Source organism: Scomber japonicus, chromosome 18 (genome assembly GCF_027409825.1).
Source record: "Scomber japonicus isolate fScoJap1 chromosome 18, fScoJap1.pri, whole genome shotgun sequence".
Taxonomy (NCBI): domain Eukaryota; kingdom Metazoa; phylum Chordata; class Actinopteri; order Scombriformes; family Scombridae; genus Scomber; species Scomber japonicus.
In genome coordinates, this window is record NC_070595.1 from 10,038,424 (window position 1) to 10,305,219 (window position 266,796).

General features: G+C 39.9%; 13 protein-coding genes and 1 non-coding gene across 15 annotated transcripts; 9 read left to right on the top strand and 5 right to left on the bottom strand.

Moving 5' to 3' along the window:
* Window positions 1–4,632: 4,632 nt before the first annotated feature.
* On the top strand, window positions 4,633–8,288 carry kdelr3 (KDEL endoplasmic reticulum protein retention receptor 3). Its single transcript, XM_053337662.1, has 5 exons — window positions 4,633–4,993; window positions 5,483–5,583; window positions 6,004–6,162; window positions 6,428–6,680; window positions 7,252–8,288. Exons 1-5 carry the CDS (start codon window positions 4,903–4,905, stop codon window positions 7,293–7,295), a joined length of 648 nt encoding a protein of 215 aa, XP_053193637.1. The 5' UTR covers window positions 4,633–4,902; the 3' UTR covers window positions 7,296–8,288.
* Window positions 8,289–8,479: 191 nt separating this feature from the next.
* LOC128378210 (GTPase IMAP family member 7-like) lies at window positions 8,480–10,846 on the bottom strand. The gene is made up of 2 exons (XM_053337656.1): window positions 10,813–10,846; window positions 8,480–9,528 (listed from the first exon to the last, which is right to left on the bottom strand). Exons 1-2 carry the CDS (start codon window positions 10,844–10,846, stop codon window positions 8,480–8,482), a joined length of 1,083 nt encoding a protein of 360 aa, XP_053193631.1.
* Window positions 10,847–15,000: 4,154 nt separating this feature from the next.
* LOC128379206 (ankyrin repeat and fibronectin type-III domain-containing protein 1-like) lies at window positions 15,001–26,748 on the bottom strand. The gene is made up of 18 exons (XM_053338850.1): window positions 26,485–26,748; window positions 25,894–26,167; window positions 25,455–25,655; window positions 23,326–23,439; window positions 22,851–22,948; window positions 21,921–22,011; window positions 21,163–21,270; window positions 20,955–21,054; window positions 20,046–20,175; window positions 19,726–19,845; window positions 19,384–19,490; window positions 18,867–18,981; window positions 18,396–18,562; window positions 17,909–18,086; window positions 17,572–17,734; window positions 16,808–16,974; window positions 16,275–16,479; window positions 15,001–15,767 (listed from the first exon to the last, which is right to left on the bottom strand). The coding sequence occupies exons 1-18, from the start codon at window positions 26,644–26,646 to the stop codon at window positions 15,001–15,003; spliced, it is 3,267 nt and encodes a 1,088-aa protein (XP_053194825.1). The 5' UTR covers window positions 26,647–26,748.
* Window positions 26,749–31,540: 4,792 nt separating this feature from the next.
* On the top strand, window positions 31,541–89,659 carry LOC128379207 (meiosis inhibitor protein 1). Its single transcript, XM_053338851.1, is given in 33 exon segments — window positions 31,541–31,702; window positions 31,988–32,111; window positions 34,443–34,497; window positions 35,840–35,942; window positions 36,644–36,749; window positions 42,440–42,649; window positions 49,054–49,232; window positions 50,756–50,870; window positions 51,351–51,470; window positions 52,769–52,868; window positions 54,692–54,826; window positions 55,442–55,556; window positions 56,288–56,379; window positions 56,775–56,922; window positions 57,299–57,410; window positions 59,440–59,500; window positions 60,195–60,292; window positions 63,891–64,071; window positions 65,603–65,753; window positions 66,559–66,744; window positions 66,869–66,997; window positions 67,498–67,681; window positions 71,474–71,587; window positions 72,363–72,473; window positions 74,194–74,393; window positions 74,725–74,809; window positions 76,068–76,252; window positions 79,596–79,677; window positions 80,135–80,241; window positions 80,550–80,681; window positions 84,462–84,605; window positions 89,091–89,194; window positions 89,509–89,659. Coding segments are annotated over 33 exon segments (4,281 nt in total).
* Window positions 88,295–96,292, top strand: LOC128378632 (coiled-coil domain-containing protein 134-like). 2 transcript variants are annotated; one of them, XM_053338198.1, is made up of 7 exons: window positions 88,295–88,544; window positions 92,446–92,579; window positions 92,722–92,843; window positions 94,014–94,098; window positions 94,535–94,716; window positions 95,772–95,843; window positions 96,117–96,292. In XM_053338198.1, exons 2-7 carry the CDS (start codon window positions 92,477–92,479, stop codon window positions 96,240–96,242), a joined length of 690 nt encoding a protein of 229 aa, XP_053194173.1. In that variant the 5' UTR covers window positions 88,295–88,544; window positions 92,446–92,476; the 3' UTR covers window positions 96,243–96,292. The 2 variants fall into 2 exon arrangements, with proteins under 2 accessions (XP_053194173.1, XP_053194174.1); XM_053338199.1 differs by having other exon boundaries at window positions 94,535–94,677.
* Window positions 96,293–97,655: 1,363 nt separating this feature from the next.
* Window positions 97,656–110,496, top strand: LOC128379065 (uncharacterized). Its single transcript, XM_053338679.1, has 2 exons — window positions 97,656–97,781; window positions 107,780–110,496. The coding sequence occupies exons 1-2, from the start codon at window positions 97,760–97,762 to the stop codon at window positions 109,813–109,815; spliced, it is 2,058 nt and encodes a 685-aa protein (XP_053194654.1). The 5' UTR covers window positions 97,656–97,759; the 3' UTR covers window positions 109,816–110,496.
* A 36,939-nt stretch (window positions 110,497–147,435) lies between these two features.
* Window positions 147,436–154,407, bottom strand: LOC128379208 (interferon-induced very large GTPase 1-like). The gene is made up of 3 exons (XM_053338852.1): window positions 154,350–154,407; window positions 153,369–153,994; window positions 147,436–152,217 (listed from the first exon to the last, which is right to left on the bottom strand). Exons 1-3 carry the CDS (start codon window positions 154,405–154,407, stop codon window positions 147,436–147,438), a joined length of 5,466 nt encoding a protein of 1,821 aa, XP_053194827.1.
* A 62,334-nt stretch (window positions 154,408–216,741) lies between these two features.
* Window positions 216,742–222,270, top strand: LOC128379209 (interferon-induced very large GTPase 1-like). The gene is made up of 2 exons (XM_053338853.1): window positions 216,742–216,768; window positions 216,871–222,270. Exons 1-2 carry the CDS (start codon window positions 216,742–216,744, stop codon window positions 221,680–221,682), a joined length of 4,839 nt encoding a protein of 1,612 aa, XP_053194828.1. The 3' UTR covers window positions 221,683–222,270.
* A 1,710-nt stretch (window positions 222,271–223,980) lies between these two features.
* On the bottom strand, window positions 223,981–225,116 carry LOC128379075 (galectin-2-like). The gene is made up of 4 exons (XM_053338690.1): window positions 225,050–225,116; window positions 224,843–224,922; window positions 224,438–224,609; window positions 223,981–224,197 (listed from the first exon to the last, which is right to left on the bottom strand). The coding sequence occupies exons 1-4, from the start codon at window positions 225,056–225,058 to the stop codon at window positions 224,051–224,053; spliced, it is 408 nt and encodes a 135-aa protein (XP_053194665.1). The 5' UTR covers window positions 225,059–225,116; the 3' UTR covers window positions 223,981–224,050.
* A 1,914-nt stretch (window positions 225,117–227,030) lies between these two features.
* Window positions 227,031–234,524, top strand: pick1 (protein interacting with prkca 1). Its single transcript, XM_053338681.1, has 13 exons — window positions 227,031–227,169; window positions 227,694–227,768; window positions 228,022–228,133; window positions 228,352–228,480; window positions 229,349–229,415; window positions 230,123–230,212; window positions 230,313–230,366; window positions 230,575–230,637; window positions 230,774–230,907; window positions 231,186–231,278; window positions 231,383–231,433; window positions 231,984–232,128; window positions 232,429–234,524. The coding sequence occupies exons 2-13, from the start codon at window positions 227,728–227,730 to the stop codon at window positions 232,686–232,688; spliced, it is 1,239 nt and encodes a 412-aa protein (XP_053194656.1). The 5' UTR covers window positions 227,031–227,169; window positions 227,694–227,727; the 3' UTR covers window positions 232,689–234,524.
* A 291-nt stretch (window positions 234,525–234,815) lies between these two features.
* trnar-ccu (transfer RNA arginine (anticodon CCU)) lies at window positions 234,816–234,888 on the top strand. Its single transcript has one exon. It is a non-coding gene; the product is annotated as a tRNA-Arg (tRNA).
* A 144-nt stretch (window positions 234,889–235,032) lies between these two features.
* On the top strand, window positions 235,033–242,276 carry plbd1a (phospholipase B domain containing 1a). The gene is made up of 11 exons (XM_053338680.1): window positions 235,033–235,261; window positions 236,286–236,508; window positions 236,912–236,995; window positions 237,213–237,354; window positions 238,170–238,310; window positions 239,395–239,539; window positions 239,796–239,996; window positions 240,569–240,709; window positions 240,823–241,008; window positions 241,238–241,344; window positions 241,453–242,276. Exons 1-11 carry the CDS (start codon window positions 235,186–235,188, stop codon window positions 241,627–241,629), a joined length of 1,623 nt encoding a protein of 540 aa, XP_053194655.1. The 5' UTR covers window positions 235,033–235,185; the 3' UTR covers window positions 241,630–242,276.
* Window positions 242,277–243,004: 728 nt separating this feature from the next.
* On the top strand, window positions 243,005–246,434 carry LOC128379073 (tumor necrosis factor receptor superfamily member 13C-like). The gene is made up of 3 exons (XM_053338688.1): window positions 243,005–243,113; window positions 243,696–243,878; window positions 246,010–246,434. The coding sequence occupies exons 1-3, from the start codon at window positions 243,011–243,013 to the stop codon at window positions 246,330–246,332; spliced, it is 609 nt and encodes a 202-aa protein (XP_053194663.1). The 5' UTR covers window positions 243,005–243,010; the 3' UTR covers window positions 246,333–246,434.
* Window positions 246,435–247,249: 815 nt separating this feature from the next.
* gucy2ca (guanylate cyclase 2Ca) lies at window positions 247,250–261,719 on the bottom strand. The gene is made up of 27 exons (XM_053338677.1): window positions 261,362–261,719; window positions 259,743–259,855; window positions 258,854–258,921; window positions 258,543–258,767; window positions 258,317–258,438; window positions 257,725–257,824; window positions 257,505–257,616; window positions 257,260–257,404; window positions 255,750–255,835; window positions 255,472–255,589; window positions 255,011–255,092; window positions 254,685–254,778; window positions 254,215–254,277; window positions 254,028–254,099; window positions 253,476–253,580; window positions 252,080–252,166; window positions 251,701–251,833; window positions 251,456–251,593; window positions 251,140–251,225; window positions 250,940–251,031; window positions 250,564–250,722; window positions 249,615–249,807; window positions 249,346–249,520; window positions 248,613–248,711; window positions 248,367–248,461; window positions 248,126–248,202; window positions 247,250–247,934 (listed from the first exon to the last, which is right to left on the bottom strand). The coding sequence occupies exons 1-27, from the start codon at window positions 261,555–261,557 to the stop codon at window positions 247,727–247,729; spliced, it is 3,243 nt and encodes a 1,080-aa protein (XP_053194652.1). The 5' UTR covers window positions 261,558–261,719; the 3' UTR covers window positions 247,250–247,726.
* Between the last annotated feature and the right edge of the window lie 5,077 nt (window positions 261,720–266,796).

Sequence of the window (266,796 nt, forward strand, 5' to 3'; positions counted from 1 at the left end):
GTTCATTGGTCAATCAAACATGACCTGGACTGTGTGAGTAGTACACATGGTGTCTGATTCAGTGCAGCTTTAATCTCAACATACAAATGAAGAAAGAAAGTAAAGAAAGAGTATAAATCAAGGATTGCAGCCGCAGATCAGATGGCCAAAAAAATTGACGTAAAAATGAATGATGGCTACAGCAGAGAGATGTGGTGATGTTATTGACCATTTGTTGAAGTTGAGAGTGGAGAAAACTCTTCTGGGACATGCAATGATGGAGAGAGCCAAAATGGAATATCCACTGTCTTCCATTGAATATGGTCATTTTTGTCTTCTTCTGTCATCTTTCAGTTGATGGGTTTATGATAAAAATTCAACACTGTTTTAAAGCTTTTAAATGTTACTTTCGATTGTCGTCATAAGACAGATCTCAAGCTGAAGACTGCTGTGAAGATTTGATCTATTCTTACAGAACACAGGCCTAGAAAATTGGAGCAGTGCACAAGCTTTAAAATGTAGCTCCAGGTGGTTAATTTGAACGCTGTGTGACTGAGAAAATGATAACTATTAATTATCTCGAGTCTCATTTTAAAGATAATCACAGCCTTCAGTGTCTGTGCTCACAGCTGAGGTGCGCGTTGGCCACAGAGCATTGGGTTTGAGCTGAGTCAGACGCTAACTAGGGTACCATTAAACTGTCTGTGTGTGACGGGAGAGTCGGGAGGAGATTGAGGGTCGCAGACAGACTGATCAGACAAACTGAAAGACGGTCCAGCATCTGAGAAGAGGAGGAGATGACCAGGCAGACATACTCCTCAGGGCAGACCGGACTGTGTGTGATTATAAATAGATACTAATCAGTCCTGGGTGTCAGATTAGTTCCCATAACCTTTTGCTTAGCACACACTCATTACAGTAACCAACAGGTCAGCTCTGTCCAGAGGATGTCCTCTATGCAGTACATTTGCTGCATTCTGTCTGCTGGTCCGACCTCATCCACATGCTTGTCTGGAATAAACCACACATTGAGGAATGAGAAAAGCATAATTTTACAGCACACTGTTCCTCTTACCATCAATTGTTTCCCCTCTCTGTATAATCTATCCATTTGTTATCCAGAGAAGATGAACATATGTGTTTGAGAATAATGAACCATAGGACAGAAAAAAGGAAGCAGGGACTGTATTGGATGCGTCAGGGGTGCATGAAGGAGCTGTGTACGCTTCGTTGGTGTTTGGTGCCCCCTCAGTTCTCTAGTCTAAGAAGGCTGAAAGCATTTCCTCTGTCATCTCAGCTGATTTTACCGCATCAAACATAAGAGTGGGATGCTGGGGAACAGGATGTGTGTGTGTGTGTGTGTGTGTGTGTGTGTGTGTGTGTGTGTGTGTGTGTGTGTGTGTGTGCGTGTGTGTGTGTGTGTGTGTGTGTGTGTGTGTGTGTGTGTGTGTGTGTGTGTGTGTGTGTGTGTGGTGGCAGAATTCTGCCGAAATTTGTGGATTAAGAGGGAGGACAGAGGAGGAGGTGGAGAAGGGAGAAATCAAAAGAAGAGAAACGAAGGGCGAGTGGTTTTAGGTTATTGACAGTGATTCAGATAGCAGAATTAGGAGGAAAGGGAGGTAGGTGGAGGGGAAGTGTCATAAGACGGTTGTGGACATAGAGGGTGGAGAGTATTTTAAAACTCTGGAAAGCATACATACAATGCTACAAGTCTTCATTGGATCAAGGTTCCTTTTTAAAGTAGTAGTTAAATTCAACAAAAAACTTTTCATGTTTAAAGACTCATCTCATTTCTCATTTAAACTAGAAGAAGACAGACTGAAAGAGTTCATCACACAGCTGGAGTAGACTCAGACCATCCCTCCCTGAGTGGGATATTTTCAATCTATAATCTGTCACAGATCTCCTGTGAAATGTGATTACCAATGCAATCCACTAATTTCATCAGTTTAGATGATTTCAAGATAATCTGACTGCTTAACAGCAATTTTGCATTTAATTTACATTTAATTAAGTCTGTATTCATTTAATGCGATCTTAGCCTGAAGATATATTGGTTAATGATTCATGCAGAACATCTGCTAAAGTTGATAATGGAGATAAGAATGGTAAAGGAGATTATTTGTAAAGTGCAATATAACTGCTAAACCTGAAATACAAAATAAAATCTTTAAACAGGATAATGATGAGTTTTCGTTTGTGTAAAAGTTTGATCTGGATTTATATGTGCTCAGATATATAGGTACAGGTAAATAGATAAATAGGATATATTTCTTCCTCAGAATGTTATTTCTGGCAGCATGGACACAGCATTTAGACTTAATATTGGGAAAGAAAATACTAAAGTTTAATTTTATAGGTTTGTAATTTTCTCACAGTGCTAGAACAAACTACCAGAATTTTATACTAACTACACGGGATGTTTTCTGCCATTTAGTGATAACAGCCCAATTTAAAAAAAAACAACAACACACAACACACAGGACTTACAGGAAATACAATTAAACAGAGGTGGGAAGTCAGGTCGTACACTCATGACATCAATGACTTCTGTCCTGAGATCCAGGACAAAGTGTTATGGGGACAGGGTCTTCCCTGTATCTACGACAAAACTGTGGAATTCTCTTTCTCCCACCAAATAATTCTCCCCCACCACTGAAATCTTCAAGAGTCATCTTAAAACACACCACTACTCATTACCGTTCAACTGTGCCTAACTTAACCAGCTCAGGGATTTCCTCTGAAGTCTCTGTAAGTCTGTTTTGTCACTATGGGCTCTATGTGACCACATGCTTTTCCTATTATTCTTATTAACATCATTTTTTATCAATCATCGCTATGATGTTTTGCCCTGTAAAGCACTTAAGATCAACTGTATTGCAGGTAAAGTGCTATATATGGCAAATACTGAGTCAATAAGCACTCTCAGTCCTATCAAGTGTAGGTCTATGCAGGATTTCCAGTTCCTCACTGCCAGCAGCATGTCGCCATCTGCTGTTTCATTGAGGGAGTACTTCTTGAAAAAATAAAAAATTACATGTATTTGCCTTCCAAATAAAACTTTAGCATCTTTCAAAACAACAAATCCCCCAACAATTTAACATAGAGAGTATTCAGTGTTGAACCTGTGGTGAAAAATTACTGTGAAACAGGTGAAATTTGCATACAATCAGGTTAAACTCAGTGGATGTGTGTGTAATGCACTCATGAGTAAAAAAAACAACAACAACAAGGCACTGTGGTCACATTCATTTGGGTTTCTGTGCACATGGGCATTATGGGTAATAAGAGAGTGGACAAACTGGCCAAACAAGTTGTTAAAAAAGAAGCCAAAGACATCACAACTAAACTTTCAGAATCAGAGGGGGAGGATACTGCATGGAAGAAAAGCAATAAAGAGTGGCAGTAGCACTGGGATCAGGAGATAAGAGGAAGACAACTACATGTAGTACAAAATAGAGCAGGTGTTGAGAGAAAGAGGAGATAGAATAGGACACAGTAAAGTGAACTCTACACTCTTATTGTGGAGTTAGTGAAAATACAGAAACAGTAAAATGTGTACATATTAACTGGAGGAAATAAACCTCAGAAAGAAAAGACAAGATCAGGACTGACAGGGGCAGGTTTGAAGGGCCCACTGGAATGTGTTGGAAGTGGACAAGGCAGGAATGGTCTTGTCAGTTTTTTTAATAGAACAGGATTGATTGGGAAAACTCTGACAAACCAGATACTGCTTCAAGTTAACTCTCCAGAGGATGGCAGCAATCCAACACCAAGGATTCAAGCTGCCGTTAAACCCCAAAGAGGAAGAAGAGGAAAAGAAGAACAAAGTTTAAAAAAAAGAAGAAGGAAGGTTGTTTTTTAAATTCTTTATCTTACTTGTACACATGTATATTAAAAGAAGGAACACACAAAACTGTCCACGCCGGTGTTGTGTAAGTTACAAGAACAAAAAAAGGAAAGAGAAAGTAATACAAATTCAAAAATAGTGGCCCATGGGAAATGTATTAAAAACACAATTGTTTTTTATTATCCTTAAGGCCCTTCTTTGTTGTGCCATTCTGATGCAGTTCTGGATTTTTTTTTTAAAAAGAAGTACAAAAACAAATGAGTAAGTGAAAGTACTTTTAATGACTTAAAACTTAGAATCTGCAAAACAGTATTTCTTTTTTATATTGCATATCACTTATTTTCATGTTGTATAAGATATCACTTCTTTTATATGTTGCATATCTCTTCTTTTTCATGTTGTATAAGATATGACTTCTTTTATATGTTGCATATCTCTTCTTTTTCATATTGTATAAGATATGACTTCTTTTTCATGTTGCAAGCTCTTAAAGCATTACATTTGTTCCTCCAGATGAATTGAAATTCAATCATTCCAGTGGTCAAGACACACCGACAGATGTGGATATTCCCTCAGTTTTGGACAGCAGAACACTATCATTCAGTGAAATATCTCCCATCATCCATCACCAGCCACGTATTGTCATTTTATTAGTTCAATTACAGGGTAGCAGCTTACAGGAAGTGTGCCTGTGTTGATTCATGCAGAGTTTACTATGAACCGGATATTTGTTTAATGCTGTGTAACTTGACGCTTGTTCCTGGTCTGCGCTGACAGCCACGTCACCTCCTCTCAACTAACTTTGCTCCCAGACCTTATAGATCCAGTTGAGCCTGAGAGAGCGGACAGACACTTTTCATTTGTTTACCTTCATGCGTTAAGATTACGAACCAAGTGGCAGTCTGGACTTCGCCTTTACAGCTCTTTGTTCCGTTTTATTTATTTATTTATTTAGTTTTAGGGTTTGAACGTTGAGCAAGTCTGTCCCGTCGCCTGAGGACGTGTCAGGATTTTTTGAGGAGTCGTGTTAAAGTTTTTTGTTTTTAACTGGTTTTTGTCGAACATTCAACAACATGAACGTCTTTCGTCTGGCCGGTGACGTGTCACATCTGTTGGCTATCATCATCCTCTTAATGAAGATGTGGAGTACCAGATCCTGTGCTGGTAGGCAGATTTCGGGATTCTGGCTATGTTTACTGTTAGGATTGTGCAGCCTCATTATAATAATATGCATGCAGTTCTGTAGATGGAGCATCGACGCAGTACCCAAATAGGCAATGTGGCGCATAACTATAGATGTTAGTGGAGTACATTAAAGGAAGTTTTTTTTTTAGCATGATGCTGATAGTTCTGCAGGAGTGGAAGCTACGTGGCAATGTTAACAAAGCAATCTGCTCCCAGCCCCACCTACTATACAGCAACCTGCATCTTTAAATCAAACTAAATCTACACTACAGCTGTGTTTTTGGATACTTTTTCTGTTAATTCATAAGAATTAGGGGGAAATAACCTCTTTTGCACATTTTCTGTAATCTGTCCTGGACCAAAAAGTGGTTAACGTGTCTTCTGGGATCACGTACTTTCACTACACATTTAAATGAAGCCATTTACATCACTTTCATTAAATGTGTTGTAACTTTTATGTCTCTGCAGGCATCTCTGGGAAGTCTCAGGTGCTGTTTGCACTTGTCTTCACTACCAGATACCTTGACTTGTTCACTATCTTCATTTCTCCTTACAACACAATCATGAAGGTAAGTGTCTGAATCCTGGCTCACTCACACACATGGCTTCACACACGTAACCTAGGGACTGTGGATGGAAATTAGCTGTTAGCTCAATCTGGTGCAGAGGATCTATTCTCTCTCTTTTTTAGAAAGTTTTTTTATTTTTTCTGTACATGGTCCCTGATGTAAAAACTAAATAAAAGAAAAAAGGAAACAAGGACAAAAACTGCAGTGGCACCAAACTACAGCAAAAAAAGGCAACATTTTGTTCTCGGTTGTATCGTGTGTCACACTCCCCACTTTATATGAGGTCTGTCAGGCTCATAAACACGTGTTGCAATGCAGGTAGTATCCAGTTAGACCTGCAAAACAACCGCTGATGGATTAGATGTTTTCTTAAAAGTGTTTCAGTGGATGTTCATAGTCAGTATTGCAATCTTCTTTCAGGTGGTGTTCCTGGCTCTGTCCTATGCCACCGTCTACATGATCTACATGCGCTTCAGGAAGACATACGACTCGGAGAATGACTCGTTCCGTGTGGAGTTTCTGTTGGTGCCAGTCATCGGCCTGTCCTTCCTGGAACACTATGCTTTCACCCCAATGGAGGTAAACAAGCAGGATGGGATTCAAAATGGTCTGCTGTCCTACCTCTGATGGTCTCTGCAGCCAAGAGTACAAAGACATGATTCAGTTACATTTCATACATTAAGGTGCAAGTATAGAAAAACTTAAAATACTTCTATCATTAGATCGTTGAGGGTTACATATGTAGATCACCGAAACACAACCTCTTTTCATGTCCTTATAACACCTTATCTTACAAGTTTCAGCTCAACAAAACTTTATCATTTCCTCTTCTGATTCTCTACAGATCCTGTGGACCTTCTCCATCTTCCTGGAGGCGGTGGCCATAATGCCGCAGCTCTTCATGATCACCAAGACCGGCGAGGCAGAGTCCATCACCACCCACTACTTGTTCTTCCTCGGCCTATACCGAGCCCTCTACATAGCCAACTGGGTGTGGCGTTACCACACCGAGGGCTTCTTCGACCAGATCGCTGTGGTGTCTGGTGTTGTGCAGACCATCTTCTACTGCGACTTCTTCTACCTTTACTTCACAAGGGGTGAGTTGAGACTATTGGCTGAGAAGATTTTATTTGTCTAACTGTCATTGTTGTTAGGTTATAGTCCTAATCAATAGATCTGTAACTAACACCTACCTTAACTTTTCTTGAATAATCACTTAATCTATGGAGGATTAAAAAGAATGACAAATTAATGACTTGATTATTACAAGTTATTAGAGCCCAAACTTTTGTCCTTCACAGTCTAAAAGACAGAGTTATTTTGAATAATACAAAATCAGTGAAGTGAAGCTAAATCTAGTATACACAAAAGTGTCATGGAATGTGTTTGGTATTTTTCCATGACAAGTATACAGTATAACTGAATATACAGTATCACTGTGATAGTCATACAAATAATTGTATTCTGTGAAGAGCATTGTCTATTGTGAGATTCAGTCCTACTCGTCCAGTTGAGGAGGATGTCCTTCTTGGCTGCAGAGTGTGAGTCTGGTTTGGTGTTATGTCACCTGGTAAACATAGGAGACAAACAAAGTTGACTCTCCCTCAAACTCGTCTGATGCCTGTTTTTGTTTTTTTTTGTCCCTCTTTGTCCTCCGTCTGTCTGCAGTTCTTCGAGGGAGTGCAAAGATGAGCCTGCCGATGCCCGTTTAAAATGCCTCCTCTCCACTGTGCCTGCTACAGTTCAGCATCTGAACACAGACCCTGCCCTTCAACTGTACATGTCTTTAGCAATGGGACTTATGGTCTGACATCGCTCCGTTGACCGAAAACTAGCGCACCTCTAAAAATTGAATATCTGTGTGATTCTTTTTTTGTGTGTGAGTCTGTGTTTTCTCAAGTGTGTGTACACATGTGTGTGTTCATACATGCTGTTGTGGTTGAAAGTCTGTGATGTATGTTCAGGGTTTTTTTTTTTTTTTTTTCTGTATGAAGCAAATGTGACACAGGAAATGTGTCCCTGATGTGCATGTGGAGCTTAAATTTGTGCGACCTTGCAACACTATGAAACTTTTTGTCTTTACTTTTCTTTTAATGTGCAGAGAGAGACTGTCGAGACAATTGAATGCAGTTTGTGACATTTATTTAGTTTGATACAAGCTGTTGTAAAAATCCACAGAAATGTAAATGAGGATAGCTGTACAGCTCTCAGGTAGATTGTAGCTTTAGTTTTCACACAGTACAGTTCGAGATACAGAGTGTCCACTCCAGTTTCATGTCTAAGCTTCTTACACTTTATCCAATCACCATTGTGTCTTTGAGTCTTGTCTGAGGACAAATACTGGACATATTTATCATTTCTAATCTTCCACAAAGTTGCTTCCTCTCTGGTTCTGTAATGTCAGACAGTCCTTAGCTCATTGTATTATGTGCAAACTTTTTCCCCCTTATTGCCAAGTATATTACTTTTATATATTCCTCTTCATTTGTAGTCTTTTGTATTTCAATGTATTTCTTTTTCATGGGAGAAAAAAGGGCTAAACATTTTGTTGTGTGATAAATGAAGCCAAAGATAGAAACAAATGTGTTCATCTTTATGAAATGTTTACCTTGACCAAACTGTCTTGTTTTTTAAGGGATAAAGTATGAAAATATCAATATAGAAAGTTGACTTTCTGTTATAGAGTAACTTGTTGTTGACACTTACAAATGTGTTGCTCCGTCATTTGAGTTGCACACAACTTTTATGATATTACCTTTATTACAACATGTTAATTATCGCAAGTCAAAGGTGTGGTCATGTTCTCTGTCAGTGATAACATCAGATGTTAAAAACACAGTTAAGTGACACTTCTATGAATCATAAATATCAAACAACCCACTATGCCAAGTATCTCTTAGTGCAGTAATGTTTTGCGATGTTTGTATAGCACCTTACTTCCTTCTCTCACAGCCCCTCCCACCGCTTTTGCAGCTGAACTGATGGAGAGCGGCGAGGCTGCCAGAGCTGCTGCCTTCTCCACCACCTTTACCTTCTTCACAGCTTTCCCTTTCCCTTTATCTTTCCCCATGATCCCTGCCCCCTCTGCAGCACCTTTGCCCAATGCAGTCAGAAGCTCACACAAGAACAGCTTCTGTGCCCCCTTACTAGCCTCTTCTTCCTCCCTCCTCTTCTCCTCCTCTTCTCTCCTCTTCCTCCTCTCTAACTCTGGTCCCGGCTCCTCTTTGTCTTCGGCGTCCCTCTGAAGGGACTCTGCCTTATGTTCTTTTTGTCCCAGCATCCTCTGTTGTGCCTCCTTGATGGCCTTCTCAGCCTCTTTGAACATATCATTGCTATAGCAACCGCCTCCATTGTCCTCCACTATCTTGTCTACCTTTTTCATAAGTTGTGCGACTTGTTCTGCACACCCTGTTGTCCTGTCCTGTCCGCTATTATCAAAGACGTGATACCCTCCGTGGCAACTGTTGACAATCTCTGATAGCTCATCGCTTTCCTCCAGGAAGTCCTCGATACGTTTGCCATGCAGCTGGTCTCCCCAGGTGAACAGCACCATGGTAAACTTGGTGACTCCAGACCCAAACGTAGCCTTGATCCATTCCAAGGTGTCCCTCTCCTCCTGGGTGAACCTGCCAAGCTGTAGGGTCACCAAGAAGATGTGAGGTCCAGGAGAGGACAGGACAACACACTGTCCCACCTCTGCCATGACCTCTTGAGGGGACAGCTGTGTGTTGAAGAGCCCCGGAGTGTCGATCACAGAGATACTCCGCCCGTCCACTTTCCCAGTCTGTCTCTTGCACTGTGTGGTGACCGAGCAGGGGGACACATCCACCCAGAAGGCGGACCGGCCGAGGATGGTGTTGCCTGATGAGCTTCTGCCTGTTCCTGTCCTTCCCACCAGAACAATCCTCAGTTCAGCCACTGATGTAGAAGGTGATGCTTCACAGACTGAGGAGAAATCATAGTCATAGTACAGGTATACATGTATCATTTTTCTAATGATCTGGCACACTGGCAGTAGTTTTGATAATAATACACAGCATATTAGAAGCAGATAGTTCTAAATAGTTATTACAATATTTTTTTCTTTTTCTGAACATTATCGTTATTGGTTTTGTATCTAACAGCCCTCAAGCTGAATAATGCAAGAGTGTATAAAAATACCATCACATAGATGCCTCCCTCTGTCTCACCCCTCCATTACCCACACACAACCATCCTACCCATCCACCCCTTCAAGTACGACCACTAATTTATTCAGAATTTGTACCTATTCAAAGAAAAAGGAATAAATAAAAATATAGCAGACTATTAATCATAATATTAATAAAAATACAGATGAAAGAAAAAAGCAGAGAGGGAATAGATACCAGCTCATGTGTAACAATTTAGCTGAAAGAGTGGCATAAAACAGACAAAAGAAAACAAAAATTGATCAAACAAACATGTCTGACTCACTCATGACAGTTGGATTTAATACTTATTTGAATATAAAAGGAGTGTTGTGTTGTGGACTCCAGAAATATTAGAAAACTTGGAGAGTTTAAACTCTCCAGGCTTTCCCTTCAGGTCATACATCACCTTTCCATCTGATACACATGACACAAATTCATTAATCTCTCTAAAAATGTTGGTGGTTGCTCATCTTTCCATTGCATGAGTATACATTTGTCAGGTTTGATGTGCACAAGTCTGATTAATATGTTGTTTTTTACCTACCATAGATGTGTCACCCAATGTGGTTACTCTTGGTTCTGTGGGGATGTTTTTCCTATGATGTCATTAACCCTCATATACAGTTAATATTCTGACCTTTCACCCTCATAATTAACCTCTATACCAAATTTCTGAACCACAAATCCTTCATATTACCTCATCAGCCACAGACCAATGTGTGATTAACTACTCTGAAATGTTAAATTGGGTCAAATTTTAAGGCAGGACAGTATGTAAGGGTTATGGACATACAATATAGAGGTCCTAATGAATACAGACATGGGCAGGCCCAGAACAGGTATCACAGTGCTTCATTTTCATGAGGAATGTAATAAATCTTACATTCCTCTTGAATTTAAAAAAAAAAAAAATTAAATTCTAGATTAGGTTGTTTTGGTTTTTGGATAGCATGAATAATATCTTAAAAGACTATTTTTGTCTACATGATAGGCTGAGGTGAAAAAGCACCATGCTGTCCTGCTCACCGACACGATGTGATAAGTTTAACCGACATACCTTCATGTGACGCAGCACTTTCTGATGAAGACATTTTAAGGAGACTACGTCTTTAAACTGCCGGTTATTCGTCACATAAAATGACAGGAGACGGATTCCGTATGTTTGAGCTTCTGCTTGGACTGGAATGTCCTCTTGCAGCCGCAGTCCATGAAAATCTGCTGCTCCACACTGCCACCGTGACGTAGATTAAACCCCCCTGACTATAAATATTAATAACGGTGAAGAAATTTTATCACACACGCACATACACACACACACACTGTCTCCATGCCAGAGAGCTGTTAGACCAACGTAATAATCTCACTACTGAAAATGTGCACATAACCTAAATGAATAGGTATTATGATGGAGGCAGCTGAGGGCTATGTTGCTGTCTTTCTTAAAATACGTTTTTTGTGCATATTTTAAAGTCTATACTGTTCTATTGTTTGTTTGTTTGTTTTTTTCATTTTTGTTTGTTGGCCATAGTATTTAAATTTGACCGAAATCTTATATAGTGAGCCAACTAACACAAACCCAAATTAATGAACAGACATGATCATTAATTGTCATTTAATCCTTTTCTGGTGGTCAGACTTAGAAACACGAACTCCATGGTGGGAACAATAGTGTACACTTTATATTCAAAAACAAATCATAAAGCCTGAAACCAATGCATTGCAGAAATAAAGCACTTCTAGCTACAGAACAGAAGCAATGAAGGGTGGGGTCTGGTTGACAACCAGAGAGCAATCACTATAATTTCTGTCAAATAATCTCTAATTGCTTCTGAATCTGTTCACATTAATTAGAAAGTTGTGCTTCACGAGTTATGTTGCAGTTCCACATTATGGCCCCTGGAGAGATAGATAGATCCTCCCTGAGCCTCCACTGGCAAGCACAGTAAACTGCTATGAAAACAGCTCTTCATCAGTATAATTATAACCCATACGAATACTATTGTGGTTACTGGTAATATAAACACAATAATGTTTTGTAAATATTGAGGTTAGCCAAGGATTCAACGCTGTGTTGCATTACCGCGCCGTGACCACTAGATGGTAGTGTACAGTCATGGTTCTAAACAGCTGCTATTAAAACAGCTGCTGAAGTTGATTGTATGTGATAAGACTGTTTGTATGTATATAATTGTCTATTTATTTATTTATTGTAACATGCGCTGGAGAGCAGCTGGAGGGAAACAACTGGATTAACTGAATTGTATAAATAGTATTTTTTGATTTTCCCATATTATTATTTTATTTTATTTGTTGATGATTTATTAAATCTATCAATCAGTTATAAACATACATTTCTGCTATGTCGCACTTTTATTATATGAGAAGCTGATGGGGGAAAAAAGTAGCACAAAAACTATTTACAGCAGTTATGCTTTTTCCACACATTGATTTGACAGTTGCAGTTCTTCTCTGTGACTGTAGAGGGCAGTTAACACCCATTTGTTTAATGCATTCAGGTCAAATGTGAGCCACACAAAGCGTCAAGACAGACACAATGCTGCACCACCACTTCTGGTACAATCTTTCAAAATTAAACTATTATTTTCTAGTTAACAATTGAATGTCTTCCTACCTGTAGAATTAACAGAGAACTGAAGCTGACTCAGCTCAATTTCACTTGTTTGATCTTATCTGTGCACTCACTGGGATTTACCTTCCTTGGTTTTTACATGCTGTGTGAAATTGATCTAACAAAATTTCATCTGTTCAGTGATAGTTGGGTACTCACTCTGGTTGACCCAAATCAACTAAAACCGATAAATGATCAGTGATGTTCAAACATTTCAGTTTAACATCATCTTTAATGACTAAATGAATGTCTGTCTGTGTGTAAGTTGACCAACCACAGTTTAACCTGATTGGTGTGTTGACACTGAACCACATAACCACAGTATACACAGTAGATGCCTTAGAGGCGGTTCCATGAAAATACAATTGATCAGATAACAATAAACCAATCTGGATAATGGCTGACTACAAATTTGAGTCCTTATTTCAGAAACAAAGTGATTAAGCTCTGGTTTGATCTTCTTATCAGTATCAATTTGAAGTTGGGCAGAATTGGCTCTGTGTTAATTAGAATTTTAATATCACACACTTTGTACCCGTTGTCCCCATGTTTCCACTTTGTCATAAGAAGAAGATGTGGTTAATGTAACACTTACCTTCTGTAAAACTCGAATGTGTTTATATTTCATCAAAATTTGTGTAATTACACATCTTAAAGCCCTTTCTCAACCACAGTGTTTGCAGTCATTCTGGCTGATTAGACTCTTGAAATTACACAGAGCTATGATGAGGTCAGCAAACTCAAAGCGCCAATAAGGGTGACGAATGTGTTAATTTTCCCAACCATAACAGGTGCAACAGGAGAGTTAAGGGATGTCAATCAAGCATAATCTGTGCATGCCCACACAGCCCTGAGAAGAGGTCTAATTATGTAAAATATTGATCTGAAAAACTGAAGGCATCAATTTATTCTTCTAACACAAAAGTACAAGAAATATAGGGAATGGTGCTCAAAAATGTGGCAAACAGGCATTATTTAATGAGATTTTTAACATCAGTTAAGGCATCAATCTACTGAACAGTTTAATACATGATGACCCTAAACGTGATTACCAACATGTTCATGATGTTTGAATGTTACATTACCACAGTCCCATGTTGAAGGAGTGGCATGTTGCTTTGGCTCACCCACTTTAGTATTTATTCTTATTTATTCTTACCAAACATCTCCCTAATAATAATATGAACTATGAAATCCAGTGAATAAAAATATAAAAAAGTCCTATGAAAATAGCCATATTGCTCTTTGTTGAAAGGCACTGTGCTGAAAGACAAACATAGTTTATTCTAATTTAGCATTTGAACCTATTATATTCTAATTGTGTATTTTCAGTACATCATTTCATTATGTGGCTTTGTGGTGAATAAACTATAGCAGGATTTAAAGCAGGAAAACCATCACACTCTGCCACTTCTCATACATACCCATTACCCCCCCCCCCCCCCCCCCCTCCTCTCTCGAACTCTTTATCCAATCAGCACCGTTCTCTCTCTCTCTCTCTCTCTCTCTCTCTCTCTGGTTATTAGTCCCAAAACATTAAACTGTTCTGCTTGTTTGCTTTGCTGCAGCTCAATCTCTGGCTAACTCTGGTTGGATGTGCTACACAGGTGGAGGTTAAGATCGGGTAAATACAAACAAAAGGAAGTGAATATAAATGACTTGCATGCTTCTTAATATTAATTCATATTAATTAATTGAGACTCATAAAAACAGTTTTTGTGCTGTACATTCTACCAAGTAGGCAAACGCAGGTAAATGAATTATAACTTTGGAGTAGTTTTGAAAAACATGCTTTCATTAGGCCTTTATAGTGAGGGGTCATTTGTGAAAGAAACTGAGGAAAAACTCATCCTCTTCTTTATTCTCACAACACTAAGTTGACATCTTGAGGGTTTTCAGGGGGTTGCTACACTTTGGGTCCCATATAAAAACCAAAAAAACTACACACTACTTTGGTGTTTGTGCTAAAGTGATGTTTCAGACAAAATAAATATGTAAGATAATAAGAGAAAAGATAGTTAAATCAAGATATCTAGGTTTTAGCTGAGGTGGAACTTGGATACCTTACTTATTAAACCAAACAGTAACACAACTATTTAATTATATATATGTACAGTATAACAGCTTTTCTGCAAAGCAAATGCTTCCATTGTACTGGATTATATGCATTTAACGAGTTTGTTTACCAGCTTCAACAAGCAGCAATGCTGTTTATTTATTGTAGTAACTGTTGGACTTTCAAGTCATTAAAAATAACACTATGGCTTAGTTTTTTCACTCAAGAAATTCTAATGGACTGAAGATCAAAAAAAGATACACTACAGGCCCACAAATGTGCAAATAAATCAGTCTATTTATGGTGTCTTTCTAGAAAATTCTTCACATCAATCATGATGAAATTGTATCTAGTTATCTTGTTTTAATTTTTCTCTGCCACATTTAATATTAACTGGACTGGTGGTCACTGACTGATCAAGATTCAAGTGGTTTACGAGCCAAAAACATCTAACTCGGTTAGAGTGATCTACAAATTTGTCTGTAAATCAACTGTGCTGCAGCCTACTAATCAGTCTTAAATTGACACAAATTCAAAGTAGTCTGATATTTGAGTCGATATCAGGATGAGCTGTTAGATGGTCTGTCCCACTCCACCTGGTTCCTCACTGGAAAGCTCTTTCCCTTGCTGGACTCCTGCTGAGTTTCTGTTGCATCTGGAGGAAAATCCCAGCTCAACCGAGGCACGTCACCACCTGTATCACTCAGGGTATGAGAGGCAGATGTAGCTTCTCCATGTGACTCCTCCTCCTTCTCACAGTGTGTATCCTTCACACTGCTGCTGTTGTTACAGTGCAGGTTGGGCTCAGACAGACTTCCAGCTTCGTCGTTCAAGTCTGAATTCTGTAAATCAAAGAAGGTGTTGTTTTCCCCGATGCCTAGTCCAAAGCTCTCTAGCATATCCATCATTGATGGTGTGGATGGGCCACTGGGGATCTCCTCCTCAATAAGACTCAGCGTTGGCAAAATATCCACCAGCTCCGCCATCTCCATCGGCTGGATTACGTCAGTGATGCTGGGAGGGAAGTCTTGTTGTTCGCTGTAGGTGTCCTGTGCATTCAAAACTGTATATGACACCTCCAACTCCAACTGCCCAACAGCAGCAGGATCCAGTCCAGATTCGATTAAAGTGCTTGCACATTCTAATTCTGATTGGCCAACGCTCGTCAGATCCAAAGTTGATTGAGCGCTGATGTCAACAGGGTACCCTCCCTTGGCGACGCCTTCCATTAACTCCAGTGCGGTCTCCTCAGGGACGACCACAATTCCTGCTGGAGAGGGGACCTCGGTGGTGACAACATTTGGTGGAGTCACACTGGCTAAACTTTCTGAGATGGAAACCATAACGCAAACAGAAGTTAGGAGAAGTTAAAATCTTACTTAATCTCATAACAGAAACGTTCAAGTTCAGCAAGTTAATGTAGTGTTGCATATTACAACAGCAATTACTCTGACTGCAGACAAGAGTAACATAGTTTCTCATGGTGCTCTCTACATTTTCCTTCACTTTTGCCTCAAGCAGCTTCAATATTAGACACATTTTCTGCGTTGTTGTTAAATATGTATTTAACATCTGCTTCTTAATGCTTTGGTGGAGATATATCATCGGCAAGTTTGAGGGGCTTCCTTTCATTACAACAGTGTTATCTCAAATGGGACATTTTATATATCTTCAGTATTTTACATTCAGAATATCTTCCTGTAGTGTCATATTTAATGTCTATAGAAAACATGGGATGCTGTATTTAAGAACTGAAAAGTTACATTTTCTTCTCAATCATGAAACTAGAGTATAATCAGAGGCATGCCCATCTACTTCCAAATCATCATTTTACCTGCGATGGCTCTCTGAGATTGCATCCGATGTGGCCATGTCAGTCTGGCAGTCAAACTCTCCTCTTCCTCCTCACCATCAGGACGTGGTGGTGGGTCTCCTCCCATTACCAGGCCTAGAGGCACCGCCCCCACCCACTGTTTAGACCGAACACACTGTAGACAGTCCATAATCCAGCGGGCATCCCGCCACATCCCATCCAGACGCTAAAGTAAGAGGAAAAACGCAAAAGCAGACAGGGTTTAGAGGGTTTATAAGAACGGACAACAGGAGGAACTGAAACACTGAAATTAATTAATACTAGTGATTTGTCTTTGTACATGAAATATTAAAAACACAAATCAAATACACTGATGGGTGAGTACAAGTAAAAGCTTTCATCTCTTATTCATTTCTCTCATTAAACTCATATTAGTCACAGGGGAAGAGGCATAGAAAAAGAAATGCAGAGAAAAGAATCATTATATCAATAAGTTGTATAAATTCATCTTTACATACTCTGCTTTCTTTTTGATACTGTCTTCAGGATCTTACCTGGGCGAGCTCAGTGACGTGGTTCAGGCGCTCTCTGGCTTCCTGCACTTCCTTGGTGTCCAGCGCCTCCCGCAGAGCCTGCTGGGCCAGATGAGTGTCCAGTTCCAGCCTCACCCAGGCCTGACAGTACTGAGACAGGAAGTCCCGATCGTATGTCCAGAAGTGAACTGGTGAAGAGACAGGATTGAGAGGAAAGACAAATTGGTACATCAAAGGTTAGAGAAGAAGCCTCAGAACTCATTAGCAGACTTTAGTGTAGCTTCAGCGTGGGAATTTTCAAGAAGGGTCAAATAGAAAAGATGGCTTTGAATTAGAATCAACACAGATCCTAAAGTGGGGATGGAGAGCAGGATCAAAGGACTAATTAGATAAGAAAAAAACAACAAAAGTAACCCATCTTCAAACGGCCTTAAACATATTACACCTTCCAACCTAACTGGCAATGGTTGAAATACATTTCAAGGGTTGCTATTTTTCTAAAGGTTCAAGGCTCTTTCCTGTAGTTCCTTTGAAGATGAGCCACATTTATTGATCTTAATGAGATGTATGACATATAAAATGACTTCTTTCACTTTGTTCTTATGTAATTTTCTTATTTTTTAACATCACGGGGCTTCAGGACACAATGCCGTTATTAGTAAGGGAAGATTACCCTGTCAGGTAGTTTATCCTAACCTCCAGGTTCACTGTAGGCCCAACATGAAGGACTATTGTGAGACAGATCCAGGTATTGTGGGCTTGTGTAACAACAGTTCTCCACCTACCCAGCTCAAAGATCTGCAGGGGCATGGTGAGGCCAGGCTCCTTGGTTCCCACCAGAGGCCAGTAGCTGGAGCTGAAGTCCTCACTGGGAGGCAGCAGCAGCAGCATGGACAGCTTGTCTCCAAACTGCACCAGCTCCCGGGTGTACACACCATACTGATATGCCTGTCAGGGACACAGTCATACATCAGATACAATAATACAAGAATAATATCCTAATTTTATAAAAATCGGTGAAATCAAGCATGATGATAAATTAGCATGAATGTAGACAACACAAATGGTCTTCTCATTTTTAAACAGATGAAAACATAACTGTCTGTTTCAAACATTTCTTACCCTGTAGAGGGGGATGTTGAGCTTCGTCAGGAGATGAGTGACTGCGGCTCTCAGAGACCTGACAAAGTCCACCAGCCCGCTGCTCTCTATTAAGCTCTCGTCCTCACCACTCAACAGGTTCTGAGCACTGCCATTGACCGTGGTGTAAACATGACTCTGGAGCCATTCCCACTCCTCTCTGTCACACAATGACAATGCAGTACAAAAAAATTATAGTAAGTAAGAGCAGATGTCTCTCCTGAGACAATTTAGGTACACAAACCTATAAGGATGAGTGCATTTAAATGCAGCAGCTGACTGTTAAATCTTGCTAATTGGTTTTCTGCAACACCTAAAGGCAGCAAATGTGATGCAGTGTGCTTTTATAAATACTCAGCACTAATGTGAAGTACATATCATTTGTTGCTGATGAGCTGACTAAACTAATCAGTTGGCATATTGTATTTTATGCTGAGCCTGCCACAGTATAATGGTTGAACTGTATTACCTGGATACATGGGCATTGTGTCGGATTCGTGTGTGGCAGAGCAGATTGGGCAGCCTCTGTGGAACCAGGACCCTGATCTGTTCCACTGAGCTGCAAAGTTTCAGGATGCCCACGTACAGACCCGGCTGCGTCCACTGAATGCTGTGCCTGTGGAAGGACATCTTCTCCTGGGGAACAGAGACAAATAAGTATGATGAATTTTAAGAGGTGTTAATATGATAAAAGGTTTAGAGGCCTTTCATTTGCAGTGTCTCATTTCGTATTAAATTCAGTTAGCTAATTTGGTTTAGACTTGCCAAATGAATTTAATGTGAATTTGAGTTGCACAGGAGAGAAAAATATGTCTTTGTAATAGTCAGGAAAGTCAACACATAGTCACTATGCACTCAGTGCTCTATGCATACAGCTGCTGCTCTGTGTATCAATGACTCTGTTTGTGTCTCTTTCACACAAATAGAAATCCAGGTTCACCTTGAGCTGCTCATAGAGCATGTCCATGGCAGTGGGCTCAGGCAGTCGAGGGGTTCTGCTGCGGTTCTTTTCCAGACGAGACAGGGGCATCCAGTGGAGCGGAGGGTCAGGAGGGCTTGGAGTGGAGAAGACAAGTCAGTGTCAAAGTAATAAATAACCATGTAGAACTACCTATGAGTTTGTTTGATTCATACTCTCTGCCATAATACAGCTTAATATCCTGAAAATATCATTCTGCATGTGTGCTGAAGAAGCAACGCCTGACGCCTGATTAAGTTTTTATAATATTTCCTTTAGGCAACGTTGATTTGGATCAATCTAAATCCTGTAGGTTTTGAAAATGTTAATTTCATTGGGAGTCAGAGCTAAATGACTGTGAGAAAATGAGTGACAAAATGGAGACTGACCTTCAAAGAGAAGGCAGAGGTTAAACCTCTTTTGATGCTGTATGCTCTTTGTGAGAGGGAGAAACTGTCTGACAGGGATTAACATAATTCAACAAAAGAGTCTTTCTCACCTGGGAGGGTTTGGGAACTCCTTCAGAGTCACAAGTAGTACATTGCCCTGCCGGTCTTTCAGAGGTTCATAATACACCTGGCCTAGGTCCACTGTTCCCAGGGAGGACTGAAGGCAGAGAAATGTGAGGAGGTAAAATAGAAAAATGAGCATGAATACATTTAAGGATATAAGGGATTAATACATTGAAACAGGTTCTGGGATTACATGGAGGTAGCCTGAGATAAAATGAGGCAAAACCAAGAAAAGTGGGGAGAAGAAGAGATGTAAAAAGGTAATTAAAATAGCAATTAACTGCTTTTGATGCTTCTTATCAGTCAGGGTAAGCTGCTTAATTTCTTACCTGCAGCTGGGAAACAGCCTTTAAAATGTTGTGCCTGTTCTGAAGGAGGGAGGAGGGAGATGAATGTGCTGAGAAAAGGGCCTGCTGGAGCCAGGGCACTTGTTGCCATGCACAGGACAACTAGCAGAAAACAATAAAATACCATTTTAAACTGCAATTCACACAGACAAACGATATATTCTTAATTCAGAATAATTTAATTAGTAGAAAAGCTAATTAAATAATAAAAGACTACATGTGTAATGCAAATGTAATGTATTCTAAATGGATTTACAAAGCACCAAGAGTGTATTTGTATATAGGAGTCTACTGATGTTCACCTTGGCAAACCAAAGGAAGTCATGGGTGATGGAGGTGGAGCAGCACTGGATTTCCACCAGTGGGAGTTGATCTTCGGCTGTCAACAGGATGTTTTCCTTGTGGTAGAACACCGTTGCCAAGTACACTCCCCTAACGGGATACAAGAGACACAAGACAAAGATAAAGAACAGGTAAAATCAATAACAGTTACTCTGACTTTGTTACAGTCACACTACTTTCACTTATGCTGGGACAATATTGACAATTTTTTTCATCTTACAAAACAGTCTATAATAACTAAATGTTATATTATTCACTTAGTCATTATATCCACATTACGATGATTATTTATCAAAAATCTCATTGTGTAAATATTCGGTACAAGCACCAAAAGTCAGTATTGTCTCAACATTGATACTGAGGTTATTGATACAAATATTTGATTTTGTCCATATCGCCCAGCCCTAGTTGGAAAAAATACACATTTCTATTAATGCATGTTTGCGTCTATAGTAAAAAAGTGTTTAATTTAAGTCACCATGTTTTGAATAATCTATGCAGTGGTTTTAAAGCGCAGTTATTTCCCATATTTCTACCGTTACTACTACTCAGGAACTGTGTTGTTTATCCCCTGCGAGCTACTGTGGTGAGTGTCATTCATTGAATTCTTGTGGCAGCAGGAGGCATTTATCAGCCCCTTTCTACAGTCCAGCCATTTCAACCAGCATCATCCTGTTCAAAGGACCTCTTCACTAATCTTGAGGCTACATCAGCTTTAATGTGACTACAGCTCCTTCTCAATAACTGTAACAGGTAAGAGTTTAGACTTGCACTTTGTAGTCTACACTGCTGTAATCACATCACATTTAATCTGTCACTCCCCATACCCTCAAGGCACAGTGGGACAGGTTAGACAGATGGAGCGCTACCTCTGTAGAAGACGAACAAACTTAGTGGCGGACTGGAACAGTTGTTTGATGCCTCGAGACATAGATATACGCTTGCTGGGACTCTGGGGCTTCAATCTCTCTGTGGAGTGGAGAGGAAGAGGATCAGAAGGGATGAGAATCACTTTATCTACCAAAGTACATTCACTGTGCACGCATGAGATATTTGACTGGGTGATGGTAGCGTTACCTATGCAGAATCCTCTGTAATGTGGTTCTCTTGCATCTTCCAGCAGTTTCCTCACTAGGCCTTCCTGGTTTCTGAGCTGTGACTTCACACCAATGCACTCTCTCCAACCTGTGAGGGAAGAATGAGAGTTATGCAATTAGGGAAAATCATTTAAGACATCAAGAACTCAATTTCAGGCGGGTGCTGCTTTTTCGTGTCCTTGAGATTAGGAGGCAAGTGTGATTGCATGAGAGACCATCTGTGTGCCGTGACTCTAAGAGTTACAATGCTGATTCATTATGAGCTGAAGAAACTAGCAGAATCTGAATTTCATAGTTTCTCAATTTCTCTGCTTCAACATGCTGAACATCACTAATATTACCAATGTGACGGAAAGTTATGATTTTATATGAATATTTTTTGCCTCTTTTCTCTATTTAAAAAACATTGTGTGTAATTTTTTGCTCCATTGCACAGTATAAAGTGGAAAGTTACAGCGAGTAATGCAGCGAGATAGAGGGGAAGGCAGTCAAGAAAGATCATGAGCTGAATTGAAACTCGCTGCAGGTACAAGGCCCATTGACTCACCGTGACATCTTTAATTCTCCACATTTTAATAATTCATTAATCTACCAACCATGAGTGGATTCTATTCCTTTCACATTAAGCTTGATGTCAGCTGAGTAATTTCATTACACAGAGACAGAGAGAAAAAGAATGGAGCCATTACAAAGTGGTAAGTCCACATTTATCACAGTTTTGCAATTCAGTATACTCACTGGAGGGGGCAGCGCTGACTGGAGTAGAGCACTGAGGCGGGCCCCATCCTTTAACATTGTAGGCACTCACTCTCACAAAGTATTGGACTCCCTGCATTTGAGGAAGCAACAGACCGCCAAATTATCACCATGCAATAACCTTATGAATATGAATCGGCCATTCCGGGATCAAGAAATCACATACTGCACTCATTAGTAATTTTTCTGGTTATAGGTATATTATGCAGGATTTTCCTAAATAACAATGCGTAGACTCATACATAAGTACCCGCTCAATCACTTATAACTCACTAAAAGTGTGTGGTGGTGTATGTATCTACAGAGATGCTGCTTTCTGCCTGTATCTTCTCATTATTTCGATGTGTTCAGGACGTTTCTGAGTGTCAACCTATGAGCAGTGGATGTGTAGCCCCCTGCCAATAACAGCAGACAGGTGTGAGGTAGGAACTTACAGCATAGCGACTAGGTTACAACACTGTCTCTGCGTGGCTCCTCTGCTCTGCTCTCTGTCTGTGTGTCTGTTTGAGCGAGGGTGGAGCTGCACTACACATGCAGAGCAGAGAGGCCACAGCGAACAGGATGAAGCTCTGCATTTACACCAAATCTGGCATTATGGTACTTTCATGGTTGTGCGGAGGTATAGGTGTGTCTATTTGCACTCGACAACCACTGCACTATCACTGTCTTGAGGTGGTTCAGCACAGTAGATGATGAAGGGGAGCAATCTGTGTCTGGGTCAAGAGCTATTGATTGTGTATTATAGTGTGGATGATTATGTGCCTATGAATGTGTATTTGTGTATATCTTTGTAATTAGCATCTATGGATGTGTGTGTGTGTGTGTGTGTGTGTGTGTGTGTGTGTGTGTGTGTGTGTGTGTGTGTGTGTGTGTGTGTGTGGTGTGGGTGTGTGTGGGTAGAGAATATCTTACTGCTGTGAGTCCCTTGATGCTATAGGAGGGGTTCTTGGTCTCTGTAACTTGGGCTTCGCAAAGGATGCGTTTGAAGCTGGATGAGGTGCTCCATTCCACTGTGAACACAAAACAATCTCACTGACGGATGATCTTCTGGCTTTACTCAAAACTATCACTTGCGACAACTAAGGATTTAAGTGTTTAGAGTTGTAGGAACTCGCTGTACATGGGATTAGTCTACCCTTCGCTAAAGTGTGACATTTGTGCAGTTTTAAAACTATGTAGCACGGCTAAGAAGCCAAATGAGATGCATAAATATAGAGCTTCTCTACCTGTCAGCTTATATGATGTATGAGACCAATGCTCCATAAATTCCTTTATTTATCCATTGTCCCTCTGGCCATGCTCTTATTAACGCAAATATTGATTCACCACCTCATCAATCTGTACATCCACAATCTATTAAATTAAAGATCTGTCATGCAACACTTACCTCTATAGCGGGTGATGAGTCCTATGGTGTCACTCTCTGGTTCTTTGATCACCACAAACAGAGAGGATGTGCTGGTCACCAGTATGGAAACATGACTGGGAGGTCCAGGGATCTCTGTGAAATGTGAAAACAGACCAATGTTAAAAATGAGCACTACTCAATTCTGATAAATGTTACAGTACAACTACAACAACAATAAAAGTACTGTACTATATTGGTCTTATCAAACTCTATCCTGTTCAAATATTGGTAATCTTTATTATTTATTGAATATAAATCCACACTTCTTAACTCAAGTCCTAATATTGCTCAGCCTCACACACTCAGACTTGCTTAGCCATCTCTCCCTGGACCATTGGTTCTCAAAGTGGGGTCCAGTAGGGTTCGAGTGGGTCTCCCACAAGAGGGGAGTAATTTATTTAATTAAAGTAACACAATAAGAGAATATAGGACTATTTCAGTCATAGATTTCATTCACTTTGTGTAGTAAAGCTAACCTGATGCGCCAAATGATTTGTTATACAACACCATCTGAGAAGTCTTCCCTTGGAAACTGTTTGGAAAAGTTCAGGCACTTTCAAAAAATACTTGACAAGTGATCGGATGAACCATCTGTCTATCATCATCTATAACCATCTAGTGAGACAGCTGTATTCATGAGATCATCAATGTGTCATCAATCCTACACAAATGCATAATTTGAAACCCGACAAGATGGGTTCTTGCATGATCTCATGATGTCGTGTTCTTATGATATTGCAGTATACCAATGTCGTGATCTTGCAAGTCCAGCTGTCTCACAAGATGATAATAATAGATCTAAAAGGAAAAATCTTATGAAATGTGCTTCCGGGGGCTAATTTGAGTCAGCTGTGGGGTCCTTGACATGAAAATGTTTGAGAACCACTGCCTCGTACAACTGCAGGCTAACACATTAGTAAGAATCTAGCTCTCCTACCCAACCCAACCTAACTGGAGCAACAGGATTGCTGGTAAAGTTTTGAGGTAGGTCTTTTTGAACTCTGCTTCCTCAAGACAGTGAATCTCCATCAGCTCTGTGGGGTAGCTGATCCTGCAGTCTGGCCTGTCTGCATGTGAATAGAGCTAATGAAAAGAGTTCCCCTAAAGGAGTCAGCAAACTATCACAATATTATTAATACATGAGTAACCTCACAACTGTCCCAATAAAAAATTAATTTTCACGTTCTGCTCTTTCACTGTAGCCAAAGGGGTTTTTATAGTTGTCTCACATGAAGTTGTTACTCGAAGAGAATAGATTTAATCATATACCTCAGACAAAAACACATTCATATTTTACATTTAAGCATTTAGCCGACCATCCAGAGAGAGTTTTAATGAGAGAAAACCTTTTGTATCCCCAAAACAGCTGGGGCCTTATTGCCCTTACAATAACACTGTGATCATAAAACAGTCAGAGAAGAGAAGTGCTTGAAAAATCAATGAAATTAGAGTTAAGGAGAGTCGTTTATACAGAGCAATTACAATAAGTACAGTGGGGACATCATTGCACTACTTCTGAGAAGCCAGAAGGGAGAAGACTTGACACTGCACAAGGATCAACTTGGTGCAGGGAAAGGAAAACTAAGAGGCCCGAAATGTCTGAACACAGGTTCCAATAAGGCCTTGAAGATATTCATAGGTGTGGATCTCGATGTATATATATCCACCAGCACCAAGGCTTTGAATTTGATAAAAGCAGCCACTGGCAGCAGGTGGAGGGATCGATGGTGTGGGAGAATTTGGAAAGCTTGATGACAAGAAAGTCTGCTTGCTGAATTTTGGATAAGTTGAAGAGGGCTGGAGGGAGACTTTCAAAAAAGCCAGCTTCTGTAGGAGTTGCAAGAACCCAGATGAGAAATTGGTAAAACTTAAGCAAATTGGGTTGCATACCTGATCACTGTGGTCTTGTCAGCAGTAATGGAGGGGCTTTGTAGAGGATAGTAGAGGACAGTGTCTTGTTGAGACTGAGGTTCAAAATGGTAGGACGAAATACAAGAATACCAATACTAACAACTAAGAACTGAAGCAAAACAAGCCTGTGATCTAATTTGTGTCCTAAGTAGTTTACCAGTTTAAGAAATGCCATAAGCTGACCCAAGAGCACTGACCTGTCTTTTGAAAGTTATGCTTCATCCGGCAGTACAGTTGCAGCCTGAGGCTCCAGAGGCGGATCTGTCTGTGAACATCAGCCTGTGCCTGAGGCCCTGCCCCTGCCTTCCTCAATAACTCCTTCTTCCTCTCCTCCACACGTTTACTCGCCAGTTCCACCAGAGCATCCAGCTTGAGTGTCCACTCTGCTGGTCGGCACACTGAGAGGAAATACAGTCGAGAAAGACGGAGAGAGGAAAAACAAAAAGGACAGAACCTGAATATGATTTGCATTCAATTAAAGTCAAGCCTTACAACAGAATTTTAAAACCATCCAGTCCCAAAAGACTAATGCTTTTACTGGAGCAAATTCAGTTTTAATGCAGTTGCATAAATGTATTATGCACATTTTTTACACAGCTCACAACACAGTGATATTTTTTTAAAGATAACACTCACAAACAGGGTTATGTCTGGCTCCCGCCTTTGTTAGCACATGGAGCAGAGGGGAGTTGTGGGTAAGGGCAGCTACATCCAGGGGGACCAGGCCCTGGTCGCTCACCCTGTTCACCCCCTTCTCCCTCTCTCTCTCCCAGTCCTTCTCTTTCTTCTCTCCTCTCTCCCACAAGCTTGCTCCTCCTGCTCCTCCTCCACAGTTGGTGTGGTCTCTGGACAGCAGGCTTTGTACAGCCAAAGTGTCCTCATTTTCCACTGCCTCCCACAGGGTCTTGTACTAATGGGGACCAGGGACCAGGGATCAGGGCCAGGGGTGGTGGTAGGGTTGGGAGAAAGACAGAGGAAGAGAGTTCATACTATTTTTCATACTATTTTTATGAGGTAGATGAAAGAGAGATGCTGTACAAGGAAAGGATGCATAGGACGAGATAAAAAATGCAAGACATGTAAATCAAACCATAAATCTGAGCAGGAGTTTAGCTTGGGATAAAAATTCACAGTAACACAGAGTCAGCGTGTACCGCCAAAGAAAGATCTCATAATTTCAGTCTCAATGACAAGACCTCCCCTCAAAATGACATCCAAATATCTTACAGCTTCTGCGGACTTTCCAAGGTGTTTGAGCGCATCCGTTTCCCCGCCGACCGACGACTCTCCACCCCTCAGTCTGACGGACAGGTTTCTATAGATACGTTTGGGCGAGACGGGACCCAGAGAGCGCCGGCGCTGGGGTGGGTTCCTCACGGATACAGACATGGCGAGAGGAGAGGACAGGAGAAGAGAGGAGGGGGAGAGTAGTATGAGCAGAGAGAGCACAGAGGAAGATAAAGGGTGGCTGAAGAGGTAGAAATTGCAGCAGGTGTGATGAATTGGTTATCTCATGGACAGAGTGATTAGGGCCCCCAACCTAAGAGCCACAAAGAGGGAAGAAGGGATGAGAAAAGAGGCATTGGAAATAAAGGAACGAGAACTTGTGGGGAGAATGTGGAGAGTGTGAGCAAAGTCATTAGAAACCTGCAGCAGTGTATAGTGGAGGGAATAAGAAGAGAAATACAAAGAGGGAAAGTAAAGAAAAAAACAGAATATACAGTCAGGCTCACACAGATTCTTCTACAGTAAAGGCAATTTTCTGCCGACTTGAACAGTGAGTATTAGGCTGAGCTGAGTAGTGCTGTTGTGTGGGTGGATAAATGGATAGAAGTTACAATGGCTCTACACAGTAGATGAAAAATGCCTTAAAGCATTTATTTTTGTTCCTTCTACTACTCTCCCTTCTGTTCCTCTTTTAAGTGACGCAGGTTTTATTAGCTCTGAATAGTCTCTCAGTGCACAAAGTGACTGACCCATCAATCTAATTAACTAAAGAAAAGCAATCTCATATAAAGGAGCCAGAATTCTGTCCTCATCATCAGCTCGAAGATAAAAATTCATCATCATTGGTACTGTGATGACGGTTCATTATCGATTCCATCATCATTACAATCAGTTCTTTTGTGCCTGAAAATCCGACTTATTGTTTTTCATTTCAACACCTGGAGCAAAATGCAGTTTGGCAGACTTGTTTGTCCCTTCCTCATCAGTCAGCAAGTCTTTTCTTTCATTTGTCACTGTCTTTCTTCTCTTTTCCCTCTTTCTCTCCTATGTTTCACAGCCCTACAGTTTGGAGTGATTTTCATGTCGCTTGGGTTTACATCACGCCCCTAGCATTCAGATCTGAAAGCATCTTTGGAAAGAAGAGGGTACTCAAACTCTATCATCTCTGTCATCGCTCCCCCTCTCGTCACCACTTCCCCATCTAAAGGAAAGCCTCAAATTTCAGTGTCTTTATATTTTTTATTTTATTTAATCTCCTCTCGCTATCAAGTTAATTCCTGGTTAACTGAGTAGTCCTCTGTCCTCTTGTGAAAGTGAATACTCCCCTGGTTGGCACTAGCTGAGGACAGAATATGAGGGCCCTGGCCACAATGATGCCACATTTCAGTGAAACATTAGCTTTGTAACTGCTATCGCAAAGTACCTGCACCTGCACCTGTCTGTATGTGGCGATGTGGAGGTATAGGGGTATTACCAACCATTGTTATCGGTAAAGTTTCCCCGTTTGTTTATTATGTCTTACATCAGCTGTGAAAAGTGCTGATGAGACAGCTGAGGCAGATTAGCCTGTTTCCTTTGTTTTTGAAGGCATCACAAAATATAAGACAAGGCAAAACACCTGGGAGGAGAAGAAGTTTTCAAACTAGTATTGCATGTGAAAGTATAAGCGTCATATGCATTACGCATGTAAAAAGACACTATGAATTCACTGTGGTTGCAATGCACGTCAGTAACTGCTGCACTTTGTGGTGATCTTGTGTTTTTTTTATCTCAATACTGTGGCCTAGATGGCGAGACTCATTCTGCATATTTGCACATAGGCTGTTTCTGCTGAGTGCTGTAGCTCAAAGGTTCAACAGTGCATGGAAATATCTGATGACTAATATTTCTAATCCCTCAGGAAGTGATTCTTAGTAGATTCTTTAATGTAATAATGCACAGAGAGCATCACCTTCATGAGTTACCAAGCAGTGTCAAATACCTTACAACACTTTATGTCCACCAAAAAGCATTTTGCCCATTGCAGTTATGAGTCTTTTATATGATTAAGTGACAAAAATTACAACAGGCAACATAGAAGTGTACCTATATTTTCTACATTAAAACAAAGGCAGGCAAGTACATTTCAACATGTCAGGCCAACTAATCTCAAAAGTTTTTTTGTTTGTTTGTTTTTTTTAAATTAAAGTTGTACACAAAGCAAACACATTAAAAAAACTCAACATAGCATAAGGCTCATAATTAGTTACAATTTTACATGCTTTTTCATTTTAGATGTATTGTAATTGTATGGGATACATAACATGTTTGCTTGACTGTAGCCATCGTAGAAAAATACAATTAAGTATGATACGACCAAAAGTAAAAGTAAAAGTATAAAGACACCTAAAATGAGTGAGATGGTCTGCAGTATGCATGTAGTGCAACAAGTGCGAAGAGTTTTTCATGTTCTTACCGTCGCTCGATACTTTAACTTCAATCTGACTTTTTCCCGATGCTGAAACCATGCATCCACGTCATTTAAAAAAAAAAATATATAAATGACAGCCTGTTGATCATCTATAATCCATCGTATCGACTTCAGAAGTTTTCACCTCTGAGGGTGAGGCGCACCTGAACATGACACCAGAGAGAGAGACAAGCGCTTCTCCTACACACTCAAACGGACACACGCACCCGTCTGCCTTGTTCCGCCCTCTTCCTACTTTATCTCAACATCAGTATGTTTACAGTAGTCTACAAGTAACGTTGTCTAATACAAACTTGATTAAGATTTCAACAGGCTATAGCCAAAATAGGCTCCCTGGACAATATCCCAAATAATTCTGGATATTATAGCCACAGTATTGATTAAGCCTTTAAATATACAATAGGCGATTTATAGGTTTATAGGTCTATCTATTGCTTCTGAGGAGTGAAGTAGCTTTATGTTACCAAATAGTCAACACAATACTGCCTTTTCCAGTCTCAATTTATGTGGAATATATGCAGGCTAGTTGGCATTCTTATTTATCATCATTACCTTTAATAAACAAAATACAGCTGTTTCTGAAATGACCTGTAAATGCTGTTACCAGATGTTACAATAATGTGAACAGAGTGATGTGGTGAGGAAGTGCGGGTTGAAGTGACTGGAAAAGGTCGTTTTATCCGGTTATATTAGTTCAAGGTGGCTTAACACCTCCAGAGACACCTCCTGTAAATAGCTGAGTGACAGAAATCAGTGGAAAATGTTTCTTATGTAATCAATTGCAATGCATTTCACACCATGCAGTCTGATCTGTGTGAGTATAAGAAGTGTTGGTGTGTGGGAGAGTTACACACAGGAAGTGGTTCAACGATAGTTAAGCCAAATAAGAGAGAAGAAAAAGATCCTGTAATGAAGTGAAAAATGTTTGCATGTTAAGTCTCCATTTTCGCCTGGACAGAAGCTGAATCTATTTGTCTTTATGCTTTATTGGCCCCTGGAGAAAATGTCTATGTGACAAATAAAGCTGACAGATATGCATTGGCTCCCACCTGAACAGTGAAAAGGGCTCTCTCTCTCTCTCTCTTTCAGGGGCCAATAAAACTCACAGACTGATGGATTTAGCTCCTCCTCAAGTACAAATGGAGACTTTAGAAACAAATATTTTCCAGAGGTCTGCTACTCTTCTTAGTCAACCAAACAAGGCTTTGGCTACTTCCTGCACACACAGTCCTCACACAGTACACTTCGCCCCCAGTGTGTTTGCTGGAGCACAGCAGACTTGTCAAAAGCTATACTGTAGACTAAGAAACTGCGAGAGATTAGCCCACAGCACACACTTGTGCACACTCACGCACTGTCACACAGACACCCACAGACACATTGATGCAGAGCTGAGCTGGCCATACTTTTAGACTCATTTTTCTATCATATACTAGAGTTAATGTGCACTGAACTCTGTTTAAGTAGATATAGAGAGACATCATAAATCGACATCTTGGTAGTGGCTCATACTCGCCCCCACACTCCTATCATCAGATAGTGGCAGTCGCTGAGAGGCTTTTGTTGTCATGGCGATAACAAAATTGTGGCCTTCGCTGTTAAATGATACTGCAAAACAAACCCATGCATCCTGGTACACCCTGCCAGTTTATTATTCATCAGTGACATTCCTCATATAAATTGATGTGGATACATTATTTAGAGGATGATCATGTAATAACTTGCATAAAATTATCTTATCATTTTACCCTTGACCTTTACAGACTTTTGATACAAACTTTGATAGCACTAGTGCATAAATAATTTTGCTCTGTTACGGAGCAACAAGCCCTTGAGAAGAGATGTACCTAAAAAGCTGTTCAGGTAATACAAGTTTTAAAAAAGTGTAAATTTGATGGCATGGCAACGATTTGGACGACAAGACATATAAAGTAGTGTCATGTACAGCTATGCCCAAATGAAATGGTGGTCTCTCTTCTACTTTTCTCATAATTACATGCCTCCTGTTACTATTTTAGTTTTATTAGCCATCTCCCATTGACTGGTCATTGTTCCCAACACCTAAAACAATTCCCTAAAATATTAGGGCTCTCCGTGGAAGGGGACTTGAAGAGGACCTGCACCATATGTTGACAGACCTTTAAAGAGCTCATCTTAAGGTAAGGATGGATAACACAAACATTTTTAAAAGGGGGGATAAAAATGAGTCATACCTGGTAGAGCTTACCTAGCATTTATTTTCATCAGCTAACCTTACACAAGTTATTAGCTTAGTAGCAACCCAGCTGGATAAAGGTATGTAATGTAAGCATGCTAAATATAGTTAACTTGGGTATTTTGGAGAGGCATTTTAATATAAGAACAATAAACAGAGTCACTGATATTATTGAGCAAGTTATGTTAGTCAAGTTGTGTGTTAACAGTATAGCTAACGTTAGCTATTAAATAGTTCACTAGCTAGCTAACGTTAGCTAACATTAGCTAGCTAGTGAACTATTTAATTCATTTGCCTTGGTTGCGGTTTTTTAAATTGCATATTAATAGACCATGGTCTGCATTTTTACTCAAAAAGGGGAAACGACCAAAATGACAAGTGTGGATATAATTTATGAGAAGACCCACTTCAGACATGACCCAAAATGGAGCGGCCGCCTGGGGCCTGCAGAGGGGGGCGGACTGCTCCTCTGTGTCGCCTGTGTCATTGAAATGCTAGAGAGTGACGATATTGCGGTGAGTAATATTTGATATGTTACACCTTGTTTTCATATAAAGCTTTCCTGCAACCAGACTGTATCATTCTGCTGCTTAGTGTTTACTTAGGCGCTATATAAATAAAGATTGATTGATTAATTGACTTAACTGGGTGGTGTATATCAAGCTTTAGGTGTGTTTAATTCTGCAGCATTTCCTGTTTCTATTAATTTCCCGTCATGTGCAGGCTGTATTTCAGTCCCATATCGCTCGCTCTCTCTCTCTCTCTCTCTCTCTCTCTCTCTCTCCCTCTCTCTCACTGCTTCTGTCTCTGTTTAACAGTCAGTGAGGAAGTCTTTTGCCTTATCTGGTATCAGTGGGCTGCTGAAGTGCTCTCCAGGGGCCTTGAGAGAGCTGCTCCGTCAGGACCATAGAGTCTCTCTGCGTTTCACAGCTTCTCTATTGGGTGAGAAACTGTGTCACTTCAGCATGAGACTAGAATGTGAATAAAGGACTAGTAAGAAATGGCAAGGGAGAATAGACCGTGCATGCAGTCTGTATACAGTATCTCAAATCTAGAGTAGCTGACCTGGAGCCGACAGCTGCATTAAAACCTGAGGTGAAATTCTCTTAATCGTTAAATTATTCAACTACTCAACCCACTAGCAATCATTAGCATAATTTATATTCTTTTAGTTGCTCTTTCATGGTGAAGTTATAGAACAGTGGTTCAAAATGTCAGCTATTGGCACCCTTTTCCATCTAAAAAATAAAAAGGTCATCCTTTCAACTGAATTGCAGGAAAACACATCTATCATTATTTTTGCTTGTTCTGTATGTAGCTGACTGACTTTTATTAATTTATTTATTAATGGTAATGTTGTCAGCGGGAGAATTAATTGGTACCACACTTATCCCTCTGTCATGGACTAACATAAAGTCATCAAAATTGTGACAAGCACCTCGAGAAGCCAGTGACCCTGTGAAGTCATGCTCATGTCCATGGAAAGTAGCTACATTAGCCCTGTATGGTGGTTGATGCTTTTTTGTCATGGCCAACAGGCTATTTACACCACAATGATTTATCGTGGCTTTTAAGGATGATGCTGTGAAAGGGCAGGTAAACAGCACTGGTGAGTCAGTTTATAAAATTTTTACGCTCTCCCATGGCCATAATTTGACCGTAGTGTGTATTTATGGTACCACATCATCAGCAAATACTTCCTCCTCACTGGATGAATTTCATTGGGTTATTGCAGCATAAAATGTCAGGCCTACACCATTAGAGCTCTAATCAAATTAGTGCAATAAGAGGGTACGTGTTAAAATGGTAAGCCGGTAAAAGCTCTGCCATTAAAAGAGCCATTACCGAGCTTGTGGGATGGTCTGTTGAAATGAAATTTACTATGTGCCAATGAGGGGGAAATACAATATAAAATATGCCCTTTCATCCTCCTGATACATATTGGGCCTCACACAAGAACCACTCGTATATGCAGATTAGTTTTTTGCATTGCACATACAAATGATTTAAGAGAATGTTTGCCATTCACAGATTTTCTCGCTTTTAAAATTCTCTCTTAGGTATGAATGAAATTCACGAGTAGTCATAATGCTTTAATCAAAACATTTTGGGTTCTTAAGGGAGTTTTTCCTTATTTGAATCAAGGGTCTAAGGGCAGAGGATGTTGTATTGTTGTATTACAGACTGTAAGCCCCCCTGAGGCAAATATGTGGTTTGTGATATGATACCAAAATGAACTGACATAAAATATATATTAAAAAAAGAAACATTCATGTAAAATGAATATTCCTTTCACCTATTCATCATGGTTGGAGTTTTCTAATTCACAGGAGTTTTCATTTTTAGATTTTATGATTATTTTATTACCATATTACAGAAGTTATAGTATATTCTGTCAGTTTGACAGCTGCTCTCGGGTCTTTATGCAGTTCCCTGTCCAGTATCATCCTCTGTTGCACCTGGCAGTGTAACATCACCTGCTGTGGGCTTTGACATTCCCTCATCTGGTATCTCTGTGACTGTTACATTCCCCTTGACTGCCACTCATATTAGTCATGGACCACTTTAGCATTAGACTGCGTATTCCATCTTTATTCCTGTCAGAGCACAGCACTGCAGCTGTCTTAATATTTGCTATTTGTTTCAGGTCCTCTGATACGACTACTCGCACATCTAAATTAGCTTACTGATTTCTGACAGCCTGACTTGAATCTCTGCAATGTGAAATTCTTCTTGTCACTCTTTGGTAATATTTTAGGGAATGATTACACTAATGATGAAATCTCACAAATATACAGATCTTTGTGAACAAATGGCATCAGAGGCTGAAATGAGCAATTTACAAGTTGTTCTGTTACGAATTTGACTTTGAACACTTTTCAGGCAAGCCACACAAAAAACAAAGGTCATGGAAATGTTTTTGCATGAGGCACATTGTGGTTTTGTGCTTGTTTCAACAACAGTTTTAATGGATACAGCCACAGAATTTGTGTCATTTCTTACAAAGTTTCTTCAGGACAGGGTGTCTCCATTTAAGTACAACTAGTACACTGTGATCAATTTGACTTAAACACTTAACAACATAAATCCCCATTTTAAATCTTTCTACCTTTTATCCCTTACTTTGTAAAGCAACCACACTTTGAAACCTAGTTTGTACCCTTTTCATGTTTGAATATTCATTGTCTGTCTTTCTTTTTCTTTCATCCCTTGCAATGGTGTTGTGAAGTACGTTTTTTATATGCGGCCTGTCATTACTGTTCATGTCCCCAGGCATGCTTCAGACTGTGGAGGACCCAGCCACTCTGGAAAAGGTTGACCAAGGTGAGAGATGCCTCTTTGTTCTTTGGATTGTGTGTGTGTGTGTGTGTGTGTGTATGTGTGTGCATATGTACACTCTCACACCCTGCTCACATTAAACTCAGGTAGTTGTTATCATGCAGACTGTGTGAGAGTGCGCACACACACAGGCTATGATTCAGTCTTTTCTCAGAGACACTTGGACAGAAACTCTCAATGTGAATCTGCTGTTTCTTGTAACTACAGTAACTACAGTGACCCTGCATTGATGCCATTCCTTTATGAATTTAACAGTGTTATTAATCTTTGATCCCACACCCAATTCACATGATGATATTCTTTCACTGCTACACCCAAGTACCACTTTCTCTTTGTATTTAGAGATAGTTTTAGGCTGCTACACACAGTTTTTTTCCAAATAATTTTTTGATGTCGGCTTCTCAATGAAAGAACAATTTTTAGTGCTCAGACAGATTTCTTTTAATATGCAGAATGTTTTGGTAAATGCAAATGGAAGTGATTTTATGGTAGCTGCCTTAAAATGCCGTAGGGACCACTTTGCTGTAACAGTTGGTAGAGTGCTTTAAATTTGACACTGCTATTGCTCTTTGCACAGAGAATGTGTGGAGATCACATTTTGAAACTCATTTGAGCCCTATAAATAATGCAGTCATAATATTGTGTGTGTGTGTGTGTGTGTGTGTGTGTGTGTGTGTGTGTGTGTGTGTGTGTGGAGAAAGAAAGCCAAGAATGTCCCAGACTTTTTCTCACATCAACCAAGCGGTCATATAAAGCAGCCAACTGAATGAGAGCTTTGGCTGTAGCTGGGATGTATAGTTGCATAGTCATTGTAGGGCTGCAACTAATGATTACTGTCACTATCGATGAATCTTATCTTGATTCTTATCGTTTGGTCACACTAAATGTCAGATGATAGTGAAATGTTCAACACAGTTGCCCTGAGCTCAAACTGACATCTTCAGATTGCTTCTTTAAGACTCAAAAATGTTTAGGATTAAGAAAACCAAATTCAAATATTTGGCTTTTACATCTAACTGATTAATCGATCAAGATGTCAATTGACTAAATGGCCTTAATTGGTAGCTTACCTTGATATGCATATTAATAACATACAATGGTATTAGATCAAGAATCATTAAGGTACCTCATGCAATCACTGTCACTCACAAGATAACCATTAATTAAATCTTGTAACTAAATAAGATTGGTCTTTAAACCATCAGTATTGGATTAATAAAAACCCTGAACTGTTGGTGGGAAACTGTACTTTGCTGTTATGTCTATTTAATGAATGTTTCTCCATTTTTCCTGTTTGGTATGTGTGTGCCTGTATGTGTGTGTGTGTGTGTGTGCCTCTGTGTGTGTGTGTGTGTGTCAGTACTGGTTCAGCTGCTTTTAGAGCTTCAGAGCGAGCTGTCATTTCGCTTTGTTTTGGACGAGATTCACAAACAGGTAAGACAAACACACTTACAGACATATACAGAGACACATCTGCTCATCTACGCATGCAAGCACAGGAACATGCTCAACATCTTACAATATTTAACAGCGCTTGTATAACCAACAGCATATCCTCCCGCACTTGTTTGGTAAACACACTGTGTGCTCATCTCCCTCTTTCTGCTGTTGTTTCACCTTTGGAGGAGGCGGGGGGTAGGCAGTAGTGGAAAAGCCTCATTCAGCAGCCGGCGCTGCAGGTGGAAAATGGTAGAACTGTTTGTGCTGATGATGACAGAAAGGTAGAACATCAAGTAGTGGTGCAGACAGGTTTCATTTAAATGACTAGAATACAACGTGATTAGACGTCTTTCAAAGAAAAGGTGTTTAAAAACAACCGAGATTTATTGCAGTTTGAATGAGTGCTGGAAAAAGAAGCAAGGTTGAGTAGTGAAAAAGAATGAATTATATAAGAGGCTCTGGAGTATTAGTTAGTGTTGTCTATTTTATCTTTTGTCTTACAAGTTTTCTTCATTTATTACTTTCTAATGACTGCCTACATTATCCTAGACTTAATCTTTATAGTGTATCTGAAATCTTCTTGATCTTGTGCCATGGAGGGATGGGACGTAAAGCTTTTGATTCAGTGCCTTTTTCATCCAGACATGTTTTATTTCATTATTTATTCATGTCAATGTTGTGCATTCCCTGTCTAGATGAGTGACCAGCTCAGTGTGAAGGGTTTCCTGCCCACCTTCAACTTCTTGGGGAGCCTGGTGGAAGGAGTCCCCAACGTGGCCCATATCCTGGTGACTCAGTTCGGTGAGACCCTGCAACAGACACCAAGTCACATCTCACACCTACATTCCATAACAACATATGATGAACCAATAACTGCTGTTTTAAAAGACAAGATTCAACTTTGGTGGCATTATTGCTATGTAGGAGCGCAGGTAATATCTCTCTTGTTAGCTTTCATCTGTTTTTTTAATGGAAAAAAAACACGACAGTCCTCTACAGAAGTTCTAGTATTGTGGTTCACTGAAGAAAGAGTCCATGTAAGCTAATGGTGCTTTGTGCTACTGCAGCAATAAGACAGTTGCAAGTAATGGCGAATTGGGTTTGTACACTTCATAAGTAGGCTATGAGAGTTGACTCTAAATTAGCCTCTTTTTAGCCATGCTAGCAGCAGGTCTCTGTTGGTCGGTTGGCTGGTCGGTCCAGGAAGAAACAACTCAAAACCTATCAGACAGATTACCATAAGATTTTACACATTCATGTTAGAGAAGCTGTAACTACTGATTCTGGTGATGCCATGACGTTTTTTTTTTCATGGGGTTGACATTTGTGTTCAAGAATGAAATATCTTAAGAACTACTGTATTGATTGCCATTAAATTTGCTACAGGATGAATTGTCGAATTTTTGATCCTCTCACTTTTCATCTAGCGCCATCATCACATAATACCATTTAGTTTTTCCAGATACTTTGGTTTATGACTACATATCTACAAAACTAATGACATTCTCATCACCCCCAGTTGTACTTTTTGTTTTAGTACAAACATGTTAAGTTAAGAGGATACCAGCATTGGTCATTGTGAGAATGTTAGCATGCTGTTGTTAGCAGTTTGCTGAGCTTAATTAGCCATCACTGAGCATCTATCATGGCTGTCTATCATGGCCTTGCTCAACTCTCTGGTGTTGCACACATGCAGAAAATGCACTTGCATAAAACATTTTTAATACTGATTAAAAAGGGGATGAATTAAATGGGGAGATTGACTTTGAACTGAAGACTTAGGTCCAAACCACTGTTTCCTGCTGAAGTGTTATTTAGCAAGAAGCTGTATTCTTATTAGCAGTAAGATTATTGTTCAGTAGCAGAACCTGACCTCTGACCTTCAGGCAAAGTGATAGATTCTCCTTTGGGAGTGAATAGAGTATCCACAAAAGAAGCTCTGACACAGGTTGGAGTGAGACAGGATCAGGTCAGGTCAGATCTCACATGGCTCATCGTGCCGCCACATCTCTCATGTCTGTCTTCATTGTGCCATCTCAAAAAAAAACAACCCTGAATAATAAATTAAAGCAATACAGACTCAGAGACAGTTCATCTCGGAAGCTGAGATCCAGGAATATTCTAGCAATTTTAAAGCTCAAGAAAAAATGATGAAAAAATTATTTTCTGCCTCGCCTGTTCACAGCCTATTATGACCTTTTTCATTTATGTCCTGAATGTGTAGAAATAGTTGCACTGCGTCCACTTTTGAAATAATCTTCCCCACGCTGTACCCTATTCCACTCTCACTCCTTAGAGAAATATGAAAAAGTCACAAAACTGTATTTTCCATATCCATTCCTCTGAACTTTCTAAATCCAATCTCCGTCGCCGTTACGACCTTTTCAATTATGCTCCAGCTGCACTGAGATAAACATGCCTCGTCCATACTTGAAATTCTATCTGCACGGCCAATTCTCTGCCAGATCGTGCTGAAAATAAACAGCCTTTCCCCCTGTAAAACCCAATTTAGGTAGATATACTGTATACTGTACTGTATACAATTCTGCAGATGTGTAGTGTTGTGTAGCAGAACGATAATGCACCTCACCACCCCCTCCCAGACAAACTGCACAGATATAATCTCTGCTACAACCGACTGTATGATGTCTGTACTCACTGAACCATTACTGCCTTCTGTTTAATGGGCACTGTTAATCAGCATAAAACATTTCGGTGTGTGTGTGTGTGTGTGTGTGTGTTGTACTACGTTTGTGTAACGCCTGAGTGCTTTGCTTTACAGGCAAGAGTGAATGTGAGCCTTTTGTCAAATATGCAGACTTCATCGTTATTTTACTATGCTTGGTGTGTTCACCTCCCATGTATTTTCATGAGTTTTACAAGGTCCCCTGAGCAGCTGCAGGTAGTGGTGGGTGGTTGCGATGCTGATGCAAGATGCGGGCTGCCACTATTGACGGTGTGTGCCTGTCTGCGGCCTGTCACTCAACATGTCTCTGTGGGGTTGTTTGGACTAACGACAACAGCACCGCAATGACAACATGAGCCCAGAGCACCCGACACATTTCACTCTCTCTCTCTCTCTCTCTCTCCCTCTCTCTTGCTGTCTGCCTATCTAACTGATTAACCACTGTTTTTTTTTTACCGCTTCACTTTTCTCTGCTTGAATATCTCTCTCTCTCCCCCTCTCTCTCTCTCTCTCTTTCTCTTAATCTCTCCCTTTCTGTCTGTGCCTGTTTTCACCCTCCCTCCTATCATTTTTGCACTGCTGGTGTCGTACTCCCTTAGGTCCTAACCGAGGAGTGGATACAGGATTTTAAAAAAGGAAGCAAAGAGGGAAGATGAAGCGTTAATGAGATAGGAAAATAGCGAGACAGGCAAAGATAAAGACGATAGGGAAAGGACAATGGTGCAAGCTGCAGTGTCTCTTACAGGTTGAGAATTTGAATCTGTCATTAAAAGTGATTAAGGATGTAATTTCTAACAACACTACAAATTAATTCACCATTTCCAGGTTTAGTCTGCACTTTTAGAATGCAATTTCTGCAGACATTTAAAATGAAGTTACATATATTTATTTATATACATATATTTTTGGGTTGGGGGATTTATTTGCCTGACTCAAACGAGTACATTTTTGTATCTGGGAGCAATGGAAGCTGGGAGCGTTAAAAAAAAAAAGCGTTTGAGCTAAGTAGAGAAGGGTTTAGTTAAGCAGGGTGAAACAACGGGTGCAAAACAACAGAGGAATAGTGTAAAAAAGATCACAAAGCGAACAGAGAGTCGGAGTTCAGAGTGCACAGCATCACAGCAGGGCTGCAAAACCATAAACAAGGCAAACAGAAATGAACCTTTGGTTTTCTCTGTCAAAGAAAAAACAGTTGACTCTTTTTTTGTGTCAGTTCTCTGTGTGTCTGACTCTGTTGGTTTGTGTACATCATAAAACATTTTGTTAAACAACAATAAAGCTTTTCATTTCCCACCCATCCTTCCGCACTCATATATTGCAAACTCCCCATCCCCTTCTCTCTTTTTCTTCCTTGTGTTCTTTTCATTTCCCTCCTCTCTGTCTGTGGAGGTCTTATCTCCCTCCTCCCTCCTCCTTTCTTCGCTCTCTTCCTCCCTCTTTATGCCTGGCTCTCATCTTGGCCGCCTCATATATTTTGGTTTAATCAAACATGTCTGGGAGCCTCTCCTACCTCACATGGGTTTTGATCTGCTTCACAGAGCAGCTGAGCTTGGGCTCGGCTCTCCTACTCTGTCATCTCTTTTTCTCTTCTGTACTCGCTGGGTCTCTGTTCCTCTGTCTCCTTCCACCTCCAGCACTGCCCTGCACTTTTCACACTGTTTATCCCTCTGTTCTCAAAGTCGCTCCTTTATAGCTGATTTCTCTGCTTCTCTTTCCTGTCTTTGTTGGTTCTCTCTCTTTCTCTGTCTCTCTCACCTGCGTACCCCATTGTTTTAGTCTACTTGATCATACATAGCCTGATTTTTTAATACCTTTTGCCCTCTACTGTGCCAGTATATCTATCCTTGTATGAAACTATCACTACAGGCCTTTCCTTTGACTTTTTCTATTTCTCATGGTCAATCATTTTTAGCTGGTCTGTATTGTGTGGGCAGAAAAGTGCTCTTCCAGTACATATATACTCATACACATAGTTTCGCCGCTCCTGCTTTCATTCACTATATCATTTTTATACTCTTGATCATTTTTAAGATACAAAATTAGAAATAGAGCGATTTTAATGTTTTTTATAATGTTATTTGGTTATTTATTTACATTTACACATAGTTGCAACAGCATTTTTTTTTATAATCCCAATTTGCTTTAAGGTCCTCTGTAAATGTAGCTGTGAAGAGTTAGTGGGTATTCACAAAGTGGCAAATATGTCTGAATATATAAAGCCAATGGGATGAGCTACAGTTCTACTACTTCTACTTCAGTGCATTATTTCCCACATACTGTATTTCCACATTTCACCTCTTTTTTGTCTCGGAGATTCACTACATACATTTGATTAGTACAACGTTTGGGCATTTGAAGGGATGCCACACAGACTAATTCTATGTTTTCACTGATGTATGATGGAGCAGTTTAAAGGCACACAAATACCATATGCAATTTATGTCACTGTGTGTACGTATCTGTAATTCGTCTCTCTCCTCATCTTTTTCTGCTTCTGACTCTGTCTCCTTCCCTCTGTGACTCTCAGTGTGTGTATGGCTCTCCCTGCCTGTATCTATCTTTTACCCTCTCACCCTCTGGCTTTCCCTTTTTCACTAACTCAGCTTTTCTAACTCTACCTGTCGGTTTTTATTTCTCTCTTTAGCACCATCACGCTCTCCACGTGTGTCTCTCTGTCCTCTGTGTTTCTGTCTTTTCCCCTGCCTGTGAATCTGTATCATATTCTCTCTTGTCAGACAGCCTGGCTGGGAGTTTCTAGCTCCTGCCTGATGACTTCTGTCCTACTCCTACTGTACATGCTTTTTAGTCTCTCTCCCGCCTGCTATTTTACTGTGTTCTTTCCACAATAACACATCTCTAAACCTTTCATCTTCGTGATAACATTTCCTCCAATATCTGTCATATCTAAAGAGGTTGTTATGGTAAAACTTAGCTGTACTTTGTTCCCAGTGGTTTGCTTCTCTTCCATGTTGACATCTCGCTGCCCCCAATGTTGTCTGTTTATCTATGCTTCTCTTGCATCATATACATATATAACCTGAACCTCTCCTCTGAGTATCTTTGTCTATGTCATTTTTATCTCAGGAACTCTTTGTTGAAAATTTGATGATATGGGTATATCTTAAGACTCATGGTTAGATCAAATAAACTTCAATTCACATGTAGAAGATATTCATTTGCTGTGGTTGCTTCCTCCCAGTTTCCCTACATGATCATGTCTAGTCAGATCTATTTATATAGAGCACATTTAAAAACAAGAGGAGTTGACAGTGCTTTATAGAAAAATGTAAAAATACAGTTGAACCTACACATCATCAATCATACATATGTATACATGTATATGTAATAAACAGAATGAACCATTTTAATATGCTATAAAACAACGATGTCTTTAGCTGGGATTTCAAAGTTGTGATAGATGGAGATGATCTGACAGTCAGGGAGCAGCAATGGAAAAAGCTTGATAACCCTCTGGTTTTTATGAGGAACGTGGAACAGAGAGAAGTAACCGATTAGAGGATCTGGCGGGTTTGGATGTAGATTATGGACGGAGGAGATCAGAGATGTATTCAGAGCTTTGAACACAAATAAAAGAACCTTAAAATCAGTCCTATTTTTCACGGGTAACGGGAGGGGGGGGGGGGGGGGGGGCAGTACAGGATGGATGTGTGGTCTTTAGTTATGGTGCCAGTGAGAAGTCTCGCTGTTGCATATACTGCACTGTATGTATCCTCTTCTTCTAATCTGTCTCAATCCTCTGTTTGTACATGTGTTTACTCATCTGTCTCTCATCCCTGTCCATCAGCGCCCTTGCTGGAGCACCTGTGCTCAGCTTTGCTGTACCCAGATGAAGGGCTGAAGGCTTCAGTCCTCTCTGTGTGGCTCAAGCTGTTCAGAGCAGCTGGGGGATCGGCAGTCCAGTCCCTACCCGGTGCCATCATGGACAGAGTGTGTATCCTGTTGCTGCAGACCTTGTCCAAAGCCAGCTCCCCCCTGCTCATCAGCAGCTGTGTCGGTGAGAGAAACACCTATAGTTTATTTTACTCTTCTTCTAAGTAAAGGTAACCTTACTGTAACTTTCATGAAAACAGCCCCTCCCCTCATCATAACACGCAGTGGGAAACACACAATACATTCAGATAGAAGTGAAGAGAAAATAGTGCAGAAATAGGTTTTCTTTTCATGCCTGTGTGTCGAGTGACTTCAGTGACATTTCAGTCTACTTTGTCACTCTGGAGAAAGTGTCTTTTTTCAAAATAGCTGTAGATAAGTATTCTTTATAGCTCCATTAGCTGTCTGGATGAAAAATTGCATCTATTATCGGCCTCATTTAGATTTATTCATCTCTAGATAGACTAAGTGAGATTGAGCTGCTATCATCTAAAGGTTTGAAGTAGCTGGGTACAGTAGGCTTAGCTAAGGCAAGTATAAGAAATACAATTAGCTGGCGCAGATAAGGCGAGGGTGCTATTAAAATTGAGCACAAAAACAACTATATTGGTCACAGTCTGAGTACAATTAGAGTGTGGGCTCAAAAGATGAATAAAATACTTTGTAGTGTGGGTGGCGAATATTCACTTTAAGAAATTGTCAGAACAATGTAATTTTGCCACTGTCTCATCACAAGAAGCCTCCACTAGTTGGTAGAGGTTATAAATGATTAAATAGAGCAGTACTAATATTTACATCATCATCTTTCTCAATGAAGATCCAAAATGTACTCAAGGGTGAAGAGAAGGGATTATACTGAGATGAAAGACTGTTGCTATCATGCAGGAGTTTGGAGTTATGCGGATAATATGCTTGCCAGCGTGCGCCCTGGTGATAACCACAACACAGAAATGAGGAAACGGGGTCATTATCTTCTAGAAATGTGAAATTATTACATCAGTATATTAACTTCTCTTTCTGTGCTTGGTGGAGAAGTGGGTTGCACTGCGGAATAGAGGTGCAAGGTTGGTTTACATCACTTTAGAGTAGTTGCATTTGAGCTGTTGTGTAATTCTGAATTGATAAAATCAGGTAAAGTCAGGTGTCCATATGAGGTTTTCCTTGCTGTAATCATTCCTCTTGTTCATACTGTCTATTAAAAGATCCCCTTTAAATAGTCTTTCAGTGTAAGTGATGGGGGATAAAAACCACAGTGTGTCCACGCAGTCATTTAATAGTTCATGTGAAGCTTATATGAGGCTTCAGCAGTCTCAGTTAGTCATATTGAGTGGATATCTCCCACATTTACAGTCTTTTTAGCATCAAATTCCCTCTTTGTTTTTCCTTGTTTAGCTGCAGTAGAGGTATACTAACAAAAAGAGCAACTTTGGCACCAAAAAGACTGTAACGCAGGCACTGTGCCATAATTTAAATTTTGCATGGGAAAGTAGTTTTGGCTTGGCCTTTTAATTACAGATGTTTATACTGTTTGTCTCCCTTTGATGGTTTCCAGCTGGTAGTCACGCTACAACAGAAATGACTCGCATCATGCTGTGTAACGTGACTAGCGTGTCTGGTTGATTACAATACTCTTTAAATCTTTTTCGATAACAGATTTTCAATGCTGATATAGTGCATTGTTTACTTGCAACTGTTTGTATTTATTACAAGCAGCAAACGTGGGTATATACTCAAATCGTGAAAAAATAAAAGTATCTTATCTATCATGTTGATTTTTTGCCATGGATTGTAACCAGTACATTTATTTAGACACTGATATTTTAATTCTATTTAAGGTAATATCATCTTGGATATCCTGGATGATCTGGCTGGATTGTTATTTGTTTAATTTGATCACACACAGAGAGAGCGAGAGAGGGAGAGGGAGAGAGACGGAGAGGACTGCCGGGTGAGCTAGACTGACTTTTAGCCAGAGAGAGAGAGCATTTCACTCTCAATTCACAAGCTTGCCTCAACACAAGCAGTCTATACTTCCATGGCAATATAAAGACAATCGAATTAGGCAGGAATTTTCAGCTCTACCTCTCGTCTTGCCTACATATAGTAATAGTTTTCTAGGTTCTTTTAGTCTCAATACGAAATGCATTTGCATTGAAATTAGACAGTGACTGCATCCGCGCTATAAACTGCTGATACACGCATTTCACACAGCTGGAAACTTACGTGTTACAATAACCAACACAGAATGCAGAGCAAAAGCCTGAATAACAAGGCATGAAAACCCAAATCCTTTAATTACAGGTGATGTATTTATTCACAGTTCTCATAAACACATTGATTATTTTTCTTTGACTTCTGTTTTGTTTCTTTATATAAGATATCTCATAAACAATAGGAGAAATCCGGGCTCAGTATAGACTAACAAACCATGAACCACACTCACATGCTCTGAACACCCATCCACCAGCTCCCCTCCTACACACACATACACACGCAACCACACTAAGTGATACCCGAAAGTTAAAATGAGTCACTTTCTGCAACACATGGTATCCATCAGTATTTACATCACAATAAAAACAAACAATAGTTTGAAAATCAGTTCAGTAGCAGAACATTAGAACATTTTCTTTAGAGTTTTGTAAAATCATTTCTGTCAAGGCTTTGCTGTGTTTTAAGCTAACATTAATAACATCACAAAAACAACAGAGGAAGAAGGTTGCAAAGACTAAAAGAGAGAAAAAAAAATCATGTTTTTTTACTATGTCATTAGTGTTGTCAACAAGTCTTATCTGTGTTTCTCTTCTCACATCTGTGTTTGTGCCTACAGAAATAGTTGGAGGGGTTTGCTTTTGGATATGTTAATAATTTCTTAGTGGAGGGCTGCTGTAAGATCTCTCAAAACATTAACAGACAGGATGAGGTGAGTGGTGAGCACAGAGCAGTTTTTTTAAGAATTTCCTTTACACTGGAAACGACACGCTCAAATGTAGCCTATATGATGTCATTGGTAGAGATGCAATGAACATGAAGGAAGACGTCCTCATTGCATATGTCACATCATTAAGACTTTTAGGTTCTGAAGCTCTGACTCGGTCCTGCTGTTGGTCAAGCTGCCCTCATAAGAGGTTGCCAGTAGGGTTGCGAAATCCGGGAAATTGTCAAAGTTGGAAACTTTCCATGGGAATTAACAGGAATATATAGGAATATATAGGAAGGAACAGAAATGAATTGCTAATGATTTCTAGAACTCTGGACTATTGAAGCCACACATTTGAACCCAAGGACTACATAAAGTCATGTAAGTTTTGATGATATTAATGGGGTAAATATATTTGATCTAGATTATTAAGTTTAACTTATATATTATTAAATAAAAAATATTAAATCAAAATGTGTTTAATCAGATATGCTAAATGTATGGGGTTCATAGGGAATATGTTTATTTCGCTCCAGCTTCATGTTTTCGTTGTTCAATGAAAGAATTGATTAAAGTTCTAATCACATCAGTCAAAATATCGTTTTTTAAAAATTGTATTAGTTTTCATGCATGTCTGCTTATGACAAACAAATGTTTATGTTTGTGTACAGTGATATAGTTTTAGAGGATTTTTAAAATTCTTTTAGAGGATCTATTTATTGAAATGTATTTATGAGATTTTATCTGTCAGATTATTTTATTGATTGTCCATATGTCTCTAAACATTTTCCATATTTCCATATTTTTCCCAGCTTAACTTCCCATGGAAAGTTTCTGGATAATTTTCAGAAATGTTCTGCCCCTTTGCAACCGCCGGTCTGGGTACATTTCTCGCGCATCGAAGGAATGAGTGTGCCATTCAATACCACATGTAAAGGTGTGCAAGGAGTTCACATGATCAAAGAGAGGTGATACATCAGCTGATGTCCATGCCGCAACTGTCAGGACTAGGTTCAGTCTATGAGACAGTGCATGTAGATTACATTGATAAAGTTGCTCCTGTGTCCAGCAATAACCGACGCACCGTCAAATCTGAATTCAACTTGGATTTTTTTTTTTGACAGTGGCCTTACACATATCTTATACAGCCATCTGTCAGTTAGTACTGCATGGAAAGTCCCTTGTGAATGATTCATGCAGTTCTTTCTTTGTACATCATAGCAGAAGAGTGGATACAGCATTTAGCAAGTCACTTTGAATGTATCGGCTGGGCATTTTAGCATTTCTCAGAATAACATCTAGTCTTTTTGTATATCTAGATTAGGCTTACAAATGACTTTAAACAACTCAATGATACTATCGGTGTTTGCCTCTTCATTTTATCAGCAACAGAACACACATTATGATTACACACGTGCGTTACAGTGAATGAATGTAGCTCTAGCCTACAATATCAGATAGACTTCAAGTTTGGCTGTCATCTGCTGCTGAACCACCTCTGTACTGTGACATGCATAATGAACAGTTCTTCAAATGGTCACTATGAACAGGGGGGATTATTATGGCAAGAAAAACTTATTTCAATGTTCATTTGGTTACCTTGATACTGTTTTTGAGAGAGATTTAAAAAATTGTGAACGTGTCCTTCAATAAGCTTACCCTGACCATCATGGGAGAGAGCAGCAACATTATTATTATTCTTCTTGAGTGATGAATTGTTTACAAGGTGTTTTATATTTTGTATTTTTCCATGAAAGGAAAATATTCTGAACCTCATGTTTAAAAATGATTTCTCGTGTTTGTGTTTTACTGGTGCAGTGCCCGTTGAAAACATGCCTGTTCGGACTGGCCTGATAGCTTATTATTTCTCGAGAACTGCCCATGTATCTACTAATTGACACACATCAATTAAAACGATAAGGAATTAATAAATTAAATGGTTGAAATCCAGACAGAAACTTCACCAGTGAAAAGAAACAGAGGTTGAACCATGAAAGCAGTTTATGGCCTTCCATTGATTGATTCTGCTGCCAATCAAACGTGTCTGTGCTCTTTTTGGCTAGTTTTACTGCCTCCACCACTGTTTTTTTTCCTCCTGTGTTCACTCACTCTTCTCTGTAAGGCAACCGTGCGGGGTGTGTGCCTTTGTCCCGCTCAGCAAGTCAGAGCCCAGAAGCCCGCTGTGATGTGTTGGTGTTAATATCAAACAGCCCCCGCTGCACTCAGACACAGAGCTGAGTGGCTCACTGTTTGCCTGTTTATTCATAGTTTATTAATATTAAACGTGTCCCGTAGTGGCACTCCACAATTGCCACAGTCTCTGAACATAACAGACAAACTGGTTTTGAATTGCCTGGAAATGGAAGTCTTTGCTAGTTTTTACTAGTCATTGTGGGTTTGGCTCTGAGAACTTCCAAAACACGGGTGACTGACGCTGAACAATGTACATGAATGCCTCCTGTGTAGACACTGCCGCTGCTGATTAGGCCTGTCACAATTATTACAATAACATAATTATCAACATCATCATGTCTATATATAGACTTATCATATGATACATGGACATGATCATTGTTTTTACCTCAATATCACCACACTTCACATTAGCAGCTAAGAGGCTATTCATGTCATATTGGCTGAGCAAGTAGTGTCCTCCATTCCTTACTGTGCAGGTCCTGAGTGGGGACTGTAGAAGCGAGTGGCGCCACTTATATGGAATTAAAGGTAAATAATTGTCCTGGCCCATGATGGCAGTCTGTGTTTTTACAGAAGTGTAGCACCCACTCTCTAATCTCATCTCCTGCCCCCCTTGTATTATTAGGCTATTATCAGTAGTATAAAATGATCTTTCAAGTGACAATAATATTGTTTATCGCGATTATTTCCGAGACAGTATATCATCCAACAAGTAGTTATTGTGACAGGCCTACTGCTGATCTGCTAAATGTGCTGCGAACACTACACTTCCTGTTAAGACACTGGGAAAGAGTGTTTATTCTTGATTTTTCTCCCTTTAGAGCATTTTTCTCTCCCTCGTGTCACACCTCGTCTTGGTCGTGTGTCTCACCCTGACATGCAGGAGTCCACAGAGTGGAGCCACTCACTGATCAACATTCAAAGTTTGTTTATTATAAACGTATTGCACATAATTCGACACTGTACTCCCTTGGTTCTCCAGCCATACACCCATTAAGTGTGGAGTTGATCAGATGAATGGTTCAAGAGATAAGTGATGGACACACATGCATACAGAGAGTCCTTCCTTTAGTGGAGCAAATACTTTGTTGCCAGGATGGCTGCAAAGGATGAGAAAATACATGCAACTCTTTAGCATTTAATTCCTAATTACATAACCATCGTGTTTGACTTCTCATCTATGTATGTCTTTGTCTTAATCTGTTTTTGTAAACTTACATCAGCTGGAGGGCCTTAGTTAACTCATGTTTCCATGCTCATCCGAGTGGTAGCATGAGTGTTGAGACCTTGTTATTGATGTTTGTTACATATTCTCAAGCTTTTCATCTAAATCTTTGTGGTTAACATGTTAGGACGTTAATGTTTGATTTGTGGGATGTTGCACTGTATAAGTATCTTTCTTTGTTTGTCAGGCCTGCTGTTGCTGCTGGTGCAACTAGGAGAGGCAGTGTCAGTTCTGATGAACAGCCCAGGCAATCAGATCCTGTGCGATGAGAACCAGAACATCCCCATCAACAACAGTCAGATCCTCAGCCAAAACCAAGAGCAACAGTCCCCTGACCACTGCCCTCTGCCTCTCATTTTGAAAAAGGTCTCTGTCCAAACATCCTGCTCCCACCCCCAAGACCCACATTCTGACACTGAGGATAATCATAACACAACGTTCTAATCCTGGATTAATGTGTCTTTGAATAGGGATTCAGAGGGGTTTTACCCTGGGCAAATATTTGTGCTTCATGTCTGGGAAATCAATGTGTAGATTATAGCTAGTTAGATTTTCTCAGTGATGACTCACACTACAGCACAGCTCATGACGTGAGTGCCTTTCTTTTTTTGTAGATCACCAGTGTGTGTTGAGACGCTATCTAACCAAATAATCATTCTAACAAATGCTCTACCAAAACACAATTTACATGCTTTTATTGTTATTCATCCTCACAAATAAGTTTTCTGTTTTTAATCACGCATAACAGTATGAAAACTGCAGAGTACTTGGAGGACAAAATGAGACAAACAAACATGACACAAGTTTTGTTGGAATTGAAAAGCCAAAATAGCATCAACAGAGTTACTTTGACTAAATAAGGAAACAAATCAAACTCTAATTGCTTTAATGTGATTCACAGTAGAATATAGTATGACATACAAAACAGTACTTGATTTATTTATTATTGATACTAATTCATAACATCACATACCACAGATTAAGTCTGCCTAAGGCTCATGGTTTTATTATGGTAGTGGCTGTATTTATATAGCACTTTTATCCAAAGCACTTCAATGTGTTTTTTGTGCTCACTCACCCGTTCACATACACTCACACACACCAATGGCAGTAAACTACCACACAAGGTGCTGCCACAACCATTGGCAGCAATATGGGGTCCAATAATTTGCCTAAAGACACTTCCACATGCTGACAGGAGGGGTCCGGGATCAAACGTCTGTTCTGATTAGTGACTCTCCCCTGAACCACAGCCGCCCTCAATATGTAACTATGTAACCATTTGATTCATGTTTATCTCAGGGGTCACTTCAGCATAAGTTTACCTTAGTAAATAAACTCACTTACTAAGCACAAAACTGTAATGTTATATCACCACATTGTTAACATTTTAGCATAACCCAATTCTAGAGTGGCATATTATTAGAAGGGAAAATAAAATAAAATAAAATAAATAAGGAACCAATTAATTAATTTTCACATCAGTTAAACTTTGGCGGACCACAGTCACAACAAATTCACTAGAGTATTTTAGCTATGTTGACCAAAGCTTCACTGATACAGTTAATCCATTTAAACCATTCCTTAACGACACTGAGATTTATCAAAGGTGAACAAATTTACAAAATAGGTGCATGGGACTGATATTTGACAGCCTTTGACACTTTCATAAACTAACTGCTGCTAAGAGGATAGACAGCGTACTGAAGATGAGAGCCAAGAAAAAATTTGCTTCCTCCACTTGTCATCAGCAACCTGGCAGTGTTGAAGAAACCATTCTTTATGTACCTTTTAAAGGTATATAAACACTGCAGAAGCCCTGCAGACTATGCTCTGTGTCTTCAATTGATTGGTGGTTTCTAATAAAGCCAATGAAATGTGTTTTCCAGTTGCTGCTGAGCGGGGATGAGACGTTGCAGGTGGCCAGCTCTAAGTGTATCGCAGCCATCCTGGTTCATTCTCCCAGTCAATACAGCGCTCCTTTCATCAAAGCTGACGTACCTGGTGATATGCACACACTAGAGACACAAACAGAGTGGCTGTGCTTGCTATAGATGCCTTCTTCGATTTGTCTCCTACAAATAATTTCCTCTGCCTTCTTCTTCGTTCCCTTTTGACTTCGTCTCTTTGGTCTAAATGTGTTATTTCTCTTGCTGTCTGTCTGTATATTTGTCTTGCTTCTTGTCTGACTTTGTTATTTTCTCCTCCTTTGAGTTTTATATCTGTGTCTTTGCGACTGTTGTGATTCCATTTGTGTTATTCTCCCATCCTACAACTTCACACTAGTGTATTACTATAGTTTGTTGATTATATACTAAATGTACATGGGAATATAATGTGTACAAGAGGTATAATGATGAAGAGATATTGTTTCCTATTTTCTCTGGTGTGTTTCTCTTTTTCACATTACTGCACACATTATGGTGTCCTCTGTGCTGTATTTATTTGGCCTCTCACACTGGTTCTCTCCATCTCTCTTTATAGAGTTTTTGTTTGACCGTCTGGCCAGTAGTAGTAGTGAAGTGCTGCTGTGGTCTGTCTACAGCTGTTTGGTGTTACTGACGGAAGACCCACTCTTCTTCTCCCAGTGTCACTCTGTCTATGGTGAGAGCACAGACATAACATTAAAAAAAACTCCAGAGATTCTCTCTTTGTGTGTTTATGTGTATTTTACGTGTGTTGGTGAACGTATCACTGTGGAGCTTCAACATATTGTATTAGTGACAATAAGGAAAGATAGGAAAGTGATAGTTTATACTGTAGTCTATAAGTCTTAAGTCTACATTGTGTAATTTGTTTGAGAGATTAAATTTTAATAAACATCCAAAGAACCATTGTCCTATAAGGCATCAAAAGTTTCTCAAATCAAAAGAACAACACTTAAAAACAGTGCATTTTGTATTACACCACACATCATATAGTACATACTCTAGCAACAGTAAACTCTCACTGGTGAAATGGTCTTGACCGTAGATTAAACCTTGGAGAACAAACTTATAATAAAAAGAAGATAACTGGGGGAACGCAGCCTCTGTTCCTGCCTGTGGTAGTATTGTATAAGCATGACACACTCTGAGATGTCCTGATATAGAAACAGTTGACTCCAATGAGAAAATAGAACAGTGGAAATGAAGTAGTTTGCCTTTGCCTCGTAATAAATTGCAGTTTTTAGGCCGTTGCATGTGCTCCCAGCATCAAGCTAGAGGAATAGAGGTAACTACAGTACAGTGTTATTTCAACATTTCAACATAATAGATAGTGATTTTGTAATGTAAGAAAAAAATCTGACACTATGCTCCTAATATAGCCAACAATGTAATTATTGTGCACTCCTAATGAAAGTTAATGAAAATTGTTCTGACACACAGTTGTATGTGTGTGTGTGTGTGTGTGTGTGTGTGCGTGCCTTCTTACAGTTGATGTATTTGAGGTATCATTGTATGTGGCTTTCTTTACCCCTGCAGCACTTGAACCCGCCTTAAAGGGATTATTTGAAGAGCACTTGCAGCACAAACGTAATTTCCAGGCAGCACACATGATATCTGCTGTAACCACTGCTTGTACTATTATTGCTCTGGTTTACTATAAACATGAGATCACTACAGCAGATGCTGTGTAGCAGTAAATTAGAAAGATGTACCACTGCCACTGTTTGTTTGACATAGATTGTGTGTGTGTGCTTTGCCTGTGTATTACATTTATGAGCATGTCCCTCGTTTTAATGCAGGGCGTCGCTGTAGCCTGTAGTGTACAGTAGCAGATGTCAAAGGACTCCTCTAACTTTGGCAATGAGTAAGATAAAACAAATGTGTGTTTTGTAGTCTTTCTGTTCAAGTGGAACGCTGAGTCAAGTATTTCTTTCACGCAGCACGTGTGTGTGTTTGTGTGTGTGTGTGTGTTAGGTATTGAGTCCCTGGTGCGCAGTCTGAATGAGGTTCTGCGTCTGACAAACCTGGATGTGCCAAAACAAGGTCTGCTGCTCCTCACTGAAATACTGGAAAGGTGAGAGTACTCTGTAATATATTTTTTGGTGTTTTTTTTTTAAGGCTGTCCAAATGCCAAAATAATTTCAGTGCACTTGACATTTAATTCCCTACAAAACTTTTAGCCACTTGGAGAAATGATGTCACTACACCTCCGCTTTTCTACACTTCCAACAGAGCATTGTCTAATGTCTCAGGAGGGTAGACACAGCTGCAGCAAATGCAAATACTTACACTTTGATTAAGGTGTTTTTAGCTGCTGCTGTTTCCATGCTGTCATTCCCACCTAAAGGCCCATTTAGAAGTAAATGCAGGTAGTGTCACTGCTGCATACATAAAATGATCAGTTCTAGATATTGCTGCTGAAAATAATTGTAATATGTCACACTCTTTTGAGAAGCAATGTCCCGTTTACTCTTTACAGTAAATACATTTTATTTGGCAGTGTTTATTGCTGAAGAGACAGTTTATTAGTGTATCATCACTTTATACTGTTGCCCCCTGAACTTTACATTATTATCATGCGATAGTTTGGAGTTACGCCACAGGTCAATGATTTATCATTGTTCAAATGTTTGTGAAACCAGTGACTTAATCATTGCCTTTTAAAACCCAGTGAATTAATTTAATTACTGGCTTCTTGTATGTTGTGGCGTCTGAGTAGTTATAATATTACTATAACTACAACACACCCTTCTCAGTGTAACATGTAGCTGTGAATCTTCAGCATCTAACATCCCCAAAATCACACACACACACACACACACACAGTTTTCTGCACAACTTTATCACCTTATGTTTGTACACGTACTGAACGGCATATTCAAATGCAGAGTCCTCCAGTAAAACATAAAATATGGTGCGCTGGGAAGTTTAATTAGTTCTGAATTAACTGTCTGCTGGCTCGCAGATGAGTTTATATCACGCCAGTAAAACACTGTCATATTTCTGCAAGGTTGACATAATTTTAATGAAATGTTCAGCTGGTTACATGGCAATGATACAGCATGAGAGGTTTCAAACGGTGAGGGAAATGTGTCCTTAATGCTCAGCGGAACATTAAAGAAGTAGTTTGACTATAGCTCTTTAAGTGCTAAAAAAAAACCCTGACGTGTGTGTGACAGAAGACCACAGGAACCCAGTTTGGCTATTATGTGTGAATGTGGTTGCTTATGTTTGTAGCTGTTTTTGTATGTGTTGGTATCCTTGACTGTGTGTGTGTGTGTGTGTGTGTGTGTGTGTGTGTGTGTGTGTGTGTGTGTCTGTGTCTGTGTCTGTGTGTCTGTGTGTGTAAGAGTTTTTGTGTACCTTTTATGTGCATGTATGTGTTATTTAGTATGTTCTAAGTGACTACTGTTGTGGCAACATCAAGCTAGTTGTGATGTGGTGCCGCATGGACCCGAGACAAACTCCGCTGATCTTTCACCAATAGGTCAGCACTATTTGTTTATTATATATCCGTGCCCTGAGAGAGAGAAAGTAAGTGTCTGTGTGGAGGTGAATGAGACAGGCTGACAGGCTCATCGCGACTCAGCAAACAGTCACTGCAGGTATTGGCACATGAAAGCCAAAGGACGATAGATAGACAGCTTTGTGATGGGCCTTTATTGACATCCATTTCAAAAACCCATATCAGCAAGAAATCCTAAAAGGCTCTCTTGATATTTAATTATTTGCTTACAACAGTGATTCCAGAAGAATGTATCATAGATATTTATTTTCTCTGTCTGATCCGCAACCTGCTAGGCTACAACTCAGCAGTGGCTTTTATTCATGTGTGAGCAAATGCATTGTCATTTTTTGGTGGTGTGGGCGGTGCTGTTTGTGTGTGTGTGTGTGTAGGCAGCCCCCAAGCGTGCGTCTCTTCCCCAGTGGTCCGGGGTTTGTGGCAGTTTCGGAGGCTGTGATAGCTGGCATTTCCTCCTCCTGTCTGCTGGTTGCCACACAGGCTGCCAAAGCTGCCTCTGTCCTGTTAAGGTATATACAAAAACACACACACTGTAGATAAATGAAACATGTTTGTCAAGGACACTTGCCAAAGCCATATCTTGTGTGGTATTGTTTGTTTTTGAAATCTTTGAGGGCTATTTTTCAATAAAGTCCTTCCAGACATGTTAGTGATGAAAGACTATATTTGAAGTTGAACCTGCAAACACTGGAGTTACGTGCACATTCACACACTGAGTCGCTTACACCCACCATCGAATGAACACGCAGTACAGCACACATACACAACCCACATATGTGTGCACGTACACCTGCATGATGTCACAGCTAAATAGTAAACACACAAACACAGACAAGACTCAGAGGTGCATCGATAAATGTATGGAGGTATTTTTTTCAAGGACACTTCACTTCAGTCAAATCTATACCACATATTGCACTCACTCTGTAACACACACACACACACCCACACACACACACACCCACACCCACACTCACTCCATGTCCATTATGTAACACTGTGCTGCAGTCTGTCTGTTCCTTTCACTATCCTCCCTCTCTCTCCACCTACTTAGAGCAACCATACAGTGTAATTTAATATCTGTTGTTTTTGTTTTACCAACTTCTTTTTGCTGAATACTCCAGACTGAACCACCAGTCCATACCAGTCCAGTACAGGGAGATACAAGGACTGGTGGAGGCCATCACTAACAGATTCTCTGAGCTGCCCCTACCCCCTCCTGCTCATCGGCGAAGCTCCGTGAGTTAGTGTTATTTCATGTTTTATCTACAAATACAAAAAAAGCAGTTAGAAAAAAAAGTTATAAGACATAAAATGCACAATCTGATGAAGGAGAGAGCTGTCTGTGCTGCCTTCTCTTATAGTGATCCTCCAGAGACAGTTTTCCGTGGTTATCAGTGCCTTTAAAAACGACACTGACATATCTGCCTTTGATGTTGTCTGGCGACATGTCACACAGTATACATGTGATTGACATATTCGATCTAAGGCAATTCATCCTTCTGTGAAGGAATGAATGTCTTTTTCTTTTCTTTTTTCGTACTGTAGCTGCCCATCATCGCTGCTCTCTGTTTTTGGCGTGTGTGGAGTGTTGCACGTGTGACAGTGATGCACCTGTCATCAAGATATATCTGGTTGGCTTGTGTCCATCGTCCAACTTCAACAATAAATTAAGTTTAATCACACTGGTGCAAAACACAGATTCATCTTCATACCAGGTGTTTAGGGGAATTATAAGATCACTGAAGTGAAGAACCACAGAGGGATGTCAGGGTTTGTCAGGGTCATGTTTAATGGAGAAGTTTTATTGTTGTTGATAAATCTGTAATGATTATGTTTATGAAATCTGTTTGGATGATGTGCTTTGAAGGGATGATAATTGTCTTTGTGATGTGGTATGATCTGATCCTCTTCTCTTCTCTCATCCTGCTGTTTATGTTTATTCCTCATCTTCCTCTGTTATCCTCCAGGCGGGTCTGATGAGGTCAGACCCCAACAGCCAGGCTTCCAGGTCCAGAGGATTTCTGCTCCAGGCTCTGGTCTGTTTTCAGGCCGTCTGCAGGTCAGCACACTGTCAAGTCACATGTTGAGAGAGTTAAATGAAACAATGAACTCCAGTAATCCCACATCCCACCAAACTCACTAATGTACAGACAGATTTCAATCCTTGATTTTTTTTTCAGTGTTTGATGAAAAGTATGTCTTTTACCCAGTTATTTAACAAGTAATGTATCTTAATTGAGAAAGCTGGTATGTCTAAAAGCCTTGTTTCCTCAGATCAGATTCCTCAAATCCTCAAATATCAATGAGATAAACATTGTAGGTGTTATGGTGAAACCCTGGGTACTGTACTTGTGGTTCCTGTATGTCTGTTCTTTATGCCCTTTTTGTGTGTGTGTGTGTGTGTGTGTGTGTGCATGCATGTGTTTATGCATGTATTCATGTTGTGTTTCCAAGGTTAGCTGAGGATTGTGCATCAGAGCCTGTTCTGAAGGAGAACACGTTCACAGCTCCATCTAAACACAGCAATGCACAGGACTCACTGGAGTCTCTGTGTCAATGTATGCTTCACTGCTGCGATTCCATCTGGATACCCACTGTCACTGTGAGACCGTACACACACACACACACACACACACACACACACACACACACACACACATTTAATCATCTTCCCATCTGAACCTTCTATCTTGCTGTCACACATGCTTGTAACCAAAATAATAATTCCTCACATCTCTTTCTGTCAGGTCCTCTATATTACTATATTAATAACCAGAGCCACACAGTCTCTGTCTTCATTAGTTTTGTATACACATGGACATTTGAGTATATTGATTAGTACCTATAGTGTGTTGCAACCAAATGTCATTTATGTTAAGTATGTTCTATTCAGGCTAAAATCAATAAGACAAGAAAAAATGGCTTTGGTCATTTGTCTATGATTTTCTGTGTGTGTGTGCGTGTGTTTATGTGTGTAGAGGATGTGTGAATGTGCACCGAGTCCTCAGATACTGCAGTTATTCTACTCCATCCTGTCCTCCCAGTTTACCCTCCTCCCGTCTGTCATGCCTGTCTTTGCAAAAAAGCTCGGTGAGTAGGGTAAAACAAAAAAATCTTAAGTCAAGAGTGATTTTATTTTTTGTTTCAGAATCATACATTCTATCCTCTTGTGTGGTTTCCCGTTTTCACAGTCACACACTGTGGGGCTGGATGTAGTGATGTACTTATGTCTATTCAGCTTGACTTGACAAATCTGGAGGACTTTTAAAAAAGACAGTCTGATGGCTTATGAGAAAAATGTTATAAACTCACTGGTAACTCTATGTTAACATATGATATGATGAATTAAAAGTAATACAATGTTGGATCAAGTCCTATTATATATGCTTTCATTTCATATCAATATGAAGTTACTTGAGGAATATTTAAAAAATGTTGTATTGAGATTAGAAGTTACATACAAGAACATAAAGCATGTTGAAAGTCCTGACCTGGATATTATAGGAATGTAAATGAACTAGTGCCCTCGATTAAAGAAAAACTATCTATCGAATATTACAATACATCTCATGCAGCCTTCAAAAATATATATTTGACATAATAAATAGCAAAGTTTACATTTAGGCTTTTTTTTAATGAATTTGGTGAATAAGTCACTTAATGAAACAAGATGACACTTTGTAGTGGACACATTTCCTTATTTTTAAGATGATGCGACATGTGTGTCTACTCCGATTTTTGTCAAGAGTGGATAAGTATTTGTGGCTGGACTTCCGCAATGGGGCCAACTCCATAACCGAGAATGTCTATGACTGACTGACTGATGAAGTTAAATAAGCGGTCATCCGACTGCCACTAAAATCCCACGTTTCAAATTAAAATCATCAAATGCCACACTAACATGTTATTTAGTAAAGCATCTAAAACAGTGTGTGAGATTTCTCAAACCATAGTATGAAACCAATAGTGTGTTAAATGCATACTATTTGCAGGGAAATATCACAGTATGCATTAGATTAAATGTGCAGAAACAGACAATTTCACATTTTCATGATCAGATAACAGATTGTGTTTTCCACTCAACTACTGAACCTTTCTGTTTCTATTGTTTATAAAACTGTAATCCATGTTTTAGGCAGTTTAAGATTATGCCAGAAACAGCAATGCCTAAATTGGTCCTGCTCTCATCAAAGATATGGCTAAATGCCTGAATGTTGACGTGATGATATTTCAAATCACTCGAGGGGGAGAAGCTAAAGCAATCTGTCCAAAGCTGGCATCCCACATGATGGGCCTCAATTATTGACAGGAAACTTGTTGCCTCGGGCATCAAGACAAGCCAGTGTGGTGTCATTAAAAAGAAACTTAAGCTTTATGTTCATGCTGCAAGCAGTTAATAAAGCAGAAAAGCTATCTGCAGATATGACTGAACATTACCTTGGCATAGGTCCACAAGTAGTGAGCGAACTTCTTTTAGTGCAGCACTAAAACAGCCAAGACATTAATTACAGTACAGTTTTACAATATATCATTTTTTTCATAGAATTATAATAAGACCGCTGTCCCTTTACCTCCACTGCCAAATGATGAGCTTTCGCCCTGATCCTTCACAGAATTGTTGGATAAGCGTGTAGGGAGAATATAGCTTGAAAATGAAAGTCAGATTAGAAAAGGAAGGTTGGGGATCATAGACTGAGACTGAATCATGTGGCTGATTTCTGGCATAATGATGACAAGTGTCTAGATTCCTCTCTCCTTCCGTTTTTTTCTCCTTCCTTTTCTTCTTTTTACTTTTAACCGTTGAACCCCAACACAGCTTTTTATGTTCTTATCCTTCAGCGTGTTAGCTGCTCTTTCATTTTATAGCCCTAGAACTAAACTGAAGAATAAACCAGGATTAGTTGCTGTCCAGGTCATTTGAATGCCTTTTCTTAGTTTTTAGCTGTTCAGGTGAAAAGTTTTTCTTGCTGTGTATGTCAGTTATAGTGTACTTTATGGCATTTGTTTTGATAAGTGTTATATAAATAGTGTTTTTATTACCTACTTCTTCCTCCTCTTCCTCATTTCTTGCTGACTCATTTTTTGCTTTATTCTGTTTTTCACCTCCTCTTCCCTCCAGCGTCCTCTGGTTTCTACAGAATGGCTCTGGAACACAAAGGGATCCTGTGTGCGGGAAACAGGTACACTGTAACAGGATAACCTGAGGACACACACACACACACACACACACACACACACACACTCACACACACACACACACACATTGCTACTGTATTAACAAAGCAGTGCTGTCTAAAAGCTGTGTGTGTGTGTGTGTGTGTGTGTGTGTGTGTGTGTGTGTGTGTGTGTGTGTTAAACTGTGGTGTCTCAGAAAGTTGAGTTCTTATTATCATTCCCTGTCGGAGCACATTGAACAATGAGACAGATAACAGACTGAGGCATCTGTCATTTCTGAGTCATTCTGTCTACTTTTTTTTTTCCAATAAGCCAGTCGTCTCAGCAGTGTGTCTGTCTCTGAGCATCGGATCTGCAGCTTCAAAGCTTACTGTGTGTGTGTGCACGTCGGTGTGGTCATGAATGTGGTTGACTCGGTAGGCTTTAAGCCCCCCTGCTCTGAGCTGTAATGAAACTGAACTATGGCGTGTCTATTTCATATTTGAAAGGACTAAGTCGAGGCACATCCTGTCCTGCGTCTCGCATGTTCACACTGCACTGCGTTGACCGTGTGCTGTGTTTGTCTCAGGTGCCCCCGTTCTTTTATGTATTTCACGCTGCAGTTTTCCTGCTCTCTTTCCACCGTCTGTTCTTTGTTTAAATGTTTATTTTCTCTGACGCTTATGTGTGTGTGTGTTTCTCTCCTCTTACTTCTTTCAGGAACCCAAATCTAAATGCATCTTGCTGTGGTTTTCTACAGAAACTCAGTATGTGTCTGCTTACCCAGTCAGACCCTGCTTCTGTCTCCTCTCAGCATGGTATGCAAAAGACACACACACACACACACACACACACACACACACACACACACACACACACACACACACTCTACTACACACACCACGACTGTTGTTACTGTCATCTTCCACGCAATGATGTCATGCCATCAGTTATGTAATACTGTTGAAATGTTGAATAAAACTAATGCTGTTTAAGGTTTGTTGGTTTTATGGATCAGATCAGGTCATTTATATAAATAATGTTTTTCCAATAGCTAAAATATAACTCAGAAAAGTAATATTTTGTCATAAGTTTTAGTTCATTTTGAAAAGAATCCACCCTTATCCATAAAACGCATCATAAATGCCTTTGGGGACACTTATTTGGATTACTTTGTATTGAAATGCAAAGACATTTAATGTGCGTCACCTGCCTCTATTGAATGTATAATGTAGGCAACAATTAACAAACTAAATCAAGCTGACGTAAATGAGGTATTTATTTGAGGCATCAAACAAAACAGAGTCGGTGGAGTTTCTTGCACAGGTACAATAACATTGCATAAAATAAAATAAGTAGTTCAAAGTCAAGTTTTTTTGTTCAGTTTCTCTGTCACACCCCCCCCCTCTCTCCCTCTCTCTCTCAACTACCAATGCACACTGCTCCTGTCTGTCTTCTCTCTTTCTTTACGCTGACTTCAGTTGTCAACATTAAACAAGATTCTCATCCCTCCTCCTCTTCTCAGTGTCCAACTTTGTTCAGAAGGTCACATTCAACAAGCTGATGATACCATTTTTTAAAAAGTGTTTACTAAAGGTCACTAAACTGTAGCTGTAGTTTATTATACAGAACTGCAGGAACGCGCCGTAAACATGTTGAATGTGGGAAACAGCCTTGAATCGAACACTGAACACTGTTTGCTTTGTGTGAGTGTGAAAGAGCTGATGCTAAGTATCGTAAATGTCAGTGTGCTTTATGACAACATCGATAGCGGGATGCTTGCAATAAACAAAGCATCTCTTCTGATTATGAAAGACTAAAAAATGATATTAAAGAAAAATAGTGAAAAGTGAAACCCATGCTAAATGCATTGATTTTGCCTTTTCTCACATCACTGTAACATCCCCTCAGTGCAGAGTGAAGAATACAAGCATTTTATGGAAACTGCAGTTGTCCCCAGGAGACATGTAGTGACACTGAGACCAGAGTTAGAGACTAAAGTATTTCTTTGCAGTGTAATGAAATGTAAGAGCTGTACAAACAAGCGTGTGTGTGTGTGTGTTTTTGTAGCTGTGAATAATGACTTTTGCAGAGCCACACTCCTGTTTGTTCCTCTTTCTGCCCGTCAACGTCTTGCTTCATTTCATCATCCTTCTATCTGGTTCAGTTTCATTTTCAGCCTCTTGCTTTCTCTCATTTCATTTTTTCCTTTGATCTCATCTTGAATTTTTACCATTGCGTTATTTTTCATGGTGAGACTTTTTTTTGTTTTTTTAACCAGATGTCTCTATCTTGTTTTATACACTCCTCTGTTTTTAATGTGTGATTTAATTGATTTAATTTATTCAAGTGTATCTTTTTTGTGCATTTTTGTGTACAGCCGTCTGACTGTCTCATAATGGCTTTATGAATATTTAAGAAAATGCTACTCTTCTTTTCTCTTTTCTATCTTTTTTCTTCTTTGTTTTTTGTTCATCAAAACTCAAACAGGAGGCTACATGTCACCGTGGCCTGCTCTGTAGGTCTGTTTGTTGTCTCTTTCCCATCTGTTGTTTCCCTTTTCATCTTCCTCATCTGTCTGTCCTTTGTTGTTTCTCTCTCACACAGTCCTCCCTTTGTTCATCCTTCTTCCCCCCCTCCCCTCACCTCTCTTCTCTCAACTCAACTCTCTCAACTCTTCCTCCAGTTCCCTAGAGGTGGCAGCTAGGGATTCACCGACGATACCTATACCTGGGTTTAGGGTATTGGTCAAAACCGATCTGATACCAGTGTTTAAATAAAAATCTGTGTGTGCCTCAGTGTGTGGAGGAGACTGGGATCATTGTTTTTATATTTAACTTTGTAAAACTAAATGTTAAAAATAAATACATAGATATAAATGAGCTGAATTGTTCTATATTAAAATAATGGTATTCGACACCAGATTGGCCCATTGTCCTATTTGAGTTAGTATTGGACCAAAATTCAGTATCGGTACATTTCTAGTGGTGGTTGCATTGGCGTCTGGTGTCCTTCTTTATTATGTGACTCTCCTCATCTTTCTCTACAGTCTCTCTCTCTCTCTGTCTGCTGTGCTCTCTATCTTGACATACATCTGCAGGATTCTACAACTTGCCTGCCTTCGCCTTTGGTTCCTGTTCATATTTATTTCTCGCCCTCTTTCTATATTTCTTAATCTCTCGTTCCCTCTTTATTTTGTTTTCCTCTCCGGCTGATTGGTAGTCTCTATCCCTACAGACTGCTCTGTGGCTTTATAGCCTCAGTGTAGTCATGCGTCAGTGACCCTTATCCCTGTCTGCCATCTTTGTCATTCTGTTCTTTGCTCCTGCTTCCCTCTGATTTCCTCACATCCTACATATGGTGTTGTTTTCTTGCTCACTCCTCCATTTCTCATCATTTCTCTCTCTCTCTCTCTCTCTGTCTCTCTCTCTTTCTCTCTCTCTTTCTCTTTCTCTCTCTCTCTCTCTCTCCTTCTACAGGCCGAAATCTCACAGCACTATTCAGAGCTACAGTATGTTTCACTGGTTTCTCTTTCCCCTCCTCAATCTGTGTTGTTCTCTCCAAGTTTTTTTTTTTTATAAGCTGCATCTCATATTCTTCTCCCTCTCTCTCTCCCCCTTCACTCTATCTCTCTCTCTTCATTTCCCTAAAGATGAAGGCAACGTCACGGTTCAGCTTGTCCTCCGTTTCAGTTTTTTTTTTCTGAATTCCCTGCGTCGCTGCATATCTCCCCTCCCGTTTGTCTGTCTTTTTTTTTTTTCTTCCTTCCCATCTTATGCAGTATTCTTTATTTATGTATATATACGGTATCTTTTTTGCTGTTATTTCAGTCAGTGGAAACCTTCCTCAGGCACCCTCACACAGACTCTCCTGCCTCTCGTCTTCATCCGTCTCTCCCTTGCAGTTGAACTTCTCTTTTCTCTCACGCTACATCTCTTCTTCCACATTCCATCTCCATCTCGCCTTTTCTTCAGGGACATCATTTAAGAACATCCTTTAACTTTCCTAAATAACATAATATGGCTTTTATCGAAGAATGTTCTAAAAAAAATTTAATTTAAGCATCCATGACATCCTTAAATTGGTTAATGATTTTTGTTTGGCTGCAATATAGATAATTGGAAAAAGTGTGAAATCAGCTACCAAGTGTGAAACCCAACTGCTTTTTTCCACTAGATAAATTTGTCATAAACCGCAGCTTTTGCTTGGCTTTAATCATAAACATAAAATTAGTGAGTAATACTCGTTTGTAAATGAGGCCTCAGGGTGTCTCCTGCTGCATTTTGCTCTATTTCATTTGTCTCCCTCCTATTTCTTCTCTCTCTCCTTCTCTTTTTCTCTTGCTCCTGTTCCTAGCATTGATTATAAACCACTGTCCTTTTTGCTTCAGTTTTTATTTCCCCTTTCTTCACTCAGATGCTGAGGAGGTGGAGAATCTCCTGCTGTACAACCTTCCCTCTCTGTGCTGTCGCCTGTCAGACTGGCCCTGTCTGCTGGCTGAGGACCCTGGGCTCCAGCTGTGTGACTATAAAGGACCAAGGGCCACTCAGTACTGTCTGGTCATAATGCTGCACCTCACCCTGCAGCAAGGAGACAGGTAATACAATGTGCACACAGTCTGAATATTGATGGAGGACCATTGCACAATAATAGGTAATAAAGAGGCTTATATTCACAGGAAGAAATACACACATACTCAGAGTTTGTCTTTATAGCACCCTTAGTCATTTACTTTCTTGCCAGTGGTCACACTTGGCTGTGCAGAATAGTGTTAAGCAACAGAAGACAAGAAGAAAACACCTTCACTTAATTTGTCAATGCACACAAACCTTTCCTTATCTCGGTTAAAGCCTTAAAATAAATTGCTGCAGGAATAATAGCTGACACTGTTGCATCACACATTTATTTTGCTCATTTAAGATCTCTTTGTTCAAGTTCAAATTAAGCAAGCATCAGTAAAATCTCACGTTCTCAGCTGGTAATTTTTATGGAAATGGAAGTAATCAGTAAATATTTCAGCATCACTAGACGACATGTTGCTGGCACATATCCAGAGTACTTATCCCTGGCACTGCAGGGTGGCTTTGTAAGAGGGGCGGGCACAGTTTGATACAGAAGTACTGACTCACCCTGCTAAAGTGTCTTTGAGCAAGACTCTTCTTCCCTTGCTTGGTGGCTCTTAGTAGCGCTACATTACACCTGATCTTAGGGAAACAATGCAAACCAGTTTTATTTCTGTATTATATCTGTATATTTATGGTTTGATAGTGACAGAAATATTACAACTCCTCAATTCTGACAACCTGGAAACATTTTAGAGATGTCTGATATGTGGGTGCTGCCAGAAATATTTAACAAGTAAAGTATTTTGAGAAAGTGTGATTATTGATGTGATTATTGTGATCAAACAGAGACATTTATTTTTGATTAGCCAGTGGAAGAAACACCACTTACAGCCTTTGAGAAACATTGGAGATACATCATATTAATTGATTTGACCAAAATCCCAGAAAACATGTCACAGAGTATCAGAGTTATGTATTAATATATAAACAAGAAACCAGTAGGCTTTTCATGTATCTGTAGCTCTCCTCTTACTCCAGTGGTACTGCAGTGGCCCATCGAGGGTGTTCTTAAGTACATATTTTATGACCTCAGAGATACGTTAGCTTCTTTGGAAAGTTTAATTTGTCCTTCTGTGGAACCTCGGCTATGTGTAACCCTTGGGGAAGGGCATGAAAGCCTCTCCCTGCCACTGTGTGGTCTCATCAAGATTAATGGGAGCAGTGGCTAGAGATTTACATAGCGTGGGAGGGCTGAGTGTGTGTACGTGTGTGTGTGTGTGTACTCAGCGATAGGATCTGCGAATTTGTGCGTGCGTCTGTGCGTTGCCATACACTCTTGACTGTGCATGTGCATTTTAGCGAAAGAAAGAGAGATAGAAAGTTTGTGTCATCAACATGTCTCTGAAGCACTTTGTTTGTGTGTTTTTCCATTTTTTTACCCTCACACTGAATGTGTCTGCCTAGGTGGGTGACATTCAAGTGTATGTGTGTTTATATACAGTCCTATAAATGTCATTATCATGCACGTGTGTGTTTGTTTGTGTGTGTTTGTGTGTAAGCCAGGCTCCTTCCAGACCAGACAGTGTTCTCAGGAGTTGTGTGCCTGTTGCATACAGTGCAGGAGCAGGGCAGCTGTACCTTGCCCGACTCTGTGCTCCGTTCTGCCCTCTACCTGCTGGCAGTGACACAGGACAAGAGCACCAGCCTCAGCGGGGTAATTGTAATTGTGACCAGTTCACTGAACAGAGAATACAACACACTCTGTACCTTACAAAAGGTTTTTAGATTCACATCATCAAGTTATAGTTTAAAGGAAGGATGAAACTATGTTTTATGCTTTTCAATAAACCTCTAGACCTTGTAGAAAATGACCATTTGGCCTTATGATGCTTTAAGAATCAAACTTATTTAAGTAGTTTCTGTAGTTTTGCTGTTTAACCTTTTACCCCTTTGGAATTTTTTGTAACAATGAATGTAAAAACAAAACACAAACACTGCAACATAAGGGGTCAAGATTAAGTTAAGATGAAGGTGTTAATGATGTTTTTCCTGTGCACAAAGGAAGAGAATCACATTTACTGAGGTCAGAGCTCTGAACAGTTTAATGTGGAGGCCACAGACTAATCATAATGCTCCATGATCTATACTAAGCTGTAGATAATCATCACCAGCAAAGAATATTAATAATAGTTTATCTAAAGCTGCACAGAACAAATAAAATGTTCTCAAATGAATGTATTTTTCTGTAGTTCAAGTAGACGTGGCAAAACATTATGCTTCTTCTCAGCAGGTGCTTAATGGTATATACCTTTTGTTGACTATGAATAAAAATAAGCAATACATTACAGGAAATCTCTTGCTGTGACTGAGGGCTCGGCCTCAGCAGGGTTTATAACTAGTCTCACATTTGTTTTGTGAGGGAATTTTCTTTCCAACTGCAAGCTGTTAAACTTGTCTATATCCTCGTCTCAAAGAAAGCACTTTGGCTTTTCAACCTTTTTTTTTTCAACCTACTCAAGGCTTCTTTGAACTGCATCTGCAAGGCACTCTCCTCCTGCCAAAGCTTCTCTTCCCTCTACATTCACCATCCTGCACTCCTCCACTTCATCTGCCGCTATAAGGAGCTAGCAGAGAAATGCGGGCCCCTGGTCTTGGAACTTTGGTTGACCAAGCGAACAGAAGATATAGATGCAGAGCTGACCTTGGTGAGGGGACAATTTTTTAATTTCTGTCTCAGACTTCACTTCACTGATTAATTCTACTTTGAACTCTCACAAATTAAAATTGTGAATTGCTAAAAAAAAGGTGGTTGTATTTCATTTCTGGCAGCCAGCCACAGAAGATGGAGAGAAAAAAGAAAGCTTTGCAGAGGAGAGGCATGAACAGAAGCCCGATGCAGAAATCATGGAGCTACTGACTCTGTTAGAGAAATACCCAGCTGTCATGCTGACCCTCCTGGTGAGAAATGGAGACCCCAATCAGGAACTTGGATTTAAGAATTTGTGCTGCATTGTTTCACATGCAAATAGAACTATTTGTTTAGCCTTAAACAGAAATAAGACTTTGTGAAATATGTATATTTGCCTTTAAAGAGCAACTTGACACAAGACCGAAAAGAAGTCTTTCACTGCCCTCTCTGGTTAAAAGGGTCTGTTTCACTTCTGAACACTGGGTGTGGGCAGAAAGGGCACGGTTGTATCTGTAACCACACCCAACAGTGATGTTACTGGGCCTATACATCACTGCAGCAAAGTGTGATGTTAAACCATTGAAGGTAATAAAAAGCAATAATTCCAGGTGGTGTTAAGTTACTCTTTAACCTGCATTGAGTATCTATAGTATCTATGCATTTAGTATTAGGACTGTGCAGGTACTGTCAGTTTCACACAAGATATTCTAAATAAATCTGACTTAAAACTTCTATCTGTCTTTCTGTTTGTCTGTCTGTATGAATCTAGGACATGGTTTGCACTAGGGAGGCTTCCCTGGCAGAACAAGCCCTTGAGGTCCTGGAAGTTTTCTTGCGTGGTCAAAGAGACTATGAGGCAGACTTGTGTACAGATCTTAGGACAGCCCTGCTCCAGGCATTACAGAGGCTCAGCGTGGAGAACATTAGCCATGGACAGGGACACTCTGCACAGGGTAAGAGGTAGAGGGTGTGGTAATGCCGATCCAGCGGTGTACTGTAATCTTGATACCAAGAATATGTGTCTTCAGTGGTTCACTACCTGCCAGCTCAGAGCAGATCAAACTCAGCACATAGGTATTTTTAATAAGATATTGGTTACTTAAATTGGTGAAGACACACTTGTATGAAACTATTTTATTCAATTAGTTATGCATTTTATTTACAATACAGGTGGATGTGTGGCTGTGATAGATAGTTTTCATTGTTTTATAGTGGTTATATTGGAAATAAAAGTGTTATTTTAAAACAACAACAAAACATTATGGAACAGATTATTATGCACTACAGGTCAGAAATGTGAATTCAACTTAAAATAGATGTTATTTGCTTTTTCTGTTTGAAACTTTGCACATCCCAGACAACATTAACTTTCCTCTGAGGAACACTCTTCAAACTGTCAGTTTCACAGTAATGCGGTCATCTATAATGTATTATAATGTATTCTTTCTGATCCCAGCCTGCAGTCAAGTTTGCTTCAGGTGCATCCAACAAGCACGGCCACAAAATTATCGAAAGTGTGCATGACACTGTGAGTCCTACTGAGCCCCTTAAACTCACAAAAACATACACACTATATAATCATTTGACATGATCTTATTAAAGCATAGATACAGTTTTATTTTTAAGGCAGGTTAAGAGTTGAAAAGCACAAATGTTACAAACAGAAGCATTTAAAATACATTCAACAATGAAAACAGGAAAAAATTGCAGATATAAAACACAACAGACCCTGTTTGTTTGCTCTCTTTTGTTCACTTTTATGATGCAGCATACAGTGTTTTGTTTTCTTACTGGCTGATTTCAGTCATACAGTACATATTAAAACTTTGTGTAGCAAATGAAGGTTTTTGATGAAATTGCCTCTTCTCCGCTCGATACAAGCTCATTCAGTTGTAGACACACACACACACATACACACAGTGTGAAATGTAATAGAACAAAGCCTGACAGTCTTTTTTTCTCTGCACACAGCAAACACTAAAGGAGTTAGTTAATTAAATCTCAGCTTTGTACACAGCCAGCAGCAGCAGCAGCAGCCACACCTGGGCTATTTTGTCTCAGATGCCTATTTCTTTTGATATTGACTAAAAAGTTATTTGATTTGATTAAGAAAAGTATTTTTTTAATTAAATGTCTCTGAACAGACCTTCCTCTACACAGTATCTACATCACACACCGTGCAACAAAAGCATTTGATGAGATCAAAGCAAAACATGAATAAACTGCACCTCTAAATAATACCTTGAATAAACTTAATAAACTGTTCAACATTCAGTGCTAAGACTTATTGCTTGATGGTTTTTTACAGTTTGTGTTATAGGTGGTGGCATTTCTGAGCATCGTTGGCAGGTGAATAGTATTACATGGCTGAGTGTGATGCTATGATAATGACTACAATGAATACAGAATATATTCCAAATTGAGAGAAAATTAGTACACACATTTTAAAAATAATGTCAAAGAAAGTTGCAAATCTTGTGTTAGTGTAAAACCTGCAGAAATGGATAACTTGTTAGTTGGAATGTGCGCTGGTGCGTGTCTGTGTCCGGCATGCAATTTCACATTCATATGGAAATTCTTTAAATTCCTCCACAGCTGTAAAAAAATCTGAGTAGACTGATAAATTATGTTGGAAATTTAAATAATTGTATAAAAATAACAATGGGTATGCACAGCAGTAAAGCATCTATAAGGCACTGTGCATGGATTAATAGGTCTATTTGGCAGGAAGTGCTTATGCAACATAATGGAAAGCACTTAGTTTAATTATTCACACAGACCCGATCTTTTTAAAGAATACCTGTTCGACCTTTCTCCCAGACTGCAATTTCTTGGTAATGATTCTAACAGTTCAAATTGCACTCCCTATAAAGACAATGTTAAAGGTGGATTGATCACATGAAGATAAAGTAGAATTCTTATTTAAGAGAATTTACTCTAATAATCAAACTTGAAATATTTCTAAACCTAGTCTGAAATACTGTCACCAATATGATAGTTTTGCATTGTCGTTAGTTTTGTATGTAGTTATTATTAAATGCACACACACTTCCCAGAACACTGACTGTCCCTTTCTGATTTATGTTTGAAGTGAAGAATCATTAATCCTCTGTTAAAAGGAATCTTCCAAGCATCCTTTGTCAGTACAGAAGGAGGAAAGTGAGATACCTGTTTGTTGAGATGACTATCCTGTGTGATCGATTAAGCATATAGTATAGATTTCATTTCACTAATCTGAGAAAAATTCTAAGTGAAATATCAGTATTTAGATAGCATAAACTAAGACTTCCCTTCTTTAAAAAAAAATGATCCAATTTATTAGTTTGACAACAGTTCAGATAATTAACTAAAGCAATATTACAATATAATCATGTCATCACGATGCAAGTTCACAGAGTTGATATAAAATCGGAAGTAAAGTGTCGAAAAAGTCCAAAATGGGAAAGTGTGGGGGATTGTCCCAAAACTTGCCAAAAGGGGCCAGGGGGGCGGGCTGAATGAAAAATGAGCAAAATCAAGCACCATGAAGGCATTGTGTGAAAATTGTGAAGGATTTTCCAAAGCGGGCAAAAAAACCCTGACAAGGCTGGTAGTGTCGAAAAAGTCCAAAATGGGGAAGGGTGGGGGATTGTCCCAAAACTTGCTAAAAGGGGCCAGGGGGGCGGGCTGAATGCCTTCACTGTCCTTTACTTTGCTCATTTTTTCATTCAGCCCGCCCCCCCTAGCCCATTTTAGCAAGTTTTGGGACAATTTTAGTGTTTATGAGATTTTTGTGAGATCGCATGCTCCCCTGTTCAGATCATGTCGGATGAGAACACATCCAGGTTTATAGGTTTGATTCCCAGACACATTGTGCACCCTCAAACATATGTGGTGCTATAATGTGCTTTAGGCAGAAGTGTCTGGCAGATGGTGTTATTATGTCTGAAAACCTGACCAGGTTAATGAGCACAGCTGAAGGGTACAACACCAGTGTGCCAGCTGGGGATTCAAAAACTGTTGCTGTGGTTAGCCCCTGCAAGCTCTCCGCTCATCTTGGGGGCCTGTAGGGATTACAGACCCTTATCCCTGTACGTGTTCCAGTTCAGCCCACTGTAATTTGCATTAATATATACTTTATATTAGCCCCTAATGCTGAGGCATCCCGAGGGGAGTTATTTTAATGTTATGCACTACAGCAGTGAAAGGATATGTAGATGACTGTTCTGCCTGATCTTCCTCCAGTCTCTTTCCTGTTTGAGTACTTTGTCTCTTTTCATCTCTCTCTTCACAATCCCTCTCTCCTTTCTCTCTCTCTCAGCTTGTTTCACCCTTAACCCTCCCCGGATCCATAGCAAGAGTACTGCTATTCAACATGTGCATGCATAGTAGTTTCTTCTTCTTTCTCCCTGATGATCACTGTGACATCCACAAGTCACTGTGAGATAGTCACTTGTTCTTTTTATAATAATTAAAAAAAAAACCTTCTTGCTGTTTCAACAGTGTCAGTTTGAACAATGTCCTTTATTTTGGCTTTGTTGAAAACGATTCTAGGGACCTTGAGTTTCAGACTAAATAATAAGCTGAGGTGAAATGCTAAGTGTCTGGCAGTCTCCTACCTGCATCACTCCCTCCTCTATCTCTCATTTAAATGAATGTCATTTCCTTCACAACACAGTCTGTCCATATTTCTTTATATATCTGTCTGTCTCTCTAAACCTCTTCTTTTTACACTTCTACCTTCTTTCTTTTTCTCGCTCTTGCAGTGAACTCCCTCCCTCTGCTGCTCAAGCTGCTGTGCGTGATGCAGGCCAGCGACCCACCTTCTTCTCCCTCCTACGGCAAGATGGACGGGGTGCACTTCACGCTGCTCTACCACGGTGAGGTGAAAAGGCGCCGCTGACAGGTCACACTAAGCGTCACTCTCCTTCCCCACGGCTCTCATCTGTTAGCACACATACGCAAACAGACAGCTCCTAACACGCTTTACATTACTCTGTATAATCAAACACGCACTCTTCATTAGAGACAATGAATTAGTAAAACTCTCTGATACGTTACACTCACACACACACTAACATGCTACATTACAGACATGTACTAACTGTGCCAGATAAACATCTTTTGACATTATCTTCTTATTCAAAACATGGTCTGCTGTGCTGCTGACTTTATCTCACCTCCATCCTGCAATCCTTCCTAAGTGTTTTATTTGATATCACCATCAACTCAGAGAGGCACTGGCTGCTGATCTGGTGATGGAAACACTGTTAAGAAATGTACCCGACACGTCTGACAAATTGTAACTCCTAAGCCCGCGACGATTAGAAAGAATATTTACTTTCTGCCCTGATGTCAACACCCTTCATCCCTCTGTGACTCACAAGTTAGGCTTTTGGTCTTTTTTTTCTACCGCATTAGTGGAACCTCATTCTGTGCTCCGAGTTATATTTCCCAGCTGTTCATCCTCGACATTTTTCCCCCAGCAGATCAGATTCATTTTATCATTTTATCTGTCTGTCACATCGAGTCTTAATGTCTCCTCTTGAATAATGAAATGTTTATCAAATTAGAGAGCTGCAGATAAGATGTGAAAATGGGGAATTGAGCCATTATACTTGAATGTGTTTCTGTGTATGTGTGTGTGTGTGTCAGTGAATAATATAGCAGGAAGGTTGAAGTCTACAGACACAGAGAGCCTGCTGCGTGCCCTCAGCTACCTGTACTGCTGCCTGAGTCTGTCCCCTGCACACTGCACCGACAGAGGTTAGACACACTTTTCTTCCTCTTGTGACTCTCTCTCTATCTCCGCTTGTGTTCTCCCAGTCCGTCACTATCCCTATGTTGCATCTTTTACACACCTTGTCACTTCTTTGCAGTATATTTCTATGTCCCCCCCCTCTCCCTCCCTCTGTGTCCCTCCGCTTCGACCTCTTTCTCCATCCTCCCTGTTTTACAAAGGTAGGAAGCTGACTGTTACAAGCATGTTGTATTGAGACACAGAATAAACAAGAAGCACCAAAGCCGACACCTGCTGTACGGCTTTACATAAGGGCACACACACACACACACACACACATACTAGCTCATTCTCTTAGACACTTGTACACACTCGTTAGACTGTCAGCCGTGAGAGCTCCTCAGACGTTTGCACAAAAGCACGCGCGGGCTCTCGGGGATTGTGTTGTCAACCTTGCTACATGTAGAAAATATCTCTAACACGCAGACAATACCACGATTAGAAAACACAAACATACACACCCACACCGTGATATGGTCAGCAGACTATGTTTCACACACACACACTAATCCACATTCATACCCACTGCCACATTGACAGAAAGGTGGAAGCAATCTGTTTATTATTCTTTGTGCAGATAATAAAAAATAAGATGGAAGAGGAATCTATTTGATGTTGGCTCTTAAATGTTTTATTATTTTTGTTCAAGAGAAAACGAAAATATATCACTTCTGAATACCATAAAGGTAAAGCAAAATGAGAGTGAATCCACCAAAATATAGAAGAAGTAGCTCCACTGTTGAACTGAATAAATAGGATATGTGATTAATTAATTATCAGGATTAATCAAGACGTGTTACTTTGCTTCTTACTCAAGACATAAATGATTTGGCATGGTGATTAGCATTGATTTTATTACAAGCTAAATAATTTACCTGGACAGGCTTCCAAGAGAAATCTCAGTAGAAGTCAGGAAAGAGCTGGCATGTTGGTAATAAAATGAGGCCAGTGGCCAGAGAGGAGGGATGCCACTGACAAGCAAAGCCAGTTATGCCCATAGCATTTCTTTTCTGCTTCTGTTGCACACTACCTCCATTCACCATCTGCTTCTTCATCAATAGTGGTGAGTTTACAGATGCTAGTTACTCTAGCCTCAGGCTACATAGTGTCTCAGCTGATGGTAAGAAGGAAAAGAATAGAAACACTTAGTGTCTCAATGAAAGAGCAGATTATACTGTAGTAGCTATGGATAATGTGTAATTATACTCTTTGTAGTCCTTGACCAGGGTAGCTCCCTACATACTGTATATATTACCAATATTATGCAAATATTTCCACTTATTCTGTTCATTTGTGCTGATGCAACAAGCTGATTACCATATAGACATAACTAAGGTGTATTAAGTCCAGTCAAGGATGGACATTGCACTCTGTGTAGGGTGAGAATGATGTGAAAGTATGTGTGTGTGTGTGTGTGTGTGTGCGTGTGTGCGTGCGTGCGTGCGTGCGTGCGTGCGTGCGTGCGTGCGTGCGTGTGTGTTTGATCACTTGAATGTTTCCCTGTTTGTGTGTATGTGTTAGTGCCTGAATGTGTTTAAGTCAAATAAGTTAAGTCCTTACAGATAGCACACAAAGTGAAAGTTTGTGTTGTTGTTGTTGTGCGCGCACACACACACACACACACACACACACACACACACACAGAGCCTATCAAAGTGTAATGACATAGTGCCTTCTCCTCCCCAGCTGTCTCCATGCTACTCTCCAACAGCGGACTGATGGACCAGCTGCAGAAAGTCCTCTCCTCTTCCTCCTCCTCCTCCTCCTCCACCTCCTCCTCTACTCCATCCCTCTCTCCGTCTGCTGGTCCCCCTTCAGCCCTGTTGTGCTGCAGCCATCTACTCCTGTCCTCCCTCATTACCTTGCAGCATGTTCACTCCGCTCAGGTACACACCGCAGCCCAGCTTCGCTCTTATCACAACTTGAGGATAGAGTTTCACCCAGTCAAGGCACATTCAAGGGCAAGACACAGAACATACAATAAAAATGTATGTTTGTTCTGATGTGGGCGCAGAATACTAAACAGCAGCTGGATTCATTTGATACAAATCAATGTAAGGCTGCTGTATTGAACAATGCATTTTCTTCTCTGCTCGCACTGCAGGGATAATACATTCTTGCTTGCAATGAGCTTTTCGGGCCCAATCTTGTTATTCTTGTGATTCTCCCCTCTCCCACTCTTTCTCTCTCTCTCTCTCCCTTTCTTCATTATTTCAGGTCCATAAGAGCATCAGTTGGAGTTTGGACACAGTTCTGCAGCTACTCCTTGTTCAGAAAAGAAACACAGACAATCTCTTGCTGGGTAACGAACTCGCGATTGTTTCTGAAAAATATTTGTGAAAGAGCTGTCCCTTTGCAGACAGCACATGCCAAAACAGTTCATCAGCAAGAATGTATGTCTCACCTTTATAACACTCAGGGGCATTTTCTGATGCTTTTCCACATCCTGTGTTTTCTTTTGTTTCGCTTTTTGTTCTGTGCTGCCTCTTCATCACCTCTCACTTTCATCATTGCATTCATCTTGTGCTACTCTGCTTCACTCCGTCCAGTGCAGTTACACACAAACCAGAGCGTGTGTAAAAACTAGATCCATGTCAGTAGAGTTTTGATTTTGACGAGGTCAGGAAACCATGAATGCTGCAGCAACTGTCCATATACTGTGCAAATCTCAGGACAGACTAATGAGGTTCAACTCCATTTGCTTTACATGTACTCTTTACACAGGCAAAGTGTCTGTCACTTTTTAACCTCAGCATAGGTAACCAAACCCCAGCATGCATTGCACACACTTTCATTATATTAAGTGGTCCACATCCTGCTGCACCACCCGGAGACAGATCATCCCTGCTGCTCCGGTGTCTCTGTCAGCTGGATAAGTGGCCTGTCAGGGTCGTTGTGATGTATCGGCACCCTCCCTCTGCCCCCCCTATGTCTCCTCCGCTCACTCAGTCTCCCGTCTGTCTTTCTCTAGCCTAGGTTTTTTTTTCTTTCTCTAATGCTTCTCATTCTACCTTTCTTTTTCTATCTATCCATCCTTCGTTCCCCATCTCTGTGTTCTGTCTCTTCCACTGCCACTAATTGAGTCCTCCCTCCCTCAGAGAGCTCTAATCTCAGTGTACATGGTATAAGTGTAGTTCAAATGGCTGGCAGCTCTCAGTGTGGAACTCACAGTTTTTACATTCATTTTGGCCAGGTCTCTCAGTCTCGCTGACCTTCCTTTAACCCTGTCTCTCACTGCCTCACGCAATCCCTACACTTGGCACTGACATCTTTAACTTCTTGTCCTCCATTTCTGTCACATATCAATTCAAAAATTGCCCTCAATTTCTTCTGACTGCCACTCTCGCTCTCCTCCAGATTCTATTCCCACTGCTACCTGCTTTTACTATCTATTCCAAACTTCCACCTCATGCTCTGTACGCTCCTTCTTCTCCTCCTGCGGTCCTGCCCTCCACATTTGGTTGCCTTCTCATTGTCCTCTTCCTCCTTTGTGTTTGAACATGCCATCTCCTCCTTTTCCAGCCATTCACCTCTCTCTTTCTCTCATTTTCTCTTTCCAGTGAGCTACCTGAAGTTCCTGCAGGCTTTACTTGATGTTGACCTGGCATCCACAGTGGTGTGTGTGAGAACCGGTCCTGGCTTGGTTGGGCCAAGACCCCTGGGGGTCGAAGAGGGCGCATTATACCCACTTGGCTCCAGAGGCGCCCAATGCCTCTCAACTGCTCTAAGTGGACTTCTTTTACAGGTTGTAGCACATTGGGGAGGATTGAGTATATGTGTGTGTGTGTGTGTGTGTGTGTGTGTGCGTGCGTGCGTGCGTGCGTGCGTGTGTTGCGTGTGTGTCATGTTACATGCAAGAACATGTATTGTGTAGAAAGGAAATTGTGAAGGAGATTTCGAGCGATATAAATCCCTGGAGATACAGTAGAGAAGTTCCTGGAAGTGGTACACCATTAAGCTAGATGTACAGTTGAGTTGTAAATATAGATTTGGTAGAAACATCATCTTAAGCACTCTATGGATTTTACATCAACAGATGAATGTGAGTCTGCTGCGGGGAATGCAACATTGCATTTCACACAATTCTTGTTTGTGGATGGCAGAAATAATAGAACATCTAAATTCTGTACTGTATTAAAAGGTGGAGTGCTACCAGATGTATTGTTTTTATAACAAATAATTATCAACAAGTTATATATTCTAGTGTTAAAGGCAGACTCTAGCTGTGTTCCTTATCAATTTTTGTCCATTTCAAGCATCAAAGTAAACATTTTAAAGTAAATGTTGCATTTTATGGTGACTCTGTGAATAAAGGGTACATAATGACAAACTAAAAGAAAATGCACACCTGATCAAGCTGACTCACAAGTAAACATCAAAGGAAGGCGTTAAGAGCTGCCCACTCACTCCAATAGAGTCTTTTCTATTTGTAATTCTATGAATCCCTGTTTTCTTCAGGATCCTAACAAGTGTAATATGAATAACAATATGTGTGTAAATGTTGATTCATAGAATTGAAGATAAAAAGATTGCATCCGAGTTATCACTATATGCATCTATCCTCAAACAGAGATGCATAACCATGCGCTTACACAGCAGTGGGCTCAAATCCTGATATGCTGCCTTCCCCTCTCTTGCTTTACTGTCATTCTGCCCTGTATTCTGCAGCAAAGGTAACATACAGGTTATCTTTAAAACGTTCACAGCATGACACTGAACATGCCTTTCACAAACAAGCCTCTATAGAAAATGAGATTTCAATTGATGTAGAAGTTAGCATAATGGAAAACCACACACACCCAGCACAATTACAAATATCTCCAAAATGTTATTACATGTAGCTGGTGTATTGACTGTGGTGGCTTATTACAAAAGCAGCACACTTGTGTCCCTTAAACATTCTTTTTAAGATAAATAGGTAGAGCACTACCTCTCCTCAGTGGTAGCCAGCACAGAGCTAAAACCAACACTCTCCAAAATATGAGTAATTTTCCTCAGACATCTACTGTGAACTGAATTACAACATAATGTCGATGCTTACACAGGCTTTTGATTTTACTGTTGTTCCAACCTGGTCATTTTGTTTATTTTTTAAAGCAGTGCTCTAGCATCACAATACACAAGTGAAGCAATAAAATACTTTATCACTCAACCAGGTATACTATCTATTACCTTTACTGCTATTAGTTGATGGCCAAGTCTGAACAGTCACACACTAAAAGGTGCATTTTTTTGCTATAGGACTGGAGCAGAGATATCGTGAATCAATGAATCATGAAGCTTGCAGGTTTTATGAGTAGCAGCAGTGAGAGTGGTTGTAATTTATTTTGACTGTATCGATAAAATGGTAGTAAGATACATCTCGAATGCAGCTCACCTCTCCAGACTCATTGTGCATTAAACAGAGTTCAAATAATTCTTAAGATCCTCATATTCAAATACAGAAGCACTTCACGGACAAATTATGATACAAGACACAACGATGAAGAGTGAGCACTAGAACTAGAAAAGGTTTGTACTGAGACATTTTTGTGATATCTGCAGTTTTATTCATAATGAACCATTTCCTCACAAATTGCTGTCTAAAGCTCTAAATGGTGTTTGTCTTCATCCTACTGCCGCTGTTTATTTTGACTGATGAGGATAAACAAATAGAAAACAGTTGGAAAATGGTTCATCTAAATGCACACCAGCATTCATATCAGCATACAATAGTTTAGAAGAACAAGCGATTTTTGAATTAGCAGGAATGCAGAGGTCACGTGGGGTCACAGCTAAATGAGCTGCACTGCTGCGGTATCATAGTCGCAACTCGTTAAACCTTTACAGCCAAGACAGAAACAAGTACGTTAAAGCTGACGCCCTTAACCGTCACCCCTGCCAGCGCTGAGAGGTAATTAAAATGATGTTTGAACTAGAGGAAAAACATATCAGCGTGTTGTGGGAGGTCATGTGGAAGCCCGTTATGTATTTTACTGGGTCAGTGCGAAACCTGGAAAAAGCTCCGGCTAATGAAGTTTAATACCTACAATTATGTGTTTCCCAGTTCTCCAGACAATATATTGTATACTAATGTTATATTAAATTAAAAAACATTACAGATAACAGCTTTAAAGTCAACACCTTAAAGATATTAACATGTTTGTTTGTAAAAGAGATTCATATTTTTGAGTTTGACAATCCTAAAATCTGGTTATAATAAGCAAACTGCGGGATAATTAGGTATAAGTTTTGTTGTGTTTCTGTTTTATCCTGTGCTGCAGTGTGTCAGCCTCTGGTTCCACACCAGCGGCGTTTCCTCTCAGTGTGAAAAGACTGTACAGCGCGAACTGAGCTTCAGCTCCATGGTTCAGTACTCTGTAGTCTGCTGTTTGGCAGCTGATATGAGTAACAGTTCCCCATTCCCCTCCTCTCTCCTCTGTTTTGCTCTCTTTTCCTCTTGATGCTCTGGTTTGGTAGAAAGAGTGCCTCTCCTCCCTTCTTTTCTTGACTCTGCTTCCACTTTCTCCTTCCCCATCTCTCTCTTTTAACCTCTCCTTTCATCTTCTTCTCCCCATCTGCCCTCTCCCCTATTTGTCCCTTCCTTTACCCCTACCAACTTCACCTCCCTCGCTCTTTCTTTACTATTGACTCCTTTCTACTCCATCTCCTCCTCTTTGCCTCATCATCAGGGTGTAACTCTCCACTGTCGTCTATATATCCGTCTGGCCTACTTCAGTATTTTTGGACACTACATAGTGCTCACTGCCAGCACCGCCACTGTGGAGAGACATTCATTATTAAACCCTCACTCAGTCGCTCTCTCCGGTGTTCCCTTGTTCTCTCTTTTGTCTCTGGCTGCATCTCTGTCCATTGGCGAGTATGTGTCTGTGGATGTACGCGTGTGTTGTCCCCATGTCTGTTTTCCTGTGCATCTGTTGCCACGTTTGTGTCCTTTCTCTGTCAGTCACTGCGCACACAGGCACACGTCAAACTCCTGCTGCTCCCATGACATGCAATGACGTGACATTTTAAAGATGCAAGATGTTATTTTCTTCTTCTTTTTCTAAACTCGACTTCTCTCACATTTCGTGTCTCTTTCTCCTCAGAAGCATGAGCTGTTGCTCAGAGCCTCAGTCAACTGTCTAAGCTCCCTGCTGGGCTTCCTTCAGAGGAGGAGTCCCGCTACAGGTACCAGACAGAGACAGTTTGTTAATTAGTGTGAATGCGTGCATGAGAGAGAAAAAGACAGAAAATGCATGCATGTGAGATTTCTCTGCAAATATGTCTAAGAATATCTGTGTACTTGTGAGCATGTCAATTTGTAGATGTATGTGTGCGGGTATATACTGTATATGTGTGTATTTGTGTGGATGTGTGTCTCATGACTCTCTCATATTGTCTCTGTCTTCAACACTGTATTGTGTTTTGTTTTTACATCCAGGCTGTATGTATTAATATTGTTGCTTTCGGCACATTCACAGAAATAAACCAATTTCAGTAATTGCACCTGCAGGAATAGAGCCAGATTAAACTGAATTGATTTGAATTAGGCACCCTGAATTGTCATTTCACTCCCTCCGGCTTTTGCCGTGTGTGTGTGTTCTTTTTTTGTGCGTGTGTGTGTGTGTGTGTGTGTGTGTGTTAGCCAAGTATGTGGTTTGTCAGCCATGGAGTCGATTCCTCCTCCACTGCCTGCTCAACTCGGGAGAGAGCTGCCTCCTGCACCCTGCCATTCTCAGACTCATCACACTTGTGAGATGTTACACACACACACACACACACACACACACACACACACACACACACACACACACATATAAATATATATATACCGACCACACACCACTCAAATCAAGTGTAATTTATGGGGCCTGAGTCTGAGCAGTTATAAATGTTTGATATAAAAAGTATCAACGTTAATGCATGTGATAAAAACACTTTGTTCCACATTACAAGTGGTGGAGGTACTTTGGATCAAATGGATATTAAGTGGATATGTGGATCAGTGTGCATTGGTATGTGTACATCTATCTGTGTGTCTGCATTTGTGTCCTCTGCAGCTCATGCAGCACAGCAGTACGGCCGTGCTGTGGGAGCCTGACCTACTGCAGGTGATGGAGGCGGTGGAGAGGAGAGGGGTGAAGGAGCTCAGCCAGGAAGCAGCACATGCCCTCAGGCTGCTCCTCACGCAGGTACACCAGTTCACACACCCACACATACACACAGATAATATAATGTAGGGCACACTTTGTGAACATTTGTGTGGATTCACACAATAGGCTTCAATATGCTGTTAACTATGAATATCTACATTCCTTGAAAGAATGAATCACAAGCAGTAAAAAGTTCATGCAAAGTTCAGTATCATTCAAGTTTGTGCAGTGTCTATATTACTTTGATGTTTTTATTTATTTGTTGTGAAGAAAAGCGAGGGATGAAAAATACAGAGACAGCAGGGGAAACGTGGACAGGAAAGAGCCAGTTTGTTTATGCAAATAAAACACTAGCATTTTACACAGCAGCAGCAAAATACCTGTTTTCAGTAACAGCTGACGTGGGAGTGTGTGGGACCACATCATACTTCACATAGCGGTGACAGGTAAAAGTGTTGACTGAGGGCTGCACAAGGGCTGGATCTGCACGAAATAAGGACTTACTGCTATCCTTTAAAAGTTCGGTCTTAACTCAGTAACCCCAGCTGTTAGTCATAAATACAGAATTGTTGATCATGTCGGCTGTAATGACTTCATCTGTGTTGGTCAGAGACTGAATTTAAATCCTCATTAACATCCCCGCTGAAACAGGCAAGCAGTGTAATTTATCTCAACCAATCACTGCACCCTGTTTTGGGTCCACAGACTTTAGCTGCATCTATCAATTACACATTTGGCAGAGGGGATACTGTTATACTCTTATCATACCACATGCAGGTGGGGAAATTCTTGAGTAAGAAAACATTAGCTTTTACCATGGACCTGCACTCTGCTCCACAAAGCTGAAATGTTGTAGGCCAACTAAAAGAGCTTAACAAATACCTCAGTAATTGCTGAAGAATTAATTACTGATCCGAGGGCAAATTTAGGTGATCCTGCAATAGTAATGATAATGATAAAATAACAAACGTTTATCTGTATCCTAGTAATATCACAATTCTGGTATTTCTGTTGTTGATATAGTCTTAGCACATGTCTCAAGGGCCTTTTAGCCATTTATTTTGAAATGCCTATTTTGAAGAACTGCAGCCAGAGCTGCCAAGTAGTTGGTCACAAAACCAGACCAAGACCAGAAAATGACTAATATGTGGTAGTGACACTTGAAAATAGGGAACCTGGAGGTTCACACTTTCTCAGCAGTGTAGTGAGAAAAAATGTTGTATAGTTAAGTCTATTTTTAAAATGTTCAAAAATACCAAACGTAGTACAGTTTACTGTAGAGCTTTACCAACATATAATACTGTGACACAGGGATATTGTTGTATTGGTCACATAGAAATGTTGAATTCAGAATTGTGGAACCACTCTATTAAAGTGCAAACAGAAACGCTTTTAAAAAGGAAGATAAATAGTTTTATTCCACAAATCATGAGATCAAAACATCTGAGCCTAACTGTGATATTTGATCTGCTCAGTTGGGATCACAGCACCAACAGTATGTGGTATAAGCTCCTCATACAAAAGTTGTCTAATCATGCAAATTATCTGCAGAAGAAATGTGAAATCGTATAAATGAGCTTCGAAATTAGTTTATTATCTGTGAAAACTGAGTTTCAACGTAAGCTGAAGATGATAACTATGTCATTTACCTAGTTACCCTAGTTAGCTTTGCAGCAAATGCATAAAGCCCATCTGGGTTTGCTTTAAGACATTATAAAACCCAGAAGGAAAAGCAGCCACATCAGATGGCTTAGCTTGAATTTGGTGTCATATATTGGACCAGAAATGCTTTTAGGATTCTGAAAGTAGCTCAGACTCAGAGGGGTGACAGAATGATGGCACACATTGCGGCTCCCAGTGAAGTGTGTGCCAGAGAATCGTGAACTGTGCGAACGCTTGCGCACGTATCTGTCTGTTGACTTGTCTGAGCGCGTGTTCACGTGCGTGCTGTTCATGTATCTGTGTGTTTGCGGAGGCATCGAGACAGTTTACGTGAGGCAGGGTTCAATCTGACAGATACATCTCTGCATTTGCTGATCTGCATTTGCACTGAATCTCAGTCTTGAGGAAGTTCTCTGCACATTTGTCATTTACAGTACGTGGCATCATATCACTGCCTTGCTTCCTCCCTCTGTGAGTCCTGACAAAATCATCAACCGTGTGTGTGTGTGTGTGTCAAAGTGTGTATGCACATACTCTGAGCACAAAGTTCATTTGCTTTTGCAGCATTCGCCCATGGCTATTTCCTGCCTGCGCCTGCTTATCCATTTGATTCTCTTCCTGTCTCTAACAGTATATGCATATTCACACCATCCAGTGGACAGCAGGAAGAGGGTGAAGCTGCTGCACTGTGTTGCATGCTTTGCTACAGTAGCTTGTCATATCAGAGCTGGCCTCAGGGAAAGTTCCTTTACATAATTTCAAATGCTGGCAGACTTCTAATAACTTCTCCCAAAATCACTCATCACTCTTTCTATCTCTTACATTCTTAAAGTTCCTTTTTTTTTTTTTTTTTTTTTTTAAATTTCTACCAACCATCTGTATACAGGCAGCTACTGTATGAGTGTTAGTTTATTTTATCTGTTTGTGCAGCCCTGTTGGTGTCAAATCAATATGGGTGAGCACAGACATTGTGGGAGTCCAGCTGAGTACTTTGACTGATCTACACAACCCTGAAATATTGAAGTAGACCTTATCCATTCTGTCTGAACCTGCTGTCTTCACCGTCAGTTCTAATCGCTATCTTTGCAGTCTAACTGAAAATCACCACGAGTCCAGACAAAAAGTTACCACAAGTTTTTCATCCCTACAGGCTTTAGTTTACTCACTGACTGGTAGAGGTGAAGGGAGTGAGAATGATGGTGGTCATAAGGAAGATGAATGTCATTTGGTGTCACTATGAGGAATATTGGTGCTTTTAGAGCAATAATTGTGCTGCTGTCACTAATGAAAATATTGAGTTCATATGCTCGTAATACTGTAAAATTGCCTTTTTGATGTCCTTAAAGAAGACTGACGGTGAGATGATTAAGTATTTCCTCATATACTCCGAAGTGACAATAAGAAAATGTCTAAACTTCTGGTTTTTGCATGGGAGCTTATCAGTAGCAGCTCTGTGTTGCTGTTCGGACTCATAATCCTCCTCTACTGGGACTCTTTGTACCTGCATAGAATCCACTGCAACCTTTTAACTCTTGAAAAGTGTTTAGGACAAGGGTTTTTCCTCTTCCTTATTGCCTAACCTATATAGTTACATCTACAGAGTAGCTTTATATGCTCTCTCAGGCTTTGGGCACATATTTATCTACAGCGTGTGCCTGTGACAGCTGAAATAAATGGTTTCGTTTTTGCAGTAGAAGTAGTTCCTGTCTTGCTTACTTATTTAGCGCTCTTCAAATCCCAGGTGTGTGTGTACATGTGTGTTTGTGTGTGTGAGTCTCTCTGCTCCCACTTGTGTGCTGTGACTATAAACAGAAATTTGGCTTTTGTCAGCTTGTCAAGGCATTATGTTTTTTTAAAGTGGATCTCTGGTTGTGCTATGGTTAAAAATGTATGTTCTCTTGTTTTCAGACTATTTAAACAACCACTTAGGAAAAGAATAGGCCTTCAACCTCTTTTCTCTGATTTGGACATTTTCTTTTTTCTTCTTACATGTATTTTCTTCTCACTCTCCTCTTCACTGGAGGTTAACCTTCTGTCCCAGTATTGGCATTATATCCTCTACTTATTCTCTTCATACACTTCTTCTTTCCTCTTCTCTCTCTCTTCTCCCTTTTAACTCAGAAAAATGAAACTCTACCTCATGTTACATCCATTCAGATCCAGAGCAGTGTCCTGCAGCCACCGCCCACAGAGGACCACAAACAGAGAGTGAGGACTATGATGGAGTCCCTCAAACTGCAGCCGCCCACCGAAAGCTGCAGCCCCAGTCTGCCCAGCAACGTCCTGTATCCGTCACTTGAAGTGAAACACACTCATTCACACCTCCGACCAGTTCAAAACACATACAGCCTGACATCCTGCACTTTGTACATACTTCTAGACAGCAGCTCACACCCCTGCAAAAAAACCTGAACACACCTCTATAAATGTCTGAAGTGTTGTAAAAGCTACAACATGTACACACACACACACACACACAAACACATGTGCACACACTTTCAGCATGCTGCACTTCAAACGTCAGCAGGGCTCCTTCATTGATTTTCTGTGGCAATTGACTGAATGCCTGTTGTGCTTTTCACTTGATCTCTTTCGAAAGTGTGTTGTACAGCACAGAGTAGTTACTGTATTTCAGTCCGTCTATATTTAAAGGCTCAGTACATTTGCCACACACACACACACTCTTCCTTTCACCCCCCCACACACACTCTCATATACAGTTCTGCTTGAAAGTTTGTGAACACATTACAATTTTCTCTTTTTCTGCACAAATGATGACATGAAATGGGATTAGATTTTTACACAAGTCCTAAAACTAGATAAAGGGAAACCATTCATTTATTTATTGAGCAAAATGATTACATCTTCTTCTATCTTTCCTATTTGTGTGAGGCAAAAATATGTAAACCCTTGCTTTCCATAACTGGTGTGGTCATATTTCACAGCAATAACTTTAACAAAACATTTCTGGTAACTGTTGATCAGCCTTACACATCTGCTTAGAAGAATTTGATCATGTTCCTCCTTACAGAACATATGTTCTCGGCATGAACTGCCTGCTTCAGGTCCTTCCACAGTATTTCTGTAGAATTAAGGTCAGCGCTTTGACTCAGCCAAAACATGAACTTTCTTTTGCTCTAACCATCATTTGGTAGAACAACTTGTGTGTTTGACTGTTGTCTTTTTTTTATGACACACTTTCTGTTGAGCATCAGGTCATGGACTGATATCTGGACATTTCCCTTTAGAATTTGCTGGTACAACTCAGAACTGAAAGCTCCATCAATGTTTGCAAGTTGTTCTAGTCCAGACGCAGCAAAGCAGACCTGAACCATGATACTATCGCCACCATGTTTCACAGATGAGAGGAGGTTCTTATGTTGGAATGCAGTGTTTGTTCATTGCCAAATAAAATGCCTCTCATTTAAGCCAAAAAGTTTGATTTTGGTCCTCATCCAACCATAGAACATTTTTCCAGTCAACATGGTCTTGAGCAAACTGTAGAGCTGTGGCTTTATCTTTGCAACTCTGTTACACACACCATTTACATCATCGATGTTCAATGTTCTCCTGATGGAGGACTCATTAACATTGACTGTACTATTGGACTTTAGTTTCCTAGATGTTAGCCTGTAGTCCCTTGTGACCTCTCAGGCTATATGGCTGCTCTTGGTGTGATCTTTGTTGTCCAACCACTCCTGGGGAGGGTAACACTGGTGTTGAATGTCTTCAATTTCAACACAATGTGCTCAGAGTTTGGGCTAACGAGTCCAAACTCTTTAGAAATGGTTTTGTAACCCTTTCCAGCCTGCTGAGTGTCAGTATCTCTTCTTCTAAGGTCCTCAGAAATCTCCTTTGTTTTAGCAATGACACACTTCCACCAACCTGTGTTGTGAAGTTCATACTTTAACGGTGAAAAATAAGTAAATGAGTAAATAAAACAGGACCTCTCAGACTCACACTTGATTGTTATCCTATTGATTGAAACACCTGACTAATTTCTCCTTTATGAACTGATAATCCTAGGGGTTCACATATTTTTGCCTCACACAAATATGTAACATTGGATCATTTTCCTCAATAAACAAACAAGTGTAAGATTTTGGACTAATTTGTTGAACTAATGTCTCTTTCTCAAGTTTTAGAACTTGGATGGAAATCTGATCACATTTTAGGTCATATTTATGCAGGAATAATTCTAAAGGGTTCACAAACTAAAAACAATATTGTCATATCACATTTATAGTAAATTAATAATACATTAATTTGTCAATACAGGACAAATTGAACACTGTGTACTATGATTGAAGCAGAAATTCAATATTAAACTTATCAAAAATATTTCTGCTTCTGTTCATCACACACAGGGTTAGGTAGGTAAATATCTGTTCATTTTGCAGCACACAGCAATGTGCTTCTCAAATGATCTCACCAATGGAAATGTGGGAGAATGGAAATATTTCCACTTCTAGATTTCTTAAATTTTAGTTTTTTCATTTTAATAATCAGATTCTTAACTTGTAAACATACATTTTTTTGTCTTTTTCAAACATCAACAGAGACTTATAGTACATTTCTCAGCATGCTTCAGTGTTCCTTAACTCGTGTTTTCAGGTGTGTTGGAGATGTGTCCATCTGTCTGTCTGACTTCACAGTGAAAGCAAACCTGATTCATACATTATAGAAAGTATTACACCCTCAATTTGCCAGTTTGTTTAATCGTTCATTAGTTTCACTTTTCTTTGATTCCTCTATATTAAGTGCTTTTTTCTGTTCTGCTTTTAGAGCATGTGCACCTGCCTAAATTTTACAGTTTCACAGTTAAAGAATTTATTGCATGTATTTGTTCATTTACAGTAGTTCATATATACAGGCAGAGGAAAGTTGAATAAACTATGATCTTTTGTAATTAAAGTCTAACACTGAAAAAATATCTGATCAAAAACTCATTTGTCAACACATGATACTTTTTATATGATATACCATTAACTACACTTTACCAGAGAGTCTCTACTATTTTCTGCACTGCTTCAAGGACACAATCAATCACACACCAACATCTGAAAATGTTTGTGCTTTAATAAAATAGGTCTTTTATCTGCTGTGGAGTGATAGAAGTGTTCAAGGTGAATTCCTTTCACCTTATAGAGTTACAAATATTTTTTTTTAAATCACATTGAGAAAATACTCAAACAAGTAATTGGCTACATGATAGTTATAACTAGCTTCAGCCCACAGAAAATTGAGCTATTTTTTTCTTTACTATGCCCAGTGAGAAGGTTTTGTCCTGGTGAGCGTTGCTGTACATGACCTTGCACTGGAATGATTGATTACCTTCACAAAGCTGTTTGTAAGAGTGTGGCACCCCACAGGCAACTGGCATGTTTGACAGTGGCACACATTGTACATATGTCATGGGAGCTGAAAGTCAAACTGGCTGTGCACATCAGAGCAGTGCTGGGTGACTAATGATGTCTGGTGTGGCTCTGAGGCATCCTAGGAAGAAGATTTTCTATATTTCAGTCAAACTCTTTTTTTATTTCCAAAGTTGTGTTTTTGTGAGGGAGAGCAAGTACGTTTGATTGATTGATTGATTGATCTTTATTGTCTCTCAAGAGAAATTCATCTTGGACATACGAAAAAAAAAAGTTAATTTAAAGTGAATAAGGGTTTGCTTTATGTAAATAAGCACACCTAAATATCCATGTGGTTTTACTTCAGTTGAATGTTATATGTTTTGGATCTATGACCTCAAATGTAGCCTGTTGCATGTTTTAATCCTCTTTCAATTTCTGTCATTTTATTGAGCGTGATTTTAACTAAATGTGGCTGGTAAGATGTCAGCATTAAAGCATCAGCATATCAGAGGAAGCAGATGGAGAAAAACGGAACGGTTTTTTTCATACGGTGTCTCTCTCTAAACCCTCCGTGTGGAAACCGCATCCACCGCCGTGTTTTTGCCCCCGCTCGCTGTCATTCGTCCAAGGCGAGCCAGCCGGTGTGATCGTGGCACTGGCGGAGTGGAGCAGCGAGAGCCGCATGTAAATGAACACCTCCACCTTCGTGTTGCTGTCACCTGAGGATCCACCCGGGACAAATTGACTGTCCCGTCCTCCCCTTGTCGGCGAGCTGACCTTTAAGGTTTTGTGCGCAGATAAAGAGGTTAAACTGCACTACTTTGGAGCAAACGCTGGCCGCTAATCGCTGCTGTTCGGCGCCGCCGTTTCTCGCTGCAACACGGTGAGTGATCTGGGAGTTTTGTGGCTGTAATGTCCAGCGCTTTATCGGTCGGATCTCCTGTGCTGGCCGCAGGCTGATGGACGCGGACATACAGCTGCAATGACCGGCAGAATCGATTCATCGAGGAGCGACTTCAAATGCTTAGTTAATTCCCTTAAACGCACCCCTTAAATGAAGCCTTACATAAATATGTATATGTATCATCGTGGAGTTGATGTATATCATCATTAGATGTGATCTTACACCCATGCCTCTTAACATCGGTATAATTGTTTGCTTAAAATTAAGTAAATAAACTCATCATTTCCTATAGACAGCCGCGCGGGTCAGGTAGGGGACACGCAATCAATTAAGCAATCTGTAATTGATGGTCCACATGACAACCTTTATTCAGACTCAGCCATCATCATCACCATTACGCATGTCCGTGGCTGTGCCTCTGCATGAATAATGACAGAGGGAGAGTCGAGCAGATGCAAGCTGAGAAGAGAGAGAGAGAGAGAGAGATGATGTGTCAGTCCTTGAACCTCAAACCTCCCACAGCAGGCTTGCAGCCTGAGGGGAATCTGGATGCACTCCTGCTGCACATCCAGCTGTCTGATAGCCATCTCACTCTCTCCATCCTCTGATGAGCTGCTTACACCTCAAGGGTCAGTTTTGCTTCCTAAAATTAATGTCACACTTGGCTGGTTATCAATTTGGACTGTTTCCCACTCTTGATTGAAGATTATTTCCCCCCTCTTTTTTTAGTTCTTGTCCTGCTAGGATGAGAGGCGTAGCAGAAAGGCAACGCATTGCATCGTAGGATATCAGATGCATGTTTTCACACCACAGGGAATTCAAACAGCAGAGTGGAGATCTTCACGGGTCTGTGGTATGATTAGATATGGCAGCCTACTTATTTGACAAAGCTGGAACCTGGATCCCCCACACTGGAAATAAAACTTAAGCTTCTCTGCCACAGGAGATTGTTGTTGGCAGAGAAGAACATTTCCTCCGGCCAAGAGATTTACGTGGGCTTACATGGCCTCAGCAAGAACTACTCTGCCTTTAGACCTCCCCATGGCAAAGACACCTTGCCCAACTTGTGTGCCACAGTGACAGACCAAATCTGACCCAGAGAGTCATTTGGAAGGAAATCCACCCAGTTCAGGACTGAGGAGGGGAGAATGCGAACGTTCACACAGCTTCTTGCAGAGCAGCTGAGTTGTACCAATGGTCCTACAGTACGTGCTCAGGGATGATGTGTGTATTCTAGTAATACACGTCTAGCAAAGAAAAAAAAAAGGTGTTGAATATAGAGACAACCTCCGTGCTGCTGCTATAGCCACAGGCTGACACTAAGGTGTTAGTGGTCTATCTAATGTCTCATTTGTCCCCAAAGGGCCTATGCTAGGTCCTTTGGGGACAAATGAGACATGCTAGGCCTGAGGCAAAGATAACATTACTGTCAGAAGTTAATCTAGAACTTCAACTAATGATTATTGTCATTATCTAATGAGCTAATTATTGTAATTAATTTATGTTGTATGTCTATAAAATGTTAAAAAATATGGAAAAAATGGCATTCACACTTTGCCAGAGCCCACAGTAATGTCTCCAATTTGCATGATGTCTTCAATCCGACCAACGTTTTTCATTCATGGTCACGTATGACAGAGGAAAGCAGCAAATCGTCCAATTTCAGATGCTGAAACCAGATACTACTTGTTGTTTTTTTGCTCAAATATTACAGAAATGATTTATTTGATTAACAGAATAGTTGCATATTTATTTCCTGCCAATCAACTAATCAAATCGATGAATCATTGCAGTTGTAAGATAATTGTTTGTGCAGTGTGTAGTCAGTCAGTTGCTCTCTTGTGGTCAAGCTGCAGCCAAATGTAATGTGATCTGAAAACATGAGTGTTTTAGATTTTCCTGTAACTAAAATCTAAAATAATAAGCTCTGTGTAATTAGGGTTGCGTGCTTACACTTAATGGATGCATTTCAATCCTCATTTCTGTGCTGCCAAGCCACATTACAGATGATTGACCTGCCTTTAATGTCCTTCTTATTCCACTTCTTCAGTCTCAGCACGTTGCCCTGTTGCGTGGAAATGTTAGCAGCTGCTGGATATACAGTACATGTTGACTGCGTTAAATTATGCCAGTGGTGACAACTTTTTTTTTTTTTTCTTGCTCATAAATATCTGTCAGAGCTATGTGGCTGCCTGCTCGGAAGCACACGGGAACATCAAATAACCCGCCGAGCTGCTGCCACAGGAGAGACGAGGCCCGCTTTCCCTGGTTGTTATCGAGAAATATTGAAGCTTTCGACCAGCACTTAGGGATATTTAGTGCAGCGTTTCTCAGAAAGCTGGGACGCAACCCAAAAGATGTTCTCAGAATGCACAAATTGGCCTTAATCGAACATTGTCTCCAATCAGCCGTCTCGAGGAACGCTTGTTTCTGCTGACAGAGCGAGAAAAACAGTTGCATTGCAGTTATATTTTTACATAAAAAGATTATGATGAATGCAGACGTCCACTTTTAAGTAAGCTGCAACAAAAGGGAGTCCGTCTGCTTTCTTTTTATTCCCAGTACAGACTTTTATGTCTTCTCAACCTGTAAGATCACTGTCTTTGTCATGCTGCTGTCCTCTTAAGAGGGATAGTGGATGTACAGGAACATATGCTTCTTCTCATGTGAGTGAGTTTCTGAAGGGGGGTTCAATCACTCCAAATTAACATTCACACCTGAAGACTTCTGCTTACTTCCTAGTCCTTCACATTCAAGACTCAGCAGTCGGTCTTGTTAAGATTAATTTTGTCAGTGCAAAATCAAGTCCCTGGTGCTCATTATCCTCTTGCACAGCCTCCTTTATCTTGCACTTGCTCCCCTATCTTTGCACCTTCCAATTTTACTATAGTGTCTTAGCAAAGGTAGATGAAATATTCACCAGAAAAGCTGTTGTTTCCCGCAGGGTCTTTGCCCCCCCTCCGCCCACCACCAAAAACCCTTCCTCTCATCCTCCTCCTCCTCCTCTTGCTTCTCATAATCTCACCCTCCCTGCACACTCCCAGCTAAGCCCAGCACCTTACCCTCCTGCATCCTTCTGATAGTATCATTGATGGAGCCCTTGCTAAATTATGCATGAATTATGTAAATTACGTCTTGTAGCGTTTCGTCAACATTGTCCCCTCCCTCCCTGCAGTTACTTCTGTTTTCAGTTAATGTTTTCCTCAAAGTTTGGCTTTCATCAAATTTTCATTTGATGAGGCCCTATTTTTAGCCGTTTTATTTATCTTCTCGCTTTCATCCCTCCCTTTCAAATGTATAAAAAGCCTCTGAGGGAAAGGAAGTTGCAGCTGAATGAAAATGTTGGAGAGGACCGCTGCTTCGGATGGAGAGAGATCAGGGTGGACGGAGGAGAGGCGAAGCAGGAGCAGAGAGAGAGAGAGAGAGAGAGAGAGAGTGTAGTACAGAGACTATAAAAGTTCCTCTTGGGATTATGCAAGTGCCAGACATCAGATGTGTCTTTTTAAAAGGAACATAAGGAGGCCCTCTTCAAATGCTGGTTACCCTCTGGTGTTCCATATTGACCACTTATCCCCAGCACGGCTCTCTATTTTACATATTCCAAAAGTATCACAGGAGAGCAAGAGCCTTTTGAGTGGCTTTGGAAGAAGAAAAATGGCTTCATGAATAGTTTCAATGAAAGCTTATTGTTTTCAGATGGCAGTGAATTCTCTTATCAAAAGAAAAATATGTTCAGCCTGACAGTCACAGTGTGAAGATTCTGTTTTAGAGGTGGAGATACACTTCCTGTATCCTTAAACAAATTGAAATTAAGTCACTCTGTGCCAATATTTTTTATTTTTGTGATCTAAATTTCCTGTTTTGGCATCTGTGTGTTCAGAAGCGTGTCCCTCTGCTGCCCCCTGCTGACCATGAGGAGTGTGTGCGCCGTTGTCCTGGCTCTCGCCGCTGCCGCCCTCAGCTCAGCAGACTCTGACATGCACCGACCGAGGCATGACTCGAACCTGGAGATCTGTATCCTTCTGCTGCCGGACGCTCAGGCGTGTGTGTGTGTGGATGCAAACTTATCTGCCTTTGTGAACTTATGAGTGTGCGAGCAAGCATTTATGTGTCCACGTTGGGAGTGTGTGTGCTCTTCCTGATCTCCTCCTGTCAGATAAGCGGCTGTTTGAGACCAAGAGGAAGGATCAACTGAACGCGCTCAAGAATCTAGTTGAGCTGAACGACATCAACCAGCAGTACAAAATCATAGACATCATGCTCAAAGGCCTCTTCAAGGTAGGGAGTGTGTGTGTGTGTTTGCTCTCACATCACATGCTCACATAGTCTCTATGAAGCAGCAAAATCAAACACCGACAAGGCCACTAGTATCAAAACACACTAACAGCAACAGTTCTTTCTAAGAGCTCAACCTTCTTTTGCTCTCAGCAGATTGAAGGACAAGAGGGTTTTGCAGCAGAATCAAAGGCTTCGAATCCAATGATTACATTCATCAGCATGTTTCTTCGCATACATTTGAATGTTAATTCAGACTCAGCTGCTTGGAGTGCCACTCACTCGCAGTGGGCTGGCGGCTTTTGCTTTACAGTACGCCTCAGTTTCCCAGAGGACGGTTATCTATGCATCTACGTGCCTCCCAAGGACGCCACGCATCATTGTCAGCATTTCTATACCTCTCTGTGTGTGAGATATTGTCCATGTGCTATATTCATAAATACATAACAGATTATTTTTTTCTAATTTTAACCACAATATGTCAAAGTCAACTTTACAGTCCAGACAGGTTTCAAACAAGTCCCCAGTTTAACTATATTATCTAAAACCACTTCTAATCAGTGTATCTGGAGAGCCCTGGTAGCAGAGTGATTACAGTGCATGCCAGATACCTGCAATGTCCCTTGTTCAGCAGGGGACCTTTGTTGCATGACATAACCCTTTCTCTCTCTCCCCCTTGTTTCCCTTCATTTAGGTTTCCTCAAAAAATGCCTTACGAGCTATTTGAAAGTCTTAAATTTCATTGACAAAGCTCTAACAATATGTCTTATAATTAATATGTCCTTCAGCAGTAATATTAGTTATAAAATATTTTTCATGTGATTTTTACTAAAACCTATCTAGAAAATCCACAGTTCTGTTGTTCCAGACCTCAGACCTTTAAATGAACTAGTTATTTTTAATCCATTTTTTAATCTGCTGTTTATCCATGTGCAGTTAATGACAATAATGATAATGACAAACATGTAAAATAAAAAAAAACAAGTCCTTTTTATACCCAGTGGTTTTCATTGATATTTTTCTCACTTTTTAAATTGCTTTTTATGTGCTATTAAAATGTCAGGCTGAACTTTGTGAAGCCTGCAAAAACCCTGTGTTAAAACTGCTCTAGATTAAAAACCTGACTTGTAAAGTAAATAAACCTCACTATTGAGCTATTTCTCCTCATTCAAGGTGCTGGAGGACTCGAGACAAATCCTAGTTGCGGCCAACATGCACCCTGACGACCCATTCCCCATGGACGATAAGATCAAAGAAGGTCTGATTCACTTTTACACCTCAGCTGTTTCATCATTACACCTTTTCAATGTCTCTGTGTCCTGTTGTCCTTATATCAGCCACTTTATCTCTCAGCATCTCTAATGTGTCTTTCACACATTCTCACTTCTCTTTCTGCCACCTCTGACTGGTTCGTCTTGTGCCGTTTTACCTCTCTCTAACAGCTATACCTCTGTCACTCTTTTTTTTCTTCTCATCCTTATCTGCTTTTGGTGCCAGCAGGTGTCAATGATCAGTTGTCTCTTTTCTTAGGGCTTGTTCAACCCCATCAACACCTATTTCAGTGTTCTTATCAGTTTGTTCTGTGTGTGTTTAGTCAGCACAAATATATCTTCAAATTGTCCTCCTCTGCCTCATTTCTTCTAGTTAACCTGTCTACTTGTTTCTCTCTTTCTTCTCTCTATACATCTCTGCAGCTTATTCCCATGTGGTGGAGAATACAGCATTCTTTGGTGACGTGGCGTTGCGTTTTCCACGTATTGTGCACCACTACTACGACCGGAACGCTGACTGGGGAGGTCTACTGCGCTGGGGGCTGAATTTCTGTAACCAGACAGGGGTATTCACCGGAGGAGCCCACCAACACGTCCTCACACTTGTAAGACTAGAAACCGATCTATCCTGTTGGACTTATTGTTAACCGTCAACAGTCATGTCACGATCCACTGATATCGTCCACAGTAAAGGACTTAAAGATTCACGTTTTATTCACGGTTTATTAAAAGACTGAAAGACATCCATTCTGCAGGGATTAACAGAAAGGACTGTTGTCGCCTTGAGAAAGTTGCTGAAAATATGGAGATAATGTGGTTTCGGGCTAAAACGTGAAGGCCTTGAAAATATAAAAATGAGTCATTCTTTCAGCCAGTCGTGGGTGTAAGCTGTCTTTAACGGTTTAGCCTCGCTTTTGTATATTTTGGACGACGGAAATTTAATTGAATTGGGTTGAACTGAACCATGAGTGCCATGTTAGATGTGATGACGCATCAAGTCTTGGCTGAAAGAAATGAATTGGGTGGAATCAATGGTGGATTTATTAGTTTTAGCCCTTCTGTGGAGTCAAAACTAGGAGACACATAGAAATGACAGAACCAGAATAGTTCAAGTGATACAGCAGATCCAGAGATTTTAGTGTAGTTTGTGTAGTCAGTGTGCAATCCATTCTCATTGTCAGTCTGTGTCACGACTACAAAATGAGTCGTTTGTCATCAAATTAGCCCATGATGCATTGTGGCCTTTTGAAACTTAAAAGCGCAAAGCAAATCAAATTGTTATTCCCTGTTTGTGAGGGTTAATGAACTAAACTCTTGCAGGATTAATCTGTGACCTTAGCAATGTGCCAAGAGGATTATATAGTGGATTAATTCTGAGACTTGAAGCTGCAGCAGTTAGCACCCCGAAAGTGTGCATTCAGCCCTCACTTATGCCTCAGTGGTTTTTGATCCGCTCCTCTCAGTTTCACACAATGCTGAAACTAGAAAAGCTAAAATGTGGATTTTTTTTTGTCTGTAACTTCCTGCCAATTGTATCATACCACTTTTTTAGCTCCAGAATAAGTGATGTGACAGTCTTTTTTTTTCTTTTTTGAAGAAATGTATAATTTCCCCTCCTCTTCTCATCTTCTGTCATCTCTTTATTCCTCTCATCTCTCAGATGTCACAGGAGCTGGGAATAACAGAGAAATCCCCAGACTTTATGAACCCTTACCGCACAGAGAGAGACGATGTGAGTAAGATGCTGTTCCCCACTCTGCATGCCTGTGTCATCATGCACACGTGGTAACTCCAGTGACATTGTACCCACCAGTGCTCACCCATGAATCACCTTCTAACACCCTCTAGTTCTGTAGTTACACCTTCAGCTTACACCGGACTTAACAGCAGAGTGTTAGAGGGATATACACACTTTCACACACATGTACAGACCCTTGTTGTATCTTATAAGAAGTCGTTTATTTAAGAAAGCATAGTCCATCTCACACCTTCTCGTCTGCTTCAGGTGCTTCACACCGCTGAGGCTTTCCAGAAGATCCTGAGGGAGGAAGAGAAGAGAAGGAGGAAGGAGGAGAAGAGGAAAGAAATCAGGAAAGGCCCTCGCATCTCCCGCTCTCGTAACGAGCTATAGCGACACACCTCAGTGCAAGCGGAGAGCAGAGAAGAGGAGAGAAGAAGAGAGGGGAGGAGGAGAAGAAAAAACAAGAAGGAACATACGCACAGTCCACAAGGGATGGCTTGACTTGTAGACGCTGATGACAGCGAAGGAAGTAAAAGCTGTCCTCACCTGTACAAAAGCAAAGGTGCTCATGAGTGGAACCCTCAATGTGACACAAAAAAGTGAAGTGGAGGTTAGTCAGTTTCTGACAAAGGCCTGAATCGCTGTATTCCTGCAGTGATTAATAATTGGAAAATCTAACGTTGTATAAGAGGTAAAAGACGCCTCGGGAATAGGGGTTGATAAGGGACAGTCATTTTTGATAACTTAAGGATTACATAACTGTACTTTGGAATATAATTCATTTTAGTATAATAAATCTGCTTCAAAACATCACTGTATTGTGTATGGTCTAGATTTAATGTGTCTAAAACCCATATGCTTCAAATAAGTGTGGGTGCCAAATATGAATTTGACTTCACCTCATTAAATGCAGCCAGTTTCTGATTAGGTTAAGCTTGAAATGATGATGGAAAACAGTTTTTTTTTTTGGTGTCGTTTTGTTTTAGTTTTTTCCTGAATTGAGACGTTAAGAGAGATTTCTACACAGATTTACATTCCTATGCCTGCTCAAAGTTGTAAGGTCACGTCTTATATTATGTTTCCCTGTTGTCATCCTTGGATTTTCCTTTTTTTTTTTACATCCTGTATTTGGCCTTCTCCCTGATACCATTAGTCTGAGTTCTTATTAAGCCAGTCCCCTGTAGTTGTCAGTCAATACAAGTTTGTTTTTTTTCATCCTGTTGGAAAAACTATGTTGTCATTCAGTATGTGACCTTTCATCCTGCAGCCCTGCATTGGTTTCTTTGTTATGCATAAAAAAATTGGTTGTATAGCTGTTTATTTTCTGGAAAGTAACATATTTTAATGGTTTTAGATCTATGGAACTGAGATTGATGTAATTTTGAAATAGTATTACGACTGTTATAAAACTATATGTATATTCAGAGAAAGAATATCATTGCTGCAGAATGAACAAGCCATTTTGTTATCAAATTTACTGAAATAAAGTGACTCTGATATGTACAAGGATGTATGTAAGAGTCCCACTTTGTGTGTGTGTGTGTGTGTGGGGGGGGGGGGGGGGTCATAAGATACTTTTGGGGACAAGTTAAAGACTTAGGATCAGTTTATTGGGCTTAGCTTGTCTACCTGAGGACAAAAGCTGTGTCCCATATTGTGAAAAAGCTGATTTATGGTTAGTGGTTCTGTAAATGAATGCAAGTCTATGTAATGTCCCCTATCAGCCAACAGAGGGCAGGCCGACACCAAAGATACTTTTAACTACTGAACTCCAGTGTTTTTATTTCTGCTCAACAGTGTGTGAGTGTGACCCCAACTCTAAATGTAGTATCGGCTACATTCAGAAGATGCTTTTAGTAAGAGATTGAATGCCGAGAAGAAACAGCCTCATTTTGACAGACTGAGACATGTCTAACATCGTGGACCCAGGTAACATAACCTAATCTCTTCTTGCGTGGCAGTCACAGATATCGTTTTTATTTAGGGACTTGCTAAGACTAGCTTGCTAATGCTAAATTAGCTGTTGGTAGTCAGAGTGGTAAAGTGTTATGCTAATGCTAGATAATAAACGATGTATAGTTAAAGCAGGGCGCTTTGGATTAAAACGTGATGTTTACATGTGATGTCTGATCTTTAGTGTCAAGGTTTGTTTTTATTAGGTGGCATTATGGGTATATAAATAGCGATTAGCTGGTAGCTGTTTGGTTAGCTGTTTGCTATTGATTTACTGAAGCTATTCAGCTGTGATGTTTTGTTTGTGTGCAGAAGCTTCCTGACAAACAGACCTCATTGAGCTTGTTAGAGCGATAACACAGGTCTATTTAGAGAAGTATGCTTGCTCTCTTCAGTAGTGGGAAGTAACTAAGTACTAACCATTTGATGCTCCTTTATACTTTTACTCCACTACATTCCAGAGGGAAATATTGTACTTTCTACTTCACTACACTTATTTGACAGCTTGTTTATCAGAACTTTATATTTTTTTCTCATTCCTCTCCCATTAATCATCTCACGACCCCTCATTTTTATCTGGTTACTCTTCTGAGAGACCACTGTATATAAAGTAGTGTAAACTAGCTCCACATCCAGCAGCTACAACAGTAATATGACACTGATGCTTCAGTTAACATTATCTAATGATGTCATATGTAATCATATATCAGTCAGAGGGACCAAACCACTACTTTTACTGTAATACTTTAACTACATCACTCATAATACTTATGTACTTTTACTGTAATACTTTAACTACATCACTCATAATACTTATGTACTTTTACTGTAATACTTTAACTACATCACTCATAATACTTATGTACTTTTACTGTAATACTTTAACTACATCACTCAATACTTATGTACTTTTACTGTAATACGTTGACTACATCACTCATAATACTTATGTACTTTTACTTTAATACTTTAACTAAATCACTCATAATACTTATGTACTTTTACTGTAATACTTTAACTAAATCACTCATAATACGTATGTACTTTTACTGTAATACTTTAACTAGATCACTCATAATACTTATGTACTTTTACTGTAATACTTTAACTACATCACTCATAATACTTGTGTACTTTTACTTTAATACTTTAACTACATCACTCATAATACTTATGTGCTTTTACTGTAATACTTTAACTACATCACTCATAATACTTATGTACTTTTACTGTAATACTTTAACTACATCACTCATAATACTTGTGTACTTTTACTGTAATACTTTAACTACATCACTCATAATACTTATGTACTTTTACTGTAATACTTTTACTACATCACTCATAATACTTGTGTACTTTTACTGTAATACTTTAACTACATCACTCATAATACTTGTGTACTTTTACTGTAATACTTTAACTACATCACTCATAATACTTGTGTACTTTTACTGTAATACTTTAACTACATCACTCATAATACTTGTGTACTTTTACTGTAATACTTTAACTACATCACTCATAATACTTGTGTACTTTTACTGTAATACTTTAACTACATCACTCATAATACTTATGTACTTTTACTGTAATACTTTTACTACATCACTCATAATACTTATGTACTTTTACTGTAATACTTTAACTAGATCACTCATAAAGTCAAGTTATGTGAACTTTGACCACAACTTTGCCCAAACTTGAAAAACTGCTTGGTTCACCGCAGGGATGCAAGGGACAACTCAACTCCAATCCATAGTTGTATTGTTTATTTTCGTTGAAGGTAGGTTTGGTTTTGACGGTACAGAACAGAACAGATTATGGATGGATCAGGGTAGGGTGGAGTAGGTTGATAATCTATGATACCAACAGAAAATGTGAATTAGTTTCAAATCAATCAACATCTTCTTCAAAAGATTTCTAAATAAATGTAACTGTACAAGTATAAGTAATAACTCAAATTAACTTTCAAATTAACTTAAGTCTTGTTTGTTACATTAACTGAAAGTATTTCAGTACATTTTCAATCATTTCACTACTCCATAAATAATATATAGGCAATAAAGTAAATCACTTAAATCATAACACAACCATTTCAACTTAATATACTTTGCCTACAAATTTCACAACATATCCGCTATTAAGATCTGATTTCCCCTACCAGTTGCGTCCTTTGGTCAACCATCAGTTGCGGTCGTGTGTGAGGTGAGAGGGCCTGACTGAAGTGCAGACAAACATTTAAAACCTCATGGGTGTTCAGGTGCACTTCCTGTTCCTGTTCCTGATTATTTTGGTATTTTTTGGCTCTGGGGTCGCCCTCTGCAGGTTTGGAGGGATAAGGTTCTTTTTTCCTTTTTTTCTCTCAGTTGACACAACACCTCCCACTTGACCTCCTGGTTCTTCAACCCAAGGAGGTCACACCACATTAATGATGTCCACGATCCAGATGTGGTTTTGTTTTCAATTTTGCTCTTCGACTGGCAGCAATACGACTATCCGTCTGACATCCCTGTGAAGAACTGTTGCAGGTATTTTGGTTGATGGCTTTTTCAGCTTTTGAGTGGGCTTCACAGTTGAGACTGGGTAGCTGGGGAAGGTCCTGACATACACATCCCTTACAATTCCTTTCTTGTCAGTGTTGACATCACCCACTCTGGCAAGCCTGAACTGTCCTCTCAAGGCATTTTGGTCCGCCAGCCAGACAACATCTCCAACTGCCACGTTCCTGTGAACTGTGTGCCACTTGGTCCTGACAAACAGGTTTGGTCCTGCTAACTGACTCCATTTCCTCCAAAACCGGTCCACTTCTGTTTGGATAGCTCTTAGTCTCTTGTAGGGGTAACCTTCGAAATCAAAAGTCCCTGGATCTCCGCTGTGTCCAGTTCTTCCAAGCAGAAGTGAATTTGGGCTGATGTATTCTACACATTCTTCACGGCTCTGAATTCTGGCATCAATCGGTCTTTCATTAGCAAGGTTTGAGGCCATGTAAAGGAAGGTTTGAAACTCACTCCACGTGAAGGCTCCATTGCCTCCCAGATTGTGCAAAGCCCTCTTCACGGTGCGGACAGCAGCTTCAGCAGCTCCGTTCCTGTGAGGTGAGTCAGCAGGGTGGATTTTCCAGCTCCATTCTGTGCCATGTTTGGAGGCTTCATTTTCAAGCTTTGATTTTTCCAGCCGGTCCAGAAACATATAAAGCTCCTTGAGGGCAGGTCTAGCTCCAACAAAGTTCTTTCCAGGATCTGACCACAGTTTCCTAGGATGTCCTCTTAGTGCTGTGAATCGATGGTAGGCCAGCAGGAAGCCTTCAGCTGACTGGTCACTGACAAGATCTGTGTGTATAGCTCTGGATGCCATGCAGCAGAAGACAATTCCCCACACTTTGAGCTTCACCTTCTTTCTCACCTCATCCTTAACTTCATAAGGTCCGAATAAGTCCACTGTTGTGTACTTAAATGGTTTGGCTGGTGTTATTCGCTCAGATGGAAGGTCACTCATGATCTGCTGGCATTTCCTGGCCTTTGCTTTTCTGCAGGACACACAGCTGTCGACAATCTTCTGGGCTAGTTTCCGGCCTCTTACCACCCAGGCTTTCCTCCTCATCCGCAGAAGTGTACCTGCTATTTCCTCATGATTTGCACTGTGTGCTTCTTGAGCTAGAAGAGTGGATATCCAGGATGTGCAGGGCAAGATCGGTACTGTAGTTTCCTCCTCGTTAAAGATTTGGAACCTTCCTCCGCAGAGCAAAAGTCCAGTACTTTCATCCTTGAATACAGCAAGTCTGTTGAGTGCAGTGTCTGGAAAGGTCGCCTCTTCCTGAGCTGCAAGGAAGATATCCCTGAGTGCATCTTCACACTCCCTAACGGTCAGTGCAGCTTCTTGGATTCTGGACTTGATTCTCTGGGCTGAAGGAATTCCCTCCCCTTTTGGCTTACTCGTGCCTGCGGTTCTGTCCAGCACCTTTCTCCACTTTGTGGCAGCTCTCCACACCCAGGCAAGAACTCTGGTCAGCTTAGTTAAACTGCTGAACTTGCTGATGTCAAGGATCCTCTTCACTGCAGAACCAGCAGGTGGTCTCTGGACTTGGTTTTCCTGTCCTCCATTAGGGCTGCTTTGCAGGTCCTTACTTTGGTCTGCTTTGGTCACGGCAGAGGTTGGAGACACTGGAGTTGCAGTGGTAGTTGGGGCCTGTTTGTTTCCTTTTGACTGTGCTCTGGTCAGTACCGCTGTGAAAGATTTCCTTTGGAGCTTATTTATACCTTCTCTGGCGTATGCAGCTACATCTTTAGCAGACTTTGTTGGCCATTCTTCCACAGGTCTTTTCAAAAACTCTGGTCCATTCTGCCACTCAGAGTCCTCTTTGAGGTGTTCTGGGTTTGCTCCCCTTGTTATGAGATCAGCGATGTTCTGCTCACCTGGAATCCACCTCCATTCTTCGACAGATGTGGACTTCTGGATCTCTCCAACCCTATTGGCGAAGAATGTCTGGTACCCATAGCTGAATACTTGGTCTGCTGGTGCACACTGTTCTGATGCATCCTCCTGCCTCCCACTTTGGCCTGACCGGACCCATGGCTTGAGGAAGAATCCGCCCGCCTTCAGGATTTCTTGGACTGTCTCTGTGGCTTTGTCCAGCTTTTCCAGGTCATCGTGGGATGTCAGGATGTCATCTACATAGGAATCCTCTTCGAGGATCCTACGCTCCTCCTCCAGGTGAGTGAACATGGGCAGTTTTGCTGTTTCCCTCATAGCCAGTTGTGCAATACACCCTGCTGGTCGGTCACCAATGTTAACTCTGGTGATGGCATATTCCTCAATTTCTCCATCTTCGCAGTCTCTCCAGAGAAATCTATGAAGGTGCATCTCCAGGTCTTCAAGCCACACAGAATTGTACATCTTCTTGATGTCCCCTAAGGCAGCATGGACTCCTCTTCTGAATCTTAGTAGCACTGCTCGGATGGGGTTGAGTACATCAGGCCCTTTCAGAAGTAGGTCATTCATGCTGAGCCCTTTAAACTTCTGGCTGCTGTTCCATACCAGTCGCACAGGTGTTGTGATGGAGTGTGGGTTTGGCGCCACCAAGTGGCTGACATACCATACTGGTCCTTTCCAGTCAGTGATGGTCTCTTTGGTGAGTTTCTTTGCTGCTTTTCTCTCCACCATCTCGTGGACTTGAGCTGTGTATGCTGCACGCCACTCTGGTTCTTTCTTGAGCTGTCTCTCTGTCCTCAGAAAAGTGGCCTCCACTGCATTCCTGTTGTTGGGCAGGTTATTTGGATCTTCAATCCATGGATATTTTGTGTCCCAGTGAGGCTCCTGACTGTGGGCATCCGCTTTCACATAGGTGAGGCCTTGTCTGATGATCTCCAGCTCTCTCTCCTCACTCAAAGTCATGTCTTTGCCTCCTGGTTGACAGTTACCGCACCGGCATCCTCCACACATGGGTTCACAAGCTGCCCCAATGCTGTCCCACTTCCACCAGTCCAAGAACTCTCTGCCAGCGACAGTGCTTTTGGTTTCCGCTCTGAACTCCTGCCTCTCAGCAATTTCTTGATACTTCACTGCTGTGGTTCTCATTGATCGTGCGAAGTGAGTCTCAGAACTGTGCAGGGCCATGTCCACTACTTCACAAAGGTCTGGATGTGCTCCACCAACAGTCTTTCCCAAAGGGCTCTCCCATAGGACGAGATCTCCTACTACCTTTACCCTTTGTGGAGCGAGTCTTCCTTCACGGTGGCTAATAAGAAGCTCGACATGCTCTGGTCTGTGAAGGTCTTCTAGGCTGATGTCAGGGAAGAACTTCTTGAGTTGCTGAGGTTTGATGACTCTCTGCACTCTTGCAATTTCATCCAAGCCATAGCAGATCAGTTCATGAGCTCTTTCCGTACCTCTAGGTGTCTTGACCCTCACTTTGAGCAAGTATCTTTTGGTCTTTACCTTCATGGCCATCCCTCCAACTCCATGAACAACAAGCGTGATTCTTTCACTTTTTAGCTTCAGTCTTCTGGCAGCTCTGTGAGTGATGTAGTTGGTATCTGATGCTAAGTCAATGAGAGTTCCAATTCTCTGCCCTGCATTGGTAGTTACTTCAAGGAGCATGAGAATAACTGGTAACTCACATGTGTTTGAGTCCATCACTCCAGGTAGGTTCCTTCCGGTGCAGTGTGATTTTGCAGCCATGTTGGTGAAAGCTTTCTTGAATTTCTCTGCCATGTCTGGGGTGAGCTCAGATATTAACCTCTCTTGCTCTTCTGTGAGTGTCTGCCTTCTGGTGCTGTATTTTCCTCCTTTCACAGATTCCTTCCCCTTGAATCCTCCTCTCAGGCAAAGAAAGTAATGGTGGTCCGAAGAGCTTCCTCTTTTGCAGTCTCCGTTCCTACACAGGTAAGTATCCGTACATTCCTCATCCTCTGCATGACATATGAGGCATCTTCTGCATGCTCCCAGCTTTTCAACCGCATTTAGCTTCTCACTAGGTTTTAGTTCTTTGAACCGCTTGCAAAATAATATCTTCTCACGATGCTTTTCGTCTCCACAGACAACACATCCCCCTTTCCTTGTGGTCTTTGTGGAGGCATACTTCTTCTCCAGGTAAGTGGGCTTCTTTTCAGATTTTTCACTCACACTCAGTTGGTCTAGTTTCTCTAGAATCTCCTCCTGAGTCTTTAAGAATGTGAGAAGGCTGTCAAAGTGATTGTCCGGTGTGACTGTGTTACCTGGATTGACCATGAATGTGAGCCAGTCCCTCTTCATATCGTCTGGCAGTTTGCGCTCAATCGATCTGATCACAAGGGGATTCTTGATGGCTCCAGTGCTTTCAAGCTCAGTGAGGTCGTTCAGTGCCTTTTCTACGGCTTGAATCAGGTCAATTACTTTCCTTGGCTGATGTGACTTTAAAGGGGGGATCCTCTCCAAATCCTCAATTATTTCCAAGGCGATTGTTGGCTTGTTCCCATACCTGTTTTCGAGAACTCTGAACATGTCTTCGGCAGTGTTGTATGTTGACAGGTGCAGGTCTCTGCTTATTCGCTCATCCACACTGTCAAGGAGTTGGAACTTCTTAACCTCCACTGAACCAGTCGGCTCTCCCTGTCTTTGCAGGCTCTCCCAGTCTTTCTTCCATCTGTGGAAAGTCCTCTTACATCCAGTGAATTTAGGTAGACTGGTTGGCTTTATTCTCACCACTGGTTGTGGAACTGCCATAGGTTGAGTCTCTAATCCTCTCCTTTCCTCCTCTGCCGTCCTTTGTGCAATGAGGAATTCTGCCCTCCTGGCTTCAAGCTTGTCCTCCTCTGCCGTCCTTTGTGCAATGAGGAATTCTGCCCTCCTGGCTTCAAGCTTGTTGCCATGTGATCTCAGGTCCTTCACTGTGGCCTCCAGGGGTGCAGTCTGATTTGATGGGATCCATTTTTCCCAGGCTCTCAAACTTGCTGTTGCATCCTGAACAAGTCTCCTCACTCCTTCCAGCTGCAGTTCGTAGCCGTCTCTATTTATGGCAGTGATGGGGAAAGCATTCGCTCTGTCACAGGCTGTCCCTGCTTCTTGGATTGCAGAAGTCACCTCATCCCTACCGTACCTTTGCCAGAGGTTGGATTGGACTGTTTTCCAGACTTCATCCAGTCTTGCATCACACTCAGCCATCGTCTTTTCAAGATCGTCCTGCAGCTGTTTCTCTAACTTGACTTCTCCACCCTCATCAACTTTATCTTCAATGTCTGCTAGTAGGCCAGCCCTGTAGTCATCATTGGCATCGCTGACATGCCTTGCCAGAGAATTAAGCTTGCTGAACTCCTCTTGTAGTTCATGCTTTATCATGCTCTCAGCACTCCTGCTCAGGTAATTTGCTTGCTTGGTGAAGGTTGCTTTAGCTAATGTCCTCTCTTGTTTCAGTTGCTTGACTGTTTTCCCGAGAGTTTCCTTTGCCATGGTGAAGAGTTTCCAGTTTTTTCCCTCTGCGTCGACAGCTTGACGTCCGGCCTTTTATCCTTGTCTTCACTGTTGAAGCTGATTATCAACTGTCAAGTTATGTGAACTTTGACCACAACTTTGCCCAAACTTGAAAAACTGCTTGGTTCACCGCAGGGATGCAAGGGACAACTCAACTCCAATCCATAGTTGTATTGTTTATTTTCGTTGAAGGTAGGTTTGGTTTTGACGGTACAGAACAGAACAGATTATGGATGGATCAGGGTAGGGTGGAGTAGGTTGATAATCTATGATACCAACAGAAAATGTGAATTAGTTTCAAATCAATCAACATCTTCTTCAAAAGATTTCTAAATAAATGTAACTGTACAAGTATAAGTAATAACTCAAATTAACTTTCAAATTAACTTAAGTCTTGTTTGTTACATTAACTGAAAGTATTTCAGTACATTTTCAATCATTTCACTACTCCATAAATAATATATAGGCAATAAAGTAAATCACTTAAATCATAACACAACCATTTCAACTTAATATACTTTGCCTACAAATTTCACAACATATCCGCTATTAAGATCTGATTTCCCCTACCAGTTGCGTCCTTTGGTCAACCATCAGTTGCGGTCGTGTGTGAGGTGAGAGGGCCTGACTGAAGTGCAGACAAACATTTAAAACCTCATGGGTGTTCAGGTGCACTTCCTGTTCCTGTTCCTGATTATTTTGGTATTTTTTGGCTCTGGGGTCGCCCTCTGCAGGTTTGGAGGGATAAGGTTCTTTTTTCCTTTTTTTCTCTCAGTTGACACAACAATACTTATGTACTTTTACTGTAATACTTTTACTACATCACTCATAATACTTGTGTACTTTTACTGTAATACTTTAACTACATCACTCATAATACTTATGTACTTTTACTGTAATACTTTAACTACATCATTCATAATACTCATGTACTTTTACTGTAATACTTTGACTACATCACTCATAATACTTATGTACTTTTACTGTAATACTTTAACTACATCACTCATAATACTTGTGTACTTTTACTGTAATACTTTAACTACATCACTCATAATACTTATGTACTTTTACTGTAATACTTTGACTACATCATTCATAATACTTATGTACTTTTACTGTAATACTTTAACTACATCACTCATAATACTTGTGTACTTTTACTGTAATACTTTAACTACATCACTCATAATACTTATGTACTTTTACTGTAATACTTTAACTAAATCACTCATAATACTTGTGTACTTTTACTGTAATACTTTAACTACATCACTCATAATACTTGTGTACTTTTACTGTAATACTTTAACTACATCACTCATAATACTTGTGTACTTTTACTGTAATACTTTAACTACGTCACTCATAATACTTATGTACTTTTACTGTAATACTTTAACTACATCATTCATAATACTCATGTACTTTTACTGTAATACTTTAACTACATCACTCATAATACTTATGTGCTTTTACTGTAATACTTTAACTACATCACTCATAATACTTATGTACTTTTACTGTAATACTTTAACTACATCACTCATAATACTTGTGTACTTTTACTGTAATACTTTAACTACATCACTCATAATACTTATGTACTTTTACTGTAATACTTTGACTACATCACTCATAATACTTATGTACTTTTACTGTAATACTTTTACTACATCACTCATAATACTTGTGTACTTTTACTGTAATACTTTTACTACATCACTCATAATACTTATGTACTTTTACTGTAATACTTTAACTACATCACTCATAATACTTATGTACTTTTACTGTAATACTTTAACTACATCAAGCTGATAATACTTATGCACAGTTACTTGAGTAGGACCTTTCTGTAATGGAGCATTTTTACATAGTTTATATTGGTAGTTTTATATAAATAAAATATTTGAACACTTCTACCTCTGGCTGTCTTTGAATAAATGAAGGAAAGTATAGTTTATATATTCTTGCAATGAACATATTAAAAATTGAAGTAGTCACAGACAATTTCTGTTATGCAGTTTTTCCACCAGGGGGTGAGAAAGAGAAGAAGGAGCCAGTTGATATGGAGGGTGAGAAAGAAGAAGATTCCTCTGAAATCAGTTGGAGTGAAGAACTTAGGCTAGTCCTCATCGGAAAGACTGGATCTGGAAAGAGTGCATCTGGAAACACCATCTTGGGCCGGAGGCACTTCCTGTCACAGATCAGTGCCAGCTCTGTCACCCAGATTTGCCAGCAGGGGAGCGCTGAGCTCTCTGAGGAAGAGGACATGGTGGAGGATGACCAGGCTGTCACACAGAGGAGGGTGAGGAGAGTGGCGGTGGTTGACATGCCAGGTTTCGGGGACACTCACCTCAGTGTGGAGCAGATTCATGCAGAGATCGCTAAATGTGTGTCTCTCTCTGCCCCGGGCCCACATGCTTTCCTCCTGGTGGTGCCAGTAGGACGTTATACAGACAGTGAGAACCAGGCTGTCTGCGAACTGAGCAAGATATTTGGGGAGGATGCAGTCCGTCACCACACAGTGGTTCTTTTTACCAGGGGTGATGATCTAGAGGGTTTGGGTATAGAAGAGTATCTGAGGGAGACTGCACCTGCAGGGCTTAAGGCTCTGATTGACAGATGTGGGGGTAGATACCACGTGCTCAACAACAAAGACCCCAGTAACATGGTGCAGGTTCAAGAACTCTTGTTGAAGGTGGACAAGATGGTGAAGCAGACTAACACAGGGTTTTATACTAATATCATGTTTTTAGAGGCAGAGGCTGCTATCAGGGAGGAGCAGAACAGGATGCTGTGGGAACGAGGGCAGGCAGAGGGGGAGGAACATGGGGGGAACAATAGCACAATGGAAGAACAGGCTAAACTTGCAAAACGAAGGAAGTGTGACTTGGTGTCTGACCAAACAGGGAGCAGTGAAAGAGGATCACAACAACTCAGTAAGAGGCAGATGGAGAGAGGAAATGATTTTAGGGTGGAGAGATGGACAGAGGAAAGGAATGCGTTTAGCTTCCTGAGGGACGGAGTAGAGAGATGTAGGGACCAGTTTAGAAGCAGGCATAGGGGCTGCAGCAGGGCTGTCATCAGGCGTCAGCCTCCCCGTTCATCCTTGATGAGGAGAGAGGCTGCTCTGTCTCCTAAGGTGTTGGACAGAGTAAAGATCCTGGTGGCTGCTGGAGCCACAGGCTTGGCAGTGGGGGCAGTGTTTGGGGCAGCTGCCCCTTTAGCAGCTGCAGCCGGGGCGTCTCTTGTGGGGAACTCGGTTGGTTTTGCTGCAGGTCAGCTAGCTGGAATGTCTGTAGCAGGGGGCACAGGTGTTGGGAAAGCTGTGGGGGCCATAGTAGCAGCAGCCTCAGGGAAAACTGCAGTGGCTCTGGGCATAGCAACGGGTGGAGTTGTGGGTGGTTCTGTGGGAGCCATTGCAGGTGCTGAGGCTGCCAGTCCTGGGGAGGGTGCTCTGGATGCTCTTGGGCAGGTTAGCATCATAGGGGCCTCTGCTGTGGGGGTGGCAGCAGGTATTGGGGGAACCATGGGAGCTGGAGCTGCTTTAGGAGCATCTCTGGGGGGAGCAGCTTCCAGCACAGCAGCACTCAGTGGAGCTGAAACTGCAGCAGTGGAGACAGCAGGTGTAGCCAGTGCTTCTGTAGCTCAGAGTAGTTTAGCTTCATCTGCAGGGCAGCATGCATTGACCACTGCAGGTAGTGTAGCTGCAGGTACTGGGACTTCTCAGTGTGCTGCAGCAGGGACAGCTTTAGTTCAGGAAGCAGCTGCTAATGTCCCAGCAGCAGTATCTGGGTCTGCTGGTGCCGTTTGTGGGTTATCAGGTCCCAGTGTGGCTTCAGTGGCTAGCAGGGTTGTGTCAGACCCCTGGGGCACTGTGACAACAACAACACGGATCCTGAATGCAGTGTCTGAGATAGGTAAGGCTGCAGCAGGGATCGCCTTGGCTGGTGGTTTGGTAGTGAAAGTGGTAAAGGAAAAAGTCAGAAGTGGCAGAGGAACAACAGAAGGTAGTTACTCAGAGAAGAAGTCCTATGAGATCTACTGGAACAAATAAATACAGGCTAAGACTAGACTCCATTCAGCTAATGAATTATTTTCTTAGCTTCTCCTCTCAGAGATATATTTTATTATCTTGCATATGTAAAGCACCTCAAAGATGCACAGCTGGAATAATTCAGTATCATATAACAATATATGTATCATTTGTATAAAAAATAACCCATTATAATAAATAAAACAGGGATTGTGATTTCAGTTGATTGAGACTAGTGAATGAGTCTTTGTACAGATCCAGAATCATTTAAAAAGAAAGTCTCATTTTCTGATAGAAAGTGTGGCTTGTCACAGTTCAGACATGGGAGCATTGTTAAATGACATGACTTTTATGAACATTTAAAATTGTTTCTCTTTTGTTCTTTCTAAAGAAGAATCACAGCACTATAAACTATACATAGAAAATTCTCTTAAGCACTATTATTACAGTGTTTGCTGGGTGGGGTGAACCTGATCAATTAATGCAGTTTATCTTGTTACAGAAATGGGTGTTGAACATGATGAACTGAAGTATTAAAAAAGGATTTTAAACTATGTGTTTGCACTGACAGTTGTATTGCACATCCTGTAATATGTAAACCACACAATAGATGTACAGTTATGTATTTACAGTTAGTGTCAATGTACTTCAGTGTGTTTAACTTTGCTGCAGTGAAATGAACAATAAAGACAGTATTCTTCCTTAACCACACATTTTGGCCTCATTTCTTGTCCTGTATTGTTGTGTTATCTTTTTGACAATGATATCATGACTTCATTTTATTAGAAAATTATCACAACATATTTTCTGTTAATTTTAGCTGGTTTTGCAGGACTAGGACACGCTACGGGCTGGCGTTTATTTTCCTTTGCTGGACTGATTAACAGGCCTCATAGGCGTCGTCTGAATGCAACACTGCTTGAGAAGTTAGTTGTGCTTAAAGGCTTCAACTGAGGAGACACCACTAGGTAAGGTAGCTAAGGTTACACATACTCCTTTGCTCACACAAGGACAGCACAAGGACTTGAGTTCACAAGCTTTGATAGCAACACTAGAGTTTGCTATTTATTATTTTTTTCAGTTTTACAGGTTTTTTCCTATACTTTAAATGTGTCTATGTTCTCTGACCTATGAAATATTTCAGTCCTATGGTGACTTGACAAGATCATTTCCTACCTCAAACAAGGACATTTCCAACCTCTTGCACATTTCAAATAAGAAATTATTGATAATGTCATAACTATTGGCTTTACTGATTCCTTTTCCTCCCTAGGCCTCTGGCTCAGGGTCCTGCTCGAAAATACCATACCCAAAATGAATATAGTATATCTCTGTAACTACAAGATCTATATGAATAATATTGGTATCATAATAAAGGTAGCACTTGTGAGATACATGTAGAGGTGAAAGCATCAGCATATATTTTACTTGCTCAGACTATATGAAGATTGAACACAGCATAAATTAAACATTTAATTTTCGCCTGACAAAAATGTACACTTTTAGAGTGAATAACACCTTCTGAATTATGCTGCTGTAGCCAAAAAACCTCTTGAAACTGTAGCATAACATCTGAACATTATCTGTGCCAAGTTTCATGTTAATAAAGTAAAGCACTGCAAAGTTAGAGAGATTTTAGTAGAGATCTATTTAGGCACTCAACTCTGCTCTGCGCATGCGTTGTGTAATGACGTCAACTAATCCAAGCAATATTTTCAGGAAGAGGATCAATATCTCGCCAACCGATTGGTCAATATGGACCAATCACACCTCTAATGAAAGTTCACACCCTCTAGAACGCAATGCAGTGGGCTAAATCTGTCGCAGTGGCACAGTGCAACCACTAGATGGAGACAAAGACCGTGTGTTTGTATTGAAGACAAGGAGGCAGCTATCTGCAAATCACCCCCCATGCCATGTAAATAAATGGAAACTGGCTTGAATCGACTCAAAATGATCCAGAGACATTGGAGTAGCTGTTACTGGGAATATTATGCGGCCAGACATAACTTTTAACCATAAAAACAGCGAAGGTAAGACATAATTTGTAGTTGTAAATTTACAATGGGAAGTTTGTTTGGATTTTTCGTTGACGGTTTAGGAGCGTTTTTGCAAATGGCACAATCAGTTGCTCGCTGTTTGACTTGTGTTTAGTTGAGCTGTAAATGGTTGCACTGCCTCGATAGCGGAGCTTCTTCTGAAAAAAATGGTGTGTCATATGACTATATTGGTGCTTTTTTAGCTGCCATGAGACCTTTTTCATTTATAGTGGGCGCTGTTGCCCCCGCCAGCCTGTGCCATGTCAAGTGATGAATCATACAGGGTAACGACTAATTTCGACCAATTAATATTACAACAGTATTTAACGTTAGCCAGTCTTCAACTGGAAGTCTTTCTTTAAGTGGTGTGTAATCGATTAGCTAGCTAGCTCTCAACTCAAAATGATTGCTTGTTTCTGTAGCCTGATCAGTGTGAGCAGACCAGCAGCTTCCACAGCAGTGACAGTGAGGCTAAAGGCAGATGGTGAGATGGAGAGACTGAGGTTTGCACAAAGATAGCTGTCAGGCAGTGGTGTGGTGATAATGAATATAGAGATGGGTAAACTGATATATATACTTGCAAAATATAGTATGGTCATATAGTATATTAATGTGACAATCAGATTTTTTTCTTTTGTATTGACATTGATAGAGGTTGTGCACACACCAGTTTCAGGTGTATACAAAATTATTCAACTGTGATGAAACTCACCATAAGTTTGGTAGTGATGGTTTTAAATAACTGAAAAGGTTAAAATGCTACCTAGTTTAAATTTCTAAATAAATCATCAATTTGGATAGTTTGTCTTTGAGTTATTGTCACTGATTCATAGTGGGCAATCTATTACACCAAGAGAGTAAATAAATATACTTCAGGAAGGGTTCTTTGAGTTACCGAACGTTTCTCAGGGCAGAGGTTTATATTGGGATGTCTCTAACATGAGGGGTCAGCATATCTAATCTGTTGACTGATTATGGGAGGAGTCAGATGTTTTTCCAGGTAGTGTACAAGTGAAGGGATAGATGAAAAAGGCTATTAGAGAAAGGTTGATTAAAAAACTGCCTTGGGGAAAGAAGTATTTTATTTTGATACATTTTTTGGCTGCTGTATTTTGTAACTTATTTTGATACATTTTTAAGGTGGGTATTTGGTATTTTATTTGGAAATACATTTTGATGTATTTGTGCCCATCCCTGAGAATGCTCAATGATGTGAAAAAGAATCCTAGAGTGTCAGCTAAAGACTTGCTAACATTTTTGTTGACAAATCTACAAAAAGTAAAACATTAAAGAAGAATGGAGTTCATGGGAGGACACCACGGAGGAAGCCACTGCTGTCACAGAAAAACATTGCTGCACGTTTGAAGTTTGCAAAAGAGCACCTGGATGTTCCACAGCACTACTGGCAAAATATTCTGTGGACAGATGAAACCAAAATTGAGTTGTTTGGAAGGAACACACAATGCTATGTATGGAGAGAAAAAAGGCACAGCACACCAATATCAAAACGTCATCCCAACTGTGAAATATGGTGGAGGGGGCATCATGGTTTGGGGCTGCTTTGCTGCTTCAGGGCCTGGACGGATTGCTGTCATCGATGGAAAAATGAATTCCCAATTGTATCAAGACATTTTGCAGGGAAACTTAAAACCATCTGTCTGCCAACTGAAGCTCAACAGAGGATGGGTGATGCAACAGGACAACGACCCAAAGCATAAAAGTAAATCAACAACAGAATGACTTGAACAGAAGAAAATACACCTTCTGGAGTGACCCAATCAGAGCCCTGACCTCAACCAGATTGAGATGCTGTGACATGACCTCAAGAGAGCAATTCACACCAGACATCCCAAGAATATTGCTGAACTGAAACAGTTTTGTAAAGAGGAATGGTCCAAAATTCCTCCTGACCATTGTGCAGGTCTGATCTGCAACTACAGGAAATGTTTGGTTGAGGTTCTTGCTGCCAAAGGAGGGTCAACCAGTTATTAAATCCAAAGGTTCACATACTTTTTCCACCTGCACTGTGGATGTTTACATGTTGTGTTCAATAAAAACTTGAAAACATATCATTTTTTGTACAGTATTAGTTTAAGCAGACTGTGTGTGTCTATTGTTGTGACTAAGATGAAGATCAGAACACATTTTATGCCCAATTTCTGCAGAAATCCAAGTAATCCCAAAGGGTTCACATACTTCTTGCAACTGTATATCTTATAGGGCTGTAACAACGAATCGATAACAAATTGTTGTTGCTGTTTAGATATTCTTGTCCAGAAGCAGACTGCAGAATTCAGTGGCATTGTAGTGTTTCCCTTGTACTGTAACTTGATCAAGCTTCAATAGATGTTCCTACATAAGACATTCTGGTCTCCTGACAAGTTCTTTACTTTGGGTTAACTAGCTCTGCATCAATTCTTTGACACCACTGACAACTGAATCAGTTCTCAAAACATATGTTCAACAGACATGGAGGAGGAAGGCTGTCAGATTGTCTGCTGCTTTCTCTTCAGAGGGACATCTCAACTCATCAGAACAAGGTTACATACTCATAGTCAAAAGAATGCTTCCTTTATCAATCTTGCTTCTCACTTCCAAGCCAAGACTGCACAAGACAGCAAGTCTCTTGTTAAACATTAAACAATGTTACCCATTACCCTGTATTTTATTACAGATGCTTGCAAAATAAATGTTTAAAAAGAAAATCGTATTTAACACAAAGGTGTTGTTTCTATAGTCACTGTATAAAATATTCATCTAAATTGGGGAAGAAGCCTTTTATCAAACATGTATCATTGTTCTCTACTAATGGAGGCCCACTGAATGTATCAGAGGCCCTTTATATATTTTTGTCCGCCCGTTTTTATCAATCTAATGACTTTCCTCTAAGCCACACGATTTCTGAGAAATCACATGATACAACTCTCTTACTTTCACTTTTCACTTTCAGAATAACTCAGCCTATTATCACATCACATAATGTTTGTTCAGAGCTGGTAGGAGTGACATACACCAATACAAAGTTTTGCTTTGCAAATGTAAAGTAGTTTATAAATAAAATGTGTTATTATTATTATTATTATTGTTATTATCATCATTATTATTAGGCTATTATTATCAGCTCTGATTTAGACGTGCTTTATTTTTTGCTATAAAGGAAATTGAGCATGGCTTACTTCAAGGTTTGATGCATGCTCTGTTCATAAAGCAACACTTTATTCTACCAAGTATGCCTGATGTGGCCACAGCAATAAAACTAATAACTAATTCAAACATATCTGAGAAGCAGCATGGCACAGAGACAGGCAGGGCTGGCCATCCTGACTACTGAAAATGAACTTCTTGACATAAGGAGTGGAGTGTTTGATTTGTTAATGGGCACGCCAAAATCTGTGCTCATGTACACTCACCTGCCAGCCTGTATGAAAAGCATCATTAACACATAATGTATTCCTATTGCTTCTGAGGGTAGTGCTGATGACCTAGTACTGACACGGACACCTGTTGATTGTTGACTCGGCCTGGGACATGATCAGGGACGTCTCCATGGCAATTTGCCGTGTTTTCGCGATGACACCCTACGAAGTGAGGCACTCATTGTGAAGCTAGACGAAGCAACTCTCCGGGCCTATGTACACACACGCATCCATGGACACTTACACACATGCACATATACTACACTTCCCAACCCCCCCATCCCACGCCTTCGCCGCTTTCACCCCCCAGTGCGACAGGCGGGGTCCGATGGTTGTTTTTTTGTGTTTTTATGTTGTAAAATGTGCTTAGCTATATGTGGTCATGTTGCTGGGGTTTTTTTTCCCCCGTTCCCACACTGTACTCCCGAGAGCACAGTCTGGGAGATGCTTTTTTTAACAGTTAAAGTGCACTTATTGTTTTTTATTATTTATTTAGAAATAATTCAGTTATTTTTAATTATTATTTATTTTAAATACATATTTACTAATGTTCCATCATGTTCTTTATATGTTTAAAAATAAAAAAAACTGTTCAATGGAAAAGTTTTCGTTTTTGTTTGTTTTTAAATACAGACATTTAAAAATATCACATTTTAGAGCTGTAATCATAATACGGAGAAAACGGGTTATTTTTGCCTAGGTTATCATACCGTCAGAATCTCATACCGGCCCATGCCTAATCAAGAGTCCAATATGCTGCTATATAGGCGGGTATATAGGCGCTGACACTGTTCTTGTTACGCACCGACGCACAGCAGCACACAAACATGCAAAACATTACAAATAAAAGGACTACAATTTTTATTGATGATGATGAATTTTTATTAATAATGATGAAACTATCTGAAAATGTTACACTTTACACTGAGAATGAAATGAATGGCAGCCGCTTTATTTGTTTTCTCAGACAAAAACTTGAATGTCACGTGACATGTACGCAGTCCTATAGAAAAGAAAAGAACGTAGCCATCTCACAATGTATGAGCCCAAACTGTGAGATGGCTACGTTTTACACTGTGGACCAACGTAGCTGTGATATGTTTTGATGTGAGACTTGACTGCATTTATCCATCAGTGATGATGGGATGACTGATGTAAGTTCTCTATCACCAAAATTCTGCAAGTTATAGGTTCTGAGACAAAAAAGTGTTACAACCTACTGTAAATATGAATAATATTTTACTCAAAAAGACTTCCACTTTATTTTCATATTTAAAGGGCACAATATCTAGTTTTTGCTAAGAAGACAATGCTGCAGCTAACTAGCTAACTAGCTAACTAACAGTAAGTCAAATATCTTCCAACATGCTAAGGCAACTCCTAAATATTGCCCATAATATCGTCTAGTCACTTTACTTGGGATACTCTGGGTAACGTTTTGAGCAATATTGCAAAAGCAGATATGTCTTATATATTTTAATATCATTGTAATAATATAGCTGTGTAGTAGCAGACTAGCATATGCTAATAGGTCATTTGCAAGACTTTCACACGTTGAGGTCAACATTCATATAACTCATACAGGAGAAAATGAGGCAATGTTGACATGAAAACATACATTGGGCAACATTTTGAGCAACATGACATAGCAACATACCAGCCAACAGTAATCACAGTGAGTTGTAGGGGAAATGTTTACTTTGTAATGTATCTGTGCAACAAGGCGTCATATAATAACTGCTACAGTGTTGAGATATCTGCTTTTGTAATATTGCCCAAAAGTAATTCATGTATTAAACATTTGGAGAATCAAAGAGTTGAAAACAACTTCACTGACCAGAACTAACATCAGCTGATATTATATTTAAAGGCATCGGGTCTTATTTGCATTGTTTAGTCAATAGTCATGTTATTTAATGAAACATACCTCCCAATAAAATGATTCTGTAATCAATCCAAACATGAAATTTCTTTAAATTAAAATATGGGGAGAAACATCAAAGATCCCCTTCAGACATGTTTAAATCTATACAATATTCTTCTCTTATATTCTTTGAATAATAATATGGGTCTGACATGGTTTTTCTACAAATGTTAAATTATATTGTTAAAATACAAAAAAACAATTAAATATACTGAAAAATACAGAGACTGTAAACATGCAAATATATTTTATTTTAAAAGTTTGACAGCTGGACACAAGATGTCTCTTACTTCACTGTGAAGTTCATGCTCAGTGTTTGTGCACTGCAGGCCTCAAGTTTCCACTTCACACCTGTGGAAGCTGACTATTGGACCAGAATTGGCTCATATGAATGAAAGAGAAAGGAGAGGCAGAAAGCAAGTACATATTTATCTGTTTGACTGTAAAACAAAAAATATATCAACCAAACCTAAAACCAAACATATGCAGAATAGGTAAGGTAATAAGGTGTAACAAATGTCTGCATGCATCAATGGTTAATAAATCACTCAATAAATGAAAATATTTTTTCATATAATTCTTTACAGATCAGTTATAAGCCATTAATAAGAATAATATGCTTTCACTTTGCTTTTTTGGATTATTGAGTGTAGACTGATGAGCAAAAAAAAATTGTCAGATGAACCTGATTTCTAAAATGATCAGATAAGAACAAACTTCAAGAGGACCATTTCTAAACTGATAAGCACAGACACCAGTATCAGAATTAGTCATTTACAACAGCTGTAATAATATACCTGAGACTTTGTTCATAAAAAAATATTATATTAAAACTCATATAACATGACCGTAACCTCCATAAAATGTGTTTATTGCCTGTCTGATCTCCTTATGTGAAACCCAAACTCCACTTCCTGGTTAATGTTTCATTAGTAGAATAGAAAAGATCCTTTATTGTCATTGTCACAAGACACAACAGAATCTTTAAAGTGCTCACCAGTCAGTGCTTCATTCATAAATAAAAAAATGTAAAAATATAATAGTTACTAAAAGAAAAGATCATCAATAAATACTATACATAAAAACAGTCCAAGTATACCTACATACACACATAAGGTTACATCCTGTCATTGCATGGCCCTATTGCACAGTCAGTGGTAAACAGTATTAATTAGCAGCATTGACTGTAGTAATCGATGTAGGAAAAAACTGTGTTTGAATCTGTTTGTCCTTGTTTTAACTGATCTGCATCATCCGCTTGATGGCGACAGTTCAAACTGAGAGTGTCCAGGGTGAGAAGAGTCCTTTATAATGTTCTGCACTTTTGATGCAACAGGAACTGTGTAGATCTTCCACTGTGGGGAGAGGGCAGCCGGCGATCTTTTGGGCCATGTTTATGACCTTCTGGGGCGTTTTCCTATGAGCCACCATACACAGATGCAGTATGTAAGAATGCTCTCATTGTGCTCCTGAAACCAAAACTACGCCCCCTGCTGTGGTTGTTTTTAATCAGTTGCACTTCCTGTTTTACACAATTCTCTCCGGTTCAAACAGAGCAGGGAGCAACGCTGCATCTGTCACAGTCTGATCAGTAATTCAGATTGAAGAATCAAAGGAAATGACCTCACAGGGATCAGGTTGATCATGTAAGAAGCACAACAATATTTGGTTTTACCAGATTTAGTTTGTTTGTTGTTGTTGTCTAGTTCCAATTAGAGAAAATGATAAAATATTTACAATTAAAAAGGAGAGAGAGAAGAAAATGATTAGAGAGAGACATATATACATATTGCACATTAGTGTGCAAATGTTGTGTGTGTGGGGGGGGGGGGGGGGGGCGGGGGGGGTAGGAAAGGGAGAGAGACTGCTATATAAAATAATATAAAGAATTATGAATTAACATTTGACATTAAAGAGATGTTAAATGCAATTTTCAGTTTATTCATTTAAATAAAAAGCTATATAAAACTATTTCCCCTTGTTTGTTTGTTTGGTTTTTATTACACCATCAAACGAACATAATGTAGTTTTAAATACATGACCATACAAAACAATTCCGTGTTTTAGAATATTAATCAAACCTGACTGCCTGTTTGTACAGTGGTCACCACTTTTTCCTCACAACAAGAACATTGTGGTTTTATATTCAGTGGCCAGGAACGGACAGCTATAACCAAAAGCCCAGTGGGGAAGCCCAAAGAAAGAAAAAAAGAAGAGAAAAAAGGGGCTGCAATTTTAAAAGAAGAACGTTTTTTGTAACACTCCTTTTGGTGATGTGCACCACTACAAACACAAGATGCATATACTGTGTGCCAGGAAGTTATGTAACATTACTCTCATGTCTTTCTTTAGGCTAGTAATGTATTTTAATCAGTGCTACTTCACATTCTGTCGGCAGGATTTTAAAGATTCAGTACAAAACTTACCTGGAAGTAAACATACAGGTAAATGCTTTCAATCATGACATGGAGTAGTGGTGCACTTGCGGCCTCTTGTGGCCAAAATGAGTATTACAGCAACAAACACTTGGAACTATTGCAACTGACAAATGGAAAATATAGCTTATGTTATATTTCAGAAGAGAGAGAGAGATTTGGATTGAAGCAGAACAAATCTTAGACCAATTTCTTTTTCAAGTCACAGCCAAGAAATGATTTATATCATTTTAATACTCATCAAACCATTCAGTGACTCTTCGCACCTTATGGATAGGGGGATTGTCATCCTGGAAGAGACTAATCCCATCAGGATGGAAACGTTTAACGTAGGATAAAGGTAATCACTCCAAACAACTTTGTGTTGATCTGCAGTGACTCTTCCCTCGAAGGGGACAAATGGACCCAAACCATACCAAGAAAAGGACCCCCACAGCATAACAGAGCCATCAGATCCCCCCACTGTAGGGGTAAAGCATTCACACCTGTGCTAGTTTTTCCTTTAGTTCGTCCCCCATCTGTATACTGTACGTACATATAATAAACTGTATGTGTTTTACAAAATGAATGGAACTTACTGTTTGGGCGCCTTCTAGACTGGTGGAGTCACATTACTCTGGTAGGACAGATACAATCAGTACATACTGATGATTTAGATTAAAGCTGATGGAGGCACCACCGCAAAATACCTGTAAAATCATGTGTGTTTTTGTTTACATCATGTATGAAAGGAAGGAGTATGTTTAAACATTTTGATTATCATAGACTGATTTTGAAAAAAACCTGTTTGGAAGGAGACTTCCTGAAGAAACAGGTTTTGCACTCTGTCAGTTGTATAGAAAGGGAACCTTCCATCCAGAGCTTGCAGCTGTTCTTCAGAGGTGTTCATACCAGGTAAGCAGAATGATGATAATAATAATACATACTTTTCATTCATAGTGAAACTCAGTGTGCTACAGTATTAATAACAAAGAATACAACATATAGCACATTTTATTAAGAGTTAAGATAAAAAAGCCTTTCTTACAGAAACGTTGTTAGACCAGTTTTGAAAAAGTCTAGGGTCTGTGCTGGCCTCAGATAGTTAAGAATGCTGTTCCACAAGCGGGGTGCAGTATAGCAGAAGGCTCAATCCCTAGTGGTGTGGAGTTTAGTACTGGGGGCCTGAAGGAGTAAACTGCTGGTAGATCTGAAGGTGCAGTGCAGGTGGAGGTTTGTGGTGAGATCAGTTCCTGTAGATCGGGAGGTGCAAAGGACAAATTTCCACCTGGCTACAGCTTAAGAAGGAATAAGATGAGCTATGCACTGCTCTAATTAAATACCAAGAAATCATTGCAACTTATTTTTTAGCTGCATCATTGTACAAAGAGCAACACAGCTACGGCTTGGTATCGTTTATAGATCTGGGTGCAAGAAAAGATCAATTTTAGGTATCATTTGACAGGAGATGTTTCGATACTACTTGGTATCGATCTATTTCGGTCAATACCTTAAAGACATAGAGTACCGATATCCAGTCCTAAACACAGCACAGCAAGCTGTAAATCTTCATCTCAAAATGACCCAACTACAAAACTAACTGTAATGGAGTTGGGGAAGATTAGTGGAAACAAACAGTATCTTGTTTCTGTTTGTTGCTATTCACTGGTACAACCTTGAGTGTGTGGATGCAGGGAAGTGGTCATAGGATGCTTTTTCTTTAGTAAGAAAGGTCAAGGACCATTGTCATATAAAGCTTCTCATACCAGAGCAATCGTGGAACTAGTTAAACAACCTACATAAACAGTGTTTTCAAAGCTGGGCAGGCCATGGCATTCAGAGGAATCTGCCGATCAAACCAGCAATGGGTGTTGTTAAATCCTCTAGATAAGCCTAAGCAGCGAGATCTCATCACACCCCTGGCAACAGCTTATTTTTCTGTTTGATCCAACACTCAACCAAACAACATCTGTCTGTTAAAACAAAGCTTAAGGGATATACTCTGCATCTTGAAGTGATCATCTTGCACAGACGTTATGGTAGGACTAGCAGCTGGAGTTATTGGGGTGGCAACATCAGTCGGCGGTGCAGTTGGTGGAGCGTCTCCCACACATCGCCAGGTCACCATTGAGATTAGGAATGAATGCCTAAACTTCAGCCTTTGTAATCCCAGGTACCTTGAACATTTTTTCTCACATCTATCTTAAAATAAAGTAAACAAATGTCTCATAAGAATTGTTCTACTGTTTCTATAACTAGCATGCACATTGACAGTGGAAGCTGTGCCATACCTCTGCCACCTTTCATCAGCCCTTCCAAATCTGACATTGCATTGTTTGTCAAGACTCCAAACACAGCATGTGGATCAGTTGGTGTCCTCACTTATGATCTTCTGTGGAGGGATGCAGACCAGCCCATTGAGAAGATAGTTCTCTGTGCCCTATGACTTTAATTTGTACTCAAACTGGTATGCAGTGGGAATCTTTGATAAGAGCAAAGAGTGTAATTATGATCTTTACTATGACATGTATTTTAACACACACCAGTCATTTGTCAGAGGTGAAGCAAAAGGTCCAGGTCTGATTTATAAGGGTGATCATGTTACAGTCATGGCTACAATGTCAGATGCCTACCAACCTGTCATTAAACTGCAAGTCATGAGTCAGTGACTGACATAGACAGTGACTAAAATGTAAAATGTCAATCAAAATAATTAATTTGTGTGTTTTACCACAATTTTATTGTCATTTTACACATGATTACACAGATGGTTTTGAACTGTCAGAGTAACATACTGATCTGGAAAAATCTAAACATTGTTCTAATGCGTTCAATAGCTGTAGGCTGACTGGTTGCTTTTTGCATTTATAATCATATATATTGAAATGCAGCATTTTGATAACCTCTCCTCCTTAGCACCAAAAATAAAGCAGATAATACTGATATCAGTCTAGAATCTAGATTTAACGTTCTATGTGATTTTTGCTGAAGGATAATTTGGACAAAATGAACACGCACTAATGACAGTCCAAAGTTGGGTCTCAACATAAGCTATATTTTAGGTTTCTTTTGTTTTGGCTGTGTTTGTTCATTATAAGTTTATATCTGTCAAATCTGTAAATTCTGTCTGTAATAATATAATCAAATAATAAATCATACAAAATAATATGAAGAATGATAAATTATGACTTTACATTTCTACAGGCGTCTATTGATAGAGATTCTAAATATCATATGCAATCATTAGTTCATTCCATTAAATAGTTCAAATGAAATTGAAAAGTATTTAAATAAAAAGCTGTGTAAAAGTATTTCTCCATGTTTTTTTTATTACATCAACAAACAAACATGATATAGTTTAAATAGGTGATCACACCAAACAATTCCATGTTTTGGAATATTAGTCAGACCTGACTGCCTGTTTGTACAGTGGTCACCACTTTTTCAAACAGCCTGCTTTCATATTCAGTGGCCAGGTGGATGAATTAATTTCTAATTGATTAATATAATCAGAATGAATAGTTAGTCTCCTCCTGATGGGCAGGTTGGCACCCTGCGTGGTAGCCCCTGTCGTCAGTGTATGAAAGTGTATGAATGGGTGAATGAGATGTAATGTAAAAGCGCTTAGAGTACAGTCCATTTACCATTTACATGCAGTCTTTTCTTGTACAAATATACACTCAGTTACTATGGAAACACGACAGTGAGGAAGGTGTCTTGTTAATAAAAAAAATATCTTTTAATATAATAAAGCCAAAAAAGCCTTCCCCTTTTTATATTTGGAAGATTTAACATAATAAAACTTACTTGAAAGTGATGTGGATGTGACTTCCTGTTCTCTTTTTGAGAACTCTATTCAGCACACATTAAACTCTATGATTGTTGCACCACTGACAATGTTGGACCTTTTTCAGCAATGTTATGGTTACCGCCTGAACATTACTGTGAGAAAGAAAGGTGTTTTGTTCATCTTGATGATTGTTGGGCCTTGGTTACAGGTTTGGTTAGGAGCAATAATGAATGATCATCAAAGATAATTATTATTATTATTATTAATAATAATAATAATAATAATAATAATAATAATAATAATAATAATAATAAGCACTTTACAATTCCAAAGCAAAACTCAACGTAATTAATGATTATCAAAGATAATGACATGCCTTGAAGTACACATGCCTCAAACATTGATAGTAATCTCTGGGATGCTCATGATGAAACTGTTTCATTTGGAGGGCTGCAACCATTGATGATATATCATCAGCAGTAGAAAATAATTATTTTATAAGTACTTGATGGAGCTCTCTGTAGTCATTTCTGACTATGGGATGTTATGGCTGTATACACTTGAGCTTGCCTTCCACACAAGTCTAACCTTTTCACTCTGGGTTGCAAGGGGCAAATCAACTCAGGTATTATTGTTCCATAAAGTTATCATCAATGCGGCAATTACAGTTGTCCTTAGCTAAAAACTCAAGCACTTCAAGATTGGGACTGTGAGGTCACTTCTGGTGAAGGAGAGACTACGCTCCCGGTGTGAGTTGACGCCGGGCACAGGACGGAGCTAAACCGTAGCACAGCCGTCCCGCGCCGCTGACGGACCCAGTGGAAATCCCCAGCCGCTGCCGGACTCAGTGGAAATTGGGCTTCCAAAAGTTTGACAGCTCAGAGTTGGTCAACCTAGAGTCAGAGGTGGACAGAGTACACAACTTCACTAATTGAGTAAAAGTACAGATACTCATTGTCAAATATTACTCCAATACAAGTAAAAGTAGCTTAGTCAAAATATTACTTAAGTAAAGGTACTAAAGTATTTACTTAAAAATCACTTAAGTAAAAGTATTTAAAAATATCTCAGAAAATACAGGAAAGTAGCTTTATTGTCATTATACAATACACTGATGTGATTCTGCTTCAGATATGTTTATAGCTCAAAAATAAACACATAAAGTCAAGAAGCCTCAGAACACAGTTACATTTCAACACACCTAACCCCTACCTTGGACTCTTTGATATGAATTGTATAAAAAACATGAACAGAAAGTCAACTTAATCGTTCAACTGCACTGCAACAGTTGCCATATGTTTAAACCGTTTAAAAAATGGCAACTATGATACTACAAGCACATACAATTATGTTTAAAATGTTCATCTGCAATTTAACAAACATTAAGCTAGCTAACGTTAGTAGCTACTTTACCGCGACATACTTCAGGTTTGAAGATGAGTTTTTGTAGGCTGTGATCAGTTTTTGTGACAAAAATCTCAATCATGGGTTTGAGATAAGACCTGCTCGGTGGGAGTTTCTTCATTTCTTTGTATGGCACGACGTAGTACAGGTACAGCAATACGACTAAGACAAACCATATGCAAATCAGCAGAACGTTTATTTCTCTCCGAATTTTGCAAAAAAAAAAAAATAATAATAATCAGCTGACGTAAGCTCAAAAGTAGCAAGTAACGAGAGCATCAATAGAAATGTAGTGGAGTAAAAAGTACAATATTTGTCCTTCAAATGTAGTGGAGTGAAAGTAAAAGTATCCCCCAAAAATAATACTCAAGTAAAGTACAGATACTCAAAAACTGTACTTAAGTACAGTACTCAAGTAAATTTACTTTGTTACTGTCCACCACTGCCTAGAGTTAAGGTTTTAACTCAGAGTTAGTTAAACCTGCTTCCTGAAACAGGCCCCAGTACTACAAAGATGGATTAACATAGCCAGGATATCTCTCCGTTACCTGGGTTGATTTACCCAGACATTCGCAATCTAGGATAAGCGGTACTACGAAGCTGGTTATCAACTCGGTAAATCAACCCAGGGTTTTCCAATCTGGATCACTACGTGTTCACATAAAAGGGGAGGTGTTTGCAGCGTCTGACCAATCACAGACATGGAGAAACCCTGCAGAGCTTCTTTACCCTTTACCATGGAGGAGCAGACAATTATTCTTCAACAATATGAAGAATTCAATCACATCATCCAGACCAAAAGTAACACTGATGCAGCAAAAGCCAGGAAGGAATGCTGGCAGAAAATAGCCGACTCTGTTAATGTGTACATTAGTGAGATTATACAATATTAATTTATCAGACAATATAAACGGACAGCACTCTGATCACACAATGTCACTTTATTATGGCACAGACGTTTGGGGCAGATCGCTTCCTCAGTGCCCTTCCTTTCATAAGAGACATTAAGTTTAATATTCAACACTCAAAAGTACCGGCGGCGGGTGCACAAGATGGCTGACTAGATTTCAGCTCCTCAACCCATCGCTTACAATTTTGTTTGTAGAGACCGTTGAGTAACATTTTTTTGTTGGACAGCAAGTTATTTTGCATTGAATAAGGAGCCGCGGCGTTTTTAAACCGGACAGACCTCGCCTAATGGTAATATTGAGATCGGGGAGCAATGGCCGAGCTGGAAGCTAAAATGGACACTGTGCTATCGAGGCTAACCAGCGTGGACAACGTGCTGGGGAAAATAGACACTCGTATTCGGTAGCGCGGGAAGTGGGGGGCTGCCGGTGTAGGTACCAGATCTGCTCGGGTGCCAGATCGGCTCGGGGTCCTGCGCACGCAGATGACGTCACGCACTGTGATTGGCTGAACGGCAGTATTCGGTAGTAACCATGGAAACTGTAGTAACAGCCATATTAAAAAAGAGGGAAATACGCAGCCAGGTCGAGGGTGAAGACGGAGAAGGAGAAGGAGTGAGCGGAGACATAACGAAGAGAAAAAAAGATAGAATTGACGAAGATAGAGCGACTTTCACATTCTGCCTTTTTAATGGCCTTTTTAATGTGCTAGATGTATAAATGTTGCCTTTTTAAGGGCTGCAGCATTGGTGAAAAGCCTACATCGTATTATTTTGATCTTATAAAGCCCTAACAAATGACTGTGATGTATTAGTGTTAAGTGTTAATAAATATTTATCTGGTCATAACGTCATATCTATGTGGTATTGTTAATTTATATGATAACACACGCACGCACACCCGAAAACCGTGCCAATGTAGCCTTTCTAACACTATATATATATATATATATATATATATATATATATATATATATATATATACATATATATTGGCTTCCGAAAACCGAGCCAATCTAGCCTTTCTAACACGCATTTTCTAGCCTATATAACTATGTGAATGTGCAATAAAGTTTTTGTTTTTTTTAATCCTGCGCGTGACGTCATCTGCGTGCGCAGGACCCCGAGCCGATCTGGCACCCGAGCAGATCTGGTACCTATCTTTTATTTTAATCTCTTTCTGAAATGTCGATGCTCTTTGCCTTATAATGCCTTAATGCCTTACTGTTTTTATTTTTATTTATGTTTACCTTATTGTTTGTGTGTATGTCTTTTTTCATGTTACCCCCCCCCCCCCCCAAAGTATGTTTTATTTTCTTACTTGGATTGTATTTTCCTCTATGAGTATTTTGTATAAATGTGTATTTTGTGTATAACTTGTGTTCAATAAAAAAAAAAAAAAAAAAAAAAAAAAAAAAGATCTGGTACCTACACCGGGGCTGCAACCCCCCTCGTCATAGGGTCTGCCCCTCTCTGCCAGAGTGGAAGAAATCGTACATCTTGTTATAAAAATAAAACCAACAAAAAATAAAAACATATAACATATTTAACGCGGTAGGTCTGTTGCATCGAATAGATAATTTATCAAATCAATCACATGTTATAAAGTTCATATTCACTTAACACTAGAACCCCCCTGGAGTTTTCAAATTAAAACCCCTACACCTTTCAGTTCATGACTTTTCCTAAAATGGGTTTATTAATCATCTAGTGAATTATGGGGGGTGTGGGATAAAAAGAAAAAAAAATATGATCATTTATACCTCGAACCGCCGAGGGGTTCATTTTTACCCCTTATAAAACCGCTGTATAATGCCGTGCTCAACACTTCCGCAACGGGGGGGGGGTTGTTATTACGTACTTTATTATTTTTTCACTTTGCTTCATGTTTGATACACGTTGTTGTCCGACTCGTTTATAAGAGAGAACGGGAGAGTTCACTCAGTAGGTAAGTTTTACCTTACAATAACAGGTGCGAACGAGGTAGATTACTCCAGTAAAAGTAAGACTTAGTTTTATGACTTAGAAGTCTTCAAATGACTTACTTTAACGAATTTCGTTAGTTTATATAATGCAGATTTGTAAAATATTACTTTTATGAGGGTCACAGTCACAGACTGTAGAAACTTAGCATTTCATAATTGTGGTAGCAGCGGTGCAGCAGATGTAATGAAGTCCACGCAGCACGCTGGATGCTGCGTGCTGCGATTCCCTGGAAAATTGGCTTCTTCTCCCTCAAGCAGGGTACACTTGCACTCACACTAGGCAAATAATCCGGACTTTAGGGGGCAAACGTGCTTGGGCACGGTACGATTGCCTAGTGCGCGCTAAATGAACAGTGTCAGAGTAGCCGCGGCGGGGGTTTTTCATTTCAATTTTCATTCATAATTTCAGTATTCTTGACGCTTGCTGTGGCAGCTTTAGTGTTCAAGTTTGCTGTCTGTTGTTTCAATATTTATAAGTGAGAACGGAAATTGAAAGCCAAGTTCAGTTTAGGTTTATTTCGCCTGAATGTAGGCTACAGTATATATTTATGTTTAGTTTTATTTCTTTATTTTGGCCCTATGGGTGAACAGATGAGGAGTGTGTGTGTGTGTGTGTGTGTGTGTGTGTGTGTGTGTGTGTGTGTGTGTGTGTGTGTGTGTGTGTGTGTGTGTGCGAGAGATAGCGCTCCTTTTATTTATTCCCTTCATAAAACCCGTTATTATCCAAAATTCATTTTTAACTTTTAATTGTTCTTCTTCTACAATAATTATTTAAATGTATGAATCATTTTGTTGTTTGTTTGTTGTAGCTCATAGTTTATTGGTGAATCTTTTACCTTTTCTATCTGTAAATAAAGCAATTGTAAATAGTGAGCACTCCGTTTCTTTATTCCCAGTAGCGTTACTAAAACAACACATTATTATCCAAAATGTGTTTTTAACTGTTTTAACTTTTAACTTTCTTCTAATACAATAAATAAATACTCTTAATTAAATTATTTAACAATTTAACAGTCCGGTACAGTCGAATTTGACCTATCTGACCTGTTCGATCTATAATGAAATAAATAAAAGCAATTGTAGGCCTAAAATTAATAAACTCCACTCAACTGAAATGTAAATAGTTATTTTGTCTTACTTATTACTTAAAGAGATGAAACTTAACAACTTAACTGCTTCAAGAAATGACATCTTTGGGATTGCTGACAGGGGGTAAAAATGACCCCCTCCGGCGGTTCTAGGTATATTGGAATGTTGGCGGTTCTAGTGTGAAACTAATTGTTAATTGTGTATATTGTGTTTGAAATGTGAGAAAGCCTATGCGTTGCGCTAAAAATACCAATTTATATGTATCGTTTTATTTAAATAAATGTAATAACGTTTGAATTTACAAGAACTGTTTCAGGTTGTGTTTGGGTGTTTCAAATGGCAAGTCATGCATTTGGCAGACTATAGTTTTGTGTGTGTGTGTGTGTGTGTGTGTGTGTGTGTGTGTGTGTGTGTGTGTGTGAGAGAGAGAGAGAGAGAGAGAGAGAGAGAGAGAGAGAGAGAGAGAGAGAGAGAGAGAGAACGTGTTCAAAGTGTCGCTAGTGTGTGTCCTGCTAAAATGATATTGGGTGCTGTAGTTCATCTGATTACATGAAATAATATAAATTGTAACACACTTATTTCTGCCCCCAACCCCTAAAACATATTAATAGGCTAATTAACAACAACCATCACAATGATGTGACGTCATGCATTTTGATCGCAGCCCCCCCTACTGAAAATACCTTCCAGCGCGCCTGCTCGTATTGCGTGTGTGGACACCCGCTTGGCTGGCTTCGATGCACGCCTCGACAATCTCCAGGGAGAGGTGTCTGCTATTCGAGCGGACTATACATTGCAAAGGAAGGAGGTTAGCGCAATGCGAGCTAACGTGGAAGCTAACTCCGGCAAGCTAGCTGAGCATGACACCGGGCTGGAAGCAATGCGCGCTAAACTAGCGGACATGGAGGACCGGAGTAGGAGGTGTAATGTGAGGATTCACGGATTGCCGGAGGGGACGGAGGGATCCAATGCCATCCAATTTCTTACTCAAACCTTGCCAAAGTGGTTCCCCTCTCTTAACAACCTACAGGGAGAAATTATGAGGGCGCACCGCATCTACAGCGGTACAGGGGCTGTGAACGTGACAGGCCGCACTCTGATTTTCTGCTGCCTCCGGTACAAGGTCAGACAAGATATCCTTGCTGCTGCAAGAAGGAATCCTCCTGTCATCGGTGGTCGAAAACTACGTTTTCTACCGGATTACAGCGCTCATACAATGAGGCGTCGTTTGGCCTTCTCTGCGGCCATGGACCAAGCAAGGGCCGGTGGCATCGAGTTCTTCCTGATTTATCCGGCTACCCTCAAGATCAAATCCAAAGCTGGCGCCGTGGAAGTCTTTCAATCTCCGAGGAAAGCTGAGGCATACGTTACGTCGCTGCTGAGAGGACAGGCCGGGGAGGAGAGTGGTGATGCGGATAATTGACTGGTAACTATATCCATGGCCAGCTTTAACGGCTACACATTACTCAGTTTGTTTTTCACTACATGCTTGCTGTACAATGCGGCTTGTGTGTTTATTGATCGGTAGCCATGGGAGAACTGCAAGCCACTCGTAGCTGCCAATGCCATGTCGGCTTCCTTTATTGACATTACGAGGCACGTTAACCAGCCCGTGGCTATTGATATGCGGACAGTTTTCGTGGATCTGAAGTCTCAAATGACTCGTTGGATACATTTTATTTCATTCTATGTTTGTCTCATTTACTGACTGAAATGCTGCCTCAAGTACAGACTTTTGCACTTTGTTTGTGTTTTTTTTTTCTAAGGATGTGAGACTGGGATGCTTTTTCTCCCATTGTTTTTGTTTACTTTATTAAGTCAACATGCAGAGGCTTGACTGATATATTCGTTTCTTGATAAGGATGATTACTTCTATTGTTCTCTCTTTTTTATGTGCCTATTATTATAATCACTCAACGGTTCACTTTTAGTTAAGTATTGGGTTGGGTTCTGCTCTCTCGCGGCCCTATGTTCATACCTATCGCGGATCAACATAAGTGTGTTTGGTTTTTGGTTTTTGTGTGTTTTTTGTTTTGTATTGGTTTGTGTATGTTAATATCATGTTTTGTATGTGTGTTTGGTTTGTTTCTGGGGTTATGGTGCCACCATGGGATTTTTGGGAGTATTGGGAGGGATGTGTTTTTTTTATATTTCAGGGAATGTACACAGGAATTGGGGTTGGTTATTATGAGGGGTTCCAACCTATACCTACTACCAACTACTTTATCTGGATCGGTGAGCAGTATTTGGAGTATGATGCACTTCAATGGGTGAGTTATCAATCCTAGTGTGGAATTGTGATGGTTTGAATATACCCCACAAACGAACCAGTGTCTTAACTTTGCTGAAACGAAGGAGAATAGACATAGCTTTGCTTCAGGAAACGCACCTATTGAAGAAAGACTCTGCTCGTATGGCCAATAGATTTTATCACACCATAGTATCTTCTTCAGCAGACTCAAAAAGCAGAGGTGTTGCCATCGTTTGTAAGCGTAATTTGAAAGTTAAAGTTTTGGACACGTGGGCGGGTAGTAATGGGTAGGGCTGGGAATCGATCCGAATTTCCTGGATCGATCCGATTCCGATTCATAAGGTCACGATCCGATTCGATCCACGATTCGATCCGATTCGATTCAATATCGATCTATTTACAGACATAATGCAAATAAATACTGTCCCATAGACAAAATAGCTCCATGTGTTTGTGATTGTGTACGTGTAAGAGGGACACAGAGAGAAGAGTCAAGAATCAAGTATTTATTTTAGACAAAAATCCAAGTATTATTTGAAATTTCAGTAACATATCCATGGCATTAAAACAATGACCAGAACTAAACAACAATGACCAAATAAAATATAAATAAATTAAAATTAAGTGGCCCTCTATATTGGAAAACTACAAGAACCCCCTGTACCCAGTCTTTGACAACCAGATACTTGTGAAATGCCATTTACAGGTTGTTCATGTAACAGATGGCTTGATTGAAAAAAAATAAAATTAAGTCTATTCTTTATACAACATCACACAGAAGGAGACACAGGTGACTGTACCACATAAACCAACCTCCACGCCTACACACTTTATCTGCATGCCTTCTGGGCTTCTACCTAGACTCTAATCCTACGTCTGGGTGCCACTGATGATATCCCCCCCCCCCCCCCCCCCTCGATTTTTTGACCACAGCCCTAGTAATGGGAGGATAACAATTGCTAAAGTAGAACTGTACGGGAGGAAGATAGCTATTGTCTCAGCCTATGCTCCTAACAAATTTGATGAGAAATTTTATAGCACACTCACCCAAGAAATGTTGAAATTGACTGAATACTCATTTATTGTTGGTGCTGATATGAATGCTGTCTGGCAAGCGTCTGAGAGATCTACTGCGACTGCTAATAAGGACCAGGAACTGGCGACTGCAGCTTTGCAGAGCTGGGTGGAGAGTTTGGGACTGTTGGATGTCTGGCGTACTTTTAATCCCACATTGACAGATTATAGCTTCTTCTCGGCCAGGCACAAAACCTCCTCGAGGATAGATTTTCTTTTCTCTTTACCTCAGCTGTTTCAGAATATTAATAATGTCACTCTTCTTCCTATGGCACTTTCCGATCACAAAGGGGTCTTTGGCAATGTTTTAATTGGTGGTCTATCTAGAAAAGCAGCTCGATGGCGCTTTAACTCCTCATTACTGGAAAATGATTCTTATAAATCACAGTTTAACGTTCAATTGCAGGATTTTTTTGGACATTAATGTGGGCTCAGTGGAAGATCCCAGAGTTCTTTGGAACGCTGTAAAGGGATTTATCAGAAGTAATGCCACTTTATTCTCCTCAAATATGCGCAAAGCTGGAGCTGCTAACTTACAAAACTTAGAGGCAGACTTTGCTAGATTGGATTCAATATTGCAAACAAATTATTCCAGACAGATTGAAATACAACGTGACATTATCAAGAAGGAAATAAATAATATCCTTAAACACCAGTCTGAGTTTCTTATACACAGGACAAGACAGCGATACTATTATCAAGGCTCGAGGCCCAGCCATCTTTTGGCTTCTAGAATTAGAGCCAATGAATCTTTTGCGGATATTCCATCTATTATGTCGTGTACGGGTAATGTCACAACTGATCCCAAACAAATAAACGAAACTTTCAGAACCTTTTACTCTAACTTATATCAGTCAGAGATTCAAGCGGATAGTGATAGGTGTGCTAATTTCCTTGAGCAGATAGACCTCCCAAGGCTCTCGGAGGACGATTCTGCAGGTTTGGACGCTCCGATTTCCTTGGAAGAATTGAAAGGGGCGGCACTTGCTATGCAAAGGAATAAATCTCCTGGTTTCGATGGGATACGATCCTGAACTTTTTTTTTTTTTTTTGAACTTATTTTTTATTTGACATATGCAAACATACATACAGACACAAATTCAACAACATGGGAGATGTGTCACATATATATATATATTATTGTCTCTTCCATTCCCTATCCCTTCATCGTACAGATCGGTGTAATTATCAGTCATTGTTCTTGTACTTAATACGTCATACTTCCACAGTCCAGTCCACATCCGTATTCCGTTCTTTCGCTTTGATCCACCTTAGTATGAGTCCTTTATAATGAAGACATCAAATAAAATAGAAAATAAATTTTTAAAAAAACACTTTCCATTGGTAGCACTTTACAAGTAAGCTAATACAAAAACAACGCCATAAAGTAAAAGTAAAGTAAGGAAAGAAAAAGGAAAGACAGTACATACCCTGCTATATTGATAAAATAAAAATAAATAAAATGAAAACTAAAATAAAGTAAAAATAAAAATGGAGGTTACTAGAGTTCAGGCATTGCCTGCCTTATTAATAACCATCTCGAATCAAACAAATTTGTTTTAAGCTGTAGTCTTGCTGTGATCTTCTCCATAACAGACACATTTCTTACCCTGTTTTTCCATTCTGTTATGCTTGGAGGCTGTGGTTTCAACCAGGAGACTGTTATTGTTTTTTTTGCTATCAGTAGCAGGATTCTCAGTAGGTATTTTAAATTCTTGTCCGTCATATTATCGGGAATTATACCCAAAATGTAAAGTGCGGGTTCCAGAGGGAACTCAATACCCAAAATCAATTTAATCTCCTTCTGGATGTTCTTCCAGAAATCCTGTATTTTAGGGCAATCCCAGAATATATGGGTGGTGTCACCTACTGTTCCACACTCCCTCCAGCATAGATCCGTTGTATGGCTGTATTTTGATGTAATAAATGGGGTATAGAAGTAACGCATCTTCACTTTCCAATCAAATTCCCTCCATGTTGGGCTATTAGTTAGTTTGCGTCCCTCTTTAAATGTTTCTTCCCATTCTTCTTCTGTTATTATTATGTTTGCTTCCAGCTCCCATTTTTCTTTAACATCCAAGTTGTTATCCTCGTATTCATGTTGTAGTGCTTTATAGATTTTCGATATAACCCCTTTTTTGACTTATCCTCTGAGAATGACCAGACTGTCTCCTCTAGTTTAGATGGTGTTTTACAAATGTTCTCCCATTCCTGATGTTTCTGTAGATAGTCCCTTAGCTGTAAGAATTTGTAAAAGTCATGAGATGGTAAGTTAAATTCTCTTTGAAGTTGAGTAAATGATTTCATTGTTTGTCCCTGGAATATTTGGTCAACATATATTAGCCCTTTATCAGCCCATTTGATATATCCTGAATCCATGACAGATGGTACAAAATCTGGGTTTTTTGCTATTTTAGTAGCCCTGCTTACAGAGTTCGACAGTTTCAGGTTTTTTCGTACTGCTGACCAAGTTTTCATGGTTCCCTTGATCCATTCGTTGCCCATCCTGAGTCCCCTCCAAGCCCTTTCATTCAGAAATGGGAGCGATTCTAATGATACATTCTGACATGCATTTTGCTCCATCTCCACCCATATCGAATCTTTCTCTTTAGTGATCCACATGATTAAGGCTCTGAGTTGTGCTGCCCAATGATAATTTCTTAAGTTAGGTAAATTCAACCCTCCCTTCTCTTTTTTACCAAGAAGCATCTTGTATTTAATTCTCGCTTTTTTGTTTTGCCATAAAAGGGTTATATATAGATATGATTTTGTCCAGTTTTTTTAGAAAAGCTCCAGAGACTACAATGGGCAACGACTGGAATAAAAACAATAGTCTTGGCAGTATGTTCATTCTTACTGCTTCTACTCTTCCGAGCAGAGTCAATGGCAGAATCTCCCACCTAGCCACATCATTCTTTATCTCAGTCATCAATTTCCCATAGTTGGCCTCAAATAGCTGAGCTGTACCAGGGGTAATAATTATACCCAGGTATCTAAAGCCTTTTTCGGTCCATTTAAAGTGGACTTTATCTTTCAGTTCTCCTGGACAGTGTCCTGAGAGCATCATAGCTATTGATTTGGCTCATTCGTCAAATACCGTGATATTTCACCATATTCTTTCAAATTGTCTAATAAGGCTGGTATAGACGTGGAGGGCTCACTTATATATGTTAATAAATCGTCCGCAAATAGCGATGTTTTGTGTTCTAAGCCCCCCTCATCTTTTATTCCTTTTATGTTTCTATTTTGTCTTATTGACTCCGCCAATGGTTCAATACTTGCAGCAAACAGCAGCGGGCTCAGGCAGTCACATTGCCTGACTCCCCTTTTGAGGTGGAAGAATTCTGAGCAACAACAATTGACCCTGATCCGTGACTTGGGATTCTTATAAACAATTTTTACCCAGTTTATAAAAGTTGAATGGAATCCAAAAACCTCTAATGTTTGATACAAGAAGTTCCACTTCACGCGGTCAAACGCTTTTTGTGCGTCTAGACTAAGCAGCATGGTAGGTTGTCGATTGTTTTTAGTGCATGATATAAGATTCAATGTTCTCCTTATATTATTAGCTCCTTGTCTCCCCGGGATAAACCCAGTTTGATCTGGTTTGATTAATTTAGTAATATGTTGTTGCATTCTCTGTGCTAGTATGCTTGTTAAAATTTTTTAAATCATTACAGAGCAAGCTAACAGGTCTATATCCCTCACATAAAGTTGGGTCTTTTCCCTCCTTATGTAGCACAGAGATTATAGCTTCTGACCAAGTACCTGGAGAGTTTCCTGTTGACAGAGCATAGTTAAAAGCCCTGCACAACACTGGTGTAATCTCTTCTGCAAAACATCTATAAAATTCTCCAGGGAAGCCATCTGTACCTGGTGATTTGTTACTTTTAAGGGTTTTTATAGTGTCATTTATTTCTTGTGATGAGATTGGTTTTATCATTTCAGATGCTTCCTCTGCCGTTAACGTTGGTAATCGTATTTTTTTGAAGAATTCCTTTGTTTTAGTCTCAGTGAGATTAGACTCTGAGTCATTATATAAATTTTTATAGTATTCTGCAAAGGCTTCCGCTATCTCTGTTGGCTTAGCTGTCATTAGATTGGAGCTGGGATGTCTTATTTTAGTGACTGTCCTATTTGATTGAGCTTTTCTCAGTTGAAAAGCCAGTAGCCGGCTTGCTCTGTTACCCATCTCATAATATCTTTGATTTGTAAAACGGAGCGCTCCTTCTGCTTTATATGTCAGGAATTCATCTAACTCACGTCTGATTTTTTTTAATTCGAGAAGAGTGGAGCTGTTAGATGTCCTTTTATGTTCTAACTCCAACTCTTTGATTTTGCTTTCTAGTTTTTCTTGTCGTTTCAATCGAGCTTTTTTCAGTCTGGATGTTATTTCTATTATTTTCCCTCTTATGACTGCTTTTCCTCCCTCCCACAAGATCGATGGTGAGACCTCGCTATTGTCGTTTATTTGAAAATATTCCTTTAAATGTTGCTTTAATTCTTTAATTATCTTTTCATCTGATAGGATCGACACATTGAGTCTCCAGTACCTGAAGAAGGATTCCCTGCCCAGCTCCAGAGAAAGTGTAATGGGGGCGTGGTCACTTATAGTTATAGGCTCTATACTGCAATTCCTGACTTTGTGTATGTGTTGTTTTGACACACAAAAAAAGTCTATTCTCGAATAACTACCATGTGGGTTAGAAAAGAAGGTAAAGTCCTTCCCTTTTTTATTTTTATTTCTCCATGGATCAATAAGGCCTAATTCATTTATAACATTATTTAGTACTTTAGATTTTTTTGTATTTGGTCCCTTCTCTGGTGGCAACCTGTCTAATTTGCCATCCTGTGTAGTATTGAAACCCCCCCCCCCCATGATTATCATCCCTTGTCCATTGCTGGAAACTATGTTAGCTAATTTTTTAAAGAATGTCTCATTCTCCTCATTTGGGGCATAGATGTTCACTATTGAAACAGTCATTTCTTCTATTGTGCCAACCACCATAATATATCTGCCCATATCATCTTTAATCACTTTCTCTGCAGAAAAGGGTACAGATTTGTTAATTAGTATGGCCACCCCCCTTCTTTTGCCATATGAAGTATGGAAGACTTGGTTTACCCATTCCCTTCTCAGTTTTTTATGTTCATTTTCACTCAGGTGAGTTTCTTGTAACAGTGCAATTGCACATTGTAGCTTCTTCAACTGATTCAATATTTTCTTCCTCTTAATGGGATGATTTAAACCATGCACATTATAAGAAATCAGGTTCAGCTTATTCATGATATTCTAAATTGTAGACCAGCTCTGTGCCTCCTATAAATAAAAACAACTGTGCAAAACAGTACACAGCGAAAAAACACATACATAGTACACATCTCCCTTTGAACTAATATACAGCAACCATGAACTCCCAAAAGTCCCATCATCAGAGAGGTGTGGCAAAGTCTCTCTGGGGAATAGCACAATGTGCTCCTGCAACTTCTCAGGTGTAATTAAGTTGCTTCTTGCTCAATTTGAGCTCAAATTTCGCTCATTAAACCAATTTTGACATTCATATATAGGTCATATAAATCCCATAACTAGCTCTTTAATACTCTTTTAGTATTTAATTAGCAGGTATTCAGATTGTCCGCATTATTCAGGGTTATTTTCATTTTTAGTTCCAGATATTGTCTGGTCCTTACCACTTAGAACCTCAGAGTTCACTGCATGAGGGCTTGTAGGTCTGCCTCTGTGATGCGTGGCTTTCTCCTCCTCCCCTTGGGCCCTGCTGCCGCGGTCCAGCTGGTCTGCATCCTCACTCTCTGTAGTTTCTCCCACTCGTCCTCATCCACGTGAATTCCCATGTCCTTCAGCATGGGTGCAGCCTCCATCAGTGTGGCGTATGTCTTAGTCCCACCTTCCAGAAACACCTTCAGTTGTGCAGGGTATGGAGACTGTGCCTTTATGTTTTTCTCCTTCCACTTTTTTATTACATCCCGCACTTGTTTCCTCTTCTTCTGTACGTCGTTGGTGTAGTCTTGATTGAAGTAGATGGTCCGTCCCTCGTATGTTATTTTTTGTTTCTATGCTTGCTGTATGATGCGGTCTTTCACCTGGTGATCAATGAAGCGGGCAATGATGGCTCGCGGGGGGGCCGTGCTCCCTGTCGGTCTGGTCACAAGCGAGCGGTGCGCTCTTTCGATGCGGATGTCCACAATGCCTGGCAATGGGGATTTTAAGTGTTGAGCGTATGAAGTCAGTCACAAAACCTATGGTATCGTCTCTCTCTGCTCCCTCCGGAATCCCGTGTATCCGTATGTTGTTGTGTCTCGACCTTGATTCCAAGTCGTCACATTTAGCGGTTAACATGGCCCCCTGGTGGAGGAGAAAGGCGACTGATCTTTCCAGCCGCGCTGCCCTGTCTTCAGTCTCTCCCAACCTGTCTTCCACTTCCACAGTTCGCCGCTCCAGCGAGGCAGTTCTCTCCACAAGCTCCCCTATATTAGTTTCTAGTCTCACCAGAGCCTTCCTGTTTTCATTTGCCGCTTCTGTGTGTTCTTGTCTTAACTTGCGTAGCTCCGCTAATATAACGGAGTCCTGCTCCCCGCCGTCGACGCCCCTCTCCGGCATGGCTCCCCTCGCCGAGTCCGTCTCTTCCATGTTCGCTTTTTCTTTTCTAGACCTCGTCCACATCGGATTTTTTCTTGTCGTTGACTTTCGTTGTCAAGTTTCCTTGACTTTGGCCCGCTTTCCGTTGTTAATGATGTTTATAATAGCCAGTTTTAATTGGTTTCTTGGAGAGCTAACTTTTTATGCTGCTTTCTCCAACATGGCGCCACCGGAAGTCCCATACCTCCCGAACTTTATGTCACATTTTGGGACAAACTTGGCCCACTAATGTTAGATATGGTGAGAGCATCAATAGATGGAGGTTTTTCAAGAGGTGTTAACCTTGCACTAATCTCTTTATTGCTAAAGAAAGATAAGGATCCGGTGAACTGCGCCAGCTACAGGCCTCTCAGTTTACTGAACGCTGATCTAAAAATTTCTGCTCTGGTTCTTACTGGTCAGCTGTCATCTGCTTTGTTTCCTGTCTCCAGGTCTTCTCGGCAAGGTTGCCCCTTGAGTCCGGCTTTGTTCGCGCTCTCCTTAGAACCCTTAGCTCAGATGATCTGCCAATCCACCACCATGCAGCCCATTTCAGTTGGCCGTACCTCTCATCATCTGGCGTTATATGCTGATGATGTGCTGGTGTTTATGGAAAACCCGGTTCAATCCCTTGATACTCTGCTCACCATCTGTAAAGATTTTGGTGATTTATCTGGTTTCAAAATTAATTGGAATAAGTCAGCCTTATTACCCCTTAACGATATAGCTAAAACACTACAAATTCCACCTAATATCCCTGTCGTACAGCAGTTTAAATATCTGGGAGTCTATATTTTCCCAAGCTTGAATCGCATTGTCTCCCACAACTACTTGGAAATTTGGAATAAAGTCAAATCAGATCTGGACAGATGGACCAGCCTCCCAAACTCTCTTCAAGCCCGAATTTCCATCTTGAAAATGAATATCTTGCCCGGAATTAACTTTGTGTGCTCGATGATTCCTCTTGCACCCCCTGCCAATTATTGGAAGAAAATTCACTCCAGTATTTCACAATTTATTTGGAATAAAAAGCGGGCTCGCCTAAAGCTGTCGACCTTGCAAAGAGGTAGAGGGGACGGGGGATTGGCAGTTCCTGATTTTAAGCTGTACTTTTATTCTTTTGTCCTTAGGCCTCTTTGTGTGTGGGCTAATGTTGATATATCTGTTGCTTGGCGCGAAATGGAGGAAGATATTGTTCGACCTTTGACGTTGCATGAGGTACTTTTTTCTAACATGTCCAACTCACAATGTAAGCTCCGTTTTGGTCCAATAGTCTCCTATCTTATCCAGACCTGGCACACAGTTGAGTCCCTGTCCGGGATATCCTGTAAGTGGCACACTTTCTCTCCGTTATTTCACAACAGGAGTCTTTTGATTGGAGGTAGACCCATAACTGCATCTCCTTGGAGTAACAGTAGCATCCGTCATCTAGGTGACATTTTTAATGACTCAGGCTTACGCTCCTTTCAGGATGTGAGAGATACCTTTGCCTTGCCGCCCACTTCATTCTTTTTTTATTTACAACTCCGACATGCTCTCACTGCACACAGTATTGCCCTACGGCAGGCCTTACCTGTTCACCCTCTTTATAATTTGTTTGTCACACGAAGGGATAGCAGCGGCATCGTCTCCAAATTATACTCTTTTTTTATCAGAGATTTTCTTATTCTGATCTACCACTGGATATGTTATGGAGGAGTGATTTCCCTGGTTTGGATCCTGACTTTGAATGGGGGCGGGTGTGGACGAGTATCAGGGAGGCTTCTCGCAACCCGAATCACCAACAGATTCACTTCAATTATGTCCATAGAACCTACCTCACCCCACGCAGGTTATATGCTATGAAGCTGATAAACGATCCGTCTTGTAGCCTTTGCAATCTGAATTCTCCAGGTACTTTTATTCATATGATGTGGGAGTGTCCACCGGTTAAGCAGTTCTGGGCTAACGTGGCCTCTCAATTGTCAGACTTAACATCTGTAACTGTCCCATTAACTATTCCTGCTCTATTACTGAATGACTTATCTGGGATAGGTCTGTCGGGGGCGGCAAGGATCAATGGTGCAAAGGAATCCACCCTGAACAGTTGGCGGGCTGCGGCCAACTCACTAAAGGATTTAGTAATATGATCATGTGCTGATACTGTCCATTTATTCATGTACCCTGTGTATATGATTGTGTGGTTGTAGAATCTCCCTCTATACTACGATGTATGGTATCTGGGTTCTGGGTGGGTGGGGAGGTGGCACACTCCTTTTCTTTTTCTTTTCACTATATGTTTATATATTTATTATTTTATTTGTTTTTTCATTTACTTTTATTTTATTTTTATTTTTATATGTATATGTGTATATATAAATTTTTTTCAATTATTGTTTTGGTTTATGTTTTTTGGTTGGTTCGGTGGCTCCTGTGGACTGGGTAGGTGTTGCGGATTGGAGATTGTGTGTGACATGTGGACACTACTGTTAAGTTGAACGTGTGTTCTGACACCTGAGGGGACCCGAGGGGAGCGCCTAGGCTGGTCCTGGCATTCCTTCGTGCTCTAGTAATGTATGCTTGTCTTTACCACATGCTGCTGGAATCAACACTTTTTGTCTTGCATATGTTTTTGTATCTATGTTGATGTTTCTCTGGTTTGTTTTTTTTTGTTTTGTTTTTTTTTTATTTCTGTGGGATGTAAAAATTTGTGTTGTGTTTTGTGGGATTGCAGTTGATCAATAAATAAAGAAAAAATTGATCACAAAAAAAAAAAAAATTCAACACTCAAAATACAAACCTATTATGTGCTTCAACCATTTGAGTGAATGATGTCAAACCAACTGTATAACATACAGACTAATATCCCTCATGTGCCTCAAGGATTATTTTAAATATATATATTTTGGTCAATTAAAAACTTGCATCTATCCCTAAAAACTCATTCTCTCCTAAGCGCTTCTCTCGCGATCCGCGCACCAATGTTGACAGGATCTTTTAAGAATGGGCAGGTCATTTTCTAAGAGAACTGATTGGTCAGGAGGTGGTGCTTTCATATTCGATCTCTTATCCAGAACATAACCTGCTCAGGGTAACTGACTCAGAGTTTAGCTGAACTGGCTTTGTGAAACCGAAAAACCAGAGTTTCCCCTCATCTCAGGGTTAACTAACTCAGAGTTTTCACTAAACCTGCTTTCTGAAACAGGCCCCGAGTTGATAACCGGCTTCGTAGTACTGTTTATCATGATTGCGAATGTCTAAATCAACCCAGGTAACGGAGAGATATCCTGGGTATGTTAATCCAGCTTCGTAGTACAGACCTCTGAGGAGAAATTAGGTTGCAAAAACATATTCATCATAAAATATATAATCACATAATGTAACAATCACAGAAAGAAAGTGTACAAATGTGAGATTAGTTCAAAATGAAGAAAGTTCAAAACAGCAAAATCCTAGATACACGTAGTGTATAGGATAGGTTATGTAAAAATTCAGGCTACTTACTTCTTTGCAAAATAAAGAGACTCTTTTTTATGTTTGTACTCTTTGAACAGGAACTCTGTATCTATGGATTGAGGGAAGGAGCTCATACTCCCTCTGCAGGGGGGATCAGGACAGTTCAATAGATCTTTAGGACCTGTCTGAGGTCAGAGAGCTGCAGCTGACTAACCCCAATAACCAACTGGTCACTTTAACAAGTCAACCAAACCTATTGGCCAGACTCAGAACCAGAGGTGGAAAGAGTACTGCAATATTCTACTCAAGTAAAAGATGAAATTTTACTTAAGTACAAGTAAAAGTACTGGTCTAAAAATATACTCAAGTAAAAGTAAAAGGTAGCTTGTTAAAAAATTGCTTAGAGTAAAAGTTACTTAGTTACTTTTTTAACGGGGGTAGTACAAAAAGGACAAAGTTTTAATTAAAGGTAAGGGTATACATTTACAAATTCAGCTTCAATGACAAAATGAAACATTATGGAGGTATGTGCCATTTTAGTGAAGACCATCACATTAAACATTTTCAAATAACACAACCATTAAATTGAAGGTGGCATAAATTGTGGATTCTGTAAACCAGGGGTGATTTTAGACTCTTTTTAGGAATGCTCTAACACCCCTAAATTTGATCTCAGCATCCTTAAAATAAATAATAAACCCTCCATAGTCTCTAAATATTGTGTGGGAAACACTGAATGATTATTTGGGGGGTTTTTTAAAACACTTGCAGGGCATTGAATGTCAAATTCTCATTAGGAGCTGAGCCCCTCTAAAGGTCTGATCCTAGTCCTACAATCACCCCTGCTGTAAACCAACAGTCATACTACAAATCTATAAATCAATACGGATCAAGGTCACAAGAGCAATAACTTTTCTTTAAATGACCCAAAGAAGACCAAACTTTTAATTACCCCTGGTAAAAAGGCTGTGCCCCTGTGCACCATTAGCTCAATACTCTCATTTCCGACGCTGTCCTTTTCATGTGAACGCATCATGCTCAATGCTTCGTTTTACACGACGAATGAGACAGCTCCAGAGTGAGACAGATGATGGCACAACGTCTAATGGACATTTCCTTAGCGTGCGTTGTGTTTGTTGTGTTGTGTTAGAGTTTATATGTCGCTATGAGAGCTAGCTGCCAGGTCGTTACAGGCTGCAGTCGTTTATGAATGTTAAGTTGTATCTGGCTGGTTAACGCTGCTGTACAATCCCCTTTGCTTTAAAAAAAAAACATTAAGCCAACATGTTTTAATCAGTAACGGATGTGATTTAAAATGTAGCGAAGTACAATACTTCACACAAAACATACTTAAGTAAAAGTAAAAGTACAGATTTTTAAAACTACTTTAAAAAGTACAAGTACACAAAAAAACTACTCAACTGGAGTCACATGATAACACAAAGTCGTCAACTCCCTGGCCCATGACCTATTCTAAACAAACAATGAAACTATTAAATGCTATTTATCTATACACATTAAGACTGAATATAATTGAATGCATCTGTGTGCCGTAAGTCTTACAAAATGATTAAACGCGTCCTACCACTATACGTATAACTGTATTGTATAACTCTAAAAATGATATTTAGTTTCGGTGTTGGAGACCTGAGACTGAAATAACTGTGTTTACATCTCAGCTAAATAAAATAAACCAAAGCATACAAGATATAGTGTATACTATATGGACACTGGCCCCTGGTGTCAGTGGTGAAATAAATACTCAGATCTTGTACAGTAATATAAAAATAGTCCATTTTAAGTAAAAGGCCTGCATGAAAAATCCTACTGTAGTAAAAGTACTGCAGTATTATGAGTGATGTAGTATGCAGTATTACAGTAAAGGTACTGCAGTATTATGAGTGATGTAGTATGCAGTATTACAGTAAAAGTAGTACAGTATTATGAGTGATGTAGTATGCAGTATTACAGTAAAAGTAGTGCAGTATTATGAGTGATGTAGTATGCAGTACTACAGTATTATGAGTGATGTAGTATGCAGTATTACAGTAAAAGTATTGCAGTATTATGAGTGATGTAGTATGCAGTAGTACAGTAAAAGCACTGCAGTATTATGAGTGATGTAGTATGCAGTACTACAGTATTATGAGTGATGTAGTATGCAGTATTACAGTAAAAGTAGTGCAGTATTATGAGTGATGTAGTATGCAGTATAACAGTAAAAGTACTGCAGTATTATGGGTGATGTAGTAAAAGTAGTGGTTTGGTCCCTCTGACTGATATATTATTATATATGAAATCATTATTATTAACAGGTGAAACATCAGTGTTAGAGCAGCATGTTACTGTTGTAGCTGCTGGAGGTGGAGCTAGTTTACACTACTTTATATACAGTTAGCTAGTTTACACTACTTTATATACAGTTAGCTAGTTTACACTACTTTATATACAGTTAGCTAGTTTATACTACTTTATATACAGTTAGCTAGTTTACACTACTTTATATACAGTTAGCTAGTTTACACTACTTTATATACAGTTAGCTAGTTTACACTACTTTATATACAGTTAGCTAGCTGTTTTTCCACCTTTTTTCAGCCAAGGTCGTTTTTTTCAATGAAAAAAACGAAAATGTTAAAAAATGAAACTCTGTAACCTATATTAACAATATAAAGTCATTCATGTCAAAGTGTCTTGAATAGGAATAAAATAAACACAAAGAAAAAGGTATTTTATGATCTTATATATTTCTTCTTTCAAATAAAAAGTGCAATTAACAATATAGTAGGGCTGGACGATTATGGCAAAAATAATAATCAAGTTTATTTTGATTGATATTGAAATCGCGATGATCAAAACATGATTATTCATTGTTACAGCCATTTATTTATTTGTTATTTTTTGTTGTTTCACACTGTTGGTACTTTGGTTGGCACTGTGGTAACTTCCTGCAGGAGTGCATTTATACGGCCTGGCTAATGTGTGTGTACTGAGGCAAAAAGTTTTTGACCGTGGCTGAGGTTGGCTGAGGTTTAGGAGCAAGGAGCAATATTAAGATAATAGACTACATGATCACAAACCCGAGGTGCTTTACATTTGCTGCTTATGTTAAGCAATAAATGAAGAAAAGCAATGAGAAGTGTTTGGACCTTTCTGAGAGCCAGCCTGACGCGCATCAATTAATTGCGCTACCGCTGAACGGGCTGCTGTGCGCACTCCCGCGGCTACAAATCAGATTCTGGCAGACGATCACTTTTTGGCACGACACCGGCAACAGCGACAGGTGAAGACTGTGCACGTGTTACAGGTCCCGGGTGAAGGGACAAGCGGGCAGATTGCTGATAAATAAGAAGAAAGCACAAATAGCAGAATGACAATGTTTGTGTTACCGTAGCTCTCTTCAGAATTTATTTAACATTCATTCAGTCACAATCATGACACAAGTGTTTTCTTCTGGTCCTTTCTATAGTCTCACACAGATATTCAAAATGCTACTTAGCACAATCTTTGTCCATTACTGACAATTATTTAACATGTGATTAGGTCACTGTGGGTATTCAAGCTGATAACTGAGAGCTCGACCAAATGGCTAGTCACACACAAACTCTTACAATTCACAGAATACAATATGAGTTAAACTACACAACAACACATTAATAATTAACATTAGCGCGGGAGTGCTTACTACAAACTATAGCGGGAGTACGTCGCTGCTAGCTTACATTTACACACAGCCCACCATAAAACGGTTCAAAATATAAACATTTTCCCACACCAGCGAATCTGGCTTCATGCCTAAAGCATCGTCTAACCACACGACACATTCTGTCCATTATTTTGTTGGACCTAAACATCAGATGTGCAATGTGCAAAAGATAAAATAAAAATACAATTCAAATAAAACAAATGTGGCCACATTTTGTGTGGGTCACACACGCGCGCAGTAGGCAGGGAGAGAGGGGGGCGGGGCGTAGACTGTATGCGGATGCAGAACTAGACATGAAGGCACCTGTTTGATTTTTTCTGTTCGCACCGAACGGCTTGGATTGGTCGGAGTTTTATCAGTCCTTTGGCTGCTACAGAGCTCTGATTTTTTCCGTTCCTTTTTCTAAAGACATAATGTATTGATACCTTTCATAATAGAAGGACCATTTCACCCAGTATAACAAAAAGTGCTTCTGAACAAGATTACCAACCCTACCTTTAAATCAGATTCATCATCAAATATATAAGAATCTACATCACCTACATTCAACAATATATTGTATTAAGTAAGAAAAAATAAAGAAGAAACTTCAATTCTTGAACATAAATTGGGTCTTAACATCCTTCTATAAAAATAACAACAAAGAAAATAACACAACTGTTAATTTATAATATTTAGACAGAGAGCCATCATGATACTATCTCCATTTTATATTTGTATTTGATGTCATTCTCTTGATTCAGACCTCAATAAAAGTATAATCAAACATAAATGCACTGTAGTCTATGGCAGGTGTTACATGTGTTCATAGAGACTGTTATTACAGAAACCTTCACTACATATGAAGTATGACTCACTGTCACTGAATGATGAATGTAATAAATGATGAAATCTTTTAGAAAGGTTCTCTTCAGATGAATGACAGTGTTTACATGAAGTGTGGATATCTGAAGAGCTGCCACAGAGCACAAGTTCACTTCAACTAAACTACAAAAACACTAATGTGTCAATAATAACAGAATGGTTGAAAAGAGATAAACATTACACAACTGAACATGTCAAATACTTTAAAACATATGTTTGATATGTTCTCTAACATGACTCAACTTAAACTGTGTTTTTATGTTGTAACTTTCTACAAACAGACAAAACCTCTTTGACAGGATTTTGAGAATTGAATTTAGATTTCAATAATTGAACTTCACACTTTAAACTTCATGTATTCTGATTTCATTCAAATTCAAATATCCATCCTTTGTCTCATCTTACATATAACACAAAGTACTTCCATCAAGTCTCTTTCTTAAACAAACAAACAACATATTGTGTTCTGCTTTTACATTTATGGAAACTATCTGCATTTCCAGAAATCCTCTAACTGACTTTGTAGATGATAAATTAATTTGAAGTTTTAATGAAACAAAAATCCTTCAAGTAGTTTTGTTCTTGTGTCCTCTTTAGTTTGATGTGTTGATTTCAATCAAGCAACCAGATGTGTGTTCAACAGTCAGAAAGTCTTGTGTATGTATGAGTTCACTGACTGTTCTCACACACTAATCCATGTAAGTTTTCAAAAATCAATATCTCCATGTCGTGAGTTTCTCCTCTTACATCTATGGACCTCAGTTGTACACATTTCATCCAGACTTTTAATAGCTTCTTCTTTAGAGTACCTTTTCCATTCTTCAGGAATTTCACCTCTGCCCTTGAATTCTAACTTATAGTGGTCTTCCAGCTGCTTTTGAAATCGACATACAAACCATTTCCAGTATGGCAGCTTCGACTCATCAGGAGTAATTCTCCAGTCAGCATATTCTGGGCCACCAGTACGGTACTGTTTAAAGGGAACAAGCTTGTCTGAATCATGATGAGGGTAAAAACTGCCATCACTTGCAACTGTTGTTGTGCAGAAGTCAATGCTCATCTCATCTGTGTTTCTGTACTGTCTACCACTCACTGCAGTTGGTCGATGAAAAGGCACACTGTGATCTTCAGGACTGTGATCTTCCAAGGTGTTTGTACAAACAGCTGCACAGAATGGACATTTTACCCAGCAGCAGTTACACAGCTGATCAATGAGGATTTGATCTGGCTTCTGCCTGAATTCCTTCATCTTATCCAATGAGAGGCTGCCCAACTCTTTAATGGTGGATGTAAGTCCCTTCTCTATCTCTTCTTTAAGAAAGTCAAATTTGTTTATGTCACTGAAATTTTCCGAACTAATAGTGTCGAATGTCAGTACATCTTTTAGTAAACTGGAAAACTCCTTCAGCCACATGTCTGTGTTTCCTCTCTGAGTTTTGACTTTCTCTGTTGCATCGAACAAAGCTTGACTCACATGTTTATTGACGTCTGTGTAGATGTATTTCTCTACTTCCTCTTTTATGAAACTCTCTGTTTGGCTCCTTGGGTGTTGGATGTACTTAATGTAACTATCAAAGTCTTCTTTCTCTGCCAATGACTTCAACACATGTTTCTCCAAGTTCGACCTGTTCCCACTGAATGCTGGGAAACTGCACCTTATCTCTCCAGCGAGATCAATAGCAGTTTTGTTACAGACAGCTTTAACAGTAGAAACCTTCAGTTTTTCACAGATCAGTTCTCCAAGCACAACAGCAGATGAGTTTCCTTTGCAGAAACTTTTGAAAATGTTGTAATTTTCATTTGTCTTGCTTTCTAAATAAGTGAGAGCATCATGGCTAATTTTGAATTTGTTGTGTGAGTCTGAAATCCAACTTCCTGCCTTGTCAAACACATACAGTAATAGATCAACTGTAAACTCCTTCTTCAAAGTATATTTCCTCTTTGATTCAAAGTCTGTCACTTTTTCTTTGACATTTTTGGCCACTTCTTGCAAGTAAGTTGGACTGTAGCCTCTTGTAGCTGCAGGTTTGCTCTTAATTGTGTCAACAGACTGTTGTTCAACATCGTCAATGAAGGATCTGATCAGATCTTGTTCTTCATGTGGAAGAGAAGGCCTAAAGTAATTTAGCCATGTTTGTGTTGTACTTGAAACAATTCCAGTCACTCTGTTCACTTGGTTCTTCTTTAGCATCACATACTCATAATAATTCTGACTCCTTGATATATTTTTGTATCTGCCGCTGGTTTTGGAATCATGTATTAGAGCCCATTCAATACCAAGGTCTTGCAGGATAGTAAACAGTTCTTCTTCCAGGTTGATGTCCTTAATAGGTTTTATGTCTCTAGTTAATTCATTAACCCAGACACTCCAAACATTGTTGAACTGCTTTTGGAGTTCCTCTTCATCTTTGGCCTTGTCTTTTAACTGATGAGCAAGCTCTTTGCTCTTTTGTAGCAGCTTGTTCTCAAACTCTGTCTTTATGTCATCCATCTTTTTACAAGCCTTCTTCTGCTGGATGACCTCATCCAGTTTTATTTTAACTCCTCTCACCTGTTCATCATGAAACTCTTTGATTTTACTTTCAAATCGACTTCGCCACTGAACCAACATTTCTTTGTCTCTGTCATCATCAAAGAACGTAGTCATCTCTTTTTTGATTTCTTCATATGTTTTGCTCATTTCTTTAAAAAGATAGCCGAGCTCCACATTGTCAAGTTTTCCATTTTCAATCCTGGTATGAAGCTGGTTCTCAATGGTCAACATGTGGCTCCTCAGGGTCCAGGTCCAGTTCCCATACTGGACCTCAAGTTTTCTGTACACTGCAATTTCATGTGTGTTTTTGAAGCTGAAAACAAAGTTTTCATTCAGAAGGGCATCCCACAGGTCCTTTATTTTGCTTTTGAACTGTGAGAGAGTCGTCCCAGTAGACTGTGAAGCTTTAGAGAGGATGCTGTTCTTTAAATCCTGGACACTCTCACTATAACCTGGATTTGGAGGAGCCATGGGTGGACTTCCCTCCCACAGTTGGGAAAAGTATTTCACATCTTTCTGGACATCAAATTTAATGACATCATTGAAGCATTCAGCATCACAAACCTCCTCTTTGGCAGCTAGTTTAACCACCTGGTCCAGTTTTTCTTGCAGTCGTCTCTTTCCTTCCATGTTTTTCTCTGCAGCTCCAATATCTGTAACATTCTGGTGAACAAACACACAACTTGGAGAAAGTTTAACTTTCTTCATCCTCATGAAAGCCTGAACAACAATCTGCAGGACATCTTGCATCTCAGCTGGATTCTCTCCAAAGATGTTGATCAATGTCATGTTTCCCAGACCAACGACAAATGTTGCCAGTTCATTGTCGTGTTGAAGAGTGGCGTTACCTGCCAGCTCAAGAGCACGCAGTCCTTCGGTGTCCACCACTAGAACATAGTCAAACTGAAAGTCTTTCTTTTTCTCCTCTGACACTTTGACCAGCTGCATGAAGGCACCCTTGGTGCACCTGCCAGCACTTACAGCAAACTGTAATCCAAACATGGCATTCAACATGGTGGATTTTCCACTGCTTTGTACGCCTAAAATTGACAGAACAAAAACTCTCTTGTTGCCCAGTTTCTTGATGACTTCATCTAAAAGACTAGAGATCCATGTTAAAGGCACATGACCTGCATCACCATCCATCAGCTCCATTGGGTGTCCTGATATCATCAGCTCTGCAGCCAGCTCAGGGTATTTAGACCAGTCAGTCTCTTCCATCTTTGTTTTTTCCTGCAGAGATTTATGGGCTTCATAGATCTGTCCAATTTCTCTAAAGATGTGTTCTGAACCAAAAGTAGCTGACTGCAGTTGTTTTGATATTTCCTCAAGCTTAGTTTGCTTACTTGTTAGCTGATCAGATTTGTCATGCTTCTTCTTCAAAGTCAAGACCTCAGACCACTTCTCATCATACTTTTGGAGAATTGAAGACAGATCATCTGTGGAGAGTGCATCTAGTAAGATCTGAATCCATTTCAAGAAATACTCTTTTTCTTGTGATGGCAGAGACGAGAGACTTTCAATGAACAACTGCATCAGTTCACTACAGGAAGCAGAACATTGTTCTTGACGTATTTTCTTCATTTCTTGTTGCTTTTTACATTTCTCCTTCTCAATGTTCCCTTTGAGGTGATACTGTTCCTTGTTTATTTTGCACCAGTCATGCCACAGTCGGCCTTGACAAGGGAGATATTTATCTTTGATCTTTGAAACATCCATCCCTTTAAGTAAATCCACTATTTTCATAGCAGCAGTTTTTCCTTTTCGGCAGACTGTGTCATCTTCATCCACTCTGATTCCAGAGACCTCAGCCATGGTTTCTAGCTGGAAGGATGTATGTGGTCCAGACAAGATTTTTCCAATGATTCCTTTCAGTTCTTCACAAACATCTGACTGGCTTTTGTCTTTCAGACCCATTTTGTATTTTCCCTCTTTCATTTCAGCTGCACCACAATCATTATCAACAATGAGACAAATGAAAGGTTTAGGAGAGTTGAGAAGGGCTGAGATAACTGTCCAACTTTTGTCACCTCTCTCCAGAGTTGGTACCAGAACAACATTGACTGAAGACTTTTCCATCAGTATTTCACGCTGTTTTTCAATCATCAGAGCATCACCATGAAGATTACAGAAGGCAATGCAGTCAGTGAAGGCATCATTGGGTTTTCCAGCGGGGCAGTACCAGGCAATCTCTGCCACACCGTCCATCAAATGGCGAGATTTGGTGCTTCCTGGACAGTTTCTGTGGAAGAAGGTGCTGTGATAGTCGTTGATCAAAGTGTTCATCAGCTGAGATTTAGACAGTGACAGTGAACCAAGACGGAAAAATGACACCATGGGCGTCTCAGCTCTGTAAATGGGCATACTCTTCATGGTGACAATGTTTGAATTATCTTTGGTTTGTGTTATCTTCCAGCTTTTCATTATTTGTCTGAATGTCCACAGAGGACACTCAATATCCAATGTGACTGGGTCAGGAACAAGCAAAGGTAAGGCGTACTGACACTGTGATAGCTTTGTGATCATGTTCTGCTTCAGAAAGCTGTCTGAGCAGTGATATACTGCCATTTGAACATCCATTGGATGAACATGAGACTGTTTTGGTTGATTAGAGTCTACACTGGTACTCAAAAAAGCGTCTAAGTCATTGTCTTCTGTGTCAACAGCATTAACCACTTTTGCACACTTTGAGTTCCTGATCTCAGGACTGTCTTGTTTTACAGGAATGTATCTGGCTCTGTAGTCTAACATAATCAACCTCTGAAGAAAAGTGTGAGCCAGATCTTTCTCAGATGTGTCATGTTGCAGTTTTACAGGTGGACCTATTTTAAGAAATTCAGCGGGTGTCAACTTTTGTTTATATTTGTCTTGAAGATGAAGTCTGCTGAGCAGTGTTTCAATTTCTGTTAGATGTTTCTTCTTCCTGTTGATCTCTTCAAAAATGTTCACTGACTGCTGTAAATAATAGATGAATAACCATTTACTGTATGTAAGATATATAAATGTAATCATTTACTTCATAAATGTTCCTTAAAATCTTATGAATAAACTTACCGTATCCTTGTTTCCAGTCTTGTCCATATTGGCACCTACAATACAATAGTGTACTGCATTATTACAGGAACAGATAAAAATGAGTTAACGGTGGGTTGATGCAGGGTCCTTTGTTGTGCGTTATACTAATCTCTGTCTCTCTCCATTTCCTGTCTGACTCTTCACTGCCCACATGTCACCCAGTGCTGCAGTGTGGCTCAGTGATGTGTTTTAAATAGTTTTTGGATAACAACCGAGATCTAAAGCACAGAGGAGTAATAGGCTTTGGATATACAGTACACAGAATAATTTTAAGTACAGAGTAGGGCTGTCAAACGATTAATCGCAGAATTTCCGTAGTTAATCTTGATTAATCGCGTTTTGAATTGCATGTTTAAAATCCTGTTATTTTACATTTCAAGGCAGTTTTAAGCCCATAATGTAAAGCATTTCTTACCAAAGTGTCTTAACTGGGAATCAATCATGGCTCTGCTGCGACTCCCACACTCCAAAATGGTCCTTTGGTGGAGCTGAGGCTCACCTGGGTGTTTAGCGTGGAGGTGCTAACTCAAACTGGACGTACTCCGGTGGTAGTTAAACTCCGTTTGACACAGGTTCCATTTTACTTTTGACTTGTCAACTGAACCATCTCGAAGTTTTTTAAAGTTGAACAAGCCATTAAAAAGTCCAGTAGCTCTCTTACTTTCCATCACCGCGGTAGTTTTACTGCAGGAGGCCACTTCAAAGCATAGCGCTACAGCTAGAGGAGCCGTCTACGGGTGAGTAGAAGGGACAAAAAGGCTTGCAAAATTAAAATGCGATAAATAAATAAAAACGCGTTATGGATTGCATTAATCTAATCGCGATTAACGCATTAACGCTGACAGCCCTAGTACAGAGTCAATTCATTGTTGGTTTGGCTCTGTACATGAGATCTATCCTAATGTGTGGACTATTTTGTTGTGCTATTATAAAACAATGTAAATACTGATTATTTACCTTTGAAAGATATTTACTGTTAACGTTTCAGTGTTAATTGTTAATTGAAGCAGTGTAGTTTAATTTTTGAATACCAACATTAAAATCTCACCTGTTTGATATTGCTGAGACTCAGAGGAATCCTCGAGAGCGATCCTTTCTTCTTCCTGGTATTTGTGGTCCAGCAGGTCTTTCTGCTCTTTAGTGTCATCACACATCAGTCCACTGTAGCAGTGTGGATCATTTTCAGAGACCATCACATCTATTTTTTCCAACAGAGCTATTATCTCATTTTCATCCATCATACTGTTTTTACATGTGTGGTATCTTTTTTCAGTGAAACTGCTGTTGGCTTTCAGGTCTGTCACTGCACTTTCACATGATTCATCTGACTTATGAGTCACTACTGTCATTAAATAAGTAAGTGATTCTTTCCCAAAAGCTTTTGCTAACCACTGCACTCCTGAACTGTACTGGCTGCTATGCAGACCATTTGGTAACAGTAAGAGAAAGACATGGATTCCTCTGTTTAATGGGACTTTGTCAATGCTTTGAAGACCAAGCATGTTAATGACAGATATGTGCCGACCACACAAATCATACAGTTTGGATGAAAACTGTTCAACATTTGTTTGCTCGTCATGGTCAAAGAAGATGTTTTTTGATCCAATCTCAATGGAATTTGTTTCACCAACTAACACAAGTGTGAGCTCAGGCGTCACTGAAACAAAATAGACAATAAGATTAAGATGTTGTAATCACTTTTGACATTTCTCTGAAATACGCAAAAGGAGTGGATATAAGTATTTGTTACATTTATTGTTTGTTCTTCAAATTCAAAAGTCAATTTCAGAAACCTTATTTCTAGTATATGTACATATTTTCATTATTTCACACATTCAAACAATATTCAAATTCCTAAAATTCAATGAGCTCAATTCAGATCTAAAATTTGAGGTCAAGTCACTGAGAATGAGATTGTTCATGATGACTTGGTTAAATCATGAATGTATTAAAGTGAACTGGAATCTGCATTCCAATATATCACTCCATTCATTTATATGAAGGTTGCTCACTGAGCACATAGACTGAAAAAGGGCCTGACTCGATACGACCAGAGATGTTTGAGTCCATTGGCACTTTAATTGAATTTGATTATTGAAAATTCTAAAGAAAGGAATTCAGATCACAGAAACTCAGATGGTTCTGAAAGTAAAATATTATTTAGATATTTAATGTTCAATATTAGACATTCAGTTGCTTATAAATGACAGTCTGTATGGTTATTCTCTACAATACTCACCTTTCTCATCTGATGCAGCTCCTTCTTCAGACTCCTCTATTGTTGTTCTTCCTTTGTTCCAAAACCAAGAAAACTGAGACTGCACCTAGATAAATAAAGATAATATAATATAACAAGTCCAAGATGAGCAACATGCTGTGGTGTCACAATTAAGAGAGAAATACAATATAAAATTAAAGCTGCAAGCAGCAATGACCGGGCCCTCGGCCCCCCATGCACCGCTCCGTACGTGCATGTCGGTGCATGCTGCAGTCACATGGCAGACACAGCGGGCACGTAGACTTCTTGGCACAAAGGCTTTTATTGAACATTGTGTGATGGGGCTAAGTCACATTGCCTGTGTCCACTATGTGGCGCTAGAGATCACCCACCAATTATATGTCATGCTGCAGTGGATGATGTGGAGAACACATCCTGTAAATTTCATATGAATCGGACAATGTTTGTCATATGAGGCTGACTTCCTGTGTCCAGCAGGTGGCGCTGTGTATTTGACACAGTATTGATGCATAGATGTGTTCAGGGCGGGACCCTCTACATGCATGATGAATTTGGTGTAGAATCTGGTGTAGGAGTTATAAGGACTTCCTGCTTCATGGCGAAGCATCGAAATTGTCCGCACAGACACGCCCAACAGGAATAAGTCATAAAAAAGATTCTGTTAACTTGTCTTATGTCTCAGCTGAGTTAATGTCAGGTGGAAATACTTAAGATTATGGGAGTAATTAGTGAAAGAATGAAGCAAGTGACTTCCTGTTGCCAGTAGGTGGCGCTATGATTGTCACTAAATATGAGACTGTATTTTATTGATTTTGCAGAGGGTGCTAGAGAGCCATTTTGCCACGCCCATTTATGCAAACCATAAAATATAAAACTTTTCGCCGGGTCTGGCTTGCATACAAACTTTGGTGAGTTTTGGGGCACGTTTAGGGGGGCAAAAAGGCCGTTACTTTGTCACAAGAAAAAGATGAATAATAATCATGGCAAATACAATAGGGCTTTGTGCTGGTCAGTGCTCGGGCCCTAATAAGAGCTAGGTAAACAGAAAACAAAAACTCAATAACAAACAAACAAACAAACATAAACTTCAACAAAATGCCAAGTAGGATCATGTTTAGGCTTTAGGTTTGTTAAGTGAGTAATTGAGTCAAAGTTTAATTAGAGATTAAAACCAAGTTAAAATATCTCAGAAAACAGGTTTTGGAGAGAGGGAACTTGGAACAGTCCTAAATGTAGTGGTATGATGATGACAATAATATCTTTACCTTTGTTTCAGCTGCACTCTCCTCTAACTCCTCAGCTGTAGTGTAAGATAATGTAGGAAAAACAGAACACATATGATGAGCATCAAAAACGTAATGTTTGGTTAGCTAGCTGTCCTAGCTTTATTAAACCTTATTTTCAAACCTTTACATTACCTTTGTTATTTGTCACAGCTGGAAATACAGATGTGTCTTCAGTCTGTTCTCCAGCTGTTGTGTTGTCATCGTCTTCTGCCTCCATCTTATCTGCTCCTCATGCTTTACAGAGTGACAGGACAAAGTCACATAGACAAATACTAAAATAAGTTATTATTATTATTATTATTATTATTCAACGTATTCTCATCCCTATATTTGTACGATATCATACAAATTTAAATACATGCAGTAACATGAGTGATCAGTGCGCCTGCGCAATTAAGTCTCACGGCAGTTCTTAAAATAGCCCCAAAATTTAATGTGTTGATTAAAATCCAGTAACCATGAATATTATTTAGTACTTTAAAAAATATAACCTCTATATTATTCAACATTTAACCAGGAGATTTTACTCCTGTTGTGTCTTTATCAGTCTAGAGAACACCGGATAATTACCTGATGATTTTATTTATATCCTCAACATTTCTTATCACAAAAACAAGAAAGTGTCCTGATACTGTGACTCAATGAAATGCTAGCTGAATGTTATGACCATGAGTTCCTTCATCGCTCCACAAGCCAGACACACCAGCGACCCCACGAGTGTCTACATTGAAACTATATCTTCATTCATGTAAACCTGGATTACAATGTTTAGACAAACCCAATATCACGACATAACATTCACTCAGCATTTTGTTGAGTTACAGGACACTTTCTTGTTTTTGTGTTAAGAAATGTTGAGGAATTATCTGGTCTTCCTGGGACTGATAAAGACACAACAGGGGTAAAATCTCCTTGTTAAATGTTCAATAATATAGCGTTTATATTTTTAAAGTACTAAATAATATTTGTGTATTACTGGACATCAATCAATAGATTACATTTTGAGGCTATCTTAAGAACTGCCATGACACTTGATTGTGCAGGCACACTTCACTTTACTATCTATATTCCAAAAGTAGTGCACAACTTTTTATATGATATCATATGAATAGAGGACGAGAACAGTCTGTATTATTATTATTATCATTATTATTATTGTTAAGTTCTAAATCTAATAGATAACTCATTTTGGTGATCACTATTTCACTGCTGGTGATAGGTTGCAAATATTACAGTGTGTCTATGACCAAATTGGTAATAAACGTCATGGGACTAGTTCTGACATATAACTTTTGGATCTGTGGGTGTCAAAATCTGAATCTTACATCCAGTTTGATTGATTTGCAATATATGTTTCACAGCTGCAGTATATTTTTCAGTAGATCTTTTTAAACCAACACTGAAATACATGACACTTGGGTAAATTGTATGGTGAACAGTTGTTCACAGTACCTTTAAAAGGTCATAAAAAGTAAAAAGCTTTATAAAAAAAAATGAAAAAAGTATATAGTATGTTTTAAAAAAAGAAGTTACATTATCAACTACAGTAGTAAATCCCGCCAGAAAAGGCTAAATGATGAAGACAGTCAATGGAATAACAGTCCATGGAATAACAGTCCATGGCCCTACACAACCCAGATTGATCTGACAACCTTACTTACTCTTTATGGAGTTTATTGAAATGAGTTTATGCTGCTGAATTGTCCCTATAATTTTTGCCATTCTAACTCCACATAATGTTGCCAGTAAGAATTCTGATGAGTTGCCATGTTTGTGTATTTTGTGAAAAGTATGTTTTTTATGATATGAAGATATGACTTAACCCTCAACTTGCTGGATGCGATGTCACTACCCAGCAGTAGGCCTAGTAGTAGTTATTGATGAACAAACAGTGGTGAATCTGAAGCAGTTAGTATTTGTAGTTTAAACCTTTTACACATCTTTTGGTGTTTTTAGCTTATTGTGATCATTGCTCAGATATGTAATTTTATCAAGAAACTATATTACTGTTGGTGAAAATGCCTCCCAAAGCAAATTATGATAATATAAAAATAATTATTATAATGATAAAAATAATAAATAAATAAAGTAAGAAAAAAAAGATAAATAAAGGTTATTTTCTTATTTCGAATAAAGATGGCATTTTAAAATAGAGTGCATTACAGAAAGCTTTTGATTGTGCTTCTTAAATAAATTGCTTAGTTTTAGTAAGATGAAAAAGAATCCCTTTTTGTTTTTAAGCTTAACTTAAATTTAAACCATAAACTTAATTTCACATCTAATAACTTTATAAGAAAACATCTCAACACATATTAACTCTTTTCTCCATGTGCATCTCACTGACAGTCAAGTCTCTCTGCGTGTCCGAATGCACGGATTTGATTGGCTGATTAGCGTCATGTGAGAAGATTTGCTATGCACAGTGGTTGAGTTCCTGAGGGCCGCTACACTTTTATCTAATAGCTGGAGAAGTTGCGCCCGTTAAATTAAGAAAAACTCGGATAAAATTGAACAGTCTTCGGTATTTCATCAGTTACAGTTCCGTGTCTGGATTTTTCTCAGGAAGGTTAAATTGGATATAGGCCTATAGTTACTAAGGACAATGCTATCTAGATTTGATTTTTTAAGTTGAGGTTTCACTACAGCGGTTTTAAAGGCAGTAGGAAATGTACCTGTATCCAGTTGAGGCCCTCAGGCCCACAATTTTTCAAGCCTGTCCTAAAACTATGGAGTTAGATTTGTTTCATAATGTTGTGTGTGTGCAGATTGACAATCTGTGTGTAAATGTGTAATCTGTAAATATAAACACCTTCCACAAATACAAAAAAAGATTTGTATACTCACAAAAATATTTTGCAAATATAAAACGGATCTGCAAAAACACAAACAAATTCCACAAATATAAAAAATAGGCCTACATTAAATTAAATAAATGAAAAGCATTTGTGAATATCTTCCTAACATGTACAACTTTCAAACAGGCATTTGTGAACTCAGTTTTTATTTGTGAATCGAAAAAACATTTGTGGATCTCAGTTCTACGCTTGTGGATTTGCTTTTTACACACACGGAGTTTTGAAACAAACTTTCCGCCCGTCCGAACGAAAATCCACTCGTATCACTCGGCTATTTTCGGATAGCAAGTGATCGCCTACTGGTGACGTCATTTCCGCATATCAAAGTAAGAGCACGCAGTCTTTCTATGAGCTTTTTAAAAAAAATTATCAGCGATAAGTGACGTGCATTCATGGTTTCATGTTAATAATGTCATACAGTGATTATTAGTGTGTGTTTATTTGTTCTATGTATATTACAACATATTAAAACATATTAAAACATATTAGAGGGCAACATTCAGTTCTCTAAAACGGTGGCTTGGCTGCTTCTTCAGTAAGCAGTTATCAGCCACCTCATCCTTTATATTTTTCATTTATTCTTTCAGATGGGTAAAAGTCACAACGCACTTCATCTTATTAGTAGTGTACTCTTACTAATGTAGTTCTAATGTCTATGTGTAAGCATTCTGGGTGGGAGAACAAACAGCTAGGGTGCAGGATTTTATACATTGCAAATATGATTAAGATGCATTGTAAATAGACCAGAAGTCATAACAATCCAACCTGTAAAGAGGACCCCTGTAGAAGATGCTGGTGACTCACATCCAGACATCTCTTCACAACCTTTCAATACTAGTGTAATCAGTAGAAAATGATGGGGTTTAAGATTTAGACATTTTCAGCACAGCATTTAAAAGACATTTTTTATCGTTAAACAATAATAAAAATAATAATAATAATATATTTTGCATTTGTATTCATTCTGTTTTATGAATAGCTGTGTTTATTTTATTTATTTATTTATTATTATTGTTTACAGTTTTTCACAATTGTTAACACCCGTTTCTCAAAACAATAACAGCTTTTTTCAAACTGAACACACAGATCTGAAAACCTCACACACAAAATGCTAAACCTGACACTCCCTTTGCAAGACGACTCTTTGCCATCAAATCTCTTACCTGTTCACAAAATGGAACTCGTGTTTTCATTTGGTACACACAGCCATTTTTTCAAATGACACACACATACCATTCATTGAGTACACACAACTAAGCATTTGTCTGCACACTACCAAGCATTTACAGCACACTTAGGTGCAAAACTGAAAACACAATTATAGAAACAGAACACACCATATGAATGACAATGACTTTGGAAAATGTGCCTTTTCTCCTTTTGTAAAATGTCTGTAGGCCTACTTTTGTATAGTCAAACATAAAACAGCACACAAATATGCGGGCAGTATTATAGGCCCCTAGGTGGGCATGATGGTGGAGGATGCCATGATGATTCATGGCCGCACACATCGTGATGTTGCCACCACGCTGGCCGGGGACCTCAACAATGGCCCGCTGGCCAATGACATGTCTGCCCCGGCGCCTCTTCTTCACGAGGTTGAACCCAACCTCATCAATGAAAATGTACTCATTCACCTCCATTGCGGTGTCATGCTCCTGGATCCACTGACACAGACAACATGAGAAAGTTTGAGTTACAGTATGGACACAGAGACTTCAATACAGTGGGCTATAGTGAGACACTATAGAAAATACATGTAAATACACTTACAGTAATATTGGATTACAGGTACAATACATGCATGTGTCAGTGCTGAAAGTATGGGACTTACAAGCACAAACTCTCGCCGGAGCTCTTTGATGCGGTCTGTGTTACGGTCAAATGGGACCCTGTAGACCTGCTTCATCCTAACATGATTCCTGCGGAGGATTCTATCTAATGTTGATAGGCTGACAGTGTGGATGTCCCTGAAAGTGCCATGGTCAGCCAGGATCCTAGACTGTAGTTGACGGAGCGTGATTGTATTGTTCTCATAAACAATATTTACAACATCTGTCTCCTGCTCCTCTGTGAAAATCCGTGATCTTCCTCCACGGTGTGGTTCTCTTTCAGTCCTGCAAAATGCAAATACTGTGAGCACACTGTATTCTATTGATATACAGTATTACAGTAAACAAGGCAAATAGATTTCGTACCTGTTCTCCACCCTGAAGGTTCTTATGATGGCAGCAACTGTGTAGCGGCTGAGGTTGGGTTGGACCCTCTGGCCAGCCTCCCTCATGCTCAAACCATGGTTGAGAACGTGGTCTACCACGGTTGCCCGTATCTCATTAGAGATGGTAACTCTCCTTCTTCTTTCTCCTCCTCCTCCTCTTCTCCCTCTTTGTCCCCCTCCTGCTCCTCTACCTCCTACTCCTCCTCCCCTTTGACCCCCTCCTCTTCCTCCTCTTCCTCCTCTTCTTCCTTCTCCTCTCTGTCCTCCTCCCCCTCCTCTCACTCTTACCTCTCTCCTTCTCTGGTTCTCTCCAATGTTCTCCATTGTTCACCAAACAAAACAGAGGCTCAAGGCACTTTTATACTGCAGTCCTGATTGCAAATTGCTCAACAGACCTGAAAGTTTAGAGATTTGAATATTTGTGTGTTGTAGTTTGATGCTTTGAGATTTTATTTGAGAAGTGTGTTCAACGACTGAACATTGTGTCTAGTGTTTTGAATATTTGTGTGTTATAGGTTGATGCTTTGAGATTTTACTTGAGAACTGTGTGCAACAAGCGAAAATTGTGTGTAGTGTTTTGACAGCAAGGTGATTTGTAATTGACATCAGAGTGTAAAGAAGGAAAGTCAGACTCTAATGCAGATAAGGGAGTGTGAAGTAGTGCCAACTTGGGTCGAGCAATTGGTACATGAAGTGAAGGTTGTGCAAATTGTGCCAAATTTTTGCTTTTTGGGTGTTAGCAACTGTGAAAAACTGTAACGATAAAAATTGTCTGAACGTTGCTCACAAGCATCCTGTGCCTTTCATACTCAAATAGAAATGTATATGAAAGTGTGTGCTAGATAATATACATAGAACAAATAAACACACACTAATAATCACTGTATGACATTATTAACATGAAACCATGAATGCACGTCACTTATCGCTGATAATTTTTTAAAAAAAGCTCATAGAAAGTGCTCTTACTTTGATATGCGGAAATGACGTAGGCGATCACTTGCTATCCGAAAATAGCCGAGTGATACGAGTGGATTTTCGTTCGGACCGGCGGAAAGTTTGTTTCAAAACTCTGTGTGTGTAAAAAGCAAATCCACAAGCGTAGAACTGAGATCCACAAATGTTTTTTCGATTCACAAATAAAAACTGAGTTCACAAATGCCTGTTTGAAAGTTGTAAATGTTAGGAAGATATTCACAAATGCTTTTCATTTATTTGTAAATTAATGTAATGTATTTTTTGTATTTGTGGAATTTGTTTGTGTATTTGCAGATCTGTTTTATATTTGCAAAATATTTTTGTGAGTATACAAATCTTTTTTTTGTATTTGTGGAAGGTGTTTATATTTACAGATTACACATTTACACACAGATTGTCGATCTGCACACACACAACATTATGAAACAAATCTAACTCCATAATAGTAAAAACTGTAGATTTTGTTCCCCATCACTTACATTTGGAGGAGATGCTCTAATAGTCAGTATGAACAGGAGCAATGATTACAGAGAGTAAACATAAATTTAGAAAATGATCACACAGTAGAAAATGCTACTTAAGTGAAAGTACACTGATATTATCAGTAAAATAATGAATAATTGAACCTCTTTGGGCCTCAAACTGTTATTCAAATGAAACCATTTAAAGGTTTCAAAGGGAAAATGTCTCTTTGATGCCACTGCTAATAACTCATGGACATCTGAATAGTGACAAAGGGCCCTAATTTGACACTTTTAAGGTGTCACAAAAAATGGTTAGGGACCACTGCTGTAACCTTAATCATGTGTCAAGCCTTTGTTATCAATCCATTAAAATGTTCATATACATCCATTTCAGCAGCAGACTAATATTGCAAAAACTTTGCCTGTTACAAGGATTTTTTTTTTCATTATAATGAGAAAATGTACTCATTTTGACCTAAATAAGCATTTAGATACAGCAAGTATAATGAAAAGGTTCTCTAGTCACAGCACATAAACTACCTCATTATAACAAGAAACACTTTTTGTTATAATGTAATACATTGCATTTTGTCTTTTGGAGGACTTGTTATATGACAGAAAGAGTCAAAGTGCATTACATCAAAATTTTAATCAAGTACCTTTCTTGCATAAATCTACACTAAATGTTGAAACTTCAAATCAACTAAAACAGAGCTCCAAAAGTGTAACTACTTTCAGCTAAAGAGTACCATTCTCTCATAAGTCACCCTTTATAATGTTTTATAAGCATTAGCTTTATTAGAGGTTCATACAAAATTTTTGTATGTTTTATAGATCATTTATAAGCTATTAATAAGAAAACCCTCCTCCAGCATCAAACTTTGTCTTTTTAGATCATTAGGAAGATCTGTCTAATTGAGAGTTTGACAGCATACAGTACCTTCCAGAAAAGCATCTAAACCAAAATCCATTTATAAACAGCTAATTGACATTTACAACTGCTGATTCAATGTTGGGGTCCTTCATTAAGATGAACATTTACAGGTGACTGACAACATTTTGCTGATGACTAAGTGAGAAAATGTGATCCTTTATTAATAGCTTACTAACAATTGTAAGTGCAGACATAAGGATTTGAAGCCATATTATTACCACATTAAATGTTTTATCAGAGTACACTGATTATTTTGTTTTTATTCAAACAACAGAATGTGAACCTCCTAATTTAAAAAATGTACTGTCAACACCTGCGACATAAAGATTTTCACCTCTACTGTTCTGCACAGTAAATACCAAGTCAAACTTTGCGTGTGTGTAATTTTCCAGGTGATACACAGCGCAAATGTCGTTTAATCAAGAATAAAAGCCTACACTTTGAATTCAAACAAAAGAAAAAACAGAACTACAAAACCTTGTCAGACGCTAAAATAAAATTAATCAACAAAGTAAGTCATTACTTTTGACAGATATACCAGCATAATGGGAGGAGATTAAAATGTGCACCACACAGTAGGTCTACGGCTGCAGCCTTGTTGAGATGAAGAAACCACTTCCTGACCCCATTTATTCAGAGAACTCAAACAACATTAATTGTTAAAACCTGACCTGTGTTTTAACATTAATGTGATTAAATCATAACTTAGAATAAAAAGAATAAATGTGTAATGTTTTGCAAATGATTCTGTGGTAATTAAATTATACTCTTATGGATAAATCCACCACATAATTCATCATCATTTATCTCTCCTGCATGATCTTAAAGTAGCTGCTTGAAATAATATAAAGTATTGATATCTATCAGTGATTCTGGGCCTGGTATTACAGTCGGTATCAGACCAGATCAAAACCACGGTTTCTGGTGTGGCTCACTACTACTTCCTGTATCCTGTAACTAGTTGTTACAGACTTTAACACAAATAGCAAAATAAACATTATGAACCTTTTCATTTTTAGTTAACATTTCCTTCTCAAGGCAAAAATATTCTAACTATTTTGTATTACAGTTTTTCACAGTTGCTAACACCCAAAAAGCAAAAATTTGGCACAATTTGCACAACCTTCACTTCATGTACCAATTGCTCGACCCAAGTTGGCACTACTTCACACTCCCTTATCTGCATTAGAGTCTGACTTTCCTTCTTTACACTCTGATGTCAATTACAAATCACCTTGCTGTCAAAACACTACACACAATTTTCGCTTGTTGCACACAGTTCTCAAGTAAAATCTCAAAGCATCAACCTATAACACACAAATATTCAAAACACTAGACACAATGTTCAGTCGTTGAACACACTTCTCAAATAAAATCTCAAAGCATCAAACTACAACACACAAATATTCAAATCTCTAAACTTTCAGGTCTGTTGAGCAATTTGCAATCAGGACTGCAGTATAAAAGTGCCTTGAGCCTCTGTTTTGTTTGGTGAACAATGGAGAACACTGGAGAGAACCAGAGAAGGAGAGAGGTAAGAGTGAGAGGAGGGGGAGGAGGACAGAGAGGAGAAGGAAGAAGAGGAGGAAGAGGAGGAAGAGGAGGGGGTCAAAGGGGAGGAGGAGTAGGAGGTAGAGGAGCAGGAGGGGGACAAAGAGGGAGAAGAGGAGGAGGAGGAGAAAGAAGAAGGAGAGTTACCATCTCTAATGAGATACGGGCAACCGTGGTAGACCACGTTCTCAACCATGGTTTGAGCATGAGGGAGGCTGGCCAGAGGGTCCAACCCAACCTCAGCCGCTACACAGTTGCTGCCATCATAAGAACCTTCAGGGTGGAGAACAGGTACGAAATCTATTTGCCTTGTTTACTGTAATACTGTATATCAATAGAATACAGTGTGCTCACAGTATTTGCATTTTGCAGGACTGAAAGAGAACCACACCGTGGAGGAAGATCACGGATTTTCACAGAGGAGCAGGAGACAGATGTTGTAAATATTGTTTATGAGAACAATACAATCACGCTCTGTCAACTACAGTCTAGGATCCTGGCTGACCATGGCACTTTCAGGGACATCCACACTGTCAGCCTATCAACATTAGATAGAATCCTCCGCAGGAATCATGTTAGGATGAAGCAGGTCTACAGGGTCCCATTTGACCGTAACACAGACCGCATCAAAGAGCTCCGGCGAGAGTTTGTGCTTGTAAGTCCCATACTTTCAGCACTGACACATGCATGTATTGTACCTGTAATCCAATATTACTGTAAGTGTATTTACATGTATTTTCTATAGTGTCTCACTATAGCCCACTGTATTGAAGTCTCTGTGTCCATACTGTAACTCAAACTTTCTCATGTTGTCTGTGTCAGTGGATCCAGGAGCATGACACCGCAATGGAGGTGAATGAGTACATTTTCATTGATGAGGTTGGGTTCAACCTCGTGAAGAAGAGGCGCCGGGGCAGACATGTCATTGGCCAGCGGGCCATTGTTGAGGTCCCCGGCCAGCGTGGTGGCAACATCACGATGTGTGCGGCCATGAATCATCATGGCATCCTCCACCATCATGCCCACCTAGGGGCCTATAATACTGCCCGCATATTTGTGTGCTGTTTTATGTTTGACTATACAAAAGTAGGCCTACAGACATTTTACAAAAGGAGAAAAGGCACATTTTCCAAAGTCATTGTCATTCATATGGTGTGTTCTGTTTCTATAATTGTGTTTTCAGTTTTGCACCTAAGTGTGCTGTAAATGCTTGGTAGTGTGCAGACAAATGCTTAGTTGTGTGTACTCAATGAATGGTATGTGTGTGTCATTTGAAAAAATGGCTGTGTGTACCAAATGAAAACACGAGTTCCATTTTGTGAACAGGTAAGAGATTTGATGGCAAAGAGTCGTCTTGCAAAGGGAGTGTCAGGTTTAGCATTTTGTGTGTGAGGTTTTCAGATCTGTGTGTTCAGTTTGAAAAAAGCTGTTATTGTTTTGAGAAACGGGTGTTAACAATTGTGAAAAACTGTAATCTCAAACCCCATTATTGCCTTATTTTTTCCACTACTTCTAACATGTCAGTATTGTTTTAGACAGGTGTCCTCAGCAGCAACACTGAGGGATTACTTATTAATTAACAGTAGAGACAGTGAACTGAAACCAGTCAGATTGTCTTATTCCTACAAAACAACAACAAACAAACTAAATCTGATAAAACCAAATATTGTTCTGCTTCTTACCTGATCAACTTGATCCCTGTGAGGTCATTTCCTTTGATTCTTCAATCTGAATTACTGATCAGACTGTGACATGTGCAGCGTTGCTCCCTGCTCTGTTTGAACTGGAGGGAACTGTGTAAAACAGGAAGTGCAACTGACAACCACAGCAGAGGGCGTAGGTTTGGTTTCAGGAGCACAAAGAAGTCACACAAAATAAGCCAAGTCAAACTTTATTATCCCACCAGGAGAAAATAGGTTGCCCTGTTTGTAATTTAAGTCTTGGTTTCCTGTTCTGTCTTTGATTGTCACCTGTTTGACTTTTTCTTGTTTTGGTTCTGTTTGACTTCCATCTGTTTTGATAAAGCCTGTTTTTATTCATATCAGTTTTTGCAAGACATATTCTTCAGCCAGTCTTTGTGTTTGGGTCCACCTGCTCCGCTTTCGAACCCGTGACACTATTGCTGAAGTGGTGCTCAAGTAATTCATCCAGGGTTTACAAGTGAAAGTAGAATAGCTCTAACTCATGATTTATCTGATATTGTGTGACAATACTGTTAACTATTAATTAAACATTAACCAGTTAGTGGAGTTTGGATTTCACATAACAAGATCAGAAAGGCAATAAACACATTTTATGGAGGTAAAGGTCAGGTTATATGAGTTTTAATATAGTTTTTTTTAATGAACAAAGTCTCATGTATATTATTACAGAGGTAGCTGTTGTAAATTATTAATGCTGATGCAGAAGTCTGTGCTTATCAGTTTAGAAATGGTCCTCTTGAAGTTTGTTCTTATAGTCAGGTTTCCTGCTCAACACGACATGCCAACAATAAATGTTGAATATTTCCACAACTACAAGGACCATACACATAAAAATGCGGTATCAAATGAAAGCTAACACTCATGTGATGTCTGCTGAAGTGTCAGTATGAACATTTATTGTACAGTTTAAGAGAAAACAGAACTAGAACATGAAAAAAATCAATCTCTGCCTAAAGAGAACCAGTTTTAAAAGTGAATTTATCAGCTTGGAAGCATAACATAAACATAACATAGTATCCCAAAACCTATATCAATCAATACCCCTGTCTATGGGAATGAGTCAAGCCAAGTTTTATGCTTGCAGGGCGAGACAGTGCAATGCTGCACAAGTTATAATACATGTCCAGGCGGAAATGTAGAACTCTAGATGGTGGTCTATGGTGCTATTTGACTTCATTAATGTACCAGGTTGTAACACAAATTATATTTAATTGACAAATCACTATAATTATTAATTCCATCCTAATATAACTGCTCTCTCTCTTCTTTAGGGTTAGGGGTTAGTAACTAGTTAGTAGTAATAACTATGTAATAGTCATATGACAAAGGTATGTTTTTCCCCATCCAAGCAGTGGCACTCAGGTAAGTAGACAACAGAAGGCACCCAGGGACCATGTCCATGTGCTCAGTCTGAGTCCTGGTCAGGAACACAAAAGAAGAGTTTTGATAATGAAAACTTTCACAATACAAAACATGCATTAGCCCAAAGGGCATAATATAAATCTAATCTAAAACAGGAAAAACAATATCATGCCAAATAATCTGAAACAATACAGTTGCATATAATGTGACACCCACATGCCCCATTGCAAAATATTCTACTTTTTCGACATCAACACTGCCTGGTACTGCACTGACTTCCACTTTCCTTGCATCCACAGATTGTCAGCTCCAAGCATCTGGCCTGTACAGGTTCTTTGGTTAAAAACTGGGGGACAAGCATTCCATCCTTCATGTGCCAACCATGTGGTGAGGGCAACTGTGGATGGGTCAGTGACTGTTTCCAAACCTTTGTTTGATAGTGGGCCCTCATGAGGCCTCCTGAGTTGGTGGTAAAGTATCCACATTGGCTTTCACTTTCCCGAAACAGGGCACAGCGAACTTCATGGATTAAAGTGCTGGTCGTTTTTGGATCATGAAATTTGCAGACAAACTGTTCTGCTGAGGATAGAATAGCTGGACTTGGTACTCACAACAACCCTTTCCACGCTGTCCTTTTTCCTATTCCAGTGAACTGACTGGTAGTGTCACATCCACTGAACAGACCATTCAGAATCTCATTTGACATTTTAACATCACACACCTTAATGCAGTGTGGTTTCTTGGCAGTCTCTGCTTTCATTCAAATTTCTGGGCTCAGCAGGTGTGCTAACACAAGAAGCAACAACAGGACATCTGTGTCTCTGTATTGAATGATGAGCCTCTCATACCCTTTTGTTGTGGCATCAACAGCATGTAGCAATATGCAGGTATCTGCTTCTTCATGTGCAGCCCGTAGGTGGGAAACATCAATCCCAGCTGCCGATGCCACTTTTTCAGCATCATCAAATCCCCCACTTATTACATTTTAAAGACCATACTGAATGACATGCCTTTCAAGTTCAATTGAAAAGAATTGTGTAAGATTGGCCTTGTTTTGTCCATTTCAATGAAACTATTCCAGTTAGCTGGCATCTTTACATCATTACTTACAATGGTGTGAATTTTTCGCAGAGTGGTGCTGCGTTTTGCTCTTGTTGCACCCTTTACGGAGTTCTGTAGGTACTGATCAAATACTAGATCCACTCTAGCAATGTTCCCAGGTAGATTGCCAGTCACTTTCTGTATGAACATGTCAGCATAATCCCCAAAGGTTGATGCATTTTGAGGTTTTCCTATTGCTCTTACTAAAGTCATCCCATCAATGATGGGCATGTTCTCACAAGAGATTGACTTAGCTCTGTCTCTTTTGCACCAGCTTGTAGTATGGTGGCTAAGTCAGCTTTGCTAATAGGTCTGAGCACTGACTCTGTTGTGGCAAGTGACAAGGGGACTGCACACCTCTCTGCCACTGTCCATGGATACAATAATGTGACGGAAAATATCCCTGTCAGGTTTCACACACTTGGATTTAAGTTTTCCAAGTTTGCTATCTGTTCTGTAAAGATTTGAAAATGTTTTGAGTTTTCTCTTAGTAAGGCTGTTATGGAAGTTTGTGTTCATTGTGCTCATTATTTTTTTCACCAGCTCAGTTAACATTTGTTTCCCAAACTCTGCAGCATGTTTTAGGTCATTCAATATATCTTCTGAAGCAACATCACCAGTTGTCAAAGACACCAACTCATACATATTCTCCAGTTGGAAGACATGGTATCTCTGGAATTGGTCTACAAGTTGAATGACATCATCATTATCCCTTCTGAGTCTTGATGGAAGGCAGTCTTTGTGGTTGTCTTCATCATCTTCTCCATCATGTGTCAGTCCAAATAGGGATCTAGTGTCCTGTGCTAAAGATGCACGTTCATTGTAGGTGATGGACCAACGGTTTCTAGCTGTCTCATTTCGAGTGATGCCTACCGATCCTCCAGCAACCTTTCCGGTTTTGTTGATGTGCTCGAGGCAAAGATCAAAAGGCAACTCGTTGAAGCTGTGTTTGGCCTCTTTGGCTACAAAATCACCATCTAGGAAGCTCTGGTAGACCTGTGGTGCCGTCTGTGCCAGATGTACCATGTCTGCTATGAATACAGAACCCCATCTTGTGTAGTGGGTGTGATCATATGCAGCAAACTAGGGCATCATGCTCTTGAAGGCCAACATGTAAAGCTTCCAGTCACCACATCCTGTCCTTGAATAGTGAGTATATCTCTGTCCTACACTCACTGAAATTCAATCTGCTGATGAAATCAGGGTGGCCAGGCTCTAGGCTCTGTGCTAAGGAAGAAATAAACTACTCTACACAAGGGTTCTTCATTGTTAATTCTGAAAGGAGGATGGGATTAGTTTGGCTATAGTTTTTAGTACAACAAAAACACATTGTAATGTAGTAGGGGCAGTCCACTAGTCTAACTAAATGTGGTGGCAAATGCAGGTTTGTGTGAGTAAGTCTGTGTGCCCAAAATTAACAGGCAGTTACATTCAGAGGATTATCTCTTGAAATTGATTCAAACTGTAATGCAGTAACAGCTAGAGAATATGTGTTTCACATGGCTGATAGAACGCTGTGTTTGAATCACAAAGGGAGGGCACTTAAGTTAATAGCCAATTCTGATACCTTGAGTAAACTGCACTGAATACATATATTAATGTTGAACCAAACTCTTACAATTCCAACAGAGTAGGCTAATCCTGAAAGGTTAATGGTACAATGAGGGATAGCTTTCTATTGTTATTATTGAATGAGTAAATTAATTCTCACCACAATGCACTTTTTTGCATTGAAAATAAAGACTTTTGGTAGTGGAAAATTATTTTGTGAAAGTATGCTGAAATTAATATTACACTAAAGTGGAGTTAATTAGTTGGACTGTATGAACTGGTGCGGAGATGGATATTCGCCTAGGTGCATCGGTCAGAATGCATTTGACAGGATCCCAGTATTCTTTTATGGCACTTTATTCAGTCGAATTGGAGGCACGGCAAAGCACAGAGCTCTTATTACAACAGGGCTTAGTTGACTAAACTTGTGATAATGTGGTTCTGAAAAGGGAAATAAAAACCAAAGTTCAGACATTACGTTACCTCGGTAAATCATATACTGTATACATCCAAACTAACATATTAAATAAATTGGTCACCTAACCTTACTATCAACAAATTAAACCTTACAAAGGCTGCCATCATTAAACAGAAAACATCAGTGTAATAATCAAACACAATAGGCAGCAATAGGCAGCTAGTTACCAGAGGTGACTCAAGTAAAAGTACCACTACTTTGAAGAAATTTTACTTGAGTACAAGTAAAAGTACTGGTCTAAAAATATACTCAAGTAAAGGTAAAAAGTAGCTTGTTAAAAAAATACTTTGAGTAAAAGTTATTTAGTTACTTTTATAACGGGGGTGGGGCGGCTGTAGGACAAAGTGATGGCTCATAAATCTCTAACTAGTTGTTTTAATTAAAGATAAAGGTATACATTTACAAATTCAGCTTCAATGACAAAATATGTCGACACACAACATTTAAAACATTTATGGAGATATGTCATTTTAGTGAAGACCATCCCATAAAACATTTTCAAATAACACAACCATTAAATTGAAGGTGGCATAATTGTGGATTCTGTAAACCCGGAGCGATTTTAGACTTTTTGGGGGGATTTTCTTACACCCCTAAATTTGATCTCAGCACCCCTAAAAATAAATAATAAACCCTCCATAGTCTCTAAATATTATGTGGGAAACACTGAATGATTATTGGGGTTTTTTAAAACACTTGCAGGGCATTGAATGTCAAATTCTCATTAGTAGCTGAGCCCCTCTAAAGCTCTGATCCTAGTCCTACAATCACCCTGTTGTAAACCAACAGTCATAATGCATATCTATGAATCACTATGGGTCAAAGTCACAAGAGCAATAACTTTTCTTTACATTACCCAAAGAAGACCAAACTTTTTAGTACCCATGTTTAAAAGGCTGTGCCCCTGTGCAGCTTTCGCTCAATTCTCTCATTTCCGACGCTGTCCTTTTCACGTGAACGCATCATGCGCAATGCCTCGTCCTACACGAAGAGTGAGACAGATGACAGCACAACGTCTAATGGACATTTCTTTTAGAGTTTGTTGTGTTGTGTTAGAGTTTATATGTCGCTATGAGAGCTAGCGGCCAGGTGTAACAGGCTGCATGGATGTTAAAGGTAGGGTTGGTAATGTTGGAAAGCTAGCAAGAGAGCTAGCAAGATTTGAAAATAGCACCTCCTCCTGCCTCCTCTAAGTTCCACCCCGCTGCTCCCCCTCCCGTCAGTGAGTCCGTCCAAGCCACGCCCCCACAAACTGGAACGCGCACACTGCTGCAGGGAGGAGAGGAGAGCTAACCTAACGAGCTAGCCATTTCCAAGTATTTTGGACAACAACCAAACAGACTCATGTCTCATTTACCTGTAAGTAAACTGTATTATTATGTTTTTTGTTTGTTTTATAGCACATCAGTCTGTGCAGATTCAGATCCGGGACCCGGGTCTGAATCTGCTGAATCTCCCCAAGGATACGGCTGGATTCAGACCCATCAGCTAAATTACATTGTAATAATTGTTACGTGTTTTTCACTGACAAACGTGTATTTTATGTTTTTATTATTCACGTAGCATATCTGCTATGTTTTTTATTGACAATTATGCAGGGTGATGCAGAAGTGTTAGGAAAGTAAATTTGGGCCAATATCTCAATTTTACTATAAAACTTAGACACTTATGCTACTAGGCTAACGCTATGTTTGTTGTTTCATTGTTAGAGGTTACACGATGAGAGCACTGGCTCAGATCCGAGCTACAGTCCTGAACCGAGCACGTCTTCAGCTCCAAGGGGACGCGGTCGTGCTAGAGCCAGAGGAGGCCGTGCTAGAGGGGGTACAAGGGGCAGAGGCCGAGGAACTTGAGGTCAAGGACGTGGAGCAAGCCGGACTGCGACCGGAGAGCTTTTACAAGATGAGGATATTCAACGAGTGGAGAATCTGCAAGCTCAAAGAATTGCAGATGAGCAGGTAGCCTTTCTAAAATAGCCTCTTTTTTCCTGATCTCAACATTATCAAGAACTGTAAACAATGACCTGCCATTTACTGTGAACACAACATTTCTGAGTTTATTGTCATTCATAAACTGTTGAAGAATATAATACTATAATATAAACACATGAAACTTTTAACTCTGGTCCGGCAACATACCAAAAATATAATAAATGAAATTACAATATTAGTAATAATAAAGGACAAGATGGTGAGAGTCTAATCTTCTTGATTAACTATTTTTTACAGGCTAGAATTGAACGACTGAGATTGGAAGAATCTCATCAGTTGCTTCAGATCAAGAGACCCAAGCCTCATGTTTGATGTCCTGCAGATGCTCCTCCACCAGGCCCTCCAGCTACACGTCTACCTACATGGTGTGTGTGCAGGAAGTGCCGTGAGATGCCCACAGATCTAGAAAAAAAGTGCTGTGGGCAACAACCGGCTTCCTAACCCTCACCTGGAGGTTGTTGTTGATGTTAACAACTCAGTGTGAAGTGCTGGACCTCCTAAGGTGAAGGACAGGTTTTATCCTCAGGCCATCATATTTCTCAAAATATCTAATCACTAACATTTACTCAATGTCTGTATAATGATATGGCAGATATCACTGATAACACATATTGTATGTGCAATAATGCTGTTTTCTGAAGTACCTCAAATGGCACTTTGAGGCACATAAAACAGAAAAAGCTAGATATGAAAGACAGATATTTATATCCCAAAGACATATTCATAGCAGCAGCAGCAGCAAGTTGAACTCACCGGTCGGACAGAGACTCAGAAACAATAGTTGAACTGGAGGGAGAGTAGGTCTCATCAATCCGTGTTTAGACGGCGTCGAGGTTGATCGGTCCTTCTCATGGCTATGAAAACATAAATGAGCTACATCACCACAGTTGTAACGTGTAAAAGCCAATATACGTAGGTCTTTTTTATCACAATAATAATGCAGACACTGAAGACTAGGGTAGAGTAATATCTTTAAAATTAATATACTAGTATAATCTATTCAATACTGGCGTCACCGACCCGTTTTAAACACACAGCAAAGCTAATATTAGCATTACGCTAATACAAGCTACAAAAGTAGCTACGTTAGCATAACTTACATATATATAACAAATCCTCCCCGAAGCAAAACAAATCATTACCTGTCCAACAGAAAGAGAGCAACCTCGGCATCACTGTTCAGGCCCTTCAGATCCCTCAGTTGTCTCCACCGCTCAAATGCTACTCCGATGTTGATTCTTGTTTGACCTCTTGCTTTATCCATAGCCTTTTTATTAGCAGTCCTTTCCTCCTCCGGCTTCTCTTTCTTCCCCTTTTCTCTGGACGAGCCGTTACAAGTAGACGTGCAAGTGGTATTTTCTCAGCCATTGCTCTTAAATAAATATTACATCCGTATTCGGTAGTTCTGCAGAGAGGTGTGCTGGTTTTTCTGGCAACAGCGACAGGTGAAGACTGTGCACGCGCGCAGTAGGCAGGGAGAGAGGGGGGCGGGGCGTAGACTGTATGCGGAAGCAAAACTAGACATGAAGCCACCTGATTGGTTTTTTCTGTTCGCACCGAACGGCTCGGATTGGTCGGGGTTTAATCAGTCCTGTGGTCGCTACAGAGCTCTGATTTTTTCCGTTCCTTCTTCTAAAGCCATAATGCAGGGGTGTCCAAACTACGGCCCGCGGGCCAACTGCGGCCCGTGGTCCATTTTTTATTGGCCCGCAGCAAGTTTGAAAAATATAATTGAATATGGCCCTCACATAAAACTTGCACTGGACTGTGTTGTAATTCTTAGTTTCAACCATAGACTGTAAAAAGAAAAAGGTTTCAACACTAGGCGGAGCGCCAGTCTCCAACACAGCAGGTTTTCCACTAAATAAAATGAATAAAAGAAAACATTTGCCACAAGTGACCAAAATGGGAGAACCAAAGAAACGCAAGATAGCAAGTGAGTGCAGAAAATTTCAGACACGGTGGGAAAATGAATATTTCTTCATGGAAGTCAAGAGGAAATGTGTCTGTTTGATTTGCCATGAAAGTGTTGCAGTGATGAAAGACTATAATGTACGAAGACACTATGAAACCAAACATCAGACCTACACGTCCTACACTGGTGCTGATCGAGAAGAGAAAGTTAAGCAGATGGCAGCTAGCCTGCTCGCTCAACAGCAGTGCTTTCTCCGTGCTAACAAAATACAAGAAACTGCCACATTAGCAAGCTACAAGGTAGCTGAACTCATTGCGCGGCACGGGAAACCTTTCTCAGATGGTGACTTCATAAAACAGTGCCTCACCACAGTCGCAGAAACGATGTGCCCAGAAAAGATGCAGGAATTTAACAACGTGAGCATGTCCAGAAACACAGTTGTGCGGCGAATCGAAGATTTGTCAGCTAACTTAGAACACCAAGTGTCACATAAAGCTTGTACTTTTGACTTTTACTCGATTGCATGTGATGAGAGCACCGATGCTACAGACACCGCGCAGCTGTTGATTTTTCTGCGAGGAGTGGATGATAACTTTCGCGTTATGGAAGAGCTGCTTGATCTGAGGAGTCTAAAGGGCACAACAACGGGAAAGGACATGTTTGAAGCTGTGTCAGATGCAATTGACAAGATGGATCTTAAATGGGAGAAGCTGTGTGGAGTTACAACCGATGGGGCTCCGGCTATGACAGGCGAGCGCAAAGGAGTGGCCTCAATGGTGTGCGCCAAGGTGCGGGACAGTGGAGGTGAGGCTGTTAAAATGCACTGTATCATCCACCAAGAAGCCCTCTGTGCCAAGACAGTCCAACTTGATGATGTGATGAATACAGTTGTGAAAACTGTGAACATAATTCGAGCACGGGGGCTCTATCACAGAGAATTTCAAGCTTTCCTAACTGATATTGATGCTGAATACGGGGATGTGCTTTACCATTGTGATGTGCGCTGGCTCAGCCGCGGCTCCGTGCTGCAGCGGTTTTATTCTCTGAGATCAGAAATTGATCAATTTTTGAAAGAGAAGGACAAACCTCTCCGTGAACTAAGTGACCCTCTGTGGTTGGCAGACCTGGCATTTCTAGTTGATCTCATTGGTCATCTTAACACACTGAACAAGAGCCTGCAAGGCAAAGACCAGCTTGTGCCACAGCTGTACGCGCACATGAAAGCATTCCGCGCGAAGCTCTGTCTCTTTGAGACACAACTGCGTAACTTCAATGTTGCGCACTTCCCCACGCTGTCCGAAATCAAGTGTGGTTTTCCAAACGCCCACCTTTCTGCAAAAAAGGAAAAATATGTGTCTGTGCTCACATCTCTTAAGACAGAATTCAGTCAGCGTTTCCAAGATTTCTCTACCATTGAGAAAGAAATCAAGCTGTTCTCAACTCCCTTCGTAATGGACGCAGAAGAAGTGGAAGAGAGTCTGCAATTGGAGCTTATCGAAATGCAGTGTGATGATTCTCTGAAGAATCAGCATCAGCTGCTCTCCCTACCCGACTTCTACCAGAGCTTGGAAAAGGCCAAGTTTCCTCTGATGCGACGTCACGCAAAAAGGATGATGAGTCTGTTCGGCTCGACATACATATGTGAGCAAACGTTTTCTCTGTTAACTCTGAACAAAAGCAGATTGAGAACCAAAATGACCGACAGCCACCTCCGTGATGTCCTTCGCATCTCAACCACCAAACTCACTCCTGACCTGCCAGACATCCTTCAGTCCAAAGCGCAGCATCACTGCTCCCACTAAGTGCAACTCTGTTCCTATTAAAGGTGACTTAAAATATATCACACAGTATTCATGTGTTCACAAGCTCAATTATTTAATTACTTCAGACAATTCAAGTTTTTAACATTTTCTAACAAACTTTAGTTTGTGTGAACAACTTTAATAATGTATTAATAATAACTTAATAACTGCATCAATATCTTATTTTCACCCTTTATACAGGGCTATGAAGAGGAGTCACCATCCTGACTAAGAAGCAATCTAAGGCTGCTGCAAATGAGCTGACAATCCTTTTTGAAACAAATAAAATAAAATAAATGAAAATCCATTAATGGAAAGTTGTGATGTAGGTTTTTTTTCCTTTAAGCATATTCAGTTATCAAGCATAATCTACCTAAATTTGATGGATTTTGTTAAATTTAATACACTGACTATACACTAGAGGTGAGGCGATAAACCTCATCTCTAGTGAGTGGCCCAGCCTTTCATATATTTTTCTGCATGTGGCCCTCCATGAAAAAAGTTTGGACACCCCTGCCATAATGTATTGATACCTTTCATAATAGAAGGACCATTTCTCCCAGTATAACAAAAAGTGTTTCTGAACAGGATTACCAACCCTACCTTTAAGTAAAAGTAAAAGTACAGATTTTTAAAACTACTTTAAAAAGTACAAATACACAGAAAAGCTACTCAATTACAGTAACGTGAGTAAATGTAATTCGTTACTTTCCACCTCTGCTAGTTACACAACTGCATATTAGACAAACATTAGTCCACTTCCCACTGCCTCTGTGGCCTGTTACATTGGTACACACTGCCCTCTGTTGGTCAAATGCTGCTACAGACTTTAAATGACCTCCTTTCAATTAAACAATAAACTTCTTAAATTACTCAAACTAGCAATGAAACACAACACAATATCGAACTATACAGACTAATAATAACTTCTATAGTAGGAATTTAGTAATATTGTCTGCATTTAAATCTCCTCAAACCGCATGGGTTAGCAAAGGGAAATGTAGCATACAAGCGCCTAATGCTGATATGAAACAGTAAAACAAAGCACGTGTCACCAGCCAAATTATAAAGGAGAATCATTTTCCCACACTTACATTATCATGGACGCACATATACACAAATAAAGTCCACACAGGTTAGTTAAGCAACTTGCACTCTGTCCATTAGGCTTGCATTACTTCTCATGAAAAACTCCCAGAATTCTCTGGGGCTGTGATGTCATAGCAGTCATAGCAGTCTATCATTCACAATCTCTTGGCCTTTTTTTACATACACACTCATGTTTCTTTTCAGTCACTGATGCATATGTAGCCGGGTGAACAGGGGTTACAGTGTTTTCAGTGTATCTGCTGGGATTTTAGAATACACTGTTACTTTAAGACCAGCAAATCTCGCGAGACCACGGCAAATCTCGTAAGACATAAGTTAGCTGTGGTGCCGTGAGAGTAGCAACTGCTAAGATTGGTGAAGTGTGAGTGTACATGCCATCTTCACCGCGTGGATAGCGGAGCTGAACTACGAGTCAGCGTAAGTGACCATATATGGGTGATAAAAATGTTAAAAATGTTTATTTCACTGTAACTGTTAATTTTGTATGTTGGTGCAAATTGCAGAGGGGAGATAGGGAGGTGTGTTCGAGTAGTGTCCATGTGTGAGTCGAGGCGCGCAGGCTACACACAGGGTTTCAAGTGAGTTCATGATTTTCGGTTAAAAACGTATTAAGTTATTTTAAAATCATTGGTAAAAACATATTTTGCTTATGAGTTTATATTTTTCACTTAATTGATGTTGGTTACCGTAAGATAATTGTATGAGTTATGTGGCTTGGTAAATGTATTTATTTGTTTTATTTTCATTTTTTTTTATCTAGGAAAGCAGCCACTACTGTTGTCTGTGTATATTGACAGTGAAGTTCATTAACTGTTAACTTAGCAGAGAGGGAAAACAGTGTTGTAATTCTGTTTGTATTTTGGTTGTGGTTATTATAACCCTCAAAATTATAAAATTAACGCTGCCTTCATCTGAACCCAGTCGGGGAATAAAAGAACCCACTAAAAAGTAATATCTCTCTGTGTCTGGTCCTATCTTTGTATGACCCGGCCACATTAATTGGTGTCAGAAGTGGGATCCCCTGTTTAATTTTGAGGTCTTAGTTGCATAGGGAAATTACATAAAGTATTCAGACAACAGTAGTGGTGAAGACTGGTCCTGGCCTGGTACCGGAGAGTGTGATGACCAGCGTGTGGTGCCCCTGACGTGGCTGTGCGTGGCACGTGGCTGGTGTTCCGGGACGAGAGGGATATCTGCATCATCGTCGTGGACTGCTAGAGGAGCTGATCATCTGGTGTCCCTGTCTTTGAGACTATCGGACTGAGAGGCGCTGAAACTGCTACTGACTGTGTTATTTCGCTGCAATAAAGAAACTGTAAGAGACTTTTCAGAATGTCAGAAGACGAGGAGGGGGCAGTTGCCCCTAGAGCAGCAACCAGCGATGAAGAGGACGACGCATCTGTTTCGTTGTCTGGGGATGAAGGTAACCCCTTGGCACAGCTGCAGTCACAGATGCTGGAACTGAGTAGGAAACATGATGCTGTACTGTCAAGTATCGCTAATCTGGGCGATGTGCAGACAAGGTCTATTGTTTACATCCCAAGAGAAAAACACATTGTGCCTTTTAATGGTGAACCAGGGAAGGATGTTAACACAGTAGATGAGTTTATAGAGGAGGTGGAGCGCGCAATGAGAGCAAGGGGCCTACATAGCGAGGAACAAGTAGATTTTATTCTCTCGCTGCTAAAGGGTTCAGCCCTAGAGGAGGTCAAACTGTGCATGAGGGGACAGGTGAAGCAACCCAGTGATCTGTTTTCATGTTTGAGGGGAGCCTTTAGAGAGAAACGCAGTACTCCACAACTGTTACATGCTTTCTATGCCCGTAGGCAGTTAGATGGGGAAGACCTACGAGAATATTCCCATGCGCTCTCGCAGCTGCTTAATTCTGCTCTCCAACAGTCCCCTAATGCTGTAACTGACACACAACAAGCACTTAGAGACCAGTTCATCGAAGGTGTGCGCGACTCAGCCCTTCGACGCGAGTTGCGAAGGCTCATTAGAGAGAAGCCTGATTCTAGTCTATTTGATGTACGTGAGGAGGCAATCATGTGGGCTCTTGAAGACCGCCCCCGGAGCTCAAATGTGGCGAGAAGTAGAAATCTAGTAGGTGGTATTCCAGATGAGGTTTCAGGAAAGGCGAACTTGCCCAGTGACTCACCAACTGACTTGACAGTGACTCTGCAGGAAGTAGTTAAGATAATTGCTCAGCAGGGTAAAGCTATTGGTGAGCTAACCAATGCAGTCCGTGAGCTCACTACACAGAACATCAGCTCAGTAGGTGGTAGTAAGGTTAGTAGACCTAAAGTCCAGCCCAAGTATACTAGTGACGGTCAGCCAATCTGTTTGCGGTGTGAAGGGGTGGGGCACATTGCCAGACATTGCACCACACCACGTAAACCAGGGGGCCAGTCTTCTGCGACACCTTGTCCTGCAATACAGGGAAACGGGAGCCCTCCATTGCTATGAGCCGGGCAATGCGAGGCAAGTCAGAGGGCTCGACAAGCACTCTAACCAAAGAGCGTTTCCTGGAAAATGCTGTAGGGGAGTGCCCAGAGGTAGACATCCAGATAGATGGTATTCCTCTTAGATGCTTGTTGGACACTGGAAGTAATGTTAGCACCCTGACAGAAAGTTTCTTCAGAGACCACCTCCATGGAGAGGAGGAAGACATGCACTGCACTGCTAAATGGCTTAAATTAACAGCTGCAAACAAGTTACCACTACCATACTTAGGCTATGTTGAGCTTAACATACAGGTAATGGGGCTTACCATCCCAGAGTGTGGTTTCCTCATAACCAAAGATGATGACACAAATGAGCCACACTCTTCTCTACCAGGCATCATTGGAATGAACATTGTTAAACGGTGCAGACAGTTAGTGCTCTCAGAGTTTGACACAGCTCTAAGGGGTGAGCTGGACTCTGTGTGGAGAGAGGCCTTCAACCGAGTGCAAGAGGCCGAACTCGTAGAGAAGATGTCCACAGCTCGTGTAGCAGGCAAACACAAAATGCATGTACCTGCTTCATCTGTTGCCACGGTATATGCAAGGGGCCGTAAAACACAGTTTGAGGGTGATGCCACTATGTTGCTTGAGCCAGGGAACACTCCACTGCCCAGTGGGTTGATGATTGTTCCTACAGTGATATCATCTAACAGTCACATTTTTCCAGTTCAAGTAATAAACTTTTCGCGGGAAGATGTCTGGCTATCCCCTAAGACTAGACTTGGTATTCTTAGTCAGTGTCAGTGTGTTGAGGGTGACCCCTGTGAAGTAAAGTTTCAGCGCATCTCCGCAAATCATGAGGAGGTGATAATTAATCGGAAAGATGGTCAGGGATCTGACAATGACATACAGACCTTACTTGACCGCTTACACCTAGGAGGTACACCAGAACAGCAGGCAGAGCTACGAGCAATTCTGATGAAGTACGCAGATGTGTTTGCAGTTAATGATGAGGATCTGGGATATACAGATCGAGTGAAACATGAAATCCCAGTGGTGGATGAAACACCAGTTTCCCAACCTTACCGGCGTATACCGCCTAATCAGTACAAAGAGGTCAAAAAGCATATTTCTGAGCTGCTGAAGAAGGGAGTGATTCAGGAGAGTTCAAGCTCCTATGCTTCACCAATTGTTTTAGTGCGCAAGCCGGATGGAAGTCTAAGACTGTGTGTAGATTACAGGAGGCTGAACTCAAAAACAAGGCGTGATGCGTTTCCCCTCCCGCGCATCGAAGAGAGTCTAGACGCCCTGAGCGGCGCTGAATTCTTCTCAACCATTGATCTCGCAAGCGGATACCACCAGGTTGCGGTACATGAGAAAGATAGGGATAAAACTGCGTTTACAACACCATTCGGCCTATATGAGTATCTACGGATGCCCTTCGGGCTGTGTAACGCACCCGCAACATTTCAACGCCTGATGCAGGCTACAATGAGTGATTTAGCCTTCCAGATTGTGTTGATTTATTTGGATGACTTGCTTGTGTTTTCACCAACATTCCAAGATCATCTGTTGAGACTTGAGACCGTCCTGAAGAGGTTGAGGGAGACAGGGCTGAAAGTCAAAGTGGAGAAGTGCCATTTTCTCCAGCCCGAGGTCAGGTTCCTTGGTCACCAGGTCTCAGCCCAAGGCATAGGCACAGATCCGGAAAAGATAAGTGCAGTAAAGCTGTGGCCCGTCCCAAGCACTGTAAAAGAGCTTAGGTCATTCCTGGGCTTTTGGAGTTATTATAGGAGGTTCATTGAGGGTTTTTCTCAAATCGCAGGGCCTCTTCATGATGTTGTTACTGCCTGTGTCAAAGAGAGTAGCCAGGCCAGGGCTAATCAGTTGTTCAGGTCAGCTTGGACACCACAGTGTCTACAAGCTTTCGAGCACTTGAAGGAAAAGCTGACTAGCGCACCCACACTAGGCTATGCAGACTTCACTCTACCTTTTATACTAGAGACAGATGCTAGCATTCTGGGTCTAGGGGCAGTTCTGTACCAGGAGCAAGGGGGAAGGAAGACAGTCATAGCCTATGCCAGTAGGAGGCTCAGAGGGGCGGAAAAGAATGATCAAAATTACAGCAGCATGAAGCTGGAGCTCCTTGCATTAAAGTGGGCGGTCACAGAGAAGTTCAGGAGTTATCTCTTGGGGTCAAAATTCACCATCATCACAGATAATAACCCCCTGTGCCACCTCCCCACTGCCAATTTAGGAGCAATTCAGCAGCGATGGGTTGCTCAGCTGGCTGTATTTGACTTTGATGTGAAGTATCGCCCTGGCCGGTGTAATACTGCTGCTGATGCTCTCTCCCGGCGACCAGCAGCTGGTGAGCCAGAACCTGACAGCGAAGATGCAGAGTATGATGGATGTGTAGCCATTTGTAACACACTCAGGCAAGGTACTGCTCTAGACCTAGATCTAGTAACAGCCGGGGTTGAGTGTTGTAGGCTCAGACAGCTACAAGCATCTGAGGCAAGTGAGACGGTGGCTAGTGAGGCAGTTCAGGACAACACTCCCACGCTGCCTGGATATTCAAAAACAGAACTCCATAACTTTCAAGCGTTAGACCCAACGCTTAGAGTAGTGAGAGAGTTCTGGGATAAACAGAGGAAACCGACCTACCAGGAGAAGATAGGTCTGTCTAAGCCAGTACGCTTTTTGTTGAAGCAGTGGTCGCGACTAAGAGAAAAAGATGGACTTGTGTATCGCGTGATCGAGGATGCTCATATTGGAACCTGTCACCAGCTGCTACTCCCAACCTGCCTCAAGGAAAAGGTGCTCAAAAGCGTGCACGATCAGATGGGACACCAGGGCATAGAGCGGACACTGGGTCTGCTGAGACAGAGATGTTTCTGGGTGGGTATGCATGGGGATGTTGAGCAGTGGGTGAAGAGATGTCAGAGGTGTGTGTTGACAAAAATGCCACAGCCTAAGATTCAGGCACCTCAGGTTCCATTCTTGGCTACTCGCCCACTTGAGGTGGTTGCTGTGGATTACACTACACTTGAGCGTGCCACCGATGGTCGTGAAAATGTACTTGTGATGACAGATGTGTTCACTAAGTTCAGTCAAGCCTTTGCCACACGAGATCAGAAAGCAGATACCACTGCTAAAGTCATCCTGAAAGAGTGGTTTCTGAAATATGGGGTACCAGAACGCCTGCATTCTGATCAGGGAAGAAACTTTGAGAGTGCAGTAATCGCTGAGCTATGCAGGTTGTATGGGGTGAAGAAAACCCGAACAACACCACACCACCCCCAAGGGAACCCCCAGTGTGAACGGTTCAATAGAACCCTGCATGACCTTTTACGTACACTTCCCCCTGAAAAGAAGCGCCGCTGGCCTGAGCACCTGTCAGAACTAGTGTATGCATATAATGTCACGCCACACTCATCCACAGGCTATTCGCCCTACTACTTGCTGTTTGGAGTTCACCCTCATCTTCCAATCGATGCGCTACTGGGCCAGGAGCAGAAGAGGGGTGAGGAACCAGACTGGTTAGCTGTACACCAGGAGCGTCTCCAAGATGCACATGCCAGAGCAAGGGAGTGTGCTGTGCGAAAGGCTGCGGAAAGGACAGCCCAACAGCAGGAGCGAACGTATTGTCCGCCTGTCGAGTTGGGAGAGTTGGTGTATCTCCGCCATCGGCCACCGGGAAGAAATAAGATCCAGGATGCCTGGTCGGCTACTGTGTACAAGGTTGTTGATATCCAAGGGACCACATACACAGTGGAGCCACTAGAGAGCGGGCCAGTGAAGAGGGTCCATAGGTCCAACCTGCGGCCATGTGTGGGGCCTGTGCCAGTGCCAGTGCCGAGACGACGTCATCAGGCAACCGCTCCTTTGGATGAACCTGTCTCAAGTCTGGAGCCAGAGATGGAGTTCGTGGAGCCTGAGTTTGTTTTGGAGGAGAAAGTGAGGTATCCAGCAGCTGAGAATTTTGATCTGAAGATTGTTGAGACAGAAGGCCATCCGGATGATGAAGCTGAGGATATGGTGGTGAATGAGGATGAACTGGAGCAGGAGTTGAGTAACATGCATGAGGAGGACCTGGAGGTGGAACCAGTGCCCTGTTCTCATCCCACAACAGAGAGTATCTCCACACCTGCTAAGGAGCCAGAGGAGAGGCCTGTGCCTGCTCCAAGAAGGAGAAAGGAGGGAAATGTCAGGATTGACACGCCTATTCCCCCTCCACGCAGGAGTCAGAAAACAACTGCTGGGAGAAACAGGAACCCATTTAACCTGCCCATGTCAGCATGCAACGCAGTGTCTCTTAGCCCAGATTTACTTTCTCAAGTGTTAGCGGGCATGGTTCTGTATTCATCACAATTTAAAGGGACCATAGATGCATAAGAAGTCACCGAGGACGTTGACTTGTAGCAGGGGAGAATGTAGCCGGGTGAACAGGGGTTACAGTGTTTTCAGTGTATCTGCTGGGATTTTAGAATACACTGTTACTTTATAATAATATATATAATAATACTTGTTACTGTGGTGCCGTGAGAGTAGCAACTGCTAAGATTGGTGAAGTGTGAGTGTACATGCCATCTTCACCGCGTGGATAGCGGAGCTGAACTACGAGTCAGCGTAAGTGACCATATATGGGTGATAAAAATGTTAAAAATGTTTATTTCACTGTAACTGTTAATTTTGTATGTTGGTGCAAATTGCAGAGGGGAGATAGGGAGGTGTGTTCGAGTAGTGTCCATGTGTGAGTCGAGGCGCGCAGGCTACACACAGGGTTTCAAGTGAGTTCATGATTTTCGGTTAAAAATGTATTAAGTTATTTTAAAATCATTGGTAAAAACATATTTTGCTTATGAGTTTATATTTTTCACTTAATTGATGTTGGTTACCGTAAGATAATTGTATGAGTTATGTGGCTTGGTAAATGTATTTATTTGTTTTATTTTCATTTTTTTTATCTAGGAAAGCAGCCACTACTGTTGTCTGTGTATATTGACAGTGAAGTTCATTAACTGTTAACTTAGCAGAGAGGGAAAACAGTGTTGTAATTCTGTTTGTATTTTGGTTGTGGTTATTATAACCCTCAAAATTATAAAATTAACGCTGCCTTCATCTGAACCCAGTCGGGGAATAAAAGAACCCACTAAAAAGTAATATCTCTCTGTGTCTGGTCCTATCTTTGTATGACCCGGCCACACATAAAACAGTCAGATGGGCTCAGGGGGGACTTTCCAGAACTGTTCAGCACCTGCCTCTCAATCAGACGGAATTATAACATGCAGGGCCATGGCAGTGCCAGCTTACTGGGGATTTCCACTGGGTCCGTCAGCGGCGCGGGACGGCTGTGCTACGGTTTAGCTCCGTCCTCTGCCCTGCGTCAACTCACACCGGGAGCGTTACAGCAGCGGACCTGAGCATGCTCTGGTAGAGAAAGCTGCCTTTTAAAATGAAGTTGCACTGTTAATACAGTAATTACGGCAGCCCAATCAAACCCGAACGAGTGCCTTTAGTCTACAGTTATTACTGTAGTAGCAGCACAACTAAACGGCCCGATTTTGTTAACTTGCTCAATTTTGGTTGATTTGGTAATTTTCTTTGATTTTTGTGCTTATCCCATCTGTCAGTAGGCTACGTAGCTAGATTGAGTCTTTATCTGTCTGTTTTATTCCTGTTTGTTGCTGAAATACGATCGGGAGGCTGCACGGGTTCTTTTATTTTGAAAAACGGAAGTTTTATTATGCCGATTCAGTGTCGGACTTCCTGTCTGGAGCAATCTGCTCTGTTGAGCTTGTCGCGAGTTGGAAACGGCTCCGTCAAAAATAGAAATGCTACCTATTGATAGCGCTGCGGCGCGGGAGCCGCTGCTGAGACGTTGCTGACACGCTGCTGAAACGTTCCCGGTGGAGATACTCTCATTGATTATAGTGTTACCTATCAGCTCCGAGGCCTGTACTACGAAGCTGGATTTTCTCTTATTGAGGTAACTTCAGGGTTAACTCTGGGTTTTCCGTACTACGAAGCTGGTTCACTTCTTACCGGGGTAAATCACCATGGTAACTTATGCTGAACGGCTAACCTGCTCCGGAGCAGGTTATGTTCTGGATAAGAGATCAACGAGTATAAAAGCACCACCTCCTGACCAATCAGCTCTCTTAGAAAATGACCTGCCCATTCTTAAAAGATCCTGTCAACATTGGTGCGCGGATCGTGAGAGGAACGCTTAGGAGAGAATGAGCTTTTAGGGATAGATGCAATTTTTTAATTGGCCAAAATATATATTTAAAAAATAATCATTGAGGCACGTGGGGAATATTATTCTGTAGGTTTGACATCCTGAGATCAAAGTGTCAGGGAGCATAATAACTGTATTTATTTATTGTAATTGTAAAAAATTGAAGAAAATATATATTTGTAAAATAATCCTTGAGGCACATGAGGGATATTATTCTGTATGTTATACAGTTGGTTTGAAATCATTCACTCAAATGGTTGAAGCATAATAGGTTTGTATTTTGAATGTTGAATATTAAACTAACTTAATGTCTCTTATGAAAGGAAGGGCACTGAGGAAGCGCTCTGCCCCAAACGTCTGTACCGTGATAAAGTGGCATTGTGTGATCAGAGTGCTGTCCGTTTATATTGTCTGATAAATTAATATTGTATGATCTCATGAATTTACACATTAACAGAGTCGGCAATTTTCTGCCACCATTCCTTCCTGGCTTTTGCTGCAGCAACAGTGTTGCTTTTGGACTGGATGATGTGATTGAATTCTTCATATTGTTGAAGAATAAATGTCTGCTCCTCCATGGTAAAGTAGTCTGCTCTGCAGGGTTTCTGCATGTTTATGATTGGTCAGACGCTGCAAACACCTCCCCTTTATGTGAGCGCGCAGAGATCCAGATTGGAAAACCCTGGGTTGATTTACCGAGTTGATAACCAGCTTCGTAGTACCGCTTATCCTGGACTGCGAAGATCTGGTTAAGTCAACCCAGGTAACGGAGAGAGATCCTGGATAGCTTAATCCAGCTTCGTAGTACAGGCCTCAGGTGACCGCGGCGCAGCTGTAACTGGGGATTTACACTGGGTCCGTCAGCGGCGCGGAACGGCTGTGCTACGGTTTAGCTCCGTCCTCTGCCCGGCGTCAACTCACACCGGGAGCGTTACAGCAGCGGACCGGAGCATGCTCTGGGAGAGAAGGCTGCCTTTTAAAATGACGTTGCACTGTTAATACAGTAATTACGGCAGCACAATCAAACCCGAACGAGAGCCTTTAGTCTACAGTAATTACTGTAGTAGCAGCACAACTAAATGGCCCGGTTTTGTTAACTTGCTCAATTTTGGTTGATTTGGTAATTTTCTAAGATTTATGTACTTATCCCATCTGTCAGTAGGCTACGTAGCTAGATGGAGTCTTTATCTGACTGTTTTATTCATGTTTGTTGCTGAAATACGATCGGGAGGCTGCACGGGTTGTTTTATTTTGAAAAACGGAAGTTTTATTTTGCTGATTCAGTGTCGGACTTCCTGTCTGGTGCAATCTGCTCTGTTGAGCTTGTCGCGAGTTGGCAACGGCTCCGTCAAAAATAGAAATGCTACCTATCGATAGCGCTGCGGCGCGGGAGCCGCTGCTGAGCCGTTGCTGACACGCTGCTGAAACGTTCCCGGTGGAGATACTCTCATTGATTATAGTGTTACCTATCAGCTCCGGTGACCGCGGCGCAGCTGTAACGCGCCGCTGCCGGACTCAGTGGAAATTGGGCTTAAAGCCCAATTTCCACTCCGGCAGCGGCGCGTTACAGCTGCGCCGCGGTCACCGGAGCTGATAGGTAACACTCAACCAAAATTGAGCAAGTTAACAAAATCGGGCCGTTTAGTTGTGCTGCTACTACAGTAATTACTGTAGACTAAAGGCACTCGTTCGGGTTTGATTGGGCTGCCGTAATTACTGTATTAACAGTGCAACTTCATTTTAAAAGGCAGCTTTCTCTACCAGAGCATGCTCAGGTCCGCTGCTGAGAGTTTTCGGTTTCAGAACATGTGTTAACAGTTAGTTCAATCAACTCTGAGTCAAAGTAACTCTGAGTGAAGCTTGTTCATGAGGAGATACCAAGCCCTCATCAATGGAGCACGGATAACATGATTCACCATGACAACAGGAGAAACAAAGGGCTCAGTCCTCCTACTTCTCCCCAAAGGAGTTAGAAATATTAATGAATACATGCAGATGATGAGTATATTTAAGAAAAGACAGTCAACAGTGAGTATTAATGAAAAAAAAAAAAGAGAAACATTTTGTCTCGAGTGGTCGATTTATTCAACATTTATATTCTGTGTATGTGTGTGTGCGTGACACATTTAACATTCATGCAGACCCCAACAGGTACAAAACGTAGGTCTACTTGGCAGCAACTGAATATGAAATATAAAAATATAGCTCAAACAAGTAAGGTATTGATTACAAACAATTGTGGTGTTGTTTAGCCTGCCCTACCTCATTAAACAGCATTTAACGCACGCGCACACACACACACACACACACACACACACACACACACACACACAGACGGAATATAAATGTAAGTAGATCACTTGAGACAAAATGTTTCTCTTTTTTTTCATTAATACTCACTGTTGACTGTCAGTAATTTTCTGCCACATCAGCTCATGTTCTTTTGGTGCTGCTACTGTACAGTCCCTGACAAAAGTCTTGTCACTTATCCATTTTGTAGAAACAACAGCGTAGAACCTGACTTTTAATTAATCCATTGGTTTTAGAAATGGCTCATATGAAAGCTAAAACTCTCCCAAATTATGTTAGTGTACAAAAATAAATTTGCTTCACTGAAGAAGGATTGATCATTTAATGAACACAGAAAGGTCAGATTTTGGCAAGACAAAAGTTTTGTCGCCTACATAGAGTAATGTGAAAATTGAACAAATAATTGACTTCAAATACAAAAATATGTTGCATAACATCAGTAAATTAAGTAGTGATACTGTGAGATCCATATTTAATATCTTGTATGACTTCCATGAGCTTGAAGGACTGCATCCATGCGGTTCGGCAATGAATCATACAATTTATTGATGAAGTCATCAGGAATAGCAAAGAAAGCAGTCTTACATGCCTCCCAGAGTTCATCAAGATTCTTTGGTTTCGTCTTCCATGCTTCCTCTTTCATTCTACCCCAGACATGCTCAATGATGTTCATGTCTGGTGACTGGGCTGGCCAGTCCTGGAGCACCTTGATCTTCTTTGCCTTGAGGAACTTTGATGTAGAGATGGAAGTATGCGATGGAGCACCATCCTGCTGCAAAACTTGACCCCTTTTATGGTTGGGAATGTAAGAGGTAGCTAATACTTGTTGATATTTTAGGCTATTGATATTGCCTTCCACTCTGCAAATCTCTCGCACACCCCCATACTGGATGTAACCCCAGACCATGATTTTTCCGCCACCAAACTTAACTGTTTTCTGGGTGAATCTCGGATCCATGTGGGCTCCAGTAGGTCTCCTGCAATATTTGCGCCGGCTGTGATGTAATTCAACCGAAGATTCATCGGAGAAATCCACCTTCTGCCACTTTTCCAGCGTCCATCCTTTTAGCAGGCTGTGGGCCTTGGCAAATGCCACACGTTTTTTTAATTGCCTTTTGTTTAGTGCTGGTTTCTGGGCACTGATTCGACCATGGAGGCCATTTCGAGACAGAATTCTACTCACTGTCCTGGTTGACACGGGGACTTGAGGTGACCAGGCCTGGTGGAGCTCTGCAGCAGTGGAAAAGGGGCTGGCCTTGGATTTTCGAGCCAACAAACGGTCCTCCCGAGCAGTTGTCTTGCGGGGTCTGCCGGACGTGGGCTTGTCAAAAACATTTCCAGTCTCTTCAAATCTTTTTCTTATCCTTTGTACTTGACGCTGAGACACATTGAAGGTGTCAGCCACCTCAGCAGTGGATCTGGTCTTCAGCCTCTTGATAATTAACACTTTGGTCTCAGGGTGAATCTTAGGCAAGTTGTCAGAGGTCAAGTTGCAGGTCCGGTGTGCTTAGGTTCTTTTTATACACACCCACTAATTGATTGATCAATTATTGATCACAGGTGAGGCTGTGATCTAGGATTGGGTGCATCATATGAAAGGTGACAAGACTTTTGTCTTTGCAAAATCTGACCTTTCTGTGTTCATTAAATGATCAATCCTTCTTCAGTGAAGCAAATTTATTTTAGTACATTAAACATAATTTGGGAGAGTGTCAGCTTTTATATGAGCCATTTCTAAAACCAATTGATTAATTAAAAGTCAGGTTCTAAGCTGTTGTTTCTACAAAATGGATAAGTGACAAGACTTTTGTCAGGGACTGTATTGCTTTTTTTCTTAAATATATACTCACCATCTGCATGTATTCATTAATATTTCTAAATCCTTTGGGGAGAAGTAGGAGGACTGAGCCCTTTGTTTCTCCTGTTGTCATGGTGAATCATGTTATCTGTGCTCCATTGATGAGGGCTTGGTATCTCCTCATGCACGAGCTTCACTCAGAGTTACTTTGACTCAGAGTTGATTGAACTAACTGTTAACACTTGTTCTGAAACCGAAAACTCTGAGGCTGTGTCTCAAATGGAGCACTTACGTGAGTGCACCAGAATGTAGTGCGTAGTGCGCACTGAGCACTTACCTCTGTAGTGCACACTGTCGTGGGTAAGTATTGTCTGAAATGGAGCACTGGCGTTTTGCACTTAGCGGAAGTGACGGGCTTGTATGTCGCTGCTGGCCGCCATTATTGAAATCAGAAAACTGGGGAAAAAGTCCCTCCCCTTCCGCTACGTAGGCAAAATGGCGTCCGTTTAGTGTGAGTAGTGTCCATCATCTCACACTGGATTTTTTGTCCGTTTTTAGTGCACCATCCGGGTACTTTCAGAGCACTGAGTTTTCGCTTGTTCTTCAGTGTGAACGCACTATGCCCTAAAACATAGTGCTTGAAGTGTGCAAGTGCGCCATTTGAGACACAGCCAGTGTTTGACAGCTCAGAGTTGGTCAACCTAGAGTTAAGGTTTTAACTCAGAGTTAGTTAAACCTGCTTCCTGAAACAGGCCCTCGGTAATTGAACCCAGGGTTTTCCAATCTGGATCACTGCGCGCTCACATAAAGGGGAGGTGTTTGCAGGGTCTGACCAATCACAAACATGGAGAAACCCTGCAGAGCAGACTACTTTACCATGGAGGAGCAGACAATTATTCTTCATAAATATGAAGAATTCAATCACATCATCCAGACCAAAAGCAACACTGTTGCTGCAGCAAAGTTTAATATTCAATATTCATTTGACATTCAAAATACAAACCTATTATGCGCTTCAACTATTTGAGTGAATGATGTCAAATCAACTGTATAACATACAGACTAATATCCCTCATGTGCCACAAGGCTTATTTTTTAAATATATATTTTGGTCAATTTTTACAATTAACAAATATGAATAAAATTCTGCTTTTCTGCACTTTTGCAGCGATTACTCTCAAGATGTTCTCATTGAGACTTTTTGTAAGGTTTCCTGACACAAGTTCTGAAACTGGCGGTTATTTATTTATTGTATATGTAAACAATTGACGAAAAGATATATTTGAAAAATAAGCCTGGTTGCAGATGAGGGATATTAGTCCGGATGTCATAAAGTTGGTTTGACATCATTCACTAAAATGGTTGAAGCACATAATAGGTTTGTATTTTGAATGTCAAATGACAAGGTAAGCCACACATCTTATTTGTAAGCACCTTGGACATTATCAGCGTTTTACTCTGCTGTGTAGTTTCATAAATTATATCTTGCATCATCAGGTGAATTCTCTGGTATGCTGCTGGGAGACAAAGGCTATGCCTGCGAGTCCTTCCTATTGACCCCCAAACCTCACCACAGCAGGCCTACAACCATGGTCATGCAAAGACAAGGGCTCGAATCGAGATGACCTTTGGCCTTCTAAAATCCCAATTTCAGTGCCTGCATTACCTGAGGGTTTCCCTGGACAGGGCCTGTGATCTGGTTGCAGCATGTGCAGTGCTGCATAATACTGCATGCCTGAGAAAGGAGAGGGCCCCCCTGAGTGGCATTTTTCCAGACAACAGAAATGGCAGGCTTGTCAGAGCATTACACTGAGAATTTTTTCAGTTAGCTTTGGATTTAAGTCACCTATAAAAGATCATAAGTCTGGCATTGGTAGCACAGTGTGTGGTTTTCACTTCACTTAACACACTCATGAAGGAGGGAGGACATCACAATGTTTTCCAGTTGAAGTTTTTATTTTATTTTGCGGTCCTCATTTGTCTGGAACCTGGAATACAGAGGGCAAAAGTAACAATTAATACACTGCATACAGTTATGGTTACACTGTGCACTGACATACTCACTTCTCTCTCTAGTTTTTCAATCTCCAGGTCCAGTTTCCTGAGGGTCTTGCGCTTCATTTGTGAATCAAGTTCCATGTCTTTCAGCTCTCTCTTTTTTACTTGAATTTTCACCTCTGCCAGCTCTATTTGCCTCTCGAGGTGTTTAATGTACAGACTCCTGACAGTTTGTGAATTCTGTAAAAGAAATGCTGATTAGCACAGCAGGATTTGTGCACAATGTAGATTTACTTTAGCCAATACTCACAATGTTACTTGGCTGCTTCTGAGGCTGAGCAGCATCTGGGTCCTGTTACACATGTTATTTTCTATTAGCACCACATCACTGACTTCATATCCATTATAGGCTAAATGAGCAAGACATGATACCTCAAGCCTGGAGTCCAGCAACACTGTCTCCTCATCTGCAGAAGTGCATCCTGCAGCTGCAGATGTGCCTTCCCCCTGCCGTATACATGCAAGAACTTTTATTAGGATTTTTGACAGGATATGCCAGGCCTGTGATTTCAATAAAATTAACTAACCAGATGGTCTTCTGGTGGCTCCAATAGAGTGACTGTGTTCCCAGACACTGCAAGAAAATCCAAAGTCAGACAGTAATATTTTTTTGATTGTTTTCATGTGCATTAGTGCTGCACTATATACCTTGTATGAAGCAGTCAGTGTCCATTGCTGGGACACAGTCTGTGACAGTCCCTCCCGGGACCTCCATCACCGGCCTCGCTTTGTTAAGGTGGAGTGCCAGCTCCTCTGCTGGGGTCATATCCTGGCTTGGTGGGCCGCCCCCGTGCCATTTGTATGGCCTTTTTTTTTTTACTGCTACAAATCATACATTCAATATGTCAGACACCTAATCTATTCACCTCATTTGTTCACTGTAATCTAAACTGAAGTCACTTACCAGCTTGCAAAATGTTCTCATATTTAATTTTGACTTGCTGCCAGGACCTCTTCTGGCCAGACAAGTTTGTTCTTTATGAAGGCTAGATCAATGAAATAGACAAAACAGATAACATAGGAGAAACAGATTAAATAGATAACATTGACACACACTGTGGATAATTGTTTGCACTTAATTATATTTCTTGAGTAGCACGCACTTTTACTTGTCACATTTAAACCAAAGACTGTTGATTAGTGGGCTTATAAAGTAACTTCTTTAGTACTTTAATTGTAATTATGACTGTTCTAGTGGAGCACTGTGTATTAATTGTACATTTTTGCACTAACTGTACGCATTGAGCCGGTCCGCGATTGTCTGCCAGGCTTTCTCCCTTTCCTTAATTACAGTGCTTGTGTTGCCTTTTTTTCTTATAATTTCTTTAACCTCATCATGAAACTCCATCAGGAGCTGTTGTTCAGCGGCCGTGAAGAATGACGCGCAACACTTTTCCATTTTCCAATCTGTGATTCTGTGATCGATGCCGTGGGTCTATTTGAGAATGCAGTGAACATGCACTTATCCCAACTATCTACACCTGGCTTGACATAGCCGCGCCTTTTCATCCTGGCTCAGCAAACGTGCAACAGAATAAGCCAAGATGCGCCGGTCAGACTAGATCAAGCTGCGCTTGCTCAGTTATCCTGGATTTCTTTATTCTACTTTTGTGCAATACCCCTCTGAAACCAAACCTACGCCCTCTGCTGTGGTTGTTTTTAATCAGTTGCACTTCCTGTTTTACACAGTTCTCTCCGGTTCAAACAGAGCAGGAAGCAGAGCTGCACGTGTCACAGTCTGATCAATAATTCAGATTGAAGAATCAAAGGAAATGACCTCACAGGGATCAAGTTGATCAGGTAAGAAGCACAACAATATTTGGTTTTATCAGAATACTGCTGAGAACACTTCTAGAATATTTTATGTTCCGGTGTTGTATCGAGATGAGTTTCCCCGTCGAGATGTGTTTGCCCTAGTCCCGCCCCCGTCCGAAATGGCCCGAACGGCGAAGGAAGCGCGCGTTCACAAAAAGCTCGTCCACGAGCAGTTGTGCTCGTACCACAGAGGTACTGTGGAGAGAGCTAAGGTTAAGGACTGTCTACTTATATTTTTAGACTGGGACAATATCACATGTATTTGTGTTTTCATGTCTTTATTGACACGACCAACTACTGTTATTTCTATCATTAAAAATATTATTTTTAATATTATGGACTTTTGGAAGAAAGTGTGCTCATTCATTCATAGGCTAAATATAAATCGCTAATGTATCATATTTGTCTTAAATGCAGCTCCATTATAGCAGGTAAAGAGCATCCTGACAGCTTGGAACATTACTGTCAGATACTGTTCCCCCTATGTTTTTCATCAAGGGAGGCTCACACATCTTTCAAATTCATGCTGCTGACTTCTTTCACCACTACTGATAAGTCCTGGGATTTTCAGGCTGATATCACCATATTTGACCATTTTAAGCAGGGGAAACACATTCTGAGAGCTTGAAATACTGCTATCAGGATGCGTTCCCCCTATGTTTTTCATGAAAGGAGGCCCAGACAAGAAGTAAAGGCTTTATTAACATTAAACAAAAAAAAAATAGCATATACTTACTTTTTAGAGCAAAATTAAATGGCAAAATATGCAATATTTAACAAATATCAACAAAAAAAACAAATAATTAAAAAAAATGAAACATTCAAAATCAAGGGAAAATAAAATGTCAATAGAAAATGTGTTATTGATACATGAACTTCCTTTCCTTTAGCATGCTGTGCATACAAATTTGTCCTCTGTATTCGGCCTTCCAACACACGTGTGTGGTGGAACCACCGTCCACAAGCATCACAGGATATCTGTAGTGCTATCTCTCTTAAAGGGGAATTACTCATTAGAAATAATTATTACATTAAATTACAGATTTCAATAAATGTGCGTACATTTAAAGATTGAGCCTTTTTTGTATTATAACAAGGATGTGTGAGCCTCCCTTGATGAAAAACATAGGGGGAACAGTATCTGACAGTAATGTTCCAAGCTGTCAGGATGTGCTTTACCTGCTATAATGGAGCTGCATTTAAGACAAATATGATACATTAGCGATTTATATTTAGCCTATGAATGAATGAGCACACTTTCTTCCAAAAGTCCATAATATTAAAAATAATATTTTTATTGATAGAAATAACCGTAGTTGGTCGTGTCAATAAAGACATGAAAACACAAATACATGTGATATTGTCCCAGTCTAAAAATATAAGTAGACAGTCCTTAACCTTAGCTCTCTCCACAGTACCTCTGTGGTACGAGCACAACTGCTCATGGACGAGCTTTTTGTGAACGCGCGCTTCCTTCGCCGTTCGGGCCATTTCGGACAGGGGCGGGACTAGGGCAAACACATCTCGACGGGGAAACTCATCTCGATACAACACCGGCTCCAACACGGCCCCTTGAGCTTCTTCTTCTTCTGTTAACGACCTCCAGAGCTGATTGCTGTTACTGTAGTCAAAGATCGTGATCCCACCGGGTGCACCAAAACTCATTTTAGAAGCAGCTCTCTATTTTCAATGGGAGCTGCTTCTAAGACAATTTAAATATGTAGCCTACTGACCTACAGTAATTACAGTATGGTAGCCTAAAAGCACTCGTTCTGATTTGATTTGGTTGTCGTAATTGTTATATTAACAGTGCAACTTAATTTAAAAGGCGATTGTGAAACACTCCCAGTAAGGAAGTGTAGTGGTGTAGGAGACAGCGCAAAACCTTGGAGTGGCACACCTGAGGCCTGTACTACGAAGCTGGATTAACCTATCCAGGATATCTCTCCGTTACCTGGGTTGACTTATCCAGATATTCGCAGTCTAGGATAAACGGTACTACGAAGCTGGTTATCACCTCGGTAAATCAACCCAGGGTTTTCCAATCTGGATCTCTGCGCGCTCACATAAAAGGGGAGGTGTTTGCAGCGTCTGACCAATCACAAACATGGAGAAACCCTGCAGAGCTTCTTTACCCTTTACCATGGAGGAGCAGACAATTATTCTTCATAAATATGAAGAATTCAATCACATCATCCAGACCAAAAGTAACACTGATGCAGCAAAAGCCAGGAAGGAATGCTGGCAGAAAATAGCCAACTCTGTTAATGTGTAAATTCATGAGATCATACAATATTAATTTATCGGACAATATAAACGGACAGAACTCTGATCACACAATGTCACTTTATTACGGCACAGACGTTTGGGGCAGATCGCTTCCTCAGTGCCCTTCCTTTCATAAGAGACATTAAGTTTAATATTCAACACTCAAAATACAAACCTATTATGCGCTTCAACCATTTGAGTGAATGATTTCAAACCAACTGTATAACATACAGACTAATATCCCTCATGTGCCACAAGGCTTATATTACAAATATATCTTTTCGTCAATTTTTTACAATTACAATAAATAAATACAGTTATTATGCTCCCTGACACTTTGATCTCAGGATGTCAAACCTACAGAATAATATCCCTCATGTGCCTCAATGGTTATTTTTTAAATATATATTTTGGCCAATTAAAAAATTGCACCTACAGTATCACTAAAAACTCATTCTCTCCTAAGCGCTCCTCTCGCGATCCGCGCACCAATGTTGACAGCCAGGATCTTTTAAGAATGGGCAGGTCATTTTCTAAGAGAGCTGATTGGTCAGGAGGTGGTGCTTTCATACTCGTTGATCTCTTATCCAGAACATAACCTGCTCCGGAGCAGGTTAGCCGTTCAGCATAAGTTACCATGGTGATTTACCCCGGTAAGAAGTGAACCAGCTTCGTAGTACGGAAAACCCAGAGTTAACCCTGAAGTTACCTCGATAAGAGAAAATCCAGCTTCGTAGTACAGGCCTCTGGAGGAAACCACTGTCACTACTGTTAACCAATAATCCCTCAACGCTGCTGTTGAGGACACCTGTTTAGATTATTTTGTGGATTTTCTTCAAAGGACAAATTCACATAATTTCAAATCTTTCTCAAAACAATACTGACATGTCCATATGTGCATTGAAGCAGTTATTGGTCGGTGTAATCATTCCTCTGGTTCATATCATGAATAGATCTCTAACATGATTGTACTGAAGCTGGTGGAGGATAAAGGTCACAGTCCTTCTGTGCACATATAACTTCAGCTGATACTAATATATGAGACTTCAACAGTGTGTGGGCAAAGTGGATAACACATGTCCAGCTGCAGCCTTCAGTTTATCCACACCAGTGCTTGTATGATGATGAAATAATACACAGATTTATTATAAGGTAAGCAACAGTTTGCCTCCACAGCTACACCATGTATTAAACGGAACTGTCTTCCTATACTGCTGCACCAGAGTGCTCTCACTCTTAAAGGGGCATTACATGTTAAAAAATATTCTTAATCAATTAAATAAAATAACAGATTTCTAAATAAATGTGCACACATTTAAACATTGTTTGCATTATAACAACTTTATATTGTATCAATAGCTTATTATGTTATGTATAAATAAAGAGGCAGAATATATGAGGCAATGTTATATAACTCATATGATAGAAGGGGCATCAAATCTGAATGGGCCATTTCATGCTATAGCCCTTTTGAAATGTTCAAAATAAAGTTTATTCAATTCAGATCATGTAAAATTGTGCTTGTATGATGAAATAATACACATTTATTTTAAGGTAAGAAGCCTACAGCTACACCGCATATATTAATTAATTAACTTGAACGGTCTCCATATACTGCCGCACCAGAGTGCTATCTCTCTTAAAGGGGAATTACTCATTAGAAATAATTATTACATTAAATTACAGATTTCAATAAATGTGCGTACATTTAAAGATTGAGCCTTTTTTGTATTATAACAAACATATTTGAACAATAGCTTATTATGCTGTAAAAGTAGGACAGCGTATTAGGGCCTTAAGTGCACTTGCACTTTACTCAGAGCAACATTCTTGTGCAATATTCTCAAGCACTTTATTCAGCTGTTTCTTACTCAGCTGTATTTAATATCGTATTGTGTAGTATTGTATTTTATTTCCCCTCTGGTCATTTGTCGCCTGCTCTGATGTTGTTGTGTTGGAGCAAATGTTGTTGTTTACTGTCTGTTTATGTGAGATTGGGCTCGTAGAAACTGAATTGCCCCTCGGGGATAAGTAAAGCTGAATCTGAATCTGTTTCAGTAATGAATAGTGGATCAAGTGGGGAGGCGCGGCTGGTTTGTCTTAATCGGATGTAGTCATGGACGGGTTCGTAAGAGCTCAGGAATGGATGCGAACAGAATAGGAAAACGGGTTGTGACTGGCCGGATTGATTATTTTTGCTTTCGCTGAGTGTGGCGTGAGAGTGGACTGGTATGTCAGATATGGTGGTGTGTTGTGATGGGTCATTGTAAGAAGAGGAAGTGGTGGACTCAGGACAGCGCGGAAAACCAAACAATGCTAGTAGGAACATGGATTCTCAAACCTTATCTATATACAGGGATAGGTAACCGGTGTGGAGGGCACACGTGGCGATACTATTTTAGGCCCGGGCCCACCCATTTTGACCCAGGCCTGTAGTGAGTAGTGAGTGATGTTCATTCTAGCTTTTCATCCAATAAGCAGCCCAAGGAAAGCTTTGAGTGAAAGCTTCTCAGCCAATCGGCGTCCTCTACCCCACGTGTTTACTTGCTTAAGCCTGGCCACAGGCTGCATAGTCACCACCAGCAAGTGATCCAATGAAATGAATGACGTGGCTTTTCAAGCAGGCTCAATGACACAGACACAGGCGGTAGCTACTAGCTAATATGCGACGCAGCTTGTTTTCATTTAAATTCACCAAGAAACGTTCCGAGGAGCAGGAGGAGGAAACTCCTGCCATTTTAAGTAACGTTACAAGTGACAAGTTATCATCCAGCTTGGCTGCCCTCTCCCCATCAAGTCCTCCCATAGCCACCCCCTCACACCAGCAAGGCAAGTAACAGTTAGTGTCTGTATGCACATTTTCTGGAGGGGAAAATAATATTGGCAGTAGGCAGGGGTAACTTATGATAACGTTTTATGTGTTATAGGAGACAGGGTTCAGCAGCCTAGCACAAACGCTGTTCCCCAAGAAGACCTGTCACAACCTCTGCTAGACCTGTCATCAATAGATAAGCCTGCAAGCCAGCCCAAACTCTGTACATTCCCAGCCACACACATATTGGGGACAGCTAGGAGTTTTTCTGACAGGTGGTACTCAAAAATAACCTCAAGAGATGCTGTTTTTTGTAAGTCTTGTCGTCATTTCCCTGAAGCAGCTTATGAGGATAGATTCATTAATACGGGCTTCAAAGACTGGAAACATTTATCTGATGTTGTGGCAAACATGAAGCCAGCAAAGCACATGCTGCAGCAGCGCTGGGGAAAATGGATGGTTTAAAGCAAAGTCACCAGCCAGGACGGGGAAATGTTATTAACCAGCTGAACAACGATGCTAGCGACAAGTCCTTCATTGAAAGACATAGACAGCACATCATGATGGTAATAGATCTCATCCTGTTCTGTGCAAATCAAGAAATCCCATTGCGTGGGCATCAGGAAAACCCAGATGCGTTAAACAAAGGCAACTTTTTGGAACTACTTGACCTGGTTTCCAAATATGACCCAGAAATAAAAAAAGGCAACTGGATGAATTACCCAAGAATGGTAAACTACTGCACCACGCTATACTAAATGAGATACTGGAAATCGCAGCATCGCTCCTTATAAAAAAAATAAAGGGAGATTTGCACGATGATACAGACACATATTATGCAATTTTAGCAGGTGAGTGCAAAGACTTGTCAAAAAGAGAGCTAGTGGCAGTAAGCATCAGATACCTGCACAACGGCACATTGAAAGAACGGGCTGTGGGATTTGTGGATACGGACAACATGACTGCAGCACGGCAATATCGACTAAGATTTTGGAGGCGCTGGAGCCATTGCAGCTGGACCCGGGGCTGTGGGTCGGATTTGGGTTTGACGGCGCATCAGTCATGTCGGGGAACAGAGGAGGGGTACATGTGATACTGAAGAAGACGTTTCCCCACGTTTTATATGTGCATTGTAACTCACATAGACTTAACCTTGTCCTGTGCAGCTAAAGTGTCTCCTGGCATTTCAATGTTTTTCAATATTATAAACGGCTTGCATAACTTTATTACTGGGGGCACAGACATGCCAATTTTTTGGAAATTAAAAAGCAGATGCGACCAGGGCAAAAAACACTGGAGCTGGAGAGATCCTGTGATGTGAGGTGGAGCTCATGGTCAAATGCAGTCAGTAAGGTGTTGACGCTTGTGGGACCTATTTTGGAGACCCTCAGCACATTCCCCGAAAGTTCTGGCCAAACAAAACTTGAAGCTGACTCCCCACTGCACCAAATGCAAACGAAAAAGTTTTTGTTTCTGCTTGTCACATTCAACCAATTATTTGAAGTCAGCGACTACGCCACTAAGGGGACTTCCTGCTTTGCTTGAGTGCAGACGCTTCGCTCTTTGCTCTCCGCTTTACTTTTCTTTTTTCCATTGAAATCCTGTCCTTTTGCTACAAAATGTATGGAAAGCGAGTCCTGGTTACTTCTATATCACTGGGAGCTTAATTTATGAATTTATGAAAGTATCTCAAGGCTACCACTATTATTTAAACTCTTTTACTTAGTGAGCGTGGCCTATCAGCAGCACAAGCCTGCACTATAGTGACTGGGATTGAGGAGCTCAGCTAAGCTAAGCTAATTAGCAGCAAGATGCCTCCCTTTTCCACGGATGATTACCACAAACTTCTCCAGAAGATAGCGGTACTGGAGACGAAAATTCAGCAACTTGAAGTCAACGTGGACGTAAATGGACATTATGGGAATGAAACCACTCTACCGATGACCCAAATCAGTTGACAGGAGCAGGCTAACAGACAGCTAATTAGCACCACCAAGAAGCAGGAGGCTTGTGGTTATGGCAGCAAATCAACTCTCTTGGTGCAAAGCCAAAGAATAAATCATCGCTTCCCTTAGATATGGGAAGACGGTTAACAGGCAAAACCCAGCACCCGGAGACTCACGATGAAACTGAGTGGCCTGCACAGGAGGGTCTCTTCAACCCCAGTACCAAGGAGAAAACAGCCGTGGACTGTGGCAAAAACAAAAAGTCAGAGCAAACCGACCCAAGACACAGGGATTCTACTAGAGAACAGATTTGCTCCGCTTTACAAGACCCTGACTCCCCAAAAGAAAGGTCATCTTCCAGCACCAGAGAAAGGTATGTGGCTAAATCAAAAACTAAAAGGCCGCAGAAAGAGCTAACCACTGGGCCTCAGACGCTGTGAATAAGATAAAACACTTTTTCAACAAAAAAGTACTCTGTTTTACCAATGACATGGCGTCCGATATCACAGAGAAAATTCTGGAAATCACTGCTGAGCATCCGACAGTGAAATCTCTCGTCATCCACACAGGATCACTTGATATTATCAAGCAACAATCAGAGGTATTGAAACAGGATTTTAATGATCTGCTGAACAAATCTGTCTGAATACTGAGGTGTTTATCAGTGGACCTCTACCGACAGTTCGGCGAGGAGACGAGATTCAGCAGGCTGATGATGCTCAACAGATGGCTCAAAGATACATGTGCCGCTCAATCAGTGAATTTTATTGACAATTTCAACATTTTTTGGGAACGCAGACACCTCTTTAAGGCAGATGGATTTTGCCTTAACAAGTCAGGAGTACAGCTGTTAAGCTACAACATTTTTTATTTTGTGCGTCAGTCACCAGCAGTCCCTGCCAAGGACAAGACAAGACAAGACAAGACAATCCAAAACAACAGATAAGACAGCGTTCTGGAGAAGAATTGCTACCGCCTGAGATGAGGACTGACCATGAAAGTCAGCACACCCAGAGAGAGGATTTAACGTCATCATCCTTACCCCAACACAAGGAGTCTCCCCCAGCCCCAACAGCCCAACAGGAGGAGTCTCCCCCAGCCCCAACAACCCAACAAGTGGAGTCTCCTCCAGCCCCAACAACCCAACAAGTGGAGTCTCCCCTAGCCCCACCAGGAGACTCCCAACTTTCACCCACCAGGACCCCATCCAGCCTTTCATTCTCTCCACTCAGTCAGGACTCCCCACTTCTGGATTTCACCGACAGGATGAATGACCTTGTCAATGTTGGAATTCAAATCACACCACGCCCAAATCCCATTTTTTCTCCCCTCAACTTCCCTCATCGTCAAGCCCCTCCCATTCCACCACGCTGGAAACAACCATCATCCAAGAGTCACAGAGCCCCCCCACCTCCTTTGACTCAGATCACCTCTGAGTCTGACTGATATGTGCCGGGTCCAGGCTGCAGTACTGATACCAATTATGTTCTCCCCCAGGAAAAGTCAGGGCCCTATGGAGTTCAGGTAGTTTTCTCAATCCCTGTGATGACAGGTAACAGAAGAATGGTTAAACTGGTGAGAAATAACAAGAGTTCAATTAAATCTGCTAATTTATTAAGTATAGCATGTCAACCTCAAAATATACCAGTGTCTGTTATCTCCACAAGGTTAGCTCTACTCAATATCAGATCGCTAGCCAACAAATCACTGCTAGTTAATGACGTCGTTGTGACCTATGATCGTTTTACTTCTTAGTGAAACATGGCTGACTGAATGTAGCTGTTGTACTATTCTCAATGAGGCAGCACCAACAAATTTTAGTTTTATGAACAAGTGTCGAACTGGTAAGAAAGGCGGGGGAGTTGCTGCCATCTTTAAATTTGTATTTCAGTGCAAGGAAATTACATTAGGTGATTTTAGCTCTTTTGAACATCTCTGTTTTTTATTAAAAGGTGATCCAAAAGTTATTTTTTTAATCATTTATAGACCTCCAAGATACTCAGGAAAATTCATTGAAGAGTTTGCTTAACTGCTGTCAGTTATCTGCACTGACTACAACTTTTTTATCATAACAGGGGATTTTAACATTCATGTAGACAATAACATGGACAGTAACGCCAAAGAACTCTCTGCTCTACTTGACACTTTTGGCCTCTTGCAACATGTGAAAGGGCCCACACACACTCGAGGCCACACTCTGGATCTGGTTATCTCTAAAGGTGTTGACATTTCTTCTGTTGATGTTAAGGACTTGGCTCTTTCTGATCATTTCTGTGTGTTCTTTGACTTACAGAACATTCCAAATGTTCAGTTAACCTCTGTGTCTGTTAGGAGAAGGTACATAAATGAGAATACCAGTGCAAAGTTTATGGAGGCTATAGCTACGTTACCAACTGTGAGTGCAGAGTCAGTTGATGAACTCCTGGATAAATTTAACTGGAAAATCTCAAATGTCATGGATGCTGTTGCACCTATTAAAACTAAGATGACCTTGATCAGAAAGAAAACAGCATGGAGGAACACTATGATGGTAAAGGCTTTAAAAACAGAATGCAGGAAAGCAGAGCGTTAGTGGAGAAAAACTAAACTTCAAATTCACCTTGACCTCTATAAACAAAGTCTTTGTAATTTTAAATATGAGTTACTCAAAGCTAGACAGCAACACTGAAATTATTAATAAGAACATCAACAACACTCGTAATCTGTTTGCTACGGTTGATAAGCTTACAAACCCCCCTCAACAGATAGCTCCAGAACTCCTTTCCACAGAAAAATGCAATGAATTTGCTTTTTCAGTGAAAAAATCCAGTCCATAAGGTTAAATATCAACACAAATCAACAAACAATAAAATGATGCAATCACTCAGACCTCCCAGGAATAACTCAGCAATTTCTTGAACTCCAGTGATCTTTTTGACAAATTTCAATCAGGCTTCCAACCTAACCACAGTACAGAAACAGCTCTTATTAGAGTGTTAAATGACATAAGGTTGAACACTGACTCAGGCAAGGTGTCAGTTCTGGTCCTGTTGGATCTCAGTGCTGCGTTTGACACTGTGGATCACAGTATACTGTTGAACAGGTTGGAAACTTGGGCAGGACTCAGCGGAACAGTCCTAGACTGGTTCAGGTCCTACTTGGAAGAGCAGAGTTATTTTGTGACCATTGGAAGTTATGAATCCGATCGAGTGGCTATGACATGTGGAGTTCCTCAGGGGTCAGTTCTTGGACCCCTTTTGTTCAGTCTATATATGCTGCCCTTGGGTCAAATTCTGCAGAACTCTAATGTAGACTATCACAGTTATGCAGATGACATACAGATATACCTAGCACTGTCCCCAGATGACTACAGTCCAATACAGTCATTGTGTCACTGTTTAGAGCAAGTCACTGATTGGATGAACCAACATTTCCTTCAATTAAATCAGGACAAAACTGAGGTCATTGTTTTTGGCAATAAAGAGAAGAGGATTGCTGTCGGTAAACATCTCGAGTCACTCTCTCTAAAAACTAGGGACCAAGTCCGAAACCTTGGCATGCTGATAGACTCAGATTTGACTTTCAGCAGTCACATCATAGTTGAGCCCAGAGTTCAAACTAAACATGGTGAAGCAGCTTTTAGCTGTTATGCTGCACACAACTGCAACAAACTACCAGCAGAACTGAAATCAGCCCCAACTGTGAACACTTTTAAATCCAGGTTAAAAACATTTCTCTTCTACTGTGCTTATGATTGACCTCTTTATTTTAAAGCACTTTACATTTTAATCTTTAATTTGCACTCGATGTCCTTTTAATGATTTTAACCACTTAACGCACGCTGTTCCTCCTACGGGACGGGACGGATGTTAGGAGGTAGCCACAAGTTCTTCTGGATGTTTTAAACACCAACCCTTAAACATATATACTCATGCCGTACATCGTTGGAAAGCTTAGATTGTCCTGATTCATTCAAGACCACTCACAACTTATATGGTTGCTCACAGCCATAATAGTATTAGCGATTAGCTCGGCTAGCCCCTGAGCTAAGTAAGAAAAGCTATAATGCCTACATACCTTCAAAGTCTTCCCTTTATCCACAACGATCATCTTATGACTCAGGACTTTCTGTACAGCTCGCCAAGTATCCATTCTTGTGAAATATGAAATCCGTTTCCATAAAACTGGAATACTTTCCTCAATATGTCCATGTATTTAGTCCAACACGTAACGTAATAACACAAATAACAAACTATATACGGTCCGTTTACTTCATTTCCTGACCTGCGCGTCCATCTCAGAGTACACGTGACTAGATGTTTACGACCGTGAGCTCCTCCTGCTTCTGACGACACCACACACAAGCCAATCAGTGTTTAGGATTAGGCAGTACATGTCTCCAAAGCCAATGAGGACATGTGACCGACAACAATGACGACATGGCTTTGATTGACTGCTGTTCTAGCCTATGGAAATATTCGGTGAAATGAAGTTGATAACCTTTTAGCCAATAGTCAGAGGTTTCCAACGGTGTATGACACTAAGCTATGACGTTTGACTGTCCATAAACAAACTCCAAGCGTAACCAGCGTGCGCCCTGTGCGTAAAAGAGTTGAACCATATATCATTACGCACACGGCATTTTGGTACACGGTTGGTTCTTCTTCGACTTAACATATGACTTATACCAAAATAAACAGATAGATAGATAGATAGATAGATAGATAGATATGGCCAAACAAAACATATATGGTTATATGTAATAATAATAATAATAATAATAATAATAATAATAATTAAAACTGCAAGCAGTGATGAACGGGCCCTCGCGCCCCCATGCACCGCCCCGTACGTGCATGTCGGTGCGTGCTGCAGTCACATGGCAGACACAGCGGGCACGTAGACTTCTTGGCACCTGGGCTTTTAATGAACATTGTGTGATGGGGCTAAGTCACATTGCATGTGTCTACTAGGTGGCGCTAGAGATCACCCACCAATTATATGTCATGTTGCAGTGTGTGATGTGGAGAACACATCCTGTAAATTTCATATAAATCGGATAATGTTGGTCATATGAGGCTGACTTCCTGTGTCCAGTAGGTGGCGCTGTGTATTTAACACAGTATTGATGCATAGATGTGTTCAGGGCGGGACCCTCTACATGCATGGTGAATTTGGTGTAGACAGGACAATGTCTGTAGGAGTTATAAGGACTTCCTGCTTTATGGCGAAGCATCGAAATTGTCCGCACAGCCACGCCCAACAGGAAGAAGTCATAAAAAAGATTTTGATAACTGGTGTTATGTCTTAGCTGAGTCAATTTCAGGTGGAAATACTTAAGATTATGGGAGTAATTAGTGAAAGAATGAAGCAAGTGACTTCCTGTTGCCAGTAGGTGGCGCTATGACTGTCACTAAATATGAGACTGTACATGTGTTCAGACCAGGACGCTGAACAAGCATATTAAATTTGGAAAAGCTGAGACCATGTGGAGTCAAGTTATGAGGGTTTGAAATTTCATGGCGAGACATCGAAATTCGCCACGTCACCACGGCAACCAGGAATGACGGGGGAAAAAGCTTTTGATAACTTTTCATCTCCAATGTCTCAAGATGACTCTGTGTGAATTTGAAGAGGATGGGATGAAATCCCTAGGACTAGTTCGCTCAAATATGAGGCCTGGAAATGACCAAAAAACTCACCAATATTGAGGATTTTTCCCAAGATGGCCGACTTCCTGTTGGACTTAGGGTATGGGTCCAAATGGCATTGTTGTGCGTCTGGAGATGATACATAAAGCTACCGAATTTCATTCTTCTATGTCAATCGGGAAGGCTGAGGTTCAATTTTGAAATATTCAAGGGGGCGCTATTGAGCCGTTTAGTCACGCCCATCCCATTGAAGTATATAGGATGTTAAATGACCCCACTCCAGATGTGTGTGTTGAGTTTCATTACCGTGGAGGCATCCTTTGCCCCTGAAAACTGTAATCGTATTTTCATGGCGTTGAATGTGTTGTCATGGCAACAGTATTTGATGATGGGTCATGAGTTGCAGAATGTAGCATCACCAAGGTCTTATGTCTCAGCTGAGTTAATTTCAGGTGTAAATACTTAAGATTATGGGAGTAATTAGTGAAAGAATGAAGCAAGTGACTTCCTGTTGCCAGTAGGTGGCGCTATGACTGTCACTAAATATGAGACTGTACATGTGTTCGGACCGGGACACTGTACAAGCATATTAAATTTGGAAAAGCTCAGACCATGTGGAGTCAAGTTATCAGGGTTTGAATTTTCATGGCGAAGGATCGAAATTCGCCACGTCACCACGGCAACCAGGAATGACGGGGGAAAAACCTTTTGATAACTTTTCATCTCCAATGTCTCAAGATGACTCTGTGTGAATTTGAAGTGGATGGGAAGAAATCTCTAGGACTAGTTCGCTCAAATATGATGCCAGATTCAGCATTAAAATCAATATTTTGATTCAAAATGGCCGACTTCCTGTTGGTGTTAGGGTATGTGTCCAAGAGACTTTTTGGTGCGTCTTGACATGATGAACATGTGTACCAAGTTTCGTTTCTCTATGTCAATCTGTCACGAGGGGCTCGCTTTTATTGATTTTGTAGGGGGCGCTAGAGAGCCATTTTTCCACGCCCATTTCTGCAAACCATAAAATATCAAAATTTTCGCCGGGTCTGGCTTGCGTGCAAACTTTGGTGACTTTTAAGGCACGTTCAGGGGGGCAAAAAGGGCGTTGTTGTGCAAGAAGAAAAAGATGAAGAAGAATTAAAACTGCAAGCAGTGATGAACGGGCCCTCGCGCCCCCACGCACCGCCTTGTACGCGCATGTCGGTGCATGCTGCAGTCACATGGCAGACACAGCGGGCACGTAGACGTCTTGGCACCGGGGCTTGTAATGAACACTGTGTGATGGGGCTAAGTCACATTGCATGTGTCCACTAGGTGGCGCTAGAGATCACCCACCAATTACATGTCATGTTGCAGTGTGTGATGTGGAGAACACATCCTGTAAATTTCATATAAATCGGATAATGTTTGTCATATGAGGCTGACTTCCTGTGGCCAGTAGGTGGCGCTGTGTATATGAAGCAGTATTGATGCATAGATGTGTTCAGGGCGGGACCCTCTACATGCGTGAGCAATTTGGTGTAGGTGGGACAATGTCTGTAGGAGTTATAAGGACTTCCTGCTTCATGGCGAAGCATCGAAATTGTTTGCACAGCCACGCCCAACAGGAAGAAGTCATAAAAAAGCTTTTGATAACTTGTCATCTCCAATGTCTCAAGCTGACTGTGTGAATTTGAAGTGGATGGGATGAAATCTCTAGGACTAGTGCGTTCAAATATGAGGCCTGGAAATGACCACAAAACTCACCAAAATTGAGCATTTTTCCCAAGATGGCCGACTTCCTGTTGGATTTAGGGTATGGGTCCAAATGGCGTTTTTGTGCGTCTGGAGATGATACATAAACCTACCGAATTTCATTCTTCTATGTCAATCGGGAAGTCTGAGGTTCAATTATGAAATATTCAAGGGGGCGCTATTGAGCAATTTAGTCACGCCCATCCCATTGAAGTATATAGGATGTGAAATTACCCCACTCCAGACGTGTGTGTTGAGTTTCGTTACCGTGGAGGCATCCTTTGCCTCTGAAAACTGTAATCGTATTTCATGGCGTTGAATGCGTTGTCATGGCAACAGTATTTGATGATGGGTCACGAGTTGCAGAATGTAGCATCACCAAGGTCTTATGTCTCAGCTGAGTCAATTTCAGGTGGAAATACTTAAGATTATGGGAATAATTAGTGAAAGAATGAAGCAAGTGACTTCCTGTTGCCAGTAGGGGGCGCTATGACTGTCACTAAATATGAGACTGTACATGTGTTCAGACGGGGACACTGTACAAGCATATTAAATTTGGAAAAGCTCAGACCATGTGGAGTCAAGTTATGAGGGTTTGAATTTTCATGGCGAAGGATCGAAATTCGCCACGTCACCACGGCAACCAGGAAAGACGAGGGAAAAAGCTTTTGATAACTTTTCATCTCCAATGTCTCAAGATGATCCTGTGTGAATTTGAAGTGGATGGGATGAAGATTATGGGAGTAATTAGTGAAAGAATGAAGCAAGTGACTTCCTGTTGCCAGTAGGGGGCGCTATGACTGTCACTAAATACGAGACTGTACATGTGTTCAGAGCAGGACCCTGAACAGGCATCTGAAATTTGGAAAAGCTCAGACAATGTGGAGTCAAGTTATGAGGGTTTGAATTTTCATGGCGAAGCATCGAAATTCGCCACATCACCACGGCAACCAGGAATGACGGGGGGAAAAACCTTTTGATAACTTTTCATCTCCAATGTCTCAAGATGATTCTGTGTGAATTTGAAGTGGATGGGAAGAAAACTGTAGGAGTAGTGCATTCAAATATGATGCTACAATTTGCATTAAAATCAATATTTTGATTCAAAATGGCCGACTTCCTGTTGGTGTTAGGGTATGTGTCCAAGAGACTTTTTGGTGCGTCTTGACATGTTGAACATGTGTACCAAGTTTCGTTTCTCTATGTCAATCTGTCACGAGGGGCTCGCTTTTATTGATTTTGTAGGGGGCGCTAGAGAGCCATTTTGTCACGCCCATTTGTGCAAACCATGAAATATCGAAATTTTCGCCGGGTCTGGCTTGCGTGCAAACTTTGGTGAGTATCGGGGCACGTTCAGGGGGGCAAAAAGGCCGTCGTCGTGCAAGAAAAAGAAAAATAATAATAATAATAATCTTGACAGATACAATAGGGCTTCGCGCTGGTCAGCGCTCGGGCCCTAATAATAATCCGGACAGATACAATAGGGCTTCGCGCTGGTCAGCGCTCGGGCCCTAATAATAATAATAATAATAATAATAATAATATTGCGTCAGCTTTCATTAGAGACCAAGATTTTGATTGTAGGCAAAGGGGATGTGAAGTTATAGGTGTTTGATTGCGGTTATACAGCTTTGGTAATCAAGTGTCCATTTGGAGTCTCCAAAAAGGACCTGAGGAAAACGCATGGACATACCTGTTGAAAAATAATTCTGAAAAATTCATCTTTTGGTCTTTTGACTCCAAATTTGGACTGCATGAAGCCAAGACCTGTGGCTGTGGCCTCATTGTGTCTATATCCCGCTGAGAGGTCCCAGAATGTCTGTACACATGTCATTGTAAAGGCAAACCTATGGGCGAGTAAACAACCCCATCATTGTAACCTCTGCCACTCTTTGTCAGTAAGTCACAGAATCACACAGACACTTTTACAAGAATCCTGAGAGTGTTTCCTTTCCAATGATACCAGACACATCTCTGAGTCTCAAACTATGTGGGATCTGTGCTGCTCACAACTTGGGCATGTCGTTTAGGCTAACAGCATAAAAAACAGGGGCGTGTGTTAAGTGGTTAAAGCTAATTTCTTTAATTTGCACTCTATGTCCTTTTAATGATTTTAAAGCTAATTTATTATTTTATGCTGCAATCATTTTATTAATGTCTTTCTATTTTTCTGTACTTTGTTTTTATTATGGGGGGGTGGGGGTGGGGGTTAATTGCATGTTTTAAGTTTCTCAAATTACATGTTTTTCTGTTTTATGTAAAGCACATTGAGTTGCCATTGTGTATGAAATGAAAACTTGCCTTGCCTTGCCTAAGGGCTTGCAATCTTCCACACTATCAGTTACAGATTGTATTGATCTGATTGAAAGGCTCAAGGACAGCTACACACAATTCAGGAATGAAAATAATGCATTTGATAAAGTAATGGCACTGACAGATGAGCTGATGAATAAACACGAGATTGTGCGCTGGGATATCAGTGGATCACGCAGGAGGAAGTTGCTGGCCAGGTTAGACAATACGCACGTTGATTCTACTCTGGGCAAATCACCTGTACAGCAAAACTCTGACCTACAGTAATTATGGAATGACATACTGGACAAGCACATAATGGAGCTGAACATTCGTTTCAAGCCCGACACATACGCTTTATGAGAGCCGCTGCTGCCTGCTTGCCATGGCCAGACACCTTTTGAAGACGAGGCTCTCATCCGGCCCGCCTGTGCGCAATTTTCCATTCCTGTGGAAGACGCAGAGCACACTGTTTGTAGAGCAGCTTAAAAGAAAGGCAAAGGCCAACAAGACCACAAACGAGAAAAAAGAAACACTCATAGAAGTGCTCAACGCATGCCCTCGTGATATTTTCCCTCCTCACATTGCCCATGACGACATGTACTGTGGAGAGACTCTTTTCAGCTGTCAATCGGATAAAAACAAACACCAGGGCAACAATGTTGACAGATAGACTGAACTCTTTGTCCCTGCTTTCATTTAAAAGGGAATTGACTGATTCACTGGAATATCTTTCTGTGTTCAGCATGAAACCCTGCCTCCTCCTGCTGTAACAAGCCCCAATGTATGAATGTACAATGAATGTGTAAGAGTTAACAGTTAAATAATTTTGGACAGTTCCCTGCTGGCCGTGCTGGGTAAATAAATGGAGAGAGAAACAGACCCTACATAGATATAATTCCGTTTCAATCTTTTTGTGTATTGAACGTTCAAAAGAGATAAATGAAGTTAGGCTTACTGCCAAGGTGTATGTCTTTTTCCACTTCAGCACTCAGCTGAGGACAGCAACACAAGAGCCACACAGGTAGGCTACTGAGTCACTGTCCTCAGTGCCGCAGAAAAGAGCTGAAACGAAGATGAAAGGGAACCCGTTTTTATTTAACTGGCCCATACAGTTTTCTGGAGGCCCACCCACAATCACAATCCTGGCACCGCTAGTGGCGGAGGGTTCTGATACGGTGTGTGAGAAGGTCTGAGGTTTTGTCGTGGGATCAGGTTCAGCTTTACGGAGTCCTTTTAATTAAAATATGGATGTGAGAGTGGGAAAAGCTAGGACATGGAGCCCCGGAGGACAATTTAATGATAAAGTTGATTCTGCTGATGTATGTTTGGATTGGGGTTGTTCTTATCTTTAGGACATGATGTCTGAGCTACATGAACGGCCTCTGTTAATGATGTTCTACAACTGCTCAGAGTATATGGCGATATTCATTTTTGACCACTCATGCCCCCAAAAGGATGGCTGCAATGATTAACGGAAACGTTTGTAGTCATAGAAGAAGAGATGGCGTTCCGTAAAGAGGAAATGCCACGGTTCTAATTTCAATCCTGCGTGTGTCTTCCATTGCTATAAGGTCGTGGGAGGTGGAATAGGAGGGCTCGGCCTAGGAGAGTAATGTGAATTGTATAGTTGAGGTGGCCTAGCAAAGTGAGTGATTGAAGTTTACAATTGTTTAGCGGGATCCAGTGCAGCGATACTGTAAGGAAGCTTTCGGGTCGAAAAGGTCAGGCATACTACAAAACAGTAAGTGCCCTTTCAGAAGACACCGGAGAGATGCACTGGTGATGTAAGCTTTAAATAATCAGGCTCTTTGGCATAATACATGCTTGATAGGAATATGGGGACAGTCTTCCTAACGTGAGCCTCACTGCTGGAGCAGGTGTGGAGGAAGTGACAACAACAAGGAAGCGAGGTCGCTGCAGTTATTGCGGACCATTCAGCTGGCCTGGTAGAGCACCGCTCTACCTCTTTTGTCCCTACCTTTTTAAGAAAAAGGGGCAGAAGGTGGTTGGTTGGGTGTTAGCTAGTGTAGAGGAAAAGATGGAGGGGGCTGCAGAGCAAGCTGCGGAAAAATGGCGGGGCTTCGTCTTTGTGAAGCTAGTGCGTGAGTGTGTTGGCTGTAGCAGGGTGGGATGGTGTGCCGCACGAGTTGCGGCGTAGTGGACAGCGGGCTTCGAACATGCAGCGGTACAGGTTGGGGACTGAAGTGCCCTTGTGTGTCCCTTAATTGGATTGTTGAAGTCTTACAGCAGCTTGGGATGCAAAGATAATGTGTCAGGCATAAAAACAAAAACGTTGCCACCGAATCCCAAAGATAAATTGAAGATTGTGGATAAATGATCATCCAACTCCGACCTTCTGTGTAGGAAAAAACAAAATGGATGGCGTCGCAAAAACGAGAAGGAGACAATGTTTGAAATCGGCTGGTGTAAGTTCCTTTGGGCTAAGGTCGACCAGGCCAAATGATGTTTGCGGTTCCCTGAGGAATTACACGTTGACAGATGGATAAGAGAGTGAGGTGGGAATAATTACCGGTCAGGATGATGATGATGATGATTATTATGATTATTATTATTATTATTATTATTATTATCATTATTATCTTTTAGTTGGAACGGTATTTCGTTTTTTACATGTGTATGAAAGTACATCGTAAGAATGGCAATGATGCAGAATTCTGAATCTGAAATTAAAATCTGGCGCGGGGGAAGGTCGAGTGGGTGTAGCTACCCCTGTTAGGTGGCGGACTATGAACAAGATGAGTACTGTAACCTGCTTGTGGAGCTGTGGAGGGAAAAGTTAGAGCCACAATTAGAAAACGGACATATGGTATGTGACCCGCAGTGGGTAGAGCTGTGGAGGGAAGAGGTTAGAATAGAAAGCGGGAAATGAAGGAGGTTGGCCGCTGGCGTTGGTATGTGGAGGGACCGAGTTCGAGGTCATTAGTATTGGAGCTGTAGTAGCCGCTGGACAAGGAGCGATAAAAGTAAGAATCAGAGAAGAAGAAAGGATGCGGGATGGAGGCATGCATGTGCACAGGGTGATAGTGAATATTGTAGAATGAACGAATGAATGAACAAACAAACGAATGAATGAACAAACGAACGAACGAATGAATGAACAAATTAATGAATGAACAAACGAATAGCCTAATGAACAACCCAATTAATGCATGAACGTATGAATGAACGAACGAATGAATGAGCAAACGAATTACTGAATGAATGAACAAACAAACTAATAAATGAATAAACAAAAGAATGAATGAATGAGGCAGCTGAGGATGGCCCTGTAGCGTGCAATGACGTCATCGGCGTCGCAGCGGACTCGCATGGAGGGCGAGTGTGGTGTTCTGCTGCAGTTGTGGACTTTCAGTCTGGGTGGTGAAAAGTGCTGTTCAACTGGTTGAGTCCGTGCTTTGGGCAGGCAATTGTCCTGCCGGATATGTTCGAAGCTGGTTGACGGTTGGCAGCGGATTTTGCACCCGGCCGCGGTCATTTCACCGGTGGCCTTGGCTGCTGGGTCTCAAGCAGGATGGAGAGGGGGGAGGTGGGGAGGAGCAGCGGCTCCAGATCACCGGGAGCAGGCCCGCCGCTCCCCATACGCAGAGTACGCAGAGTACGCAGAGCGCGTAGGGCCTCAAGTACCTGGCAGGGGCCCCCAAAATTAAGGTTGCTAAAAAAATGTCATGATAGTTATTATATTATTACATTAAAGAAATTATATAAATTAGTTATGAACAGGCCCACCGTTGTTTTTCTTAACTGTGTGCCCTATTAGTCAAAACACATGAATTACCTCGTTGGCTGCATGCCATGTAAAGGAACTACAGCACATGTGCGTCTTCACCTTCTCCTGTTTACTTCTCGCTCTCTGCCACAGCGCAGCAAAAACACAGAATGTCAAAATAAAAGCGGTATTTTCAAAATAAAAGTTGACAGCCCAGCAACACAGCAACACAGATACACAAAGACACCTGAAACATGTACAAAATGACAATAATAGTATAAACAGTGATAAATTATAACTATCAGCTACATATTATATTGTAATGCTGCTGTTAAGAACGTTTTTGACATTTTGTTTTATATATTTTGCTTAATATATACATTTTCATAATTATATGTATATTTCATGTCAATTTTAAAATAAATTGACAGCGGCCCTGACCGGGAGCAGGATCTTCCCCTGGGGACGTAGAGAGGTGATTGCCTGATGGGTAGTATGTTCACAGAGTTCAGCATCATACTGTACCCAACCTGCCACAGGTCAAATATATTCCTAAATTCCTCAATTCACTCCTGTTGGTACTGCAGTGAACAAGACACTCTGAGATTGTCACTCACATTTTAGTCTACCAGGAGCTGCTGCTGGGCTTTACAACACTCAACTTCTATAACTAATAGGTCCGTTTTTAAAAACAATGAAATGAGACTGGTCTGGGTGATTGTTAGTAGTGGCCATTGGCTTCTACAAAGACAGATTCTGAACTAACACAGGTACTTACAGTACAGTGAAGTATTCACCCCCTTGGATGTTTTCCCCTTTTATTGCTTTTATAAACAGATTTATTGTCAGTATAATTAGATTTTTTTTTTATGAAAGAATTTAGGTTCAGTCCCTGGTTAATCAGTATAGCTGCTACAGTTACACCATGAAGATAAAAGAACACTCCAACAAAAGGTTAATGAAAAGTAGAAGTGAGGGGATGGATACAAAAAATGTCCAAGTCACTGAACATCCCCTGGAGTTCAGTTAGATCCATCATTAAGAAATGGAAGGAATATAGCACATGTGTCAATCTGCCTAGAGCCGTCCTCATAAACTGAGTGAACGTACAGGAAGGAGACTGGTGAGCGAAGCCACCATCACACCTACAACTACTCTGAAGGAGTTAAAAGCTTCAGCAGCTGAGATGGGAGAGACTCTGCATACAACAACTGTTGCTTTATGGGAGAGTGGCAAAGAGAAAGCCACTGTTGAAGAAAACTCATTAAATCTCAACTAGAGTTCATGTGGGAGCAGACAATCACATGATTCAGTTTGTTTGTTTCTATTTTAATCGATATTCAAGCGTGAGAGTATAGTAGCACTAATTAGGTTTTTGGTATGGTTCATTTTGGATTACACTAAAAAATTACCTATTTTTATTGTCATGTTCATGTGACAATTGGTGTAAGGTCATTAAAGTCCTCATGAAATGACGCTCTTACTACTTTGATTGTCGAAACAGGATGTTGTGGCAGGATATACTGCAACATCATTTGCAAGTGTAAACCAAAAAGATAGGTCAGTTAAATGTCAGCAAATCAGCAAAGAGTTTTGGTATGGTTCATTTTGGACTACACTGACACATTACCTATTTTAAATAGAATGAACTGTGGATTATTATAAACCCAATGTTTTGTTTTCTATCTTTGCTGCTGTGTTTTGTGTTTTCAGAAGAATGATGACAACAAAACAATTTGCTCTGTCCTCTAATAATAATGTCTCTGTTGTTTTGTAGGAACCAATATGGATGAGATTGGAAACAAAGATAAAGTAAGAAACTCACAATTTCTATCTCAAGGACTTTTTATTGGATGATTCAATGATTACATTTATGTGTTTTACATACAGTAAATGGTTATTTATTATTTACAGCAGTCAGTGAACATTTCTGAAGAGATCAACAGGAAAAAGCAACATCAAACAGAAACTGAAACACTGCTCAGCAGACTTCACCTTCAAGACAAATATGAACAAAAGTTGACACCAGCTGACTTTCTTAAGATAAGTCCACCTGTGAAACAGCAACATGACACATCTGAGAAAGATCTAGCTCACACTTTTCTTCAGAGGTTGATGATGTTAGACTACAGAGCCAGATATATTCCTGTAAAACAAGACAGTCCTACAGGGAGCTACTCAAAGCCACAGAGTACAGAAACAGAAGATGATGACTTTGATGTTGTTTTTAGTACCAGTGTAGATTCTGATCAGCCAAAACAGTCTCATGTTCATCCAATGGATGTTCAAATGGCAGTATTTCACTGCTCAGACAGCTTTCTGAAGCAGAACATGATCACAAAGCTATCACAGTGTCAGTACGCCTTACCTTTGCTTGTTCCTGACCCAGTCACATTGGCTATTGAGTGTCCTCTGTGGACATTCAGACAAATAATGAAAAGCTGGAAGATAACACAAACCAAAGATAATTCAAACATTGTCACCATGAAGAGTATGCCCATTTACAGAGCTGAGACGCCCATGGTGTCATTTTTCCGTCTTGGTTCACTGTCACTGTCTAAATCTCAGCTGATGAACACTTTGATCAACGAGCGTCACAGCACCTTCTTCCACAGAAACTGTCCAGGAAGCACCAAATCTCGCCATTTGATGGACGGTGTGGCAGAGATTGCCTGGTACTGCCCTGCTGGAAAACCCAATGATGCCTTCACTGACTGCATTACCTTCTGTAATCTTCATGGTGATGCTCTGACGATTGAAAAACAGCGTGAAATACTGATGGAAAAGTCTTCAGTCAATGTTGTTCTGTTACCAACTCTGGAGAGAGGTGACAAAAGTACAACAGTTATCTCAGCCCTTCTCAAGTCTCCAAAACCTTTCATTTGTCTCATTGTTGATAATGATTGTGGTGCAGTTGAGATGAAAGAGGGAAAATACAAAATGGGTCTGAAAGACAAAAGCCAGTCAGATGTTTGTGAAGAACTGAAAGGAATCATTGGAAAAATCTTGTCTGGACCACATACATCCTTCCAGCTAGAAACCATGGCTGAGGTCTCTGGAATCAGAGTGGATGAAGATGACACAGTCTGCCAAAGAGGAAGATCTGCTGCTATGAAAATAGTGTGTTTACTTCAAGGGATGGATGTTTCAAAGATCAAAGATAAATATCTCCCTTGTCAAGGCCAACGGTGGCATGATTGGTGCAAAATAAACAAGCAACAGTATCACCTCAAAGGGAACATTGAGAAGGAGAAATGTAAAAAGCAACAGGAAATGAAGAAAATACGTCAAGAACAACATTCTGCTTCCTGTAGTGAACTGATGCAGTTGTTCATTGAAAGTCTCTCGTCTCTGCCATCAGAAGAAAAAGAATATTTCCTTAAATGGATTCAGATCTTACTGGATGCACTCTCTACAGATGATCTGTCTTCAATTCTCCAAAAGTATGATGAGAAGTGGTCTGAGGTCTTGGCTTTGAAGAAGAAGCATGATAAATCTGATCAGTTAAAAAGAAAGCAAACTGAGCTTGAGCAAATATCAAAAAAACTGCAGTCGCCTACTTTTGGCTTAGAGCACATCTTTAGAGAAATTGGACAGATCTATGAAGCCCATAAATCTCTGCAGGAAAAAACAAAGATGGAAGAGACTGACTGGTCTAAATACCCTGAGCTGGCTGCAGAGCTGATGATATCAGGACACCCAATGGAGCTGATGGATGGTGATGCAGGTCATGTGCCTTTAACATGGATCTCTAGTCTTTTAGATGAAGTCATCAAGAAACTGGGCAACAAGAGAGTTTTTGTTCTGTCAATTTTAGGCGTACAAAGCAGTGGAAAATCCACCATGCTGAATGCCATGTTTGGATTACAGTTTGCTGTAAGTGCTGGCAGGTGCACCAAGGGTGCCTTCATGCAGCTGGTCAAAGTGTCAGAGGAGATGAAGAAAGACTTTAAGTTTGACTATGTTCTAGTGGTGGACACCGAAGGACTGCGTGCTCTTGAGCTGGCAGGTAACGCCACTCTTCACCACGACAATGAACTGGCAACATTTGTCGTTGGTCTGGGAAACATGACATTGATCAACATCTTTGGAGAGAATCCAGCTGACATGCAAGATGTCCTTCAGATTGTTGTTCAGGCTTTCATGAGGATGAAGAAAGTTAAACTTTCTCCAAGTTGTGTGTTTGCTCACCAGAATGTTTCAGATATTGGAGCTGCAGAGAAAAACATGGATGGAAAGAGACGACTGCAAGAAAAACTGGACCAGATGGCTAAACTAGCTGCCAAAGAGGAGGTTTGTGATGCTGAATGCTTCAATGATGTCATTAAATTTGATGTGCAGCAAGATGTGAAATACTTTTCCCAACTGTGGAAGGGAAGTCCACCCATGGCTCCTCCAAACCCAGGTTATAGTGAGAGCATTCAGGATTTAAAGAACATCATCCTCTCTAAAGCTTCACAGTCTGCTGGGACGACTCTCTCACAGTTCAAAAGCAACATAAAGGACCTGTGGAATGCTCTACTGAATGAAAACTTTGTTTTCAGTTTCAAAAACACACATGAAATTGCAGTGTACAGAAAACTTGAGGTCCAGTATGGGAACTGGACCTGGACCCTGAGGAGCAACATGTTGACCATTGAGAACCAGCTTCATACCAGGATTGAAAATGGAAAACTTGACAATGTTGAGATCAGTTATCTTTTTAAAGAAATGAGGAAAACATATGAAGAAATCAAAAAAGAGATGACTACGTTCTTTGATGATGACAGAGACAAAGAAATGTTGGTTCAGTGGCGAGGCCGATTTAAAAACAGAATCAAAGAGTTTCATGATGAACAGGTGAGAGGAGTTAAAAGAAAACTGGATGAGGTCATTCAGCAGAAGAAGGCTCGTAAAAAGATGGATGACATGAAGACAGTGTTTGAGAACAAGCTGCTACAAAAGAGCAAAGAACTCGCTCATCAGTTGAAAAACAAGACCAAAGATGAAGAGGAACTCAATAAACAGTTCAACAGTGTTTGGAGTGTCTGGGTTACTGAATTAACTAGAGACATAAAACCTATTGAGGACATCAACCTGGAAGAAGATGAGTTTACTATCCTGCGAGAGCTTGGTATTGAATGGGCTCTAATACATGATTCCAAAACCAGTGGCAGATACAAAAACATATCAAGTATTGGGGATTATCATCATTATGTAACCACAAAGAAGAAGTTCGATCAATGCAAAGAACAAAAAAACGAGGAGAAAAAGGACACACAACAACAGGGTCTACTTCACAGATTGACTGGATTCTTTGCAGATAAAAAACAAGAAACACTAAATTACTTTAGGCCTTCTGTTCCACATGAAGAACAAAAACAGATCAGATCCTTCATTGAAGATGTTGAACAACAGTCTCTTTGTAACATTAAGAGCAAACCTGTAGCTACAAGAGGCTACAGTCTAGCTTACTTGCAGGAAGTGGCCAAAAATGTCAAAGAAAAAGTGGCAGAGTTTGAATCAGAGAGGAAATATGCTCTGAAGAAGGAGTTTACAGTTGATCTGTTACTGTATGTGTTTGACAAGGCAGGAAGTTGGATTTCAGAGTCACACAACAAATTCAGGAAGAGCAATGATGCTCTCACTTATTTAGAAAGCAAGAAAAATGAATATTACAACATTTTTAGAAGTTTCTACAAAGGAAACTCATCTGCTGTTGTGCTTGGAGAACTGATCTGTGAAAAACTGAAGGTTTCTACTGTTGAAGCTGTCTGTAACAAAACTGCTATTGATCTCGCTGGAGAGATGAAGAGCAGTTACCCAGCATTCAATGGGAACAGGTTGGACTTGGAGAAATATGTGTTGAAGTCACTGGCAGAGAAAGAAGACTTTGATGGTTTCATTAACTACATCCAACGCCCAAGGAGCCAAGTAGAGAGTTTCATAAAAGAGGAAGTAAAGAAATACATCTTCACAGACAACAAAGATAAAGCACAGAAAATACTGAAGAAAAATATTGATGACATCAATAAACTTGTGAGTTACGCTTTGTTTGATGCAACAGAGAAAGTCAAAACTCAGAGAGGAAACACAGACATGTGGCTGAAGGAATTTTCCAGTTTGATAAAATATATGCTGACATTTGACACTATTAGTTCTGAAAATTTCAGTGACATAAATAAATTTGACTTTCTTAAAGAAGAGATAAAGAAAGGACTTACACCTATCATTGAAGAGCTAAGCAGCCTCTCTTTGGAAAAGATGAAGGAATTCAGGCTGAAGCCAGATCAAATCCTCATTGATCAGCTGTGTAACTGCTGCTGGGTAACGTGTCCATTCTGTGCAGCTGTTTGTACAAACACCATCAAAGATCACAGTCCTGAAGATCACAGTGTGCCTTTTCATCGACCAGATGGGATCAAAGGATGGCACAACACAGATGAAATGAGCATTGATTTCTGCACAACAAGAGTTGCAAGTGATGGCAGTTTTTACCCTCATCATGATTCAGACAAGTCCATTACCTTTAAACAGTACCGCACTGCTGGCCCAGAATATGAAAACTGGAGTATTACCCCTGATGAGTCTAAGCTGCCATACTGGAAATGGTTTGTATGTCGATTTCAAAAGCAGCTGGAACAACACTATAACTTAAAATTCAAGGGCAGAGGTGAAATTCCTGAAGAGTGGAAAAAATACTCCAAAGAAGAAGCTATTGAAAGTCTGGATGAAATGTGTCAGTGAACCAACACAACACAACTACAACCCTGCTGACAATTATAACACTCTTTTGTTTTCATGAACCAAAATAACACAAAACAGTGTTTTCAGATTTATGCAGATGTTATAGTTGACAGGTGAATTAGTGTGTGAGTAATAAATGTGAACAGTCAGTGAACTCATACATACACAAGACTTTCTGACTGTTGAACACACATCTGGTTGCTTGATTGAAATCAACACATCAAACTAAAGAGGACACAAGAACAAAACTACTTGAAGGATGTTTGTTTCATAAAAACTTCAAATCAATTTATCATCTACAAAGTCAGTTAGAGGATTTCTGGAAATGCAGATAGTTTCCATAAATGTAAAAGCAGAACACAATATGTTGTTTGTTTGTTTAAGAAAGAGACTTGATGGAAGTACTTTGTGTTATATGTAAGATGAGACAAAGGATGGATATTTGAATTTGAATGAAATCAGAATACATGAAGTTTAAAGTGTGAAGTTCAATTATTGAAATCTAAATTCAATTCTCAAAATCCTGTCAAAGAGGTTTTGTCTGTTTGTAGAAAGTTACAACATAAAAACACAGTTTAAGTTGAGTCATGTTAGAGAACATATCAAACATATGTTTTAAAGTATTTGACGTGTTCAGTTGTGTAATGTTTATCTCTTTTCAACCATTCTGTTATTATTGACACATTAGTGTTTTTGTAGTTTAGTTGAAGTGAACTTGTGCTCTGTGGCAGCTCTTCAGATATCCACACTTCATGTAAACACTGTCATTCATCTGAAGAGAACCTTTCTAAAATATTTCATCATTTATTACATTCATCATTCAGTGACAGTGAGTCATACTTCATTTGCAGTTAATCTTTCTGTAATAACAGTCTCTATGAACACATGTAACACCTGCCATAGACCACAGTGCATTTATGTTTATTATATTTTTATTGAGGTCTGAATCAAGAGAATGACATCAAACATTTTCTCTAAAATATAAAATATAAAATGGAGATAGTATCATGATGTCTCTCTCTGGTATTATAAATGAACAGTTGTTTTGTTTTCTTTGTTGTTATTTGATCTAGTCGAGTTTTAATAGAAGGATGTTAAGATCTCATTTATGTACAAGAATTTATGTTTCTTCTTTCATTTTATGTAGATTCTTATGTATGTAATGATGAATCTGATATAATGTGTCTATATAAGACTTTTGATCATTTGCAGTTAATCTTTCTGTAATAACAGTCTCTATGATAGTATCATGATGGCTCTCTGTCTCAATATTATAAATTCAACACTTGTGTTATTTTCTTTGTTGTTATTTGATCTAGTCAACTTTTTATAGAAAGATGTTAAGACCCAATTTATGTTCAAGAATTGAAGTTTCTTCTTTATTTTTTCTTACTTAATACAATATATTGTTGAATGTAGGTGATGTAGATTCTTATATATGTGATGATGAATCTGATTTAATGTTTCTATATAAGATGTTTGATCATTTGAAGTATAACTTTTGTGTTCCTGCTTTTTAATTATATTTTTTTCTATGTACTTTATTGAAGTGTTAATAGTTTTGGATGATTAATCACACCTGCCATCATAGAGCTGCTCAGACTATTAGTGTGCATGATATATAAATATGAGCATGTTTTCCATTTATGAAACATTTTGACCTGATGAAGATTCATGTAGGATTGAAACATTTTCATCAATAAACTTTTATGGCTTGGAGTAAATGTGTAGGTGTTTCTTTATTCATTGTATTTTTCACACATTCAGGTGTTAATACTATCACTTGATGTTTTACATCTTAAAAACCAACAAATCTCATAACATAATGCATCACCTTTGACTGTATGACTATCATTCAATAAGTATATGATATGTTATATATTTAGTGAATAAATTAAAGCATTGCTCCTTGAACTTTCAGCTGTTTTTAAATTCAAACTCCTGAGAAAAACTATTTAAAGTAAAGCAGTTTAAAGTTATAGGAGACAAAATGTGGTTTAAGTGGAAAGTTGTTATTGAAAGGTGTATTTTATCTGATGTGAAGACTTATCATGTTACTTAAACTCACCTCACTTTTACTTGACCTCACATCATCATTACCACTGTTTTCACTAACTGTTTTTAAAATCTGTAATATTTACATTATTTACATTGATGAAAATGAGCTGGACTTTAAAGCAGGATCAGGCTTCAATTTGTGAAAACTGACATTCAAAGACAATTTGAATTTAAACATTTTATTTTGTGATACACAACAGGAAATATTGAAGTAAGGATACATTCTCTGTGTACTGAACATCTACATCTCTTTATGATTCTTACAGTAACTGATAAACACAGCATGCATGTGTGAGAGCAGTTGTGTCTCTCAGCAGATCTTGAAGGAAGTCAGTTTGAGGTCTCCTGTGATTCTGATGTAGCTGATGACGTCCATGCCAACACGGTTTTGGAACTGGACTTCCTGTCCATCAGGAAGCTCCACTTCAAACATGTCTCCAGCATGTTTCAACACAATCTGAAACAGAAAAGATTCTCATAAAGTAAAACTCTTTCTACTTTAGCAGCAAACATCAAAGACAGATTCATCAAAACGTTCATATAAAACTCAAACTATCTTCATGGCGTGAGTGAGGAAATATATTTTTAGTGATTTGTTCAAACTGACCCTTGAAGTCTTTCAAAATGTAGCCAAAGCTTTAACATCACTTTTCTCAAAGTTCACACATCTTCACTTGTTGTAGTCACATCTCCTCACCTTGAAATCTGAGCCCCTGTGTAGGGGGTTGTGTATTTCCCTTTTCTCGTCGCCCCAGCAACCATCAGTCTTCGAGTTGCACACAACAACAGCTCCATCAGTGTCGTCATGGAAACGAGGGTTGAAGTGCAGAGCCAGGTCCTCTGCATCACAGCCGAGGTCGATCTGGAATCTGAGTGGATCAGAGATTATATAATAAATGTAATCTTAATGTTTGTGTTTGCAGAGCTCAGAATATTAGACACATATTCACATTCAGGATATTTATAAAAACAGTATGAATGCTCCACATCCAATGAAAGTATGCATTGTTCCAGATTTATAATTATTACATAAATATCTTTACATTAGTTTATTCCATTAAGGGGCTACTATAGAATAAATGTAAGTCTTTGTTTAGCTTACCTATCAGCATCATGGTGAATTAGCCCCTTTATTTTCAGCTGATCTCCAGCTTTCAGCTCCACATTGTTCAATTCAAGTTTCTGACAAACACAGTTGTGAAGTTCAGTTTCAACCAGTTTAATTAAGAAATGAAAGATTAAAGCTTGTCATTTTTATAGTGTGTAACTCTATAATCTATAAAAGCAGAAACAAAGCAGTTCAATTTACCATGCTCATATTGGATGCTGGTGTTGGTGAAGAGCCCTGGAGCTAATAAGATGGAAGATGGTTCTCTGTCCTGAGACAAGAAGTAAGTAGTGTGATGGTGAAGTTTCACTTAATTTATGAGAACAAATGATTAAATTAAATGACTTATCATCACAGTTTGGTCCAATCATCATCACCACAATGAAGCAGTGTATTCAATGCAGATGCAGCTCTACATTTAATCATTGCTGTTGAACTCATGTAAATGAGATGAATTCTCTCCTTGATCACTGAACAAACTGTGAGTAACAGCTGCCACTGAGCCACTGTGAAGAGTCTGAACAAACCACTCTGCACATTGTTGACTTTAAAGAGCTGTTTCAGTCTTTTCAATTTGTGAACCATCACTGAGAAGAAACCTAAAGGTATTATTTATAAAATACACCCTCCTGAGTCTTTAATAATTAATAATTAATTTTAAGTCAATAAGACATCATTTATTTACTCGACTGTCTCTTATACTGCCCTGAACATTATATTGTATAACTTGGCATGATTTATTCACTGTTTATTCATTTACTGTGAGTGAGTCTGCTCCATCATTTACAGTGACTTCCTGATAGAAAATTCAAGAAGGACCTTATTTGGTTTTCACTATCAATATCATTATAATATGTGGTCATTTAAAATGTTTGCTTTCATTTTAATGTCCTGTTCTGTTCAAAAATGTGTTTGTCTCCTTGTTCCAGCAGTTAAATGTTTGTGCTTCAATGTGCAGGATGATGTTTGTGCTGAGTTTGTTTCAACATTCATCTGTTGAAGGTGGAAGGCTTCTGTGAACTCATTTTAAAAATCTGATTTAAAAGGGCAGGTCTATGAGCATGATTTGTGATATCACAAATAGTTTGGAAGTGAATCCTAATATTCCAGTATTCAACTTACACCAGTGTGATGTGGATATTTGATGCCTCCCAGTGCACAAACACAGAGAATGAACATTACAGTGAAATGGGAGACATATTGCCTCAAATGTTTTAAATGAACAATATTGTCATATATAACATTTCTGGAACAGATTTTAAGGATCTTCACAAGACAATTTAACTTATTTTGTGGTGAAAAAATATATCAGACACAAATTATTATTCAAAGTATAGTGTTTTATATACATTTTAAAACATATCTGGAGGGGATCCTTAAATTTAAACTTGTTTCGTCAATTAAAGAATGACATTACATTAAATTAATATGTCCACAGTTATAATAAGATAATCATTCATTCAGTGGGAATAACACAGATATTCATACTGATGATCTGTGGGCTATTACTCAAAATACAATCCTTACATTGATGCAGTCTTTATCAACCAGCAGACCAGGACAGTCTTCGGTTCAATCAGTTTTTGCTTCCCTCCAGTGTCATGAAGAGGAACTGCGACTGTGATATTACTCAATTGAATCGTACCTCTTGTTCCTATTATAACCCCTCACAGTTGTGTGTACCACATTAGGTACCATATAGTGAGTAAAACTAGGCCTACTGAAAAGCCGTACTTGGTTGACTCCATTTATCACGGGATCCCCTCTAATCCAAATTATTTATTTATGTCTTATTAATATACAACCTATATTTATAAACATATTTTGACTGCATATATTTATTTATTACATATTATTTATCTACACTCGATGGTTATTATCAAAATGCTGAAATGACGGTTTAACACTACAGTAAACCAGCAATGTGATGTCCTGTCTGTCTGACGCCGCTAGAGGGCGGTAAAACAAAAGGTGATATACAAAGACACGTTAAAGGCTTTTTAACTCGTAGCGTGGTTGAGTATCTTCTTAGCTAATAACAAGGCTTACCTCAATACAGATTATAATTAAGAATATTTTTATTACTCTCCTTGAAGATTATGGAGTTCCTTTATCTATCTGTGACCATTAGGAAAGAGCAAAAATCTTCACAAACAACTTCCGCTAGTGACCGGAAGTGACGCCTGAAAGTAAACAGAGGAGCTGTCAGTGGATCTAGAAATTCATATTTTTACGACTAAAGGGAACGATTTAACAACGACATTTCACTTTTTATGCATACAAAGGGACATTTGTATGACGTGGTGTGCTTTCTAGTCAAGGTAACTCACTAACGGTGTGTTAACATTATTATTAGTAGCTATTTCACCTGCCACTAGCCTACAGAAGCTAGCAGCTAATTAGCTTTAGCGAGTAATTTTCATGCTTTTTGGCTTACGTCATCATAAGGAAATCTTCCCGGTTATTAACACCGCATAGGTTTATTTATGTTGTATAGCTGCTTCACTCACACTCATTTAACTGGCTAAACTCACGGGGTTGACATGCAGTACAAGTTAGCAGCTGGTAGTTCACCTGCAGCAGCGTCTTCTCACTGAAACCTCCGAAATGAGCTTCACGTTTCTTTCGCTCTTTTGAGCCAGGTCACCACAGAATGACTTGCGTTATTTTGCACATATTTTCATTAATTCAATTTCATAGATAAAGTACTTCTTAGAATGACAAACTCGACTTTGAAACAATGTTTATATTTCACAGGTCAGAACTCTGTCTTGATATTTTTTGTCTTCATAATGTCAATCCTTAGTCAAACTGTGTTTATGGGATTTGTTATAATCTCTGGCAGGTTTTACAGGGGACAGGAGTGACGCTGTCCTGCGATGTTTACAGACATGGACTATGAATTGGAGGAGGACAAACTGTGAGTCACAATGATTGTTTGTCCCAATTTCACCTCCCATTCAATGATGTGTTACTGAAACCTTTTATTCATATATGGGATCACATACAGTGACAAATCAAACCATGTTGAGAGATCTCCCTAAACTCTTAAAACACTAGTTAACAGTGTCAACAAGTCCAAATCCTGATATGAACCTTTCACTAAGATTGTCACAAGCAGAGTCAAATAAATGCTGCCAATATAAAATTCAAATATTTTCTCTCTTTGACAGGGGAATACCTACAGTCCCCGGCACTGTGTGTCTTAAGAAAGATGCTAATAACCTGATAGGGATCAGCATTGGGGGCGGGGCACAGTACTGTCCTTGTCTCTACATTGTGCAGGTAAGTGCAGTGGTGTTGGTGTTTTATTAACTTAAAACAGGACATTTGAATCATGTTTCAAATTTTCTAATCAGTATCAAATTTAAAACATATGTTATGGCATAGCGTAGCATTAAGTTGATACAATATTGAAAAAGCTCCATTTGAATAAGCCAGAAGTGAAATGTAGACACTCTGTTATTGGTACCTTTTTGAATGTGGTTTCTGTTGTCTTGCAGGTCTTTGATAACACCCCAGCAGCTCTGGATGGGACGCTGGCCGCAGGTGATGAAATCACAGGCGTCAATGGCAAACCTGTGAAGGGAAAGACTAAGGTGGAGGTGGCCAAGATGATTCAAGCTGTCCAGGTACACAAGTGCAGAGGAGACAATCACAGTCCATAATAATTTACAATTCTTAATAATACCAGATTGTTATATGATGGCTTTTTATTTACCACTTCTTCCTTTCTGTGAACACACAGTCGAGTTTTTGACCAATACAGTTGTCTCAGTTAGTTATTAAAATAGTTAATGAATAAAGCGGAAGATGAATGCCAGCCACAGGTCATTTTACTCCGTTTGAATTTCTTTTTATGCTCAGTTTGGGAGTCCTTTCGGTCTGGCAATTTTTTGGTAAACATATATTAGTTACTGACTTACCAACATTTAGACACATATTATTAAATATGATGTTTGGATATCATATGGACACAAACAGAAATATGAAAAAAGAATAAGTCGTTACTCACAGTTTTGTTTCCCACTGTAGCTGCAGATTTATCAGTAAATTTTGCAAGAGTATAGTTTCGGGTGTGAACCCCCCATCAGACTGTGGAGAAGAGGGACTTAACTTGCTTGCCAAGCTGTGCTAAACAGGTCAGCAGAATAGCTCATGGCATTTGGCACGTCACCTCTGCAGAGGGGCTGTGTTGTTTTTGTCATCCATTGTTGGCGCCCAGGAAATTCCATGACTTCCTGCATGGTGGATTAAAGACAGGGCTCATTGTGGGAGTTAAGGGATTAGATTGTGTTATTGTTGCCTATTCAGAGCAAATACTTCATGTCGATTTCACTTGTGACATCATGACAGTGGAAAATGTGCCAGTGATCCATTTTAAACACTATATTTTCTATATTAAATTAATGTTGGGCAGATTTTTATCTCTCTTGCTTTAAATAGGGGATGTTTGTTTTTTGCAGTTTATTCAATTGATTATTGATTATGTTTTTACAGGGAGAGGCAGTAATCCACTACAACAAATTGCAGGCCGACCCAAAACAGGGGAAATCTCTGGATATAGGTACCTCTTCCACTAGACACATGGGAAATTCCTGTATAGAACAACTTCATATGTTGTGCATTTACTAATTAAAACATGCTCTTGTTTTTATGGTAGACTTTGTCGTACATGGGTAATATGTGCTTGAAATATAGGCATGCATTAATTTTTCCTTTTAAATCATGTACGTATTTGCAAAGAAAGTACTATAACGAGTATTATATCAAAATTTAAAAGATCTGATGAGGTTCAGTGTTATGATGTAGTGCTCACAAGTACAAAATCAATACAATTTTCAGGAAGCCATAACTTGGATAATATGAAACTGTTGGCTGTATTTTACAAGTTAAGTACATCTAATAGTGTAGTAAAATGTAGTATCTAGAATAAACAGTTCAAAAGTAATGACTTATGGAACTTCAGAGTTTTTTGCCAGGCCTTTCTCCTTTTTAAAGCCTCGATAACTCAGAAATGAAAGAAGATACAAGCTGAAGGTTTTGCACGCTAGTTGTTAGGTATAGTGACATTATTGATATAGTATGATGGTCTGTGAGGAGACATCTGTTGATTTCACATGGAATGACCCACAAACTCACTGTTAGTCTTGATCTATTGTTTACTTCACCTTCTGTGGATTCTGTATTTTCATTTTGTGCATTACATTCTTCCATTATCATAACAACTCTTACTCAGTGCTGTGGTGTATTAACATATTTTGTGTTTTTCAGTGCTGAAAAAAGTCAAACATCGCCTGGTAGAGAATATGAGCTCAGGCACAGCAGATGCTCTTGGACTCAGCAGAGCTATCCTATGCAATGGTGAGACTGTTATGATCATTTTACTCATTTAAACAGTAAATATGATCATTTTAGTCATTATGTATGTATAGATATCTACAAAATGAGCTTTATTTTACAGATGGACTGGTCAAAAGACTAGAAGAACTGGAGAAAACAGCAGAGCTCTACAAAGGTAAAGAATGATCAAAATACCAAAAAAAACATGTAATTGTCACAATCTGGGCTACTGTTATCGCAACATTTGAAAAGTATTGATCATAATAATTGTGTAGTATTCTCATTAGATACAGTAATCATATGTTGGAGTGAGTTTAGTGCAGACTCACTTACTGCTGTTTGTTCAAACCAGTAAGTCATTATTGTTTTCTGCTTGCCTGTAGGACTGATGGAGCACACAAAGAGACTGCTCAGAGCTTTCTTTGAGCTTTCTCAAACACACAGAGGTGAGTTACTGTGATCAAAAATGATAAAAGATAGCATCACAAGATTGTTTGCTGTACCTTTTTATCCTTGACATTGAATAACTAAAAAGATATAGAGTCTAATATATCTGACTGGAGTACTACTGAATCCTTACAGCGTTTGGGGATGTTTTTTCTGTCATCGGAGTACGAGAGCCCCAGGCTGCAGCCAGTGAGGCCTTTGTGAAGTTTGCTGATGCTCACCGCAACATTGAGAAATATGGTATTCAGCTACTAAAGACCATCAAGCCTGTGAGTTCAAAATAATTTGCAGCTGAAGAATTTATTCCATCATTTTATCTTTTTTTATGAATGGCTGAAAACATTTTTTAACAGTGTTTGTGTATTTGTCTATTAAGTTTATGCATTCCTTATTACATTGAAAATCAGATCTCTGTAAGGGATGTTTATTGTGTATGATGAAATCAGTTTCATGGTGAAGGTTAGACATATATTCATTTTTTACACCTTTATATTAATGCTGTGATATAGTATATAATATTCGATATATATTCTTTCATGTTGTGCAGATGCTCCACGATCTGAACACGTACCTTCACAAGGCAATACCAGACACAAAGCTCACCATCCGCAAGTACCTGGATGTGAAGTTTGAGTATCTGGTAAGGCCACAGCACTCACACTAGTGCGACATCACTTGTAAAGCTGTTGAACAAGTTCAGTGCCTGTCAACAGAATATCAGTACGAGTCTCTTTTGTCTTTCAGTCATACTGCCTGAAGGTGAAGGAAATGGATGATGAAGAATACAGCAGTATTGTGAGTTGTCATTTCAATATAATAAATGTAATCAGTGTATGATATAGGAGACACAAAATGAGGTTGCCAAAGAAAAAGTGTTGCTTTTTTTTCTCAAAGATTCTTGGGTTACTCATCAGGATTTTTTGTAAAGATTTAAATGAACACCTACTACGATTTTTACCTCTACTTCTGGTTCATAACAGTCAAAAAGCAGAAGGCAAGAGAAAGCACACTATGCAAAAGGGAAAAATATCAAATCCTCAAATGATAGGTGAAATAAATCTAAATAAAAATGTGTAATTAATATGTGAAATATTATAAAATATAATTCTGAGTAAAAACAGCCATGGAATTGCACAAGATACTGACTGGGATTATTCAACTGTTTAGTTTAGCTCAAATGGCTAATCAGTTAATCGAGGCCTTATTTAGAGTAGACAAACTGAGTATATTTGAGCAGATGTCATTAAAGTTACGAACGCCTGACTGAGCACATCAGTGGTCTGTGGCATCTTGTTTTTTGTGCTCAAATAATCTGAAGCAGTGATTAATGGGCTTCTTCCTACAGGCCATGGGAGAGCCTCTGTATCGTGTCAGCACTGGTAACTATGAGTACCGCTTGGTGCTGAGATGTCGACAGGAGGCTCGCGCCCGCTTCGCTAAGATGCGCAAGGACGTTCTGGAGAAGATAGAGCTGCTGGATCAGAAACATGGTTTGTTGTCGTTAGTTGTCTAAGTCTTTTTTACCAAAACCATTTACCAGCCATTATTATTATTATTTAAAACAGGATGTGACAGTAGTGAGTGTAAATGTACATGCCACACATGAGACAAAAAGAGGTTACTGTAACAAGTTGCATATTTAAAGATACATGTTTCAAATATAACATGTTTTAAATAGAAACTTTTCAAAATAATATTTTCAGGGATTGCAGAATTTGGGAAGGACACATGTTCTTGTCACTAAATTTTCCATCCACTCTTTTACCCCCTCCCCTCTCTTTCACCTGCAGTCCAAGACATTGTGTTCCAGCTGCAGCGCTTCGTCTCAGGCATGTCACATTACTATGACGAGTGCTACGCAGTCTTGAAGGAGGCGGATGTCTTCCCCATCGAAGTGGACCTCTCCCGCACCATGATCAACTACGGCAGCCAGTCGCTCTCCTACACTGAAGACGATGAGGAGGAGGAGGGAGGAGGCGGAGAGGAAGGAGGAAGCAGCGTAGGGAGACAAGCAGAGAACGGCGCTGAGAAACTGATCGATGACGAATGAGTGTGAGTGTGTGTTTGTTTGGGCGTGTGTGTGTGGTGTTTTTGTGGACATTAAATCCACCGCACTTGCATTTTATGTCACCACTGTCCCCCAACAGTGATCTTTAGAGCGGTTGAAATGCTTAACACTGGTGTCACAAAGGTGAATACTACTGAGAATTGCTGCTGTAATCCTGTTGTTTGGTCTTTTGGTGGCGTTTTCTTTGTCAAATCTTCTCAAATCAACAGCTTTGTGATTATTTTACCATATCATTTTACCGTCACACATTTTGACTCAACTTTCTCTTCAAAACGTGAACTTCCTGCTTTTTTAAGCGACTGTCCATCACTCATAAGGTAATTGCTGAATGAGTGTGACAGACACAACTAACAGAAGGCAACTTTAATTTAATGTTTTATTTTAATGCTGCAGAGGAGGAGCTAAATGCATACGAGGTGTGCCTTAGTATCATGAAGTATAATGGGTCTGAGCTGTGTTTCAGTTTGTATATGTTGGATTGTTAAAGCTAAACCTTTATTTACATTCTTATTTAATTGTATTTGTTATAAACATTTGACAGACAATGAGTTGTTTAGAATAGAATAGAAAACCTTCATTGTCATTATAGAGAATATAACAAAATTAGGAGCGCTACTGCTCAGTGCATTAAAAGACACTGAAACAAAACAAGACAACCACAGCCAACAACATAGGGTTTTAAATAAGTAAGAAAATGAAGACACTATAATTTTGCACTAGAACAAGTGTACTTATTTAGCTACCTAAAACATTTTTTTCTGGTAAATGAGCGGTATTTCTGCAGAGACACAGCGTTACAGCTCTGGCAAATGACACTAATGGATAAACATTTTAAAGGTGTTTACTGAAGATTGGGACTGACACAGACATGATCATGTTACTACTTGAAATGTTTGTTACATGCAGCTGTTAAACATCTTTGGGTATGTTGTTTCATCTTTAAACATTTTAGTTGTTTGATAAGGGAGAGCCTGCTACACCTATAGAGAGCTTCATAACCAAAGTATTTTTTTTTTTATTCAATCTGTATACTTCAGTCTATACTGTGTTATTTCCCTGTAGAACTTTCATTTCTCACTTCCCCTGAATGCACCATGTTGTCTTTTTTATTCCTGTTTTCTTTGTAATTCCAGCACTCCGGGTAATGTTTTTTGTCTGAGGTGAGAAAGTTAGTAGACACACACATCCTCTCAGAGCTTTATCATGCTGCAGAGGTGGAATGAAACTGCAAACACTACGTGTAAATAAGAATGTATGAAGGTAAAGAGTATAAAAACTCTTGTCATTCCAACTTTATTTATTATTGTTATATATATTTAAAAGATTTAATGATCAGTAAATTGTGAGATTGATTCTATATTATAGTGAATATAATTATCCATCCATGTAACTCTGGGGTTTTGTCTCTTTTTTTTAATTTAATTTCTTTTCTTTTGTTTTTGGTGTGTGTGCGTGTCCTGTGTAATAGGGGATTTTGGCTCTGGGGTTTGTGCATTTTGAGGATTAACTGTTGGAAACGTGTTTGAGGTCATCACTTGGGGGCAGCAATTCCCATCAGATCACACTGTCCTGCAGTCAGCAATGACTGACTGTCACTGTGTTGAAGGAAATTTTTCTTTGTGTCTTATCTCTCCAAATAACTGGAATGTATGAGTCAAAGGGACCTACTGTATTTTTATTTTGGCTTATATAGGTCAGTTCATAGAAAACTACAACTAACTTACGGAAGTTGGGCACATTTTGAGTTAAATTGACTACATGAATCTTAAAATGGCCTAAGCAACTTTTTTTAAACCATAAATAAACAAATACAATAATAACTAACAAGTGTTTGGTGTGTTTCATAGGAATATTTAGTGGGGGGGGGGGGGGGGGGGGTTGTGAGTACAATATACTGTATATACTGTACAATACTAAAACGATTAATTAAACTGTTGTTCACATGTTGGTATTTTTTATTTACGTAGTTGAAATTGAAACAGTAATGTTGCTCTACCTTTGCTGAATATATACGCACATTTCCCCTCAGAAAAGTCCTTTTATGCACTTGTTGTGCTGGGTGGTGTTTTATCTTTAAATACACATTTAATTCTCTTGTATAGCCGCGTAGCCCCAGTGGCCTAATGGATAAGGCACTGGCCTCCTAAGCCAGGGATTGTGGGTTCGAGTCCCATCTGGGGTGAAATGTTTTGCCATCTTGTGTTAGTCTAAGACGGCAAAATACACAGTAGATCATATTATTAGCTGTGTGTGTATGAGAGTCAACGACGCAACTCTGCTCACCCTTAAAGGGCACATGTACTACGTGTTCCCTTTTCCTCCGGCTCGCAGCCAATCAGGAAACGCTCCGCTGCGCTGTCTTGGACTTTCCCTCCGTCGCATAGCCTATATAACAACTGATTTCCTCCTCGCCTTAAGCGCCGTTGGCTGATCCCTGTCTCTGTTCTGCACTTAGTTTAGGTTTTACCTCCAACTAGCTATGCTCCTAGTAGAGAGGCTGCCGCTGTATGTCTTTGTTTTATGCAATGTGGCTGCGACCTTCGCCTCTCCCGACAGTAAGTAGGCCGAGTTTGAGAGAAATCACGGTTGGCTGTGTAAGGATCTTATAGCTTTATTTTGCAGGATTTTACTTATGGAAACTGGCTTTACGCTATTTAACAACAATAATATTTACTCACTGTCTGTCAGTGGCTGTGATTAAAGGTGTGTTGTTGATAATCTGATGACAGCATGGGTTGAATATGTTTTGTTTGCCCATACAGGATAATCCCCAAACTCACGAGGGCTCATCCCATTGAAATGTTTTAGTTTAAACTTTCATTTTCGTTTATAGGCTATCCATGAATCAATTTGTGAATTGAGTAAATGTCACCTGTCACTGTCACTAGAGCTAAAAATAAATATGTATATTATTTATCAGGGACAGTGCACATTAATCAACATTTCAGTTTCCACATCAATGTAAATGTGTTCATGAGCTCATTGCCATCTTTAATCCCCAATCTAATGTCACCAATACAAGAGGGATACTACAAAACGATACACTACATAAATACATTGCTGAAGTAACATATATATATATATATATATATATATATATATATATATATATATATATATATATATATATATATATATATATATATATATATAAACAGTGAGTAAAGACAGTGCCCAAAATGAGGTAGTATGATTACTCACAAGTTTGGTTTTCTTTAAGCCATAAATAGTTTAAAGGTTAGTTAATTAGTGCTCTCTCTTAATTCAATAGGTAGATATTCCTGTAGTGGCTGTCTCTGACTAAGAAGACACAAGTCCAAACTTGTTACATCTGTATTGTAAAACACAGTCCCTTGTTGCCCTGCTGCTACTATCCTTCTGCATTATGAACTGACTCAGTGGGGGAAGTACGAGCCCATGTAAAACAAAAAAATAAAAAATGCAATGCATAGTAGAAAAAAGAAGTTTAGTAGATTGTTGGATTGTTGGATAGTTGGACTCTTGTAAATGCAATATAGCAGCTCTTTTATAGCCATGTCATGTTGTTTTCATCTTCTTAATGGTGTTTGATTTCTTTAGAGATGACAGCAGCCACAGTGTACTGGGACCCCCAGCAGAAGAGCGTCCTCGTGAAGGAGGGGGTGCTGGAGACAGCAGGGGATGCATATGGTTACCTGAATGATACCCTGTCCAGTACAGGCTGGAGCATCCTAGAGATCCGTGCAGGGTACGGAAAGACCCCCGAGACTGATGAGATCACCTTCTTCCTGGCGGGCTACCTCGAAGGCTTCCTCTCTGCTCAGTAAGTCCAGTAAATGTGCTGTCAGGCTTGTCATCTAACAAGGTTTATAGTGTCACATTCATGCCATTCAAACATTTGATGATAAAATAAAATAATCTGTTCAAAATGAGTCTTGCATCACATAACAGTATAATGATAAGATGACAACAAAACAAAGATCGGTTATCTAACTGATGATTGGTTGGCCTGATGATGAGGAAGATAAGAAACATTGACCTTTGACACCTTCTGTAACACCTGAAAGCTTACTGGCAGCCCCTCCAATCATAAGGTTTATAGAAAACAAATGACCAATCAAGTCGTCATCAAACACTATTAATCACTTTGTTTCGGGATTCTAAATACTGTACTTCTGCTATTATGAGTAGAGTCAATGAATATTCATACTTACTTTCCTTTTCAGGCAGATGATCAACCACTACGCCAACATGTATCCGCAGCTCATCCAGGACCCAAAGATCCTCGGCCCGGTTCAGAGTTTCATGAAGTGAGTCTGTTCTCTTTTGAAACCACAGCAGCACCACCGCAGTCTCACAGTCTACAATCTGAGTCACACATCACTGTCATCATCTTTCATATCCTCTTCTCAGAGATGTTCAGTTCAGCTCATGCTACACTCAGCTAGGGGTGCGATGGGGCCACATACACTTTCTAGCATAATGAGGAATGAGAGCTGTCAACAATGTGTGACTTGTAACTTGTAGGAAGCAGGACTCATGGACCAGAGAACAGGTGAAACTGAACAAGAGCTCCGACCCTCTGTGGAGACACGCGGGCTTCATCGTGGCCCAGATGGACGGATTGCAAGCAGGAGTGGCAGACTGGGCCAAGAAGTACGGCAAAAAGGTGTGACGGTCATACCTTAACATATTTATAAAAACAACTACTCTGTTTTACATGCAGAGATGTCCTGTGTATTCACCAAAACATGACATGTTAAGAAGCAATACCTCATAAAGCAATGGAAACCAATATATAAGTCAATGGAAGAAAAGAAAATAAAAAGTAACGTGCAGCTGTTCAAAATCAGGTTTGCAATTATACATTACTGTATATGCACAGATAAAACATAGAAGAAGAAATCATCTCTATAAGTGTGTAAAACTCTACTGTTCTTAAATGAAATTTCAACTTAAGATCAGGATTTTCACTTCATTTGACTGCTGCACCACATTTAAACAATGCTCTGCCAGGTTTCCATTTAAAATGAGGAAGCTCTGGTGCAATCTTGTGACCATATATCATATGTCACATCATGTCATGTCCCTTTAATTGTTAAAGTGGAGTAAACAGATAGAGACAGTAGTTTTTTAAAGCTGGTGTATGATCCATTATGAAACAACCCAACATATGGTGGTTATCATTATATTATAGCAATAATACTGCCAATATAACTGAGTTTCAGTTGTTTGCATTTGTAAATAGCATATATTTACCATAGTTTTATTTAATTTAAGCACCAGTTTGAAGTTAAGAGGAGAGTAGATTTGCTCTGAAAGGTTTCCAAATAGCTCCTGATTTCAGTGAATGTGCACAGCTCTCAGTCCATCAGTTGTTTTGGTAAAGATTTATTTTTGTAGTACTGGCTGTTTCACTATTGAATCAACACTACTATTCATTTTCATTTGCTGACAGCTGTTTATCTCGTGTCCTTCCCGTAGCCGCTGTCCCTGTTTGACATCCAGTTCCTAAATGCAGTGGGAGACCTGCTGGATCTGATCCCAGCCTTGGTCCCTAGCTCCAACCCTCCGCTCAGAGACTTCAAACTTCCAGGGATGGGACACTGCTCTGCCCTCATCAAGGTTAGAAAACAAAACCAGGTTCTAGTCAGAGTGAATATAACACACAGCAACAAAGAAGACAATGTAAGGGATGTTCATCAGAGCTGTAGTGTTTAATAATGCTACTTTAACAACAGCTGTAATCATAGGTGTCAGGTAGGTGTGCTGAATGTAAAAACAAACAAGCAACTTATGAGGAATTCATCTCATGCACAAGCAATGGACTACAGTGGCTTTGGTAGTCCCAGACATGCAGTAATGAAAGTAGTTTTGTTTGTTTTTTTGACTCATAAACAAAGACGTTGCACACACACACACACACACACACACACACACACACACACACACACACACACACACTCAGTGTAAATGTGTCTTGTGTGTGGCAGGAAATAAGCTATAGCCTGAAACAAAGTGTTAGCAAATCCCTCTGTTTACTCCAACATGGAAATATATTAAATAACATTAAGAGCATGAATATTATATTATACCCTCATGTAGAATGGATGCCTACACATTTTATAGCTGTGTAGAGTGCAGTGTTGTTCTGTGTTTTGCTTCCATTCATCTTCTGTTATGCTTTTTTTTATTGCTCCTGTTGTGTTGCAACATTTGTGGCACATTATCTGCGGTTGCACCAAATTACTGTGTTGCTTCATTAACTGAAGCCAATAATATCCTTATGTTTTTACCTAAATGGCTTGAAAATTACAACAAAAACATATTTCTGCTTTGTTTAGCACTGCCACCTTTACAGTCTGTACCAGCTTTTACCAAGATGTCAACTGAAGCAATATGATACTTAACACTGAAATCCATTTTACAGATCTTTATTTTACATCCACATCTCTTTAACTCAAACTGACATGTCATGGGAGACCTGATTCTTTTAAAACTTACAGGTCTTTGGGAATTAAGACTTCTTCTGACACCCCAACTCTAAATCTCTCTCCCTAAACTGGGTCATTACATCAATTAAGGCGCTGAGGGGCTGTGTCAAATGTTTTTAATTAATTTTAATCTGAGTCACATTGACATAAATTCCAGTCATTTTTTCTGGCACAGGAATGCCACATTGAAGATTGCTTTCTGCTCTCCACCTCAGATGCTGCCCGGCTTTGAGAACCTCCTGTTTGCCCACTCCAGCTGGTACACATACGCTGCCACAATGCGTATCTACAAACACTGGGACTTCCACATCACTGACCCCAACACTGCCACTGGAAAACTGTCCTTCAGCAGCTACCCTGGTAGGCACCGGGAGTTCTCCTTATCAAGACTTCTACAAAGATGTGAAACAATATTCCACAGAAACAGAAATTTACCAATGTGTGCTTAACACTGAAATTTGATATTTAATAGTTGAAAACTGGTCACATATAGAAATATTCCAGTTATATTCTACTTATGATAAAAAAGAAATGATCATATCTGAGTCCAGTGTTGTGAATGTGATTGTAAAGATTGTCAGAAATGGTCTCAGTTAATAGTGCATCTCTCCCTCAGGTTTCCTGGTGTCTCTAGATGATTTCTACTTGTTGGGCAGCGGTCTGATGATGACTCAGACCACCAACAACGTCTTTAACTCCTCCCTTTTTGACACAATCACCCCCAACAGCCTGCTGGCGTGGCAGAGGGTCAGGCTGGCTCACAGTTTGGCACACACAGGAGAAGAGTGGGCCAAAACCTTTGCAATGCACAACTCTGGTGAGTGGAGCACAGTGATGATATATTTATATACACTAACCACATTTTACAAGACAACAGTGATGTCATCAATAAGAGACATGCAGGTAAAAGTCAGATCAAGTGATCAGTGACATCGTTTTCCAAAGCAAACCATTGTTTTAGATTTTTGAATGCATTATTTCTACCTTCCAGATTACATTTATTTATTAAGTAAACTGTCAATCACAGCAACCACAAACCGAAAAGGATTGAGGCGTGACTCATCTCAAGCCTCATGCTTGGTTTCATGTCATGATATGAGATTGAGTTAATGAATTCTGATGCTTGAACACTGGGATTACTAATCCATCACCCAAAGCATTATATCTGGTTTTGTTTTTACCAATCAGTGGATGCATGGTGATGCACTTGAAAGTACAAATTGGTTTGAAAGGTTTGCCTGTATTGTGCAAAACTTACCATGTGATTATGGAGCTCAGATCAGAAGCCTTTTAAAGCACAAACTGATCAACTCACTTCATTTTACAGACTTATCTTCCTTTTGCTCTACTCTCCTCCTCTCCGGCATCACCCACCCTCACCTGTTGTAGGTACCTACAACAACCAGTACATGGTGTTGGACCGGAGCAAAGTGAAGCTGGGCCAGAGTGTTGATGATGGTGCTTTGACTGTGGTGGAGCAGATCCCAGGCCTGGTGGAATACTCTGACCAGACACAGGCACTGCGTAGAGGTCACAAAAATAACAAATCTCTCTAGAAAACAGTTTTACATTGTCATATTTTCAGTGTTTTCATGCGGACATTAGAAGTAATGACCTTTCACCAATGCCTCTGCTTGCCACAGGTTACTGGCCTTCCTACAACATTCCCTTCCACCAGAAGATCTACATGATGAGCGGGTACGGTGAAATGTGGAAGGAGTACGGAGAAGACTTCTCCTATGATCTTTGTCCCCGGGCCAAGATCTTCCGTCGTGACCAGGCTGATGTTAAGGACCTGAACTCTTTGAAGCACATCATGAGGTTCAACGGTGTGTGGCTCTGTCTCGTTGTTACTTCTCACAAGACTCTTATTCAGCGTCATTATTTACACATCTCTTATGTTTTCCACGTTTTATTTCTCACAATGAAAGTAGCACTGAACTCATCACAGAAAAACTCAAACATTTAATTTTAGATAAAGATTTACAGTTGACCAGCAGGTGATTTGCCAGTGACATCATGTTTACTGTTAATGTGTTTTGTTTTCATTGTTGTCAGACTACAAGAAGGATCCGTACTCCAAGGGTGACCCCTGCAAGTCCATCTGCTGCCGTAACGACCTGAGGGCAGAGAAGGCTTCACCAGGAGGTTGCTATGACACTAAGGTAATTATCCTGTTGCCACAATCATTTTGCATTAATAGATTTTGTAGCATCGACTGCTTCTTCGCTCAGCTCAGACTTCCTCTCGTTCCCGTGTTGTTCTCATTCCAGGTAACAGATTTCAACATGGCTGGGGACTTCGGTGCGGAGGCGGTCAACGGGCCAACAACACAGGACGGTCTCCCGCCGTTTTATTGGGATAAATTCAGCAGCATCAGCCATCAGGGCCTGCCACGATACTACAACTTCACCTTTGTCAAAATGCAGCCTGCTCTCTTTGAGCCATGAGGAGCTTGTGTGTGTGTGTGTGTGTGTGTGTGTGTGTCTGTGTGTGTGTCTGTGTGTGTGTGTGTGTGTGTGTGTGTCTTTCAGAGCGATGAATGCCAAAAGTCAAATGTACAATCTGATGTCTCTGTTGAGGTTTACGCATAGTTTTTTACAATGATGATTTTTAAACTATTGCTGAAAATGCAGAATTGCGTCCCACCAATACTTCATACAATATAAAGCTTCCACCTTATGAAATGTAAATGTTTTCAAACTGCCAATCATATTTAAAATCAGTATTTTATTACAAATGTGTCTCAGGGTTAAATTTTATATTAATAATTTTTTACCTGCAGTCATTTGTGCCTTGAACAATGAGAGTAACTACATAATTGTATAAAATGCAGAATCAATGCAGTAAATCAGTTGTTATTGCGTCCTTCCAGATAGATTTTCTGTCTCTTTTATTTTGATTTTCATGCGTGCAAATACTTTAGTTTTAATGGTGAATGAAACAATCAGTGCAATGTTATACTCAGGGCTGTTGATCCTCTCAAATGATTGATATGATAGTGATTTATATGCATCTGTTTCTTGTGAAAGAGCATCAGGTTTACATTTTTGCATAAGCCTGTATTTCTTTGTGTGATTTGTTTATTAAAGTTTTACAGTTGTAATTGTGCAGTTCTGTCTTTTATCTCAGATGAACCACTCTTAATCACTGAGGTTTAGAAAACTTCACAGCTACCTACTGACAGTTCTGTGCTGGAGAGGATAAGGTCACTCCACATGCCTCAGCTTGTTGTGTTTTCAAGAAATGATCACAACTGTTTTCCAAAAATGACTTGTTTTCAAGTTCTGGGGAAATTATCTTGTGAATGTGTGATAATGAGTTGTGGAGCCCCTCAGCTACCAAATGCTATATAACTATGGCTGTGATGTATTATACAGTAGAGAGAAATATGATATTTCAGTAACCTTTGGTGTCAAACTGAATTAACTAAATCTGATCAGCAGTCATGTTGCTAATCTAAAAACAGTTTTCATGATTTCAGTATTGTTTCTGTCCAAGGTTTTTGACGTTCACACCTCTAATTTAAAAGTCAGGACCTCTGTGTTTTTGAGACAGAAATACAGCAAGTTCTCGCTGTCGCTCTGCCCCTTAGGGACGCATGTAGTGATTCACTCTTTCCTATGAAATGGAGGAACTGAAACATCTGTTTGGCACTCTGCATTTATTTCATAAATTCTCCCGTCACGTCCCTCCTCTGTGTCTCACAGTTCTCTGTTTTCAACTACTTGTTGGGGTTTTTTTTTTTTTTTTTGGCTTGTGTCACAAACACCAGTTTAGTGGAGGGAAGCAGAGCAACAGGTCTCCACATTGCTCACCCTTTTTCCAGCTATGGCCAAGAAGGACTGTCCTGCTGGCAGAAAGTGGGACCACCTTGTCAACGTCTGTGTTTCCAGCACAGCAAAAACCACATCTGAGCCTAAACCATCAACAGGTGAGTTTTTACTGAGTAAAGATTTTAAATATCTGTGTCCTGAAAAGGGACCTAATGTCAAAGTGTTAAATCATTTGTTTGGTCTTAATTGATTTTCTAACTAGTTTCACTTGTTGATGTGTTTTTTTTTCTTTATTTTAGCTTTCTTTATTTTTATTATTAGCTTTAATTTAAAGCTTCAGAGATGTGTTGTTTCCCACTTCACCTGCTAGTATTTATTTTACCTTCTATAGTACAAACCATTGAAGCGATAGCAGACTACATTACCTGTGTACAGTATCTAGTGAGCTTTAAAATCTATGCACCAATCAATCAGAACACGACATTATTCAACTGTATGTTGAAGCTCCTGCATTAAAATAAATACATCTGCTCATCTTTGATAAACACTTTATGTATTATTTCTAAATTTGTCATTTAAACTGCCATAAATTTGTCTACTGTAGTTTTAGCCCTTGACACTCTTCACGAGGCTTTTAAACCCAGCTTGTGCTCACATCCTCTATAGTAACACCGGGATTTACAGCTGTTGACACTGTAAACTGTTTCTGTTGAGTTAGTTAAACAGTCTTCTCCCATCAGACCTGAACCCAGCTGTTATAGTCCAGCAGAGACCCACAACTGCCGCTGTCCAGGCCAACCCTGTGATGATGCTCAGTCCGGCTCTGTGGATCTTTGTGGGGCTGGCCACTGTGGGGTCCATCGTGGCCCTGGTTCTCTGGTTTGTTATATACAGACAACAGACCAGGAACAGCAGCACCTCAGGTAATGTGGGTAGATACTATTGATTCATATCAATACATATATTGATATAGATGTATATAGATATAGATATATGTATCCCAGAATCCTCAGCAGCTGGAAAAGTATTTCTATTAACCTTCATTTTACTGCACAGTTTGAGTGTTGCATAATGATTTAAATACTGTCTCAGAAGCTTCTACAAGAGTCTAATTTTGGGAAAACACAGACAAGCTGAACATATTTAGCATGAACTAAGATATATATTTAAGAATATTGGGCACTAAACTGGTTTAACTCTCCTTATAGAAGGAGCTACTGAAATAATATAGTACACACATATCAAATACTGTAATGTGTCGGATTTCAGAAACATTATTTGATCTGTAATGTCTTGGATTAAATCTTCCCTCTGCATTTTTTTTTTTACATTAAGGCAACGTGCAGCTTTTTAAAGTGTTCATGGGGTAGTGGGCATTTCTTTTACTGTAAGAGGGGGATCTGGCATGCAGAGCGGGCGTCTGAGAGCTGTGTGGAGGAAGCTGGGTTGCAGGCGGGTAGGTGATGAAGTGTGACGTTCATCACACTAGAAACTCCACAGTTTCTGTTCTCTTCTTCTCAGGGGTCCCAGGGGTCAGCCCCACTCTCTTACCAGCTATTCTGGTTTCAACACACATCCGTTGGTTAGGCAGGAGGACAAGGTCTCCACACAACCTTGAAAACACGTAAACTGACAAAAAGCCACGCAGAGAGAGACCAACAGCACAATGTTTTGCACTTTATTTTTGAGTCAGGCATATGCTGGACAGAGATAGATCATCTTATATCCATAAAACTGAGTGTGCTTGTGTGTTTATACAATGTCCTGAAGCTAAAAACAACCCTGACAGTCATGTTATCAGCCTGCCTTTATATACAGCAACTCATTTGAATGGATATTGTACTAGTGAAAGGCTAGATGAGACTGAAACCTTGCCATTCTATGATAAATATGCTAATTACAACATGTGCACGATCTTGATTTGCTGGATTGTAGCCTTGACCCAACTGAATTAAAGGCAAATAAATCTCAGAGCAAAGGAGAAGCTGGATTCACTTCATCAACAGGAAGCTGCTCTGCAAGCCTTTGTCCTCACTGAGTAAACTGTCAATAGACCTTTATCCACAATGCAGCCAGGAATGTAAAAAATTAGATTAGCAGTGTGGAGGTATTCAGCTTTGCCCATTTAGTTGTTGTGAAACATCATTGTTTACCACGTGATGTAATACTGGAGCCTGATGCTCATCTCATCATGCAACATTTAAATGTAATTTTCACATTACCATTTTAGTTACAACACACATGTTATATGGTTCAATATGAATACAATTTGGCCTTACAAGGAAACCATCCATTGTGTAGCTGCTGCCACTCTTTCCTCACCATCAGACACAAATATTACAATATAGGCTTATAATTGTACTATAAATTAATGAATGATAGATTATATATTAGAGGTTTTCCTATCATATTGTTGCACTGGGGAAACAGGAAGTCTGTTTTACTTTCACACCCTCCCACTGGACAATATTTTCATTTTAAAAACATTGTAATATCTGAAGGCAGGTTTCTGAATAGTCCTATAAGGAGCTGAAGAGGGCTAACCCTAACCCATAGCCTACAGTTTGGTTGTTAACATAAGTATTGGACAAAATATAAAATATAAATTGGAGCTAGATGAGGAGTCAGATGACAACAACATCACAGACAATGGATACATTGTGTGTGCAATGAATATGGACACAATTTCCATTAAAGTTTTAAGAAGCATTCATGGTGTCCAGACAATGAATCCTGATGACCACGTCAAACATGTCATTCATTTCTCCAATGCTTTGCTTTATGACCAAATACCTACCAAATTAATGACATTATCATCAGCCTGAGAGAGTCACTAGCATGGCTGTAAACCTTTGTCTTGTTAAACAGTATGTATAAATAAACGTATGTGCAGAGTGCAGTTAGGCTACAATGGAGTGGGGGATTTATTAATAGAATTTTCTTTTATATCTGAAGTATGATTTTCTTGACAAGGAGGTCCTATTACACAATATATTATATTCAAATGTTTATTTAATTGTTATTTAAATAATCAGTGACTCTTTTGTGTTGCAGAAGACGCAGAGCCTGGACAGGAGCCTCTTCAGAAAACAGAGCCACCCATCAAAATCTGCCCGCTGCCTTCAGAGAGAAACTGTCAGGCAGAGACGTTGCAGAGAGCAGCGGGGAACCCTGCACCCTGTGCTCACCTGCACCTTGGGGACCAAACAAGCTCAAAGTGGGAGGAGGGCTTCACCGCTTGCAGAGGCCCTGCAAAGCATGCTGGGACAGAGGGGGTTGGAGGGCTCCTTACATGCAGCACGATGAGAGAGCACAGGATCCCACTTCCTGCCACAGAGCTGGGTGGCACTGCCTTAGTTACAACTAAAACTGTGTAGGGTTATGTGGGTGTGTGCTTGCACGTGTGTGTGCTATTAAAAACTGTTCTTCCTTTGCATGTAATGTAGATGTGTTTAGTGTGGTAAGTTTACCTGCATTTTCTAATCCAAGTTTTGGATATCTTCATTATCTACCATGTTTTTATGGTTTTAAATAATACTGGACTGTTTTTTTCACAGCTGTTTTATTACTTTTCTGTTATGGTGTAAATTGGTGTCCAACAATACCATGTAAGATTTTGAATAATGTTGTGTATTTTACTGCATAGGATAAACAAAGAAACTGACATATTTTCAATCATTCAATAAATCACAAAAAACAAAGATGAAAACAATGTAGCATTGTTGTTTTTTGAGAGATATCAATGTATTATAACAAGTACTTGGATATAGTTTCATTGTCTTTACAGCAGAAAAGGTGATTTATGTGGTGAATAATGTTGTCAATATTTCTCGATAATAGCATATAAACATAAATGGAGAACTTTTTAAAAATCACGTCAAGCACATTCAATATCAATATCTTCCCTCACTGTTTTGGCTTCCTCTCAGATGAACATAAAACACTGGGAAATGATTTATAAAGTGTTGTATTAATAGATCTCAAAGTAGTAATTCCACACTAAAATCCATGTAATGTGTGACTAATTACAGTGTGGGAGGCCATGTATGCCATGTATGTTCTTACAAATGACAAAAAGGCATTTTTATTTTATTTTTTTAAAAAATCATACAGGACAAACCCACACAAAAAACATTCCAGGTGCAATTTAAAGCCACAGTTTGAAGTTGTTTTTTTCTGACTTTGGTGCCCCCAAGTGGTATCAAAGCAGCATACACCTCATAGATTATGTTTTGTCAAAAAGTGGTGTCCTATTCACAAACATCCACTATACACTGCAAATTACACATTTTATTGTTTGGTCAAGTACATTTTTTAATTCCCATTATTAACAAGTTAAATGTAATAATTTACATTGTAGCACAGCAGCATACTGACTTTCAGTTGAAAATATTCCACTTTCTATAGCAGTAAATGTTGGGGTTTAAAAGGAGAAGGGCTTATTATTAACACTTTTTCTACCTCAACGAAGTCCATGAAACATTTTGAATGATATATAACAACATCTAAAGTTGGATTCTAGACAAATTAAAAGTGCAAATTGTTCATTCTACTCTATGTGACAGAGGGACGGTATTTCATGAGGGGGAGTGAGTGAAGAATGGACATCAGGTTCCTGTCATCAACACAGGAGTCTCACTTTTAATATTCCTCCTTGTTTCATTGTTGCTCCACTTTCACTCCAACTACTGTCCAAAGAACTCCAGCTGTGCCTATTCAGACAGGCACAGATTAATTCTCGGCTGATATGGTATGAAAAGCTCCTCTGTGATCACAGGTAGGTACTGGGGTCGTCAGTGACAGCCAGGTGGAAGTACTCTGGCGGGCTGTCCCTTTGCAGGCTGCTGTTGTTGTCGCTCTGACGGATTTTGGTCGACAACGTCTTCCTCTTTCTGAAGCTGTCGCTCCCATTTCCACGCTTCTCTAGACTGGACACGATCATCTCAGCCAGGTCTTGCTGGAGCCGCTGGAAATTCTCCCTGAGACAGTGGCACAGGAATTATTTTGGATTACGGTAGGCAATATTCAAATGAGCACATATGTTTTATTAATATCATTATTAAGATAGCCTACTGATCATATTTACCCTTATGCATCAAAAAATTTGCTCAAGATTTACGCCTTGACTTGTTTTTAAGTGTTTGGAGTACATCTAGACGGTTTTACTCACGCTGTTGGTGGTGTTGGCAGGTTGTATTTCCCCCCGGTCACCCCTGTTAACCAGTATGTCATCTCTTTGCCTTTACCCTGTGGTTGAGGCACATATGGGGACACACACACACACACACACACACACACACACACACACACACATACAGACACATAGTTAAGGTAATAACTACTATCTGTACATTGTGATGTTAATAACTGGATGAATAAGCACATAAAGAGGCAAAGCAAACCCAGCTCACCTTTAGGTATGTCTCTCCTCTCTTTTCATACTCAAACTTGCAATCTGTCCTCTGCAGGATGTTGATGGTGGACTGACTGACATGAATTCTTAGAGCTGGAGAGACAGCATGAGAAAGAATCAAACCAAGCTGGACTCGGCTATTATAACTGTGGTAAAAATATCTCTTTATGTATGTGTGTGTGTGTGTGTGTGTGTGTGTGTGTGTGTGTGTGTGTGTGTGTGTGTGTGTTATGCCATCTCTTACGCAGGCCCGTGGACTCCATGCGTGAGGTGGTGTTGACTGTATCTCCAAAAAGACAGTAGCGAGGCATCTTGTTCCCCACCACTCCTGCTGCACACGGTCCTACTCGCCATACACACAAATATAGAAGTCTTAGAGTCTAAATCCTTTTTCCATGTTCTTCACAAAACATGTATGATCATTTATATCATAGATGGTAATGTGAACAGACGTGTTTGAGGTTGTCTGATTTATCCTGGAATAATCATTTATATTATTCAACCACTAGATGTCGCATTAGTACAAGCAAGAAGAGAAACTGAGTTATAAGCCTCCTTCTACTTTCGTCTTCACCTTTTATATTGCAATGAAGTAGTTGACATGGTAACAGTGTATTATTACCACTGACTGATTATTTTTAACCACTCTTACAAACAGTATCTCAACACTCCCTTCAGTTGCTGAGTTCTGTATTCCTCTATATTCTCTAGATGTGTAGAAATATGTAATGAAAATGAGAAATAAATAAATGAGCCAAGAAAATAGGAAACATAAATCATAAGAGAACATAGTTACATACTTTGGGAACTTTTTGTTAATAATTCTAAATGTCAGTTTAAATTACTCTTTTCATATATTAATTTGAGTCAACTTTGTGAATTTGCCACCACTATTTGATATATGGAAACACTGCACAAAGTAATAGGAAGCATAATGCATATGCCTTAAAATGCAATAATACATTGATTTATGTTACCTGAATGCACGCCAATACGGATCCACAGAGGGATGCCAGGCAGATGCTGCAGCTCAAAGGTCCCTACAAATGCCAGGATGTCCAGCGCCATGTGGGCGATGTCCACTGCATGCCTGTCACCGTTGCGTTTGGGCAAACCTGAGGCAACCATATATGCATCCCCTATCGTTTCGACCTGAGAGATAATTCATGATACGCCTTATTAATAAAAACATCTGTATTTTACATGACTTACAACAGGACAAACAGCAGAAGCATCACAAAGGTACCTTGTAGACATCATGATGATCAAGGATGCTGTCAAAGTTCTTGTAGATGTTGTTGAGCATGTCGACCACCTCCATGGGGGTGCTGTAATAGCAGAGAGTGGTGAATCCCACAATGTCGCTGAAATAGATGGTCACCTCCTCAAACAGCTCTGGCTTCACTCTGCCAGTCTCCTTCAGTGAACGCACCACCGGACTGAGGAGAGAAAAACGGTCATGTTAACTGTTGGCTTCAAATTACATTAATAAATTATATTTGTGCTTAGGTAATAAGACATGTATAAGCACAGATCAGACACTAGTGGCCTCTTTATAGTGGGAGAAATGAAGATTGTTTTGAATCATAACATACACAAGTGCATATTGTATATTACTATATATTTTTGCTTAGAGGGTGGAAAAATTCCTACATATCCTCTTTCAAACTACCTCCTGGTACCAGACTTAAAATATGAGAAATACACAAGAAACAAGACAGTAAGAAAAAGAAACTATTTGCCAACTATTTGGTTGGCAAATATTTTCTGGGCAACTGATGAATGTAAGTCTACAATTCACTATCCTTTTTCCTCTGTTTTCTCCTGAGGTGGCTATTTAGCAGCTAAATTTAGCTCAACCAGGTTCATCAGATAGTCACTTTGTCTTTCTGTCATCTGGTGTGGGGCAGGTAGTGTGCAGTAGGTAGATCTTTCCCAATCAAATAGCTCCCTGCTGCTGCTGAATATGATGCTCATGACAGCAGAGTTTGTGGGCCAAAAATCAATGATCCAATAGAAAAGGCTTCATAGAGTTGAGGGAAAGCACAGACACATCTCTGTGGGTAAGCACGTACGAGCAACCCATTTTGCATTACAGTAAGTCACAAATATTAATCATATCAGCTTTAAACATGTTTTTGCTTTCAGCTACTCTCTGCAGTCTATCAGCAGAAGCAACTACAGTACAAACCTACCCAGGAAGTAGCATAAAGTTGAGGTGATCAGCTCTGTCCCTCTCAGCTTTGTATAAAGCGGTTCTCTCCTCCACCAGACGCTCCAGAGTCCTGGAGTACATCTGCAGGCGACGGATCAGGTTGTCCATGTATGTTTCAGTGTCTTGATTGTGCAGGTTACTGTCAGAGAGAAAATATTGCTAGAATTTTAGATTGTGGTAACAATTAGTGAAGAAGTTAAGTGGTCTGCACACAGTCCTGACTTCAACCCCACTGAACACCTTTGAATTGCATCATCAGTGCCTACTCTGTTTGAGTATCCACTTATATTTAGCCATATAGAGTATTATGTGATTATTTGAAAGTCACTCTAAATGAACATATGGTGATGACGTACCTGAAAATCTTACCCAGACTTAACTCTATTCTCTTAAAATCTGGCCTTCTTTCTGGATCTTCATCCCAGCAGTTCTTTATCAGCGTGTACAACTGTATGCAAACACACAAACACATTCCCATTTTTATTTATCTTTTTAAGACTTAATGCTCTGAGTATATTAACAGGAAATGTCCTCAGTGTTTGATGTATGTCTTTACCTCTATTTCTCTCTCCGATGCACTTTCGAAGAGGTCAGGTCTGAAGATGACTCCCTGACTGGGAAACTGCACCCTGTAGAGCTTTTCTGAACATTGAGATAAATGATGTGAACAGGACATAGCTGTGTATGATCCATCTAAACTATCTTGTACTGAAGTGAATGATTTTTGTCTTAATAAATCCATGTACGCACACAAACAATCAAGCTTTCTAAAGGAATTAATTATTCATACAAAAAGCCCTTAATTTAAACAAAATATAACCCCCCCCCCCCCAAAAAAAAAAAAAAATTGATCAAATAGGATCCAGACCTACCCCTGAGGTCAGAGCAGCTCTGTGTATAGAACGGGGCCTGCCTCATAATGATTTCATGGGCAATGATGGCATAGCTGTAGACATCGCCTTTTTGAGATACTCCATCTACACGGAGATGCTCCGGGGCGGTCCACACGTCTGAGGATGAGGATGAAGATGAGGATAAGATGAGAGGAGAGAAGAGGAGCCTGTGCCACTGATATTCTAAGATCAATAATCAACCTCACTGATGATGAAAAACTCACCTCTGCCTGGTCTCAGGATGGTGTGGCAGCCAAAGTCAGTGATCTTGACCACCATGCGGTTGTCGACCACACAGTTGGTGGACTTGAGGCGACCGTGAACCGCAATATTACTGGAGTGGAGATAAGACATGCCCTGTAGAGGATATAAAGCAGGAAAACTGTAATGAACAGGTTGGTGCATTAGGAAAATCCTGCTACATTCATATACATAAATAAATGACAGAGGCACAGTTTTTAAAAAAAATTATAATAATGATAGAAATAAAGGCATTACTGTGACAAAGTAGTAACTTGGTTGCTCACTATGGTCTTCTACAAAAAGCTTAATGAATGAATGAGAATAAAGTGCACTAAAAAATTAAACTTCCATAAAAAATACCTTTGCTATGTCATACATGACTGATATCTTAAACTCCATGTCCATGAAGGTTTCTTCTGGGTAGGAGATCCTGTCATTCAAGATGTACTGAAAAAAAACACACATTAAAAAGTTAATATACTATTAAATGTAACTTGTTCCAACTTGGCTGCCTTAATATTTTAGACTAAGTCAATCAATACAAATAGCTCTTTTAACCCCATTAAAAGATATTCTGACTAAATATTGCATTTAGTGGATTAAGATCTGTTAATTTATTAAGCTGCTCAGACAGCTGTTTTTTTCTGTAAATCTAATTCAGATGAAATTTGGTTTTCATTTGTATTTTCTCAATTTAAGTTAATGGCTGCTATATATTTGTAGAGTTAGGGTAAAGTTAACACGCAACACACAGCAACCTCAGAGACAGGGAGTGAAATCAATCAAAATTTTATCATGGTAAGCGTTTTTATATCCTTATGAAAAGAAACAACTGTGATTTATTTTAACATGTATTAAAGTCACACAGCAAGTTTTCATCATGTGTGTTTTCTTCACACTACAAAAAAGAGAATTTTAACAAAAAGTGCATGCTGGGAAACCTGCGGACATTCTGGTCATGTTCAGAAACTTAATGTAATGAGTTAAGTGAGCACCAGTAAACTGGTGATGGGTGTGTGTGTGTGTGTGTGTGTGTGTGTGTGTGTGTGTGTGTGTGTGTGTGTGTGAGTGTGTGTGTGTGTGTGTGTGTGTGTTACATATCTCATGCACTTACTACTAGTATGTTCTTTAAACTATGTGACCACAACTTATCAAATGAACAGTAAAGGGAGTAGAAGGAGGCCGCTGAGCATAAACAACATGTTAGTCTGTCTGCAGTCATGTACCGTGAAAAGTATGTTCTCTGTAAATTACAGTCAAATGCAATTCAGCGTGATTCACAGTGAATCTATAAATCTATAATCTAAATGTGCATTACAATCAATACAGGTGATGATGACACATACATTTTACAAGACCAAAAAAACTATGCATGGTTCTTTAATAATGAAAAACTTCAATGAATTTTCAAATCTGAATGTGGACCCAGATCTGCATTAAAACTTCACACACTGATCTTGGGATACATGTGCAAAGTATTTTATTCAAGTACACAATCATTGCAAAAAAGATCATCAGAGTTATTAAATTTGTGGATCTCCACCAAGAAATTAATTTATTTTTCCTCACCCCATTGTCTAACTTTCAAATTTAACTGAAACGTGTTAATTTTTTTATTTTTTATTTTTTTTTAGCTCTGCTGCAAACTAAGAGACCTTTTTTCCTGTATTAAAAAACATCTTTCGTTGTCTGAAAACAGATAGAAAGGAAATCTGACAGCAACTGAATCTGATGTACAGGCAAAGTGTGAGCTTACCCTGAGAGAGCCCCTCTGACACAGTTCAAACACGCCAAACACACCGTACTCAAACTTCACTGTGCCGTAGAACTTGGTCAGGTTGTAGTAATCGATGCGCATCAGCTGAAACATGAAGACATGGAAGAGAGAGGGAGGTGAAAAATAGGGTTGGACATAGACAATACACTTATCCTACTATCTTAACATTTATTAGGCTACATGACATCTGACAAGTAGGTGTTTTCCTAAACCAGAGATGTGGTTGTGTTGAATGTGTCAATGACAGTATTCAGTCATTTACTTTTTTCTCATGTTTTAAAGACAAACCACAAAATCTATTAATAACTAGCAGGAAGATGAATGTCTTAGCTTAGAGATGCATGTGTAAATTGGACAAGAAAGAAAATTGAAAGTGGAGCTGAAAGAGGGAAAAAAACAGGAGATCCACCTATGAAAACTACCTTGAAAACTACACAGCAGACAGCAAGAATGGAAACAAAACAAAATGAAATGAGTAAATAGTTTTCATGATATAATAAAGTGCAATTGTTCCAATGCTTTAAAGCTCACAATATTAAGCTCGATCCTCTGGTCCTCTGTGAAGTCTCCGTCTGTTTGCTTGAGCTCCTTCAAGATGACCGGCTGAAGAAAGCAAAGAAACAGGACACACTCAAACAGGTTCCCGACATGATCGTCTCTTTCTTTTTATTCTCTCTATGATTAAATATTGATTTTCGGAAGTTGGATTTGCTATTACCTTCTTGTCATAGCGACCTCGATGATTGAAGTATGTGCTGTTCTTCCTCTTATCATCATCGATCTGTTAAGCACACACACAATATATAATATAACTGATCTCAGTATCACAGTTTTATTATACCTACCTTCCACTAACTTCTTCTATGTCATCTACTCTCACTTTATATCATGTCATCACTTATCTTATATCAATCTCATAAAACCTCATCTCACATCACTTACTTAATTTCACGTTCGCGTTCTTTCTCATCTGTATTTGCATTCTCACGTCATTTGATGTCTTGGGAAAGAACGTTTTTTACTTTAACCCCCCCCCCCATCATGTTGGATGCCAAATGATGGTCTATGACTGAAAGCTTGCTGCGGACAGTGTGCTGGAGATTCATTTCTTTTAGTGCAGTCTGCTTCTTTATCAGCTCAAGTTTGTAGTTATAATCTAAGATACAGAAAAAGTTGATTGCTGTTTACCTTCAGAGAGACCTCCTTCTCATCCAGCGGGGCAATCAGGTGCGGGTCAATGTGGGACCACTTTTTCTGCATATCGCGCTCTTTCCTGTTCTGCCTATTGTGATATATAGAGTAAATACATACATGAGAACAAGGGACATTTGACTCTCATATCTCTCTCACATCACATCCTATTACAGTTTTCTTATGTGACCAAAATAAATTGGGAGGAAGTGGAATTCCATATTCTTCTTGTCTGAATGCAGTGTCCAATGCTTTGTCTAGTCAAAGTCAGCTTGATTGCATGCATACAGGCTACAGCTGTGAAATGTGTCTGTGCTGTTTACCTGTAGAAGATGAGAGCAATGGCCGTCACCACGACAACGCTGAGACTCAGAACGATGACAATAATACTCTGTGTATCAAAGCCTGGAAACAGACACAATGTCATTAAGCTTTACCTTGAATATAGACTATTATATTTCACAATATTTGAATCATGTTTGTTGCCAGGATGTTGATGTTGTTGTTTCTCAACCTTGTGGCTGGGGTATTCTTGATGTACAGATGGGGGTGCTTGATATTTCAAACTACCCTTTCATAATTTTAAGAAAAAACACAAACAAAAAACTATGCTGTGAGGTCCCAAAATTGTAGTCACAAGACAAGAAAAGGGTGAGAAACTGCTGTGTGGTGTCAACAGTAAAGCCCCACATCTCCTCCTCTACACCATCTGTGTGTGTGTGTGTGTGTGTGTGTGTGTGTGTGTGTGTGTGTGTGTGTGTGTGTGTGTGTGTGCGTGTACTACCATCTAAATTTTCTGGCACATCATCAGGGAGGCGATTATGTGTCCAGGGCAGAGCGGGGTTTTCATCCTCCACTGTAGATTTATTTTTGGCTGTGTCAAACACTAACAGGGTTTCATACTGAGCAGAAACAGAGGGAAAGGTTAAAAACAAATGGTCACCTTTATACCGACTCTTTAAAACAAAGCAGAGGAAGTTCAGCTACAAAAATAAAAACAAACAAAAATGTATGGCTCAAATTCGGACTGTGGTAACAGATGAATGGACAGTATAGTCTCACCTTGCCAGTTATAGTTGATGTGTAAAGCAAAGAGAAGTTAGCATCTCTGTCACCATACTCATCGAGCTGATAGTATCCTCCCCAACCTGCTCGCAGCAAATACACATATAAGCAAACCATACCAAGAAAGCATTTTACATTTGTGACTTTTATGTCTTTGTAATGAATGTACAGTTATAATCATGAAAAAGGCTTATGAAATGACCCTGTGACTTAATTAGTAACAACATGTATGATCAATTAAAAGTCAGAAAATGGTGACAAATAGCCATCACACAAAATTGATCTTTTCAAATAGCTCTTTTTGTCTGATCAACCATCCCAAACATAGAAATATGTAGTTTAATGTGATGTAAGAGACGGAAAGAACAGCAAATCCTCATATTTGAGAAGCTAGAGATCAACTGTTTGCAATTTTTACTTGAAAAATGACTAAAATGATTAAATGATTAGTGCTGCTGTACACAAAACAATCAGTCATATACATAAGGTGACTTTAGGGACACCAGAGATTTCATTGTGTAAATGTGCTTGTGGTTGTGTTGCATAATAAGCTTTGCTATTGAACTAACTTCACAATGGCAGACCTGCAACCTGTCATGTTAATGGAGGCTGCCAAGGCAAATTTCAAAGGTTGGAGCGTCCATGTACGGAAGCACAACTCTTGGCTGTCTTACCAGGCAACAATAAAACTAATCATAAAACAATGGTGTAAATGTTCACAGTCATAAATAAGCTATCTAAAGCACACTCTCTGTAAGCTTTCATAATATACTAAAGTAGGGTAATATTTTCATGGAGGATATAGGAAAACAATTTCAAATCTTATATTATATTGTGTTATATGTTCTGATGAATGCTTAACAGTTATCTAAAGCATGAGCAATTTATATTTGTTGTGCTGAAAACATGCAGCAACTCCAGTATAGTCCGTCAAAACCTGACATATGAATCTACTAAACCAATAATATATAAATAAGATGACTATCTCTCAGCAACACAGAACAACATAACCCAGTGATTATCCAAACAAATGAGCTTGTCTATAACCAGTGGCGTGCACAGACTTCTTGAAGGGCAGGGGCGAAAAGAAAAATAAGGGCACATACAGCACGTTCTCGCTACTGAGGAGGGCACTTTAGTGCGTGTTTTTTGCCACCCAACAGGGCAGTTTTGTGTGTTTTGCCAACCAGGAGGGCACCTTAGCACACGTTTTGGCTCCCAAGAGGTCAGTTTACTGTGTTTTGCCAACCAGGAGGGCAGCTTAGCACGCCTTTTGGCTCTCAAGAGGGCACCTTAGCACGTGTTTTGGCTCCCAAGAGGGCACCTTAGCACGTGTTTTGGCTCCCAAGAGGGCACCTTAGCACGCGTTTTGGCTCTCAAGAGTGCACCTTAGCATGCATTTTGGCTCCCAAGAGGGCACTTTAGCCCACGTTTTTCAACAATTGGGACATGGGGGGGGTGGGGGGTGGGGGGCGCTTATCACGGTATGTATGCTTATCATACATACCGTAAATGGTTGCATTTCCAAACGGGTTATAACTCAGAGGCACTTCAGTGGATCCTGTGTTACGTCGCTGACTGAGTCGCCAGTTCCTGAGCGTTTGGCCAAACAGCAGAGCCCCGTCATGATATCCAGCCACATAGTCATTAATCTGCCCATTAGATTGAAAGACAGAGAGAAAGAGATCAAGATTTACATAAGAGATGTTTCCCTACACACAGTCTTGTTTGGGTGATTAAGTTGCAGCTCACCGTGCCGTTGTATGATGAGTTTGATCCAATGCTAAAGTTGCTCTGTGGAAGTGTGACCACCACGACATCCCACATATCCTTAACGGATGTTTTGTTGAAATAAAAATCAGGGCTGGTGGAGGGAAAAGAGAATTATTTTCTACACATTCATTTGGTTTCTCCTTTGACTGAAAAGGTAATCAGTGTATAGACAAAATGGTCAAATTAGGGCCAGTCTTACTTGTTGATATCGAGGAGAATGAACATGATGTCCTTGTCGATGTTGGTCGCATTCCTCTTGATGAAAACAATGTCATTGACACTCCCGCATAGGATGATAACTGAGATAAATAAATTAGTTTCACTCAAACCTGAAGGTAAGATATTTAAACCTTACTCTAAGCATCATTTAACACAATTTTGGTACAGATGGACTTTCAGAACCACTCTATGTTTTCAGAACCACTCTATGTTAAAATCACCCAAAGAAAACAACAAAAAAGTGGTCAGATGTTGATGTTGATGTTGATGATGATGATGATGATGATGTTCTACCAGAGTAAAAATGACTAGACCAACACTAGAGTTACATTTCTTATTACACTAAACACAAATTAAGTTTAGGTTGAAAGATTGAGGGATCACATGAAGCTCACAAATATACTGATATTTTGCCACGTCATTATACCTCTTGTGATTCTGTTCCGATTAGACTTTACTTTATTTCTAGTGGTGATATTAGATGATGTTTTTCAGGTCAACATAGACATTTGGTTGATCAACAGCTCAGAATGAAGCGCTATGGATATTGTATCTCACAAAGGAATACCCACTGTTGCTGTGTCTTTTTGCAGTAGGCTTGAGGATGTGGAATAGCTCTACCTCTGAACGCAGCATCTCTCTATCTGTGCTTGAGGCAAACCTGGAAGAGGGTGCTTCCAGTGCATTGATGTACCTGTGGTGAAAGCAAGGAGATCAAACATGAACAGAAGCACACATTGGATATTTCATTTCTGCTTCAGAGGTCACTCAAGTGACCTGCAGTGTGTGTTGTCTCACCAGAAACAGTCTTCAGATGCAGTTGCACTTGTGAAATTCTTGTAGACATAGACCTGATTCCATTTATCTTTAAATGGCAGTTGTTCCTTCATAAAGTTGAGGAGAAAGTCTGAGATCTTGCGTGCCGGAGGCAGTATTCGGGTCAGTTTGGGCTTGTAGTCACAAGAGAGACCAAAGCTCCCGGCAGAGATGATGGGAATGCTCAGGCTCAGGCCAATATCATCACTGAGGGAGATAACAAGGGATGGCAAATCAAAGATCAGTAAGCTATGAAGTGGTATTTGATTAAAGCGAGTTGGAGTCATACTCACTCTACTAACTGGAAGGTGGCAAAAGTGCAGGAAGGCCCCAGCATGACACATCCAACTTTATTTTCACGCTGCAGAAAGATGCAAATATTCTGTCATCACAGTCATTGCCAAGGTCCAGGTAATATACTAAATAAATGTTGCATTAAAGATGTTATTCCAATGAATTTAGACAGTTATTTCATGATTAAGTATTACAATTTAAACTATTACTGTCTATTTTTATTCTGGCTCACAATCTCCTACATTTCCCAGAATTAATTTCATCAATCCCTGCTGTGGTGGGGAAGTAGGAGCATTAACAGAATGACTCTCATATCATGCCTAACGAGTGTATCTACTGGAAGTTCAATATACATTATTCTGTGCCTTCACTGCATTGTGGTCCACAGATTGATATATTTGCATCTCGGCTTTCTACTACTATGATGGTAACCCCTGCAGTAGTGATATTTATGTAGTGAGTAGCAGTTGATCATTGACTGTGAAGCACTGACAGCAACACTTGACAGCAATATTGATTTTTCAGATAATGTACATCTTACCTCCTACTAGCCTTGTTATTGTTCTGTAACAGTTTTACAGAATTACTTATTTCTAATTTTATATTAAAGTTTGCTATGATAACCATCCTGTCATGGATCAACAGACATGTACTTGTGATTCCTAGACTGATCAACTACTAAAAAGGGAACATGTAATGAATGTACACTGAGCCACAGAATCTAGAATGAATACAGAAATGTTGATCGCCTTGTAGTGGACAACAGAAATATCACACAGTGCCTCCTCATTTACCACAACACCCTTGATTCAACAATGTGTGTACACTAACAAGAAACCCTTTAAATACTTTAATTGAATCTTTATGACATCATTTGACCACACTCACATGCAACATCTTGAGTATTGCCACTCCCTCACAGGTGCTGCTGGCACAGCCCTGCCGGTTGTACACAGTGGTGTTGAACCCAGTGTAGGTAGCCTTCAGAGTGAAGTCTATACCTTGAGTCATAGAAAAAAGATAAGTGTTATTAATATAAAAATGAACTCATTAATCTCTTTGGATTGTTAAGATTAGATTAGACTAGACTGACTTTAACACCCACCACTACAATTTTTGCTTTTGATTTCTGCCACGAAAAAGGAAAAATATGACTTTTACAGTGGCAGCAAGCCAAGAACAGCATGAAATAACAAGCCTTTGAAAAATAAACCATAAAGAAATGAAGCATTATGGGTTGGATACCTCATGCTCTTTGAAGATATATCTGAGAGGGTATCAAGGTGAGTAAAAGTACAGTATGTACAAGAAAAATAATCATTCTATTTTTTCCCCTTACTTTTCTGAACATGTTGTGATTAGGCCTGTCTGAGAGGGGGAAATTACAATTACATCAAACTGCTTACAACTCATGTGCATAGTAACGTCCTATATTATAACAACAGGTTGAGAGTAGATGGTGATTTCTTTTGAGGCGGCACCAACCAGAAAGGCTTGGAACCACTGGTTTATGTTGCATTTAGCTTTCTGATTGAATAAATTGATACTTTGGTCTTACTCCAACAACACAGATTATTCCCTAAATAAACAAAACCATTTAAATTCATAGAACTTCAAGGAAAATTGTACTTGTTTGTTGTTTTAGCAGGATTTGGATTACTTTTTTTAGCCAACATTTAGCATACATTGTTTAGCCTATGTTAGCACAAACACTGAAAGAAGCCAAAATGGAAGATGCCTTTCAATACCTCCTGTTTACTTTACATGGTATATCTTTTTAGCTAGTGAGCCAGCCAGTATATCTAAGAATCTTTCATTCAGTTTGTTCAGAGGTGAGAAGGTCAGGACCTCTGAGATGGTCATTAGTGGTCAGATAACAGCTCCAACAAGTCTCATTTTCTATTTCTACAAGTTCTTAAATAAAACAAAAAGACTGAATACAAGTCTTTAGAGTGTATTGACCTCTATGTACTGTAATCAGAGGTTTTCTCTATGTCCTACAAATTGGCTTCTGGCACACTGTCTTTGACAAATTAATTGTTACACTGAATTCAAAAGTGTATTGATACATTATGTTTACAAATTGATTTTAAAATGCTATTTTACTTATCTGATTAAAACCTACTTCATCCAGCAAAAACTGAAACATAGGCTTATTTTAGAACCAAATTTTATATAAGTTAGTTTTTGTCTTATCATCCTCAACATTTTCTTCAATTTGTACAACAGCTGTGGTTAAACCTTTTCTTTCTCAACAACATGAGAAACTACATTCATGACCAGGCTTCTTAACTTTAGGGGTTGCTATTGACTTCCTCCTATAATACATCTCTGTTAATTTACAACACATCATTGATATCTTACTTTAAAAAAAGGAACCATATCTCTTACCTCATAAATTTACATCATGTTTTTAAAACATTCATATTGGAAGCTTTGAAGCATTTTTATGCACATTGTATCAAATGATCATCATCCATTCAGCCTTATTTAGGAACAGTCCATACCTTGCTCAATGTTCAAGAGGTTGTCCTCTTTGATGGCTTCTTCCACCGCCCCTTTCACTCCTGTAAGTGTGTCTTCCAGCAGCACAACATTCATGGTGTATTCCTTTTTGGAGTTCAGACAGTCCTCCAGCACCTGGTTACCAGCCACCGCCATGATCAACATTCCCAGATAAAGTATACTGTGTGAGCGGTACATCTTGAGATGTTCCTTTTTCTCTCAAGAAACTGTATCTTGTCCAAAGTTTCTACATGTCAAAAATATATAGCTCTATTCCAGATAAGCAGAAAGTTGAATTTGGGTTTTACATTCGTTCTCCTGAGCAGATTATCTCCATCAATTACATAAATCCAAAAACAAAAGTGAACAGGGCTCCACAATGACTTGGCAGAAATCACTGGTCTTGTCTCGTAATTTACTCTCCAGCATCCAGATTAGCAAAAATATTAATAAACAGGCTTCTGTCTGGGAGCTTGACCAAAACCACTTTTAGTAAAGACAAAAGAAAATGTGGCTTAAAGACAAGAATAGTTGTCCTCACGCCTGTTGTTCCTCTATTGAAAGCCTGAGATCAATACTCCGTCCACCTGTCCTTCATGTGTTAATGAACAACTGTTAGATGACAGTCATCCACCAGTCAGAGGGAAGGCAAATCAGGAAAGACTCCCACACTCCATCTAGACTGAGTCCTCACATAGAAACTTACTAAGATCATAATTCATCCTGTTTGTAAACACACGGTTTGGGCTGGCCTTCACATGACATCATCAAGATTATTCACATTAGTCCATTTCTGCAATGTCCAATTTGTAACTTGTAACCTGTAAATGTTTTAAATACCAGTAACTTTGCTGGAAATGTATTTGACAAAAAATGATTAAATCTAGTCATGACTTATATATATATATATATTAGAATAAAGTTAGACTGTGAAATTCCCTTTTTTCTGCAATATGTGTGTTTAATTCACACAATCTGCTATATTCTGAAGACTCTTATTCAAAGCAGAGGCGGGGGAGTGCTCGCATGGTGAGAGGGGCAAAGGTCACAGGAGGCAATAAAAGTGAAGGCTTAGGTAGAGCTGATAAACATTGTCTGCTATAAAAGCAAGGTGGATTAAGTCTATAAAAGTCTTGGCTGCTCGTAAACCAGCGTCACCTCATTTTCAGAATTCTTTTAATACGAAGGTGTATCAAATCAACGGTGTACACAGCAAACACAGCCTGTTATTCTTATTTGTTTGTGTGCAAGAGGATCACTAAAGCTACAGTTTCGTGTATCAAAATGTTTCTGACATGTTTCAAATTTCACCTGCTTGTGAAAAAATACCCGCAAATGAAGATTTTGTACAGCACAGGCCAACGCTTTGATTAGTATGTCTATTATTATAGTTTGTTAACACCATGTTAATCAGAGCAGAAGTAAGTCAATGAATCAAAGATATTATAATCTGACTGTTAGATCTGTTAAAGGTGGTATCAATATTTTCCTCATTGTCAACAAATCCCAAGAAAAGTCAACAATGAACTGACCATGTTATCAGTATTGTTTGTGTATCCAGTTGTCTTCTATAGTATATCTTTTTCCTCTGTGCCATTCATTTGTAAGGTCATTTGTTGTTCAAAAACTATTAAAAACTAAATAAGTCACAATTCTTACTTTAAGCACTAAATCGGTGTCTTCCTAATAAACACATAATATTGAGCCTAGTGTATCTTTTACAGTATTAATAACAATATTTTTATGATCTGATGTTTGATTATCGGTCTATCCTCTTATTGCCAGTCCTAAATCTTCCTCTTCTATCACTCTGTGGTTGAATTGACTTTCTCACACTACTTTATGCTCTTTGCTTCTCTGCTGATGAGTGGAGTAAAAAAAATACAGATACAAGTATATATGCAAAATATTTCAGACGAGGTAGTTTTTGGTGTTAAAAACATTTCCCACCTCTCTCCAATCACAAAAAACAGATTTCGGTGATGATGACCGAGACCGACATATTGTGTTCTGTTTGGTTTTCCTTAACAAACTCACCATTTACACTTCTGATTCTGACACACAAAACAAACAACATTATTTAGACCCATGCTGAACATTTCCAACTGAAGCGTCCACCTTTCCAGTACATCATCACTCATCTTCCTATCTGGCAGCCGTCTTACAGGGTTATAAACATCTTAAGCAAACACACACATATGACGTTGTAATAGCACGGTTGGCTTGGGACACGAAGCCATTTAGTCCCATTACAATTTCAAGTGAAGAGGCTTTTCCGTCTCAACACACCCCCGGCACATTATCAGATGGAGGAAACAACGATGTGTTAAAAGGAACAAGACTCTTGGTTTTATTGTCTCACAGTGGCTGTTTAATAGCAACTGAATGCTGTTAACTGTGGCTGTTATTGTTAGTCTGAGAAAATTACTCCAACGCAGCACTTTCCCCCCCGCACGTAGGTAGATAAGAGGGATGTTTTAATGGAGGCCTTCAACTCAGCTCAAACAGGTGGATGAGCATGTAGGCCACACATACACACACACACATACATACATACACAGTTGAAGAGTGCTGAGGTGAGAAGAACATATGGTAACACAACCTGAAATAATGATCCCCTACAAAAAAAGTCAAACCTTTATGAATAAACCAGCACATTTTGGCTTGCAGTCTTTATCAGGGTCATCGGGATGGCTTATGAAGTTGTTCTATATTACTAAGTTTTGCTGAAGTTTGGCTTTTTTAAAACTTGTTTCCCTTCTCCATGCACCTTGGAAGTAGGTGACATCATGCCAGAAACCTCTACCCTGCTTCTACATAATTATTCCTTATAAAACAGCTTGTCTTACATCCCATCACCTCTTCAACCGCATTACAAATTCAGACAATGACTTTAAAGATCGGCAAGTTTCCATAGATACTAAAGATGGCAGGCTGAGAAAAGTATACAAAATGATGCAAACAGTGTGACATGTGGAATTTATTATTTGTTGTCACAGTGCTGCCATAAAACAATGCCCTTTTGTGTTTGGGTCTCTATGTGATACAACTGGAACAAACAGAAAGGACATTGTTTTATTGGCAAACAGAAAAAAAACAGTAATCTTCCATTTATTCTGACGCTGAAACATTTTCATATTTGATTCGTACACATACTGTGAATATTTGAGGCTTCCATACACCATCATTAAAAACATGGTTTGCTATTAACTACATATAACTGTCTGTTTGAAAATAGTCTCCACCAAGCTCACTTTTTACATTAAAAACTACCCAGCTGTTTTTACATCTCTAGAAATCAATGGGCTTGTGTCTGAGTGCCACAGACAGAGTAGGGACGACAGCACTGAGAAACTAACTCATTGTTAATTTTTGACTTTTTGTGGGATTTGTTTTAACAATAACAGAGAAACAGACAAATACCAGCCTTATCCTTTAAATAAAGGTTAAAGCTCTAAGACCCCATTTGCTGGGACTGAAGAAAACATAGGGATTGGGGTCAGTGTAGATAAGAAGAAATGCTGATTTCAGAGGCTAATGATTAATCTGTTTATGATTAGGTTGTAATTATCCTCTGCTGTCTCCTTCCTCCTACAATTTGAGCATATCAATCGGCATCTTACTAATGCATTTATTTAAACATAAATGACTAACTGATCTTGATGACATCAAATAGTTTGACTTTGACCACAGTAAAGACCAAAGCTCAAATGCAATTACCCAAAGTTGATCAAAACACACCCACACATATACATTCAAGTACCCTAGGGTACTTGAATGTACATATATGTCAAAATACATAACATGTATGTCATGAATAAGACCAAAAGGGGTCATCATTGTATTCTAACTTTATCACTTATGTTAAACCTTAGGTCCATGCAGTGGTGATTTATGATTGCTGTCAATTGCAGAGAAGATAAAACATACAAGCCATTTATGGTGCCAGTATTAAGCCAGTTTCTTGTTATAAAACTGCCCCAGTCATTCCTACAAACTGTTTCATGTTATTATCTAACAAAGCTATCTGGTGCTCTAAAGCTATCTGGCTTTTGATGTCTTACAAAAAGCAGTGTGTAGTCGGATCATATTCCAGATGTCTATGAGTTGTTAACAGCATTTTTCCCTCTAAACTTCTCACAAGGTTTCATTTCAATAAATATTTAAATGATACTTCACCAAAAATCAAATTATGGGGAGAAGACCAAAAGCTGAAAACAGATTGTGTGTATCATAACTGTTTTTTCTTATTCCCTCTCCCATTAATCATCTCATGACCCCTCAGATTCATCTGCTGGCCCTTTGGAGGGGCCCGACCCCTAAATTGGGAACCACTGGACTGGACACTAATGGAACAAGATAAACATGTGTTATTTTGCAGGCTGCAGGCTGTTTGCTGTACGGGAGTCGTGTCTTACTCAGGCAAACATCACCTGGTAATCACTTAAATCAACACAACGCTGGTCTTCATGTGTATTTGTAAGAAATGGAGTGATAGTATTTAACAGTTCTGCTCTGAAACAAGAGACTGATAACTCACTGTGTCTTATATATACTGTATGTAATATCTGCTTTGTTTTGAACATGCACAGTGGCGCTCCTGTGTGGTGCTAACTCTCTTAAATTCTGCCCTCTAGTGGATATTCTGGCTCAGTGGAGACAACAAGCTGGAGAGAAGACATTCATTTCCTAAAAGATAATATCTATATAACATATTTTCATACAGAGCACCTCATTATTAAACTATCCAGGTTCAAAGTCATGGAGAAAATAGTTTTAGATTTTGTAGCAACTTCAGCATAAACCTTTTCTCTTTAGTCATGTTGAAGGGTGACTACTGTATAGAGTTTCCAGTTATACTAATAAAATAACATGGTATTGACTTGATTCATTCATTTAAGACACTTGTTTCTATACAGAGTCATTAAGCACTGTACTGTAGCTCTGCACTGTACTGTGTCGCTGCTGTTTGGTTTACCGCTGATAGCTGTGTGTGTAAGAGACTGAAACCAGTGAAATGTAGTGCACTGCAAAAAGTATTTATAATAGCTTGGTGTGTTTTATGGATTTGGGAATTTTACTATACAGTGCAATCTAATGTAATGTAACCTAGATTGATCTAATCCAACCTAATCCAATCTCATTTTAATTCAATATAGTCTACTGCTATGTAATGTGTAGTATTTTGAAGAAATCTCTAATCGCATAATCGAAGTTTTGATTATGTAATGTAATGCTATATAATCAAATCTAAAATAATTGAATAACAATTATTAATTTTAGATAATCTACTCTAATCTAATTAAATATAATGTAATACAAAATAATCTAACCTAACCTAACCTAACCTGACCTAATCTAAACTAACCTAACCTAACCTAACCTAACCTGACCTAATCTAACCTAAATTGACCTAATCTATCCTAAAATAATCTAA

Bases quoted from the DNA above. Each gene is read 5' to 3' on its own strand.
- LOC128379206 (XM_053338850.1), bottom strand. From the start codon at position 26,646: ATGTCTGTATCCGTGAGGAACCCACCCCAGCGCCGGCGCTCTCTGGGT. The intron at 22,012-22,850 runs GTAAGATATTCT...CCTCAAATGCAG, and splicing joins GCATCAAGGGACTCACAGCA to GGAGTCCAATACTTTGTGAG. The intron at 17,735-17,908 runs GTAAGAAATGTT...TGTCCCTGACAG, and splicing joins TCAACATCCCCCTCTACAGG to GCATATCAGTATGGTGTGTA.
- pick1 (XM_053338681.1), top strand. From the start codon at position 227,728: ATGTTTACAGACATGGACTATGAATTGGAGGAGGACAAACT. The intron at 230,638-230,773 runs GTGAGTTACTGT...GAATCCTTACAG, and splicing joins GCTTTCTCAAACACACAGAG to CGTTTGGGGATGTTTTTTCT. The intron at 232,129-232,428 runs GTTTGTTGTCGT...TTTCACCTGCAG, and splicing joins GCTGCTGGATCAGAAACATG to TCCAAGACATTGTGTTCCAG.
- LOC128378632 (XM_053338198.1), top strand. From the start codon at position 92,477: ATGAGGAGTGTGTGCGCCGTTGTCCTGGCTCTCGCCGCTGCCGCCCTC. The intron at 92,580-92,721 runs GTATCCTTCTGC...TCCTCCTGTCAG, and splicing joins TGACTCGAACCTGGAGATCT to ATAAGCGGCTGTTTGAGACC. The intron at 94,099-94,534 runs GTCTGATTCACT...ACATCTCTGCAG, and splicing joins GGACGATAAGATCAAAGAAG to CTTATTCCCATGTGGTGGAG.
- LOC128379073 (XM_053338688.1), top strand. From the start codon at position 243,011: ATGGCCAAGAAGGACTGTCCTGCTGGCAGAAAGTGGGACCACCTTGTC. The intron at 243,114-243,695 runs GTGAGTTTTTAC...TTCTCCCATCAG, and splicing joins TGAGCCTAAACCATCAACAG to ACCTGAACCCAGCTGTTATA. The intron at 243,879-246,009 runs GTAATGTGGGTA...TTTGTGTTGCAG, and splicing joins CAGGAACAGCAGCACCTCAG to AAGACGCAGAGCCTGGACAG.
- LOC128379209 (XM_053338853.1), top strand. From the start codon at position 216,742: ATGGATGAGATTGGAAACAAAGATAAA. The intron at 216,769-216,870 runs GTAAGAAACTCA...TATTATTTACAG, and splicing joins AGATTGGAAACAAAGATAAA to CAGTCAGTGAACATTTCTGA.
- plbd1a (XM_053338680.1), top strand. From the start codon at position 235,186: ATGCTCCTAGTAGAGAGGCTGCCGCTGTATGTCTTTGTTTTATGCAAT. The intron at 237,355-238,169 runs GTGTGACGGTCA...TCCTTCCCGTAG, and splicing joins CCAAGAAGTACGGCAAAAAG to CCGCTGTCCCTGTTTGACAT. The intron at 241,345-241,452 runs GTAATTATCCTG...TTCTCATTCCAG, and splicing joins GAGGTTGCTATGACACTAAG to GTAACAGATTTCAACATGGC.
- LOC128379075 (XM_053338690.1), bottom strand. The intron at 224,610-224,842 runs GTAAGCTAAACA...TGATCCACTCAG, and splicing joins ATTCACCATGATGCTGATAG to ATTCCAGATCGACCTCGGCT. The intron at 224,198-224,437 runs GTGAGGAGATGT...TTTCTGTTTCAG, and splicing joins ACAGGGGCTCAGATTTCAAG to ATTGTGTTGAAACATGCTGG.
- gucy2ca (XM_053338677.1), bottom strand. From the start codon at position 261,557: ATGTACCGCTCACACAGTATACTTTATCTGGGAATGTTGATCATGGCG. The intron at 254,100-254,214 runs GTAATAGCAAAT...TGCTTTCTTCAG, and splicing joins GAGGTCGCTATGACAAGAAG to CCGGTCATCTTGAAGGAGCT. The intron at 250,723-250,939 runs GTACGTCATCAC...TCTCTCTGACAG, and splicing joins AGTCTGGGTAAGATTTTCAG to TAACCTGCACAATCAAGACA.
- kdelr3 (XM_053337662.1), top strand. From the start codon at position 4,903: ATGAACGTCTTTCGTCTGGCCGGTGACGTGTCACATCTGTTGGCTATC. The intron at 4,994-5,482 runs GTAGGCAGATTT...ATGTCTCTGCAG, and splicing joins GAGTACCAGATCCTGTGCTG to GCATCTCTGGGAAGTCTCAG. The intron at 6,163-6,427 runs GTAAACAAGCAG...GATTCTCTACAG, and splicing joins ATGCTTTCACCCCAATGGAG to ATCCTGTGGACCTTCTCCAT.
- LOC128378210 (XM_053337656.1), bottom strand. From the start codon at position 10,846: ATGTCTTCATCAGAAAGTGCTGCGTCACATGAAG. The intron at 9,529-10,812 runs GTATGTCGGTTA...ATTTCTCCTCAG, and splicing joins AAGTGCTGCGTCACATGAAG to TCTGTGAAGCATCACCTTCT.
- LOC128379065 (XM_053338679.1), top strand. From the start codon at position 97,760: ATGTCTAACATCGTGGACCCAG. The intron at 97,782-107,779 runs GTAACATAACCT...TCTGTTATGCAG, and splicing joins GTCTAACATCGTGGACCCAG to TTTTTCCACCAGGGGGTGAG.
- LOC128379208 (XM_053338852.1), bottom strand. From the start codon at position 154,407: ATGGACTCAAACATCTCTGGTCGTATCGAGTCAGGCCCTTTTTCAGTC. The intron at 153,995-154,349 runs GTGAGCAACCTT...ATTTTGTTTCAG, and splicing joins TTTTTCAGTCTATGTGCTCA to TGACGCCTGAGCTCACACTT. The intron at 152,218-153,368 runs GTATTCAAAAAT...TATTATTTACAG, and splicing joins CAGGTGAGATTTTAATGTTG to CAGTCAGTGAACATTTTTGA.